At 37.8% G+C, this 288,358-nt stretch overlaps 19 protein-coding genes and 1 pseudogene across 27 annotated transcripts; 10 read left to right on the top strand and 10 right to left on the bottom strand.

Annotated features, from left to right (window-relative positions):
• Positions 1-8,477: 8,477 nt before the first annotated feature.
• On the bottom strand, positions 8,478-14,026 carry s100z (S100 calcium binding protein Z). Its single transcript, XM_060890882.1, has 3 exons — positions 13,947-14,026; positions 11,814-11,973; positions 8,478-8,781 (listed from the first exon to the last, which is right to left on the bottom strand). The coding sequence occupies exons 2-3, from the start codon at positions 11,952-11,954 to the stop codon at positions 8,629-8,631; spliced, it is 294 nt and encodes a 97-aa protein (XP_060746865.1). The 5' UTR covers positions 11,955-11,973; positions 13,947-14,026; the 3' UTR covers positions 8,478-8,628.
• Positions 14,027-16,380: 2,354 nt separating this feature from the next.
• LOC132860376 (uncharacterized) lies at positions 16,381-21,823 on the bottom strand (annotated as a pseudogene).
• Positions 21,824-25,338: 3,515 nt separating this feature from the next.
• ch25hl2 (cholesterol 25-hydroxylase like 2) lies at positions 25,339-27,035 on the top strand. Its single transcript, XM_060891148.1, has one exon. The coding sequence runs from the start codon at positions 25,504-25,506 to the stop codon at positions 26,407-26,409; it is 906 nt and encodes a 301-aa protein (XP_060747131.1). The 5' UTR covers positions 25,339-25,503; the 3' UTR covers positions 26,410-27,035.
• Positions 27,036-41,732: 14,697 nt separating this feature from the next.
• LOC132859616 (ubiquitin-conjugating enzyme E2 B) lies at positions 41,733-48,689 on the top strand. 2 transcript variants are annotated; one of them, XM_060890393.1, is made up of 6 exons: positions 41,733-41,937; positions 45,048-45,128; positions 45,298-45,323; positions 45,643-45,732; positions 46,705-46,793; positions 47,776-48,689. In XM_060890393.1, exons 1-6 carry the CDS (start codon positions 41,894-41,896, stop codon positions 47,902-47,904), a joined length of 459 nt encoding a protein of 152 aa, XP_060746376.1. In that variant the 5' UTR covers positions 41,733-41,893; the 3' UTR covers positions 47,905-48,689. The 2 variants fall into 2 exon arrangements, with proteins under 2 accessions (XP_060746376.1, XP_060746377.1); XM_060890394.1 differs by lacking the exon at positions 41,733-41,937 and adding an exon at positions 43,696-44,301.
• An 8,282-nt stretch (positions 48,690-56,971) lies between these two features.
• On the top strand, positions 56,972-59,317 carry LOC132859615 (proteinase-activated receptor 2-like). The gene is made up of 2 exons (XM_060890392.1): positions 56,972-57,177; positions 57,467-59,317. The coding sequence occupies exons 1-2, from the start codon at positions 57,120-57,122 to the stop codon at positions 58,579-58,581; spliced, it is 1,173 nt and encodes a 390-aa protein (XP_060746375.1). The 5' UTR covers positions 56,972-57,119; the 3' UTR covers positions 58,582-59,317.
• Positions 59,318-66,009: 6,692 nt separating this feature from the next.
• psmb7 (proteasome 20S subunit beta 7) lies at positions 66,010-70,852 on the bottom strand. Its single transcript, XM_060891367.1, has 8 exons — positions 70,694-70,852; positions 69,233-69,326; positions 68,717-68,814; positions 68,480-68,620; positions 67,550-67,665; positions 66,712-66,770; positions 66,471-66,622; positions 66,010-66,192 (listed from the first exon to the last, which is right to left on the bottom strand). Exons 1-8 carry the CDS (start codon positions 70,753-70,755, stop codon positions 66,081-66,083), a joined length of 834 nt encoding a protein of 277 aa, XP_060747350.1. The 5' UTR covers positions 70,756-70,852; the 3' UTR covers positions 66,010-66,080.
• A 2,535-nt stretch (positions 70,853-73,387) lies between these two features.
• On the top strand, positions 73,388-86,809 carry aggf1 (angiogenic factor with G patch and FHA domains 1). 2 transcript variants are annotated; one of them, XM_060890397.1, is made up of 15 exons: positions 73,388-73,731; positions 74,072-74,475; positions 74,568-74,667; positions 75,434-75,594; positions 75,799-75,936; positions 77,546-77,758; positions 78,627-79,275; positions 79,941-80,040; positions 80,141-80,192; positions 81,662-81,763; positions 83,543-83,708; positions 83,824-83,903; positions 84,053-84,177; positions 85,658-85,757; positions 86,089-86,809. In XM_060890397.1, the coding sequence occupies exons 2-15, from the start codon at positions 74,089-74,091 to the stop codon at positions 86,284-86,286; spliced, it is 2,571 nt and encodes an 856-aa protein (XP_060746380.1). In that variant the 5' UTR covers positions 73,388-73,731; positions 74,072-74,088; the 3' UTR covers positions 86,287-86,809. The 2 variants fall into 2 exon arrangements, with proteins under 2 accessions (XP_060746380.1, XP_060746379.1); XM_060890396.1 differs by having other exon boundaries at positions 79,938-80,040.
• Positions 86,810-89,047: 2,238 nt separating this feature from the next.
• Positions 89,048-105,635, bottom strand: wdr41 (WD repeat domain 41). Of its 2 annotated transcripts, none has more exons than XM_060890398.1 (15): positions 105,471-105,635; positions 104,660-104,814; positions 104,337-104,422; positions 103,756-103,874; positions 101,887-101,935; positions 101,196-101,324; positions 101,016-101,078; positions 100,743-100,854; positions 100,559-100,621; positions 99,861-99,962; positions 91,836-92,020; positions 91,629-91,750; positions 91,210-91,295; positions 89,804-89,940; positions 89,048-89,212 (listed from the first exon to the last, which is right to left on the bottom strand). In XM_060890398.1, the coding sequence occupies exons 3-15, from the start codon at positions 104,382-104,384 to the stop codon at positions 89,072-89,074; spliced, it is 1,356 nt and encodes a 451-aa protein (XP_060746381.1). In that variant the 5' UTR covers positions 104,385-104,422; positions 104,660-104,814; positions 105,471-105,635; the 3' UTR covers positions 89,048-89,071. The 2 variants fall into 2 exon arrangements, with proteins under 2 accessions (XP_060746381.1, XP_060746382.1); XM_060890399.1 differs by having other exon boundaries at positions 104,660-104,752.
• Positions 105,636-107,514: 1,879 nt separating this feature from the next.
• On the bottom strand, positions 107,515-115,298 carry nr5a1b (nuclear receptor subfamily 5, group A, member 1b). Its single transcript, XM_060890843.1, has 6 exons — positions 115,197-115,298; positions 114,869-115,010; positions 114,036-114,712; positions 111,535-111,654; positions 108,534-108,681; positions 107,515-107,768 (listed from the first exon to the last, which is right to left on the bottom strand). The coding sequence occupies exons 1-6, from the start codon at positions 115,296-115,298 to the stop codon at positions 107,515-107,517; spliced, it is 1,443 nt and encodes a 480-aa protein (XP_060746826.1).
• Positions 115,299-118,001: 2,703 nt separating this feature from the next.
• Positions 118,002-120,824, bottom strand: LOC132860336 (cytochrome b-c1 complex subunit 9). Its single transcript, XM_060891512.1, has 2 exons — positions 120,650-120,824; positions 118,002-118,318 (listed from the first exon to the last, which is right to left on the bottom strand). Exons 1-2 carry the CDS (start codon positions 120,788-120,790, stop codon positions 118,274-118,276), a joined length of 186 nt encoding a protein of 61 aa, XP_060747495.1. The 5' UTR covers positions 120,791-120,824; the 3' UTR covers positions 118,002-118,273.
• An 893-nt stretch (positions 120,825-121,717) lies between these two features.
• Positions 121,718-125,234, top strand: rpl35 (ribosomal protein L35). Its single transcript, XM_060890844.1, has 4 exons — positions 121,718-121,865; positions 122,621-122,757; positions 123,048-123,129; positions 125,040-125,234. The coding sequence occupies exons 1-4, from the start codon at positions 121,863-121,865 to the stop codon at positions 125,187-125,189; spliced, it is 372 nt and encodes a 123-aa protein (XP_060746827.1). The 5' UTR covers positions 121,718-121,862; the 3' UTR covers positions 125,190-125,234.
• A 1,388-nt stretch (positions 125,235-126,622) lies between these two features.
• On the bottom strand, positions 126,623-130,123 carry wdr38 (WD repeat domain 38). Its single transcript, XM_060891564.1, is given in 9 exon segments — positions 126,623-126,893; positions 127,072-127,119; positions 127,181-127,224; positions 127,227-127,259; positions 127,262-127,283; positions 127,828-127,922; positions 129,311-129,428; positions 129,937-129,984; positions 130,094-130,123. Coding segments are annotated over 9 exon segments (687 nt in total). The 3' UTR covers positions 126,623-126,644.
• Positions 130,124-132,511: 2,388 nt separating this feature from the next.
• On the top strand, positions 132,512-135,519 carry LOC132859802 (proteinase-activated receptor 3). The gene is made up of 2 exons (XM_060890752.1): positions 132,512-132,719; positions 133,400-135,519. The coding sequence occupies exons 1-2, from the start codon at positions 132,662-132,664 to the stop codon at positions 134,467-134,469; spliced, it is 1,128 nt and encodes a 375-aa protein (XP_060746735.1). The 5' UTR covers positions 132,512-132,661; the 3' UTR covers positions 134,470-135,519.
• Positions 135,520-136,044: 525 nt separating this feature from the next.
• On the top strand, positions 136,045-156,879 carry taf1c (TATA-box binding protein associated factor, RNA polymerase I subunit C). Its single transcript, XM_060890269.1, has 15 exons — positions 136,045-136,419; positions 138,712-138,823; positions 139,295-139,347; positions 139,450-139,545; positions 139,649-139,704; positions 139,989-140,227; positions 141,023-141,151; positions 142,356-142,473; positions 143,497-143,568; positions 144,335-144,470; positions 145,122-145,244; positions 146,287-146,464; positions 147,174-147,305; positions 149,514-150,932; positions 155,271-156,879. Exons 1-14 carry the CDS (start codon positions 136,285-136,287, stop codon positions 150,926-150,928), a joined length of 2,994 nt encoding a protein of 997 aa, XP_060746252.1. The 5' UTR covers positions 136,045-136,284; the 3' UTR covers positions 150,929-150,932; positions 155,271-156,879.
• Positions 153,521-158,269, bottom strand: ccng2 (cyclin G2). The gene is made up of 8 exons (XM_060890271.1): positions 158,134-158,269; positions 157,189-157,332; positions 156,733-156,867; positions 156,300-156,550; positions 155,975-156,053; positions 155,792-155,890; positions 155,284-155,480; positions 153,521-154,367 (listed from the first exon to the last, which is right to left on the bottom strand). The coding sequence occupies exons 2-8, from the start codon at positions 157,291-157,293 to the stop codon at positions 154,262-154,264; spliced, it is 972 nt and encodes a 323-aa protein (XP_060746254.1). The 5' UTR covers positions 157,294-157,332; positions 158,134-158,269; the 3' UTR covers positions 153,521-154,261.
• A 949-nt stretch (positions 158,270-159,218) lies between these two features.
• Positions 159,219-170,209, top strand: ccni (cyclin I). Of its 2 annotated transcripts, XM_060890263.1 has the most exons (7): positions 159,220-159,450; positions 161,132-161,288; positions 161,987-162,121; positions 164,731-164,805; positions 166,309-166,449; positions 167,679-167,909; positions 168,983-170,209. In XM_060890263.1, the coding sequence occupies exons 2-7, from the start codon at positions 161,175-161,177 to the stop codon at positions 169,325-169,327; spliced, it is 1,041 nt and encodes a 346-aa protein (XP_060746246.1). In that variant the 5' UTR covers positions 159,220-159,450; positions 161,132-161,174; the 3' UTR covers positions 169,328-170,209. The 2 variants fall into 2 exon arrangements, with proteins under 2 accessions (XP_060746247.1, XP_060746246.1); XM_060890264.1 differs by lacking the exon at positions 161,987-162,121 and having other exon boundaries at positions 159,219-159,450.
• A 2,301-nt stretch (positions 170,210-172,510) lies between these two features.
• Positions 172,511-175,311, top strand: LOC132860085 (ankyrin repeat domain-containing protein SOWAHB-like). Its single transcript, XM_060891149.1, has one exon. The coding sequence runs from the start codon at positions 172,690-172,692 to the stop codon at positions 174,934-174,936; it is 2,247 nt and encodes a 748-aa protein (XP_060747132.1). The 5' UTR covers positions 172,511-172,689; the 3' UTR covers positions 174,937-175,311.
• Positions 175,312-181,761: 6,450 nt separating this feature from the next.
• On the bottom strand, positions 181,762-256,079 carry shroom3 (shroom family member 3). Of its 5 annotated transcripts, XM_060891276.1 has the most exons (11): positions 255,519-256,079; positions 238,865-239,019; positions 211,644-211,751; positions 202,155-202,289; positions 198,487-201,547; positions 197,103-197,155; positions 195,798-196,514; positions 193,958-194,329; positions 191,472-191,577; positions 191,014-191,295; positions 181,762-184,520 (listed from the first exon to the last, which is right to left on the bottom strand). In XM_060891276.1, the coding sequence occupies exons 1-11, from the start codon at positions 255,624-255,626 to the stop codon at positions 184,185-184,187; spliced, it is 5,433 nt and encodes a 1,810-aa protein (XP_060747259.1). In that variant the 5' UTR covers positions 255,627-256,079; the 3' UTR covers positions 181,762-184,184. The 5 variants fall into 5 exon arrangements, with proteins under 5 accessions (XP_060747259.1, XP_060747260.1, XP_060747263.1 ...); XM_060891277.1 differs by lacking the exon at positions 211,644-211,751; XM_060891280.1 differs by lacking the exons at positions 238,865-239,019; positions 255,519-256,079 and adding an exon at positions 225,204-225,369.
• Positions 256,080-270,261: 14,182 nt separating this feature from the next.
• stbd1 (starch binding domain 1) lies at positions 270,262-275,177 on the bottom strand. Its single transcript, XM_060890857.1, has 2 exons — positions 274,777-275,177; positions 270,262-273,827 (listed from the first exon to the last, which is right to left on the bottom strand). Exons 1-2 carry the CDS (start codon positions 275,000-275,002, stop codon positions 272,260-272,262), a joined length of 1,794 nt encoding a protein of 597 aa, XP_060746840.1. The 5' UTR covers positions 275,003-275,177; the 3' UTR covers positions 270,262-272,259.
• A 3,855-nt stretch (positions 275,178-279,032) lies between these two features.
• Positions 279,033-286,770, top strand: pdcl (phosducin-like). Its single transcript, XM_060890943.1, has 5 exons — positions 279,033-279,137; positions 281,633-281,818; positions 284,319-284,500; positions 285,212-285,484; positions 285,760-286,770. Exons 2-5 carry the CDS (start codon positions 281,644-281,646, stop codon positions 286,027-286,029), a joined length of 900 nt encoding a protein of 299 aa, XP_060746926.1. The 5' UTR covers positions 279,033-279,137; positions 281,633-281,643; the 3' UTR covers positions 286,030-286,770.
• The last annotated feature ends 1,588 nt before the right edge of the window (positions 286,771-288,358 follow it).

Below are 288,358 nucleotides of genomic sequence, written 5' to 3'. Positions count from 1 at the left end.
AAAAAAAATTCAGATCCACAAAGGCCCCATATTGCAACAGAGCTTGGATCTGATGCTGGTGTCTTGTTGCTGAATAACACAACACATATGCATGCATATGTATGAGTGTGTTTCTACATCCGTGATCCTAAAATGAGGTCTGACAATTAATGCCAATGCAGCTGGGGAGGAACCAGACTCAGAAGGAAACCCTTCCTCATCTGAAGTGAATTTAATTCTCCATTTTACATTCACATTTATCATCACATTTTTTTATCAATGCCTTGCATTTGTGCAAAAGCAATCACTGCTCTATGCTGTAAATAGTCATGGTTTTAATTGGAGAAGAATAGGGAAAATACACTATAGACTCTTTGTTTCTTCTTTCCTACTGCACAAACGCTTATTCAATCTTTTCTGAATTACTGCTATAACACAATATTAAACTGACCAAAAATACTTTGCTCACAGCAGGATTTAGAAGGTGTGTTATATAACATTTAGAGATTCAGTATCAGAAGTCAATTAAAGGATGCACACTTTAATTAAGCAGCATTAGTTTGTAGGTAGGCATTTTAATTAGTTTTATATCCAGTATATAACAGTGTGGAATTGGTTTTATAGGAAACCAATCAGATCTTGTTAGGTAGCAAAGATTGGAACTGTTAACTTTTAAAAGATTGGTAGTTTTCAAAGAAAACAATATCAGATGGGTATCAATATTTGTTGATAGTCAAGGTTTCATTAATAAAATCACTGTCTTTACAATGTCTGTTTCATAAGGAATATAATTTCAGGAACCATGCATTTATAATAAAATTCAAATAAAGTATATTTAGCTACAACACTCAAAAATATAAAATACATCTAGTTACTGTTATGCTATTGCACCACAGTAATGTAACTACTACTAGACTGTTGGAGATGATCTATTAAAGAAATTCAGTTAGTTCTTTCATTCATTTTCTACCGCTTATCCGGACTATTCTCGGGTCACAGGGAGCCTATCTCACGTGTCATTGGGCATCAAGGCAGGATACACCCTGGACGGAGTGCCAACCCATCACAGGGCACACACACTCTCATTCACGCACGCACTCTAGACAATTTTTCCAGAGATGCCAATCAATCTACCATGCATGTCTTTGGACCGGGGGAGGAAACCAGAGTACCCAGAGGAAACCCCCGAGGCACAGGGAGAACATGCAAACTCCACACACACAAGGCGGAGGCGGGAATCGAACCCCCAACCCTGGAGGTGTGAGGCAAACGTGCTAACCACTAAGCCACCGTGCCCATTCAGTTAGTTCTTTTAACTAATTATTATTTCATTCTTATTTAAACTAAACTTATGTTTAGCAAAAATCTAACACACATGTGAACATATATTTTGAGATTTGAGCCAAAACTGCCCACAATTAAGAACAGCTGTCTAATTAACAAGGTCCATGTAAAATATACTTTAAACTAATAACTTCTGCACTTACAGAATCTTATAAAAAAATTTTTACTACAAACAAGACACAAGAGGAAACAGAAGACATCCAAAAAGGGTCCTCATGCTGTTCTCTATCATGTATTAGATTTCCATAACATAAATATAAATATAAGATAAATTTAAAATGTCCAAAATTGGGCGCACTTGTATTAAACCATAGCCTCAAGCTGCCCTCTAGTGTTAAAGAGTGGTATAGCAAGTACATTTCCTTAATCAGATGCTAGCACTAAGCAATATTTCTTATTTGCGTTCCTTAATCAGATACTATCAATAAGCAAGCACAGTTTACTTGCTTAGGAGTGTCTTGTACATCAATATATGAAGAACTAATGATCAATGCATTGTATAAAGTCAGTAGCAGTTTTCTGAAAACATAAGAGGGAGTGAATTCTCAACTGGAAAGCAAGGAAATTGACAAGAAGGTATGAACATGTAAAAAATGGATTATATTATGTTTATGCTAACTGATACTAATACCAAATTTGTCACCACATTGTCAAGGGTTGTTAATCTGAACCTGAGTAACCCAAATATATTGGTTTTATTGGAATTGTATTGAACAAAGATACTGTAAAGACTAAATATCAGCACTAATGGAACTCTGCTTAACCAATCATATTACAGGACTGGAACCAACTGTTCTTAACTAAGCTTATACAACGTGTGATATACATTGATACACCCACTGATAATGTAGAACTGCATGCTGGACAAGTTCTGCTATTTTATTGCTATTTGCATTGACTGTACCTTATTTTTTGTATAGGCTGCATTGCTTCTGTGTGCAGGTTATCAGGTTACTTCTATTGCATCAAAATGATGTACTCCTTATATTTTATATTTTCAAAGTGCACAGCTTGCAGTCTGCTTTGCTTTAATTATCTTCATTAGTTGTGACACTCCAGAATGATGTAATTTTGTGTTGCCTGTGCATTAATGTGACAGTCTTATGTTACATCGTACTAAATATTTGAAGACTTTGGAAGGAAGGAATAAATGTTGGGTCTGTGGTGAACTCCGAGTTTGCACTGACCAATTTGTTCCTCAGGCGCTCTCGGATGCACAACTATACACAGAATTTACATTATTTACATTTACATTATTTACTGTTCAGTTTCCTCCAAACAAGGATGGGTTCTCTTCTGTGTCTGGTTGATCAGGGATTTTTCCTTGCCACCGTCACATCTGGCTTGCTCATTAGAGAAAGATATTAGAGATATATAGTATTTAAAATTTTAAATTAATATTTGAAAAATTGATTACATTTAAAAACATAAAATTTATTTGTTTATTTATTTATTTATTAGTTATTTTCTGTTTCTGTACTTTTGTAAAGCTGCAATGAGACAATGTGAATTGTTAAAAGTGCTACACAAATAAATGGAATTGAATTGAATAGCAAATGTATGTTTTACAAATACAAGTAAATGGGCACAATATCAGGCTGATCCCTAATAAGAGTACTGACATAGGGACATCCATTATATAAGCCTATGGCTAGTTTTAGTCTTTTATGTGACATGAGAACTCAGTGTGCTAATGTTTCACCTTTTTTTAATTCACTTTATTATTATTTAATGTAAATGTTTGCACACATTTAGATTAAACTTATGCACCATAATAAGCTCTTATAATCACATAATAATGCTGCATCAGGCATTATATATTATCAATATGTTATGAGAAAACAAAAACTGTAAATTCTTTACTAATGACTAAAGTGTTACTGCTTCATTATTCAGTAGTTAATGATGTGAAATATGTGGTAAGTCAGTACTAATGACTGCAGTACTACACTGTCTTTGTTCAAAATACCAGTCAGTCAATCAAAGCCAAAGCACAAGTCGAGATACAAAACAAAACATATCAATGAGGTGAAAAAATAAATGGCTCACACACTACAGCATTGAATAAATCTCCATATTTAGTGTAAATCCAGGAACAGAAAGTGTGTGATGGCAGATGTCACAGTAGAATTTAGGCACAATGTCTGTTGACATTCCTGACAAGTTAATGACTTGAACAGTATTATTCAGAGTAACTCATTAATATTGATGTAAGTGTTGTATTGTTGATTAGAAGAATAGATACATTTTTTTTTTTGATTAGATGATTAGAGCACTTTTTTATTACAACATTTTAAAAGTTTGTTAAGAACAATAATTGCTTACTCATGGTTTTTTTTCATGTTTCATGCCCATTTTAAATATTTTCATGACAGTTTGAAATTCCTATTTGTAAGTGTTTATCATAACACACACAACACAGCACACCACATATTCAACACATTCTAATGATAACAATTTGTGCATTTTCAGTTGAATAATTGTTAATGTAGATTATTTCCTTTGACTATTAATGACTGCCTGATATTGACATTGTGAGTGTGTGTGTGTGTGTGTGTGTGTGCGTGTCCATTATGATGAACCTTTAGCTTCATTGAACACTCCCTACTCTAAGAATGATTACTTACTGTAAGTTAATATACATATTTTTAATTTTGATCAATGCACAGAATACTTTATTAATAAAAACATGCAGTCTATCACACCAAATGTGTTCAGACTGAGCCTACATATTTCTACTCATTGCACAGAAATGTCTAAAATTTGCTGATATTTTAAATCAAATGAATATTCATTACTTTTGTACTATAGGATGTTAAAATAATGGGATAGACAAATTCTCTGAAAATGAACACTTAGCTCTAGAGGGTGTTCCAAAAGTCTCAATACATACGTCCCCTATGTATGGAAATGTTTGGTACGTACAGTACAATGTTTCTTCAAGACCATGATGCTACATAGAACAACACAGAGCTAAGGACTTAAAGTAAGCTGTCCTATAGCCACATAAAGTGTATTGTGTGCAACCTAGTGCAAACAGTGTGAGACGAAAGACTACAGGACAATTACACAAAATAATGCATACCGTATATTATACAGTACAGTGTGTAAAATTTCAGGATTGTAAGTAAAGGTTCTTGCAAAAATATACTATACACTTGTGTAAAAGCAGTATTTGAATGAATGTACAAGACAGCTTGTGCAAAAACAGCATGTAAACAGTTTAATATGGCTGGTGCAGTAGACATGGGTCATACTGAATGAATGTTTGAGTGTGTTTTTAAGTTTCTGAGTGTGTTTGTGTGCAGTCTGGTTGTAAGGGGCATGAATGCATTGGTACCTTTCCCAGATGGTGCGCTTGGTGCTTTAAGCCACTGTTGTTCTAGATTATGTCATCACTACTACAGTTTCATCACTACTATTTAGAACTATTCCATGGTCAAACTGGGCATCCTCAACTTTCTCACATTGGAACAGGTGCAGTTTCTACTGGAAATCAACTTCAACAACCCACAGATTACATAATGTGCGCATCTGTTAGAAATGAAAACCTGTGTGTAAGGTACTTTGCTTAAATCCTTACCTGCTATTTAAGATTGCCATCAAGTAATGTTGCCTTTTAATTGCTCCACTTTTCCCCACCAGGCAATTCAACTTTACATCAGCAATACATTGATGTGACTGATCAGGAACATTGATAAAAGAATCACTTATGTGGATGCAGGAAATGATGAAATTAGTATGGAGTCACAACATGTTTCATAACAGGGTATCATAGCTTAGGATTTGTTTGGATAATTCTGTAAATTTTTGGTGAGGTGGTTAGGTTTTTCTCTTTTCAGCTAAGATCAAGAATCTGAGGCTATCACAGGCACAAATTAACCAAATCTCAAAAGTTGATGGCCAGGAAAAGGACCTCGCCATGATAAGCTCAGGTTCCTGCACATGGGTGACAGGAATAGAACCTGATGTTGTAGTCTATTCACCTCAAGGCTTGTTGTTTTGTGCTGGCTAATATGTTTTTCCTTTATTGTTTTATTACGTTTAATGGAGATAAAATAATGATAGTGAGGGAATAACTGAATATGTAAGTTGTATATTGTATATAAGAATTCCTGTGACAGGAAGCTTACTGACTGCTACAAAGCCCTGAAGCCCTACAAAGAATGGTAAACAGTTTCGTTAAAGAAAATGTTATCATATCACCAATTATATCTTTTTTCCTGTTACATATTTTTATTAGTTTACTTGGCTTAGATTATGTGGAGCATCCAACATACAAATAACAGTCAGATAAAAAAATAGATCTGTAAAAGCCATAGAAATTAATTAACACCTTCTAAGTTGAGATACAAGTTGTATATACAAGTTGATATAAGTTGTGGTACATTTATTCTAATCCATCAAAAAAATCGGACTTTTGTTCAGGATTAAAATTCTAGCACATCTAATGATTAAAATAGCTCTGTAAATTGGCAATATAATTGAAATGAATAAATGAATATTTTGTCACTACAATGCATTTCATTAAAACAATCTAGCTCTATTCATTTAACTGTATTAATATCAGTGGTGTTTGTATGAATTCATATATAAGACCTTATATACAGGGGTTTCTTTATGAAAAAGGGTTGGATAAAAAGGATAAAAAAAATATTAGCAATAAATTAAAATAAAGTATATAAAGTAAAATTTGCCAGTGGTCTGCAGATGGCAGCTGCTTTGCTGTCAGGGGGGCAAAAATTCTGCTTGTATTTGACATGCAATATCTTTGTAGCCCAACAGGGAGCAGCAACACAATTTGGGAAAGACTAGTCTTCATATCATAGGAACTTTACTACCAGCAATTGAGGACGTCCAAAGGAACGAGCTCGCAGCATCCTTAAAGACTCCTCTCACCCTGCCCTTAGATTGTTTGTCCCCCTTCCCTCCAGTAGGTGCTTCAGGAGCCATAGGACAAAACCCAGTAGACTGAGGAACAGCTTTTTCCCTAGGGATGTCACCTTCCTAAACTCTGCCTCCCAGTGATCACCCACCCCTGTATATTATGTCAATAGCACCTGAATATTTATCGATACAATATATAAAATATAACACTGTGCAAATTTCATGTCTATAGCACACAACCTGTATATTTGTATATCCATACCTGCATATCCATAGCATATTAATCTGTATATTATTCTGTTCATACTGTAAATACTGTAATCATACAGTAAATACTCTACATCTTGCACTTTCTGCTTATTACACTTCTGGTTAGATGCCAAACTGGATTTTGTTGCATTGTATTTGTACTGTACATGTGTAATGACAATAAACTTGAATCTAATCTCGTTTAATCTAATATTTTTTGACCTACAACATTAAAATGGAATCAGCACATATAAAACCTTGCCATGTTCCAGGTCAGTACATGTCAGTTGAATTTGTTCAGATGTCAGCAACATGAGGGATGTGGTAGCCTAGTGGTTAAGGTGTTGGATTACTGATTGGAAGGTCATGAGTTTGACTCCCAGGGTATTTTTCTTTACAACTTAAGGCAAATGGTAATAACATCATATCATTGCAAATAAAAAAAAATATATTTCAGGAAGATACCATATAATGTGATCATGCAATGTGAATTAAAGCATACATTTTTACAATCCATGTAGGTTTGGATTTAGTTTTCCCTTAATAATACAAACCTTCATTTAAAAACTGCATGTTGTGTTTACTTGTGTTATCTTTGACTAATATTTAAATTTGTTTGATGATCTGAAACATTAAAGTGTGACAAACATGCAAAAAAATTAAAAATCAGGAAGGAGCCAACACTTTTTCACACCACTGTACTGTATGGATGTGACTGTGTTCTGGTGTGTGTGAGACTAGAAATCAAGTAAATGTGAATTTCTTGTCAATTCTGGTGTTGACCTGACAATAGGTAGATTTTACATATGCAAACTAATTCATTCATTCATTCATTCATTCATTTTCTACCACTTATCCGAACTACCTCGGGTCACGGGGAGCCTGTGCCTATCTCAGGCGTCATCGGGCATCAAGGCAGGATACACCCTGGATGGAGTGCCAACCCATCGCAGGGCACACACACACTCTCATTCACTCACGCAATCACACACTACAGACAATTTTCCAGAGATGCCAATCAACCTACCATGCATGTCTTTGGACCGGGGGAGGAAACCGGAGTACCCGGAGGAAACCCCCGAGGCACGGGGAGAACATGCAAACTCCACACACAAGGTGGAGGCGGGAATCGAACCCCCAACCCTGGAGGTGTGAGGCGAATGTGCTAAGCACTAAGCCACCGTGCCCCCCCCCTGCAAAATAATTAACAAATAAAAAATATTTCTATAATATCCTAAAAATGCAGATACAGTGTATGGAACACTGTGCTCAGATTAGGAGAGCCTCATTGGCTAATCTCTTGCATTAGTGTCGTATTGTCCACATGGTAACCTGTCACAACCATAACCATAAATCATGACTAAACTTGTCTTTATCATTCACTATTGCACTTTCTACTGATCTATTATAAAATCTATCAATATTACATAAGTGAATTATTTTATAACAATTTAATGTTCAAACAAGTAAAGAATTAACTAAATAAAATTCTGTTTTAATTTGATATTAAAGTAGATTTGTGACATTTTTTCTTAAATAGCTTTGTAACGTATGGCTGCTTTAAATAATAATTCAGTAAATCGTATCAATAATTACTAAGTGCATATTAATTATAGATTAAATAAAACAATTCTCATGACTTTGGAGTCTGTGTATAATGTTAATGTTAATAGTAATGTTAATGTTATCTACTACAACACAGATCAAACATAACTCGAAACTGCTGAGCACAAACAGGTTTTATTAAATTTACTGCATACTATTTTAATTACATTTATTAACTTATTTTCTGCTTAAATCTATTACAAACTATAATTCACACAACTGGGATGCTCTGATTCGGCCAATGAGGTTAATGGAAGTATTTATGTGAATGCTAAATCAGATTTTAAGCAAAAGTAATCAAGTCTGTTTCATTTTGAATCCAATAGACAAGTATTTAATTTAAATTTATAATTATTTAATATAAATTTAACAAGTATTTAATATAAATTTAACAAATTAATTATTTCCAGTGAGCATAAGTTAAGGGGAAAGTATTCTGATTCAGATACACACATAAACGCAACACACACAGTCATGCAAACAAGGAATTGCACACTATAATAATGCACATTTACAATCAGAAGCTAATAGAGCAGTTTTAACATAGTTTGATGTTCTACACTCTCATTTCATTTTCTGCGATTCCTGAAAAAAGTCGTTGCAGGCGACAGTCAATGCCGCCACCAGTACCACAAATTCATTAAAATCGACCTCATTGTCTTTATTGGAGTCAAGATCATTCATAATCTTCTCCACTAACATAGGGTCCTTCTGCGACTATGAGAGAGAGAGAGAGAGAGAGAGAGAGAGAGAGAGAGAGAGAGAGAGAGAGAGAGAGCAATAATTAGTATAATGTCAACAGATGCAAATGAATACAGATGTCAAATGCATGCTAATTGAACTTAAATACAGAAACAAATAAATCACTTCAGGAAACTAGACATTTGAATGCTCTAACAAATTTTCTAAAAAGACCATAACATCAACTGTCTGCTTTCATTTTGCATGTTAAAATTTTCAGATTCCTGTTCTTGGCTGATAGAAGTGTAACATGACAAAAACTGGTCTTCCGCTGTTGCAACCCATCCACCTAAAGGTTTGGCATGTTCTATGTTCTGATTTCATTTTATTTCTTTGTTAAAGATCTGAGTATGAGGTTTGATTTTAATAACTTTTGATTTTTTTAATAAATTATGGCATGAGGGATGTGGGTCATATGTTTCTGCATGGTACTGTATCTTAAAATAAACATGGAGACAGGGGACACTGTCAGACAAGAAGGACAAAGGACAGACAGTCAAACAAATTTCCAATTGATTTAATACATGAAAGCAATGTCTAATGTCACAATAATCCTGCACAGGATAAAGCATTTACTAAGAGTAGCAAGAAATGCAGATGTTAAAAATAGAATTCACTGAAGCATTCTGAATACATTTCAGTCACTCCCACTTACTAAAATAAGTTTGTTCTTCATTAAAACTTCTCCAGTGCCTTGAAAAGTATTTGACCCTTCCTGGTATCTTCTTTTTTTTTGCTACACTTACTTGGTTTAGATCCTCTAACTAAATCTAACACATAGTGTAGTGTTATGCTGCTGCAAGCTGATTAACCACTGATGCTAGGATTACTTTTTGCAAACGAGTTTATACCAAACGAGTTATACCACGAGTTTGGGTTAACCCGTGGAGCTTGCTATTAGTAAGCCCTCTATCCTTAAAGGTGCCCTGCTACATGTATCTCATTACTTTTGTGGTAATGTCTGAAGTTTACCATGGACTCTGTAACATTTTTTTGTGGAAAAAATGGTTACCTTGTTTCAAGCCATTCTAGTGTGGTATAGAAAGCCTGCAGGAAGACTCAGCTCGATTTGCGCCAGTTCTCATGAATATTCAAATGAGCTATGCTGCTTGGCTCCGATTGGCTAACCGCTAGGATATGAGAGCATGACTATTCATTCACCCAGCGCAATAAGGCCACGTTCACACTGCAGGTAAAAGTGGCCCAAATCCGATTTTTTTTCTGGTCAAGTGACCAGGTCAGACTTCTTCAGGAGTAGTGTGAACACTCAAATCTGGCCCAGATCTGATTTTTTAAAATCAGATCTGGGCCACTTCGGCCGCGTTCACACTGCAAGTCTTAATGCTCAATTCGGATATTTTGCTCAGATCTGATTTTTTTTGTTTGGCTGTTCACATTACCTTTTAAAATGTGGCCTATATCAGATACCATTGTGAACTGTTTGCTGTTTTTAACTGACCCGCATGCGCAAACGAGCAATAACAATGACGTCGCACGCAGCACGCCGTTGCGCTAAAAAGTTGGCGAGGTTATGGAGGAAGTATTGAATCATCATGTAATGCTATAATTTGATGTATTCAATGCAAGCATTATGAGCTGGTTCACGTAACCACTTTATATAACACTCTAAACACACACGTTACCAGTCACGTTTGTGTCACGTTTTCGCCGGCGCAAAAAGAAAAAAGAAAAAAAAAGTTTTCGCCGGCGCATAATTGTGACGAATGTCGATGTAGATTGACGTAAAAGTCGCATCAAATCCGCCTTGGCTGTTCACACTGCGGCCACATTGGAAAAGATCAGATTTGGGTCTGATTCAGGACCACATATGGAAGGCCACGTTCACACTGCAGGTAAAATTGGCCATCCTTGCTGTATAGGAAACTCACTGAGCTACACGAATTCTGGGGGCGCGGTCTCAAGTGGGAGAGTTCATGAATACTAATGAGCTCAGTCACTCTGACGTCAGAGTGACCAGCTTTTCCAACTGACCTGATTTCTCCTTTTATTTCTTTTAAGTGGCTAGAACTGACCGCGGAGGTAGCAGTTCGTTTTCAAATTCACAAACACATATGGACCTAACACATATCAAAAAATCCAAGTAAAAACGGTTTTGTGTGGAAGGGCACCTTTAATAATCTTCAGTAATCCTAAGCAGTTGCATGATCTCTACAGAGTAAAATTTTCTGGTAGGTGGGAATAAATTGGATCATGGAGTGATCAGGGAGTCTCAAAGCAGCATAGTGAAAACACTAAGCCTCTTTTAATACAGTGTATCATTGGTTCAGAGTATTGCTGTCCCTAGTGGGACATGTAGCATGCAATCTTAATTCAGGAACTTCATGATAAAATATAATGACACTGGAGTCTGTGTGCTCCACACTTTTTTCAGATCAGCTCATTCCCATGAAAAGCATTTAGGCAAAATTCTGTCACCCAGTTTATATTTGATGAAAAACAAGTGTGCTAGAAATGAAGCAGTTGCTTAACTCATATCATGAAAGCTAATTAAACAAATAAACAAGTAACATTCTATTGGGTTGCTCCTCTCGGATAACACTAAGCTTCACCAAAAAGTATAACTAATAAAGCAAGCCTCCATTAGCTCAGAGATGTGTTGTGATCGGCCAGAATAGTGTTCAGTTGCAGCCTGGTAGTATCTTGGATAGCTATATGAAAAAACAGAAATTTTGTTGGTGTATTTTTTTTAGATTAATTTTTATTTCCTGGATTTGTAACCTAATATTTTCAAATATTGTACATGTACATGTTTCTTACCGAGCATTAGAAATTCAGGTTCAGGTTCTCTGACTCTGATTTCATTCCATACATATAATATTCATGACTGCTCCTAAACAGCAAAAATGTCTCGTTGACCAACAAACTATTTCTGTTCATTCTCTGTTTGTGTATCTGCTTGTATGTCTGTCTCTCTCTTTTGTTCTCTTACTGTCTCTTTGCCGTTGTAGAGAAAAGGTGGGTGTGTGTGCGTGTGTGTGAGGCCTTACTGTCAGGAATTCAGTGAGCTCACTGTTCAGAAGGTCTTTCAGCTCGCCTTTGTTCAGTTTGAATTTGTCCCCATCGTTACCTGAGTAGTTGTAAAACACACGGATCAGAGCATCCATTGCTCCTTCCAGCTGGCTTGGCATGATGACTGCACAGAGTACACTACACACAACAGATGAATGAATGAATTAGCCTTAGCTGTGTACAAACAACCTCTAGCCCATCTGAGCCAAAATTCAGGTAATACCTTCACAACTATCAAAAGTACTTGAATCATTTAATGTGTGTATTGATACATGAATTTAAGTCTGAAAATATGCATAAACCCTTAAATGACTTTTTATGCAACTGACATCTATTATATTAGTGTATGGCACTGTCAGTAGCAACATCATCCATACTGCTGATATTCTATAATAATAATAATAATAATAATAATAATAATAATAATAATAAAATTAATAAATTAATTAGTTATTCAATTAAATAATTACTTACTTAACAATATAATACATAATAATTTTGATATATATATATATATATATATATATATATATTTATATATATATATATATGAAGTGATGAAATGTAGCTGATTCTTCTATAACTATATAAACATTTAAGATAAACGAAACATTTGTATTGTACCATTCACTGCACTGTAAAGCATGACAGCCACATTAAGTTATCAGAATCAGAATCAGGTTTATTGCCATGTACTGTAGGGTTTACAGGAATGTACAGGAATGTACAGGAATTTGTCTTGGTGTGTTGGTGCATAGTAATAATAAAGAAGCAGCATAAGAAACAAAAGTTATAAATAAAGTGTTTATAAGTGTGCAGTGTCTATGTGATAGACTTGAAGATAATGTAAAGCTTATCTTCGAGTTTAGTTAACTAACTTTGACTTTTTGCTGCAAAGTTGAACTACTGTTGAAATGTTTTACGGTGTGAATATGACCATCTATTCAATCTCCATATAATTGTCTACATGTTCAGAAGCAGATGCAGAAGTTCAAGGAGATAAATCTGCTCCCTCAGCCAGAGGCTTATATCAGTAAGGTTCTAAGCTATACTCTGCAGATCCAGCTCATTATCATTGCATTAGTGTGATTCCGGTGGAGAATGATCTGCTGTGATATGACTCTGTGACATATTGCCATATCTGCTGTACCTTGTTATCATAAAGCTTTATTCATGTAATTGCTAAGGTGGACTATCCCTCCCTCTCACCTGCTTTATTACCAGCATCATACACTGGGACCCGCCTCCACACACACACACTTTCAATATAGCACTTAAAGTGTGGGGCAAGGACTAACAAGGGTGTTATTAGTCTTTAAAGCTTCATTTAATGTGAGTGAGTTTCATTTATTGTGTTTCCACCTGTAGTAATGTACAAATGAATATTTAATCTAAACTAAAAAATAGAAGAAATTATAACACTGAATATAACTGCTAAAATGAATACAATTGTGTTTGCTTTGTTTTAGATGTGATATGAAATTTTGGGATAAACTTGAATCTAAAAAAAATAATAGTTCATTCAACTGAAGGTCTAAATGTACAGCTGTCATTTCTATAAGGTTCCTCTATTTGCAATTGTGATTATCAATGTTAACTTGATTTTTATTTCCTATTCTACTGAATTTGTTATAATTGTTGATTATATTGATATTAATTATTGAACCGCAACTGCAAAAAAAACTTTTTTCATTTTACACACATTCCACCCAAACCTGATCCTAACTCTCCAGATATGACAAAAATAAAATAATGAAAGAGATGGAAAGATACCCGAGATACACACAACCTTTTCCCTTATACTAAACCGGAAGACATTAAATAAACTTTCCACAGAAAAATAATCCTATTATTAAAACTACATAAAAAAGTGCCAGTAATTAAAAACTAATACAAACTAAAATACAAACTATCATATAAATTGCATATGCTTATCTATACATGGCAGAAGAAAAGTCCATAATTAAAATAATCTATTAAACAGAGTGATTTATTCAACAAGTACAGTGATGATTAAATGATTGATATGCTAAGCTTATATGCAAGTAATTAATCACACTACAAAATTACACTCAACAGCTATGTTTAGGTTTAGGAGCAAGAGAGCTTACCTGAGTAAGGCAAATAGATGAATTGTGGGACTGATGGTCTGTTCTCTCTTGGAGTGTGGACGTTCAAGGTGAATAATGCATGAGGGTTTTGAAACAAGTTGTTTATGAATTTCCTTTCAAGTGGGGCCCTCCTCCGTTGTTGTGGGAACATGTGACGGTTGAGCTGCAGTCCCATGGTGATTCCATGATTTTCTCTGCTGCCTGTTACACACCTGCACACACTGTGAGAGAGTCATTATTAACCTTGGCATACACTGTATCACTATACCACATATTCACTGTATGTACACTGTAATAAACCGAATGGTAAAATACAGACACAGATACAATACAAACACATGAACTTGACACGGGAAATCAAGATAAAGGGGGTCTATTTTCTTGTTTGCATTAAATATATAAAGTGGAAACACAAGGGGTCAGATGATTTAGCCTCACATACATAACGCACCTTAAATACACAAGCACCCATCTACATTATATCTGTGTTGCAACATGATAAATGTTGTGTCTTAGCACAAATGCTTAATGATTAATACTTTGGTGTGAAGGCATATTGACGGTGTTTTTGGAAGTAATTTTGGTAATAATTGGTAAAGTCCTTAGCTCTGGCTTTGTCTCATGTAGCACCATGATCCTGGAGAAACTGCCTCATTTCACTGTGTACTGCATCAGCTATATATGGTTGAAATGACAATAAAAGCTTCTTGAATTGACTTGACTTGACTTGACTAATAATTGTTTAAGAAAATATATAGATAAGGGATCTAGTGTACAAACTGATGAGTTTAAACTGGAGTGACTGGAGTGAAAGATTCAAGTCTTCTTTCTGGATACAGTATATTGATTTCTACAGTGTTAACAAATTGGCTTAAAACTATTGTCAGCTTTGTTTATTATTATATAGTAGTTTATAATATATGCATAACATTAAAAGTGTGAAATAAGATCATGATTATATTACAAGTACTGTAATAATAACTTTACATAATTGTGTCCAAGGAAGCACACCCAGACAATGATGTCATATAACATCTGGTATTCTCTGAAGGACTGTTTTGCTTATGAGCTCATCATCATCACAAGGCTTTTTAGAAAAGGGCAAAATTGACATAAAACATGGATTTTGAATTAAGACACAAATTTGACCCCATCTTTAAGCCATATAGCAGCGTTAAACATGGCAGAGTATCACTGCTGTTTTCCCCAACTTAATATAAACTGACAAAATACATAATGAAGATGAATCAATAATTATTTAATTCTCAAGTGTAGTGATAGTATTATTGAATTTAATATTATTATTGAATATACTGTAGAGCTAAAATGGAAACTCTCCTAAACCCGTAACAGTACACCAGCAGTGTACACTCTGGAGATCACACCTTAGAGACTCTGGTGCACTTACACACACCTGCTACACCTCTGAACATCCCAACCACCCTTTGTTAACTCACACCCATTAAATAGCACATCTTGTGCCTCTCTAAATTTAACTGTTACCGGATAAACAAGCCTCCAGTTTAGGTCACCTGGGACTTTGTTTTCTCAAAACATTGTTTCACTAAGACTTTATGACACTTTAGATTTCATATATACATTATTTCATATACATAATTTCATATACACTTCTTAACATTCTTCTGATAATTGATTACAGGTTTTAACTTTTTGCAAACCAAAAACCTTTTAATTATGTAAAATAAATTAAATAAATAAATAAATAAATAAATAAATTACTCACTCACTCACTCATTTTCTACCGCTTATCTGAACTAGGGGATAAGGGAGATAGGGGAGCCTATGCCTATCTTAGGCGTCATCGGGCATCAAGGCTGGATACAACCTGGACGGAGTCTCAACCCATCGCAGGGCACACACACACTCTCATTCACTCACGCACTCACACACTACGGACAATTTTCCACAGATGCCAATCAACCTACCATGCATGTCTTTGGACCGGGGGAGGAAACCGGAGTACCCGGAGGAAACCCCCGAGGCAGAGGGAGAACATGCAAACTCCACACACACAAGGCGAAGGCGGGAATCGAAAACCAACCCTGGAGGTGTGAGGCAAACGTGCTAACCACTAAGCCACCGTGCCCCCCCATAAATAAATTAGTTAAACAGAATTTTAAAAGAACATTAAGGGCATGTAAGACAAAGAACATAGGTAAAAATAAGCTAACCTAATCTTACTATGCAAATCTAATCAGCAGTGAATACATAATTCAAATTCAAGATAGAAGAGATGCAGGAATACATTTTAAGGTTTACCCATTATCAGTTTATAACATGAAAACTTGTTGTAATGATACATCAACTGATGCTAAGCTAGGGCACATCATCAGTGATGTTCCTGATCTCATTGGGTGTTTCGGGTCTTTCGAAACATCAGACACCCTCCTTCAGGTGACCCAACTGAGGTTGATCATGCCTCAGCTTGTGCCCTAGCAGCATTTGTCCACAGATCTGCTATTTTGACCCAGAGCCACCTCGAAGCCGTCTCTGCATCCTCTGTGCTATTGCAGATAGCCCTTCTTCTTCTCTCACCCGTGATGCCAAGTGCAGTGTAGGCCCTGTAGAGGGACTGCCCTGCAAAGCCTCTGCACCCCACCTCCACAGGTAAGCACCTTGCCTTCCAGCCTTGGTTATGGCAGTCGTTGACGAGGCCTTCATATTTCGCCCTCTTCCACTCAAAAGCTTCCTCCATTCGATCCTCCCATGGCACAGTGAGCTCCAACATGACCAGGGTCTTTGTTGCCTCAGATACCAAGACAATGTCAGGTCTCAAGGTGGTATTGACGACATGCTGAGGGAACTTAAGTTTTCTACACAAGTCCACTTTCAGCTGCCAATCCTGTGCAGTGTTCAGAAGCCCTGATGTTACCCTGGCAGATCTTTCTGGTTTCTCTCCAGCCCTGATGAAGCTGATGGTTTGCTTGGGGTTCTTTGACTTCCAGCAGTTGTTGATAGTAGCCTGGATGTTCTCTGCAATTGTTTTGAGCACCTGGTCATGCCTCCAGTGATACCAGCCTTCCCCCAAAGCTCTTGGGCAGCAGCTCAAGATATGCTCAAGAGTTCCCTTTCTCTGGCACAAGACGCATCCTGGTGTATCGACCAGACCCCAGGTGTACAGGTTGGATGGACTGGGGAGGACGTCATAGACTGCCTGCACCAGGAACTTGATGCGGTGTGGCTCTGCCCGCCAAAGGTCAGCCCAGGTGATCTTCCTCTCCACAGCTTGTTCCCATCTAGTCCAGGCACCCTGACGTGCCATTCCCACTGCTTTGCTGGACCTTTCCTCCTCCACCGCAGCCCTCACCTCACCTTGAACTAACTGCCTCCGCTCCTTCCCCCGAGCCTTGTCGATCCGGGGCCCTTGAAAGGTTCCTAGCCCAGCCCTTCCTCTGGCCACTGCTCCCACCAGAACACCATGGTGCAGCCGTGACTCTGCCTGGTCTACTGCTGCCTCTGCCCTCCATTTCCTGCCAGTCCTGACCACTACCCCTTCCCCGGAGGCTTTAGGGTCCCTAGACTCACGGTACTGCAGCACCTCTCTTACACGCAAGACCTTGAACTCCTCTTCGATGGATTTTAGAGGGAGCTGCAGCTTGCAGGTGTTTCCGTAAAGGGCGATGCTACTTAAGCTCCTCGGGAGTCCCAGCCATCTCCTTAGGAAGTGGATGACTCTCCTTTCCAGAGATGGTGGTAATCGGAAACTCATACAGGAGCAGAGGCCACAGTATCCTTGGTAGAATCCCATGTTGGTATACCCATGCCTTAAACTTTCCAGGGGGCCCAGTTTTGTCGACAATCTTCAGCCACCTCTCCAACTCCTCACAGGTGTTTATGATGGATGTTGTATCCCTGAGGCTTCTGTCGAAAGTCTTTCCCAGGCTTTTAACTGTTTTTTCAGACAGGGTTGGGATTTGAGTTCCTGATATGGTAAAACTAAATTTCTCCACCAGGATCTGGATTTAGCAGGCTTGAATGACATCCTGGCCCATTCAATCAGCCTCTCCAGCCCCTTAAGGATCCATCTGGCTCCAGGCACTGACTCCGCTGTCACTGTGAGGTCATCCAATAAAGGCACGGATTGGTGGTTGCCGTGTTCCAGTTTTGGATTTGGGCCCTCTACACTCCGGTTCAGCAGATTTCACCAACATATTCATTGCCAGAGCGAACAGGATCACTGAGATGGTGCAACCTGTGATGATTCCCACTTCTAGCCTATGCCACTCTGATGTTGTTGACCCAGATGAGACTCTCAGCTTAAAAATCACTGTAGTAATCCTGGATAAGGTTTCTCACTATGACAAGAACATGGTGCCTCTCCAGAGCCTCCTGTACCAGTTTGTGGGGCATAGAGCCATAGGCATTGGCCAGGTCTAACCACAGCACCACCAGATCGCCCCTGTTCTCCTTAGCTTCTCTGAGGAGCTGTGTAACCACGCCTGTGTGCTCTAGGCAGCCTGGGACACCTGGTATGCCACCTTTCTGCACAGAGGTGTCAATGTATCCATTTTTGAGGAAGAACTCTGCCAAACGCTTTGCAACTATGCTGAAGAAGATCTTTCCTTCAACACTTAGAAGCGAGATGATTCTGAACTGGCTGATGGTCTTAGAGTCTTCCTCTTTTGGGATCCAAACTCCCTCTGCAAACCGCCACTGTTTTAAGGTTTTTCCTTTCCTCCAGCTAACCTTTAAGATCCTCCACAGCCGCTGTAGCAGCTTGGGGCAGTATTTATACACCTTGTAAGATGTTCCGCTTGGTCCTGGTGCAGACCCAGACCTTGCCTTCCTAACCACTTCCTGTACCTCTTTCAGGAGTGGCTCCCTCAGGTCGAATGCCTCCACAGGCTCTGATGGTGTTATCAAGGCGTCACACTGCCCCAGCTCTTGTTTTCTGGAGGGGTCGCTAAAGGTATTTGAATCAATGTGTATGTTCTATGTAAAATTACACAGCATTGCATCTACAGTACATTGTATCAGGAATCCTGTATTTTGTGACAGGTTTTGTACAGTTGAAGTATAGTTTGTTGAAGTTATTTGCCATAAAATGTTAACATTCTTCCACTGCAACAGTATCCCCCATATTTGCAAGGTTGTTACTGCAAAATTCAATGCAATAATTCAAGTGGGGAGAAAATTTGGCTTTGGCAGTGATGTTATTTATGAAGGCTCACTTGTGGTCTGCCATTTCTATTATCATGTTTTACTAGATTGACTTATGTTTGGGGGTTTAATCGAAACCAGAAAACTGGTTTTCTGGAAACTGAATTTACTTCAGTAATGGAACACAGTGTAGCTGCTAATCAAACAGTGTCCTTTAAGTGCCATTTCACTATAATGCACAAATTAGATAACAAAAGATATAAGAGCTATGTAATATAGCTGCAAATATTATAAAAATATTATAAATATATTACTTTTGCAAAAGTGTAAAGAAATATAGTCTTATTTTGGAACTAAGAAAGACGATGTTTAGACAATGTTCACCCCTTAAGCCAGCTACTGTTTACATGATAGTTTTTCATCCCATAGTGTTTCTATGCAAACAATATATCACACTCCTATTCATATCTATATTTGTATCCAATTATAACCCATTATGCAAAACGTATTATATACTTAGGACAACTATATGATCATTCTCACACCTTAAACTTGAAAGATAGCAACCATAGCATTTCAAATTGCATAGAACGAGAGCCTTTTTAAATACAGACTTAATGATGCTATATCAGAATATTTCTCCACCCTAACAAAATATATCAAAATAATCCAAGAATCTATTTCTTTATCCATTATCCATCCATTCAGTCATAAAAAGCATTTCACTACGAGCTGTAATGTATTTGGTTGTGTATGTGACAAATAAAATTTGAGTTAGAATTTTTAGTTGCTTATTCATTGTTGGAGGTTTGGTCTACATGTGAAATGAGGCTTAACTCAACAGACAGAATTGGCCTGAGTAGAGCTAATTACCTTATTGAGCCCAGCATTGGTATATTGACATGCAGTATTTTGGATACAGTTTTTTCATGGTATGCTTTGATCGTTTTGCATTCATGGTTTTGAGACATCATGGTAATCTGCGACACTTTTTTTTTAACATATGAACAGTTATCCTACAGTTGTGAACCTGTCAATGTGACGTTTAAATGCTTTAGAAAAGCTTTAATAGCACATTGGAAGCTTCATTTAGAAGCTTTTCATTAAGCTGTTTAGTAGTGTAGTCATTTGTATTTTTATATATATATATAAGATTATTATATCTTAATTACTGCTACTAAAATAAACTCAGAATATCTGAAGGACAAATTGAAGAAAGGGCTCAGGTGTGTTTCCGGTCTCTCTCTCTCTCTCTCTCTCTCTCTCTCTCTCTCTCTCTCTCTCTCTCTTTCTCTCTCTCTTTCCTTTCACCTTCTGAGCCTGAAAATGATGTTTGTTACGATGATGAAATATTTTCCCAAGAGCACCTACTGATCCTGGTCTGTTTTAGTTTCTCAGGGTGATTATATGCCATACTCCCTCCATGATAAAACTCTTGCATATGACTACAAATTATCACGTGGCATGAATTTCCACCGGCTAGAGGTTTGTGTCATACCTGACAATATGATCTCATTATTGGATCATGAATTTATTTATAAAAAAATACAATCGGGATATTGTAGCAAATGCAAATATTAAGTAAGGATTTACATATAATGCCTTCAGCTACTTTCAAACTCTAACAATCTGTAATCGGCAGCATTTCAGAGAGAAATAAATCAGCAGAGTTGCACTTGTAAGAGAATTATTCCATCTAATTATATCTGATTTCATCACAAAAAGGAGAGTAACCAGGCTTTTGGCTATTTTCATAAAATAATTCCCCCACATTGTCAAACCTTCCAGATATAATCACTACAATACCTCAAAATGTTCCTTGTGAAGACCAGCAAAATTTCAATGCAAGCTGATTTAGTATCCAAGAAGATCTAAAAAAAATCCCTGCCCCAATTAAAGACACATTTTCACAAATTTTCTCATTCACCTATCCTTCAAAATTATTCCAAATTGGGAAGAGAGAGAAAACTAACAACTAGCAGCTTGGGGGTGGGGTGGGCGCACTTTTTGGAGAACGTAGAACTTAGGAATGCTATCTCCAATTGCCTGCCAAGTACCATGCCTCTATCAAACTCAGGTCCATCCCTTCGGCATACCATGGCCTCAACCCCAAAAGGCCATCTCTTGAGTATTTAGGAGAAGGATGAGTGGAAGATGACATTTAACACACACACACACACACACACACACCCTCACCCCCACCCCACCCCCAGGCAACATGAGTACCTTGTTATGCTGTTCAGCCTGACCAACATGCCAGTGGCGTTCAAGGCACTCAATAATAACATCCCCTGAGACTTCAACACCTGTGTCTTTGTGTACTTAAAGAAGTGTGCATTTCATGTGACCTCCACTTCCTTTCTGGGGTTCATAATAGCTGGTAGTATGCAGATGGACCTGGAACAGATCAAGGCAGTAAAAGAGTGGCCTCACCCTGAAGCTTATAAGCAGCTACAGCTATTCCTCTGTGCTCTAATTCGTACAAAAAAAATTCATTAGGGGATACAGCTCTATGCCATCACCCTTGCCCTAGCTTATGCGCCGCACTGTTCCTTCCCCCTACAGTTTATTGTTGAAGTCATCACCTTAGACTTAGGAGTGACAGGAGTTCTATCCCAGAGCTCCCCAAAAGACAATCAGCTACTGTACATCTCTGCACCTTCTCCTCCTGCTGCCTCAGGAGAAATACTAACCATAAAGCTTGTGTTGGAGATATGGCACCACTGACTTGAGGGCACTGAGCTACCCTTCCTCATTCTGACAAACCACAAGAACTTGGAACACCTTCTGACATCCAAAAGGTGTCAACTTTACAATGTCCTATCATCCTAGCTCAAAGAACAGCAAACCATACACACTGTCCTGCCAGTTCTCCCCTGCTGATGGGGAGTCCACTGTCGAAAACATCCTCCTGTCATCCAGCCCTATGCTTCGACATTGAGAGGGAGGGAAAATGAGCCACTGCCAATGTGCCCACAACCAAGAGCTGTCTGTCTTACAAAGGCCCTGATGCTGCTGAAGCCCCTGATGAAACCCTGGAGAAGTTGGCAAATGCTTAGAACTTTTGATGGTAGATTACGCGATAGACGGTTACTGCTGAGACTTGTCCATAAGCACTACCTCGGGTCTTATGATATAGCATTGGAAGGCCAATTTTCAGACATGTGATTCCAATTTTCCTACTTTACATAGCACTGATGCTTTAGTAACAGCGATAGGACTTTTTGAACATTCTAGCCTGGTATTCTCTGTGACCACACCTCCTTTACACCTCCTTTACACCCCCCTCAACACCTCCTTTACACATCATTTACACCTCCTTTACACCTTCTTTACACTTCCTTTACATATCTTTTACACCTCTTTCACACATCATTTACAAATAATTTACACCCTCTTTACACCACACTAACATATTCTTTACACCTCATTAACACATAGTTTACACCTTGTTACCACCTCCTTTACACCCCCTTACACCTCCTTCACATCTTATTTACACCGCATTTACACCTCCTTTACACAAAATTTACACCTTCCTTACTCCTCATTAACACCTCCTTTACACCCCCCTTACACCTCCTTCACACCTTATTTATACAGCATTTACACCTCCTTTACACCTCATTAACACATCCTATACACACCCCCTTACACCTCCTTCACTCCTTGTTTATACCGCATTTACACCTCCTTTACACCACCTTTACACAAAATTTATACCTTCTTTACACCTCATTAACATATCCTTTACACCCCCGTTACACCTTCTTCACACCTTATTTACACTGCATTTGCACCCCTTAACACCTCCTTTACACCCCCCTTCACACTTTCTTTGCACCTCCTTTACAACCCCCTTTACACCCCCTTAAAACATCCTTTACACCTCCTTTACACCCCCTTTACACCTCCTTTACACCCCCTTTACACCTCCTTTACACCCCCTTTACATCTCCTTTACACCTTCTTCACACCTCTTCAACATATAATTTACACTTCCTTTACACTTCCTTTACACATCCTTCACACCTTCTTCACACCTCCTTTACACCTCTTTTACACCTTCTTTTCGCCTCATTTACATCCCCTTTGCACCTCCTTCACACCTCCTTTACACCCATTAATACCTCCTTCACACCTACTTTTTGCCAATACAAAAAAGAATGTGGTTTATTGGGTGGTATTGTCAGTTGGAGTAGATGTAAATATCATCAATATAAGCAATAACATACTTCACATACAGCATTACCTAACAATGGTATATAGTTTTAGGCAAGCCCATGAAATTAATAAAAGAGGTAGTTCAAGGCATATGTGGAAACATTGCAGTTTAATGTCCTGCAGGACAACACACACACACAAATACATTGAGTTGGGTGTGGTGTGTGTGTGTACAGTAGTAAGCTTCCACGAAATGTAGGTCTTCAGAATGACTTAGTCAGGTCTGGAGGGCAAGAGATGAAAGCAGCAGGCATCTGTATCATATTAGGAGACAGTACAGATTAGGTATAATCTACGGTAGTTTTAAATGATGTATTTTGTGATCAGAGAGTAAGCAGGTAATCTAAAGGATAAATAAATGAGAACCCTAGATCTCCAAAATATGAGGACACCCTGTGACTCAAAAGACTTTCATTTCAATTTTATCAAACCCAAGTGATCATATATATGCAGATAGGAGCAGGTAGCGCTTTCCTCTGAGCATGCTACTCTGCCCTGTGATGCAGCATTAGCAAGTGGTACCAAGTGTTGTGAGCGTGTGCACTGGCAGGTGACCACATTAGGATGAAGAAAAAAATGGGGCAGTAGGATGTTAGATTTCGATATACCCTCTGAATGATAGACCATATAAACACACATAAACACACACATACACACACACCACTTTTGTTCTAATTATTGTTTCTGTGTTTATATATTGTTTATATATCCTTTTCTTTATCCTTTGGTGACTCAGGTTCAGACACAGAGATGCCAGTATAACCTAACATAAGTCTGACTTTTCTGATTTCTGTATAAAAACGTTTTATGTAAAATGGTTTTGGTAATGTGGATATGTGTATTAATATGCGTGGCAATGTAGCAGCACTGTGTGAGTGCAGGATGAGTTTATTAACAAAAGAATTCCTTAGAGAACAGCATTGCAATGCTGTGACCACCCCCTCTGTTTTTTTCTTTCTCCAAAAAATAAAGGAAAAAAACATGCCATGCTGTTACTGTTGCTTCCTGCTGTAGAAAAAATACTGTGATACATCAGCAGTGCCTCTGCATCTGACAGCCAAGATATGATTAATTACATCTGCATGTGTGAAAGAGCAACAGTGAAAGAAAAACACAGAGAAACAGTTGCAGTCTATGGTCTACTAACGCCTAACAATTATGCATATTTATGTCAAGGTTCTTATATAACGTTTTATTTCCATTAAGTGAAATTATAAAATTTACATTTATCTAAAAAAAAATTAAACTGTTATGAAAAAATCTGATTGTATGTATGTATGTATGTATGTATGTATGTATGTATGTATGTATGTATGTGTGTATGTATGTATGTATGTATGTATGTGTGTGTATATGTGTGTATAAATAAATAAATAAATTAAACTTGGGTTCACTGTAATGCATTAAGAAAAATTCAGTGAAAAGCCTTGGCGTTTTATTTGTGAAAGTGTTATTTTGCTCATGAAGCATAGCTAAGAAAAAGCTAAAAGTTAATCAGACTACAGTTGTGTGTTGTTTATATAATAGCTTGTATCAGTGTTAAAATTCATGCCATGTGCCTGGTTCAGGCTATCACTACAATGGCTGATCTCTTAGACGCTGTTTTTGACACATGAACCTATAGACGACACATTTCATCCCATTATTGTGATTCCATTTTCCAGTGTGTTCGTTCACCATGTAATTTCTCTCTGCTGCATAGAAGAGTATCACACAGACTCTTCCTTTTCTCACTAAAAAAATCTGTATCTTTATATCTTGATGTTAGAAATAAGTCAGAGATCAGTATTCTGGATCATTCTCACACTAATGATAAATTCCTTTACACACACATTTTCTCTCTCTCTCTCGCTCTCTCTCTCTCTCTCTCTCTTTCTCTCAAACACAGAGGAGAAAGAAAAGCAGTGAAAGTGAGAGATGGAGAGAGTCAGAGAGATAGATCTAGAGGGTGAGTGAGATTGTGAGAGGGAGAGAGAGTGCGGATGTAGGAGGTGGTTCTGCACAGAGCTTTTCAGTCCTGCCTCATTTGGCTCCTCCGACTGCAGACTATCTGCCATTCCAAAATTTTTATAAACCGTCAGAACATTTATAGCCAGAACTGAGATTCTAACTTCCTTCTGTTTTCTGCGAAGAGTAACATCACCTTGACTGGAGCTGGCACGGACACAATTCAAGCTGTGGGGTTGTCTCCATCTCTCTTGAAGAGCACAGAATGAGTGTGGAGAGGCTCAGCAGGTCTCTTTGGGGTGCGTGGGATGGCGCAAATGCAACATGGCCGCTTCCTGAACAAGCTCTACTCCAGCCTTTCTGGGACTACCTGCGTCAGAGCCATGCCAGCACTATCCGCTCTCCACTTTTCCCTGTCCTTCTCTCTGTCTCCACCTACCTGATCCTTGTCCTTCTCTACACCACTCTGGACCTTCTGGCACCAACGTGGCCAAGTATTCGCCGCTACCAGCTGCACCCGGAACGCACAGTCACATGGTCCAACGTGGGCAACACACTAGCGCTCACCACCTACAACCATCTGCTTTACATCTTCCCGGCAGCCGTGGCACAATGGCTGTGGCGTCCACCAGTGCCACTTCCACACCATGCACCTTCACTCACTTCCTTTTTGTTTGGTATTGCAGGTTGCACAGTGCTTTTTGATTTCCAGTACTTTGTTTGGCATCTACTGCACCACCGCATTGCTTGGCTATATGCCACTTTTCATGCTGTGCATCATCAGTACCGGCAGACATTCAGCCTGGTCACCCAGTACCTGTCAGCATGGGAGCTTATCAGTGTGGGCCTGTGGACTACTGTGGACCCGCTACTTCTAAACTGCCACTCTCTTACTACCTGGGCATTTATGGTCTTCAATGTGTGGGTTTCAGCTGAGGACCACTGTGGCTATGACTTCCCCTGGGCCATGCATCGGCTTGTGCCATTTGGCTTGTGGGGTGGTGCACCACGCCACGATGTGCATCACATGCAGCCTGGAACCAATTTTGCTCCCTTTTTCACACACTGGGATTGGTTGGCAGGCACTTCCAGCACACCTGTCAAATTTTGCAGCAGCAATGATCACAACAGCCTGAAAGAGAATGGACTGGGATCAGACAAAGGGATCTGAGAGACTTATTCACTGGATACCCACAGTTTTTATTCATCTGCCTTCCAAATTTTCTGTTCTTTCATAGTCCTCCTCATCCTCAATCATTTAGGTTATTTTAAATGTCTGTTAAATGTAAGTAAAAGAGGATAGCATTAATATAAATTGAACAATGAATGATCCAAGTAAATAGACAGAGAGTCTCCTCTCTCTTTCACACTCTTTCTCCTGCTTCATCTCACTGGCATCTCTTTACAGCAGCTCCTTCTATGTCCTTCACATCCTTACCCATACAGGGTATTTTGAACGTTCAATCAGTTAAGGTAACTGAGCTTATGTGTTAATCTTCAAGCAATACAATTTCAACAATCCATTCATATTATCTTATAAAGTTACAAAACGTTAAGTTCTGGGTGATGGATTTTTGAATAACGTAAGTTGTATGTAAATCCAGTGAAATCAATTATTACAATCGATAGAAATTTTGCTTTATACATGGTGGTGTTTATTATAGTGCAAACTGCCACTAACTTTACAATTATAATAACCTAAACTAAAGGTTTTATAAGGATCCTCTTCTCTATTTATTTCACTTATCAGGAATATGAATTTGGCTTTCTAATTTTTCACTAGTTTATTATGGTGTTATTTTCTTTTATACCACAGTACAACTGAATTCTGAAATCTGATTGATAAAGGTGTTGACTAATGTTCTACAACAGCACAGCTCTAAAAAAAGCCAAATCACAGATTTCTATATATATATGCTCATTCTAATATATAGTCGCTTCTACACTAACAATAATATTGTAGAGCCTAATAATTAACATATTATTAAAATATATTGCTATTTGGGTATGAAGCTGCAACCTTTTTTGCAATATGAAAATCTTCAATTCAAAAAAAAAACTTTTTTTGTCTTATTAACTTCATTAGAATTAGACATACACATAGAAGACTCACACACACACACACACGCTTGCAGACAGCAACAGATGGCAAGAAAAGGATTATACTTGCTGTTATAACGTGCATATCTGTGAAATAAGTGTACTAAATCAGACATAAAAATGTAATTACAAACTGATAAGAAGTGCAACAAACTGTGCTTTAATAAATAAACTGCTGTGGTATAAGAAGATTGAAAACACTTTCCATTTGTTTTATTTCTTGCTTAATTTAACCTTAAAACTGACTGCTTGCTGTTCTGTTGATTGATTGTATGAGGTGTTTATTCTTGTGAAGCATATATATTTTTATATAACCTTTATACTGTTAGTGAGTGGGCAGTCATCCTGGATGCTGTCTCAGGTCTGATCTGGCATTTTGCGTATTTGCAGAGTGCAATTGAATCTCCCTGAATGACACAAAATATATAAACATGTTCACTATTCCTACTTGAGGTGGTGTTGGAGTTTATGCGATATATATTTTCACTAAATGCTGTACAATAAAACACTGTTCCTAATTTCTGACAGGCTGTAGCTTTGACAAGGTTTGTTAATGTTTATTTATCATCAGTGCTACTATTTTATCTGGAAAGGAAAACCATACTAAATCAGCTGGAGAGATTTTATATAGTATCGGTAATATGTCACATTGTGTAAAGGAAAATGTATTGAATACAGCACATTATTCTTTACACACTGTACTGTACCTAACACATAAATACAGTAAAGTGATATGTAGATACTGGAAAATGTGTGTGGGGATGTTTCTATGTTTTAATGAGGATCAAATGTCCCTACAAGCATAGGAATATTTGAGAGTTTTTACCTTGTGTGAACATTTAGTTTCCCACAATAAAAACCTTCTTCCTTGTCCACTGCAGTTGTAACTACAGTAATTAAAAAACAAGAACAAAACAAAAACAAAACTAATAGAGCTTTTTTATGTTACTTACTGAGATTAAGGTTAGGTTTAGGTATAGCATTACAATAATAATCTGTATTAATGCTATGTCAGTGGGTTAGGGTTAGGGTTTGGGTCAGGGTTAGGGTTAGACAAATATGTGTTTGCATTTCGGTTTAATGTATATTTTAGCAGTTTATAGACAGGCTTATGTACTGGCTCTTTGCTGTTTGCATAAAAATGCTAACTAATGATAAGTAGATGTTAGCAATTGTCAGAAGGCAGAATGTACTCTGAACATTTCACACTGCCTCACTGTAGCCATTTCACTCTCAGTTGCCAGTTTCAATTAATCATCTCTTTCAGCCTCCTACGAGCTCACTGAGAATAGTTTAACATCTTCTGCACACACACATACACACACGCACACACACACACACATGCACTGTGGTGTTCGGAATTGTATTTGCATTTTTTGGAGCTGAAGATCATAAGTAGTTCTGCTGGCATGCAGATTTGTGTATGTGAAAGTGTGAGACTGATCAAACTGAGTCAAGAAAGACTTGCTAATGAGCTGTTTAGTTAGATCAGGTGTGTTAGAACATGGAAGACCACAAAGTATAGGGCTGGGGGAGTGGGATGGTATAAAACAGAGTGGTTATTGCCACAGCCAATAAGAGAGTCATTATCTTGATTTTTGGCAGCAGCTGAAGTCCACAGTATGCCAACAGAGGCATCCTTCAGGTCAGGATGAGACATGTACTGAGTTCAGAATGAGGCTTGAGAAAATCAGCAGGAAGAAGACAAAAAAGAAGAGGGTAGGCTATGGGACAAAAAACTGATTGGATAATAATAATAATAATAATAATAATAATAATAATAATAATAATAATAATAATAATAATAATAATAATAATAAAATTCAGTATAACCATTAAAAGCATTTTTAAATTCAGGTTGGTGATAAAGGAAGTGATATTTGATACTGCTAAACTTTGTTCTGTTTGTTCTGAATGGATCTACCTACAAGCAACCTGAGTTAATTTAATCAATTTTAATATTTTATATAATTTTAGCTTTTTTGCACATATACACCAAGTCCACTGCACTGGATTAGGGCCATCCATGTCAACACATCTGCTCTAGATCTGCAAAGCAGAGACACAACAACAGATCCATAATTTTTGTACAACAGCATATAACCAGAACTGATCTATTTTATCGATCTGCAACAAAAATTAAGAAGTGGTCAAAGTTAAAATACTGACACATCTGACCATAATGGAACTCTGTTCAAAAACTCATGAATGAAAACAAGTGGTTGAAAATTGTAGTTTATTGAACATAATTAAGACTATTGTCACCTCATCTCAGGCGAGTCAAACAGAGCATCTAATTTGTTTACGTCTGTTTTTAAAACAATTTTAATTTGCTTTACCCTAATTCTAGTGTATTGAATGTTTACATACATCAAATTGAATGTCTCTTTAAATAGTCTGAAAGATTTAAAAACTTTTATGTATTGACTCTTAAAAGCTTCTGAATGACCAATTGTCATAATTAAGAATTTATTTGGAGTGCATCTTTGGCTGTTTTTAGGGCCAGTATCTAAAAATATTGTAAACCTGTCTGGTTTACAAAGTGCAGTTACACCTTAGTAACATTTAAAAACATCTGAAAGGTACCACAACAAACAAACAAATGTATGCAAAATAACAATTTTGGGATCATGGGTACACACACGAACAAACTTTTGTTTGAAAGCTCCAGGGTCACAACGAAGCAGTTAGTGAAAGAGTTTTATGAGCCATTTGGAAGAGCGTTCTCTGATCATCTGTCAAATTGTACTGTATCCATTCATGATAAATGAACAGTTACACACTTACAGTATGTCCACTACAGTGTCCAATACAGGCCATGTGCTTGTATAATCACTGAAAAGGGTTGTTCCCAAAGGAATCATCTGCATATCATCAGAACCAAGAGAAGCCTTAATTCGAAAATGAAGGTTTCACCTTTCCACTGGCAAGACAAAAAAAAAAAACAATGGGCATAACATTAAAGACATCTTTGTTTTTCCTTGCTAGCTGTTGCTATGGGAACAATGAAGCGAGGGACCTTAAGTAGAAAGAGATCATCTACTCTTACTGAATTGTAGAATCCCATGAAATGAAGAAGAACTATTACATTATCAACCATTTGAGACACTGATTGGTTTCACCTTCTACAGAAGCACTCTATTTGAACAGTTACTGAAGGATTTTCAGTAGTTTTCATATAACTATTTCTCATATCTGTTGTTCTGCAGATATGGCACTGACATTAATAGATGCTTGGTTCAAACTTTGTATAAGTGTAGTGCATTGTTGATGTGTCTGCCAGGACTGTTTATTGAATCCCATAGTAATCTGGCACAAATATGCTTTTTCCCATTTGCAAATTTCAAGAGATAATCCTGAATTGAACATTTTAGAAAAAGATACTTTGACCTAAAGGTGACACATAGCAATAATAATATACAACTAAAGGTGACACATAGCAATAATAATATACAACATATTAATATTCAAATTCTAAGAGGAAGAGTAATCATTGAGCCACTGAATCTGCAAAGACTTATAGAGGGGAAATAATTATATTTACACTGCAAAATGTAAAATTTGAAAGTAAAAAAAGTAAAAGTAGATTTTCCTTCCTATTGTGGCCTCAGCCATGTTAATTAGAGCTACACAATATGGCCAAAAGTATATGGATATCTGACCACAATATGCATATGTATTTTTTAATATCCCCATTTTAACTTTACTTCTCTCTTTGTTGTTATAATAAGTTCCATTCTTCTGGAAAGGCTTGCAAGCAGATTCTGAGGTTTAGTTGTGTCAGGAGCTTGGACATTTCCTTTCAGGTGTTTTCTCATCGCCCACCTTGTTATTGTTTCCATGTGAGCTGTGCCACACCCTTTCCTATCCTGTTCACTGCCAACTCACCTGTTTCTTGTTTACCTTGAGTTACTGCTTTATATATGCCTGTCTTGTCTTTGTTATCATGAGTCACTGTTGCTGTGTTAGAGCCATAAGGTTCGATGTTGGTATATCCAGGTTTCGTGTCATAGTTTCATGTCATGTTTTGTTTCTGTCATGTTTAATGTTAGTTTTTGTTATTTTAATAAAGAAATGCACACACACTGATTTGCTACTTGATCATGCCAATTTCGGAGATCTGGGTTCGATCCCTGCCAGCGGTTTATAATCCTCAAACATTACAGGCTGAGAATTGCTGATCCGGGCACAAGATCATTAGTGAGTAGGCTTGTGCACAATCAGCCTTCCAATTCATCCAAAAGGTGTCTCCACTTAAGATCTTTCACTCCAACCATGTCTTTATAAACCTCATTTTTTGAACAGGGGCTTTGCCATATGGGGACATGTTTGGGCTCGTCCCCTTAGTTCTAGTGAAGGAAAATTTTAATGCTACAGGATGTTCCTGCAACACAATATACACCAGTGCTTGGAACCAACGTACACCTGATTCAGAGTTTGTTTGAGAACATACCTAAACAAATAGCATGAGCAAAAACCAAGAAACTAGTATAAGGAAAAGGTCTGGCACAAGCAGTGCACCAGTAAATTTAAAAAATATGACTACCTTGAAAAGTCTGTCTACAAAGGTCTGTGACTATCTGAAGAGGGCACTAGTCAGAGCAGTAACCTTCAGGTCTGGAGAAGCTGGTCAGGCAAAATATTGTCTCAGGGAGTTTTTCCTTGCCACAGCTGCCTTTGGCTTATTCATTGGGATAAGTATACATTTTAATTTAAAACATTGCAATTTGTATTCTTGTACACTCATGTACAGCCTCTCCAGGGTTCCAGTATTAAGCAATATGTATACCTATGTCCATAAATGTTCTGAAAAAAATACTGTATGTAATTTTATAGTAGTTAGTAAACATTATTAATCTATCCTTATTCCTACGGAACATACCTAAAGCATAAAAGCACTATTCAAGCTACATTAAATCAAGTCAAATTATATTGATTATAAACACAGAAGTCACAGTACGAATGCAGTGAAATGATTTTGAAGTCTGCATACAAGCAGAGTTTACTTACATAGAAAAAGTAAAATATAAAAGATACAAAATATAGATGGCCAACTATCAAAGAAATTCTCTATAACTTGCAAATTACAGGATAATAAAAAATATATTTTTTGTATTTTATTTTAAATTTACCTAAATGTGTCATATTTTGGTTTTGAAATTTGTATGCAAAATTGCAAACAATGGCTGGTAAATCCATTCACCTGTCAGAGATCGCAATGCATTTCTGATGGTGGGTAATTTAATTAGACATTTTAAGTGAAGAGTATAAGGATCTGACATACATAGCAGTAGTCTAGTTACCACTATCACTTAAAGTCTTTGCTATCATCAGTGTGATGTGGTTGCTTAGTAACCATATTCACATACTCTAGGCTGCACACGCCAGTTGTCTTTTTTCATGAGTTCGAAACAAACAGCAAACTAGGTCACTGAGAAAAAGATAGGTCCTGCATGTCAAATAAAAATGTCTTGTGTATCACTGCAGTAGAAAGAATGAATAGAAAAACGATCAATGTACCGAATGCAGTAAAGAATTAACTTGTTATACTGAGAATCATTCATGTGCTGACTGTTGTTAACATTTTTGAACTAAGGTGTAACTTTGGATAGTCTTGCAGTATGCACACCCTTATCATGACAAAGATAAAGCCTTTATTTTCATTACATATACATTACACAGTTGGGGTCAGAGCATAGGGTCAGCTATGATGCAGCAACCCTGGAGCAGACAGAGTAAAGGGCCTTGCTCAAGGGCCCAACAGCAGTAGTTCAGGGGTGCTGGAGCTTGTACCCTGAGCTTCTAATTAACAACACAGAGCCTTACCCACTTCTGATACGACTGTCCAGTTAAACCATGTTGTAGAATGTGTACCAACAAGAAGCATCTCTGAATGCACAGTTTTATTTACTTATTTAACTGTGGACCCAAATTAGTTATGACAAAAAGAAAAAAATATATGTCTTTTCCCAGTAGCTTTAAACTAATGTAAACGTAATTGAATTGAATTTAATGCTATGCAATAATGCCATGATTGCTAGTCTATTACATGCAGTGACTATAGTCAATCTTGCTTTAATCGCACAAAATTTAAAGTGAGACAGACAAAATTTTGTTTTATACAGCTCCCCAATTCAAATCAATTCAATTCCATTTTATTTCTATAGCACTTGGACCGTGGATAGCAGCTTTAGTAATTTTTATTCATCTCTAATGAGCCAGCAAGTGGGAAGGAAAAAACTTTGAGAGGAACCAGAATTAAAAGGGAACCCATCCTCTTCTGGATGTTATCACAAAGAATATCCATTCTTATTTAAATATTTAAATGTTTTGACTGCTTCATTTACACAGAATGGTGCAAAAAACATCCTGTGAGAAAAGGGGTTAAAATACCTTGTTCAGAGGAGAATGACCAAAGTGGTGAAGAGATACACCTTTCCCATAACGCTGCACACTTTTTTCTTGTCTAAACCCAAGACTGGGGTGCAACAATTTGACAAAAGTGGCTCATTTTGAATATTACAATTTGTGGAACTGAGATCATTTTCATGGCATAATTGTTTCACACCTGATACTGGAAAAGCAGGATAAACTATACATAGTGATTGTGAAATAAATAAATAACAAGTGAAAGTGATTGTGAAATAAATAAATAACAATTGCAAATAACAAGTGTCAAATAATGTGCATTTATAATGGACATTTGTGAAAAAAATTTTTAAATGGTCAAGCAAAGATTGTAGTTTTAGGGAAAAGAAAAATGAGCATTCCAGCAGCATATATACTGTAAAAGACAATACACAAAGTAAATAAAGTAAGAATAAAGATAATCAATGCTTTACTTCACCTGTCAGTGGTTTTAATGTTATTGCTGATTAGGGTAGTAAATAGTCCGTCTATAGTATGTATCATATACATCTATAGCTACAATAAGGTGCAGGTAGAACAGTACTTGTTCTTCTGTAATCCCTCAGTAAATCTTTTTTCTGCCATTTATTTGAATATGGATGGCACACTAATCCACAAAATTTTTAACCAAGCTCCTCCCTGCTCCATTAGAATGTTGCACATAGAATGTTTGTATACAACATGAACAGGTGTACACCTGAAATTGTAGGTGTAGGTGTACAAAGTGAAAGGATGATCATATGAGAATATATGGAAGATCTGCAAGGTGTTGTATTGGACAAAAGATATATTGCACAGTCATTGGACATATCAGAATCAGAATCAGAATCAGATTTATTAGCCAAATGTGTTGACACACACACACAAGGAATTTGGTTCCAGCTGTTTGTGACTCTCAAAAATATAGACATAAATAACACTATACATTACTATACAATTTATATACTATAAAAGACAAGATGATACAGACTATACAAGACAATACAGACGATGAGATACAATATAGACAGTACGAGTATTAAATATGAATACAGAATATATGACCAGTTATGTACATAAAGTGTGAGAAGTGCATGATAGTGCAAATAAAAGTATTGTGCGATATTGCAGTACTTGTAGATCTGAAGCAAGGAATATAATTATGGTTATCAGGGTGATTATGGTTAATGGGGAATTATGGTTAATCAGGGTGATTGTCTGGGGAAAGAAACTTCCTGTGTCTGGCAGCTTTGGTAAACAAAGCTCTGTAGCACCTGCCAGAAGGGAGGAGCTGAAAGAGGTTGTGTCCAGGGTGTGAAGGGTCAGTAATCTTTCTGCCCAGTTTCTAGTTCTCAAGTCCTGGGGAGTGACCAGGGGGGGCACCAATTATTTTATCTGCTGTTTTAACTGTGTTGCAGTCTGTTCCTTTCCTGTTTAGTTTCTGCTCCAAACCAGATGGTGATAGATGTGCACAGGACAGATTCAATGACTGCAGTGTAGAACTGCATCAACAGCTCCTGTGGCAGACCATACTTACTTAATTGGCGTAGAAAGTACATCCTCTGCTGGGTATTTTTGATAATGGAGTTTATGTTGCACTCCCATTTCAGGTCTTGGGAAATGGTAGTGCCCAGAAACTTGAAGGCCTCCACAAATGCCACAGGGCTGTTGGAAATTGTGGGGGTGAGTAGTGTTGAGGGCTATTTCTTAAAGTCCACTATCATCTCCACAGTTTTTAGCTCTAGGCTGTTCTTACTGCACTATAGCACCAGCCGCATCACCTCCTGCTGGTATGCAGACTCATCGCCATCTTGGATCATCTATGAGGTGAAACAGTACTTCTTGATACCTGGGATGTTACTGTTAAATGAGATGGTCAAATGAACTGGTCAAATGAAGCATGACTCTTGACATTAAGAAGTCCTTAAAGAGAAGGTGTTACAATTTCTCTTCCTGATCGTGAGACATGAAGGTTATATTTTTAAAGCATGGCAGTCCAGTTTATTGGTCACACACTCATACATACACAATGCCTCTTAAGACTTTATACGAGACTTAATACAAGACAACATAAATACAAAAAGAAATATAACAAGAAAAATATAAAAATTGAAATGTAAGAGATATAAAACATAGTTGACAAAAAGATAATATAAAGTGCAGATATGTACAAAACAATGCTGTACTGAGGTAGTTGCAGTGAAAAAGCTAATAATACAATAAATATTTATAAATACAAGATATACTCCGTCCAGGGTGTATCCTGCCTTGATGCCCGATGACGCCTGAGATAGGCACAGGCTCCCCGTGACCCGAGGTAGTTCGGATAAGCGGTAGAAGATGAATGAATGAATGAATGAAATACAAGATATGCCATGTATATTGACAGGAATGTTGGGTGTGTGGGTGTTGTGCACAGAAATCCAGGGTCTGTATTTATATGCCTATATATAAATAGTCCTAGGTGTTGTCTTGGTTGATGGCCTGAATGGCCTGCAGGAAGAAGCTCTTTCTCATTCTCTCTGTGAACAGAGATAAGAGACCGTTGTTATGATGGCTCAAGTACTTCATTATCTTCCTGGCCTTGATCCATCACTGATTGCTGTAGATAGACTGTGGATCAGAGAGCTCAGTTCAGATGGTGCACTCAGCTGATCACACCATCCTCTGGAGAGCTCACCAATCCTGCTAGGTGTTGTTCCCAAAGCAGGCTGTAATGCTTCCTGTCAGGATGCTCTCAATAGTGCAGGTCATTAGAACTTAAGACACTTTGTTGCTAGTACAAACAGGGCATTGCTCAATGAGAGGAGACCCCCCACCCACAGTAGAAATACAGCCCTCTTTCAGGGTATTTCTGACATCATTAACACACAGCCTGTGGCAAATCTGCACTAGTTCCCCAAGGTTGGCTGAAAGATGTGATGATCTTTACTCTGCTCTGAATGGAGTTTGTCTATATGAAATGTTAAGTTAATAAATGAGTTATATAACAAATGTCTACTGTGATTGCATCTCCAGAGCTGTGTAATGAGGCTTCATTCCATCGTAAACCTGCTACTACTGTATAGTCTGGAGCTCTAGTGCATAACTCCCCTGCTGTCCATTTTCTTTGTTTTAGGGCAGGGTTTCTCCTAGAGGTTTGTGGCAGCATTGCAAGGGGACTGGGATGGAAATCTGAGTAAGTTACATTTCAACAATAAAAATGTAACAATTGTAATTATATTAATAAAAATGATAGAAGTTGACATGTTCGTGGCTCATGAGATAGTAGTTGATGTAAGAGTTAAACATATACAGGTGCATATCAATAAATTAGAATGTTGTGGAAAGGGTTATTTATTTCAGTTATTCAACTCAAATAGTCAAACTTGTGTATTATATAAATTCAGTACACAGACTGAAGTAGTTTAAGTCTTTGGTTCTTTTAATTGTGATGATTTTGGCTCACATTTTTAAAAAACCCACCAATTCACTATCTCAAAAAATTAGAATACTTCATAAGACCCAAAAAAAACATTTTTATTGAATTGTTGGGTTTTTGGAAAGTATGTTTTTTACTGTTTACATTAAATTTAAACTTAACTTGCTTTAATTACTGCCTCAATTTGGCATGGCATGGAGGTGATTAGTCTGTGGCACTGCTGAGGTGGTATGGAAGCCCAGGTCTCTTTGACAAGTGGCCTTCAGCTCTTCTGTATTTTTTGGTCTCTTTTTTTCATTTTCCTCTTGACAATACCCCGCAGATTCTCTATGGGGTTCATATGGTTGCTGGCCATTCAGAGGGAAGCAGAAGGAAGCATGAAGTGCTCTAAAATTTCTTGGTAAAAGGTGCAGTGACTTTGGATTTCAAAAAAGTGGACCAACACAGTGGACCAACACCAGCAGATGACAATGATGCCTTGACCCCAGCCTCAGTCCATTCCTTGTGAAGTTCACCAAATTCTTGAATCAATTTTGCTTGACAAGCCTCTCAAGTCTGCGGTTCTCTTGGGTAGTTGTGCATCTTTTCCTTCCACACTTTTCCTTCCATTCAACTTTCTGTTAACATGCTTGGATACAGCGCTCTGTGAACAGCCAGCTTCTTTGGCAATGAATATTTGTGGCTTACCCTCCTTGTGAAGGGTGTCAGATGATTGTGTCTTCCCCATGATTGTGTAGCCTAGTGAACCAAATTGAGAGACCATTTTGATGGCTCAGGAAACCTTTGCAGGTTTTTTTTAGTTGATTAGCTGATTGGCATGTCACCATATTCTAATTTTTTATGTGTTGAACAAGCAGGGTTGGTTAACACAGCAGACATTGGGTAAATGACACTGGATATTGTGGCAATGTAATATTGTGTAGGGAAAAGGAAATTATATAACACAACTGAGTGGCAATTTTTGTATTAAATAATGATAAACATCATATGACACACTCCTGCCATGTGATTCCTATCATATGACACATGTTTTGAAAAGCTTCTTGATTAGTAGGAACAGGCTATTGGCCACCTTTAATCCTATGTGTCTGATGTTATCCTGCAGGGTTTTATTTTGTCCTTCTTTGATAGCAAGAAGACAATACTGCCATCTTCTGATATAGAGTGCTATGTAAGTATCAATATAATTTTGTATATGTGGAACCCTGACAATATCAGTTTGCAACCACTAGTTTAATTATTCTCTGTGTTTTCTTCAAAAGTATGTTTGTAAATGTAGAATGACTTGATTGAATATTCGTTCATGAAAGTGTGTAGCAGATACTGATGTGTAAAAGACACATCAAGCATGAGAAAGGTACACCACTATCAACATGTGTGTTCTGAGAAAACAGGTTCTGTATACTTAATTAATTCAATTGAATTCAAAATGATTTATATAGCACTACAATTAAAATGGTATCAAATCAGCTTTACAGAAGCATAGAAATAGAATAAAAATTGTAAAGTTTAAAATTGGGGGCACGGTGGCTTAGTGGTTAGCACGTTCGCCTCACACCTCCAGGGTTGGGGGTTCGATTCCCGCCTCCACCTTGTGTGTGTGGAGTTTGCATGTTCTCCCCGTGCTTCGGGGGTTTCCTCCGGGTACTCCGGTTTCCTCCCCCGGTCCAAAGACATGCATGGTAGGTTGATTGGCATCTCTGGAAAATTGTCCCTAGTGTGTGATTGCGTGAGTGAATGAGTGTGTGTGTGCCCTGCGATGGGTTGGCACTCCGTCCAGGGTGAATCCTGCCTTGATGCCCGATGACGCCTGAGATAGGCACAGGCTCCCCGTGACCCGAGGTAGTTCGGATAAGCGGTAGAAGATGAATGAATGAAGTTTAAAATTGAATTACTATTTATCTCTAACATCGATCCTTAATGATCAAGCCTGAGGTGATGGTTACAAGGAAAAAGATGAAATGAGGAAAAAACAGACTCTGAAGGGAACCTCATTCTCATTTGGATGACACTGGACAGTAAATAATGTAAATGTAAATAATGTCATTTCTACAACAGTTTGTAGGTGAGTGGAATTGTGCAAACAAGTGCCCCAGAGGAACTGAAAGGTCAGGGTAATTTCTGAATTCATTACAGACTTAACACTAGTTCAATCCAGCCAAAGTCTTGGTGAAGACCCGAGCACAATCCACAGCAGTCCCATGGGTCACGGGCTGTCCATGGATATCTATCCCCAGCACAGTTTGTCACCCCAGTGAAAAAACTCCAACCAAGGGTAGGGTGTCAGGATGGATCAGTTAGGAAAGAAGAAGAGGTCACAATGGGAACTTGTGAGTGGCTTGAGAGAGAGTGAGAGAGAGAGAGAGAGAGAGAGAGAGAGAGAGAGAGAGAGAGAGAGAGAGAGAGAGAGATTATTTTTGATTATACACTTTAGATGGGGTAACTTGTGCTATTGCAACTTACTACAACCTTCCAAGATATCATACCTACTCCCTTTTCTCTTATAGGTATATTTAAGAGATAAATAAGAGATATTTCGTGATAAATATTAAACTTACTACAGCCAAAATAAAAAAAAACACACATTTACTGCCAATATTACAGCATTCACCATAAAGAATTTGTTGCAAGATCATCTTGAGCAGCTGATGGTGCAGCAGCTCAACTATTTACTATTCAGTTCAGTTCTAATTTTTGTATATAGTACTTTTAATAATGGACATTGTCTCAAAGCAGCTTTACAGAGCACAAGAAACACAATACAAAATGTTTAATATTATACAAAGATCAATATAATACAAAAGTTCAAGGTTTATATTTTAAATAATAATTAAAAAAACTCCCTTAGATGAAAAAGGAAGAAACCTTAAGAGAAACCAGACTCAAAAGGAAACAAATTCTGATTTGGGTGACACTGGAGGGTGTGATTATAAATATAAACTGTCATTTTCTAAGCATATTTTCAGTTTACTCATACTACTGTCATGGTGTAAATGCGCCACTAGGATCTGTGAATATGAAATATAAATATATATTTCATATACACAACTATATATTTGTGTTTGTGACATACCTAGCCAGAGCCATAGATGTTTGACTATATAAAAAATATGTTAAACTGGACAAGACATATTCAGCATATTGGCACAGTTTCTCAATAAACTATGAAGAAATATTTGTTGGTACAGTATGTTTGGTGTTGTACATATACAAAGTGATGAAGCAGTACAAATAGTGTACTTTAATACAATTTGATACGTTTGTTTACTGTGGCAGTGCTATATGTTAAGCAAGGGTCCATGCATGTGCACACTGACACAACCTCATGAAAATAATGATGCAAAAGCTGCATAGGGCCCTGACCTATTAAATACGTATAAGGATTTATTTATGGATAGATACTTTAGAGCACTTTTGTCCCTTCACTATCACTAGGACTTTCAAGGTCACTGTGACACATGGCCACTTGTGAACTATGCGTGAAAAAAAAGTTGAAAGCCATTTGCGAAACATTCAACACAAACTATTTTTTCCATAGTGAACAACGCTGTGGATTTTTTGTGGTATCTTTATTGTTTTTATTCTTCCAGCATCACCTGTGCATAGGGGACAGACTAATGCTTTACAGCTTTGAAAGCATCAATAGCATGCAGCATACAGAGACAAACGCAACGAGGAAACTCCTGATACATTGGGCATAGGTTCACTAAAATTGGACAGCTGAATACAATAATTTAAAAAAAAAACTGCCTGGTGTTTTTCACCTCTTAAACTGTCCTGTTTTGGCAAGCCTGTGCCCAATGAAACCTCAGGTTCTTTTGTGCATTCTAAGGTTCAACATGTGCATTCTAAGATGCCTTTCTTTCTACCACACCTGTAAAGAGTGTTGCTTCAAGCCTTTCTGACAGCTCAAGCCAGTCTGGGACCAGCAATCATGTCTTGGTGAAGGTCAACAAGATCACATTTTTTCCATTACTCTGGTGTTTCATGTGAACATTAACTAAAGCTCCTGATCTGCATCTTTATGATTTCATGCAATGTGCTGCTGCCACATGGTTGGCTGATAACTGCATGAATGAGCAGATGTACAAGAGGTCAGTGAGTGTGCCTTAAGAATCTAGTTATGATGTAAGAACTCCTCTTGCAAAAAAAAGATCTCTCTTTGGCCCAAAACACTTTTAGCACCAGGAGGCTGAATGCTAAATACACCTGCTCCACCTTTTTGGGGGGGTAACTTAAAATAATCATATAATTAGGAATACTTTATATATCAGTATGTTACCAGATGTTAACGACCAGATGGTTAGAACGCCTATATTTCGACGTGCAGTAAGGAACATTGTTCCTGGGTAATGTTTCTGCCCGGCGGCTTTACGAAAACACAAGGCCTATCCAATAGAATTTATCAAAATAAACTAACACGGAATGAAGAAGCAGGCTTGTCAAAATCATATGATATGATTATGATATGATAGTAAACGAGTGGAGTTTAAGACTGATTTCATTTAGAAGTCGAAAGCGAACCAAACTCAGCCAGTCTTGTTCAAATAAATTTGCTTTATCTCGCTGCCATCTTCCTGGCGGAGGGATCTAATGACGTCACTTGTTGTTTGGAAGAAAGAAAGAAAGAAACACGGCACATAGATCTGAATCTCTGGATCTGTTCTTTTTTTAATCACAGACAAATTTTACAATTTTTTTTTTACACAGACAATTTACAAATTTTATGTCTGATTAAACCGGAGCCATGTCAACCCCGGCAAGGAGGCGATTAATGAGAGACTTTAAAAGGTATCTTAAGTATATTTCAGGCTGCTAGTTGTTTCCTGTCCTTTTTGTTAGCTCTTTAAACCGAGCGCTTGTTAAACTAGCCGTCTCTCGCTCGGCTCTTGTCAGTGAGCTTAAAACCAGCTCGTATTGTAACCTCTACGTCTCGTCAAATAGTACTCGTTTTGATATGGATTTCATTGTGTTTTATTAGCCTGTGATATATGATATATTACATGCTATATGTCATGTAAACAGAGGTGTAGCAAGCTAGCTAGCGGTATGTATGTAGCTAGGATTGTGTAATTGTAATAAACCGAGTAACACTCGGAACAAACAGACACTGTTCTGATTAAAATTCTGCTTGTTGTATGTGATGTACGTCGGTGTTCGCTGTACGACTGATTATTTAGAAACGAGAGAATGAAATTAATTTGTTTATTTCATCCTCTTCACAAAAAAAAGCGCCACATGCGATGGGAATCACCTGGATACGGTCCTTAGGCTCGTGCGCACGCATGGCAGGACGTCTAGTGAATATATGAAGAGTATTTTTGATATAAATACAGCTGTCAGAATTTGGACTTTTCTTCTTGCCTCCTAAACATGTCGACCGTCATACACGTTGAGTCTAGGGTTCGTGGTAACTGGCTTGAGGTGGGCTCTAACTAGTGGTTTGAACGTGGTGGGTTCCAAGTATGTGTTGTCTGAAATGGGCAGATATTTGGCACCTGTATTACCTGTATTATGGCATCTAGTGTCTATAGTGCACTCTGTAGATGGTGTGCACCACATCTCTTATGCAGTGCACTTGTTCCTACAAGTTCTCCCTGATGGTGTTCCTTGAAAGAAATCAGAACTTTTGTGTGTGGTGTGGATTTGAATATGATTGGAATATTGTGCTGCTGTAAAATTCAACCATGACCCATATGCAGGTTCTTGGCAGAGATAGTCAGATATTCTTCTCAAGGAGTCCATGATTTCGTGTAACTCAAGAAGGTTTTGAAAAAACAACCCCATGTCAATCACAGAACCTTTATCATACTTAATATTGGGGATTGTGTTTTTATCTTTTATATTTTCTATCAATCAGCTTATAATTTCTAGGGATGCCAATAATTGTGATACATTTGTTTTGTGGGATTTTATTAAACATTTTTTATACTCATCTTTCCCAAAGGTGCCATTAACTTTAGTTAAAAAAAACAAAAACATTTTATTATGGTGGATTTGTAGAAGCCAACACACTGTTTTCTGTTATAAGCTTATTATTATTAATAAATTTATCAAGAGTAACTAGGGCTTTCGAGCCACATGCACCAAATTCCGATATGTTGTAGACCCTGGTCTGAAGTTTTATGCTATTTTCTAAGCGATCCGAGTAGTGGCCTTTTTTCCCATAGACTCCCATTATAAATTTTGGAGGTTTATACCTCGGCAAGCTTTCGAACTATCTACACCAAACTCGGCCAGCTCCTTTAGGGTGAGAGTCTGAACAAAGTTTTAAATTGGTGTACCGACTGGCCTTTCGGTTGTCCCGCAGCCCCGCCCCCAAAATATGCAAAATCAAAAAACTTTTTACAACATGGACATGTGACATATCAAAACACTCAGCACAATGAGGAAAACTTCCTCAAGAGTATTCGGATGACATCACATGCTCGTCTCCACTTACCTCTAAATGTTTTGGCACCCTAGCTTTCTGTCCACTTGCCTCCACTAACCCTTATGTCCATTCGCCTACAAAAAGCACCGGCCTTTGTGAATACTTCGTCAAAGCCAACATCAAAGTTTGTCGCAACAAACTTTACAAATCTAGTTTAATACTATTATTTTTTTTAATAATATTTTATATAGGTATTATTAATAAGATCGCACAAATGCAAATGAATTGGTTAATCATCATACTTCTCTCCTAAAAGAATATGACAATATGATTTAGGTTTGCAAAATCTGAACAAGTCACAAAAATTCTGGAGCAGTATCTTTTAGGCTGAAGAAACGAGTGTGGAGATGTTTGTCATCATGCACATCACACAGTTTGATGAACAAAGACCAAAACCAGTGTATATATTAAGGTGGTGTAGGAGTGATGATTTGTAATAGTTTTGCAGCCACAGGACCTGGGAAACTCGCAGTGTTTGAGACAACGTTGAAGTCTACTTTTTACCAGAATATTCTGCAACAGGACATTGATCCCAAGGACACCAGCAAATCAACCTCTGTCTTGTTAAAGAAAACAAATCAGTGTGTTAGAATGGCAAATTCCAAAAGTCAAATACTGTACCAAACTTCAACCATGATGAGATGCTGTGGCAGGATCTTACAGGAGAACTGTTCATAAATAAACACACAGTTATCAGTGGATTATGAGACAAGCCAATGAATGTGAGAGACATAAAACACCTACAGAAAATTTTTTGTTTGTGTTATTTTTGCTTTTTGTGGTTTTAATTTTTTTTTTTATGATAGGGTTTATTTACTATTTTTAATATTATATTATACAGTATCTAACAGAAGTGAGTACACCCCTTACATTTTTGTAAATATTTTATTATATCTTTTCATGTGACAACACTGAAGAAATGACACTTTGCTACAGTGTACAGTAGTGAACAGTGTTCAGCTTGTATAACAGTGTAAATTTACTGTCCCCTAAAAATAACTCAACACACAGCCATTAATGTCTAATTTGGACATTTTCACTTAGGGGTTTTACTCACTTTTGTGGCTAGTGGTTTAGACATTAATGGCTGAATGTTGAGTTATTTTGAGGGGACAGTAAATTTACACTGTTATACAAGCTGTTCACTTTTCACTACTGTACATTGTAGCAAAGTGTCATTTCTTCAGTGTTGTCACACGAAAAGATATAATAAAATATTTACAAAAATGTGAGGGGTGTACTTACTTTTGTGAGATACTGTATATTATACCACCTGGACTTTGAATGTTGGATTCCTTTTTTGTCTGTTGTCTCCTAGGATTTATTGATCGTATATATATGGGAATGACAGAGACTGTATTGTCTTTTACTTAAGACTAGTTTAGGAGACAATCTTCTTGTGGAATTATAACAAAGCAGGGTTTTATTGTGACTGTTCATAAGTTCATGTTTGCATATTGTTCGTTAGACTTCAAGAAGACCCACCAACTGGTGTAAGTGGTGCTCCGTCCGAAAACAATATCATGCTGTGGAATGCTGTTATTTTTGGGTGAGTAGTAAAACATCATATTCATTAACCACACTGTGAAAATGACACATGTATATAAATTGCTGTAGTTTAAAAAATAATAGTAATTAGGATTAAAGCTTTGCTGTTAAATGAAATGTGTGTAATTTCCAACTATATAAGTAACTTTAGAGGGGTTTTTTTTCCACAGACCTGTAGGAACACCATTTGAGGATGGTAAGTTTTGTTTGTTTGTTTTTTCATTACATTATGTACATTTAATTCTCTAGTAGTGCTGTTGGATGGAATGAGTGTTTGCACAAAATCAATAATTCAGCATACAGAATGAGGCCCCACAGGAAAACAAGGGACCTCTGTGTGTATCCATTTTCATTGTAGTGGGTCATTTGTGTCATTCTGCCGTTTAATATCATACAGAAAAAACTCTAATAACTGTAGTAATTATTATTCTCCTTAATAACTCTGTTAATGTATCTTATTGTTTTAGATGCAAAAGATCTTTTCTCTGTAATGTGACTTGTGTGTACTCTTGCAGGAACATTTAAACTTGTGATAGAATTTTCAGAAGAATATCCAAACAAACCTCCTACAGTTCGGTTTATTTCCAAAATGTTCCACCCAAATGGTAAGTAACTGTAAAGTTAAGTTAAAAGTAAAGTTCCCCTTCTGTCACATAACAACAGTAAGTTGAGGCTGCACTGGGCACAGACTCCCCAATACTGGACCTCAAACGACTGGAAAAAATATGCTAGAGTCAGAATTTGTCACTGACAGCATGAATCCATGGACCCAACTTCCCTTGTGTTCACAGTCCAGGCTGGTGGAGTAACAGTATGGGGAAAGTTTTCTTCAGACACTTTGGGCCTTGAATGCCAAAAACTATGCTTCTCTGATTTTTTTTGAGCACTATGTCTATCCCTTTATGTACACAATTCACACATCTGCTAATGGCTATTTACAGCATGATAATGCACTATGCCACAAAGCAAAAGTCATCTTAAACTGGTTTCCTGAACATGATCATGTGTTCAGTGTTCCAATGACCTGCACAATCACCAGATCTGAATCCAATAGAACACCTTTGGGATGCACTAGAGCTGGAGATTTGCAGCATGAAAGTGCTTCTGTAAAATCGTGAATTTGAACTGAATGAATTCAGTATGAACTGAATTTCTCAAAGGAATTTACTGCAATCCCTGGCGACTGTGTATTGGTAGTGTGTATCAGTATTAGTATAATGTTCCTAGTAAAGTGTTTGGTGAGTGTATATCATCATATTGCCCAGCACTACTCCAGAATTGTTTATTTACTGTACTTATTAGATAATATGCTCATTATTAATATGCTACAAATTGCTTGATACCTATATTTCATGATTGACTGAAGTAGAAAAACACCAAATGCAGTTTTTAATACATTTTATTAAGATTGAGTAGACTGTAGCTGCTTTTTTAATAATTTATACTCTGATGAGTGAACCTGTCATACTAGTGAGCTTATATTGTCTTTAACTTTATTTTGTGTTCGTGTATATTTACAATCTATTTTGTGTTGGCACAATTGTTAGCAGAAAAAAATATGTTGATTAATTTCACAGTTTACGCAGATGGCAGTATATGTTTAGACATTCTTCAGAATCGCTGGAGTCCTACATATGATGTGTCCTCTATTCTGACATCTATCCAGGTGTGTATCCATCTACCCATCAAGTAACTATCAAGATAATTCTTGAGAATAACATTTAGTATTGTGGTTAAGTTAATCCATATGTATTTAAAACACTTGAGCCTGAGCTTTTAATATAAATGTTTAACATATTTACCTTGGTATTTGTAAGATGTGGACATGGATTAATGAACAATCAAGTCTGTCTGTCACAGACATTGTGATGTTAATGTGTCAAACAGTCATGATCATGCAAACACCGCCCTATTGTAATAACACACAATAAGGTGTCCATATTGTTTTATGGACACATTACATCACCTTCAACAACAGGTTAATTATGAGCCATGCACTGCTGTTTATTAACAAGTTTTGTTGATATTTGAGACAGTTTTTTTCCGCAGTCTCTGTTTAATTAAACTGCATTTTATATTCATTGTCATACTTCAGTCATCATTACAGAGCTGCCATTAATCAGCTTATAAACAGGAGCCTTCATTATCAGTAACATAAAGCTGCTCACAATCAGTACAATGAATTGCAGTGCTTTATTATTGTCAGGAGGTAATAAGTAATAAATAACAAGCTCCAATTCATCTCATTTATGTATTCATGAGGTAAATGGAATTCATTTTAATGAGGATTGTTTTCAGTTTTCTTCTCCTCAGTGTCTTAAGGACAAGTCTCCCAACTAAGCTATTTATTGTGGAACTGGTGCAGAAAATTTGAAATGTTATAGAATGCAGTTTAACTAAACAGAGACTGCAAGGCTGTGTTGTTGTTGATGTAAACTTTTGTTCATAATACATTTACAACAGTTCTAGCACATCTACATCACAATGTCTGTGACAGACCACTTGATTGTTGTTAATATATACGCACGTTCTTTAAAGACATTGTATACATGTGTGTATATATGTGTATCTGTGTGTGCACGAGAACAGCACATTGAAATGACTTGGCAAACCTCACAACGATTTCTAATTTTGTCTCCTCAATGCAGTCCTTGCTGGATGAGCCTAACCCCAACAGCCCAGCCAACAGCCAGGCGGCACAACTCTATCAAGAGAACAAGCGAGAGTATGAGAAGAGAGTTTCTGTTATTGTGGAGCAAAGCTGGGCAGACTCTTAATGTTCATAAGTTTAATGCTCAAATACCATTTATCAGGTTTTTCTTCTTCTATTTAACGTATCTCGGACACACTCAAAACAAACTTGTCCGTTACATCTGGAAATCCATTATTTAGGGACTCTTTGCCGGTGTTTTGCTGCAAGCAGGAGTGATTGTGCTTTTGGTTTCAACTCCATTTTTTCCCCCAGGTTTCATGATAAATTATTCTTAAGCGTTTATAGTGTTTAACTGTATCTCCAGAACTATTGGCACTCTTGAGAATTGTGCAAAAATTAATGTATAAAATGAAACACATTCAATATTTTGAGATTACCATTTTTCAAAACTAGTTTTTTATTGGTGAATCAAATAATGAAGAGTAAAGTAGTACAGACTATTAGTTTTGTGCACATAGAGTCAACCTCTTCAATTTAGCTTTCCATCTTGACATTCAAGAGAACACAATTCAAATGATTGTTCCAGTAATATGTTTAGGTTATGCTTGTTGGTTGTTCTCAGGAAGGATCTGGTTTCCTTCCAAATACTTTATTAATCAGTTATTTTGAAACAAACCGGTTCAACTGTTTAGTTCTAAACTTTAAGTTTTTGAGCATGTCATGACACCATGCTCATAAATCCTCTTTCTGCAAAATTTACAGCTGTTAGATTTTTTATGATGTTCCTGATTGTCCTTTATGGTATTTTAACTGTATGATATTTTTATATCGAGCTGCATTAAAACCCTACTGTAATCTATGACAATGGGGTTTAAAAGAAATAAAGCAAAACTGTATTCTCTTATTGTCTGTGTGAATTGAATATGAAGCATTTTTGCAAAGTTTGTTGTATGTATTAATTATTGCTTATTTCCCTGTAGGGGGCCAACAGTTCTGGAGTTTATTAATATTTTAGCTATTTAATTTTAGGCTTTTTTTTTTAAGTTTAACAAAAGTTGTGTAATGAAAAAATATTTATAGTACATCTTTACCTATGAAACAGCATGTGTTTTTTTGTTTGTTTGTTTGTTTGGCATAGAAATTAAATCAGGCAATGGCAGTAAGACACGACAGAATCTTATCACTTTTCTTGTGTCTCTTTTGTTACAATATTAATAATTAAATGTACTATAATTAATATAAGTATATATACTATGTCCTATATAGAATTATAGCAGCCAAATTAAAAAATAATTTTAAAAAATTGTAATGTGTGGAATATATTCTGTGTAAATTAAACAGCTTTGATGATAACCTTTGTATAATCCTATTCTTTTAAAGGATGTATTCTCATGCAAATTAAATTTTGTGGCCATTCAAAATGTTTGTCTTGCTAATAATATTTTTAAAAATGTACACATTTATCTCAGGTCAAATTGATATATCCGATATATTGCAAAATATTTAAAACATGATCCTGCTGATCCTGAATGTGTATGAGCCCACTTGATTTGTTCTGTGCCAGATTTGCCGACCAGTAAGGAGAATTTCAAGTGAAGTCAAGAAGCTTTATTGTCATTTCAACCATATATATATCTGATATAGTACACAGTGAAATGAGTAAACATTTCTTCAGGAGCATGGTGCTACAAAAAAGTGACACAGAGTTGAGGACTTAAGACTTAGCCACATGAAGTGAACGAAGATCTAGATCTAGACCACCCTTAGTTTCAGTTCACTGATGTGTTCTACCCTTATTCCAGGGTGCTACATTCCCACATGTCTGTGACACTATACTGCTCCCCATGCAGTGAGAGAAGCATCTAGGGGTTGATTATCAGCCTTTTATGGGGTACTATTTCCAACAATTCCCATGGTGATTTTCTGCCTGTAGCATTGGAGTTCACCCAATGAGATGTTATTAGTTCTGTAATTCCATTAGCCCTAAGGGGGAAATTGCTGTTTCAGCTGTGGTTAAGAACCCAAGTACCCGTAGCAGTTATTCATTTTACTCACATGAGCCAGTCACCCAGATACTGCAGTATTCTTATACATCAGAAGTATTACAGCCACCTACATGTATCACATGGATATCATAGAGAGGGAGAGCAAAAGGTAGAACTTTTGTTTCTGTGTTACCTTGAGATGAGGACATGAGAAAAAAAGGATATACAATTGGTGACCCATGGTGATGCACATGTGCCTAAATAGTAACTCTAGGAGTCTGGGAAATTCCAGTGGTAAAATAGAGACTTGCCTCAGAATTACATAAACCTAATACCATTTATTACAGTCAAAAAAAAGACCATGTTGTGCTTGCTGAGGGCTAGTTGAAAGTTGTGTAAGGAAAAGCATACAGCATAAAACCTGTTCAAAAAACAAATATGCAGATCAGATGATCCGCTGTAGCAACCAGACTAGGGATCAGCTGAAGGAAAACAGTGCTGGTCTTGGTGGCTTATATCTCAAAATATCCTATGTATCCTTTGTATCGTCTTAGTATCTTCCTGGAAGGACATGATCACTAATGCCCTTACATCAATAATATGACAAATAGTATAACACCTATCTCGGGTCACCTGGGGTTCTTTTAAAAGGTGACAGTTGGACTATGTCTTACACGCAAATATCAGATACAGAAAATTGGTCCATAGGCCTATGAAGAGGATTTTGGGTTCCCATAGACAGTCTGTGGCCAGGAGTCAGCTCTGCTCAGAATACCTAATGTATATAATCTTGTTATCTGTGTTCTAGAGTCTTTAAACCATTATGTTTAATGAGACAGGGGTTTGAATATTGAGATGTGTTACTTATATCAGGTTTTATGTAAATGTTAACTGAGTGGACTTAACAATTCCTGGTATGTCTGCATTCAGAAAGTATAAAACAATGTTTGAATAACGGTTACTAAAAGGTATAATTATAAGCAAAAATATTTATTATGCAGCCATTTATGTAGCCTCTATCTATCTGTCTAGCTAGCTAGCTATCTGTCTGTCTTTCTTTCTTTCCCATCAGGACTTATACACAGAAAAATGCCACAAGTAAGAATTCACAGCTAACTAATCACTCAGCCTCTTTCTCTCTCACACACACACAAATACACACACAAACACACACATGTACACACATACATTCTTCCTTTATTCACCTTCTGGCATGTTTCTTATACCCCTTTTCCACCAAAAAGAACTGGGTGCTTCATCTCTCAGGGTAAGAGGCAAGTATACTACAAGACTCTTCTCTGTTCTGGCGCCAAGGTGGTGGAACGAACTTCCCCTAGAGGTCCGGACAGCTGAGTCACTGGCTATTTTCAAGCGGCGGTTGAAGACCTACTTATTCAGGAAACACTTCAACTAGCACTTCTTTCCTTATCTTTTGCATTTATATTTAAAAAAAAAAACTTTCACACTTTTTCATTGTAACGTTGAACAAATGTTTTAAACTCATGGTATCTTAAGTATGTAACTTAGTGAGCCAGCATTAATGTATTCAATGTTAGAGATTTAAGCACTTATGTACGTCGCTCTGGATAAGGGCATCTGCCAAATGCTGTAAATGTAAATGTAAATGGGTGCTGGTTCAGAACTAGTGCTGGTGCTGGTTCAAAGTTGGTTCCACTGGCAAAACCTTCTAAGAACCGGTTTGCCTTTCCATCAGTTAGAGAGCCATCACATTGCCGAGTCTGACGTCACCGCCAGCAGTTTTGGTGCTACTTAAGAACCACTTTTCCTGGTTCAGAGCCGGTGCTTTGGCTGTCGAAAAAGAAAGAACTGGTTCTAAATTAGGCTCTGGCACTGAACCAGCACTCAAACTGCCTCGGTGGAAAAGGGGCATAAAAAAAGAGATCAGAGAAAACCAGATTACCTGGAGGAAACCTATGGGACAACATGCACAGAAAATATTGTCCTAAGTTCAGAAAAGAACCCAAGATCCATTCAGAAATTGAACGTATTGATCAATAAACATTGTTGGAAAGATTTTATTATGAAATGTATAAAATGGGATATGCAATTTTAATATAAATAAACTTTTTGTCAGTATGTCCTTATATTGTATAATATTGCATTAGTAGTAGTAAAGAAGCTAAATAAATTTTATTTTAAAAAATAAGTGTAGATTTGTTTAGGTCAACAATTAGAACAATAAACAACCCAACACACTATACTACTGTATGTATGCCAGACCACCTATTTCTAATTTCTGTTTCTTTTCAATTGTTCCTCCTTGTACTTGACCTTGTTAAGACTTTGTTCACCTCTTTTTCTAATAAACCTGGTCTGTGTTTACGTTTAATAGCAAAAGATGGATATTTGCTGTTTGTCCTTTTGTAGACAGCATGTTGATGTAGAGTTTGTTATCATTATGTTATCTTTTTCAGTATACATGCATAAACCAGGGCTATGCAGTCCCTATAAATCTCTTCTAGTGTATATATTGAGATTATACAAAAGCGGGCCTAGCTTAGGGACAGATTCCTATCTACCTACATGCGGTTGATTGTTTTTGCCTCTCTGTGTGAAGCTGTATATCCTGACTCTGATCTTATCCATGGTCATACATCAAATTTTTATATATGTTATTCAGGAAAAAGACCTCTGCTATGTCAGTTTCTTCATTAAAAATGAGCACATGCATGACATGACAGGTCTTTCAGGTTATCATCAGTTTTTAACTTATTTGTTGGTGTGGTCAGTAGGAGCATAGTCAGAACATAGTCAGGGGAAGTGGTAACATAGTCAGAGGGAAGTGGGTAACAGTCAGGGGGAAGTGGGTAACATGGTCAGGGGGAAGTGGGTAACATGGTCAGGGGAAGTGGTAGCTCAGTGGTTAAGGTGGCAAGGCCCCAACCCTCAATTGATCAGCTGTATAAATAAGATAAATGTAAGTTGGCAATCTGTTAAAGTAAGGGCATCTGTTAAATGCTATAAAAATGTAGACCTGATTTTTATCCCCAACACAGGGTGACAAACAGCATTCAACATTTTACTGTGTACAAAAGTATCGTGCTATTGCAATATGTAAAACTATCATGTAAACTATTGAAATTTTCTATCAGAAATATTTGCCCCATATACATTTGCCCATAACACATGTGTACCTTAATAGCTATGGAGGGCTTCATGATGCAGTTGGGTGTCTACTTTTGCATTTTGGTCTATGGGTGTTTTAGGATTAAAACACACAGTGTGAGTTGGTATTCACACCAAACATCAACATGGGAAAAATGCCATCTTAGTGACTTTGACCATGGCATGTTTGTTTGTGTCAGAAGGGCTTGACTGAGTATTTCTGAAACACAGTATAAACCGCAGTGAGGTGGGCCTAGCACTTATACAATCGTATTAGTAATTGTGCCTTACGGTGGCCGAGAAGTGCAAAACAAAATAACAAATCAGAAAACAAAATAACAAATCAGAAAACACAATGACATTTTAGACAAACCGGAAAAGGTAGGTATAGTTTGCGAATGGAAGTCTTACTGCTGATTGGACAAGAAGTATATCAAGATATACAGAAAGTATAGCAGGCTGCGGCAGTAGAAAGTTGACTTGTGTGTTTATGAACGTATAAAAATGTGCATGGTAGGTTGATTGGCATCTCTGGAAAATTGTCTGTAGTGAGTGAATGTCTGTGTGTGTGTGTGTGTGTGTGTGTGTGTGCGCCCTGTGATGGGTTTGCATTCCGTCCAGGGTGTATCCTGCCTTGATGCCCAATGACGCCTGAGATCCCCGTGATGACACAGGCTCCCCATGACCCGAGAGTAGTTTGGATAAGCGGTAGAAAATGAATGAATGAATGAAATCAAAGTATTTAATATATTGTTAACTATGCTGAATGAGAGTGTGTGTGCCCTGCGATGGGTTGGCACTCCATCCAGGGTGTATCCTGCCTTGATGCCCGATAACGCCTGAGATAGGCACAGGCTCCCCGTGACCCGAGGTAGTTCGGATAAGCGGTAGAAGATGAGTGATTGAGTGAGTGAGTTAACTATGCTCACAATAAAAACTGATTAAATATACTTCAGTAAAATTACTCCCAGCTTAAAGATGTTGGAAACAATCAGATCTCACTATCTCACTTGGCACCAACACAGAATATACTAATTCAACATGCTTTGTTCTGCCTGACAGGTCCAGTGATAAATGCATTGTATCATTTAAACCTTTTTTTGTTTTCTACCTGTAGGTTTGCAATAACAGCAGGATTATTGTTAGTTGGTCTACAAATAAGCCACAGAATGCGTCATTGCATCCTGATATAGCGAATCCAAATGGCTTTAGTGTATTGTAACCATCAACACAGATAGTCTGGTTCCATGGAGTTATAATGTGACCAAATCTACAATGTGTCCTCTGCATTGTTTCTTATGATTATGTTCTTTCAGCAACCGCATAATGTTATCACGTTTAACATGCAACTTGTGTTTCTGCTGAAGTGCTAACCACATTTTCAAGGAGCTACTTCCTCAATCCTGATGTTCTACACCTGGATACATCTTGGTATACATCTGTTTGGAGTCTCGTCGCCTGGTGGGGATTGAAGCCCTGCCAGGGATTGATCTGCATGGTCAGCCAGTTACTCATGGGATTGTTGTGGATGGAGCTGCCCGGAGATTGTCATGCCTTCTTTTGAACCACTGTTGTGTCAGTCAGCTGTATGGTCTGGTCTTTATAAGCAATCAGGTCTGCGCTGAACTCAGAATTTACGATGACCCATTAGTTCCTCAGGAGCTCTCGGCTGCACTATTATAAACTGTTGTAAAAATTACATTATTTACATTTACATTATTTACTGTAGAGTGTCACCCAAATGAGGATGGGTTCTAGTACCTCTCAAGGTTTCTTCCGCATATCATCTCAGGGAGTTTTTCCTTGCTGCCCTCGCCTCCAGCTTGCTCATTAGGGATAGGGAGAGATATATAGTATTTTAAATTTTGAAATATTTTTTAATTCATTTTAAACTTTCAGTGTGTTTTTAGAGATCAAAAACAAACCTTTATGCCATGATATGCTATCAGCATATTAAAAATCACGTCATATGAATGTTCTTCCTTTTCTTGCTTGACAATGGGAATTGTTATTTTCTTAGATTTAATGTGAACACAGAATTCCACACATGCACAAGAAATAAAGTTATACACAATTTCCTGTCTGTATAGTTTGAGTGACAGGTGTATCTTCCAATCAGCAGTAAGACTTCCATTCTCAAACTATACCTACCTTTTCCGGTTTGTTTATGACATTGTATCAGTCAATAAGTTTCAGGTGGGCCGATGTATTCAGTTCCCCTTTTTCTCAAAATAATGTACATTTTGTGCTCATTGTTCAATATTTTGCAATTAAATACATACTTTAAAGTCTCTAAGACTCTAATGTCTTATTGTAAGAAATTTCCAGGAACAGCTGGTGTTGAATCCATAAGCAGAGTTAAGAATGAAGAACAGTAATCCAAACATGAAACAAATCCAAAGTCAATAAGACAAGCAAAGTTCATGACACCACACAGACAATCAGCATATCTACCAAATCCAAAATACACAAATCCAAAAGTCAAAGTCAATACACGTAAACACTGGCACAATGAAAAAACAAAGAACAGCATGTAAATAAACTGAATTAACAATACTTCACACTGAACAATGGTGTGAGCAGGGTTTAAGAAAGGGGTAGAATCAGAAAGTGAACTTTGACCTGAAACAATATCAATATTCAGGAGAGGGCTCCCTTTGATGATTAGAAGGGGGCATCGCCCCCTAATAATAATATTATTATTATTATTATTATTTTCATTGTTGTTGTTGTTGTGTGTTTTGAGCGTGTGTTTTGCAGTCATAAATAAACTAAATTGCATGCCCCAAAACACAGTCTGTGTTGTTATTTTAGGTTACTAATCTCAGTTAAGAACTAGGCTTTACTGTTGAGAAGTCAAATAGAAAACTGGTTTCATTCATGACGTTTCATTCATGCTTTATTAACTCAGTAGACCACGAAGAGAACTGGATAAACTGGTATTGTGGAAACCATGTTTCTAAACAACAATTACAATATATTACAACTATTTTGAAATGCAGTTATTGTTAAATATTTTTCCTGTACCTTTAAACCCGTTCTTTTATGTCTTTTATATAGAGAATGTAAATTATTAATTAAATAAAGGAAACAGATTTATTACAGTGTGAGGATTTATAATGCAATAAAGTGAAGCTGGTGTTCACCACTGAATATCTGTCCAATATCAAACCTACAGGGAACTTCCCCTAGGTCTAGTGTGAGAGAATAAAATGAATAAAACAAATTTTCTAGATAGACTTCTCAACAATAAAGCATAATGCTTAACTAAGATGAGTAACCTAACATGACAATACAGACTGCTTATTTGTGCTGTGCAATATAGTTTATTGTGACTGCACAAAACTTCAGAAAAACTTTTCTTTTTTTGAAAATAACGAAACACTCATGCACCCAAATATAACAACAACAATAACAATAAATAATAATAATGATAATAACAATCATAATTGTTATTATCATTATTATTATTATTATTATTATTATTATTATTATTATTATTGTCTGAACAGGAAAATAATAATAATAATAATAATAATAATAATCATCATCATCATCATCATCATAGTAATTGTTATTATTATTATCTGAACAGGAGAATATTATTATTATTATTATTATTATTATTATTGTCTGAACATGAGATTGTACCTGAAGAACGAGGTATTTACAATTTTAACTGGAATATATTAGTAAATTATATTTGAGCCGTCAATTCTAGTTGTTACACAGAAAACAGCTACAATTACCAAGTATATTTGTCTAACGATTTAGAGAAAATAACCTCTTATAATAAGACATTGTGAGTGTTTAATTGCAAACTATCGAAAAAGAACGCGAAATATACCTGAGTTTAATTAAATGTATAAAGCACTCGATGTACCTACACCGGTTGCTCAACGCAGCACGTTTGCGAGAAACGTCCTGATTTTGCGCATGCGCGCTAAAGGGGAAACAATAGAGCTGCGATTTCCGGAACACCTGTCGTCTCTCGAAACCCAAGTGGGTGTGAAGTGAGATGAAAGAATGTTGCATCCGTGCGCTTCTTGTCCGTGACGTAACGAACCAGGGCGTGGTCACCTGCCCGAGCTTCCTTTTCCACACCAGAAGCTTAAAGGACAAAGTGAGCAGTCGGTCACAATATTTTCGGAAGGATCTCCTGTAGTTTTGTTTTTAGTTGCATGAAGCTTCAGTAGTCATTTTTTTTTAACAGAGATCATATTTTAAAATGTCTAAAGTTGGAATCTCACATCTGCTGGTATTTTTTGCCTGTATTTCGTCTTCAGGTGAGCTTTTGTTTCCAGCTATTTTGTTTTTATTGTGTTTTTGTTTAAGTAGGTTGTGGGGGGAAAATACCTTATTAATCGAGTTAAACTGTCTTTATAATGTTTTCCCTCTGCATAGATTAAAATATGAGTCTTTATTTCTGTTATGATGTGTTGTGGGTTATGTAAAGTATTAGGATTGTGTTGAGGTGTTTTTGCACTTGTCATAGCACAGAATAGGCCTTTCTGTTTTCTAAAGGTTTACTTGTGAGCTGCCCCCAAACGTTAACATGTACTTTATTTATTTCAGCAATCCATTGTCAAAAACAACGAGGTTTTATTGGACTTCTGGATTCACACTCGAACACTGTCTATGTCGACTCGGTTACAGAAGACATATTAAAGAGTGGCCTGACCACAGTTTTCCTTCCTCTCGTCTACATTTTTGTGTTCGTTGTGGGTTTGCCAAGCAATGCTATGGCAATTTGGGTCTTTGTGTTCAGATCAAAGAAGATCCACCCAGCAGCTATTTACATGGCCAACCTTGCATTGGCTGACTTGCTTTTTGTCATCTGGGTCCCATTCAAGATTGCATACCACTTCAATGGCAATAACTGGATTTTCGGAGAGGGTATGTGTAAAGTTCTGGTGGGTTTCTTCTATGGAAACATGTACAGTTCGATCCTGTTCATTACTTGTTTGAGTGTGCAACGATACTGGGTGGTGGCTCATCCGCTCACACAGCAGAGGTCAGACAACAGACTGGCTATTGCTGTATCAGTAATCATATGGGCTTTTGTATGGATCAGTACAACACCACTGTTCCTGTACCAGCAGACAGCCAAACTTTCTGATCCTAACATAACCACTTGCCACGATGTGAACATTATTACGCTGGAAAACTTTAAAAGTGGGAATACCTTTCAGGATGTTCAGAAGCCGTACTATTACTTCATGGTGATGGCTGGGTTGGCATTCTTCATACCATGTGTGGTTATCATCACAGCATACGCCCTTATGATGCGCAAATTGGGACACTCCAATATGGAAGGAAGCAGCGCTAGCAAGAACCGTCACCGGGCCATGGTTCTCATCATTACAGTTCTCATTGCATTCCTGGTCTGTTTTATTCCTAGCAATGTCATGCTGGTGGTGCATTATGCTCTACTGAGGAATGGAATTACTAACAATGGATATGGTTTCTACATCACCTCCTTGTGCTTGGCCAGCCTCAACAGCTGCCTGGATCCATTCCTCTACTATTTTGTGTCTGAAGAGTTCCGATCACACGTGAAGAATACACTCCTGTGTCGAAGCAGCCGGACTGTGGAGAGGATGAGAGTCTCCTTCAGTTCCATGAAGTATTCTAAGAAGTCCAGCATTTACACGTCTAGCACAGGCAATACAGATAGCAGTATGATCTAAGAGCTGCAGTGTACATTTAAAAAGAGAATGGATGATTACTTAGACTGACTGTGAATTATTATTTTATTTAGAGATTCTTTAGACTAATATTTACACTTTCTCAGGCAGCAAAAATCCACAAAGGTGGATTAACCTTTGTAAGAAACGAGCCATGAGTTTTTTGACTGAGTGTGTATGAAAGAAAGGGTGTGTCTGTGTGTGTGATTTTATAAGCTGGAAATGTTACTTGGAGCAAAAACAAGTAGAATCACAGAATTAATCGGGTGCAGCCACTCAAATTTGGGAATTTATTTGTAGGGGGTTTTTCCCAATATAAAGTGTGAATGTCTTCTGCTTCTCACAGACTGAATCAGTCATTTGACTTTGCTATGTTCTTTTCCACAATAGTAGTTGTGTTTTTGTCCCCTGCTTCCAGCTTTATTTAAAACTTCAGATTTGATGGTTGTTTTAATGTCTCTGGTGATTTTGTGTCACTGGTTCACAAAGAATAACCCTTTGTGGATAACCTGAAGCCAATCCACAATGTAAAAACTACTTTGAAAACAGACTTCAACAGTCAGAATATACCAAATGTATATGCAAAAGGCGTAGATTTATGAAGATGGATGAAGACCTCACTGTAGTTCAGAAAATCCGTCATCTCTATATCCACTTCTTCCTTAAAACTAGACACATTTATTTTTGTACATATTTATGTATTTGTGAATTTAATAAATGTTTTGTATATTCAAGACAATTTTGTTTTGCTTCCTAATACATTTTAAAATATACCGAAACCTGAAGATTCTGACATCTGATGTACTGAGGTGCTTTTGTTCCCAGAAGTGAGTCATTGTCACATGACCATGAGTTCACAATTGACAATACAGTGACATGTGTTGTTGTGAAACATATCTTGTTTTTTTTTTTTGTTTTTGTTTTTGTTTTTTTGTTTTTTGTTTTTAATAAATATCTAACAGAATTCACCAGTTCTTCTAAAAGTGTCCAAACTAGTTAAGCACACCTGAGAGCTGTGTCACTGCCAGTCCCAGTACATTATTTTGCTCCAGGCAAGCTTCTTATCTCAAACACATCAGGTCTGGGGGTTGTCTAAAAAAAACACTGCTTCCTAAAACAGGTCAGTCTGGTTTTGGCAAAAGCAACATAGGCACCTACCAGTGTTACCTTCTTACAAAGTCTTAATAAACAGCACCTGACTGTCCTTATAAAATGTACAACCGATACTTTGTTCACAAAATGCAGCATTTGGTACACTAACAGTTTACATGACCTTCAACCTAAAGAGACACATGCTACATGCTACATGCTAAAAAATGCAGTTCAGTTCAACTATGTTATGTTATTGTACATGCTAATGCTGTTAAATTTCCAGATTAGATTTTGAACATGATCAGCCTATTGTTCTGGATTGTGTGTGTGTGTGTGTGTGTGTGTGTGTGTGTGTGTGTGTGTGTGTGCGCGTCAGCATAGTTAAAGGATAACCATACTCAATAACAGTTTATGGTGGTTCTTTGAACTTTGTTTACTATAATGAGAGCAGAGCAGCAATGTTAGTGCCAGCTCTGTTTTCTGTGAGTTTTTAAATATATGTAAGTCATACTAATGTAATATTGTTTTAAAATCCCTGTATGCAATATAGCACCTGAAAATAATGTTTCTGGTGATGTCATTATCTATATTTACACTCCTTTACAAATGTTAACTAATTAGATCTTAAAAAAATTAGATAGTAAAAAAAAACAACTAATAATTAATAATATATTTTACAAATTGTATGTGAAATATGTCTTAGAGGTTTTAAGAAAGAAGTTGAAAAGTTGCAATAAGAGTTTTTTAACCTAACTTTTAACAGTGGGATGGTTCAGCGTTAAATCAGACAGAGCCGGGTGTTGCAGTATTTTGTTTCCTCTATGCCCTCAGGTACAACAGTTTTGTAATTAAATATGCTTTAGCCAAGTATCCCATTTTATATCACTATAAATTTTATTCATAGCCATTTTGACAGACATAAAGTCAAACTTGTTTTCTCTCTTTTTTCTGCTCAAAGTCCACCATAGAAGGCCAGTTCCTTTTCTTATAGGGTCCTCATTAAGGGGAAAAATTGTGAACTGTCCAAACATGAGTGGTATTAGGGGCTTAGGACCCCATTTTAAGAGACACAGAGTAAAAGTCACAGCTTGTGCTTAAGTACTATATTTCATCACCTTTGTTTCACATTCTGATGTATATAATATACTGACAAAATGATAAGATACGTTATAAAATTCGGAGTATTTTGACCTGCACAAATGGTAATGTTGACTCACTAGTAGAATAATGAAAATTATTTTGGAGTATTATGTTCAAAGCTGCAACGTCCTTCCCTGTTGTCTTCATATGCAAATTTTAAAAGAGCTCAGCCCGTGTTTTGCCTAGTTTCGACTGTGCTGATTTACATAAAATGGACATAGAATATATATGACATCAAAAGTGCAACACAAGTCAAAACATTAAAAGTGTTTATTCTTTATGCTTCAAATAAATGAAGGTTCCAGTTGAATCTCAAAAATAACAAGCTGTAATAAAACAAACTAGACTCATATAAGTGTAAATCTTTTGGTCCAACATGTACTGTCATCCTCTTCTGTTGGTGGCTGGAGCAGGTAGTTACACAAAACAACTCTGGTACAAGATAGCAAATTAGCCCTCTGTCACTTGTACCCTATAGAGAAGAGAGAAGGGTTTCCTAAGTGGGCTTTTATATTCTCTCTTGTTGTTTTAGACAAGGCCGAACATGGCCTACTTCAGCATTTTTAAAATGACATAATCCTACCAACATGATGCCAACACTGCTGCATGTTCCTGCATGCGTCTTTTTAGCTCAGACTATTTCTTTCTGTTTAAGCCACAAAATCCATTAATTAAATCGTTTGTTGATGATGTTTCTACAAATTGTGAAAATTCATGAAAATTTACAAAGTTTAAAAAAAGGGTTTTATTACTGTGTACTTTGAAATGTGCACTGGCGACCTCCATATTTACAGTATAAATAACGATGGAGTGAGTTTGTTTGGTTGGTGTTTTTCCGATGATTTTATCTTGTTTTTCTATTCAGAACATTTGCATTGCTGGTAAAAAACTAATATCTATTTACATTTACATACATTCACATAACATTTACAAAACATAGAAATCTTTCATATTTTGATTTTTGTTTTCCAAACTTCATCTCAGGCTACAGGTGCCATTCAGGTGTGTTGAGCCTCCTCACTGCATGGAGTTTTACTAAGCCATGACATTCCCTAATGGCTATTTTCATTATTTCATCATTATTTATCTCTTTCTCTATGTAGTTTGTTGCTTCCCCTGCTCCGTCTTACCTTATTTGGGTGTGAGCTACCTTCCTTTTAAAAATAGACAGGGTGTATTTGTGAGAATACATGTACCAGCTGGTCTGACCAGTTTCTTGGAAGGTTTTTGAGTAAGAGCTCTCCTGCCGGCATAATATATGTGTGCTTCTCCTCTCCTCTTTCACTCTGTGTCTCTTTTTCTCTCTCCTTTTATTCTGTCCTTCCTTTGAATTTTTCCCAACATTATTTTACTTATACTATATATACTATACTACTATACTATATACTATTTACTATATTACTTTTTTTTTAGAATAGAAAGGACGTTTCAGGCACCATTAGCCTTAACACTCTAATTACTTCATTTGTATGAGTATTGAGTTTGCTTTAGATGATACATTACTATGATATTCGATTGTAAAGCACCTTTAACAATTCAATTTGTCTCAAAGCAGCTTTACAGAAGTATAGAAACAGAAAATAAATAAATAAATTTAAAGTTTTATTTTTCATGATGATGAGCATAATTAAATTTTATTTGTATAGATGTTTTAACAATGGACATTGTGTCATCAGTTTTAAAGAAATATAAAAATTCTGTATAAAAATGACAGTTTATAATAATAATAATAATAATAATAATAATAATAATAATAATAATAATAATAATAATTTTGTCCTAATTTCATCATGACTGATTGTGTTGCTGAACAATTCACTTCGCCTATTGTTTATGTTTACATAGATGTATTATTCAAAGTCAATTGTGAATGGTTTAAATTGTTTATTTTCCCAAACTCTCAAAGTAGAGCATCAAATAAATATATATATTTTATGACTTAAAAGCATGCTTCTGGAAAACAAAATCCATAAACTGTTTATTTTAGCATTTCATTGTGTCCATCTGCATTCTCCAAACTACTGGCCTCTAGTTTATAACAGTCCTGCTGTTTTTATAGAAATTGTCAAGTTGTGAAAAACAAATGGTGTAGTAAAGAGCAATTTGTTACCAATAATGAGACATAACTGAAACCAACCAGTATCAGTATATGAGTAAAGCAAGGAAGGCATTTTTTTGTCATGACTAATCACCTTCTACAATTTTCCAGCCACTCATCTTTTCAGCTATTGTAATAATGACTTCAAAGTTTCCACTTGTCACTTTATTGTGTCATTTTTGTTGCTTTTAAATGATTTTACATACATACACATATTATATATCTATATCTATATCTATATCTATCTATCTATCTATATATATATATATATATATATATATATATATATATATATATATATATGTATATATATATATATATGTGTGTGTGTGTGTGTGTGTGTGTGTGTGTGTGTGTGTGTGTGTGTGTGTGTGTGTGTTATTTAGATGTAGATACGTTTCAGTTGTTTTCATTAATATTTTTACATTACAAATTGTACTTTTATGATTTTTATAGCTCTAAAACTGCCTATATTTACTAGGAATTGTTATTTTTCTAAATAATACAAAATAGTTAATAGATTACAAAATATTTTTTCTAAATGATTCAAAATAATAAAAAAAATTGTGATCTACAACTATCGCATGGGACTATATACAAACAAGTGCCTATTGTCTATTGATAAATAAGGACTTTTGATAAATAAGGAAGTTGAAATGAGCAATATCACAATTGTGAATGTATGCTTTAAAAAAAGGAGAACGTACAAGTAACATGTGACAACTATGTTGTAATATCTTATGTTGTAGACACCTGCTGGGTGAAGTTAAAAGAGCTTAAATACTGTAATTTGAGCATATCTGAGACTTAGTAATTTGATGTCGGGACATCTTTTCATGGAGGGGAGAGTTGTGATATATTGAATATAAGTGATATCAAACGAATTCCATTTAAATGCATTATAAGTGTTACATTTATTTTTCTAATATTCATTAAATAGTGTTCATTAAATAGTGTTTAATTTCCAATTCGTATTTTACATAAAACAAGTGTTTCATTTAGCGCGTTTACTGGATTAATTATCATTAGTTGACGTACCTGCGTCATGACGTCATCGCACGCGTCACTAGGTGGTGTGCCCCGAGATGCGCTTCACCATCACGGAAGCCATCACTGCAGCGCTCTCTGTGACATCATTGTTTCATTAATTAATCCTTTCGGTACTTCACTAACAGGTACTACAATTTTGAAGACCAAAACATGAAACTTGGTAGAGTTTCGAAAGAGGTAGAAAAGGGTAGTATTTCTTTCCATTATTTGGGTAAGACAGATGAGCCAGTTTGGCCTTATGGTGGTTCTTTTAACATGCTAACCAAAACTAGTGGGCCTGAGCTCAATTTACTGGAACTGTTATAACTCTTGATTGATTATTTGGATTAAAACCTGAAATTTAAGTTGTGGTCATTTATAGGGGGTTGGAGTGAAGTATAAATAGCCGTTATTATTGGCTAGACGAATAGTGTCCCTAGTGGTCAATCCAGGGAAAAATGTAAAAGGCTAATAGCAATACCAGTGCATTTTATGCAAAATGGGCAATTTTCTTTCAATAGCATTTGAAAGCTACATCGTTACCTAACTATTCCTAATTCCAATTTAAATAGTTTATTAATGTGTGTAGTTTACTATGTCTGTGTAATAATAGTGCCCTTGTAGTTTTCACTATGTGCCCACTATGGCAGTGAGGCTATATCGTGTTCTGTTTGTTAGTCTGTTACTTTTCTTTCCTTAGGCTTTTTTGCTAAAATAAATGCAGAAGGTAATGTGTTCAGGGCTTTATGAAAAGTATATATGTATATTGTATAAAAGTACATAGCCCTATATATTCAACGGTCCATTGTATAAATGTAAGTTGTTTTGTCTTAGAGCACCTGACAAAGGCTGTATATGTAATGCCCTAGGAGTTTTTCCATTATTAATTATTCATATAAATTCATTATTCAGCATTAGAACAGTTTATGTGAAAGACATTCTGGAAATAAATTGTTAATCATTGTGTGTAACCTTGTCAGTTACCTACCTTTTGGTTTATATACAGCTCCAGAATGCAGTCAGTTAAGTTTGTAAAAGTACATCATTTAATTATATTTGTACAACCTTGTATGCGATTGTGTTGATTATGATTATAACCTTTCATTCATCTTCAAATGCAAAATGAAATCTTATTTAACATCATAACACAACCTTTATCTTTGTTTCTCACTTGTGAGAAAAGTGTGTTAGTTGAGTGAGTAAGAACTTCAAATGAGTAATCACTGTTATATTTAGTAACTATCCATAACTGAATAGAAATTCATGAAAGCACAATTAGAGTATAAATAAGCCTTGATGACTGTGCCCTGAGTTTGCTTTTAGGCCCCCAATCATTAATAAACCATACACATGTACCAGGAGGATATCACTAAAGTTGTTGGTAAAATAATCAACACTTTCTCATCAACCAGATTTGAAAGTTATAGTGTAGTATAGATTTATATATTCTTCCATACATCATAAAGCATGTTTTTATAAAAATGAGAGAAACAGTAATAATTGAATATATTTTTATACATGACCTTACCAAAGTTGGGCAGATTATTATAGGTGAATAAAGGTGTCCATTTGCCAAAGCAGACCCAGCCCTGAATGAGTATAGATAACTCCCCCAAACCACCAGTAAGTATGCACCCTTTCAATTAGTTGACTGTGACAGTAGCTGCTGTAAATTCATGAATACTCATGGGCACTATTTTAGATAAATATACATATATTTTTAGGTACATATATTTAGTGAGTTTTTTGAAAAATATAAGATAAAAAGCACACCGCTGATAAACAGGGCTATTTATATCGGTATAATCGGTAAAATCAACAAACATGAAATTGGTTAATCAAGAAATATTTACCAACCATTATCAGAAACATGGAATGTTCTGCTTTTCATTTGATCTTGTCATTGTACTTCAGTGGTTGCTTATTTTAGTGCTGATGGACTTCATTCAATTTTTTCTTAAATGCTGTTTAATCATAGTACCACTGGCATCCTTTATCTACTTTTGCTCAGACAAAATTTCTGGTTTGTCCTCCTTTGTCCAGATAATTGATTAACTAAATCACACTAAGGCTTTTCACAACATATTTTATTGCAAACAGAGGAGTAACATTGTCATACATGACATATAATGACAAAATCTCTTCAGGAGGTGTCCATGGTCTGCACGCTCTCCTCCACCACCTCCACCGGAACTTGGGTCACTGCCTTTGTCAGAATACTTGTAGTGCCTTGCTTGTACGTATAATCACCGGTTCTGCAGGAAAAGAGTGAGTACCATTCAAAGTGCGAGTACCATTCAAAGTGCATGTATATTGAAAACATTAGACATTTTATTTGGTAAGTAATTTAGTAACCATGTTGGCAATCATTTTTGTGTCTTCTTAAAGCCAACTATATAAACAGTTATTACACAAGCAGAACAGTTCCTCTCTTAATTGTCAAAGAACAAAATGTTGGTCATTAAAAGCTGAGATTAAAAGAACAGTAAAATAAAATAATGGGAGTGATTTCTGCACATATTCTCCAACTCACCTTACACCCTTCTTGTTGGCTTCATCATGTGGTCTCAGGTAGTCCACCTTGCCTTTGGTGATCACACACAGGTCAATGTTACTGCCTGAGCCCAGATCATTAAATATACCAGCTGCTATTGCATCACGGACCAGGAGCTTTGCCTCCTCCTCCTAAACAGTTAAGAAGAAATTATTACGGTTATTTCTCATTAAGTGAAGAAAAAAAAACTGATGAAATGGCCAGTGAAAAAAATTCCCACCTCCATGTCAGGCCTGTATCGATCTTCAAACACAGCCATAGCAGCCAGGGATCCAGAGCCTAAGCATACATACACACACACACACAGATGCAGTTTCTCTGATTAAAAACAGTTTCTCCACAAAACTATCTGGGTTACTGTTAAAAGCCCATAATCCCAGCCCTTGTGTTTTTAGATCTTAAGTACACTCAAGTACACAGGGAGGTGAAAAGTATCCAGCTTTAGTTTTTGTTACTTTCAGTGTATCTCTCCACTGGACATTGACACATAATGCTTTTCATTTATCAAGATGGATAAACAGATTTATGAATAAATAGTTTATAGGAACATTTCAAAACAATTAAAGGAACTAAGAATACCATTAAGAACATTTTGAGAAACCCAGTCACTTTATATTACTGCAATTATATTAACCCTTAAAATACAACTAGTGATTCAATAATGACCAAATGAATTTGCCAATCCATGTATTGTGTAAATAAAGAATTCAACGCCACAGCTGACTGAAGAGTTAGAGCTCATCGCACTTACAAACATACATGAACCCTGGAATCTTTATTTTTGCCAAAGAATGTGCCTCTGTCCTTGACTGAGTGAGTGTTTTCTTTAAAGGTTACCAATTAACCACAAGATGAGATCCAGATATAATTTTCACAACAATAAAAAGCAGGGTAATGAGTGACCTTGCTGCAAGGTATTTAGGTAGAGTGTGAAATACACATTGTAGTCTTGAAGAATAAATAACACTATTTCTGCAAACCAGTCTCTGAGTCTTTCAAGCAAATGATGTACAATGTACAAGACATAGGTTTAAAAGAAAAATGCCCCAGAGACTCACCCATGGTAACATAGGGTAGCTTGTCTGTTGAACCATGAGGGTAGATGCTGTACAGGTGGGGACCATTGATGTCAACCCCACCCAATACCAGTGCTGCTCCAATATAGCCTTGGTACCTATAGATCACACACACACAAAATTGTCAGTTACATAGATAGAATAAAAAAGGGCAAATGCAAAGATAGGAAAATGTAGGCATTGTTTTGCAACAGAATTATGTACTTTCAAAAATGTATAAAATGGCCTTAGTCTATTAGTGTGCAAAAGTTTCACACTATTTAGCATTTACAGCAGATCCTTAGCATCACAAAGACCATTCACATTGGGCTCACATAGCACTGCGCTGAGACATTAAAAAAACCAATCTGCTGCACATGAGGCCAGACAGATCTGCACCTAAAATGATTTTGAAAAGGTGGTGGAGGTGTTGGCAGGGGACGGAAATGAATTTCAAGGGGAATTAGGTAATATATTAAAAAACACTGTGTAAGCTGCATTTTCAGTTTTGAGTGGATGCCATACAGCAGAAGGAGCAGAGATAGCAAGGGTTGTTTTCCCTCATTCAAAGCATGATCTTCTGTCTAATCTTAATGAATGAATACATGAATTAACATGAACTCCCTAAAGTAAAAAAAAAATAATAATACATAAACTAACGTGGATGACAAAGTGAAAATCTGTGACTATTGGGCATTCTGCTAAAATAGTTTGGGAAAGTGTCATTTCTCTCAATCCAATTAATAACCAACAAGGTTCTCTCAATCAAATTAATAACCAACAAGGAGCTTTTAATCATGTTAGACAAAAATATATCTGTATGCTCTTTATTAATATATCTGTAAGTACTTTATAGGTGTACACCATGTGCTGAATCTTAATACTATCACTAATTATTGCATATACAGTATCAAGTGAAAGTTTTCTTGCCACCTGAAGAGCATCTGCTTGAGCATGCGGTTGGCTGTAGTGACTCTTGGAAGGCGATTGGTGGAAAGAGAATGAAGCTCCAGATTAGAGGAGATTAACTGAGTGGTCATCTCAGTGTCTGCTGCTGTACCAGCTCCGCAACAGCTACAAACACAAAAACACACACACAAACATGCATATTAGAGTACATCTGGGGTTGGAGAAGAAGCTATGAGGAGTTTTGTGTGATTCAGTTCTCACTAGATGTTAGGAGAGATGTAGTGGATCTTTGAGCAGTTCTTATCCGCTACAACCATTCCTTCAGTGGCTCTTGTATCAGCTCCCAGAACCACACCATCCTTAAGGAGTAGAAGAAAAGAATTTACTAATGCTGAATAAAAACACAAACTTACTTTATTTACTCACAAATATTTCCAATTCTGAATATCCCTCATTAATACATGATAGGTATTATTATTTTCTCCATATATTTATTAAAGCGTACAATATAATCCTGTAAATTAGGAATTCTAACATTACAGTTTTACACATTTAAAAATAGGTTTGTTATTGCAATGAGCACATATATACTGTATATGTGCCCTACACATATACCTTGAGTATTTTAGAGTACACAATTTTGCACAATCTGGGTGAAATTGTATCTCAGCATGAATGCTAATAAAAGCAAAAACAATAATAGAAGACATATAGGGGCTACAATGATTTAAGGCTAAAAGTACTGCATAGGATTTTTTTAAGCTATAAAATGATCACCTTATACACAACTCCACAGATGGTTGTGCCAGTTTTGCGCGCAGTAGGGAGGCTGCATCCAATTTTAGCAGCATTACATTCTAGTTGAGCATTCCTAAAGAAAACACAGAAATGGCAACTTGAACACAAATTCAAGCATTTTATGTTCTGCAAAACATGTAACATGCTATTGAAACATTTAAATGTATTGGCATACAGGGCGCAAAGTGAGAAGTTTTAAACATTGCCGATGCCATAAAGGACAAAAGACCTGCCCATAACATGCACAAACAAAGACATCAGAAATACTAAGAATCTTTATGATTGACAGAATATTGCAAAACCATGACTCTGAGGAAGGTTTCTTCCTTCTTAAGGAAGGTCATCCATCTGACACCAATGACCAAGCAGGACATAAGTCAGAGAAACAACCAAGATGTCAAGATCAAAAGGTTCAAGACTTCTGTTTTTAAAACATTTTCCTTTTGACATGAGGATCACAGTGGTATTGACTTTATTGTTAATCATCAGGTACATCATCCAGAACAAGTTCATTAAATGCACCGGTGTATTTTATTAATAAGCTGTAGGAACGAATTGCCATGTTAAACCTGCATGTCATTTACAGAGCTCCAGGTACCAGTGCGAGGTTTCCTCTCGACCTAAATGGAGCGATGCAGCAGCGCTTTAATGCGGTGTTTCAGGTCTCATCTCAACATCGGTAAAATGATTAAACCGATTCCTGATTAAACCTATTCCTATCTTAATGCCGCCATCGTGTGGATCACTAACTAGCTTAAACTCTGGAACTTTCAGTCCAGTCTTTTGTTGTCACTCTGTTGGATTTTCTAATTTATAGGACGTCACATCAGGCAAAAACATAGGCATAAAAACATGGACATTACTTTTCAATATATTTCTATAGAAAATTGTTATAAATAAAAGAATCCGTAAAAAAAAAAATAATAATAATAAATAAATAAATAAAAATTATTCAGTCCGTTAGCTCTGTTGCTAATGGCTCTTTTGAATGGCAGATAATTTTATAACGTTACATTATTATGGTTACATAACATAATAAAGCAAGTCACAAAATATAAAATACAGCAAACCCTAAACCCAGTGAGCAGGTCTATTTCTTAACATACCGTGAAACGGACATGTAGCATGTGGCTAACTAACGCTTTGGTGTATGTTTTTTACATAAGCTTTATTTAAGATGAAAACGTCGCGCTCAAAAATAAGAAAATTAATTAACTGATACCTTTTTAGGAAACGGATACTTTTGGTTTGTTTTAAGGTTTTTATTTCTTACTAACCGCAATATAGTTAACAAAAAATCTGCTGAATCATTCACAGAGACCGCTAGCAAATTAGCGCCTTCTGAAGTAAATAACAAAAAATAATGATGCGTAATACCAAAATTAATAAAGTAGAGTAAAATGTGCCACCTATCTGTACATCATATTATTCTACTCTTACCTCTTGCAGTTTTCGAAACTGAAACCTCTCATCTGAGGCTGTAATACACAAGTACTCGCCATTGTTGAAACTCTTATTTCCCGGAAAAGGTTCGCTGTAGCACCGCGGCTCCTTCTTCTGTATGCACTTACCACCCTATACCATGGACGGAAGTGCGTCAGACCTACGTCACACATTTGCCTGCCCAATGGTAGTGGACAGCGAGGAATGGGACACAGAGAGAGAGAGAGAGAGAGAGAGAGAGAGAGAGAGAGAGAGAGAGAGCGTTTAATCAAAAATGTACGTACAAGAAAGTCACTTTACATTTATTTAGAAAACACCTGCACATTCATAGCAGTTTGTAGTTTGTAGCAGTGTAATGTATAAAATCATATAGACATAAGGCCTTCAGTTAGAGCAAAGGGGCCCAGGGACCTTATACCTACACTATGGCATGAATCTATAAATGAACCTACCAGAAAAAAGGCTGCTATAATACAACACAGTAATTCAGAGTAAATAGCCATACACAACAATAGATACAATATGATGATGACATGCTATAAGTAAACACTTTACTAAGCAGCCATTTTCATATAGAAATATTCATTGTATATGATTACAATGTTTCTATTCCAATGTACTGTAGAGAGAGTCAGAGTCAGCGTTTGTGTGTGTAATATATATATATATATATATATATATATATATATATATACAGGACATACCGAGGATTGAAATTGCGATTTTCTCTGTCCTACAATGCAACAGCAACTCTCTCTCTCTCTCTCTCTCTCTCTCTCTCTGGCTGATAAAGACAAGACCATACAGCTAACTGACACAACATTGGTTCAAAAGAATCTTTTGTGTATTGTCTTGTATTTTTTGTCCTGCACTGTCCTGGAGAAACGTCTCATTTTACTGTGTACTGCAACAGCTATATATGGTTGAAACGACAATAAAAGCTTCTTGACTTGACCGTAGTAGTGTTTATTACTGTAGTGTGAATGGGCAGTTGTTTGTGCTGTTGTTCACACAAACACACACTGTAACAGTATAATTATGGGGTCAGAATTGTTTCATTATTCTGAATAAATATACTATGATCCACAAATAAATATAAAGAGTTTCACAAATATTTTTTAAATCAACAAATGCACAATAAGCAAACCGTAAATATATGTTACAAATTTCACAAAAAGAAATGAAATTCACAAATAAATAAAATGGGATTTGCAAATAAAAAAATATTTAGAAATATATATTTAATTGTATTTATTTGTGAATGGCTTCCTGCTCATTTGTGAATCGCGTTCTGTGCATTTGTGGATTTGAAACATTTCAACGTCAAGACGTGCACAAGAATCCACAAATAGGTGGACTCCGCCCACCGTCTACTCCAGCCAATCGGACAACGGTCTCGTGGCGCTGACCAATCGTGGCACGGTCTATCTCCAACCAATCACGTTCTGATTTACTCGCAATCTCATGACTCGAAATCATGACATTATCTACTGTATGTGAAATACTAAAAATAAAAATAAAAAGCCCAGAAACAGAGATGAACCTTTTCAGACAAATATTGTAAACTCCTGATAGAGATAACATGCATGCTATCCTTACTAATCGGTCAAGTGCAGGTCATTTAGAAACAAGTTTCATGTGAAATAGCATTCAGTGTCAACTCACTGTACACCTGTAAACATGGCTCACATTTTGCTGATTGAAAATGTACTGTGTGACTTTATTAAAGTAAAAGCTAAAGGAAGCAGGATGCATTATGCTTACAATAACTCTTAGGTTTCATCATTCAAGGTATCATAATTCCTCTATTACATAATACATAATTCCTCTAATTCCTGACCAATCGTGGCACGGTCTACCTCCACCCAAACACGTTCTGATTTACTCGCTCTGGAGGTTGTTCTTCAATGCAGTGTCTAGTTTGCACTCGTTTTTTTCATCCAGTACGATTCTCTTGTTCTATTTTGTGTGCCCTTTCACATGTATTTACAGTCTCATGATTTTTTTTTACTTTGCATTTTTCTCATACTGATGCTTTCACTTGCACGTACATGACTTATCCCTGTGTGCCATCGTTCTACGTTATATAAAGCATTATGGTCGTGAAGAAATTACATTTTATTCTAATGTATACAAGCTGAATAGAGGAATTATGAGAACGTGATTGGTTGGAGGTAGACCGTGCCACGATTGGTCAGCGCCACGAGACCGTTGTCCGATTGGCTGGAGTAGACGGTGGGCGGAGTCCACCTATTTGTGGATTCTTGTGCACGTCTTGACGTTAGAAATGTTTCAAATCCACAAATACACAGAACGCGATTCACAAATGAGCAGGAAGCCATTCACAAATAAATACAATTAAATATATATTTCTAAATATTTTTTTATTTGCAAATCCCATTTTATTTATTTGTGAATTTCATTTCTTTTTGTGAAATTTGTAACATATATTTACGGTTTGCTTATTGTGCATTTGTTGATTTAAAAAATATTTGTGAAACTCTTTATATTTATTTGTGGATCATAGTATATTTATTCAGAATAACGAAACAATTCTGACCCCATATTATAATTGCATTGATTTTGGACGTGTGGTACTGAGCTGAAAACACAGCCAGAGATTATGATTGAGTGTAGAATACAATCTTGCATTAGGTGGCAGTAATAAGCTCACAGATGGCAGAAGTTGCAGGTAAAACCCAAAGAAGAAGAGGAGTCCATTTGTTTAGCTAAAAATGGCGGCATTTAACGATATGGAATTTAAATGCATTAAGTTTCCTCATCGTAGCTCACTTTTGTCATTAATCAAAATGATATGATGAGTGATTCGTAGGTAAATGATTCATAAGACGTTTAGTGTTGGTTTACAAATCAAGCGAAAAGATGAGACGACTATCAATGTGTTTGAAAACAGACTGAAAGGGTTGTGTTTTGTTTTTTCCCCCAAAGCCGAGGGCACTATGTCACATTGGTCATGTAGCACAGTACAGTACATACTGCGTAGAGGCTATTGACACAGATAGACTGCTGGACAGGTAAAGTTGACCTCAGATCAGTCACTGTACTGTTTTTTTTTTTTTGTTGTTGTTGTTTTTTAACCTGAGAGAAAGTTAAAATTGAATATGTTTGTCATTATGAAACAAAAAGGTCACACACTCACTTGCTATAAGGAAGGGCCACAAGATGGGAAGAACTTCTTGTGTTTATTTCCATTAAATATTTGTTACTAATGTTTGAAAAAAAAAAAATGCTGCTAATGATATCATAACAGTTGGGAAAGAAAAGATATGGCCAAAGTCACCAGGAGAGCTGTTGCTATGTGATGGGGAAAAAAGTATTAAGCAGCCATAAATTGACTCCTTTACTCATTGCTAGTTTCAGAGAGTCTGAGCATGGAGAGGGAAACGGATATCGCTGTGCAAATGGAAGAAAAATCAGTTTCTCTGGAGGATAAGTGCAAATCCGTACCTGCGGTGTTCAAGAAAGATGAGATTCCCGTCGTACAGATGAAGGACTTGTGCAAGTTTGAGGGAACAAACCCGATCAAGGACGACAAATCTAAATCTGAGCCGCAGGACATTCGCTTAGGGTCAGAGGTTGCGTGTCAGAAGGTGGAGGGATGCGGGTCAGAGGTATCTGGTCTACAGATGGAGATGAGGAGCCTGCAGCAGGAGCTGTGGAAGTGTCAGGTAGAATTAAAGAGAGTGCAGAAGCAGCTGGACCAAAGTCTAAGGCTTCAGAGGAGCACAGAGAGCTTCAACCATGATCTGAGACAACAGGTAACACAAATGCTGCGTTGAGCCTCCCATACACTTAAAGGACTCTCGTCATAAGTGCATTCAGATTATGTCTGTGCCTGAGCGTGATTTAGGTTGAGGAGCTGAGCGCCGAGCTTCATGAGCGGAAGAAGAAAGAGAAGAGCCGAGTGGAAGCAGAGACTCAGACTGAGGACTACAGTCAGTTTGAGACAGGTGCTGTCACACACAATTTTAACACAGTGTCTTAACTACAGAACTGTTCTCAAGCCAGCAGAAACATTTACTGCTTTTCGACGGGAGAGCACAAGGAGACTGCGGCTTGAATATTTTGTTTCCACTGAGCTGTATATGCCATGAATGTGGTCCTCATACTGAATTTGATTACTGTTTCTGTCCAAATTTCAGAGATGAGAATGTCTTCAGTATGGTAATACACAAAAAGTCCACATGTTCTACGTAAATCTCATTTAATACAAACTGATTTTTCTGACTACATGGCTGTGCATGTTGATCATTAATTTGTCACATTATCATAGTGTGCACAAAAGCATTGCTGGTATATTGCTTAATTTCTGATAAATCCTTTTAAAACATCAGTATTCCTATATTTTATTATCCTGAATTTTGAACTATGTCAATACTTGTATATGTTGGTTTCAGTATTAGAGAATATTCAAGAGAAAAAAAAAATTCCTACAGGATCTAATGGAATCTTAACCAAAATATTAGCTTGGACAGGTGCTATGTTAATAAGGGATGATGCTGCTATTTATTTTAAATTTTTTATTTATTTACATTGCCTCACTGCCTCATGTAAAACTAGTCCAATCTGAATAATATTTTATATTCCCAGTGTTTCTGTTCTTATCTGTGTTAAATTCTTATAATGTCTAAATGAGCTCAACAAACCGATTCAAATTCCATGTATTCACAGGTGCACTTAAAAATGATTGTTATACTGTTTTTTGTTTTTTGTTAGATTATAGCTATTACTACAGTGGATACTATCAGGCTGCTGCAGAACCTGTGTATAACACTGCTACTGAAATTCAGGAGACCTCTGAAGTGTATCCCGTCACAGCAGAGACAGAAGCAGCCAGTTTACAGCAGTCAGATGAAGTGAACGTGACTGACACAGAGGTAACAGAAGTGCATTTTCTGTGCTGTTACACTGTAATACTGTGCAGTTATGATCAGTGATTACACAGTGATACTCTTCACAAACTCATAAATGTTTTCTCATATTAAAAATGTTCATGATGCACAAGAATCATTGCTGTTGTTTTGTGAGCTACATGTTGCACGTTACTGTCTAAACGGTGTGTGTGTGTGCATGTGCTTGAGGTGGTTGACAGCAGCAGCTCATCCATAGCGGCAATGTTGAGAGCCACAGCAGAAGAGGCAGTCACTCAGACAGGCTTTGTTTTTGACGAGAGCTCAGGAATGTACTATGATCATTCCACTGGCTTCTACTACGACTCGGTATGCTACTCTCATTCAACCCTGACAAGCTATTTATATTTACATCTGAATGTTCTCTTGTGAAATACACGTCACTGTATTGAATTTAGTGCACGTCTTTACCTGTAGTGTGACAAAATATTTACAGTCAGTATGTACAATTTTCTCAACAGTACAACTACAGTTGAGGCCGAAAGTTTATACACAACTAGGTTAACATTCAAACTCAGTTTTCACAACTTCACATATTTCATGCTCCTGTGTTACAATCAATTACAGTATCTAATTTGTTTCAATGAGCACTCATTTTTAAGTAATTAAAAGACATTTTTAGAGGGTGAAATGTTTTCATAGACTTTGTTACTATTTGGTGTCATTTCCTATTAGTCGATTGAATTTAAATCAAATGCTTGGTGTAGCTTTCAACTAGCATCTCACAATAAATACCTCCTCTAGTGTGGCTGGAGTTTGTATTGTCCCTGCTCATGGGCCGTGCCCATCACTGGGTGTGGTGTTATATAGATGCCCCGGTTTCAGTGCTGATTCAGACTTTGTGTGGCAACTTATTCAGGTATTTTGGGTCTCGACACTCACCTAAAGGATTATTTGTAAAGGGTCAACATGACAGGTGAACAATCTCACCTGTTCACAAGCTACTATGAGGCTGAAAGGGTGGAAAGGAGCTTTCTACAGAAGCCAACATGGTGGTCTCCAACACTCAAGAGCTCCAAGCCATGTTATAAAAAGAGACTGACATGGCAACTTCCAAAGCTCACGAGCTCAAAGCCTTGTTCTACGAAGAGGCCTACAGGGCAGTCTCCAACGCTGCAGTTTGATGAAGAGGCAGACGTGATGGCCTCCAGAACAGATCTCCAAGTGCTGTTCCATGATGAGGCCAACAGGGCAAGCACCACGGCAGAGTTTTCTCCAGACGTGGATGTAACGGCTTCTAAAGCCAGGTTCCAAACCTTGTTGGAAGCCCTCCAGACCCTGTAGAAAGCCATGGTGTCTGCTGAGACCAACATTAAAACGGTCCCCAAGTTTCCACTTGAAGTGTTTCACCCAGAGTGATCAACTAGCCTTTCAAAGTTAGGCCAATCAGAAGCTTCTAAAAGTCAGCACAGCAAATTTTGTTATCTTGTAAAAAGAGAGAGTCAATGTAATGTAAACATGTGACCCACTGGAATTCCGATGTAAGACAATTAAGCTGAAATAAATATGTCCCGTTTTGAATATTATCGCTGATTTGAGCAAAGCAGAGACTCTGACTAATGACTAAATGACTTGAAATATGTGAAAATGTTTCTGAAATTGAATATCCTTAGCTTAGGTGTATGTAAACATTTGGCCTTAACCGTAAGGGACCCTACCATATGTACCTAGAATCCTCTGATCCTGATCCATTGAAATCTCTGTAAACAAACAATAGGCAATTTTTTCAATTCAAGTTAATGTGTTCATTTCAGCACAGCACTGATTTTTGCTCTAGACTTTACTTGCAAATAACACATTTCTACTAAAGACTTACTGATGCTTGAATTGATGGTAATTAAAATATTTCACACGATAATAGTAGGTAATATGTAGACGTTTGTCTTTTGAACCTAATTGGTGAATTGTCTGTTTTCAGAACACTCAGCTGTATTATGATGCCAACACAGGCATCTATTACTACTATGACCACAGCAGTGGAAAATACCAATTCCACTCTCGAATTGAGCTGTCCACAGTTCAGCAAGGCCAAACTGCCAGTGACCAGGAGAATGTCAATAAATGGAAGCGCAAAAGAACCACAGAGAAACAAGAGGCTCAGGCAAAATGCTTAAACCTGATTAAATCCCAGGTAAATTTGGAGGTTGGAGTGAGAACATTTTGGAGCAACAGGCCACTTATATCAGGGGTTCAAATCTTCGGGACCCTCTGCCCTGCATGGTTTGAAGTTTTCCAACCCACAACACATCTGGTCTAGCTCATTAAAACTTTAAACTGTGCAGGAAAAGAGGTGCCCAGGGCTGAGGTTTAGAACCCCTGTATTACAGTATTAAATACGGATCTCCTTATAATTGCAGAAGTGCAGACCCACACAATCATAGTATTTTATCTGAAACGATGAACAGAATTAATACTTCATTATTTGGATTGAGGGGAAAGTTTGGTTTGTCAGGTCTTCATTGTAAATGAGAACTGGTTCTCAACTGACTCACCTGGTTAAATAAAGAAAGAAGGAAAGCACTTTAATATAATAAAATTCTAATTTTATTGTGTGTTAGAATGAAGAGAATTAGTTGAATGATCCTATATTCAAAATGTTTGCTAAGATCATTTGCAAGGAAGTTAAATCATTAGAATTCATGATGTAAACACTTCAACTGAAAGTCATAGTTTGAGTTGCTTTAGATTTGTAAAGTCCACTAAATTACTGACATTTCACCAAACAATACTAAAGTGTCCTTTTTTGTATATCTGTCTTTAAAATCCTGTAACTCTAAGCTTTGGTTAAGCCGTACTTCTGATTAACCTGACTGAGGGTCCTAAAAGAATATTTGTCTCTGAAATTCAAGCTCCTCCTTAGCATATAGAAATTTCTCATTCATTAGTTGACATAACCTTTGAACTTATATGGCCAACTTTAATCTCCTGACACCCACTCACCCCAATCAGAGATTTTCCAGTTCTCTGTCCTAATTGGTTGCATTTCTCCAACCTGACAGAACCACAGTGGGACGAAGGAGAGGCCCAAAGATGCAAAGAATCAGGAGGAGCATTGCATGGGAAAGAAGGGTGAGACAGTCATACAGAGAAAAGGTAAACGTTCTCAAAGCAGGACTCGCCTTTCTCGTTCACTGAGCAGGACACGCCTGTCTCGTTCGAGGAGCAGGACACGCCTGTCTCGTTCAAGGAGCAGGACACGTCTGTCTCGTTCCCGGAGCAGGACACGCTTGTCTCGTTCTCTGAGCAGGACACGTCTGTCTCGTTCACTGAGCAGGACACGTCTGTCTCGTTCGAGGAGCAGGTCACGTCTTTCCCGTTCGAGGAGCAGGTCACGTCTGTCTCGTTCGCGGAGCAGAACACGTCTGTCTCGTTCGCGAACCAGATTACGTAGGCAGAAGAAATCGCATTCTGAGGAAAGGAAGAAGAAAAAGAAGAAGAAGAAAAATAAGAGGCAGTCACACACGCACAGAGATTCGGGCTCACACACAACTAATATGGATGGTGAAAGTGAGCCAGAAGAAGGAGAGATCTTACAGTCCAGGCCAAAGAAGTATCCTTCACCATCATCCTCGTCGGCATCTCCGTCTCCTCCTCCACTTACCTCTCCAGTTTCATACAGCCCAGAGACAGACATGCAGCCAATGGAAGGTGAAGTAGATACGTTATACCACTGACATAGCTTCTTTTAACTTCTTATTGTAAGTGTGGAGATAAATAAGTTTGTTAGCATTAGTAGAGTAACTGCTATTTAGTCACTGCTTGGTGGTTGTAATGTAGAATTCTGCATTATTTTTCTTGCAATAAACTTCAGATCTATATGGTTTGTTTTAAAAATAATAAATACATCCATTTCACACATGCTAGGTCAAAAGGCTTAGCATATTTAAATTAATACAAAAAATTAACGTATATTTAGCTTTGGTTCTGTGAACAACAGCAGGGACGTGTGGCTACAGCAGAATATAGCTTGACTTAATGGTCATTATAATAATAATTAATGCTAATAATGAGCATTCTAATTTATAGCAGTGAGAGATATGTAATCACAGCATTAAGAGTTTTTTAAGTTTTCTTCACAAAAAGGTCAAAACGAATGGATTTGTTTGTGTAGAAAACTCTTTTGTTCTGATGCCGTCAGTGCTGTGATTTAGCACCCAAACGTGTTTTTGTTTATGAAGTAAAATCTTCAGAACTGATGATAATCATGGAAATAATCAGTCATATAAAACAACGTTTTACAATTGTTCAGCCATATCACCTACAAACCTTACTTATTAGTTTGCAAGATTCTTAAATTGTGTGTGTTACAGAAGGATGGCCCCCATGTGTGAGAGTGATTGTGGTTCGCTCTCCTGTCCTGCAGCACGGTACTCTTTTTATCCTTACTGCTGACAGCATCGCCACTATTGGCCGGTCAGTAACACACCAGCATGTGTTTTAGCTGTTTGTGGTGTAGCAAATCATCACTTTGTACAAATTTATCATGTGTTATGTGTTATGTGTGCGTTTGCAGGGAGAAGGATATGGACCATGCCATCAGGATTCCAGAGATAGGAGTCAGTAAGGTAGGAACTGTCACAAATTTGAGTTTATTGAGTTCAAATTGGATGGAATGAACATGTCCAATATGAGTAGGAATGGATGAAATAGTGGTTTTAATGATAATAGTTTGTCTATATTATCTAAATCTATAGGAGGCAAAATCTAAATTTTTGGCCTAGAAAATTGTATTAGGATGGAAAAGACAGTGTAGCAATCAGTAGGCTACTGTTAAATTATACATGCTAATATGTTATTAAAATATACCAGTTGCAGTCACCAGGGTTCAAGTAACCCACTGAAACCTTGTTCCACTGTTGCAGCCTTATATTACAATTATGCAAATTTATTTGTTGTTTCTCATTAATCTACCTTCAGTACCCCATAATGACAAAATGAAAACAAAATTCTAGAAATGTTTGCATATGTATGAAAAAGGAAAAACTGTAATGTTACATGTACATAAGTATTCAGACCCATAGCAACAACACTTAAATTTTGCTCAGGTGCCTCCCACTTCTCTTAACCGTTGCTGAAAGGTTTCTGCACCTTGATTGGAATCCACGTGTGGAAAAGGCACACACCTTTTCTATAAAAGGCCTCACAGCTAACAATGCATATCAGAGCAAAAACCAAGCCATGATCTAAAAGGAACTGCCTGAAGAGGCCAGAGACAGGATTGTTGTAATGCACAGATTTACCAAAAAAAAAAAATCTGCTGCACTGGAGATTCCCAAGAGCACAGCAGCCTTCATAATTGTCAAGCACAACCAGGATCCTTACAAGAGCTGGTCGCCTGGTCAGACTGAGCGATTGGGGAGAAGGGCTTTAGTAAGAGCGGTGACCAAGAACCTGATGGTCACTCTGTTTGAGCTCCAGAGATCCTGTGTGGAGATGGGACAAAGTTACAGAAGTACAACTATCACTGCAGCCCTGCAACACTGCAGCCCTGCAACCATCTAGTCTTTATAGCAATGTGGCTAGACAGAAGCCTCTTCTCAGGGTAAAACAAATGAAAGTGTGCTTGGGGTTTGCAAAAAAGCTAAGAATATTTAATATTTAATATTTGCAAAAAAAAAGTAAACCTTGAACCCTATTAAACATCCAACTTTTCCCCATCCGGGGGCGCTCTATGGCGGCAAAGCAGTAAGTCGTGTTTGGCAGGGCTCCTGGCATGCTTACCTAAAGTAGGGTTTTTTCTTAAAGTATTATTTTAGTACTGGACCCTCTTGCTAAGTCGATTCTAAAAACAACTTTTCCCCATCCAACATGACCAAGCTTGAGCGGATTTACAAAGAAGAATGGCAGAAAATCCCCAAGTCCCAATAAGACTCAAGGCTGTAATTGCTGCCTCGAGACAGGTGCTATAACTAAGTACTGAGTAAAGGGTCTGAATACTTGTATCACAATCACTGTACATGTGATATTGCAGTTCATTTATGTTTAATAAATTAAATGCAGAGAACTAATGTGGTGTATGTATTTCTGTGTACAGTGCCATGCAGAGGTGTATTTTGATCAGGATCAGCAGTGTTACATGTTGGTAGACCGAGGCAGTCAGAACGGCACGGTGATAAATGGCAACAGAATTTTACAGGTATCGCACCTCATAAATCCTGTATTATATGCTGTTTTTTTAAATATTTTATTTATATTTTACGTATAAATTGTATTATGGTTTCTAAATAATTAAAAAACAAATTATCTTGGTGTCTTTTTAAAAGGCAGTTTGTTGCATTGAATTTTATCAACATTTTTTAAAAATAAACATTGGTTTACATTTTCATATTGCTTCCTCTCCACTGGATCTATATTATAACTATAGGGTCTAGCCCAAAACTGTTCCAGCATGGCAGTGCCCCTGAGCACAAAGCAAGCCCCATGAAGACATGGTTTGCAAAGGCTGGAGTGGAAGAACTTTAGTGGCCTGTACAGAACCCTGACATCAACCATACCTTTGGGATGAACTGGGTTGGTCTTTAAGGAGACATTTGTTTTTTTAAGTTGGAGAGAAAACTGACGATGGGGTGCAGGGTGAATATGTCCTGTTGAAGCATGGTCGTGGTCACTGTTGGCTGGGTGGTGCAGTGCAGGATGGTAGCAGGGTGTTGCTGTAGGAGGACCGGGACACTTGAGTAGCGGGGGTGAAGGGAGAGGTGTTGGCAAATTCTTGTCTTGTAGGTGGTAGTTCACTGGGCCCACTCGTTAGAGGATCATGTACAGGCACTGCCTCTTGTAGACTTGTAATTTGTTCTGGGCAGCAGGAGGAGCACCCGCTCACTCAGTTGGAAGTCAGGTGGTTGTGCATGTCGGGTTTTAGATCCGTTTTCCTTTCTGCTTCTGATTCCTGCACGTGTTGTGTCATGATGGGAGCTACAGTACCTAGTCAATCCGATCGCAAATGCTTTAGATGTATTTGTGGACGGAATTGCATTGTTATGGGAGGTGGCCTTGCAGAGTGGGACTGCCTCAGGGTGCCAGGTAGAGTAATCATTAGTATATACTCTTGTCCCCAGACAGACTTTCGGAGCAGTCATTCGAAGGTCATGCTAATGATGGGACACAGAATGAGCGGGGCAGGTGTGGGCTTCTTGGTGGAGGTACGCTAGCACTGAGGGGACCACTGTACCTCTGTCTGAATGCCAGTCACTAAGCAGTCTCTTAGGTTTTTTGAGGGTGTTGTGAGCCCCCATTGGTTGAGAGTGGGCTAAGAGCATCAACAGGTCAACAATTTTAGATCAGGAGACATCTGACTGAGCTGACCTCACTTTCTCCGGCAGAATTGACAGAAAGCCTATATAGCTACACTCCAAAAAGCCTTTCCAGGAAAGTGAAGGCTGTCCATTGTTAAAAGTCAACACAGAGGAGCATGTGGTCTGCATATTAGATTTTGCACAGTTTTTTAAAAAAATTTTATGCTGGATGCCCTTCCTGACACAACGCTTGGGAATTAACTCTTCAAATCGAACCCGGGCTGTGTCACTGAGAGCACCGGATCCTGCCAGTGGATCACCAGGAGGCTACAAATAAAATTCAATTGAATTTGAATTAAATCTAGAATGGGATATTCAACAAACACGTATGGGTATGAGGGTCAGGTGTCAACATATGTTTGGCCATATAGTGAAGAATATAAGGGAATACAATCCCATTCTGCAAGCCTGTTTTATTAATATTGAGGCTGCCATACACAATGTTATTGTATGAGCCTGTGGCTCAGAGATTTCCAGACTGTTGAGGGAATATTTGTTCAAAATCCAAGAGCATGCTGGGCTTCATAACATTTTAAGTTCACTGTATCCTTCTACTAAGTGAAAGTGAATGTCAATTTAATGACTAATGAATGCAAATAATATTGTGTGTGTGTTTTCTGTAGCCTAAAGTGCGCTGTGACCCTTGCCCTTTAACACATGGTGATGAGGTGAAGCTGGGTGAGACAGTTTTATCCTTTCACATTCACGTTGGTTCGGACACATGTGATGCTTGTGAACCTGGTCAGGTGCGAGCTCACCTAAGCTACCGCCGCCCAGAAGAAAACATGGGTATATACCTACGTTCTATAAGGAATCACATGATACTGCTAATTATGACACTATTTGAGCAACAATTGTAATGATTTTAAAGATGTTGAGTGTGTCTGATGATGTTTTTGTTCAGGTGTTGTGCTGAGTAAAGAGGACAAAGAGCTGCAGAGAGTGAGGCAGCTCAAACAGATCAAACTTAAATATGGCCTTAAAGTAAGTTTGCCTTTTTGTCTGTATGCACAAAGTGTGCAAAGTGTGAACTTCTCTCTATTCCAAAAGGATACCTATAATTTTCATTGTAAAAAATGTCATTGTATTGCAACATGTGTGTGTGTGTGTGTTGTGTGTGTGTCTGTTTTTAGAACAGTGGATATGAAGGTGGAGGTGTGTTGAGCAATAAGTATAAGGACCGTGCAGAGAACCGGAGACAGACGGTGGGAAGTGAGGGGACCTTCTACAGAGACGACGCTCCAGCATCTGTGCATGTGTACGTCACTTCCACACTCTACTGCAGGGGTCACCAACCTTTTTAAGACTGAGGGCTACTTCAAGGGAACTGAGTTGTACGAAGGGCTACCTGTTTGATACAAACTTCCTCAATAGCAAAATTGTACAGATCACTTTTTAATAATAATAATATGGTGAAGAGACTGCTCACATGTCATTGTTAATTATTCCCCACAATTATTAACAATGATTTATACAACAATGATGGTAGGAATATTTAAACATGCAACATTTATTTATGTTTATCTGTTCCAACATTTGAAAGTCAGGAAGTAATGTCAAGGTAATCATTAATCAAGTCACAAGTTATCTAGTCTTTTTTTTAACAATTTTTCACATTTCTGTGCACCATTTTTAGTTTAATGTTATGGTGTTTTCAATGAACACATGTTATCTCTTCTTTGTCTGTAAATGTCTGTTAGTGGGAAGCCTGGCACTGCATTCTGCTCACCATTGTCCCATTGAAATTTTTTTTAAACGGAACTATATTTTGACCAGTGCTATTTTTAGAACATGCCTCGCGGGCACCTTAAGTGCTCCTTGCGGGCGACCAGGTGCCCGCGGGCACCGCGTTGGTGACCCCTGCTCTACTGTATATACCAGGGTTGATCTCAGTGACTGCTCTGAACTAAGTATCCAGCGTGTAAATAAAATAAAATAACCACTGACGAAGGGCTAGACTGCACATGGAAAAATATGACCTGTAGTATTCTAGTAAGTTATGACGGTGTTTTAACCCCAGCTAAGTTGCTGTACCTGATCTATTCTGACCAGCACCTGGCACAACGGTTTGCCCTTCGTCATTCTTATTACACTAATAATGAGACATAAAGATAAAATGCACTACTCAAACCTAATAGATTCATGGTCAAAATATTGTTCAGTATATTTCAGTCTCTTGTCTAGTATCAAATTCAGCAGTGGGATAGGAAGAATTATACAGAGCCAAATATGAAGCTTCAGTAACTGCTACTTTCCAAATCATACATATGTGATAGATACTGTGGATATAAAAAGTCTACACAGGCAAATTACAGGCAAAGTTCAAGTTTATTTTTCAGTTGTACAGGTTATAGGTCACATTTAAAGGTGGAAAAAGTTCTGAAATAATTCATTTTGGTCTAATTTTTTTTAGTTCACAGAAACCTGCCATTTTAACAGGGTTGTGTAGACTTTTTATATCAACTGTATATCTGATTAAATAGTGTCTGGATGTAGAATGTAATCCTTTCAGTAAATGTAAGTGTTGTATGACTTTCGTGACAACATAGAAAGCTCCTCATCGTTCTCCTTTGAGCTGTGTACTCCTGGCCCTTTTGTTAAGTTTAACTGGTACAAAAGTGATACTCAAATATGGCATATACATGGCAATGAGCAAAATATTATATATGTTTGTGGTTCTTACTTTAAACTCACATTTTTCTGTTATGGTCACTGAAATCTGTGCCTCGTGTGTGCAGGGAGATCAGTGACAAGAACAAGGGTCGTCAGATGTTGGAGCGAATGGGATGGAAGAGCGGAGAAGGACTAGGCAAAGATGGAGGAGGCATTACAGAGCCTGTAAATACACACACACACACACACACACACACACACACACACAGACAGAGGAGGGTTGGACTGCACTGAAGAGTGTATATTCAGACAATAGCTATGTCTGAATATGAGATGTATAAACACATTATGAATAATGAATAAAATGGTCTAATTTCAGTAACATTTTATGGACAACAAAAGCCCAAATTAACAAAGCAGCTCATTCTCATTGGCTCTGCATAAAAAATAGTGGACAATGACTCGGATGCCTTCTCTGGTAAAGAGGTCCTTTTGAAATGTTCACAGACTCATTGTCACCCATTGATCACCTAATCCTCCCTCATAATCTGTGTAGGTGGATGTGCAGGTTCGAGCGCCTCAGTCCGGTCTGGGCTGTGGAGCGAAGCTTTCAGTGGATGAGGTTCCAACAGGCCGGAGTAGAAGGCAGCAGAACTGGGAGCATGCAAGGGAACGCTTCCAACATGCAGATATTGGTCAAGACAAGACTGACTCAGGAGACATCCTACTGAGTGACCCTGGCTTTGAAATCTGAGGTTAACGTATAATGATGACGTTTTTGAGGAGACCGCTCCAAAAATAAAAACTGACAAAAACTGAAAAAAAAAAAAAAACTGAGCAAATGAGTGTTTACACATTTTACTGTGAATGTGGAAGATATAAGTACACAATAAATTGTACATTAAAAGAATTCTATAGGGTTTAGTTTTGTTGTCATGTTGCTCTATTTTCCAAAGAATAGAATGTGGGCCAATGTAAAATGAAATTAAATATTCTATGTAATCCTATAATACTTTTATAATTCAGCTCAAAGTACGTTTAAAGTATCTCTTAACATCAGAAAACGAAGCAAAAATAGGCCTAAATATATATGAAATGGTTATATGTGAAAGAACAGTGATAGGAAGACCATGTAGTATTTTATATCAGGATTGAGCATCATCTGAAGTGCAGAAAGAATCAAAGATCTAGAAAGTTGCACATTTTTTAATGCAAGATGTACAAATACAGCTTATTTTTCCTGACCCATAAATAAAATCTGTATAAAACTAAGTAAATTGAAGCTCCACTGTGATGTAATTTATTTAAATTGTGTGACTGGGAGAGATAGACTAGCTCTTGTCTTACTCATGTGTTGAATGTAAGGATTTGCAGATACTCTCAGACTTGATTGGAACAAGTTGGTCATCAAGCTGGTTTCTAATGTTGGTATGTTTCTGAATTTATCTTTAATGGCTGGAAATTGTGCACTAGTTATGAATATTACAGCATAATGGATTGGTGTTTTTCAGTTTTGTTTTGACATTCTTATATTCAACATTTTTAACAACCATATTCTGTATTCATAGATTTTTAACAGTTTCGGTCACATTTCCCATCACTGTGCATGTGGTTGCCATGTCATGGCAAACAGCATAATACTACAACCTCGGCTCATATGGGTATAACTCAATACCACTGTGTTCAGTGCTTCAGATCATTAAGTGTATTCAGATGTAAATCTGAAATGGTCACAGAGTAACCTGAAATTTTTTTAAATTTCTTTTCTTGGTTTTTCCCTATTAAATATGAACCTTACACCTATCAGAAAAAAACACAGGTTTTGACCAGACCACAATATTTTCTAACAAAGGTAGTTGGTTTTATTTCCCCCAAATAAAAACAAAATAGAAGCCCAATTAAACCAAAATAACCCTGTCAAATCAACAACTAAGAACCACCCCAGCTTCCTATTAATGGACGTAGTCTTTATTTGTTCTGTGAACTTTATACTCGTGCCCTCCAATCTCAGAGGGCAAAATGCCAAGCAGTCATTCATATTAAACCTAATCTATTTTTTTGTCTGTTTATATGGACTATTTAGAAACGTGACACAAACAGCATACGTATCTGCATGGATGTATCCAACACATTGTCAAATTCATAATTAAAAGCAACCGTGATCATAATAGAGGCAGAAATGGTGACATTTTATCCATCCATTTTGGATGTTTTGTTATAAAACACAAATACTAAAAATACTGTCAAGAATAATGGATGGTTTATTTCTCTTTTTTTTTCTATAGCTAAAAAAAAAGCTATAGCTCTATAAGTCACTCACACAGTAAACCATTATAACACTTGTTTTGTGAAACAGTTCAATGATGCAACATGTAAAAATGAAAAAGAAAAACAGTGATTGTTGTGTAAAACATGGCATTTCTGGTTAGAAGTCACGTTGGCAATCGTGTGTAATTGTAAACTACAGTGAAAGCTGCCTTTCAGAACGCTACCTGCAATCAGACTTGAAGCTCCATGAAAGGATACCAGTCAAATGCACAAAACAGCACACTGAGTGATCAGGGATGAAGTCATTACTCCTCATAAAGTGCTTGTTTTTTAGGCCGCTAGTTAATTTCAACCATCCCTTTTCCTCCAGTCAGAGCTTTTTGTTCTAGGTCGCTTGCTCTGTAGGTTCTGTGCTCATACAGCAGATAGTGTGATCTACAAAGAGCAAAGCTCTAGTTGAAGGCATGGGGTTGCCATCTTTCACCTAATATTAGCCCACAAAACCCCTCATGTGACCCATCTTTGTAAAAAATCTAATAAAAGTTTCATAATACTAAGGATATTATAGGGACTATCCTGATCAGGGCTATGGATGATCCCAGGAACAATAAGCATGAGCACTTCCCGAGACCCCAAGTCTTAAAATAATAACTTTGAAAGAAACCTTTTTCCCCCATGACCTTCTCCCCAAAATAGTCTTTCCTTAACAGACATTTATATTGTTGATTAATAAAACTTTAAATCATTGTATATGCAAGTACCCACTAACAAATCATTCACTGAATACATTCAAAAATAAAATCGTACATACACTGATTTGTCAAAAATGCTTAAGGACAATCAAGCTTAGCATTTTAAAAATGAAACTCACTTTCAATTAAAATATAAGCATGCTCAGTAGCAGTAACAGTTGTCTTACTTTTTGTTCAGTCATATTTGTCATCAAGTAAAAGGCAGGAATTAAAAGGCAACAACAACAACTTCCACTAACTAGCAGAGACATTCAGAGTGAGATGCCGATTATAGACTTGAGCTCTATTCAGCACTCGTGCTTATTCATGCTTAAAAAAATAAATAAAAACCTAAAAATGAATAATAAAAAAAGAAGAATTCTTTCCTCTCTCACGCACTCTCTGAATGACCTTTGTGTTTCGTTAAAAAGATTCAGTGTTCTTTCCAGGCTGCATTTTGGAAAACCTGGCATCCCGTTCCTCACCGAGCCCTACTGAGATCATGTCATTTCTTTAAGGTGAGAGGGAGAATGAGAAGGTTCAGAGGCAGCCCTTCTCCTCCATCTTCAGGAACAGAGCGAGACTGCGCAGATGCGACTCTCTTTCTCCATCTTTCCACACGATGAGCAGATGATCGGCTGAGCAAGTGACCACACCTCTCCTACCAAAACTCAGAAACATCTGGAACATTGAAATGCAGTAATCATTTAAAGCAGAGTAACTATAATATACTTTACATGCTGCACGTTTGAAATTAAAAGATCTTTCACATGGTCTAATTCTTGTGGTAGACCTTGTCAACTGTAACACAAGTAATAAATATTAAAATATCAAATATCTGCACTATAATGCAGAGATATTGTTGGTGATTTTTAGTTTATATTTTTTTAATAATGTGATAGCAGGTCATAAATCGTTAAATATGGAGTTTATGTAAATCAGAAAAGGCAGGGGAAGGTTTCGAGAGTTTACACAGAATGAGCTAAATTATTGTTAATAGACCCAAGTTGTGTTACCACAGAGAAATAAATCTAAAAACCAAATACAACATTGGACCTTGGGTGACTAAGACTTGCAGTATACAAATAAGTTTTTAAATATTACCATACAGAGAAACACAAACACCTCCTGTTAGACACTAGCCAATTTTTATGAGTTCTGCTTAACAAATGCATGTGTCTTGTAAAATGTGTCTGCTTTGGACACATTAATAAGGGTAAAATAAGACCAAACCCAGAGAGAGTTCAGTGCTTGTTAATGTTTATAGAATACCTGCACAGCTCCAGAGTGTCCAATCAGGTCACCAACCAACTCTAGTGAGCACAGACCAGAAACTTCCAGAAGCTTCTTAGATGGCACACTACCCTGTTTACCGGATCTTCCAATGGTGCTAAACAAGCCAAAAAAGCCTGAGACAGACAGAGAAATAGAGAAAAACTGTGACTGATGCGTTTACGTTCTGTGGCTCTATGCAATGTTGTTTTGTTTTTTTTGGATTCTTTTTATTGCTGGTTCTAAATGGACTGGTTATATGCATCCTAAACTCAACCGTTAACTTTAAATTCTCCCTTCTCCATTCTACTTTACCCTTTCTAACCAACAGAGATGGTGTATAACAGCTAAATAACTAGAATGTACATTTCCTGAAGAAAATGTGAATGGTGCTTGTTCCCCTCATCGTGCTGATTGTTTTGATATGTCACATGTCCATGTTGTGCTAATTCTTTTTTTCATGGGACATCACGTGATGTCACGTGAAGTGACCAGAATACACGTAAGGCAGTTCCCCTCATCGTGCTGAGTGTTTTGATATGTCACATGTCGCCTTTTTTGATTTTCATGTGACATCATGTGACGTCATCAGAATACCCGTGAGCATGTTCCCCTCATTGTTCTGAGTGTTTTGATATGTCACATGTCCATGTTGTGCAAATTTTTCATTTTCACGGAATTTCCCATTCATTTCTATGGGATGATTTTTGCCCGCTTTATCTTCCGCTGTGTGAACATCGTTTGTTGGATCGCTTATAAAAGTCATAGCACACCTCTCCTCAATGAGCATGTCGATTTGACATGTCATTCATGGGTCTAGGACAAAAGCTGCGGGACAAGTTACGCACCGAAGTTTTGTCCATTAATAATAAATCAACAGGCCCATAAGTGGCATCACCATGATATGCTTTCCTGTTCTCCACACTGATTCCTTCCATGTTGCATAGAAATTTATGTTCCTTCCCAAGCAGATCTGCTCTCTCTAATGCATGAAGAGATTTGATACCCCCAGACAAGTCACTTATGCCATTTGAAAGAAACCTGAATAGAGGACTGACAATTCAGTCCAAGAAAATGTTTGGAACCCAATGTCAGTAATCCCTTAATGTCATAATTCACCTTCATTTAATTATGATATGATGTTCGGGGTAAAACAAATCTTCTTATGCACTACAGAGCATGATCACAAACTAAATAAACATCAATAAAATATTATTCTTATTATTGTTATAAAATATTACGTACATGACGAGTAAATGTTTATGTTTTAGTCTATTCTGTGCCACATTATCCTCCTTTATTTACTGCTCTGTGATATAAAGACACTGCATTTTGGTGTGCATCATATACAGCATTATAGTCATTAGGAGTCAGAAGTCAGGAGTCAGTGGGTGTGTCTTACTCACCAGAGGAGGCAGGCTCTGCAGGTAGGGGGAGCTCCAGCAACTCCCAGATCCTGACACTCCCATCTTCAGAACACGACATCACCTGTCTTAAAGAGAACACACAAAAGCATGTATACACAACCAGAGTTCCTTTCAAGATAACTGAAATGGAATCATTTAAATCCACTTTTCACTTTACTAAATAACTTAAATAACTTCTGTGGAAAAGAGAAACATTTTAGTTCAGAAAAAAGGTGTTTTCAATACTGCATAAAACAGAATATGTCAAAATTCCATTATGTGAAAGGTTTTCCCAGACTGTCACATATATATTACAGAAAATGGTAAAAAAAATAATTGTTTTTTATTTTATTTTATTTTTTTTTACCAGCTAGTCACTTTTAAAACTAAAAACACACAAATATTATATAAATTTGTACCCATTGTGCAGCAGCGTAGTATATAGAACATCAGAGTCATGGGCAAACTTCCTATATGCCACCACTGTCTTGGTCCTTGTGTTATACACAAACAGCCCACTGCCCACTGCTGCAACTACTCGCTGAGAGAGAGAGAGAGAGAGAGAGAGAGATAAAGAGAGATGCTGACCAAAGTTTTAATAATCCAAGATATAATCCAGTCATCACCTCTCCATCTGAGTGCAGGTGCTGAATAGATGCTTCGCTCTGTTTCTGCTGCCCCATTTTGATTTCTGTTTGAACCTCACGATCTGGTTCCTCCCATAAAATACGCTCATAAGCCTGGATTGTCCAGTCAAGGGTATCCCAGAGGATGACTTCTCCGATGTGAGAGCCACTAGCAAACATATCATCTACCAAACAACAAGAAGAAAAAAGCATATTTAACTGATTTGACAAAGATAAATTTCCTGTCTACAAAAATGTTTTCATTTGTTGGCAACAGTTATCAATTTGCATAATTTATTGTGGTTTTCTAACAGAAAATACAAACTATTAAAGCCAAGCTATATATAAACATTATTATTATTATTATCATTATTATTATGCATTAATCAATTTAATAGGTAAAAATTATTGTCTCAAAGTTGATTGTAAGAAAAAGATTCATGGGACAAAGGTCACAAGGGGACAAAGTTCTCAACTGATTTCTAAACTGAAATAATGATCCACATTATTATTGCAAAAGCATGTAAGAAATTACAGAAATTGCACCCAAATTCCACTCCAAGATACACATCTAAAAGAGCTCATTCCTAAAAAGGTTTAAGTATCATAAGGTAATACGTTTAGGGCTCTAAACGTATAAACTTGATTCAATTATAAATATGGGAACGGCAGCAGGACATTAAGCATCACCATGAACAAAGGGTCTACGTGACTGCGATTACCATTTAAAGTGACCACTTGGTTGATAACAACTGTAACAATACCAAGACAAGGTGTACGTGACCATGATTAACATTTAAAGACAATCAGCTAGACAACAAGGTGTAGCCCAGCCATTTGGGAGACATTCAATTCTTACACTCAACACACATTCAAAGCGGAACTTCAATTAATTTACCAAAAGGGAAAACTGTATATAATGCTTGAGCAGGATTTGCTCTGGGTTCTTGTTGACTCCGATGAACCCAAAGTACGTCATGTATTTTGTCACTGCTATGCTGGAATAAACTTCTTGTTCTTCATTAAGATCTTCAACATCATCGTCTTATTTTTACACTACGCATTTTTTTATTTCTTACATTGGCGAGCCACCAAGCGAGGGATTCCAAAAAAAAAAAAAAAAAAAAGTGGGGAAAGGTAAGAAAAGCGGAATTTTCTTCTTTTACGCTGTTTTTGATTCAGGGAACCCCCTCGTTTTAAAAAACCTAGAAAAGAAATGTTTTAGTGTAGAATAGAACATAGAGTAGAGTTTACTGATCATAAGCAGGAGGAGTTATTATTATTATTATTAGTATTATTATTATTATTATTATTATTATTATTATTATTATTATTATTATTGTTAAGCCTATTTTGTACATTTCTGTTTAAAATTCAACGGAACTAAATGAACCCGACGCAGTGTGGTGACAGTTGTATGTGAATCGCTGTTTCTAAAGTAACTGAAGCAAAGTGCTTAAGCTGAGAGGTTTCTAAAGTAACTGAAACTTGTGTGTTTGTTATAATTCTGTTAAGATTCTAAAGTAACTGAATCAGCCCGACGCAGTGTGGCAGTTGAATTATAGCTAAAAGTGTTTCTAAAGTAAGTGAAACAGTGATAGTGTAAAGAGCCCGACGCACCACGGCTCTGTAGAGTTTAAAGCAATAACCCGAGGTAGTGTGGTTTTGTCCGACGTACTGTGACAGTGTTAAACTAACGTTTTAAGTCCAAAAGTGCTGTGGCTAAGACTGTTTTAAAATATAACAAATAAAACCCGACGTACTGTGGTTTTGTCCGACGTACTGTGACAGTGTTAAACTAGACAACCTGTAGTCACAGAAATTGTGTATAGTTGTAAGACTAAGATTTAAGGAAAGCTGTGAGTTTGTAAAAATGGAACAGCTGATTGTTAAGTACATCGCTAAACACGGTTCTCAGGGAATGTTTGATGGAATAGAGAACATTGTTGATAAACCGTATGAGTGGGCTATTTCTAAGTTTGAAAATGACCCTAAAATGCCCAAGAACAAAAAAGGACAGATTGCCAATGCACTGCAGGCAGTTCTTGCATCGTACAAAGTCACTAGAAAGACTTTAAATGCATTAAAGGCTGAAAATGAGCAACTGCAATCTAGACTAGAGGAAGGGATTATCTCTAAAAGAGATTACCAGATTAATGGAATACTCTGGAAAGAAGAAAAGATTAGGATGCAGACTGAAATTGCACGCCTTAAAACTAACAACAGCATGCTTAGTTCATCTGTGGAAACATTGTTCAAAGATTTAGAGGAAGCAAAGTCTGCTTGTCAATTCCTGTTAAAAAATAGCACAACTGAAACTAGCATCAGTAAGACATCTGTATGTGGCATGTGGAGTAATCAGGTTCCTGAAATGTTAGACAGTGATGAGAACTCAGAAAGAGATTCTCATTCAGTCAGCAGTCAATACTCTGACTGTACAGTTAAGTTCCCCATGGCTCCAGTTCACTTGACTACAACTATGCGTGCTAATGAAGGAGCGGAGGAACCAGTGACCTCTACTATGGTCAGAGGGTTTAAACCCAATGAGCTCGAAGCTGTGATTAAAAGTATTGGTAAATTTGATCCTGCCAAACAAGATCCATTAGACTTTCTAAAGGTTTTCGAGCTATATGTTGACATTTACAGATTTACAGATGGTGATGCGTGTGTGTTGTTAACTGTGTGTTTGCCTGACACTTTGTCTGGAGCGTTAAATCAGAAAGTCAAAACTAGAACTGCCAATAAGTCAGAGAGGAAACAGGCACTGCTCGAAGTCCTAGGTGTAATGTCAGTTGACTGGGATAAAATATCGGATGTGCACATGAGGAAAGGGGAGCATCCCATGGCATTTTCAGAGCGATTATTGGAGACATTTAAAACTTTCAGTGGCAATCCTGACATCACACCGAATGATGTCAGTTTTAAATCTGCTTTGATTAACAAATGTGATTCACTCACCCGTTCTGCTGTGTCAATGTTTGTAACCCATCTCTCTGATTATAACGACATCATTGCTAAAATGACACAGTTTTTCAACAACAATGCTAACGCAAAGAGATCCCATCCTGTGTCAGCAGTAGGTGTTAAAAATCTCAATAAGAATAGAGCCAGCAAGGTTTCCTGGAAAAATGAGAACTACACTACTGAAGATAGAAAGGAAAGACTACTCTTTCGTAACCCTGATAACCCCCTGGTGTGTTATTCATGTGGCAAAGAGGGACATATTTCAAGGGAATGCAAATTTTCCCTTAAGAGAACAGGCCGAAAAACAGATTTAAACCAGTTACAGGCTACAGTAAACAGACTGAGAAAGGAGCTCAAAAATGTGTGTAACTCGTTGCCTGCTGTTTTTCACCAAGCCACTCAACAAATTTGGCAAAGTCAGAAAAACAAAATGCATTCTGGTCAGAATGTGCACCATCACAAATTTGAAAGTAGTGATGACGTTGTGGTAAAGAATTACCAAAATGAGGGCCCATGGTCTACTCACTGTGAGAGACTAGGCAGTGATTTACATCATAAGCTCTGCCACAAAACTAAAAACCAACAACCTGGTAAGAGATCATTCCACATAGATCCATTAATATCATAAAAATCTGATGGCAGTCATAAGGTCCATGTAAATAGTCCTTTATGTTGTATGTGTTTGTAATGTTTTTGTGTGCTGTGTTAAAAAAAAGGGGGGGGGGGTATAAATTCATTATGTTTTCAAGTGTTTTTCAGGTCAAAAAGAAATAAAGATGTGGGGGTGGCAGATGGACTTGGATGGCAGCTCTCGTGACAGCATTAAAGATATGAGTGCCCAACGCTGTCCCAAAGTGCTTATCTACAATGGATCCATGTTCTGGTCTTGGTGAACCTTACAGCATGATCTCCAAACCCAGATGAACAGGGTAACAGGAATGTATAAGGTCTTCTTGACAACAGCGTTCCTAAGGTATCACAGTGCTGTTGCAACCAGTTCATCACCACCTCAGAGAATATCTTCAAGTAAATAATCCCAAGGATTTGTAAGGATTGGAAAAATTGTTTGAAAGGATTCTAAGCATGGACGATTTGGGAATATTACAGAAGAATGTATTAAAGAATGGACTTCAAGGACTTTTAGGTTTATCACACAGTTACCATCAGGAGAATGGCGAGGATTGGACATAGAACGCTGTGACAACTACATTGGTTTTATTTGCGAGTTTGATGCCTTGGAAAAACAAGCATTATCTGGGGCACCCAACTAATTATGAGGCTTGTGAAATCAATCTAACGCATGTCCACAATAATTTTACAAGAGTAATAGTTTCACACAGGAAAACATGTCACCACAACTCATGATCACTTTTCTATCTTTGTTAATGATAACCACATGATAACACTTGGTTCGAAATTAAGGTTACTTTACTTTGTATAATTCCAGAGACAGCTTGGTTCATAGGAAAATATTACTTTCCACATGTTAATTTCACTCTACAGACAACGTCATTGAAACCAGCAGACAATTAGTCTTTGAGGAAGATGTACCAGAATTTGATTTTGAGTTACCAAAATATATAATAATGTTATTATAGAATATGTTAGTCATTATGTCATAATGCAAAGAAAGGATGACCATATTGTCAAAGCTCAACAAGGTCTTGTAGGAAAAGATAATGTTTTGACTAAACAAATGCATGATGGTGATTTGGTTATTGCATATTATGATCTGATTTGAGATGTAACTTTCAAAACTGCAGTTTGTGTATGCATCTGATAATTTATTTGATAATCCAATGATCAATGTGGGACGTTCCTGTTGGCTGTGATGGTTTCTGAATGTCTCTGCTCCAAACCCAAGTAATATTTTACATAGAACCAAATTTTAAGAAAAATCTGTGATAAGTTTGCCTTATGGAATGGAGCTAAAACCAGTGTGCGTGAGGTGAAGTTTCTATGACGGGTAAGATTCTCTGAGGGCCGAAGGGGAACAACCTAAGGCAGGGCTTCACCGACACTGGGCACCTGCCCAAAATGGGAGGTGTGATCTGTATTAAGGAAGTGATGTGATGCTTCAGGGCCAAAAGCATCAAAGGGGGGACTGTAAGAAATTACAGAAATTGCACCCAAATTCCACTCCAAGATACACATCTAAAAGAGCTCATTCCTAAAAAGGTTTAAGTATCATAAGGTAATACGTTTAGGGCTCTAAACGTATAAACTTGATTCAATTATAAATATGGGAACGGCAGCAGGACATTAAGCATCACCATGAACAAAGGGTCTACGTGACTGCGATTACCATTTAAAGTGACCACTTGGTTGATAACAACTGTAACAATACCAAGACAAGGTGTACGTGTCCATGATTAACATTTAAAGACAATCAGCTAGACAACAAGGTGTAGCCCAGCCATTTGGGAGACATTCAATTCTTACACTCAACACACATTCAAAGCGGAACTTCATTTAAATTACCAAAAGGGAAAACTGTATATAATGCTTGAGCAGGATTTGCTCTGGGTTCTTGTTGACTCCGATGAACCCAAAGTACGTCATGTATTTTGTCACTGCTATGCTGGAATAAACTTCTTGTTCTTCATTAAGATCTTCACCATCATCGTCTTATTTTTACACTACGCATTTTTTATTTCTTACAAGCAAAAGAAAAAACAACAATAAAATAATGCAATATACACTGCTCAAAATAAAGGGAACACTTAAACAACACAATGTAACTCCAAGTCAATCACACTTCTGTGAAATCAAACTGCCCACTTAGGAAGCAACACTGATTGCCAATCAATTTCACATGCTGTTGGGCAAATGGAATAGACAACAGGTGGAAATTATAGGCAATTAGCAAGACACCCCAATAAAGGAGTGGTTCTGAAGGTGGTGACCACAGACCACTTCTCAGGTCCTATTCCTATGAATGCTGGAGGTACTTTCACTCTAGTTGTAATATGAGAAGGAGTCTACAACCCACACAAGTGGCTCAGGTAGTGCAGCTCATCCAGGATGGCACATCAATGCGAGCTGTGGCAAGAAGGTTTGCTGTGTCTGGCAGCATAATGTCCAGAGCATGGAGGCGCTACCAGGAGACAGGCCAGTAGATCAGGAGACATGGAGGATGCCGTAGGAGGGCAGCAACCCAGCAGCAGGACCGCTACCTCCGCCTTTGTGCAAGGAGGAACAGGAGGAGCACTGCCAGAGCCCCACAAAATTACCTCCAGCAGGCCACAAATGTGCATGTGTCTGCTCAAAAGGTCAGAAACAGACCCCATGAGGGTGGTATGAGGGACCGATGTCCACAGGTGGGGGTTGTGCTTACAGCCCAACACCGGGCAGGACATTTTGCATTTGCCAGAGAAATTTGCCACTGGTGCCCTGTGCTCTTCACAGATGAAAGCAGGTTCACACTGAGCACATGTGACAGACGTGACAGAGTCTGGAGACGCCATGGAGAACGTTCTGCTGCCTGCAACATCCTCCAGCATGACCGGTTTGACAGTGGGTCAGTAATGGTGTAGGGTGGCATTTCTTTGGAGCGCCGCACAGCCCTCCATGTGCTCGCCAGACTGATAGCCTGACTGCCATTAGGCCATAAGGCCCCTTGTGAGACCATATGACATCATGTCTCGCTCCATCCACTAACACCATGTTGCACCACAGACTGTCCAGGAGTTGGCGGATGCTTTAGTCCAGGTCTGGGAGGAGATCCCTCAGGAGACCATCCGCCACCTCAACAGGAGCATGCCCAGGCGTTGTAGGGAGGTCATACAGGCATGTGGAGGCCACACACACTACTGAGCCTCATTTTGACTTGTTTTAAGGACATTACACCAAAGTTGGATCAGCCTGTAGTGTGTTTTTCCCCTTCAATTTTGAGTATGACTCCAAATCCAGACCTCCATGTGTTTTAAAATTTGATTTTCATTGATAATTTTTGTGTGATTTTGTTGTCATGTAATGTAAACTATGTAAACTATGTAAACTATGTAAAGAACAAAGTATTTAATAAGAGTATTCGATTCATTCAGATCTAGGATGTTGCTAAAGTGTTCCCTTTATTTTTTTGAGCAGTGTATATTATTGGAAAAAGTATGAGACAATGCCATAAAAGGTGAAAACACACAATTGTCTCGAAATCTTCGTATGTCACAGCATTAAGATATCCTTTAACTGAAACTAAGGGTCCCAATCCCATGCCTACATGGTCCTACACATAAATAAGGTCCATGAAGAAATGCTGGAAGGAGTTCAGTGGTTAAAATGTTGGCCTACTGTTCAAATCCCAGGACCACCAAACTTCCCCTACTCTCAATTGCTCAGTTGCATAAAATTAGATAAATGAAAGATGCTCTGGAAAAGCATGACTGCCAAACTGCATAAATGAAACGGGTTACCAAGTCTGGTATGGAAGAATTAAATTGCCTGCAGAGCAGACCTCAACCCCACTGAGCACCTTAGGGATGAACTGGAACACTTTGAGTCAGTTTAGAGAATATCAGTGCCTAATCTCTTGGGCTACTGGGCACACAGTATAGAAGATTTTATTTTGTCACATATACATTACAGCACAGTGAAATTCGTTCTTCACATAGAGACTGCAAGATCAGGCAGTGATACAGTGCTCCTGGAGCAGAGAGGGTTTATGGCCTTACTCAAGGGCCCAACAGTGGCAGCTTGGCAGTGCTTGAACCCTGATCTGCTGATCAACAACCCAAAGCATTAACCACTTGAGCCACCACTCACCATCCATATATCATCACATCTCTGCTAGTGACCAGCCTTTTCATAAAAGTGGAGGTAGGAAAATGAGGTTCATTTAAAAAAAAAGATCACCAGAGGACCGACATACAGACCAATATTTTGAGCTTTACTGCACAACAGGTTGTACCAGAGTAGCAGTGATGCTGAGGTATTAAATACTAGAAGGTGTTTTAGATCTGTAATAAAGATGTAAGCCAAAAGTGCCAACAGGTTGTATGTTGGCATGTTATTACTATGTGAATGTTTTAGCGTGTAGTAGTTGTGTGTAGTTTGTAGGCTCACCATTGACTCTGATAAGTGTCCGGATTGTGTCTTGGTGATCAGTCAGATGACGGACAGCCAAGATCGACATTTCGGCTTCAGACAGATTCAGCTTAAAAATGACTGAAACAATTGAAAAGATGATGTTTATCAACTGACACAGCAGTCAAGAATCAGTCATATCATTTTATTTGTTAGGTCTCACCATAGAGGGTAAACAAAAGGATTTGAAATAAAAATAGAAAAGTATTGATATTTAGAACGTATATCCATATTAATAACTTTGTTATAAATTGTTTACTTGGGATTTAATCATTTGACTTGAATTGGTGTATCATAAATGTCATATTCATTTAAAAATGACAAATTATGGCAAATAATTTTTGAAACCAGTTATATTTAGAGTCCAGCCCCGTAGACAGACAGACAGACAGACAGACAGGTAGATAGAGAGATACTTTATTGATCCTGGAGGATCAATTCAAGCATCTAGTAGCAACATACAGAGAAATAAGAGTTCACACAGTAATATAGTAAACCCAACACCTCCTTGTCCAAACATGTGCAAATTAGGTTGTTTGGTTTTCATGGGCACTGATTGAAAGCTGTCAAAACATTACACACTGTCCTATTTAGAAATTAATGGCCAAGAATTATTTACCTTTGAGCTTTGTACCAGATTATGAAAAACTGTAAAGTCAGATTTCAGTGTTGCTCACCAATCTCTTTGTCAACGGCAGCAGCAACATAGCATTTGGGCAAATCCATTAATGCAGTTATGCCTTTAGAAAGAAATAAACAAACCATCAGAAAGAGGAACTGTTCATTTTCTACAGTAAAATTAGACAACTGAAACAGTGTATGTATGTATTTATGCATGTGTGTGTATGTGTGTGTGTGTACCTGAGTCTCTGTAATAGTCTGTCTTACACTGTAGCTGAAATTCTTTATTCCATACACACAGCTCATTACCTCCAGAGAGGAACAGGTCCAGATGATCCAACACCAGAATACTCTGTTCCAAAAAACACACACCCAGTTTTCTACAGTTAAAAAAGACTACACCTCGCCAGACACCCAACCATCACCTTAAACAAAAACTAATTAATAAGACAGTTTGGATCAAATATTTTTACAAGAAAGTAAATTAGGTCCTATGTAAAGTAAACACTGTACCTTAACAGAAGATGGTAGATTGGACACGGTGCGTATTCGGTGTCCTGTGTCCGCATCCCATAGCTACATCAGTGTTAAGGAGCACAAACTACACTCCAATGTTGGATCATACAGACAAAATAGTGTATGTGTGTTCATGTATGTATGTATGTATGCATAATAGTATGTATATAAGGATACACACATCATGCGGTCTGATGAAGCTGTTATAAGGGCTGTGAGGGGTTTTTCTGTGTTGGTACATGTGTACACCGTCAAAGCCGTGATCTGTTGAGTATGAGCTCGTAATTCTAGCAGCCGCTCTCCAGTCTGTCTCATACACACACACACAAAACATTTTAACAGTGGTTTTTCCCTTGTTTCACTTCTCTCTTGTATTTAAGAATATGCCACAGATTCTTAAACAGAACCATGTTTGATGAAGTTACAATAATTAATCATTTAAATCTGCTTTTCATCAAAAGATTAGTTTTTGTTGTCATATATCATCTCTGAGCAGCATCTACAGTATATGTGCAGTTACCACAACTGCTATGCTGTTATATATGTATATCATTGTTATATGATCTCTCTTGCAATTATCTTAAACTGTTTCATAATTATCCTTGTTTAAGCTGAAAATAAAGCATCTACCTCTACTGTGACTGCATAGATCTGTTAGTGAGGATCTGCACTTTACCTACTAAAAGACTTACAGACAGACCTGTTTCCCTAATATATTCAGCATGTTTACATATAAACATTGATACTTTCTGTTTCCTTTCCACTTCATCTGATGTAGATTTTATTATTATAAAGAAAATGTCATTTTTTTTAAGATAACGGGAAGGATAGAGTAACTCATTACATCTGAAATGTGTAAGTGTCCCACCTCAACATTCCAGACAAGCACCATCCCGTCATCCCCTGCTGATACAAATCTGAAACAATACACATAAAATGATTTTGTAGTGAACAGTGAAGGGTAAGGGCTAACAGCAGGCTCAGACAGACACAAATACACACAAATTAAGGATCAAGCTCTCATCAGACTGTAAATTTGCCCTCAGAGATGATATGCACTTATATGGCCAAAGGTATGTAGACACCTGACCCTCATATCTTCTGTCTCCTTTGTCGTTATAATAAACCTCATTCTTCTAAGAAGGCTTTCCACTGGATTTTGAAGCACGGCTGTAAGTATTTGTGCTCATTCAGCCATCAAGAGCTTAGTGAGATCAGGCACTAGTCAGCATTTGAATTCATCCAACAGTGGTTCAGTGGTGTTGAGGGCAAGGCTCTGTGCAGGTCAATCAAGTTCCTCTACACCATATTTGTTATAAAATAAACCATGATTGTTATAAACCTTACTTTGTACAACGAATGGGGTAACCAAGGACAATCAACAGTCCTTTTCCTCACATATTGCTCATGTGAATGATTCTTCTCTATAACATTGGCAGGATTCAGCCATTTTTATCCACACAGGCCACTCAGGTGCTTGTTCATTCTCTTGTCATTTTAAGACTGGTCGACCTCTGAACACAATTCGTCCTCTGAAAATAATCCAAAATGTAGCTGGATGACTTTCAACAGGTTCCACACCAACTCACTGCTGCTCTCCCTCCACTGCCAAAAATGGACCAGCTCTCTATTTATTACCTCAAATATCTTATTACTCCTCACACTCCGCACCTTGCTACATCAGATCTTCTAGCACTGCTCGATTACAACCTCTCAGTTAGACAAACTCTAATGCTATAGCATATAAAGTCATCGTATATAACTTTGTAAAGTAACAATGTTGGGAAGGGCGGCATATGGGTGTGATGGGTCAAGTGTCCACAAACATTTGGCCATATAGTGTAGCTGTCAATCTAGGATTGGCTGATGAGCATGCAAGCCAGAAAGAGAAAGAGCAAAAGAGAGAGAGAGAGAGAGAGTGTGTGTGTGTGTGTGTGTGTGTGTGTGTGAGAGAGAGAGAGAGAGAGAGAGAGCGAGAAAGAGAGAGAGAGAGAGAGAGAGAGAGAGAGAGAGAGAGAGAAATCACCAAAGCATGAAAAAACATACTATTGGTGTTCATCTTGAACAGTAAACATGAATCAAAAGCAAAGATGCAAAGATGAATCATAAAGGGTTTTGATAATCAAAAATTATATTCTATTTAGCATACACATCAAGTATTTATTTCTTCCCAAGGTTTCTTATACAACAATGGTGCTTATTTAAACAGCATCAAATGCTTACATGTACAGTGCTATGAAAAAGAATTTCCAGATTTTTTATTTATTTATTTTTGCATATTAGTCACACTTAAATGATTGAGAACTCCAAGGCGAAGTTCCAATGGCTCTCACTGTCGTTCACTGGAGTCCCAAAGCATTTGAAATGGCTTTGTAACCCTTTCCAGACTGATACATGTCAATCACTCTGTTTCTCATCTGTTCTTGAACGGATTGTGACATGATGTGTTGCCTTTTGAGATCTTTCAGCATGCAGGATTTTTTCAAATTTTTCCTTAATATATAAAATCATCATTTAAAAACTGCATCTCGTATTTACTTGGGTTAGTTTTGTGTAATATTCAAATTTGTTTGATGATCTCAATCAATCACTCAATCATATTCATGTGATAAATATGCAAAAACAATAATCAGTTAGAGGCAAATACGATTTCAGTCACCAATTTTTAACATGCATAAAACACACACCAACACATCCACTCACATACACACACTCTTACAAAGAAGGGACTGCATACCTGAAGTCATCAATCTGCACCAGAAATCTAACAATGTCAAAATGGCCTCTGAGCACCTGCAGCTCAGTGTAACAGTTTTTGGGCTGTTCCTCTCCAATACAAAGGGCAGCATAGCGATTCTGTATCTCAAACAACACAAAAAAAGAAATCCAGCTTCAATCAGTCATCACATCACCACCTCAACATCAGACTATTTACTTTTGCATGTTACAGAGCATCTTCTTCTGAACTGTACTTAAAGCCAATTAATTATATGGGAGTTCATGCTCTTAAGCTCCATCAAGTGCAAGAAACATTCAAATGTTTTATACAAAAATCACTGGATTTAAATTAAAACTCTGGATCCTTTGACATATTTCCATAAACAGCATACATTTAAGGACTACACAGCATAAGTTCCACCTTTTCCTAACAATACAGAACCCTTTTATCCTGTGTAGTGCACTGTCACATTAATGCACTGTAATGACCTTATTATTTAGTCTTGTGTCCCACTATTCTTAAAATCATTTGGTTACACTTTCTCCATTTGGCTGAAAATACATAGTAGTGGAAAAAAAACATTTTTTTTTTTTTTTTACCTCAGCCGAGCCATGTGAGCCGCGAGTACCGAGAATCCAGCGGAGCATCACACACTGCTTTTATAGAAACAGGCCAGATTCTGAAACTACAGAATTATATGCATTTTTTACTTTTAAAAAACTTGTGTTTTAATGAAGCAGGTAACGCTCTCCAAATTGTAAGTGACCATTGTTCAGATTATAACAATTTTTCAATTGGTGACAGGAATTTGGTTTGTATTATTTATTTTTATTTCTTATTTTATTATATTCTGTTTTCATAGGTAATAGACAACATTAAAAATAATCACACAAATAAAATGAGTATAACAAAATCAAAAAACCTTGAATGACAATTGGAATTTCTTTATCACTCTGATATTGGGAAGCTGTAGTAGTCCATAAGATGAGGAAAAGCTTTGGTACTGATGAAACACCTTGTATTGGATACAAAGCATACAAAAATATAGACCATAAGTGTGTGCTTCCAATGTCGTGCCTACAGTTTGGGGAAAAAAACACACATGGGTGTGAAGGTCAAATGTGCACACAATTCTGGCCATATGGTGCATTCCCATGTACAGTATATCCTCATAATGCCGGCAATAAATACAATGAATTCACACTGAAATGCAAAATATGTTAACATACCTAAAACACATAATAATTATTTTAATGATTTATTTAAGTGTAAACTGAAAAATCTTTGTATGGTTATATATTTATATATATATATATATATATATATATATATATATATATATATATATATATACATACATATACACATACACACACACACACACATACATACATACATACATACATACATATGAGCAAATGAACAATGTGTATGTGTATATGTTTGACTTATTTGTAAACTCCTATGCTACAGATCATCAGCAACATCACTGTTTACAGCCGTATGAAGCCATTTTACAGATCTGAAACAGTGTAGACAACACACACACACACACACACACACACACACACACACACACAAACACACACACACACACAAACACAAACACAAACACACACACATACATACATACATACACACACACACACACACACACACACACACACACAAACACACACACAAACACAAACATACAAACAAACAAACACACAAACAAACATACACACACACACCTTCACTAAGTCCGTAGACAGTCGTCACAGTTTTTCATACAAAACAAATATTCCTCACTCTATTATCCATTCACATTTTAAACCACTGTCTTAAATAAAGCTCACAACCCAGTCAACGAGAGCAGGATAAACACAGTCGTGTCAAAATATCCTGAATTTCTTAGCAATGTGATTTTCCAACATTTAGACACAATAAAGTCTTTATTCCTGTCAAAATAAAAGTCCCTTCAACAATATTATTCATAATGTAAGGGCTTGTCCATTATGGCCACTGGGTTTCCTGCCTGGGATTTCTGCTTTTTTTCTGTCTAAAGTTAAAGTTTCCTAGTTTTTTGTTTGTTTTTTAATTATCATCAGCAACACAGACTGTACATAAGTCCTGGTTAGAGGCTAATTCAGGGTCCTCAGCAAGTTCACACTTATCATGGAAAAAGTCATTTAATAATCAAAGTTATTATATATAATAAATTAATGCATTATTTTCCAGATATCAAACTGATGTTGGCTCAACACTGGGACAATGGGAGAGCCAACATAGGTACCCACCCCACTGACACTGGACCCAATAATATATCTCTAATATACCAGCCCTTGTCTTAACAACTCTATAAGCAGATAATCCAATTGTAACATTAGACACTGATGTGTGTGGGTAAACTGGCCCCGGCCCCGGCCCCTCACTGTAACCATAGTTACAGTGAGAATGCTAAATACACACATATACGTAATCTTCTATTGACAATGACATTGACACATATTCTGCACTAATCCTAATCCCAGATGATGATTACTCATTTTTAAAGCTGTGTCATTTCAACTGAATTGAATAATACACTTATAATAAGCAAAGAAATGTGCATTTAAGTTTACTTATTTGGTTTATACAGCTGTGTACTGTGTACTGTAACTGTGTTACAGCTGTCAATGTGAACTTTTTTATATTGCTTCCTTTTGTTTACTTGTTGGTAAGTGAATTGGCTTCTTAAAATCACCCCTTGCTGTGACTTGTGTGTTCATGTTGTCTCATCCAGGGTGTGTTCCTACCCCAGAGTTCTGGGTCCATGACAGCCATGACCATTTTCAGAGTTACTGAAAATGAGTGAATAAAAAACTGACAAAAGCATTGATGTTGTTCGATGTGAAATGTCTCCCACATGCCAGTGTTAATATATAAACAAAAAGTCTCCACTCTGAGTTATACATATTGTTGAATAATATTACAAATACCTTTAAAGAATTCATGAATGCATTCATCAAAAATATGGTGCACTTAAAGATTTATTGACAGAGTTGAACAACTGCCCTTAGGCTTCCATTATAATGAGTTTGATTAAAGCTATCCATTATTGTCAAATTACAGGAAAGATGTCACGAGATATAATCACACATACACTAACGATACCTACAGCCCATGAGACATAATGAACAAACTACTATTTTAAAGCTTCAGGAATTTCCATGTACAGTAGGAAAATCTAGTTTTAACTATTGATCTTGCATTTCATGCCTTTTAAAATTATAATCACATTTACTGTCATTTATCTTTCCTTTTTATTGAGAACAAAGAACAAAATCTTGTCTCCTAAATACCAAATAAAATTGTTATCTAAGTTTATAAAGTCTTTGAATAACATACACTTAAAACATACAGTTCTCTAACATGCATTTCTAACATTATTCAATCCCGGGCTTTGATGAGAACTGATGGACAAGCAGGTATAAAACTTTTATTTGACAACCATACAATCTTCATACAGAGATCAGAAAGAGTCAGAAAGAATCACCATCTATGTTGCTCAAAGTTCACATAGAATAGTCCTTAACTTTATCTGTGAATATCTGCTCTATAGGCAGGGTCTGTTGCCATGGTTTAGATAGATAATATAAGCTTGAAGTTAACAGAGATGAGCTTGTGCAATACTTATTCTGTTTAAGAGCTGCTTAACTGTTTACTCCACCACACATACTTATTTTCTCTTTTCTGTGCATAACCATACAAGTATTTATTCGTGTTTGTACAAGTGTAGAATTTTGTGTCTATATGTCAAACACAGGCTCTCTTGGCATGCAGCATCTCTATGAGCAGTTTGTTGCATGGTATCTCTCCATTGAGATGTTTATAGCTCAGGTAATCTTCAGCCTGAGTGCTTAGAACTCGTAGCTCTCGTAGATGCACTAGCAGCTGACTGAATCTGTCCATGTGCTGTGGATATACACACAATGTGTATTCCAGCAATGCCCCACTCACCTGGTGATACACATTTTTCACATATTCCTGGTTTTCCAAAAGCTTCACATCTGTCAATGAATAAATAAAAAATCATAGATGAAAGAGCAGACAGTTAGAGTCACAATAAATAGCTGAGAGACAGAGGGACAAACTGTGAAAAAACAAACACACACACACACACACACACACGCACACACATTAAGCTGATAATGTGGTATAGCTAAGATCCATAAGACCTCAATGCAAAAATCAGCCTTTGTTTAGTTGAATTAAAGAGAATAAAGAGCCATACACCCCAACATGGAGCCACTAAATAAGTTATTAAATAAGTTATCTTGCAGCCACTAAATAAGTTATTATTATAATTTTTAATCTTTAATGAAGCTTTCCTAGTAACTTTAAATAAAGGCTGTTCAACATTAGGAGGTTTTCAGTTTAATCTCCAAACATTCATACAAAGAATTTAACTGAAGCATAAATCCACAATATAATCATAATTCTAACACAATTTTATTCACTATCTGTAATGATAGCTGTCTCTATCATACAGTTGCAGTGTTCATAGGCTAGATGGCACTGTAATGGGTATTACTGTACTGCCTGGACACCTCTGCTAAAGCTAAAATCTTCTGCCCCTGCCAAGACACATTTCTTAATATTCAATTCAATTATACAATAGTATGAAATAGTCAAGCTACCATTAACTGTTACATTTGAAATAGAGCTGTATTAAAAATGCATGGTATAGTGACCCTGAAAGCCAAAAAAACAGAGCTTTAGGTATACCATATTATCTGTTCATTTTTTCTGTTTTTGTGTGATTGTGGTCTCACCAGGATTGAACAGGATGAGGTACTTAAAACAGACGATCTCTCTGCAGTCTAACTGTAAATCCTGAAGACGCTGGGCCAGTTGCTGTGCCCCTCGCACCAGTTCACCCAGGGTCACCTCTGCCTGAGTCAGTAAAGAAGTCAGATCCACCTAAAAATATATACATTTGGGTCACTCCCAGTGTTTGGTACCATTCTAATCCTTAGGATACATAAGGATATTCATATTTTGATGTGATTGTAGCGAATAATTAATTCAAGTGGTTTTAAGATTTATAGCCTTTTCCTTCTCTGGGTTTCCTCCTTTAAGATGCTTTGCAGAGCTTTACTGCTCCACTTTAGTTGTTTTTGGGACATTTGCTGTGCTGTGCTCGCATGTGCAGAATGTACCAAAGTGTTGATTTGGCCACTCCTAAAGTTACTGCTCTCTCTTTGAACTCTTTGGTCTGTTTTGTTTTTTCAGTGTAACATTGGCTCTTTGCCTCTATCAACACCTCTTTGGACCACTTTTGGACAGTTAGCATATACATATTCAATACTTCGAATCAAGTCCAGATTTTTATCTCCTTATTTTGTCATGAGATAACAGGGAAACAGGCCACAAATATCCATTAATTTGCTTTTCAGACAATTGTCCAATTACTTCATAGCCTGTGAAAATCTAGGGTCTAAATTCTATATAATAAGATTACTATATACATACAAGTTATCATGTAAAAACATTCGGCCTCATTCATCAATCTTTGAGTAAATTTCTGTGTAAATGTTTGGTAAACAACAAAAGACTTTCACAGAACAGAAAGCACAAAATGGCTACTAAATGGTACTTTTAGTCTTGCTGTTCCCTTACTATTCTGTTATGTGCAGGGGCGGTTCTAGGATTTCATCTTTAGGTGGCTTAGCCCTCAGTGAGAATTTAATACAAGAAGAGTTTTATATTATATATTATATGACTACATAGTAAGCCAAAAGTTATGGTATTATTTAAAATGGCAAAAGTGGACACCAAATTGGTGTAATGATGCCAGTCTTGAATCAAATCAGTTCATGTATATGTGCATTCTGTACGAGTCATTAATAAAAAAATATTCACAAGACAAAGACCAAATAAATGTTATTTTTATTTAATATTGAATGGATTGTTTGCATTAATATTTTGTTTGTGCTATCAACTCTGGTAATAAGAATAGTGAAATTTCACTGCTTTTGGTTGCAGTCTTTGCGGTTTTTCGCCGATTAACGTTATAGATAAATGCCTCTAGCTCTGACTTCTCCGTTCAAATAAAGCAGACAGCTGATGACAGCTGACTTTTGAAAGACTACAACGCATGTGCGTAAAAGTAAAGTAAAAAAAATCGCTCTTGGATCAAACTGATAAATAATTTTCTTTCCCATCGACGACATGTCCTGCATTTTAACGTAATTTTTATTGTTTATTTATGAAAGTAAAAATTATACTTTTAGTTTTAGGGTGGCTGAGATCACAGACAGGGGGGCTGGAGCCACCCTAAAAAAGGCCTAGAAATGCCCCTGGTTATGTGAATAATTTTTCTTCAAGATGGGATTGCTGAGTAACCAAAATAGCTCAATTCATCATCCTGCTAAGTGCTACCCTGGGACACGGCAGTTTGGCCACAAGGAGGGGAGCAAACTTCTCCCTGTGAGTGTCCTCCAGTTTTTGACTTTTTTACCTACCCTCAAAACAAGGCAACCTGTGCACAGTGGAATTTGCACTCAACTAGCCAAAAGCCAAGGGAAGATCTTAAACATGTAGATTGGGTATATCCAAAATCTACAGAGTATGTCCAAAATCACCCCAGTCCAATGTGTCTTTGGCTATCAGCATCCTCTGTTTACATGGATTTCCACACCAATTCTAGCATCTGGCAAGTGTTTAGATATAGTGAGCAAGTGTGGGAAGTGACACACCAGCCCCTCAAGCACTATGGCCAAGTAACAAAGAATCCACTGATCGGTGGTGGATGAGACCCACCATTCTGATATGGTCAATCGGTTATGGATGTCAACTAAAGGCACCCAGGTCACCCAAGGTGTCACATTTCTACAACAGGTCATTCAAGATTCTCCAGAAAATTAGTGCAGTAATCTACAAACTTCACTGATGCCTCACCGCTTTCATTAAACCAGTCACACCAGTCAGACCTTTACCGTTCAACCGCCAAATGCATCATCCCCTCCTCTCCTCAAAACTCTCAATACTGAGGGAGAATCTACGTGTGCAGCCCATTAAAACCTCAACTCTTATTAAACGGAGGGAAAATTCCAGTACCTCAGTGCTATGTCAGTATTTTCCTCACTGTCATCCAAATCACCAAGAACCAACACCTGGGCCAGACCTTGAAAAAGCCTGGGAGTGGAGCTTCCTGTCACACCAATAACAGAATTTGCTTCACTGTGCATCTCCCATAGTACAACGTGGCCTACAAACATGGCCACCATGAACAATAACAGTGAACACATGTTCACAGTCACCATCATACTATCATGCACTCAATCATGGAATCAATCATGAACCACACCACAAACACACACAATTCTACAATTCATTGTGAAGTATATGCTCCGAGCCTTTATCAGTCATTCTCAAGACTTTGGATATGTGATTCTGATATTATGTTTATTGATCATGATTCTTTGTTATTTATTTGTTTTGTTTTTTAAATATATTTACGTTGCCTTCTGATTTGGATCTGTTAGGAAGCTTTATAAATAAAGCTGTTTGTACCAACAGAGATTGTGAAATTTGACTACTGATATTCAGTTTAACAGCATTGAAATTAGCTTTTAATAATATTTCTTTACAGAATTTTTCATAAGGAACATTTACTCTCTCGCAAAATGTATATATTGTAATTACTAGTTATCATAAATATGTTTTATACTGTTGAAACAGGGTGACGCATCTTCTCATTTATTATGTTATTTACAATAAATAATGGATATTTTGGTCTATGTTAGAGGATGTATGTGTGTTTAACTGTACCTTCTGTCCAGTAATGAGCAAAATAGTGTCTTGTTCATCATGATGGACCTGTCTTGAGATATAATCAAGCACCAGTAGCTCACTCCAACAGTTATGCAGTAACTTCATCTGATCCCCCACCTGAGAGAGGCAAATGAGAGATACACTTTCAACAAAATTAGTCAGTACCAAGGAAAATACAGTCAAAATAATACCTGGGCCAGACATAATGTATACTGGTATCCAAGATGAGGCTGGGAAGCTGAACTGTTATATGCTGCAGTAAAACAAGCCCTGTGCTTCTCTTTATATCTCTGTCTGTCTCTGTCTCTTAATCTTTCACTCATTTACCTCTGTCAGGGAGATCAATATTCAGCAATGTTTTGACTTGTCATTTTGTACTATAGGTTAGTAAAGCTGACTGTCACAATGCTATCTGAATAAACCAACGTGTGAAATGTCTCAAATGCAGTAAGAAAAATTTGCCAACCTCTGTTTTCTGGGACAGAGCAATCTCCAAAAGTGATTGGAGACTGGACATTTTTGGAGACTAGAGCCACAACTAGAATTTTTCTGACAAGGCCATCACCAGAGAAACACAAAACATCTCACTCCATGTTCAAAGTAGTTTCAAATGTTAAATCTGCTGTTTGTGTGCATGACCTCTCAGTAGACCACCTAAGCATGCTGTGTGAACTCAAAGGTGGACTTTGCTTACTAATGAGAACAGTTTACCAATTACTAATCTCACTAATCTTACTGGACTCAATCACATCCTGTCACTCACTATATAAGCACATCCAAACCACTCACTCTTTGCAAAGTATACAATGCATGCTGGCCATACAACTCGCACATCTATGACATCTCTAATTTCACAATACATTGCTCATCCAGAGAGGTCTTGCTAGCTATCCACCCAGCTGATGGGGATTCATATTGCAGTGTTTGCTTTACTTTGCATGTCAAGGGAGGGTTTCTGATAGTACCACAGTTACTCAGTTCTTTGGCCAGCTATTGGATAAGGCTAAAGAGTAGGCAACTGCCACCTACAGTAGAACCAAAGGGTGGGCAAGGTACCCAAAGAATGCTCTCTGCTTTCGTATACTAGTAACAGGCAGTGGAGGAATTTTTTACAACCAAGGGCTGAATGATTATTTGCTCATTGCACTGGCTTGTCGCGATGAACAGTTAACCCTCAGTTCCATGATTCACATCCATCTGTGGCCAATCATGACTTTTAAGTAATTTATAGGAGGATGAATTCAAAAAGGGGTCAGGGCTGTAAAGAAAACAGTAAAGAAAGCCAAGCTCCATCTGATGGCCTGAAGGAATTACAATATCAGTAACCAGGATCCCCTTGATGTCAACCTTGCTCTGGAGGAGTGGCATCGTCAATGTGCACTGATCCAGAATATCCATATTTCATTTTTTCTGTTTACATTTATTTTTATAAATGTTTTTATATTACTTTTGTGCTACCTATTCTTACGACTGACAATAAGAAAACTTAGATTTGTCTTACATTTATTTTCTCTGGATTTTTTTAGTATCCTCAATTGGCCATAACATAAGAAAGTGCCTAGCCTGAATGCAAGCAATTTTCCACACAAATACTGACATAACTTCAGTCAACCCTAAATATGATCCTAAGAATATAAGGATACTCAAAGACTGTAACCACATATACTCTTGATTACATAAACTAAATGTAATTGCTCATATCCAGAAGTTGTTTATCTGTGGGGAAATTTAATATGTGTGTTTAGCTCACCTGGGCAGGTGTGACAATATAAGGTGGAAACAGTCCATCAGCACAGTGAGAGTAATGAAAGCAGTTTTCGTGCACTCAGTTGCTGAACCCAAATCCGCTCCCACAGCCATTATTACTAAGCTGAGCTCAACTGCATCTGGACTAAATGCAGATAGATTAGAAAGCAGCTGGGCATATATTTTTGCTAGTGATGACTCAGGGATGACAGGACAGTCTATAGCAGGCAGCAGATGTGTGTGTGTGTGTGTGTGTGTGTGTGTGTGTGTTTGTGTAGAGCTCTGTTTGTGACTTATACATGTGTACTTTTTATACTGTTTAAATAAGCATCATTGATATATAAGAAACCTCAGCAGAAAGAAATACTTGATTAGGAAAAACTACTCAGATTTTTAAGATATAATATATGGATATAATTTGAGGTGAGAGCTATAAACATATTTAAATCCGAAATACATTTTAGATTTTTTAATATTCAAAACCCTTTTTGAAGATTCATGCTTTCTGTATCAGGATGGACACTGAAAGTATTTTTTTTTTCATACTTTGGTATGAACAGAACAGAACTACATCAATCAGCAGATTTAGATCTGTAGTTAGTTGTCTACCGCTGTGTGTCTTGTGAGTCAGCGTTGTCGTTATGTTGATTAAAAGCTATGGCTGATATTGTGTTGAGAGGATAACTATGTTTACTGCGTTGGGCTCACTCTCTATACATTATTTCCATTATACTTCTATGATTTTCCCTTACCTTAAGTTCTTTGAAGAAGTTGCAGCTTCTTGCCCACTCCACAATGAAGAACAGTGTTTGGTCTGCGATGTGGCACATTAGGGTAAAGGATGAGATTGATTCAGTGGAGCTCTGATTCTGTTGCATAAGTGCCAGTTGAGTGCTGATCTTACTCCGTACCAACAGCTCATCCTGTTCATAGCGCACAAACTCCAAAACCAATGCTGGCAAGTCTAGGCCAGTGTGAGGTGTAGGTGAGCTCAAAGTCTGAGTCTGATCAGTGTAAGTATATCCCCCAGTGGAGCCAGGTGAGCTGCTACTAGTGTAGTGGTCAGGAAACTCAGATTTGATGCTGCGACAAGGCAACGATTGGTAAGAATACTGAGAAGGCAGTGGGCTGTGGGAACCCACACTCATACAGCCAGGTGTGGGGTACAGACCCTGCTCATACTCTGAAGATATAGTGGAAGATGAAATGTTTATGAGGATGTTTTTACTGCTGGAAATGTCTGACAGATTGGGTAATGTGCTACTAAGGGTATAGTCTGTCTGTGTAGGTGAAAGGACAGGTGGCATGGACTCCATCTTTAGCCCACTTTCCCGGTTCAATGCTTTTTTCTGCTGCTTTAAGGCCCGGTCTCGCTTGTACATTGGCCCAAATTTATTTCGGCCACCTCGCATACGATCTGCTCGTACTGCTGAAAATAAATAGGAACAAAAGCTTCTGAAAATGCCCAGAAACATTTAAAAATGTACAAATGCTGAGGGAGTGTAGTTATGTAGTTATGTCAGTATTTAGCACAGAACTGTTAACTCCTTTGACAGGAAAACAATGTGTTTATCTTAGTGTTTACCTTCGAGTCGCATACCCACAGTGAGACACTTCTGGAAGCGGCAGAAAGGACAGCGCTTTCTTTGTGTCTTATCGATTTTACACTCCTGGTTCTCTGCACAGGTGTAGCGCTTATTGTTCTGGACTGTCCTCTTAAAGAAGCCCTTTAAAAACAAATCTATATGTCATCTCAAATTCTGAAATGAACACTATATCAGCAAGACACAGATACACACTTTAAATCCTGCTTCTTAATAACCGGATTAGGTTCAAAATCAAATGAACACATTTTTAAACCAATTTTGAGTTCCTGATGAAGCCTTTCTTTTCAAAGAGGTGTTAGTTTGTACCTTGCAGCTTTCGCATGTTAGCAAACCATAGTGATAGCCAGACACATTGTCGCCACACACTGGGCACAACTCCTCCAAATCCACACCATAGATGCAATCCATCCTGACTCTCAACACACAGCAAAAAACACTCAGAAGCACTCAAGAACTATAATCATCGTCAACTGATAATCCTAACAGACATCAAATACAATATTTTAACTTGTACATTTATCATAAACTTGTCATTTAAATGTTATCAAATATAGAAATACATATATACAAATATATATTCTTACCTATGTCAAAGATCTTAAATACCAAAAAATTAAAAAGTAAAAAAGTAAAGTATTTAATGCAAGCTATTTCCATGCATATATATTTTTATATATGGGTTTTTATAGCACAAACCATATTTGTGTAGCAATTTTAAATAAAGAATATAATTTAAATGAGACAGCATCAGTTTATACTGAATCAAAAATACAAACTAACACATACACTTATTTAGGAATTAAGATATTTAGTGTAAAGCAGATTCAGTTCTACTTGAGTTACCTGTGGGGTCTCTGGCACTCCACTTCAATGAAAAGACAGACAGAGAGGTAGAAAGTGTTATCTGTCCAAAGGCCAGTTTTTCAGGAAAAAAAAAGGCTCGCAACTGTAGGGATTGTACCACCAATGTAGTTTGAGGGCTACAAGCAATTGCGTGACATCTCTTTATATTAACCACACACACACCCATGCACATGTGTACACGATGAAAGATACAGTGACAGACATAGTGACAGACACAGTGAAATACCTATCTGCAACAGGTAGAGATAGAGGTTAGGGAGGAGCCACTCATTTGCATAATAGACATTTTGATTCCTAGTTTGATTAGTTGAAGAAGAGGGGCTTAACTATTTCCTGTGGCATGTAGGTTTTTCATAGATATGCCAACAATAATGAACAGGCTTTGCCAACCATTTATCAAGAAAATATTTCGGTCTGTTTGATGGTGTTGCTGGTGTCATTAAATAACAGATAGGTCTTATTTATACTTATTTATACTTACTGAGGTACTGTATGCTTACACTGGTCATATTTTAAAATGCATTTTAATAAAACAATTCAAAGCTACTATTATTAAAATAATGCCTCAACAAGTGAAATTCAAATAGACCTATAGACTAAGGTAGTAACTAACATATTGCTTTCTATATCAATTAAGTATTTATAGGAAGTATCAATATAGATTTATAGGAACTAAACACTTATTTTTACATTGGGCCTTAGTAAAGAATTTAAGTGTGTGTAAAGTTTTGAGTGAGCCAAACTGAACAAGAAAATTTCACCTGCTTTACAGAACACAGATTTTCTATTACATAAAAAAAAGACCTTCCCAGAAGGTAGAAGTGGAAGCTATTTTGACTCAAATATATGCTATAATAATGCCGATTTGTGATTTGACAGTGCAACCAAAATCTGAAGTGGAATTACAAAAAAATGTGAATTGTGTATATACTGGAAAGAAAGCATGGTTTGACATGAAAATAGAGAGGGGAATATATACAGATTATATTGCTAAAGGTTTGGACACCTGACCAGCACACATACATTTTTGAATTCCCCAAACTGTTGGCACAAAGTACACAAATGTCCAAGAGTTAACAGTTAAGTGGTTTAAACATATTTCAGACTGTGAACACAACAAGCTCCATGGAAGAACTCGAGTGGTCTGCATGTCCTCACCTCAACCCCAATATATGTCGATTGTGTCCCAAGTGTCCTCACCTGACATCAGGGCCTGATCTCACTAATGCTCTTATAGCTGAATGGGCAATTCCCCACAGCCAAGGTCTTACATCTAGCAGAAAAGCCTTCCTACAGTAGACACTGTGATAACAGCAAAAAGGGGACTACATCTGGAATGGCACAGTTAAAAATGAGTGGTAGGTGGTAACTTTTGGCTATATTGTGTCTCAGGTGATCATGGACACGAAGCATATAACATGGAGAAACTGCTAGTTTTATTCTTTAAAGTTTTTGTTGAATTTCCTGCACACCAATATGCCCTGCCCAATGTCGAAGAGCAGGAGTCAGAGGAAGTCATGCGGACTATACAAGGGGGGGCCTCTAATAAGGTGCTACACAGAATTAAAAGAAGATGCTGTCATTGCAACATGTCCTCCTTCTATACAGCAGCATTTGTAATGATTTCTTTGTTTATGTAATTATGTTGGTTTACGTTCTCTTACTACAAGATATTTAAACTTGTAATCAGTGTATAAAAGTGCAATACCTCATCACAAATTCTGTCATTTGAAGCCGATGGGGTCAGATGGGGTTTACATTAGATAGGTTTCTTACAGATTTATCAGGAACACAAGTAGGACATGAATGTACATCTGAAATTCTAGGATTTTAATGGATATTAATTTTCTGGTGTAAATGCTTATACGAGATTGTGCATATGGGTAATTTACATAATCTGAATTAAGCGTGTGTAAAATATCTCGCAACTTTCCCTACAACACTGCCATAACTCAAAATGCAGACTCTCAAAGTCTCTGCATGTTTGAGCTTGTATGTAGAATGCCATTCTTTTTATACAGTATATTAAATACTGCCCTTGATCATAAAGGGCAAAGATTTTCTGGAAGGCACTGCAACTATTAATGTGATTTTCTGAGCCCAACACTGGGTTTTTTTTAATGAAGCCCTGCTGAAATATTGGTAAATACAACGGTACTAAGAAATGACTTCATTACACGTCATTATAGTGGATGCATGTGGAAACAGGTCTTATTAAAGATAACCCAAAAAAAAAAGATTTGAAGGTAGTTTTTTTTTTCAGATTTATTACCATGGACTTAATTTAAGTGTACATTTACAAAATGTGAGGATTACAAGATATATAATAGAATATTCATGGGCATGTTAATGGTTCTCAGTATTCCAAGATGATCACAACACAGTCTCTTTGATCCCCAAAGCCACAAAGGATGACATTAGAAATGCTGCCAAAGCTGAGTTCTTTTCCCCAGGAACCAGGCGACGGTGGTGATGGTGGCCGGGTGTTCATCAAGAGACGAAGTTAGGTGGCACTCTGCTCACTCTTCCTTCTCATAGTTGTGTTTAATATGTTTCCACAGTTTCTAGAACAAGAATAAAATAGACATCATTACCTACAGTCTACAGTAGACGTACAATGCACTAGACAGGGTCTGTACTTTCTAATATTGTTTAGATTTAAATCTGTTAATTAATTAGTAGTAAATTAGGCCTTTGTGTTTGTTAATAGTAACTACAGTAATCCAATGTGGCTAAATGAAACCATAAGGTGGTGTGTGGATGTTTATTGCTTGTTAATGCAGCTGAATTTTCCTAGTGGCTGTTCATGATTGAAAACTAAAACTGGAGGTATGAGACAGAAGACGACACTCATCTGGGAGCTTCTGCAAACTTTAGGCTTAGATTTAATTCCAACTAAACAGTAATACTACAGACTGGTAGCAGTAGTCTATATTTACCACAGCTACCTTGATCCTAGTTTCCTAGTTGCATATTTCTCAACAAAACATGATTTCATTGCTTATAATAAACTTAATTCAAACATTTCTTAATTACTGGATTCAATGCTAAAGAGTGAGTGAGATCGATTCACTTAATATTAACATTAAACCAGGTACATTGTAAAATCTCATGAGGATTTTGGCACCGACTGGAAATATAACAGTACAGTGTGGTAACAAATAGTACAGCAGGAATGTGTCACTTGTCATTGGTTTGACTCTGCGTGACTGAAGTGAACAGAACTACAAACAACTGCATCTCAAATCAAACAATAACCATAGTGAAATGTTTTTTCTCCAATTCTGTACAAAAATACATGCTTTTGGCCACATTTCATAATGTATTTTTTTCCTTCAGTGGTTGAGAAATCTTTAAAAGTTAACTGAAAAATAATTTACATCAGTTATGTTTTGCTATATATTTTCTGTGATCTTTAAAATTATTACATTGTAGATGATGCCAATATACTCTTTCGGAATTTTATAAGTGTTCTGCATTCCCTGTATCAGATTGTAAGATAAAGCATATCTAGCTATAGACTTAAAGCCTATCAAATTAAAGCAAATGGCTTTTGCTCAGTTTTCATCAAAGTGAACTTGAGGTAATAAGGCTATTTTTCTGTCCTGAAAAATATTTTTTCTTTGTTTAACGTGTTTAAATCCTTGCCATACAGTATTTTTAGCTGTCCTGTACGTTATACTGTCATCTTTTGCTGGCTTATAGAGGAGCTTTCACAGCAGTCACACGCTGAGATTTTCTGACAGTGTCTTTGGTCATAGCGGCATTAAATATGAACATTAAGCATTATTAGACCTTAATCCATGACCAAGGATTTCCTCACAATTCTGTGCTTTTTTCCCCTCTAACAGTAACATTAGGCCATAAATCCTACAATTTATTGCATAATGAATTTGTCTCACAGCTTCAGTCTGCAGCTGATGTACACTATCTTCAGATGTACAGGAAGCTGCAGCGAAAATGCAGTCCTAGATCATTCATTCTCAATGAGTGAAGATGGTGTCCGGGGACACGAGTGACCGCTAACATCGGCGACTATATGTGTCCAGCTACACAACAAAGTTTTTGCAAATACAGTGTGTACGTGATCATGTGCTTCTCCTTTAACTTTACCTCCAGAGTATTTCATTTTAGTGGCAAGGAAAATGATGTGGGTTTCTGGTTGTGCCGCCACACTGATATGTAGCACAACGGGAATTAGAAGAAGAGCATAGTTTCATCTCACTATATACTGCGCCAGCTATATATTGATGAAATAAAGATAAAAGCTTCTTGACATGATAAATGTTATTACCATGGCAACCAATAGTAGAAGTGGTGATTTGATGTAGTCTTAGACAGACTTACAGCGATAAAGTCACCTTTACTGTGAGCCGGAACAGTTTTTTAGCATATTATGCCAGATAAAAGCTTAATTTTCTGTACTGTACATGTCGTGTGGTGTGTGTGTGTGTGTGTGTGTATGCAGTGATCTGGATATTAGATCATGTAAAATGAATTAAAAGTGTAACTCAAATAAAATGTCCATCCAAACCAGCTACATCAAGTACATCGAGCTTCGACTGAAAAACACCATCATATGACTAAGTATTTGTTATATATTGTTTATATTCACTATAAAGAGCCTAAATACAAATCTGACACCTAAAGGGTGTAATTAATTATTCATGGTTTCAGAATAAAGCCAATGAACTTACTAACGTTAATTTAAGTCATAAATATGGCATGTTTTATTAGGCTAATCTGCATAAAGTGATGAGAGATTTAGAATCATTTGGGACTGAACCATGACTTGTCCTCTGAACAGTAAACTAAGGTCAGACTTCCGCTAGCGTTAGCTTTAGCTACATGGGTCACTGTCAGATGAATTAAACCACGCACACGACGACACTTACCCCCCGGTTTAAACTGTCGAATAACGCATCTCCGCCCTGGTCGAACACTCGCTCGAATAAAACAGCTCCCACCATGATGGTGATGGCGAAAGTCGATGTTCTTCTAAACAGCAGGTTATAGACGTTCCTTACAAGCGCCATGATAGTCGGTGTGTTCGAGAAGGAGGAAGAGGCGGGAACTTCAACGAGTCTCCTCCAATCAGAAAAGAGCAGACAGGCAAATTCTCTCTCTCTCTCTCTCTCTCTCTCTCTCTCTCTCTCTCTCTCTCTCTCTCTCTCTCTCTCTCTCTCTCTCTCTCAGTTTCAAAGTAAAGTTTGGCCAAAGCATCAAAGAAAGGAAAGGAGAATTTAAAAAATAAAGGTGCCAGTGTAGGCAAAAGTAGTTGCACTGATTGCACTGGTTCACCTTTTATACAATATTATACTGCACTACTACACAGTTATTATTCATCTTACTTAAAATTCTTAGATTCCTAAAATTCTTTGTTTATTAAATGCACCAATGCAAATTTCTTGTACATTTAAAACCAATAGTACTTGGCACAAAAAGCTGTTTTTGTGCAAATAAATTCTGATTCTGAATAGGAGAAAACGGCAATTATTTACAAAATGTACAAAATAAAAGAAGATACTGTAACTGAAATACAATACTCTCTCTCTCTCTTCCCCCCACCCCCACACCACCCCCACACATACACTTTAAATTACATCTTTTTGATATTTATGTGACATGATATAAGCATGTTGTCTAAGCACAGAATATTCCAACAAATATATTATTATTATTATTATTATTATTATTATTATTATTAAAAGAGATTGCAGGGTTGATTGTGTGTTGTGTTGTTTGTGTGTGTTTTGTGATTGTGTGTGTTGTTTGTGTGTGTTGTGTTTGTGTTGGTGTTGTTTGTGTGTGTTGTGTTGTTGTACTGCTTCTTTTGTCATTCACATTTACGAATCACAAAGTCCTATATGAGTCTTTTTCTACAACTTAACAATATTCAGTTAATCGAACCTACACAACAAGTTACATGTCATTCTTAGTAAACGTATTAAATCTTATTGCTTCCATTCCATTTGTAACAAGTTTGTTTTTCTCTTCCATCCCTCCGCCTCCGTCTAGATAAAGAGGATGGTACGATCCATCCGTAACCCGGTAGAAGTTCCTGTCTGACCTCTTCTACTTCCTTTCTTGTGGCAGCCGTCGAGTAAAATGGTGAGGGTTTGAGGATGACTTTTCAATCTAATGCAATCTTGTCGATTTAAAGCCCTAAATGTTTCATCAGATGGGTTTAATATACTGATCAGTCCTGCCTTAAAGCACGGGATGGGGTATTTTTTTGGTCTTAGTCTGAAATTGTCCTAGTTTGACATTTTTCCCGTTTGTTTCAGCTTCGCCTCAGCGTTCAGTGCGTCGCCCGCCGTCTGTGTCTCCGTCTGTTAATCAATAAAGGAAAAATAGTCACTTTTACAAATTATGCCGCTATCCTGTAACTAGTAAAATATCAGTTTTATTGGAGTTTGTCCTGAAGTTTGGAGTCTATCGGTCATAACACGGTAGCGTTAGCTTGTAGCATGCTAGTTAGCTTTTAGCATGCTAGTTAGCTAGCAAACTTGATTGAGTTTATTTCCTAATGATGTCCTTCAGAATGTTAACCTACATGAGCACAATACGTGTTTTAGTTGTTAGGCTTTTATACACGTTAGTTTGATTGTCATTGGGTTTATTGTTGTTATTTTTCCTCTTGTTTCCTAATATTTCATTGCGCGAGCTGTTAAACAAGTTAAATGCTGCACGTGCCTTTTGTTTTTAAGATGTTTAAGGTGTTAATGTTAAATAAATCCCTACACTTGAATTGGCTCTGATGTGATTCCTGGATTTAAGTTCAGGATGAAGTTCATAGACACTTAAGCAGAAAAAAATCACCAGCCTGTGATGCTTTCTTTTTGACTTTAATGTGTGTGTTTTAGGCAAAGATCAAGGCCAGAGATCTGCGTGGTAAGAAGAAGGAGGAGCTCCTCAAGCAGCTGGATGACCTGAAAGTGGAACTTTCCCAGCTTAGAGTTGCTAAGGTCACTGGTGGTGCTGCCTCCAAGCTTTCAAAGATGTAAGCAGTGTGTGATTTAGTGTGAGACTGATGCTAGAAGTCTTCACCAGATGCTGTAACTGCTCTAATGTAACTTAACCCTGAAAACTGTCTCCCTGTAAATGGTTTGAGCTTTTGAAAAATACAGACGTGTTGTAGTAAATGCAGATCTAACTGGTCGTCCTGTTTCTAACTTGTTTAAAAATAACTTGCCAATACTAATCCCACCAAAGGGGTGTGTAATTTGGTATTTGTGTGCTGACTTTAATTCAGTGACCACTTTATAATTATACATGTTTGTGTCTCCTTAGTCGTGTTGTGCGCAAGTCCATTGCCAGAGTTCTTACTGTCATCAACCAGACACAAAAAGAGAATCTGAGGAAGTTTTACAAGGTGAGTCTAACACCGTTTACGATTGATTAGTATCACCTTGTTTCTTATATGATGCACATAAATGTATCTACTGATGTCACACATTTAGCTGTAGACAAGACTTCTGCTGCAGGCAAGCTGGCCTTTCTTTTATTGCTTATAAATTCTCGTTTATTAGCATTATCGTGATTTTGACTTTATAAGAAAGGTCAACAACCCATTCTGCACTTCACTGCCAGGTGCTGACATTCTACCAACACATTCATGCTACCAAGCCTTAAAAGCGCTCATGTTTTTATTTGCCTATGTAAAAAGTGTGTTCCTCAAGCCGACTGTACGATTGTGAGAGAGACCACATACTCTGTACTACGTTTAATTATTAAAAACAGGCACGTGCAACCTAGCTAGCAGGTGAAGAACTCAAACAACAAAATCACCAGCTAGCTAACTTTAAATTTGCAAGAACTATAGACTAATACAATAACAGGCTTAAATAAACCCAAAACATAAGGCCACTTACAGTTCTCACGGACACGTTTTATCAACTGGCTAGTTATCCTCCAGAAAGTGACGGACCACGTCTTTCTCGCATTTCGGCCGTGTGGCGCGCGTGCCCGCTCGCGGTGTGAAGCGCGTCCGTGCTATTCTCCGAGATGCACTTGACGGCCTTTTGTGCAGTGGATTTTTTTTCTTTTTTGCCTAGTTAAGGCAGTAGGGTCTCCCAGCTTAGGAGGGCCGCCCGAACTGCAAAGTGCTGCGGGAAACCCTGCAATGGGTTAATATTAATGCACCAAACAAGAACTTGTATGGCAGACATGGCACTTAATCTTTGATTAATAATGAACAGATTTGAAAAATCATGTTTTACAAAGGAGAACGTTTAATCAAGTCATAGTGTTATACAAAGTTTGTCAGCACAGGAGAAAGATTTGTTTTCCTTCTCTGGGTTTTCAGAACTCTGGTTAGCTGAGTTTGAGTGCTAGAGGGCAAACTGATGGAGTAAGAATAGTGCGGGAATGAAGTAACTTGTCTTTCTCTCCAATGTTTCACATGGTCATGTATCTGTAAACCATGTTTATACATGGAAACAATGCTGCATGTGTTAATTTAAACTTTGTAATCATTTGATAAATTGCCATGTCATGAGCAGAATTCCATACTCTGATGCTGTTATTAGAAATGAATGCACTTCAGGAAGTTGTTGCTTTATTCTTTAAAACACAAACATTCAGATTCTGAAATTCAACAGTGCAGTTGTACGAGGTCCACATAAATGTTTAGATTAAATTATTGCTAATACGTTTCTTATTATAACATTCAAAATGCTGCTGGTGTGGGTTAGCAAGATGATCACCCAGCGCTGCTCCTGCATCAGTGGAGTTAGTGTGAATACTCTCTTGCTACAGTAATCATGGCTGCTCACTGCAGAGTCTCAGACACACATCTGCTGTGGGCGGCTTACAGTTTCAGATCATGTTGGCTTCCTCCATACCGTTTCAAAAATGATATGTTAATGGTAGCATGAAGAAATGTAAGCATTTGCTCAGTCCTTGGATAATTAAGTGTTTACATCTCAATAATTCAATAACCAAACATATGAACCAAGACCTATCACTGATTTTTGGGTGAGATCTGGCCTTTCCTCTCAGTGCTATCGGAAGATGCTGAAAAACATCCTTTAGAGCTAGTTCAGTCTGTATTTGTCTAAATGTCTTTTTAAAAATGGTTGCAACAAACTTGTGACTCAGCAATTTACTGGCAGTTAAAGCCTTTTCTGAGTGAGTTTGCAGAAACTGCACCAAGGCATCAAATCCATAGGAAAACTGTGACTTCCTAGGTTTGGTGTGGTATCTTTTGAGTTTTTTCTTTCACTGCCTACTGCCATAATCAGTAATCTCTCACACATTTTTTAATCCTTTATTGTTCTTTAGGGGAAGAAATACAAGCCTCTGGACCTGAGGCCCAAAAAGACTCGCGCTATCCGCCGGCAGCTCACTAAGCACGAGCAGGGCCTCATGACCAAGAAGATGCAGAGGAAGTCACGACTCTACTCTATGCGTAAATTTGCTGTCAAGGCTTAAGGCTGTTTTTCTGCTTGAATAAAATGCCCCACTCGTGGACAAAGACCTGCATTTGTGGTGTTGGTTTTTGGAACATCGGTGTCATGGGCTTTTTTGCACATGACTATTACAAGAACTTGCTCAGAATAACATTTTTACTTTAGTGTAGTTTCACTTTAAACCAAACTTTTACAGCTAGATTATTTTACAACTGATATTTTAAGCTTGCTACTATAGTCAAATATTGGAGCCTGTCTGGCTGTTTACTGATGTGTGGGTATCTGTTTAACTCAATAAATAGGTGAACTAAAGGAAACAATTATTCAATAGTTTGTCTAAAAGGTTACACAGTAATGAGTGAGTTTACTGTGTGGGGAAAACATTTGGTGTATGGATCCAAGCTGAGTAAGTGCAAAACCAATTCTATATACAACTTCAAAGTGTATTTTAACATTTATATTAGAGAATTGGATATAGCTGGATTTAGCAAAACCACTTCTTTTCTTCCTGAATGTTTGTTATAACTTGCTAAATTGAAACTGCGTGCCGTTTTGTTTTCAGTTCAGTTACCTGCTCATGGAAGCTGAAATAAATCATAGTTTACAGTTTCTAAAAAATATCTATTTGAAATCAACTCAAATCAAGATAAGTCACTCTAGTCCAACATTTGCAGACTTTCTCAGACTTTTGTATAAAACATGTCTTTTACATGAATCCATGCAACCAGTCCTGAGTTTCAGCTGTTTGAGTAAAACAAACTCTCTTCTGCTAGGATTGATTGTTGATGGCACTGTTTCCAATTCTAAAAGTTTAAGGCTCTGTTGATTATTTTAACAACAAATTTGTGAACAAACGGGTAACTCCTAAAACCTTATGATACTAGTTTGGGGTTAAGATCACCACGTTCAAATAATTCTTATGTGGGACATATGGTTCATGATCTATAAACTCCTGTGCTATAACATCACGGCCAAATGTGTATACACAACACAGCCATAATTACTGCAGTGTGAAATTGACTAAGACATGTCTAGGGTTTTAACTGGAGTTAGAGCTTTACATGTAGATCAAAGAAAATGGGCGTGTGTGTGGAAAATCTAAAATGTAGTAGACATTAAAAACAACTTTTAAATGACCTTTTAACTTGGTCTGATTTATGGTATTATGTACAATGGATATAAAAAGTCTACACCTGTTAAAATGGCAGGTTTTTGTGGTTTTATTAAACCAAAATTAAATCATATCAGAACATTTTCCACGCAATGTGAAATTACAATATATGAGTGATAATTTAAAATGACAAGACTATTCCTGTAAATATGTACAGAGTTGCTATTTATTATAATTTACAGTGAAATATTGATGTTACAATAACGTGAATGAGCAGGGTTAAACTTTTACTGTAGCTAGCCTTTAGAAACAAACAGACATTTTGGATTCACTAAATATTATCAATCTTGAATTATTCAATCCTTGTTATAATATCCACTCATAGTATATCATTTGTAGTGTACGCTGTGTTTGGGTATATGGGGGTTTGTTTCTTGACCTCAACCCTGTGTGTGCAGAGCTAACATGTTCTACCTGTCTTTCAAGGGTTTGCTCCGCTTTCTTTTCCTTCCCGTCCTCTTTTCCATCCTCGTCGTGGTCCGGTTGGTCTATGCCACGGGTGAGCAGGACACCACAAGGGCTGAACACACACCCATATGCGGATTCTATGTGCCCCTACAACACGTGCAACACATATATTGTTGTGCGTAAAACATAAAAACTACGTCTTTTAAGTCCTTTTTATGAATTGTGTTGTAAACATTAAATATTGTTAAGCATTTTCAGTTCAATCTCATACACACCCAAAATTGGCTTTCTATGCACATGACAGACCCAAACAGTGAATACCTACCTGTAAACAGTTTACACACCTGCTGTCTGCCATGTCCCAGACTTTAATCTGTGAGAGTGAGAAACATTTAACATTGTGTGTGTGAGAGAGAGAGACCCATTTAGAGTACTTTTTTATAGAAAGCCACACACTTCACGTACACACGGTCAGCCCAAATAGACACTCACGCCTCTGCAGTAACCACACACTGTTCCATCCCATGAACCGGATGCCTGGAACACACAAACAACCACTTAAGTATGTACACAAACTTCACTGTCATCTCAGGGACCCAGAATTATTACAGCAAATTCAAAATTTACAAGTTAATATAAGTTGATAAAATGATGGGATGATGAAGGAAATAGATGTTTGGAATAAACGATAATGTAGTGTGTGTGTTCTGTCTCTCCATGACATTGTGTCTCTGTACATGAAAAGCACAATTTATTCCACAGGAACAAAGTGAACCTGTGGTTCTAGTTCAATTTTGAATAGATACAATGACAAGGAGTAAAAGCAGTTGCTGTAAATTAACTAGATCCTGTGATTTTTTGTCTATAATGTGTTTTTTAGTACACAAAAGGGCCAGTCATCAACAGACTGCGCTGCCTTATATACTATTAGTGCTGTCCAGGATGGTCCAGGAGTTTTTTTGTTTGTTTGTTTGTTTTTTTTACAGTGGATAAGGCATATTTGTGTGTTTTACCTGCATATTGATATTAACCAGAATAGTATCATATAATCACGTCTTAGAATTTTTAGAAACCAACCAACAATCCCCTGATGTCCTGTTAAGGTCATGACCTCCTCATCTACACTGACATACCACAATTTTACAGCGTGATCCCATGAGCTTGTGGCCCGGGATCACAACGCACACAGTCTTCAATATTATACATGTATGACCCATGCCAAATACATAACATATGCATGATTTATACGAATGACTGTATATACAGTATGAGTCGATATTATAACAGGGATTCAAAAGAGGAGCCAAAAAGTATCCGAGGCACCAATACATTAGCGCTATTCCAATACCAATACTATTCGCTGCCAGTAATAATGATGAAAGTTGCTTAAACCAAAGCCCTCCAAATTCTTCATCATTCAATGTCTTACTTTGAGCTGTCAAGTAATGCCAAAAATTTCATTTACATTTTAAGTCCTTTGGTTTCTTAGAGACAACCACATCCAGGTATTTTATCTTGTCTGAAGTCATTTTAAATGGCAAACTCTGCATGAAAGCTGGCTCTATATTATCACATTATTTTTTTGCCAACAGAGTAACCTGAAAAATGACTGAACGATTAATCAGCAAAATCCAGCAAAAAAGTAACAGATCACTCATGATCTTAGAGATATAAAAGTCCGTCATCAGCGTAGATATAAACTATGTGGTATACCTGCCCTATGGTTAGGGGAGGGATCAGTGGATAAGGCTGCAAACAGCTGAATAGTGAACAACAGTGTTAAAATGTGTTAAAAATGTGTTTTATATATATAGACACATATAGTGTAGATACAGAAATAGAATAAAACGTGTTTGTGAACAAGAAATCGGGGGCATGATGTCTTAGTGTGTTTGCCTCACATTTATGGACAGTTTGCATTTTCTCTTCTGTCCTAAAAAGTGTTGAATGAATCTTGGCACAGTGGGCTCCTTCTCTTCTCAATAGAAAACTAGTGCCTTGTTGAGCAATGACTGTTCTGCTGTTGATATTACTCGCCAGCTTCTAGCACTGTTTTTAAACGTGTAAATAGATAAATGATATAATTCTGTAAATAAATATTTCTATAATAAATCAGTTATAAACTGTTATTATCTATTCTTATCAAACTCTAGTCTACTCTGATGGAAATTATGATAATGCTTCATGGTGTTATCTGGTGACTTCTATTAACTTTTGATCATGCATTTACTACTGTCCTCTAAAAGAGTTGGAATGTATACAAGAATACTCGGTATGCTCGATACGATTGGTCAAGTCTGCAACTCTAAAATATGTTACTTGAATTTACAGTCGTAATGGCAAGGTGTTTATTAGCCATAATAATAGCCAAAGTTTATTGTTTACAACTTATTTTTTGTTCTTGTTGTCTATTGGAGGTTTGTATTTACAAACCTGTTAATATGTAAACACACTTGATTGGTGACATTGGTGAAATATACTCACTAACTGTTAAAACTGGTAAAGCTACCTCACGATGTCTGAAACAAAGAAAGGACAATCATCTGATCCTCCTAACCTGTTACCATGGATTTTGGCCACAAGTTTCCCATTAGATGCTCTCCACAGGTAAAGACGAATGTCATCTGAGCATATGAGCATGAGATCAGGTTATCAGTCAGGTTAGAATGCGCAACAATTCACCTTTATTATAATAATAATAATAATAATAATAATAATAATAATGTTCTGATTATTTCTTATAATCTAAATAAAATTCATTTACCTCAATTTTAGCCTCAATGTTTTTTGTCCTTAAATATTGCATCTGAAAAATCTATTGTAAGTTTTTTCAATTACATATTATATATGTACGATGTAGAGTTTTATGTGGAACTGAATTTTCAATCAAGAGGTCATTTGCAACAAAGGCAAGGAAAATATTCCCTGTGACAATACCCACTCCTCTGGCTGACATCACGATTATAAATCATTATTCTTCTACAGCTATAAAGTCTCTGTTAAAAGGGTGTTCGTTATACTGTAAGCTGTAGAAATAATAGTAATAATAATAATAATAATAATAATAATAATAATAATAATAATAATAATAATCCAAACACATTTCTAACAACTAAATAAGCACACTAATGTAACATATTATAGGCTATACTGTATGATGGAATCAAATTATCATATGACCTTCACCCGCCTCTCCTTTGTGGCCTGAAAAGTATATTACGTGTGCAACAATGGGATGCTTGAATTATTTAAATATTTAAAAAATAATAGTGTTCTTATTGCATCATTTAGATAATATAAGGACCCTAAGCTGTAGATGGAGGTGTTTGCTGGTTCATCGTATCCACAGTGATGGTCTGGTGAACAGGGTGGATCATGTCGATTATTAGCAAGCCAAGTCAGACCCACAGGATCTTGTTAAGAATGAATTTTGAGTAAATCCCTTACCAAATAACTCTGTTATTGAGTGAGTCATGTTGTGATTCACTAGCATATGATTCGCAAGCACAAGCAAACTGAAGCTTTTGTTTTTCCACAGAAATCGTACATGAACTTGCTACTCTCACTACCACCAGCAATAGTACATGTCAAATAATAATAAAATATAGCTAAAATCCCCTTCAATTTAACATGTCAAATATTTATTAACAGAATATATTTGTGTTCATAAACCTGCTTCAAGCAGTTCAGCAGTAGCACAGTTTGATTCATTGGAGCGCTAGTGTTGGAATGAATCCTATCAGGAAAATCGACTCATGACATACATTAGTGCATACTGTATATGTTAACTGATAAGATGGTTCATGATAAAATAAGGCAGAGCATGTGCTTTCATAATTAGAGCTGCATATAATGTAACTCTCTGACAAAATCTATTTTTTAATACTACTCTAAATTTTTTGATCTTTTTGAAAATTATGATCTAAATTTAAAGTGTGGAAAATGTGTGGAAATTGTCTGTGTTTGAGTGTGTATCAAGTCAATCTGAAGGCAAATTAAGCTCCATTCTGATCTCGGGTTACTGTTCTTCATCCACCTTAAAACCTGCCAGGTGGATTTAATATTATTTTTTGGTGTGTGTGTGTGTGTGTGTGTGTGTGTGTGTGGGTGGGTGGTGGCTTGCACTGGCATGACATTCCATTTATCATGTATTCCTGCCGGGTTTCAGGGTTAGAGTCCAGATCCACTGCCACCAGGGGAGTGTCTCATTTGCCTCTCTAGTTCAGAAGTCAGGGCACTGATCAGGGAGTTGCATTTTAAAAGGTGTCTTAATTGCTAAACTTTTACAGGGCACTTAAATGTTTGCTGTCCATCAATGCTCACTATGTTCCTTTACTGGAAATTATTATGTTATTATGTCTCTCAGCCAACATCATTTAAATACATAAGTAGCTTGGTATCATTGTTGTAGCTCTCAAATAATTATATACTTTAGCTTAGATGTTTAGCTTTATTTGAATTTCTCTATATGGTTTGTTTCAGTGTAACAACTTTTAAGTGTTTTTTTTAATTTGTATTTCAATACAAATCTGCTAGCTCTCTTATGAACCTGCTTGGATTACTATGACGTATCAAACTAAAATAGTTGATATTTTGGGTTTTGTTGGTAGTCGTGTCACCGGAAATTGAGTCAACATGGTCTCAATGTGTAATGAGACCATGATGACTCAATTTCCAGTGTCAATGTGTAATGAGCCAGGGTCTTTGCACTGCCCTGAACTCGTGTACACCATAATACAGTTCCACTACCTAGGAAGCAGATTGAGACACATCCTAGTGGTTATTGGTAAAGAATGAATGTCTCTGAGATTTAACAACTAGCTGTTCTCATGAAATGTGTCTCTGCAGATGTTAACAGCAAGCAAGAAGTGATGTTTTTAATGTCAGTTACTGAATGTTCTCTTCAGCAGTCTGACCTCTGCATCATAGCAGATCTCTTAGCAGGACACAAGATGCACAGCAGCTTTGCAAATACACTCAGTGGATGTTTTTTGCAGTGTGTGTTTATGTAGTTGTATGGTTGAAGGCTGCTTACCAGAAATAAAAACCACAGGGTTACTAATGCGTCACACAGATGTTCATGAACAAACATTATCTCACCATCTCGTTGCTTGTCTGTGTCTGATATGAATCTGAATATATTTGCACCTCTTTCCTTATCTTCTATTGTTCTATTCTTTCTTATAGTCACTTCTTAACTTCATTTGAAAAGAGGTTCTAGCTTGAAAATAAATATTACATAAACCGATCATCATTTTTAGCTGCTAGTATAACAAAAAATATTCTGTATCTTTTGTATAAAGCTGGTGCGCTGTCAAAATCTAAGTCATTTATTTCCTCTTACTATTACTTATTCACTCAGACAGTCTGGGTCTAGTGTCTTTGCCAGTTCTGCTATTACTCTGAGGTAAAGTAGCTAAATAAACAAATTAATTCAGTGTAGAAAGAATATAAAGGATGTGTCATCAGTTTCAAATGAAACATGACATATCAAAATTGTCACCCCATAATGCTGAGAAAAATTTACAACTAACATTACTAATTATTATTTTTATTAATGATGGCTATGGTACTGACAGATATGCTAAGGAGAAAAAAGACAGTATGGGAAAGGGGACTGGAAGGGACTGGGTTATGTAATGTAGTGCTGAGGAATTTTTCTCCCAGTAGATGTTGAGAGAGAGAGAGAGAGAGAGAGAGAGAGAGAGAGAGAGAGAGAGAGAGAGAGAGAGAGAGAGAGAGAGAGAGAGAGAGAAATAACACACTTTGGGGGGTTTTGTGGTCTGAAATCACAGCATGAAGAAAGGGTCCGGCCTTTTTTTCTTCTCCTATTTGTGTGGATTAATTCGTTTGAAGCTGACTAGACTGTTTAGTCTGCCGTTATTCTTTGTGAAAGATTGACCTGAGCAGCAGTTATGGCAAATACATCCTCCATCTTCTTGATGACTTTTCTTGTTGTAGTAATGGCACAAGGTAAAAACCCGTTTTATTTAACCATTTTATGATTTATTTGAATTATTTCTTCTTGTTCTTATTATTTTAGACTGTGTAGATTAAATCCATGAGAATAATTATCATAGTCAGTTACCTCATATTACACTAGCTGAGAAATGCTAAACTTTTAAGGTTGTAAAATAGATGTTTACATTTTACTAAATTAATTTCATTTAGTTGTATTGCGCTAGAACAACAACAAAATTGTTTAATCTGTTTGATACTAGACTTCACATTGAGGTTTTTAAATGTTCTCAGGATGAGTATTAAAAAAATTCTGGATATTCATTAAAGGCCTCAGCATAGTTAATGTCATAATGACATTATGACAGCGAGTGTTCTGTGAAGATGTGAGATCATTAAATAAAGCAAGGGTTACGAATGGGGAGTTTGGCTAGCTACTGAAACGCATGAGATTGTTTAGAATTAGCACTTGGGAAATGTCTTGCTTATAACAACAAATCAGTATCCAAGCTGTCACGTGCATAACATTTGTGTTATATTGTTACGTTATATTGTTTACGGAAACCAGGCGATCATCTTCATCACCTGAAGTATGCTGAGGGCTAGTAGCATAACTCCATTTAGATAAATATCAACAAAATAATGTTTTTTCTATCAGACCACTAAAACTCTAACTATTCTTTTTTTTTGTTTAGGACAGAAACAGCAGAAAGATGACCATAACAATACAGGCGGCATAAGGCCAAGAACTTTCCAGGGTTATGCCATCCCCATTCAGCTTCCTCTTCTACCAAATTCAACAGAAATGCAAACACGCTCCATTGGAGTTGCTGTTCAAGACCTTGCATTGTTGACCAACAGCAGTGCCTTGTATCTCAGGAGCTCACTGAGCACACGAGCCATCCCGTCAATCTATGTGGTTTCGATTGTCATCGGCGTCCCTGCCAACATTGCCATTTTGGTCTCAATTGGCACCAAAGTACGTATGGTATCTGCAGCCATCTTGTGCTGCAGCCTGGCAGCTTCAGACCTTCTTCTTTTGCTTAGCCTGCTGCTCAAAGCGCATTACCACTTTTCAGGCAACAACTGGACATTTGGCGAGGCTGCATGCCGTCTCACCACTGCCTGTTTTTATGGCAACTTATATTGCTCCGCACACACGCTAGCATGCATGAGTATCAAGCGCTACCTAGCTGTGGTGCACCCCTTCTTTTACAAACGCCTTCCCAAGCGCTCCAGCACGGCCTGGTCCTGTCTAGGTGTGTGGATTGTGTTTTCATTGGCAATGTTGCCCAGTCTTCTAGTCCATCAGAGCTACCATATCCCTCAGCTGGGAATCACCACGTGCCATGATGTCCTTCCTTTAGATGCTAGTACTCACAATTTCTTGGTGTACTATAACATAGGGTTAACATTATTTGGCTTCCTTCTTCCCTTGCTTGTGACTGCAGCATGTTTTGGCTCAATTGTATGGCATTTGAACCGTTCACACCATGACTGGAGCCTCTACATCAAGGCCAGCACACTGGTATTTCTCATCTTTGTCATGTGTTTCAGCCCAAGCAGCTGCATACACTTCCTACACTATCTACACATATACACGAGCGGAGATGACAACTTCTACACCTACTTTAATGTGGTCGTCTGCCTCTGCTGCCTCCACTGCTGTATGGACCCATTTCTGTTCATGCTTGTGTCTAGGACAACAGGCTCCAGGCTTTACTTTATGTCTCACAAAGGAAAGATGCTCAGCATTTCCACTTAAATTTGGACATTTGTCAATATTAATACCACTGTAAAAAATCTACAAATGCACACTGAATTTTGGAGGAAAGTGCAAAGAATCTTTTTTCAAAATAGGGGCCGATTTCTGGAACAGAAAAAATGAAACCAGTTAGATTCATTCCATGTCAATACCACAACAGTATCCTTGACGTTTTTTGGATAATTATTTCTTTATTACTCTTTCAAATATCACACTCGGCGTGAGAAAATGTCTGCTAATCCTAGATAAAACAGATGTGATGTGTATTTGCCACTAAACAAATTTGTATATAGGAGAAGAATCAGTTTGAGTTTAGGATTGTTGTTTTTTTTTTCTTATCACTGCACAGCAATAGCAAAGTGGAATTAGCATTCAGATCTGGTGTGCAAAGGCTCAGCTATTTGGTTTCAAACTGTTATCCATTATACATGAACAAAACATTGAGTGCCATTCGAATAGCTAGGACTATAAAGGGAACATTGTACTACTGTGATGTATGTGTGTGTGTGTGTGTGTGTGTGTGTGTGTGTGTGTGTGTGTGTGTGTGTGTGTGAACTTGGGAAGTGTGGGCGAGAAAGTTTTAAAATGTTCACGATCGTCAAGAAGGGGAAACCTGAATGTAAATAACATTTGTTGTAGACAAACTACACATTTGAATTATTTGTGTTGTTATATAACCATTCCTTTGCCACATAAAATAAATGCATATCAATCTTAGCAAGTTAAAGACTGTGTATATTTATTGATATTATTAATGTTTCATGTGATCCCAACATGCCTGTGCATCTCTAATATTTCCTTTTGGTTTAATTAGTAATGAAAAGAACGTCTCTCATTCTCTCTCCTTCTGTCTCTGTGTCTCTGGATATTTTTAGTCACCGATAACCCAAAGTATATTTTGACTTTAATGACCTTTAATCTTGTGTTCTTTTTTGTCCTCTGTTCTTCCTGTGGGTTTATGTTTTTCTTCTTCTTCTTCTTCTTCTTCTTCTTGTTTTCCTTTCTGTTTCTCTGCAGGGTCTGAGTTCAGGGCCAGGAATCTTGTGTAAGACAAGGGTGTGTAGCTTGTGTTTATTTTACTGTAAAATGGTGATATATACAATAAAAGCATTTGAGTTTGAAATAAAAATATAAATATGAGATGATAGACCAGAATTTCAGCTTGTATTTCCTGATATATGTACACACACACACACACACACACACACACACACACACACACACACACACACACACACACACACACACACACACACACACATATATCGTTGCATTAATGAAAGAGTTGTTGTACAGTTCAAATAAATAAAGTGATATAAATAAATAATAAATAATACAAATAAATAAAATAAATAAATAATAGATAATAAATAAATAATATAAAATAGTATTATAAAATATAAACATTATTATAAAAATAAATAAATAAATAGTAAGTAAATATCCCAATAACGTGTCCGGAGATTGTATATTATTATTTTGTCATCTATAATATACGTCTAAAATAAAATGCACCGTTGGCTTTTACTTTAAAAACTACCACAGTGCATTGTGGGTAATTCCTTGTGGCGGTTCAGCTGATCCTCTTGTGCGCGTGTTTGGTTGGAGGGCCACGTGCTCTGCTTATTTTCACACGTTATAACTCAAAGTTGTTTATATTAATCCGTGATTTCAGCTTTACTTCATAAGTTACTTATGGAATGTGAAGATTTGCTCAGCATTGCAGCAGAAATGAGCTAACAGCTGTAAAACAAACCAGCCACGTGAGAGCCGGCGGATGTTGTGACGTGTTTGTGTCTGGACTGTTTATTCCACATGGATTATAAATTCCCTAATCAGCTTTTCCCATATTATTACCTGAACGGACCTCCGAGTTTAGACTCGAAGCATGATTACGGAGGCTGGGGCGCTTATGGACAGGTGCTGGAAACCAGCAGAGAACCTTTTCAGGTAAACAGATATATAACATTATTAACTATATGTGTGTGTGTGTGTGTGTGTGTGTGAGAGAGTGAGTGTGATGGAATCCTGTTCTGCTTTTTGCTTAGTTCTGTTTTGCACCAATTAACGTTCCGGGTTTGTTCTGCGGCTTCACAAAAAATGTGGTGGTGTTGTTGTTGTTGTTGCTATTATTATTAGCATAGACACAATAGACACCTATTGTTATCGTTAGTTTTCTTCTTCTTCTTCTTCTTCTTCTTCTTCTTCTTATTATTATTATTCCGTCCGTCATTGAAGTCAATGGCAGCCCATAGAACCGTACGTAGGAAAGTTATGAAATTTGGCACACATGTAGAGGCCAGTCTTAGAAGTTACTGTAGCAACTTTGGTGTGTCTAGCTCAAACCCTCTAGCGCCACCAACAGTCCAAAAACCCAATTTTGTGCTGAATCGTAAGGCCTAGAGGCAAAATTCTTGCAACATCAGAATCAGAATCACAAAGGTCTTTATGAGGGACACACACACTTACTCACACTCGCACACTCACATACTCACACACACACTCTCACACACACAGATACACAGACTCACACACACAGACACTCACACAGACACACACACTCACAAAGACGAGGAACACATACACTTACACACACATTTACACACACACTCCCACACTCACATACTCACACACACTCACATACACACACACTCTCACACAAACATACACACACACACATTTACACACACACTTACTCACAATCGAAAACATACTCACACTCGCACACTCACATACTCTCACACACACACACTCTCTCACACACACACAGACAAATGCACACAGACACACACTCACACAGACACACACACACGCACTCACACAGACACACACACACAGACACACACAATCACACTCACACACACACCCTCTCACACACACACACACACACACAGACACACACACACAGACACTCACACTCACACAGACGAGGAACACACACACTTACACACACATTTACACACACTCGCACACTCACATACTCACTCACTCACACACACTCACACTTACACACACACTCACACCTACACACACTTACACACACACATTTTGAATTTTCAGTTCAGTTCAGTATTTTACCAATGCAATGCCATATCGCTACGAAACTTGGTATGGTTCATCAGAGACATGTTCTGAGCGCATCTGATCGGCTTGACCCCGGTATCGCTGCTTGCAGCTATATTTATTATTATTATTAATATTATTATTATTATTATCCTTCTTCTTCATATTATTATTATTATTATTATCATTATCATTCTTCTTCTTCTTCTTCTTCTTATTAATCACTATTATTATCATCATTATCATTTCTTCTTCTTCTTTTTCTTCTTCTTATTATTATTGTTGTTTTACTGCAAGAGACGCCAGTTGGTTTTTTTTTAACCATGGATTATTTTTCGACATTATTGTGAATCTGTTGTGTTTGAGGTTAGTTGTAAAGCTGTAACCTTCGTTAGAAACACCTGTATGAGGCAGTGAACAAGCCCAAGAGGAGATTTTAGTCCACCAGAGTCGGCCATGTGCACACGTTCACATGCTCACTGACATCTAGGTCTAATTTTAAAGTAGTCAACTTAGCACAACACTGGGCTTCTGAGCACAAGGCCCTTAACCCTCAATTGCTCAGTTGTATAAAATAAAATAAATTGTCACTCTGGATAATGCAGTTAGAATACATAATTAATATAATATTGTATATAATTGTTTTGTAACTGAAAAGCACTTTTTCCAGGTTTATTAGCATTTATAGTAAATATTGTTTTTCAGATTTAGTTTTGCTTCAGATTTTCTATTTCAAGTAAATAGTTGTTTAAGGTTGTAACAAGAATTAACTAAATACCATCTAATATTTAATACAAATATGGTGGAAGTTGTTAGTAATGTTTACCGCATCGTTATTAATGTCATGTGACGATCTAATAAAGATGTATAGAGCTAATAGTGTGTATGTGTCTCTACATGGCTACCAGCCTTCAGGTCAATGCTGTTAGGTTGGTGGAGAGGTGTCTGCTTGTGTAACTGCAAACATTTACTTTGTTTAACTTTCTATAGATTTTATCAAGGCTTTCAGTAATAATACTGTCATAAAATAATATAGTAATGTAATAATATAATGTTCTTCGTAGGTTTTACCTTGACTATTTTACCATTCAAAGGCACTTCAGATTTTCTGCATTACTGTGTAAATATTTACCTGTGATGGAAACATGGTTTTTAACACAGTATATGACTTTGTCTCAGAGTGATGTAGAGGGAGAGACTCCATTCCTGTTTCAGCCCCAGTGTAAGGTGGATGGAGAGTTGTGGGTCCCTACTGAGCCGATTGTAACACCACTTCTCCCTCCCTACCAAGGTACTCAATAGCGCTCACACAGCTGGAACTGCAGAACAGTTCCTGCTTCAGAATTAATTTCCGTCATAATATACACATGGATTTTTAACAGAACACATTTGAGGTCTCTCTCACACACACACACACACACGTTCAGGGCATTCAGGTGTCTTCACTAGGCTCAATGGATTTATTACTTAAAAGCTAGGTCATTTTCATAGTGACCATATGTTTATTATTTGCATGCTCTCTAGTAATATTTGGGATGTTTCCACATTGTTGTTTATTGTAGTATGTTGTAATTTTTGTATAACCAGACATAGTGTCAGAAGTCAGAATTAGTCTTCGTTAGAATTATTGGGATCATTTTTGTATAGGTTAAGAAGTAATAAACTTCTGTTTGTGATGGAAGAGACTGCTCTAATCACGCAGTATAACATCGGCTTACACTTTAATTTGTTATCTAAATTTATTCCTTTTTCCTTTGTTCAGATACCAAGTTGTTAATGGCTCGGCCTGTCAGTCCAGACGACTTCCCTGAACATGTAAGTTTACAACATGGTGCTGGTTATTATTTATTAAACATTACCTTTGTGGGTAGCCTTAGGTAATTTTTTTTTTTTTCTTTCTTGCTTCTTTTCTTGTAGTTGAAGTATTTCTATGTGCATCACTACATGGATTCGTTCTCTGTGATGGGACAGCTGCTTGGAGAACACTTCAGTTTTGCCAGAAGGCATTGTAAGGTGGGTTTATGTGATTTACATAGCTTTAACTGTTTTGTCTTGTGTGTTAACTCTTATCTTGTAAAATGTTGTGTAGGTGCCTTCATTATCTTTTTTGTTCTAGGAAGTCGACGGTTTGGGTAAGATGAAGTACTTTCTACGCAACCTGAATTATAAAAAGTAAGGTTCCCTTCTCCACCTCCCTCCTTTAAAATCAGCTTCGTTACACAACCTTTTCCTTTTCACCTCTCTTGAATTCATTTAATTATTAGAAAATTTGTTATATTATTTGTCATAAAAATAAGGGGTTATGGTGTCCCTCAAAAATTCATTGGATAGCCTCACAGTTGTCATTTTTTTGCCACTTAATGATGCAGTCTTTGGAAGATGCCAGCAAATAGGGATGTACTAAAGTAATATTAGATGATTGTAATGTGAATTGTGTATGTGTTTTTCCTGTGCAGTTGCGAGGTGCAGTGTTTACAAAATGTGAGCCGCTATCACCACCTTCTGGGTGACATTACCCCTGACATTCCCTCCTCTCTCCTGGCTGAGCTTCTACACGAGGAGTTGATCCATCAACAGGAATTGGAACACTTCCAACCTGCCACAACTGGGGGCGCTCTCGCCATCATCCCAAACCTCACATGTCAGAATGAAGCCTTTCTGATTTATCCCAGTGGAGATGCTCTAGACTCCATCAGTATCCTTTTTCTTTCAGTCTGTCTGTGAGAATAGCACTCACATAATGTGATTCAGTTCAATAACTAAAAGTCATGCAGAATTAACAGGGCTGCTCAGTAACATTGGCATTTATTCTAGAAACTTTCCAAGCTGTTGGTAAGGTGTGCCACAGTGCATTCAGAGACAAGGGCTATAGAGAGAGTACACTGGTCACCAGACTAAAGAGCATGTGTAATATATCATTGTGCTACCTCATTATTGCCTATAGTATTGCATGTGGCTATGAAAGAAGAAAAGGAAAAAATTGTGGGCTGCAGAAACAGCAGAAAAATACTGGAAACTGTTTAAAGCGTCAGCTTGAGGTGCTTAAGCATTTGGTGATTTATTTAGTTACTTGTTAACAAGGTCAGGAATGCTGCAAAACCCAAGTCGAGACTTGTAAATAAATCTAAACGAGTTACTAGCTGTACCTCAGCTCATTATAAAATGAACTAAAATCATTCCAACTGCATGTGCTCGGTGTTAAACAGCAACAAAGAGTGTGAAGCAGCCCTGATAATAATCAGCACATGTTGGCGTGTTCGTGCATCAGCAAAATTTAAAAAAATGTTCCATCAATCTGTAGCATTTTTGGCCACAACCATCGCAAAAAAACCTCTGAAATCTTTAAAGGATGGTGTATTAAACACCAGTCCTGAAGCAGATTGCTTTTGTACAAACTTTTGTAAAGTTTCATATGGTTTGATATAAATGATGCATATTCAGCATATTCAAAGGCTGTTAGTTTTCAGTACTTAATTCAGTAGTTACACAGATTTTCACCCTATGGAGCTGGAATTCAGGGACGATAAACCTGCGGGTGTGACTGTGGCCGACAAGCCTCTGGTGGTTAATCTGGATGGAACAGTTAGGCAGGTCAGCGTGGCCCAGGTGAACGATGAAGGTAAGCCTGATCACCGGCTATGTGTTGGGGTATGCGAACACACAGTTATCCGTTTTCTGCATGAGTATTTTAACACTGACATAAACTAATCAGGTGTTTATCTTGTACATGTGAAGTCAGTGAGTAAATATGGACTCCAAAAAAATGTTTAATTAATAATGTAACACATAAATACCTGTTCGAAAATCTTGTTCAAATTGTGTTAGAAATGTGCTTTGTTAATGAGATTACATGAAGTTTTCATCATTTCATCTGCTGCCGGTTGAATTGTCATGATGTTTGAATTTTTAAAAACGTTTAACTGGGGTTAGGATAATGTGGTTGTTTGAGTAAATACGCTTCCCAACTTAAAATACAAAGTTTTCTACTATAGAAACAATACCATATGCTTTTAGATTTTTCATGTTTCGTCTGTTACACTCTGCCCAACACTGCATTCTTTGTGGAGGAGGATTCTGAGACCGATTTGTATTTGTTTGAGTAATACATAAATTGTTTTTGTGCCCGAGAAAGGGGTGGATAAGATTGTTTACATTACAACCATACTATCACAGTGCAGTGGGACAGAGTGTTTACAGTTGTTGCTGGTTTAGGTACAATGATCTTCGACCTTAGTGGCACACAAAAAGCGAGAAGTTAGATAATATGAGATGCTCCACTGTTTGTGGACAAAACATGAAGGCAGATGAAGTGCCAACTTGAGCTAGAGAGTGCTAGGCAGGATGAACACTGGACATTGAAGTCTAAGGACATAAATCATACAGTATCAACATGGTATTTACTAAGGCAAAAGGACTAACTCGCACAATACTGGTACTCAGTTCCTCCAACTATTAGGGAGTACAGTACCCTCGTCTCGTTCTCATGAAGAAGACGAGTACAATACTAAAGAGTACTGTACTCAACTCCAAGCAAGGAAGAGGGTATTGTACTCATGGCTTGAAGAAAATGATCTAAAACCCTGTTTAATATAAATTCAATAATAATGGCTTTTCAAACATTCAAAGTTAGAGTACAGGCATGCTTGTAGACATATTCTCTTTGGGGAGTAAAGCTGAATTTTATTTGTTATTTTCCACTGCAATTTAGTTATCACATTATGGCATTAGGAGGTGCTAATAACTTGCAAATAGTGACTCTACTGTTCACTCTTCACCTTTTGGGTATACTGTTCATTTGTGTGTGTTTTTTTGTGTTTGTGTAGCTTATCTAGGCTTGCGTTCAGATCATTGCTGTGCAGCATGGGAAATGAAAGCCACTAACCATCCTCGTCCTTTAGAGGTGGTGAAGCTGAAGCAACGAGCCACCAGCCTCAACGTCAGGTGTGCGATCGCTTACCTTCCTAATGTTTGTTTTTTTAATGGTGCTCTTATAATTTTTAATAAAAGCTAATGCAAAAAATGTTTCAATGATGCTTAACGTGCAACAATATATTTAAAATGAATCATTTTAATAATCAAGACAAGCCAAGACATGTGATTTTATGTATATGGGTCAGCATGAACAAAGTTTTCAAAACAGCACATGTACTTTATCATTTGTCTTCTAGAATAATCTTGTGTAAACATTTGATAGGCGAAACAGAAATGTAGGCAATTGTTGAGCATTATTCACTATATCACAAAATTGACAGAAAATAAATAAGGGAATAATGGACAAAAAATCCATACTATAAGAATTATGCATCAAAAGGTTTTAAAATGTGTGCATTTTGCTGTCGTAGTAACTAACTAACCTTTGCTAAAAAAATTTTTTTTGGCAAGGATTTGTAAGGATGTACATATTATTTACAGTGAAAACCCTTTTTATCTATTAAACAGATACATGTTCATAATGTTTTACCACAATTTAAGTTTAGTTCACACAGGTAAGGTTATTACACCCGAGCGATATCAAACCTGTCAACTTATCAAACTATAGTGGGAACGTGTGGCGAGGTTTTGTAACACTTGCACCTTGCATTTGGTTGCTTGTGAGCATGTGGAGCTTGTTAATAAAGAACTACATGCCTCAGTCCTGCTGCTTCTTTTGCTAGGGTTATAAATTCACCGAACCCACTAAAGCTGATCTGCTTTTGGTAATCATTAACATAACATTTAAAATAAAATCTATTTAACTTCTTTCCTCCTGCCCTAGCAACATTGTTTTCTAGAGACCTTGGAATGACATGGTACCATCTACACGCTGCATAAAACACATTTTATGGCAAAAAAAAAACTTATTTCCTTAAAGCAATACATGAGCAGTGTTGATTGCAATGCATTATATAGTCAAGAAAATCTAGACAAGTGGTAGCATGCAGCCATTAAACTCCATGTTCTTTTCATTTCTTTGTTTCTCTTTAGTCCTCATGTTTCTGGAGAGTTTGTCGTAGCCAGCGAGAGCGGAGCAGCCTATCTCTGGATTGTGGGAAAGGGGTAAGTGTGCGTGTGTGTGTGGGGGGGGATTGCGTAAGAGTGTGTTTCTGTATAAAACATGTTGAACTGTTCATGTTGTCTGAATGTTTAAGAACTGTGTGTGCTATCAAAGAATGGTATGTGCACATCATGCTGAAAAACATGCTCCTAAACATTTCAGCAGCCAACCAAGGAGATTCATTAGATCATTAGATAATGCTGAGTAACAAAATGTCTTCCAAATAAGACATCCTTTTGCCCTGAGTCTTTTAAGAAACTGTGATATCTGAGATATGCTATCTTGAGTTCCTGAAGTGACGTGTTCTTTTTACACGTCTATATAAATGACCATTAGAACAAAAAGTAGAATAGTGAAACAGCAAGTTTGCCCGAACTCAATATGGCTTCCTGTTTATTCTGTATGCTCACATACATAGTGTGTAATATAGTGGAAATGTAGATGCTACACAGAACCCCATATTGGATTTGGACACAGTGACTCCAACAAACGCTTACTAAAATGAACTACATACTCTGTAAGCTGTATATTTAGCCATGTATAGATACATACCAAGAAAAACTACAAGTATTAATCTACAAGTATTAAATGCATTATAATTGGCTTGGTTACTAAAAGTGAATGCTTAGATTAAAATATATTCATATCATACTCCAGTGATGATATTTTTAATAGACACTATACATTTTTCTTAGATCTTGATCAGGCCCAGGGTGAAGTTGAACAGTAAATAAATAATATATAAATACTAGATTTTGATTTTTCCAGCCTGCAAAAGATTCGGGATGAAAAGATGAACCTGTACTTCAATGCCAAGTCACCCTGGCGATGGTGTGAGTTCACGGCTCATCCACGCGTGATGGTTTACGCTGACGGGACTGGAGCTGAGCTTACAGACATCAGGGTACGATGACACCCACCAACCAACCAGTTTCTCCCGTTTGTTTCTTTATTTACTTATTTATTTTCAGTCATTTTTGTTCATCCAAAAATCACATGTAACTAGTTAAGAAAAAACCCTCACTTTGATAGTTCAGAGGTTCCTCGCCACATAAGCATCCAGATCCAGTATTTTCAGCAGTAAAGAGACTTCAGTGAGTTCATGCTGATTATTTAGACCAGTTTACTTCTGTCAGGGTTGATATGGTTTTAATGTGTATTCTTATACTATAGGGACTAAATGCTTGAGCAATGAATTTAAAACACATAAATCAGAAAATGCATCGATGGTTATAGTTCGCTGTTCTTCAGGAGTACATTATCTAAAACCCAGAACAGGATTTCTTCTTGGCTCTGAGTTATCCTTTGTACCTTTGAACTGTATATTGGTTCAGTGTAAATATTTTCACTGCAAATATTTTATGAAGTGAAGATTAAGTTGCTGATTTAATGGGATTTGTCAGAAGCTGAATCTCAAATGAGGTTAGCATCAGTTGATCTCTGGGCCAAATTCTGATTGCTGATAATGATTAGTTCATTGTAAGACTTTTAAGTGCATTTTGTTTGTTATGGTCAGGTTTTTATTGGACACTGAATGAGACCAATATTTCCACAGAGCAGTGATTGTCGCACATTGTTCCGGATCAGTGGGGCAGCTGCTTGTAAGAGTGGAGAAAGAGTGGTCTTGGGCAAACACCTGGCAGAAAGCCACGGCTTCCACCACCTCATTACTACACAGGTGAAAATATTATATTTAATATATATTAGATACACACCTTAAAGGGGTGGTAAAACACGTTTTTTTGAAGGCTTGATTTTGTTTGTGGGGTGCACTGTAACGTGTTCATGCTTCGTTTTTTAAAAAAATGCATTATTTTTCATATATTTTACCTTTATTCTACACTGCTCTGTCTCTCCTTGTAAAACGGTCTGATGGCTTCCAGGTTCTATGAAGCCAGTCCCTCAAAAATAGCAATGGGCTTTGATTGGTTAGCTGGCCCAGTGTGTTGTGATTCGCTAACCGCCTAGTGCATGTTTTTCGGAAACGTCACGCACCTTACCTTTACCAGTAGTCTGTGCTTTGGTGGTATTATAAACAATGGCTTCAATCAAACCATATCAATTTGAGCCCGAATCGGACCCAGAAAATTTTAATGAAGATGATCGAGCAGAACCTGTTCAAGAACGGCTGTTAAACGACGTTTCAGAATGTGTTTTTTTTTTTTTTTGGTTGTTGTCTCATACATTTTAGATACGTTGTTATTTAATTGTACTAATTATAATAGTTGATGTTTAATTTACAACAATAAGTGTTTGTCTATTAACAAAAGTGTACCTGCAATCCGGATGAAAATAACAGCGTTTCGCATCGCGGCAACGACACTCCAGCCTACTAACTATACCACAACAACTCTTCTCCACAGCAATATATAATGGCCACGCCCCCCCCCCCCCCCATTTAATATTCACATAGGAGGGGTTTATGTAAATATCGGGGTTAGTGACGTCAGCAACCCTGGAGGAATGTCGTGTAGTCCTTTGAACCTTGTAACTTTGCAGATGTTGTTTATGCTCAAACAGGAACATTACACACTAGCTAAAGTTAGAAAAGTGAAATCGTGTTTTACCACCCCTTTAAAATAGTAATGCTGCGTTCAGTACAACAGTAACACAGCATAAGGGAAAAGTAGTGGAAGTCCAGGTAGGGGTCAAACATCTACAACAGATATGTGTATTACTTATAAATTGTTTATATTTGGCTGTCTTTTTCTTTCTCCCAGTTCTCCGCATACCTCCTGGATGAGCGAATGCCTTGTGTGCCTGCCCTGAAGTGGGAGCACATGCTGGAGTCGCCTCCCTGTTTTGCCCATGTTGTGCCAGCTTTGGGCCAAAGCAGCAGCTCTAAAATCCTTCTGGGAGCCCAGAGAGCACAGGAGACTAGGATGCTGCAGTACTCTGGTCAGTTGTTATATATACATATATATTTTCCTTTCTATCTGCTTTAATGCACACACTCACTTCTACCAGTGTTTACTACTTGTGAGCTTTCAGGAAAAATTAGTCCAAATCCAATCCAAAATGTTGTCTCAGTTCAGAACTGAAGTATAATTCTCATAACTTTTGCTAGTATTTAATGACAGTGCTTCCTTTTTTATATTTACACTACCTAGATTAAAGGTCCCTAAAAATGTTTGTGTACAGTCTAGGCAAGATGCACTACATGGCCAAATGTTTGTGGACATTTAACTGGCACAGCATCAGAAGCACACAGTTATATAGAATACCCTATGTATAATGGAATTTTTAAGGGGAATGTTACAATTTCCCTTAACTGGAATAAAGGGGTCAAACCTGTTTCAGCATGAAAATGACTTGTGCACAAAGCAAGACAAACCCTGCAGAAGTAATTTGTCAAGGGTGGAGTGGAAGAGCTCCAGTGGCCTTTACAGAGTCCTGATCCCAACTCTACTGAACACCTTTGATGAACTGAAATGCTGACTGTCCCAGGAAGTCATGACATAACCTCTGAGAATTCTTACCCAACATGATTGGTGAAATTAGTAAATGAAAGGGAGATGTAAAACAGTATTGGAGAAGATTTTGTTTTTTTTTGTCTGTGGAGCTTATAGCACCTAAGTAGCTCACTGTTTGTTTGTTTTTTTTCAAGGTGGAAGAGAACGGGCATGCCAAGCAGAAGGTCCAATTCAAAAACTGTACAGTCCGTGTGAGAGCCTGAAGATTCAGCAGCTACCACACAGACGGCACAAAGCACAAGCAAGGTTGGCTGCACATGCCGCAGGTGAATGTTGGCTTTATGTTTTATATTTATTTTATATTTACACTGTTTAACCACTTTAATAGAAACATCCACTCATTTATGCAGTTATCCAGTCAGCCAATCATGTGGCAGCAGCATAAAATCATGCAGATACAAGTCAAGAGCTTCAGCTAATGTTAATCAGTCATCAGAATGGGGTGGAGGTGGGGACTGTAATCTGTCACTTTAACTGTGGCACTGTGGCATGGCTGTTGGAAGGTTAAACATCACCTGACAGTTAAAGATGTCTTTATTATCCAGTCCTCAACTGTCCCATTTCAGCATGCAGACTTTCCATGCACAGGATGCTTTTTGTTTTTCCCACCATTCTGTGTAATCTGTAGACTGTTGAGTGTGAAAATTCCTGGTGAGATCACATCGTTTTCCACATCTGGTGTTTAATGTAAACATGAAATGAAGCTACTGATGTGTGTGTGAGACACGTGTGTGACAAGCTACTGACGTGTGTGTATGTATGTATATATGTATGCATGTATGTGTGTGTGTATATATATATATATATATATATATATATATATATATATATATATATATATATATATATATATATATATATATATATATGGCTTTATGTCTAAAAAAATTTATATGCAAGACACTCACTATCCTTGCTCAGATATCATGTGACAGCAGCACAATACATAAAATCGTGCATATATACGTATATATATATATATATATATATGTATTATATATAAATTTTATATATATATATATACACACACACATGCTGCTGTCACATGATATCTGAGCAAGGATAGTGAGTGTCTTGCATGTAAATTTTTTTAGACATAAAGCCATAAGCCAGAAGACTTATTTTGAAGGAATACAGATGACTAGCATTTCAAAAATGTTCCAGCAGGTAGTTCTTGAATGCCAGTTTTGTGTTTTAGGGTCTGGCTTTTGGCAGAACCTAGTTTTTGCTACAAAACTCAAGAATTTGAAATTCCAAAATCTCGCATCCAGCAGCTTTACAGTTTACGTAAGAGCATTTTCAAAAAATGTGGCACATATAAGCATGCTCATGCGAGTAGGAGTTCTGTTTTGCTGCGTGTCAGCAAAGTACTGATTACCCTGTTCTTGCTGTTAAAGCTAAAAGATAATGATTCCATAAACAATTGTGACACATCAAGTTTTCCAAGCAGACTGACAATATCCCAGAGCGCCTATGTTGGGTATCAGCACTTGAGAATCACCATATGCTATGATGGTCAGTGTAGTTAGTTACATAACCATCAAGTGTTTAAACTGCTAGAGTGACCCTTGGACTTTGTGTATTTTTTTATTATTATTTCTTTAGGCAGTTACATCGGCTTTGTGTTCACATACAGTGACATTTCACGTTTGTGTGACCACAGTGTACAAATAATGTTTTTGACATTCTCATTATCTACATTATTTTGCACATACATGCAGATACACTGTATCATACGGCATTTGACTGACATTGTAATTGGGATTTTATTTTCTCCATTTTCTTCCATATTTGGTCCCTTGCAAATTATCACCAACCAGCCAGCTCTCCACATCATATGTCGGCTACCTGCTGGGGAAGGTGAAGGCTAACGTGTGCTTCCTCTGAGGCACCTGATGCCAGCCAGCTGCATCTTGCACAGGAAGCGCACTTGGAGAGAAACATGAGCTTAGTGTAGACAGCCTCAGATGCCTAGTGTCAATGTGATTGGCAGAAGGAAGAGAGTACGCCATGCCTCCTATTAGAGAACACTTCTGATTTTGGTTCCTTGGCTCACAGCCAGAGATGGCTTTAGCATTATTTGCGATTTGATCCCCTGATGAACACTCTTCTATTGTGCTTCACAGGATCATGTGCATGGCTATTCAAACACAGATTAACCATTTGAAGCACTTTTATCTGACTACAGAAATGACACTTCATGTATCTGATGCTATGGCCTTATCTCAGGCGCTAGTATGACTGTGGTAATTATGGCACTTTATTATCACAGAAGTGGATTACTTCACTGTTTGATCAGGTTTATGCTAGGACATGGCATATGGGCAGTGATACAGTTACTGTTTTATTTAAATTGATGGTTTATATTTTATGCTTGTTACTGTTCTGTTCCAGAGGAAATTCCCTTTTTTTTCTTTTTGTAGACAAGAAGTTTGCAGTGAAGCTAATTGTAATTTTATTTTTCCTTTTTTTAGGCCTAACTGCAACGCAGAACAATGGCTTTCTGTGTGTCTTCCAGCTCACAGAGGCCGGGGATATTTTCTACCAGCTGCTAAAACATTCTGACCCAACCAACTCAGAGCCACATCAGTCACACTCGGTTGAAGACAGCGACTTTGAAAAAGAGCAAAATCAGCGTATGCTGAGCCAAGTAGAATTGCTCGTCAATGACAGTCATGAGGAGAATGACTCTGATACTTCAGATGATGATCAGATGAGGATCTCTAAAGAAGTAGGGATTAACTCCAAAGCTGCTCATGTTCTGGAGTCATCCATACATTTTGCTAAGAGTAAAAGTGCTCATCCCCTGAGGCCAACAATCCCCAAAATGGCTAGCCGCAATTTAAAATTAATCTGGAAAAAATGGCTGGAATCCCTCTTGACAAAATCTATAGGAAGCAAACGTAGCATGAGGCACAGGAAAATAAAGACCAGTGCTGTAATACAGTGTGAAGTCCAACAAAGAGACAAGCTTGAGGAGGACAAGTTTAAGAGATTGAGGAAAGACCAGGCAGAGATCTTAAAGACCAAGAAGCTGCTTGTTCATGGGGAAACATACCTGCCTCCTCTAGAGGTGATTCCAGTTCCAGATGAGGTGGACCCCAAGGATTGGCCAGATGATTTGAGCCAGCGCATAAGTGCCTCATGGATGGATGGTTGGAATAACTGGTGGGAAGAAAAACTGGGTCTAAACCGGGACGCCAAGATTGAAGCCCTGAGAAGGAAACGCCGCCAGGCAAAGAAAGCCAAAGCCAGAAACAAAGTCTCACTTGCTTCAAGCTTCACTTCTTCCATCAGCTACCAGGACGATCTATCTGAATGGTCATCAGCCACAAGTCAGTATCTGGGTTCAGACACAGAGAGCATCAATAATTCTCAGAGTGCACCAGAGCTTGACGATATTTCTGAGCAGGAGGTATCAGCTAACAACACAGATGTTCATAGAGTCAATCAGAACACAGTAGGGTTTTCAGATGTGGTAGAACCAGTTAAGAATTTTTTGAAAAGCCCTCAAAAAACAACAAAAAGCTCTGAGCAGGATAAAGCCTTTGGTACAGCCCGATCTCCTCCAAGGGACGTCCAAAAACTGCCAAGCCAGGCTCCTACTATGGAGAGCAACTCTGTACTTTTTTCTTCCTCATTGTCCAGTTTGAAGGAGTCGCATCATAGCCATCAAAAAATAAGACGGTGGCAGCAGCATCAGGACTACCGCAATTCTCTCTTTGGCTCTTCTCAAGAACTTAAACAGAATGACGAGGGCAGTACATCAGCTGGTTTAATTTCTACCAAACCAAGACCTTCTAGTTTACTTTCATTGTCACAAGTTTCATTGAGGACTTCTTCACAGGCTTCCCAGACTCAGAAAAAGAAGTCTCGAATGGGATTCTGAATTTGTAAGTCGCAATAATCAACACTTTTTTCTTTAATGTAAACATTATTGAGAATTGTTGTTTACTCTTCCTGGTTTAGTTGAAGGAACAAGATATTTTATTCTGTACTGCTCAGGCAGGTTTAGCAGCAAGTAAGCATTACATGCATGGTATTGGCTAATGTTGAGGATTTGTTGTAGTCATGCAGGTCATGAATATGTAGCACATATTATGATGATATTTTGAGTTAAAACATTTCCTTACCCATCGCTGCTTTATTTTAAGAGTTGCACAATTTTTTTTGTTTTTTTTGTTTTTTTTTTTTGGTCTGTGACCGATGATGATAATGATAGTTTAGTGATGTTATTTCCATAGTGTAAAATAAAATAAATTATTGAAGGATATAACCATTCTTAAAATTCACTTGTGTGGATGACCTTGCTGAAAGAAATCGCTGATTCTGAAACTAAATGCACAGCTCAGCACAGAAACTCTTACAGTGATTTAAAAAATGATGGCTTAATAGTTGAGGTAGGATGTGGTGATGGATGTCCACAGCAGGATCTAAGAGATTCTCCAAGCTTGAGTCTAGCTCGGCTTGCAGAATAGAACCAATTAAATCAAATAGAAAATATTGTGTGCAGATACAGAATCTCACAGAAGTAAGTACACCCTTCACATTTTTGTAAATATTTTATTATATCTTTTCATGTGACAACACTGAAGAAATGACACTGCTACAATGTACAGTAGTGAGTGTACAGCTTGTATAACTGTTTAAATTTGCTGTCCCCTCAAAATAACTCGACACAGCCATTAATGTCTAAATTGCTGGCCACAAAAGAGAGTACAGCCCTAAGTGAAAATGTCCAAATTGGTCACAAATTTCCATCATGGTTTATTTTAAGGCTATAAATTTCCCTCAATAATTAGCTTTGTTTTTTTATTATTATTATTATTATTATTTTTTTTTTTTACTAGAACTAAGGGACTCGATCATGTTCCAGCATGAATAACAATGCTGTCTCTTGGGCACAAGGTGAGCGCTATACAGATCTAGAATGACAAGTTTGGTGGAAGAGCTTGAGTGGCCTACACAGAGCCCTAACCTCAACTCCTCAGTGTTCAAACTTAGAGATGAATTGTAACACTAAATGAACATCAGAGCTTCTCGCTCAATATCAGTACCTAACCACAATAAAGCTCTTGTGGCAGAACGAGTAAAAATTCCTACAGCCATGCTCCAATGTCTAGTGGAAAGCCTTCTGAAAAAAGTGGAGTCTGTTACAGCAGCAAAGGAGGAGACGTTTTTACCATATTAATGCCCATGGCTTTGGAATGGCATGTTTGACCTGCACATGGTCATGTGTCCGCATACTTTTGGTCATGTAATGTATGTTAAAGATGCAGCTCCTGTGCAAAAACTAAATGAACTTTGGACACTAAAAGATTTTTATTTGTTTACCACTTTTTAACAGTGGGCCTTGTTACAAAGCTGATGCTTCCTGACTGGTGGCACTTTTGCGGAAGGACAGATTTGGGTACATTTCATTTCAGGACATGACTGTGTTGTGAAGCAGTAATACATTTTTCCTGAGGCAGCATGATGCAAACTATGATTAAAGTGTCTGGCTTCATGAGACTGCAAGCAGATTGCTGTGTAACTTGCTATCCTCATAAGTCAGGGTGAGGCACTTCCTCTTTTCCATATTACAGGGTGAATTTCCAGAGGCACTGTGATGTCAGGAGTCAGCTGTTCACACGTCATGAATGTGAACAAACAGCTGAATGGTTTTTTTTGTACTGACTCAGACTTTGTGCAACACAAACATTTCCTTAGTAGGAAGGATTTGAATAAAGTGTCTTGCTTGTTTCAGTGTTAGAGATTTTAAGAGATGCTTTTCAATGAGTGTTTTTATCTCCTTCCTGAAATCAATTAAATATTTATAGTAAAATGTTTGTGGTTAGTGATAATTTGATGGTTGGTGCCATGTTTTCATGCTCATAAGAAGTTGGATGTCTGCTGCGTAGATGTTTCTAACAGATAAGTCTTATAAGGAAGGAGAAATTTCAGCTTTCTCAAACTTAAGGGACAAACGGTCAGCTTTTATTGGTAGCCCAATAATACTTTTTTTTAATTTACAATTTTCCTGTGACCGTGGCATTCTGTATTAATGAAAAATCTGGTGTAGAGAAAATGTTTGATTCCCAGAATTGAGAATTTACGGGAGAGATTGATATATAGTAATGTGTAAGATGCTGCTACTGACTGTAATATTAACATGAAGGTTGATGATTTGGAACGTGTTTGAGCAGAGATGAGGTTTAAAGGCTGGACAAAGTATGTAGTAGAATGGCATTGTGGGATGGCATGTAGGAAACCCATACCCACAGTTAATATAGTGCAACATGCTGATGAAGTAAAAAAAATAAATAAATAAAAGATTGGAGTCACATTAAAAATATTTAGTTTTATATAACATGACAAAAATAACAATAATAAATAAGTTAGTATCTACAGCTTACTATACATTTTTTTTTTGTACATTATACAAATTTACAATTTTTTTTGTATTGACATTTTTACATTTTGTGGCATCTCCCCCCCCCCCTTTTCTCACATACACACGTTCAATGTTATTGTGTTTTGCTCCATACAGAAACATACTTTGGCTAATTTAAACCTAACCTAATCTGTGAAGTCTAAGGGTCACATCACCACACATATATAAGAAGTAGAGCATACACACACACACAAAAAAAAACAACCCTACTGTCTCTAGCTGAACACAGACTGAAGAGTGATAGAACCTGCCACTTATCCATGACTATTGTTATACAAAACTGTGCACAGTACTGGGATAAATGTCCCAGAACACAACAGTACTAAGTTGTTGAAGTCTCACATCTTGAATGATTCTGTCATCTCCTGGAATGTGGCAAACCTGAACATGCACCAACAATTCTTACAACTGAAGATTTTTTTTTGTTTGTTTTTTTAAAGGTCTCTGGTTGTAAACTTTAGCTGCCTGTGTTGTGCAAAATTATTATTTTTTTTTTTTTAGCTTAAAACCGTTACAAAAAGGAAGAAAGGCGGATCAGTAATGGCTAATAAGGTGAAATAGAATAATCAAGAGATTCAAATTAAATAAAGAAAAAAAAATGGCCATACTACATTCTCAAGTAATGTCTTGTGTGGAACCCAGGCACTGTGGCTCTTTAACATGGAGAGGTCTGGGTAGTTCATGACATCACTACGGAAGCTGGATCACAAGGCAGTCAACATTTCTGCTGCCATGTTTTGAGGTTACTTTGTAGAATGGCCTCTAATCAGCTGAGCACCTTTAGGCAACTTATTTTTTTTGAAAGTGGGCAGGGAAATAAGGCCCATCTGCATCGCTGCCCAAAGAACTGCTGAGAGACTCCTCCCCTGAGCTCAGCTCTTCACTCCAGTCCTCACTATACAGGGCAGAGAAACACATGTCAGACTTGCTTCAGACGACACAAACACACCCTGCCTTAGTCACACCAGCTACTTTTGAAGTCATACGTGCTTCAGCCTTTAACCCATAATGTTTTGTCCTGTACCACACCTATGATTTCTGAATGTTCTTTATAAATAGATAGTGTTTGTTCCACTATACCAAGTGGTCAAGAACAGCTTAGACAAACTTTTATTAAAACCAAAACTGAAGGAAACTGCTGTGTTTTTGCTTATTTTTCGGTACATGGACATGTATTAGCTTTTACTTTAACAAGTTACAACAAACTGTTAGGTTTGTTTAATAACTATGGTGATCTGCATACTAAGAAAGTGACCTCACTTTTATCTGTGACGTATCTATAGCAAATAGTGTGTAGAGAGCTGGGCCCAAATTACAAAAAAAAGAGTGACGTGTGGAATTAGAAGAATGCTTGTGTGACGATGTTTTATGAGGGTTGGGTAGTCTCTGTCTATAGTAACAGAGAACTGAAACTAAAAGGAACGGTAAGGCGAGATTCCCCAAAAAATCCTATGTTCACAATTTCTTTTTAAAAAACTTCCCTAATTTGGTAATATGTATGTGTGTGTTACATATTTTGAACCTATAATGACTTGCTGATATGTTTCACTGTTTTTCAATGACACTATTGTTTGTGATTAAAACTTGCAACGTGATCTGGGTTGGGATAAATCCAGGATAAAAAGGGACTAGTTGAATTTGCTAAGAATGAATAGCCAGTAATTCTACTGAAGCCCCTGTTCCACAAACTGGCTCTTGAATAATTTAAGCTAATTTGACACTTTTTTAAATGTACTTTTCTTTGAATATGAAGTGTTTAAGCGAACCAGGATAATGAACAGAAAGATTTTGTCTGCAGGTCCACTGCTTACCTCTCACTCCAGCAGTCTTCAGGGATCGTGGGCAGCTCTGGTGCACTGCAGTAGCTGCTGTGCAGGTTCTTTGCTGTGCGCCGGGACACGATCCACACCAGCTTCCTGTGATTGGGTTTGGAGCATGTAGGCGAAGAGTACTGCACCAGGCACTGGGCCACAAGGCCTCTCCAGAGCTGTAGCTCCGTTTCCGAGATCTGCACATACACACAGTGGCGGTTACATAACTCAGAGGTGCTTTGGGTATAGTGTGTCGATAGCTGAGGGTCAGGCTGTTACTGAGCATGCCTGGAATTCTTTATCTCAAAGAAAGCAGGACAGATTTGTTTGACAGACCAATACAGCTTGCATAACCACTGAGGCCAAATGTTAAATGCTTTACTAACCTTTTTTGTATTTTTATAAGTTTTATTTCATGGTGATATGACTGGCTTATGTCTAAAGACATGTTCTTGTAGTTCACAAAATGTGCTGTGTAAATAAACTGGCCAAATATTTGAAATCTTACTCTTAAATGTCTTTGAATGGACTGGGCGATCTCAAACAGGTCCACAGACTGCAAGGCCTCAATCTCTTGCTTTATAAGTGACAAAGCTAGCACCGATGGCTACAGGACAAAAGAGATAAAAAGAAATGTCATTTATAGTCAAAAGTCCCAAATTGCTCTATGATTTGTAGTGTAAATACTTACTTTTGCTTTGGAGAATACAATGCGGCAAAGGCAGGCTTTAAGCTGGGCTTCCAGCTTGTCTAGACTGGGGACTTCTTTCCTGCAGAGGAAAAAGATATGCTTCATTAGGTTCAGCTGACAAAGTACATCATTTTTAATATTTATAGATGAGACACAATAACCAGCCAACTTGCTATCTGTGCCCTTTGGTATATGGCAGTCTTTTGATAACTGAGTTTATGGCGCCTAATTGACCTACATAGTGTACAATGGACTTCATCTTACCACATGTAGGTGGTATTCATCTACATGTTACTTTCTATCATCACCTATTCATGTGTCTCACCTGCTTGAGGTATGTGACAGTATAATCGCATGGTACAGGTGCAGAAACGTTAAGGCAGTGATGGCTTGGAACTGGAAGTTGAGTTTCTGAGAGATGATTTTCTCCATGCGCCCGAGATCAGACACAGTGAACTTGCACTGACTGATGCGGATCAGCTCGTGTGTTGACGACACATCACACTTATCTTCCACCACTTTGGTAGCAATGTGGAGGCAGCCAATGCTGATACAGGCCAGATGTTTGGGCTGAACCTGTAAGACAAATAATAAATTACATTTTAGTTGAAATTTGACACGGTAGTGTTCTTGGGTACTTGGTTAGTTTTACAAAAACAAGTAGTAATGTAGTCAATTAAAGTAATTACAATCAAACTCGTGTTGGTTACTATAATAAATGAATGACTATAGATCTTTTGCAAAGCATCTACGTGTACCTTCATCATAGCTAGAAATCTGTCCAGCAGATTAACAGCTAGGACGAAGGTCTGTGTGCTGTAGCCGAAGAAACTGGTCAAGCTCCAGATATCCTCCACTTTGGCGTTGCGACATTTTGCAGAAATTCCCATCCCCTGTTTCAGAAATTTTTTTTTATTAAAGCATGTACAATTTTATAACTATCACATTAAATCATTGTATTTTTTATAAATTAATCAGTTTTGTGTCTTAAGCATTCTGATCATTATAAAAAGCTGCTTTTATGTATGAACACATTAGAATCTAGTGTTCATACATAAAAGCAGCTTTTTATAACATACTAAAATTTACAGTCCATTATTATTATTATTATTAAACATTAGATATTAAATATTAGACAAAAAATAGCACGTTAAGTCCAGACACTTGGTTTGAAATGGATTGATATGTAAACACGGACGATTCGGTTGGTTTACCTCAGGATTCGACTCGATCAGCTTCAGTCCCGACTCCTTGGGCAGGTATCGACTCTCCTGCTCAAGGTTCAGCTTCAGCTCCTTCATGAGTCTGAAGGCCTCCATGTCGAGACTCGGGTTTACTTACGGTTAACTCGAATTAACCTTTGAAAAGAAAAAGAAAAAAAGACCATATATTTAGTGTAAATGTTTTCTTGTCCTAGTTAGTTACACTGCTTCGGTCGGAGTGTCAAGGTTGGCCAAGCCCAAGGGCTCAGATTTCTACCGTTAACGCCTCCTTCAGCAAAGAAATCCAAAATAAAACTATACGCTACACATCTACATTCAATACCATAAAAAACACTATAACTCATCACCGTGAACACATTATACACCAGTAAATAAATAAATAAATCTAAAGTTATTCGGTTTTATCCGAGCTCGGTAGCTAATGCTAGTTTTTTTCCCTTTTGAAAAACATCCACGGGGGGAGGGGAAACGTTCAGCCTCCATTTCCTTGTGTTTAGTATTTAATGTTTCTAGATCCAACATAACTGACCCAAATATCTCAGATCTATCCGATCGATGCCGTCGAAATAAAAAAAAACTTTAGGTGACAACGTACTCAAAATATTCTTTAAAAGAGCTCAGCACTTCTCAGGGCTTCTCTCTAACCGAATAAAACCTCCATTTAACCTTTTATTTCACAGGAATAAATAAAACAAAAAGAAATTACAATAATCGCAGGACTCACTCACGGTACAGATAATCATAACATAAAAATTAAATGAGTGTTAGTGTAAAAAAAAATCAAACTGGCTTTTGACAAACCGAGTAAGAGAGGATTTAAAACTCAGCACAAAATATACTATAAACAGAAAACAGCATTAATGTTATAGAGGATCAGATACATTTACTGAGTCATAAATACGCTTTACTGTATATGTAAAATATAAATAAAATTACCTGACACGTTTAGATGGACATCTTCTTGAACAAGGTCTTCTGTCTGTTTTCGAGTCTTTTTCCCCTTTTGTTGATGTGGGCCGTTTCCACGCCCACCGTGTGACGTCACAAGCTGCACGTACGACGCGTACTGTTGATTTTCTCGTCTTTTAGATAATAATTAAAATCTATCACACCAAAACGATACATCTGATAATGTATCTAGTTCTAACATCCCTTTATATCACGTAATTGTTTGCGTGTTTTACAGGACAGAAGAGAATTTTTGAAACAATTTGACAGCAGTATTGACGTTAAAACAGACCAATGACGTTCTTCACATTTTCTGCGTTCAAATAGTCCGCCCAAAATAATCACGTCTGATTGGCTGCTTCCTCACGTGCTTGTTGCGACTGCTTGTTTCTTTCCTATTGGCTGTTTATTGTTTTGCGTGCAATGGCCACATATTTCACAGTCAAGCTGTTGTTTTTGTTAGATTTTGGCATATTAATGCGCCATTTATCAAAAAACTCAGTAATATTTCACCAAGCAACAACACGAGGGTTCTAAACTTTAATTAATCACCAGTTGTTTTTTTATCGGACAGTATTACATGACAGATTTGACCTTTATAATAAAAATAAGCTTGTGTTATAAGACATAACGTTTTTCATACACATATCTGCCTATAGTGTTATTTTGCATGAGGAAATTTGCTAAACGTATCAAACATCCTGATAAACCTATCAGTATATATATTGAATACTGATACATGGAAACTTTATATATACCACGTTTTATTCGTTTTAGCGTTAAAAATGTCGTTTTATGATTGTTATGATGATCGTATCCGTGATCCCCGGACTACAGACGGCCATTTATATGCTGCATCCGCCAGAGAAAGTAGTTCCATCTCCGCCATATATACACATATGAATATATATCACTAAATTCCACACGTAAGAGATTTAATTTGATTACTGTATTATTATCACAGCTCATATTGAGACAAGATATTTTTTTACTGAATGTCAATGTTCTTCATTTTCCAGTGTTTATAATATTTTATTGTGAAGTCTATTATACGCAGTAAAAGTGGGCGGGACGTTTTCTTTCTTTTTCAGTCCCCCTCCTCGGAAGTATAGACGTGTTTGTCTATATTCCGTTCGTTTTCTTTTATAATATATGTATTAATCCCCTTAATTTCATCCTACACAATGGAGGCGAAGATGGAATTGTAGTCATGCCTCGATTCGACCTGATTTTGTATTTGATCTCAGTTTAATGGACCGGATGATCTCCGAGTCGGACTGCGTTTCCCACCGCCTTGCAGGGGAGGTAACGCCAAGTGACCGTTTGTGTCGCTTTCTATTATCTTATCTAAAAAAAAAACACACACACTTATATACGTAAATATCTATAAATATCATCATGGCGGTCGTTACAATCTATTTTTTTCCACGACTAAGTGAAAATATATCGTTAGCAAAGCAAGTTAGCTTGATTAAATCCGAACGAAGCTGACAAACACAGTAATGTAAAAAAAATCCGGATTTATATATATATATATATATATATATATATATATATATATATATATATATATATATATATATATACATATGTATATGTATATATATATATATATATGATTAGCTTCATGCTAACGCCAGTTTAGCTCGTTACCTTACGATACCGCTGTAAATATCTTGACGATATTTGACCTTGTCCTGTCGCCTAAAATCTAACAATAATAAGTATTTCGTCGTCTATAAGTTTGATGTTATTTCCGACAAATATAAGCATCGTACAGCTCTATAGTCGATAAGGATTCATGAAAACAAGCTTTCCGTTTAATGAGACACTTCAATAACATTGTGGCACTTTATATTTTGCTCCATGGAAACTTTTGTCGAAGGTTAGTGTATAGATTACTCAAGTGTAGACCAGAGTGTACTGAAATACTAGTTCCAAACTCAGACTGGAGCTAGTACAATTCTACAGTGATGAATATATATATATATATATATATATATATATATATATATATATATATATATATATATATATATTCTTACAGTGTTTTATATATATAAACACTAAGAAGATTTACATTTTATCCTACAGTTTTTGATGTAGATGTAGATTGTGAGAGAAAATGTCACCGATAATCCACAAGGAAGAAACCTTGGACATCCAGATAGTTAAGAAGTAATGCTTTATTGTCGCTCTATCAAACATTGACTATGAGTATTGATTGGATGTTTATTATGACCGTACTGTGAATAGCAGACCTGGAATACAGAATACAGAACCGTCTTTATGACTGCAGCAGCAGTTCTTACAAGTCTACAGTATACACATGGGATTGTTATTAGTCAAGTCAAGTCAAGAAGTTTTTATTGTCATTTCAACCATATATAGCTGTTGCAGTACATCGTGAAATGAGACAACGTTTCTCCATGATCATGGTGCTACATAAAACAAAGACAGGTCTAAGGACTTAGTAAGTTAGTCCTAGACACATAAAGTGCAAACAGTGCAGGACAAGAACCACAACACAATGCAAAACAAAAGACAGTGCAGACGAAAAGTTACAAGACAATACAAAAAAGACAATACACAAAAGACAATAAACAGAAACAGTGCCGACCAGTGTAAATACTGTATGTTCAGACAATGTACATAATACATAGTAATACTAGACTGAACACAGTTTCTTAGCAGCAGGTCCCTGAGATAATGTATAGGATTGTCTGACAGCAAACAACAGATGTACAGTATGTGCAAAATGACAGAAATGATTAGACAGTGTGTGCAAAGAAGGCAGTGTGTGCAAAGTAGTTATCTACTGAAGTAAGGGTTGGATTTGGGTACAAACTGTTTTTGGGTCCAAAATTTCATCTTTAGGGTTTGCAGTGTGGTACAATCCACAACTATCATGATCAGGATGCAGGGTTGTAGGGTCATGTTTCTGGTCTTGTGTTCTTAACACTAGCTCTTTTTATGTTTATTCCAGGTTGCTGTATCCAGTGGGGAGGTAGGCTTTTCCTGGGTTCGTGATGAAGTTTGCCGAACCCACGGAAGGCCAGAAGCTGTCTTTTCTCCTGGAAAAGGCTGCTTCTAGGGAAGCTGAGCTGTGGAGGAGCTATGTGCCTAAGAAACCAGCCAACCAGGTAAACTGATGTAGCTAAACACACATCAAGTGTTTAATCAAGTGGAAAATACACACCAGTCCAGGACAAGAAATAAACAGGACGCTAAACACAGAACATTGGCTGTAAATTATTTGGTCATGTAGCACCAATATATTTTGCATGTATACACGTCAGAAGATACATTTATAGGCTATATGTCTGGGATTGCTCTTTTGTGCTGTATCTACAATTAAACCTCACACCTATGCTGTTTTTAATGCCCCCTTGTCACACGGACACCTTTAATTCCGTTTCTGTACCACTATCAGTAATTGCCTGGTGCAGGATTGAGTTTGTATTGCTGTAGTTCTGCTGTTCTAGGAATTAAACTAGCAGGCATAGTGATCTGATGCAGTTTCCAGTTAAAAAACACAAACATGCCAGATAAATGTAAACAAGATCACTAAATTCACTACACACAAAACATAATATACATTTTATCTTTTTATAAGAGCTACACAATAACACAATTAAGCAGACATGCTAGCTTCTTTTGTACCAAGTCATGCAAATTCTCACAGGCATGATGGCGAAATGCATCAAGACGAGATGTGTCTTGTGTGACATTAGCAATCAGATAGTAAAACGCTGCACACTTTCATTTAGGAATCTAGGGAAGCCCGTAAAGGTGGTTAAAGACGCTAATTAAACCAGGGAATGAAACTTCTACTCGGCAGGATACAGATATTTCCCCTGTCCAGCGTGACGAGGCCGTGCGGTGGCTCACTGATGTGCACCGGTGCTTGAAGCTTTATCCCGAAACCCTCGGTTTGGCTATCTCCATCCTTGACCGCTTCCTCTCCACCATAAAGGTATTCACTCTACTCACACTTTAAGCTTAAAGCTGTGAATGCACCTCTGGAGTAGGGATTTGGTTTAATGCTAAACTCCTTTTCCATCAAGACCCCAAAAAAAGCACCCAAGTGCGTGATTACAAAAGGTCACAAAATATCATCATTTGAATATGAAAGTTTGGAGGTTTTTAATATGAAGTTGTGAAAGGAGGAGATAGAAGTGATAGAGTGTTGCCAAGTCATATGTGCATGTCACCTTTGAGCTGTGTGTGTGTGAGAGAGAGCGAGAGAGATAGAAAGAACATGTGCATGTGTGTGCTGGTGCGTGCGTGTGGGCCTTGTGTGTGTGCACGCGTGCCCATGTGTGTGTGCACTATATAGTATATCAAGACTAAATTGAGCAGTTGAAGAGAACATGAGTTCAAATGAAACACAAGTTAATATTGTATCTCTCTCTCTTATTTTGCTCTGTTTCACTACCTGTCTCAGGATATCTTCATCAGTCTCATTGTGCTTGTTTAGTCTTCCTTACTGCCCCACAGTCTAAATCTCCCACGCTCTTTCTGTTCCGCTCTGTCCTTATCCCTCATCCTGTCCAACGCTCTCACTCTCTCACTTTATCTGTGTTTCATTCAACCTCTTTATATGAAACTCTTTAAGTCCCTTCATATGTAACCTGTACAGTGGGGGGCTAATTAATAAGAAGGTGAAATAGAAATTGTGTCAAAGATTGTCAGGAAATACAATTCACAATCATTTATAGGGGAGCGCCTGTGCTAATAAATAAGCAGGAAAGATGATGACATATTGTACAACCTGCTGACACTTGACTAAACACTTCGTCATGGACAACGTGAGGAAACGTCTGAAGAGAGCGAAGAAATGCAGGACTTTTTGTGAAAGTTTTTTTGCCCTGAAATACAGTTTGACTAAAATCCTAAACATTACCAGTGAAAGTGTGCCTCACATTATACTCACTCTATATGAACATGTGGTTTATGTGTAAATCATTTGTGATGTTTGTGTTGGTACTTGATGGTTCACACAGTGTGTCTCTACACTACACAGTGATGTATACTCAGCTAAGGAAACTCTTCAGGGTATTTAAGATAATTGCAGCTTGTTTGTCTGTAGTTTATTTTTGCAGCACAAATAGTTTTTTAATTATTTGAAAGCAACTGGATTCATAGCAACATACCAAAATAGCTTCACTTTTGTTTTAAAAGTGAAACATCTAAAAGTTTTGCAAAGTCTGCTCTGTTTTGCTGGGCTACAAATGGATGATTAATATAGTACTAATTACCTACTTTATAATAAAAGTTATTAGAATGTAGCGTCAGGGTTCTAGTGGAAATTAAACGCTTGCCTCAGGTGAGAGGAAGAGATTCATCTGGATGAGATGGCAGTCCATTACAGGCCAACACACACATGCACACATACACACACACACACATTCACACCTAGGAGCAATTTATCAGAGCCTGTTGACCTGTTGGTGGAGAAAACCAGGAGAAATCCATATGGACATCTAGGAGCTTTGAATAGAAACCACACACACACACACACACACACACAGACTCAAGCTCAGTATAAGGCCCAGGATCCTCAGTCAGTAAACTGTTGCTGTCAAATTACAAAAAAGTATAAACACATTGTCTTAATTCACATTAGTGTGTATGTAGGCTTTTGCAGTGTGATTCCCTGCCTGTAGTTTCTTTAGAATGTCACAGTACAATGCTTTTCTTCGTATATACCAGCTTTGGAGGTTGGGGTCAGAGTGCAGGGGCAGCTATAATACTGCACCACTAGAGCAGAAAGGGTTAAGGGCCTTACTCAAAGTGGCAGCTTTGCAGTGCTTGGGTTTGAGACCCAGACTTTTCCACTTAACCACTTAAGAAATTAAGTAGAGCTAAATAAAAGAAAGGAAAATGAACATTTTCACCATATTAAGACTCATTTTACTTGCTTTTCAGTTAGAGGAGAGTAGAGGAGGGTGATGTTAGCAGCTGTGCAGTCAGGAGCTGATTGCTGGCAGTGGCAATCACGCAACGTCAAATGCCTTTTTTTTTTTTTTTTTGGGTAAAATCTTCAGTGATGTTTAGTAAACTTGGTTGACTGAAGTCAACTAGACAGAGAGAGTGAGCACCCTGAGAGGATTTATTTCCAGGATATTAGATATTGTGGCAAGTATAATATCATGTACAGGCAATAAAAATTGGTATATAGCACATGTCTAGTATCTATTAATAATTAGTGTTGTTAATATTATAACTGATGAGGTATATTGTTCTTAGACAAGGTTACAAAATGTTTCTCTTGTGTTTCTTTGTGTTACTGCGTGTCGTCAGAGGTTAAGAAAACACGCCGTCCATGGTGTTGCATGTGTCAGGGTTTCTCTGTGTTTCTTCATGCTGCTAAAGAAAGCAGGAAGTAGCATAAAGGAAGTAGACGCAGGTGGTGTGGTGTGATGTGGTACGAGCCTTGGGACTTTTTTCAGCGTTGTGCACAGTTAAGTCTGTGTACTGTACATAGTCTGTGTAACACAGATTATTGGAAATGACGATGTAATGTAATAATTAGTAACATCCCTCCCTCTCTCTCCCCTCACCTCTCTCTCTCTCACTCAGGCTCGTCCCAAGTACCTGCGCTGCATTGCTATCACCTGTTTTTTCCTGGCAGCTAAGACAAGTGAAGAGGATGAGGTGAGTTCAATATCCCAAAAAAAGACTTGGCTGAAGTGTAAACGGTGACCTGTGGATAAAGGAAAGATCTTTATATTGGCAGAGGATCTTTTTACTCGTTTTATGGTGGTGATATTTAAAACTCACACACGCACACTGCTCTGAACTGTGCCACACTCCCACGAGACGCTTTATCCTCGTCACTATGTGATGACACAGAGCATTCCTTAGCTAAGTTTCCAGCAGGTGTGTAATCCTTACTCACCTTCTCCATCTCCGCCTCCCATTCACAAACCACCACTTCACCACACCCCCACTTCAACAGTCATGTTACAGAGAAAAACTCTGTTCTCTGTGATGATGACTGCCCCATGGCAGACTCTAAAAAAGCACAGAGAACCGAGACTCTTTTTGTAAGCTGTTAATAAATACATCCTTACAGAAATATTCACTATATAAATGATTAGCTATTTATTATTTATTACATAACAGCATGTTTGTGTTGTCTTTAGTTATTGTCGAATATACATCATATAAGACCATGTGAATGAGTTGCTATAATAGAAACAATATTGTATTATACGTGTACGCTAGTAAGCGAGAAAGCGACAGGCAATCGCTCGTAAGTAAATCAACAAATCCAAAATATTGCCTTGTATGATTCAGATCTCATGCCACACGTATCCGACACTTAAATATCACAGTCACAGCTTTCGTTCCTATATGGAATTGGATCCTGTTTACGGCTTAATGTACAAAAATAGAAGAAAAATGTAACAAATGCAAAGCTTATAGTGGGAAGTAGCAGAAAGTGAACTTCCCTCCTTAATCATCCAACAAAGCCAAGCACATGACAAGCAAATCAAAATAACTAATGTTTACACTGATTCGTGTATTATTTAGTGTTGAAATAGATAGCGTTAGATATCTAGAGCTATTTCTCATCGAAAGCCTGGAGAATGCCCACAAGACATTGCATGGACCTTGGCTTAGAGCAAGCACGATACGATACATTTCAGATTTGCCTTACAGACAGCACTACTGTTAATTCAATTCAATTTAATCATTGTCGCTTAACATTGTCTCAAAGCAGCTTCACAGAAGCATAGAAACAGAATAAAAAGTTAAAGTATAAAATTCATTTATCATTTAACCATAACATTTATTGCTAATGTGCAAGCCTGAGGTAACAGTGGCAGTAAAAAAAAAACTCCCTGAGATGATATGAGGAAGAAACCTTGAGAGGAACCAGACTCAAAAGGGAACCCATCCTCATTTGGGTGACACTGGACTGTAAATAATGTTCTGTCAGAACTACTGCTATAGAAAATGTATTATAATAATTCCTTGTAGAAATATGTTTAAACAGCACATTTTCTCTGTCAGCATCTGTAGGTGCGTCCTGCTTTCACTCTTTTAAACAAAACTTTATATGACGCATAATGAGCTACAGTTACGTAGGGATAAAGGTTAAGTGTAATACCTATAGTTGGTTTAACTCTTTGTGTGCGTCTGTGTATGCAGCGTATCCCTGCTCTTAGAGAGCTGATCAGCAGCAGTGCTTGTGGATGTACTCCTTCAGAGGTGTTGAGGATGGAGAGGATCATTCTGGATAAACTCAGCTGGAACCTGCATGCAGCCACTCCACTTGAATTCCTGCACATTGTGAGTGTCTCCTAAATACATTCAAAGTAACTGCGAAAGGGCAGAAAATTAAGCAGCCTGTCTAATTTAAATAAAGAATTGCATGCACACTCAATGATCACTTTAGTAGGAACATTAATAGCAGGGCAAGGTGTAAAATTATGCAGAAAGAGGTGAAGAACCTCAGTTGAAGTTCACATCAGACTTCAGAATGTGGAACAATGAGATCTCTGTGACTTTAACTGTGGCATGGTGGTTGTTGCTGCCAGAAAGGCTTGTTTGAATATTTCAGAAACTGCTGATTTGGGATTTTCACACACAAAAGTCTCTAAAGGTTTAAAAAAAACTCCACATCAGGTTCGACTCCCATCAGCCAAGAACAGGAATCTGAGGCTATCATGAACACACACTCACCCAAACTGGACAATTAAAGATTAAATAAAAAATAATAATCACCTGGTCTTTTCCTAGTCTTCAGTTGTCCAGATTGGGCGAGTCTGTGCCCATGATAGCCTCAGATTCCTGTTCTTGTCTGACAGGAAGTAGAACCTGACAAACCTGAGTGGAACATCTCTTCAAGGTTTGATGTGCTTTTCTGATCACTTGGATTGTAAATATTTAATTGAGTTGACCTGTCTGTTTTTGGGAGAGTTTGGAAGAGAATGACTAATGTGTGTTGAGTATGAAAATCTCAGATCAGTTTCTGAAATAATCAAACCAGACCTTCTGGCACCAACAACCATGCTATGGCTAAAGTCACAGAGATCTCAGCGATGTGTTTTCTGCTATTCCGATGTTTGATGTGAATATTAACTTAAGCTCTTTACCTGTGTTTGCGTGATTGTATGCATTGTGCTGCCGCATGATTGGCTGATTAAATAACTGTATAAATGTGCATGTGCTTCTATTAAATTGGTCGGAGAGTTTAGTTTTGCTATTAAAGTGGTCACCAACATTAGTTTTGCTATTAGATAATAACGCACCATTTAAAACACATACATTTGAGAAATCTGTGTATGAAAATCTATCAAAATATACTCTGTTTATAATGTTTCCTTTATTTGCTTTTGGAACATTGCCACTTCATGTAACTCTAATAAGGGCCACTGGGGGGCAGAAGAGAGCTTGTGTAGGTATGCGGACTATCCAGGTGGTGTGGATGTTACCACACCTGTTTATCTACAGGTGAACATGTCTCTCATCACAAGACTGATTTTTCTGTTTATTTCTATCGTTCTGTGTCTCTCTAGTTCCACGCAATGGTGTTCAGCTGCAAGGCTGTGAGTTCGGGCGTGTTATTGGGTCTGAATCGATCACAGCACCTTGCCCTGCTCACTCAGGAGCTGTTGCACTGCCTTTCCCATAATGCACTGTTGCAGGAGCGTGGCTCCATGCTGGCCCTCGCTCTTGTCACGCTGCAGCTGGAAAAGCTCTGTCCTGATTGGCTCGCTCTTGCTGCCGACCTGCTGCGCAAAGTTCAGGTAAAGATACATACAGTATATACACATACATGCACATCTCAATGCTTCTACTGGAAAAAAATATTGGAACTTTTGTTTATTTTTTAGTTCTGGAAATATGTAAAAAGACATATTTTAGGCTTTATTGAAGAAATCCATCCATTTAAAGCTTTAATATGTATGGCCACTTTATTAGGAACAATTCATGCAATTATCTAATCAACTATTCATGTGGCAGCAGTGCAGTGCATAAAGTGATCACAACAAACATCAGAATAAGGGAAAATGTGATGCTGGTAAATGAATGTTTTATGGTTGGTGGTAGAAGAGTGAGGCAAACAAAAAACATCCACTGAGTGGCAGTTCTCAGCAGAAAACTGGGCCAGACTGGTTTACGCCAACAGGAAGTGACCCTCAAAACCACTTTAGAGCTGTGGTGAATAGAAAAGACTGACATAAACATTGAGGTTGATGAGTTACAGCAGCAGAAATCAACACTGGGTTCCGCTCCTGTCAGCCATGAACATGTATATAAGGCTACACTGGGCAGGGATTCCCAAAGATTGATCAGATGAAATTCAGATCATGAGAACTGCATGAATCCATGTACCCAAACTGCCTTAGGGCAACAGTTTAGGCTGTTGCTGATGCTGTAGTAATGGTGCAGGAATATAGATTTTTTTTAATGCCCTTAATACCAATCAAACATTGTCTGAATGCCCCAGGCTGAGTTGTGTTGCTGAGCACATGCATCTCTTTATGGCCACATGGATACTTTCATACATCATCTCAGACTAGTACCATGTGTGGCCTTCTGGATAAGGTAGTTTCACTCATGAATGTGCAGCTGACAAACCTGTTTTGATGCAATCATACTAACATGGACCAATGTCTGATTGGAATGTTTTGTGTAATTCATGCTGGGGATTTTGTTTGTGTAAACTGTACTGAGAGCAGAGAGGGTTCCTATGCGGTATTAGTATGGTGCTCCTAATAAAGTGGACAGTAAGTGTGTATTGTATAATATTACCAGAGGTATTTTTATCTTTTCATATTGTCCTGCCTTAGATTTATATTTATTCTTTTTCTCTCAGATCGACAGCTCCAAGCTGATCGGCTGCCGAGAGCTAGTGGCACGCTGTCTCTCCACACACACGGCATCCCTGCCTCCCAACACTGTGTACGTCTGCCACCCACTGCAAACCCCCCACGACCCTTGTGCGACTTTTCACCCCGTTCTACCCACTCTGCCACTGCGCAGGAAGCTCTCGTCCAAGCGCAAGGTGGAGCAGATGGATGTGGATGAATACTTTGATGGCATCAAGCGTCTCTACAATGAGGAGGAGCCAGGAGGAGGGAGTGGGTCTACTTCAGGGTACATGTCCATAGAGGGTGATTCCTCGCCATGTCCTGCCCTTCAGCCTGTCACCGTATCCTAGCAACGCGCTTGGGGTTGAAATGGGGCCAGACCGCAGTTACGACAGCATCCCGTATTCTTCAGAGCAGAACAGAGCTAAAACACACACACATGAAATATTCCGCAGTTCTTTCATAACTATCTCTCTGTCAGGTCTAATCACAAGTTCACAAAATGTGGAAAAAATACTCCCTAGCCCACTCATACAAAAATACCTGTCTTTGTCTATCACTAGCGTATGTCTCGCATATATCTGTGAATAATTTAGATCTAACTTTATCTGTATTTATCTGTTTTCCCCTGCACGCTGTATCTGAGTGCTGATTTAATCTTTTTTATTTCTTGTCTGAGTGCATAACACCGGAATGTTAAATTTGATTAAAGATAATATTTTTTAATGCCATGGCTTAAATAGCTAGAATTAAGATAACATTTTGAGAAAATTTATTTTTTTAACTACACATTTTTTCTCTCTTTCTCTCATTCTGTTGTTGTTTTGGCTGTTTTTTTTTTGTTTTGTTTTGTTTGTTTTTTTCATGTCTTGGCCATTTAGGTGTGTGTGAGAGGTTGAACATTAGAGGTTGATAACATCCCTATCACTTCTGTTAAAAGAGCATTAATGAAGAATTCATGTGAACACACCATCCAATTACACGTGGCACAAGAGACACAAGTTTTAGTGTTTGTTTTAAAAGATAATGCATCTGTAGGTACACTTTAACAAAAAATGTTGAAAAAAATTTACAAAACCTGTTGAAATGGCAAAAAAAGCTTTAGACTATTACCATTCTGTTTTCTCTGATAATCTTTTATCTCTGGCTCTGTTCTTCTCTGAAGAAAGAAGGGATGCCCACACTGCTGAAACATCACCATAAAGGTTCAAATAAATGGAAACTGTAACACACTTGAGAGAATGGAGTTTTTCTTTGTGTGATTTCTAACTCTATAGACAACTATCCACCTGGTTAAGTGGGTTAACTGTTTAATTTTTGTAAACAGTATCGTGGCTCTGCCCATATTCCAACCTAACAATTTACATCACTTAAACATAAAAAAAAAACCTGCCTAACATTTTGTAGGTTGCTCTTGTGCTGCCAAAATTGTTTTGACATTGTCAAGACTTGGACTCCACAGGACCTCTGAAGGTGTGCTGTGGTATCTGGCACAAAAAGATTAGCAGAAGATCCTTTAAGCCTCATGGAGGGGGCCTCCATAGATTGGAATTGTTTGTCTAGCACATCCCACAGATGTTCAATCAGATTGAGGTCTGGGAAAGTCAAAACCTTTTCTCCATGTCCCTCAAGCCATTCTAAAACATTTTTGCAGCACTCCGCTGTTGCTGATGGAATTATTGTGTTAAACCTTGTAAAAGGGTGTTTGATGTGGGGGTACTGCTACAAGTGTAATGAATCCAGATCTGTCTCTGTGAAGATGAAGTCGTCATAATCTTCCTCTTTTGTTTTCTTGTCCAGCTGAACATGAGGACTCGTTCACTGTCAAAAGCCCCAGATCTCTGGCAGCCTTAAAGCATTATTTCTTGAATAATTTTTTTACATCCCATTTGTGGACACAGCCATCACATTTTGAAGTATGGATGTGTCACATGCTAGGGTTGCTTCATTGACTTCTAGTTGAAGCTCTAGAAAGGCACTGAAGGTATTATCAAGCTGCATTTCAGCACATCAGACAGCATTTCCACTGTTTTGGGTCTTCTTGGGGCATTCCACAAAGCACATTATGCCATTGCTGAGTTATTAAGCCATGACAAAATAAAACTCATTGCTTTATTGCTGTATTGTTCATTGTCTATCATTGCTTTTTTGACATCTGCTGAAGTCACTATTCTAAGTCTATGGCATGCACACCGGGGATGAGTTGGAAAAATAAACCCTGTGTCATTTTCCACGGAGTCTGAGGAGTATATGGTCACATAACTGAGCTCACCCTCATCAACACACTTCTGAAACAATGAATGCCTTGAAGAAATTGGCCCCATTGTCCATGAAGGTTGCCACAGTGTGTTCATTACAAAACATAAACTCATGAGTAAATTTCTTCAAGTATCTCAGCTATTCGATTGTATGTGTGTGGGCTGGGAAAGTGGTGGCATGTGAGGGCAGCAGACTGACACTCCGACATGTCTGGCTTAATCCAGTCTACCATCACACAGGTACTGCTAGAAACACTGGTAGCCTAAATGTCCCCTTAACCGCTTGATACAGTGCAGTAATACTGTAAAAACAACTATAAAACATTTGGATTTTTATCATCCACAGCACAGTTGACATTAGCCTTAATGCTGATAAGTGACATTAGTTTAGTTTGGATAACATTTTCACATGGGTTTTGATAAAACACCAAATCCTAATTGCAAAGAAGAAGGTGGCAATAGTTTTTGCTGAAAATCAATGAAAGCTGGAGGTGTACATTACTCACCTGCAATGGAACAATTAGCCTATTCGCTGATGTTGTGATATGCCTGGGCAAGTTCTGGACAAAGGATATCAAGGCATTGTTTTTGAAAACACCTAGACATCACAGAAAGTATTTATAGTATTTTAAACTACAAAAAAAGCACTGAAGTAATTTGGTACAACATAATCAGCATTTTTTATAATCACCATCAAATACAAATGAAAAAAATGGTATTTTGTATTTGGAATGCATATTTTAAATACATGTATTATAAATACTGCTGATCCCTCTCTCAGGTGCCAAAGCTTTTCTGTCAGCTCAAACCAGTCTGTCCATTCTCCAAAGCATTTCTGTCCCCAAAACTGCTGCTTAATTGATGTTTTTTCTTTATTGCACCAGTCTAAGTAAACTCTAGAGATTGTTGTGTGTTAAATTGATTAGACATCAGCAGTTATAGAAATACTCAACCAGCCTGTCATTGATTTTGCATTTGGTAAATACATATTTTCTAAACCTTGTTATTGTTTTGCTGGTCACACTGGAAAAAGGTAACCCCTGCTTCTTTATAGTAGATGATGAAACATTTTCCTTCACATTTGTAAATTCAACACCTCGAGGTTTTCAGGAATATATCATGTGCTGGGAGTATTTTTATTTCATCAATGATGAGAGTGCTCAGAAAATGCTGAATTAAAAGCGTTTGACTGATTGTTTGCATGAACTAGAAAACATTCCAGCAATATCATATCACTTAATTGGGTACAAAGTAATCCCTCAACCAGGTGTGCAGGTGGCGCTCAGAACGTGCAGGTGGCGCTCAGAACGTGCAGGTGGCGCTCAGAACGTGCACGCGCACTGCGAGTGGGCAGGGTTTGTGTTCGAGCGGCTGAAACGTCTGACCGGTTTGGAACGTCGTGAACTTTGAAGCTGATCGAAACCCACGAAAGAAAAAGTCGGACGTTAACAAGCATGGCCACCGATTTCACACAGGAGTCGGTGCTGCGCTTTCTCTTGCGCAACGGAGGAAAGGTACGGAACGGGGATCTGCTGACACACTTTAAAGAGTTTTTGCGAGAGCACGAGGACCGACTGCGGAACCGAGAGCTGTTTAAAAGGTATGTCAACGCCGTGGCCACGGTGAAGCAGGAGGATGGAGTGTCTTATGTCGTGTTAAGGAAACAGTACCGACCTCATCTCGGAGACGTCTCCACCAGGGCGGACTCGTTAGGAACTGATAAGAAACAGAAAGCAGCTGGAAGCAGTAAAGTAGAAGTTTGTGCTACTAAACCTAATCACTGTGAGGATCCTAATCAGAAAACTCAGCTCTCACAAGTTCGTAACAAGGACCAAATCTTGCCAGTTGCAGGGATTGTAAACAATAGTGGGAATCATATTGAGAGTGTTCATTTGGAGGATTTTCAAACCTCATCACATCAACCATGGGAACAAAGGGTGTCCTCAGTCCCCAGCAAAGACAAAATTATAAATACATGTACTTTGGGCATGTCTTCATTTACTATGGACTCAAAACGCTCAAGTGGGAGCAGCCAGAGCTTTGATAAGCCTTCAGAGGTAAAAGGAATATTAGAGAAGGCGAATTCTAAACACAATGGTGTTCATGGTGCCAAACCTGAACAATTGCGAGAAGCAGATGGCTGCAACCAGAAGTCCCTTGTTCCTCCTCCAGATTATACACACTGTGAGGTGAGGGTGACCCCTCCGTCTAAGGACACTAGATACAAACACACCCTGCCTAGCACTTTCCAGTCATTTGACAAGAATCCGTCCAGTGCTTGGCCTTTTCCCATCCCTCTCAGGCAGTCACAGATTTCGTCTTCCAGTCCATGTTTAGTTGATGTCCCTAGTATTGTTAACTCCTTTGATACTTCTAGACAAGATGGCCTCAGCCAGAGCAATGAATGTCTGCTCAGGCCAGATTGTTACGGACAGGCCAAAAGTATTTGCATCCGTGAACCAGAGGACTATGGAGCAACAGCAGCAGCTCCAGTCAGTCCTACTAACCAGAGGAACAGTCTTCCTTTGGAAACACCCCACCCACTTGTGGCTTACAGCTACCCGAAGCCCAAATTCCTTCAAGGCCTGTCCTCCAGCCAAAATAACCTCCTCCAGCCTTCTTCAATTAACTCTAACTGGCATCAAGAGTATCAGGACAACTGGCCCAGTGATGATGCACTAAATTATCATGGTGTAGGTTTATCAGAAGGTGGGGAGCAGACTCAGTCTGGAACCCATCGTTTCCATGAGGTCAGGCTGCTTTCACAACTACGTTGCCAAGAACGCCAACTCACACCCTGGCACCATTCAACTGGAAACCTTCTTGATGAGAAACCCCAAGCATCTCTTCCAAGTTCAGCACCCGATGAGAGCACCTGCAACAGACCCGTTGCCCGGCGGCTCTCTCACCGACTGCGAAGCAGAATGTGTCGAAGTCTGGGAGCAGATCTGGACCAGGCCTTCAGGGAGGATGGTGACAAAGCCCGACTCAAACGACTGCAACGGATTACCTCTTTTCTTAATGTCTCCTCCAGCCAAACCCACAGCCCCCTGGACAGTGTCTCCCCTGCCAGCTCTGTTCGCAGTCTGGGACAAGAGCCATCATCTTTTGGTCACAGAAACACCCAGGTTCCCTTGGAGCCCCAAGAGCATGAGTGGTTTGTGAAAGCAGCTACAGGACTCTGGACTGATGTTTACTCGCTTTTCAGAGAGGATCCAAATCTGCTGGCCAAACGAGACTTCGTGTCAGGATATACTGTACTGCACTGGATAGCAAAGCATGGAGACCATCGGGTGTTGAACACTCTGTGGTATGGTGTACACAAAGCAGGGATGACGCTGGATGTGGATGCCAGGAGCACCTGCGGCTACACACCACTGCACCTGGCTGCTATTCACGGCCACAAAAATCTGCTGCGGCTCCTAGTGCTCAAATTCAAGGCTAATGTGGCTCTCAGGGACAACAATGGTAAGAGGCCATGGCAGTACTTGGAAAAAAACAGTGACCAAGATCTGCTGGAGATTCTTGGTGCTCCCCAGGCGATGATTGGGAGCAGTGCAGGGGTACAGTGGTCCTTAGATAGACCCCCAGTGGCACCTGTCAACAGATCAGCGGCTACAGTGAAGAGACACGCGTCACTCGCTGCTCTGTTCAAACACAAATCCCAACTTAGAGTTTCTGCCAGTGCAGATTCGCTCTAATAGAAACACGGTCTCAGGCTTCAGTCTGTGTTCAGAAACTGTAACACTAGGCAATTTAGTATTTTCCCTGACCTTATACAGCTGATTAAATTCACAGTGGGTTTTATAGCAGGGTGTTGAGTCTGATTCTGCAATATGTTTGTTTCTTAGGACTACATTGGAGTCTAACCTAGCAGGGTGGAGGCTTTAAATACTTTCATTTTTGATTTCATGATGAAAATACATGCACATTCTTCCTTTAGCTGAAAGCATAAATGTAAACTTTAAGCAGTTCACTTATTGTAACTTTAGCATGCAGTATTTAAAGTCTCACTTTGTAAGAAGGTTGTTGGTTTATCCTACACAATATATTAAAATATTTTTGGTGCTTTAAAAGTCATGTGTTCTCATGCTGTTATTTGGAACAATGTAGTTTACCTAGCAAAATTCCCCTCACCATAGAACATTAATGAATTGAATCGCTGCCCATACTGTGTGCCATGGTGCTAGAGCCGCTGGTCTACATTTAAATTGAGTTTCACCAGTCACACACATCCTTATTGTTATCTATTATCAATTGTGTATCTTTTGTGAATCTTTTATCTATTGTGAATTCTTTATTTCTACTCTAATAACCTTTTGTTTAAATTAGTGTAAGGCACAGTGTGTTTTCAAGTTGAACTTGATGGGGATTTGCTCCCTGACCTGTGCTTCTTAATCTAGAGAAAAATCCTGACCAAAAAACACCCAGCTTTTGCCAAAGCGTCTCTCCTCTGCTCTTTCACTTTCCTCATTAAACTCCCAGGAATGTGATAAAGTACCTAGTCTGGAAAGTGAAGCTACAATGCCCCCAACATCCTTCCACAGTTCTTCATGAATGCAGACCTTTGCTTAGTTTTCTGGTTTAGTAATGATCCTGACTTCATTTCAAAACAGTATCCATAAAATAGCATTTGATTCTAAGTGTGTTTGACTTTTATAAGCAAATCTAGTATTTTATGTAAATAAATAGAATAGCAGTTTGGGGTTTATTTTAGAAATAAGGCTTGCATTCTAAGATATCTTTTATAAGGCTAATCAATGTTAGCCCTCAGCTCTTTCTCTGTGTGGGTTTAATATTTTACCACCTGGCTCTTGGGTTGATTCTGGAATCGAGGTCTTAAAGTTTTTATTGTTAGAAAAGAACATTCCATGTGGGTTGTTGCTGGGAGTGATACCACAGTTACCTGCACTTGGATATATTGCATATTAAAGCTTTCCAGTTAAACTCACTCATTCACACTCACTATCTCTCACCCTTTCTCCCTCTCTCCTCCCCTCTGTGGTGTAGTGGTATGTCGGTACATAGCAAATGAAAGGAATATTTGTTGAAGCTTGCTCAAATCAATATAGAGTTTACTGAAGCATGTTAACAAAATGCTTTGTGCTAATGCTCTTAAATAAGAAGGAAATGTTCAGCAATTGGTGGATCCTGCAATATTGAAAGCTTTTTAACAAAACAAAATGAATGTCCTTGGTTCAGACCTACAGTAAATATGTCTGCTTCTTAAATGCAAAACATCTCTCCATGAGCTCTGGGGCGTGTGAAGTATTGGCACGCAAGTTCCAACATGCAGAAATGTGTTTAGATATAAGCTGAAATTCACTGGTGCTGCAGTGTTACCCTGTGTGTTTTCCATAAGTTGTTTAATATTATGCAACTCCATTATAGAAAACACAAACTTGACTTTGACCTTTTGCTTCAGCATGGATTGTACTTCCTCATGATTTTTTTCAGGAAGCAGATAACAGTTAAACTGGGTAACATAAACCTAAACTGTCCAAAAGAATTGGATTAGTATCTACTTACAAGCTGGATTTTGACATAAATTATCCAACTAAGCAACTAATCTGCGTTATTTATTTTTTTCATTGGGATCAACTCCTTATACCCTTAAATGCCATTCAGTCTAAAAGCTACATTTTAAATGTTTCAGGTCATCACCCTTAGCCAAAATAGCTTTGCATTTGTCTTTATTCATTGTGGGTTCAGTGTTAAACCATATAATACTATAATAACTTTTTTTATATACTTGGAGCTTTATTAATGTCACATCTCTAATTGACACTTCAGTGTTTATGTTCTGGCTGAGCAGGTTTTTGAGCAAGTGTCATTGGTGCTGGCGTAATCAGGTTTCACAAAACCTTGCTTCACTTGGCATGAACCATGTTGGCAAACATTTAGGCTGAGTTGTATATACATGTTATAAGATTCATGTCAAAGACAAGAAGCAAAAACAAAAAACCTTAAGCAGGACATTTATATTCAGTTATACATTTACGTATATATGACGCTTACATCACTAGGGTTGGGAACAGAGAACCGGTTCTTATTCAGAACCGGTAACAGTTATTCAGAACCGGTTCTGTTATTTAACAGGAACCGGAACCGCGCAGAATATTTACGCTTCGGTTCCAAACGCGGTTCCGATGCGATGACGGGCAAAGCGCTGGGAGCGGTCACTTTAAATAGCCGTGTCTTACCTCATGTATATCAATTGTTTACACTGTTTACAGTCACGCAACCAAATTAATGCAGTTTATCACAGAAATCAGTCACTCGCGCTGCTGTGCTGAGGTACAATTTGTGTTAAACACAGGGGCGGTTCTACTGTAGGATTTCATCTTTAGGGGGTTTAGCCCTCAATGAGAATTTGAAACAGGAAGAGTTTTATATTATATATTATATGACTACATAGTAAGCCAAAAGTTATGGTATTATTTAATGGCAAAAGTGGACACCAAAATTTTATGCATAATGTAATGATGCCAGTTTTGAATCAAATCAGTTTATGTATGTGTGCATTCTCTACAAACAGTGTGTCCAATGAATGCAGTCATTAATAAAAAATATTCACAAGACAAAGACCAAATCAATAAATGTTATTTTTATTTAATATTGAATGGATTATTTGCATTAATATTTTGTTTGCGCTATCAACTCTGGTAATAAGAATAGTGAAATTTCACTGCTTTTGGTTGCCGTCTTTGCGGTTTAACCGCTGATTAACGTTATATAGATACGTAAATGCCTCCAGCTCTGACTGCGCATGCACGCTGCGCGTGCCTGTGCTTCTCCGTTCAAATAAAGCAGACAGCAGATGACGCACTTTTGAAAGACTACAACGCACGTGCGTAAGAGCAAAGAATCGCTCTTGGATCAAACTGATAAATAATTTTCTTTCCAATCGAAAACATGTCCTGCATTTTAACGTAATTTTTATTTTTTATTTTTGAAAGAAAAAAATATACTTATAGTTTTAGGGTGGCTGAGATCACAGACGGGGGGCAGGAGCCACCCTAAAAAGGTCTAGAACCGCCCCTGGTTAAACGTCTAAAAAAAAGTCTAAAGTGTGGATTAATTTCCAAAGCTACAAAGCAAATCTACCCCCTCCGAGAGGGTTTTCTCCACAGCTGGAGATACAATAAGCCAGGAAAGGTCTTGTCTTCTCCCAGAGAAAGCAGACATGTTAATTTTTCTTCAGAAAAATTGCTAACTATGTTAAATATGATGTTGGATTTATTTAAATTTAAATTGACATGAATTGAAATGCTCTGTTTAAAATATTTAAAGAGTGATTAATAAACACAAATGGAATTGTTTAAGTATTGTGCATTATTTTTCACATTTCTTTTATTATGGAATCGGAATCAGAACCGGGAATCGTAAGGCAGAACTGGAACCGGAATCGTCATTCATTCATTCATTCATCTTCTACCGCTTATCCGAACTACCTCGGGTCACGGGGAGCCTGTGCCTATCTCAGGCGTCATCGGGCATCAAGGCAGGATACACCCTGGACGGAGTGCCAACCCATCGCAGGGCACACACACACACTCTCATTCACTCACACAATCACACACTAGGGACAATTTTCCAGAGATACCAATCAACCTACCATGCATGTCTTTGGACCGGGGGAGGAAAAAATATACTTATAGTTTTAGGGTGGCTGAGATCACAGACAGGGGGGCAGGAGCCACCCTAAAAAGGTCTAGAACCGCCCCTGGTTAAACGTCTAAAAAAAAGTCTAAAGTGTGGATTAATTTCCAAAGCTACAAAGCAAATCTACCCCCTCCGAGAGGGTTTTCTCCACAGCTGGAGATACAATAAGCCAGGAAAGGTCTTGTCTTCTCCCAGAGAAAGCAGACATGTTAATTCTCCGGGGGAGGAAACCGGAGTACCCGGAGGAAACCCCCGAGGCACAGGGAGAACATGCAAACTCCACACACACAAGGTGGAGGCGGGAATCGAACCCCGACCCTGGAGGTGTGAGGCGAACGTGCTAACCACTAAGCCACCGTGCCCCCCCGGAATCGGAATCGGAATCGGAATCGGAATCGGAATCGGAAAATTTCTTTTGATACCCAACCCTATACATCACTCACTGACCTTTGATTAAGATGAGACGGAATACGTCACACAGAATACAATGCTATGGTGTAGGTGAAGGAGTGATTTTCTTTCTTATGCAGTTGAACTGCAAACTCTACTGTGTTGGATTGAGTGTATTGTTGTTGTGGTATGTTTGTCTGAAGTGTGTCAAATAGGATCACAGCAAAGTAAATATGTATGGAATTTAGAGAGATATAAAGGAAGAAATGTGTCTTATGTCAAGCATTTACCCTGACAACCACAGTTTCAGCTATAATGTGCACCAAGTTCAGTTTATGAAGAATTTTAATCTGAAATCAGTCAGGTTCATCCACCCACTTATTTGGCGAGGTATTATTATGGGTCAAGCCCCGAAGGGGTGTAGACACCTATTGTTATCGTTAGTTTTCTTCTTCTTATCATTATTCCTCTTCCGCCATAGAAGTCAATGGCAGCCCATAGAACCGTACATAGGAAAGTTATGTAATTTGGCACACATGTGGAGGCCAGTCTTAGAAGTTACTGTAGCAACTTTGGTGTGTCTAGCTCAAACCCTCTAGCACCACCAACAGTCCAAAAATCCAATTATGTTCATGTTCATAACTGCTAGAGGCCTAGACACAAAATTCTCAGAATCAGAATACAGCACAAAGAAGACTGGGCATCTGTCTGTCTGTCTCTCTCTCTGTCTGTCTGTCTGTTCATGGTAAACATTTGAACACACAGCGCCTGAGCTGTCACTTTATTTTCTCCTTGTGGTGAGCGCTCTTCAGTGTGTCCTCTACTCTCATCAGTCTTCCTGTAAATCCACACTGTCACAGAGCTCTGTTTCTGCTTTCAGGGGAACTTGTGAGGTTTGGTGCAAATGACCAGCACCACAGTGACACACATACACACACACACACACTCACAAACACAGACACACACTCACAAACACACACACACACAGACACACACACTCACACACAGACACAAACAGACACACACACACAGACATACACAGACACACACACACACACTCACACACACACACACACACTCACACACACACAGACACACACACTCGCACACACACACACACAGACACACACAGACACTCACAAACACACACACACTCACAAACACACACACACACAGACACACACACTCACACACAGACACAAACAGACACACACACACAGACATACACAGACACACACACACACTCACACACACACAGACACACACTCACACACACACACACAGACACACACAGACACTCACAAACACACACACACTCACAAACACACACACACAGACACACACACTCACTCACTCACACACACACTCACACACACACACAGACACACACAGACACACACACAGACACTCACACACACGTCTTGTTGTGTCTTGTCTTGTCTTCTTGTGTCTTGTCTTCTTGTCTGTTGTGTCTTGTCAGAATCAGAATCAGATTTATTGGCAAAGTGTGTTGACACACACAAGGAATTTGGTTCCAGCAGTTTGTGACTCTACAAACTTGTGTCTTGTCTCTTGTGTCTTGTCTTGTTGTGTCTTTTTGTGTCTTGTTCTTGCATATTTTGGATCCTTTGCGCATGCCGATTCGAATGCACCATATGACGTAATTTCTGTCATTTCTGACGTCATTTTCGAACTCCTCCTAGACCGTGTGTCCGATTTGCATGTCCTTTGGTACGTTGCATCTAGAGACACCCTTGACCAAAAGTTATCAAAAGGCTTTTTGATAGACCAATGCATTCTCGTATACCGTGGCAACATACATGGTGGCGAGCACGCCAAAACAGACGTGAGGCTGTATCTTCGCAAAACTTTGTGTCGACACGAAACTTGGTATATGTCATTATAGTCATAACCTGAGCATGCATGCAACGTTTCGTGACAGCGCCACCTAGTGGCCACGAGATTTTAAAAACAGCTATTTTCGCTTATAACTACTGCAAACTTGAGTCTAAAATCATGAAGGAGGTGTTGTTAGACTCCTTGAGGCATGCTGAGTCAAACGATACCAAACGGTTTTCGGACGGCCATTTTGTGTGTCAGCCATTTTGAATTTTCACATTAAGTTCAGTATTTTACGAATGCAATGCCACATTGCTACGAAACTTGGTATGGTTCATCAGCGACATGTTCTGAGCGCATCTGATCGGTTTGACCCCGGTATCGCTGCTTGCAGCTATATTTATTATTATTATTATTATTATTATTATTATAATTATTAATAGTAGTAGTAGTAGTATTTTGCTACCTATTTTTTCTACCTAAGCTAGAAAAGATGATGCTATGACTTGTGAAAATACAGGCTAACCAAAATGATGAGACACAGCTTTATATTCTAGTTGGGCTGGTGCTCTGTTGATGCTCGTCTTGTTACACCTATTCAGTATATTCAACATGACAGAAACACACAATGATACCATCTGACTGCCATTTAATGATGACTTTGCAGACAGCTCTTCTTTTACACAACCAATTTATCTGTAAAATGTGTCTGTGCTTTCTTATTACTGTTTCCACACGGCACAAAGCAAAATCCAACATCATCCATTAACAAAAAAACAAAACCAAAAACAAAAGTCTTCAGCTCCAAGTGCAGACTGAAGTTCTATGTCTATCAAAGGCAATGAAAGTGAAGCATCAGTGGTACCTTTATCGGTGTGTATGATCATACAGTGAACAGAAGAGTGTTTTACATGTATCTGTACAGGGTTTCAGAGTGCAGTAAATGTTTACAATTTTGCTCGAAAAAAAAAAGAAAAAAAAAAAGACAATGATTCTCAAAGAGAAAACAACTATTGTATTTGACATATTTGTTTCAAATGGATATTTATGGGAAATGACAGATATTCTGTCAAATATATATTTTTTATCTCATAAACATTTGCAGATGTTGACATGGAACGGTTCAGCTAAATGCAAATTTTTTTAAACTTAATGGCTTATAATATTTATTTAAGCACTCTGAAACATTTCACATTATTTACAGGCTATGTGCACTCTGGGTACAACTGAGCAACTTTAAAAATCTGGAGAGATTAGCACAGCATATGTACATGTACAAATTACACACATCCTCATATAAAGGCTATTTATAAATAATTCAAAGTTCCATGGTAGCTTTTGTGTGGCAGTTCTCAGATTTCACTGTGTGCACACACACCCTAATATGTGTGTGTGTGTGTGTGTGTGAGAGAGAGTGTATATAAATCATTCAGAATAAGGAGAAGTTTAAAAAACAAAACAAACAAAAAAAAAAAACAGCATTCATGAAGTGCTCTGCTGATGTGGAGGATTGAAACAGTTGTGTAATTATTGCAGCAATCTATCAGCATGCTCAGTAAACTCAACGCTATACTATACAGATGTGCTTTGGGCTCTGCTGTTGGCTTTTGTGTTGTGTACTTGCATAACTTGCTGTTGTCATGCTGTTGCTTGTTCACAGTGGTTTAATACAGCGGTACTGAGCATATCTAACAAACACTCGTCTTATAACGTGATCTGAGGATATTAGTTCAAAGTAGGAGAGAGCTGGTACAATTGTGTACTTTTTTTTGGGTTTAAATGATTGTACTGATACATGGGTCATTTGTAACACCACTTAGAACATGCTGTAAACCATGTACATCAGGAAAATCAGTGTTGAGCCGTCATACATTCACTCTGTGTGATAGCTTTGAGTGTGACTTGGAAAATATTAACAGGATAAAGTAGATCACTGGATATCTGTTACACACATTCACAGAACAATCACCAATTTAGCCCGACTGATGATGCAGAGCCCATTAATTAGTTTTGCCTCATTTTCTTTTTTTAATCATAGTAAATGCAGCAAAAACATAATTACAATGTTTTCTGATGTTTTTTTGAAGTGTCCCGAGAATCCATAAAATGGGAGGCTGCTGAGGCAAATATGCGGATCAGATGATGTGCTGTGACAAACCTGAACAGGGAGAAGCTGAAGTACAACCAACTATGGATTACACACATCTTATGAACTATGTATCATTTGCTATCCATACAAGCACAGAACTTCACTTGTCTGTGTTTGTGTGTGTGTTTGTATTTTGTGTTTGCATGATGCCACACAGTGCTGTTGTACGTTGCTGCACAATCAGGCCAACAGGAGTTACGGCAGTACCACAGATCACACCTGTGCTTTCTCACAGTCAGAGATTAAGCATAAAATATCATTAGACAAATACTTCAGCCACAGAAGAAAGGGGGCTTTCACAAACATGTCGAGCAACACTATATGGACCCTGCTGTTATTTTTTTTCATCTAAGAAGATGTCAGATTTACATGTGTGCAGTCTAGAAAACAAATATCTTACAAGTGTGCCAGCTCTCCTGTGTACTCTGACACATTTCTGTTTAGAATCTTCATAGACTATTATTGCAAAACAGAAAGGCTTCAAGGTGTTCAAAGGAAATGAAATTAGTTAAAAAGGAAATTTGGAGACAGTTCTTAACTTTTCATTTTTGCATCTATTAATGGTGTGCTTGTGTGGACATAAGGCTACAGTATTAATATTCATTCTGAATCACATCAGAAGTAGAAAAAAAACCCTTTTTCTGTCCATGAGACAGGCACAGAGTGGAGTTTTTAGCTTGTAGTGCTAAACAAAGCTACTGACACTTGCTAAAGCAAATAACGTCGTCCTTCATGTTGTTTTTAATTCCTTAAATTAAGGCACTTCCCCACATGTGAGGTGATGGAATAGTAATAATAGTCTCTCTCTCTCTATCTCTCTCTATCTCTCTCTCTCTCTCTCTCTCTTTTGTTCTATCTTTCATGGTTATGTTTTTCTTCTCAGCAGCTTTCAAGTCTATCGGACAGTCAGAGCGAGGTCACAGTGGTTGGATTTGACAAGTTGGAATCATTACAAGAAGATGGAGTGGAGCCAGTTTGTGGATTGAGCTCGTGGTTTGTGTTCTCCGTCAATCTGCACACTTGCTCCTCTCCCTGTCGGATGAGTTCGTCCAGGTGGCGTTGGCGGATGAGAAGGGCCGGTTTGGCCCGAATGTAGCGCCGATAGTCACGCAGTTGCGCAGTGCTCAGATAGCCACCCAGAAACTGGAGCACAATGCGCTCACGACGGTCCAGGTTCTCCTTCAGCTCACGTGCGTCTTCCTGTTGACTGCGCAGCTGCCTTTGTTTCTGCTGCAACGACGCCTGGTCACACACAAACACAAAAACCAACTGATATGAATATCATTTGGAAGAATGGTGTTGAATATAAGTATGAGCTGAATATCATTTGGAAGAATGGTGATTTTCTCTTCTGTGCAGTTGTAGAATAAATGCAGAAGAAAACTGAAGCTGTATTGCTGGCTTGTGGTGGCTTAACACCTTCATTTGTTTTGGACTTTGGGTTAAATTGAACCAATTTAAGAGAATGACAATAAATGTCACATAACACTGCAGTGGCAAAGAAAACTACTAGATTATTATATGTTATATATTTGCTTGTCTAGAGGCCTGATATGTCTTTTAAAAAAAGGGGACACCTTTGCCTTGTGCCCCGAGTCTCCTGGGATAGTCTTCAGGTTCCCTGACACCCATCAGGATAAGCAGTAAAGAGATCGTTGGATGGATGTCTTTTAAAAAACAGCATACATAGACAAATTCTATAGGTATATCTTTAGCCCTTAACTTTTATCTGCTCAGCTCAAAGGTTGGATAAATCTTCCAAATGAATAAATGTAAATGTCAAAATCAGTACAGGTGTTTAAACAAATACAGCATCTTCAGGTCATGTCAGAATTTCAGAAGTATCGAGTTTCTCCCTTGTAAAAGTGTTCATCTCTTGGTTGATCTTATAACAACCATCACAGTATCTTTAGCAGCAGCTAAAATTAGCATGTATAATGTATAATGCCAGGATTATACATTTGAATCTAACACTCCAGGAAGAAACAGAAGCATGTGAGACTTTTTGAGTCCAGCAAATGAATATACTAATCATATCTTATCTTGTTCTACACTGCGGTTGGATATTTTAGCAATCACTGTTGTTATGCTTTCTAAATAAATGCTGGCTGAAGTGGAATAGTTGTGTTTAGATTAGCTTGTGAACACTGAGCATGTAGACAAACGTGTGTTTAGCTTGCTTGTGTTTACACGGCTGTTATAATGGCACTACCAGATGAATGAAGTTTTAGTATTTTGAATATTAATTATATTTTAGATTTCTATCTAAAAGATGTTCATTTATTGCAGTTTTGGAAAAGACAGCAGCTCCGATAAAAACCTTTAGGGCTTCATCTTGTAATGTGGCCATATCCAGAGCGACCTACATTTATACCACTGAGCATCTGACAGTTAAACGTCTTCCTCAAGTGATTTAAACTCATAACCTTCCAGTCGGCCAACATCTTAACACTGAGTTACCACTTCCCAATAAGATTCTTCAGAGTGCAGAGAGAGGCACGATCCAGGGAGCGGTTGAAGATTAAGGGCCTCTCCTAAGGACCCAATGGTGGCCTACGATCTTAGATACCTACAAGCACCAAAAACCTTTGCCAATACGCCACCACTGCCCCTAAAAATGACCATGTTTCCACCCCGGTTCAAATCAAAAGCCTTTTGCGTCCTAGGCAAACTTAATAACCACCACATTTACCTTTAAATTTACATTTGCTGTATATGACAGACTCCCTTATCGAGAACAAGCTACAGAAGTGCTTTGTAGTCTCAATCATAGACATATCTCATTCTACTACAATGAATAGATGCATTGTACTACAGCAACAACATGGTGTTGTTATTATTATTATTAAGTGTTCAATTAAGTCTTTACTAAAGGGATAGATTTTTATTTTCTGTCTAAAGAGAGCCAGTGACTCACATAGCCAGGGGAGGTTGCTTCTACTACCTGGGTGTTAGTACAGAGAAGAATCTTAATGCCTGTCTTCTTTGTGGTGCATGGAATGCTAGGAATGTGCTACTGAGCAGGGTCTGATAAGTGCTTTCATGCAGGTGTAACTGCTCTGGCTTGGTCGGTGATGGTTAAAGTTTAAAGAAGTATACACAGAAGTAATAGGGACAATTTGTCTGAAAAAAAAAATCAGGTTGAAAAAGTCATGCAGCTGGATTCAGATGTAGTAACAAGGGTTAAGTGGGACATAGTGTGAGACCTGCTTGGACTCAGCTGCAGTAGTAGGATCAGAATGATCAAGAACCCTGACTGATGGGCATTTCCTTCTGATGTTGTACAAGATGAACCTGCATGACTAAGACATGTTATCAGTGTGATGAGAGAGCAATAGTTGGTTGTCCAAATTACACCAAGATCCCATGTTGTTTCTTTCAACTGCTCATGTTTTTTGAGTGCCCTTCATGACACAACCTTCCCACATTTACCCAGGCTTGGACCGGACTGAAAGCATTCTGACTTGTACAACACTCAGTGTCTGGACTGGTTTCCTGAGTGCGATCCTAGCCACTGGACCAGCAGGGAATACATATTGTCACGTGCATGATTTTATTGTAGTGTAGTTAAATGCTGACAAAAGAAAACAACGAAGCAATAATCCACCAGTACTTGAATTAACAGCCATTCACTGGGCCCCAGATATCAATATTTTCTAATGCTGTGTGCAAATTTTTATTGTACTTTTTGTACTAAAATGTAAAAAACCTGGGGAAATGCTGATTTTCCTGACAAAGCTCATGTAGCTTGTATATAGTGAAAGACATAGATAAAAGATATCCCTGTATAAAGACTAAAAGACAGATGTGGAAGTTATTTTGAATTACTTCAATGGCAGTAAAAATATTTAATAATAAGAAGCAGGCGCTATATCTGCCAACGACTGAGGCATTTGTTTACAATTTGTTTACATGCACAGACAGAGCGGCCCATCCTCTGTTTACACTGCTGCATTTCTTTTGTCACATTCGAATGATTAGTTGTATTTGTCATAATTTATGGGTTTTCATTAGCTTCCTTTCTTTATTCAAGAATTCTGTCAAATTCTTTAATTATAACACTTTATGAAATGATTGGTTTTTACAATATTTTCTCGATGGCATTCTTAGTCCCAAATCTTACATTAGTCTTTACACACGCTCAGGAGCATGAGTAGGATCTGAACGTTTATCAGAATTTACAGGATTTTCGTGTTGTTTAAACACTCGTACAAAAGATTCATGAACAAACCCATTTGCATCCAGCTTAATAAATGAGGATCTATGTTTCAAGGCAATACTGATAACAACGAAAAGAAATAAATCACTGCAATAAATGTTGAAAAAATTAATCTGTGCATCATATTACTATTTAAGGATATGCCAATTTGTAAGACTCGTGCTGATGACATGAATAACTGAGTGTGTAGAATGAAAACTCATTATAAGAGCTCTGCTTCTAGCTTAACGGCTAGAACGTTATTGATGCACTGATTTTTTTCTATTGAGGCTGTAAATGTATAATCTGTAAATTCAAATTCAAATTTAGTTGTATAGCACTTTTAACACTGGACAATAATACTGGTACGGCCTCTGTAGCTGATTGTCAGCTGACAGTCAGTGTTGTGTATTGCATATCACTGGTCACGATGGACTTTTGAAAGACCAACAATTAGGAATTGACAAAAAAAAAAAACTACAAATAATCCAGCACTGCTTAAAACAATGTGTATTGTCTTTGGAAATATTTTATTCTTGCTTTCTTCTAGCATTTGCCTCTCAGCTGTTTTTCCACCAGCCAAACAGCTCCCCATGGTAGCGACTGTTCTATGCAACACCTAATGGCCAAGATTCCCAGAGGAACAATGATCTGACAAACAACTGTATCCAGAACTGAATGAGTCCTTGAGCTGTGCTTTCATTGTAAAAAGAATAGCTGTTATGACCCTATGATCCGAACCTATCAAAGTATAACCAGTAATTTTCCTTTCAATCTGATTATAATGATTTAGATAGGGTTATAGTATTGGAATTATGTTAGAAATACACTGCAGTTCATTTCAGTTGAACTTTTATCAGCTTTACATTAGAACAATAAAGAGTGTTTACAGAAATATTATAGGGTTAATTGTAGAAATGTGAGCAGAAATGTGAGGTAAGTTACACACACACACACACACACACACACACACACACACACACACACACACACACACACACTGCTTGTGCCTTTTCTGGTTCGGAGCAGTACCCCAGGTGAAATGAATTTTGGTGTAGCATTAACAGTATAATTAATTCAGATTTAACTCTCAGTATATCCTTATACTGTAAAATAAATAAGTCTAGTTCAATTAAACCATTTAAGTGTAAATCTGGTGCCACCTGGTGGCCACGGCACTGCACACATCTCCAGATTCATGCTGTGAAAAGACTCACAGTGAAATTGTTCAAATTACGTCACAATATCTAGCCACACAAATATCATGGGTGGCTTTAATTTGGTAAATATATTTTGTTTTACATGAAGTGACATTATTGTAAATATCATAACATTCTTACTTTTAGAGCATCAACACAAAACCCTTGGTGTGTTTCTAGTTCCAGTTGTGTGAATAAGTTTTATTTAATAACTAGAAATGAATATGAGTGGAATTTACACTACAACGGGATGTGTAATAAGCATCATGCTGTGCTTTTAAATAAATGTAGAGTATATTAATAACAGTACTGAGTCAGCATCAGGAAAATGTTGTTATGTCATTAGGTGTCATTTTTTATTCAGCATATCGCTATGTTTTCTATTAGGGTTTATTTATTGTTTTCTATTAGGGTTAATAATTAGGGTTATTGCTAATTTGTGATTTGTGAACTATTCTTTAATTTCAGCTGTATGTAAATTAAACAAATGTTTGTTTGTTTTTTAAATGCACATGGATTCTTTTTTACTATAGAGCTCAGGAAAGGTAAAACATAAGCCTGTGTGATAATTAAAACAAATTCCTAAAATCATGAAAATTGTAATTCACAGATTTAAAAAAAACTGATTAAAATGAACTTTTGAGTCTCACTTTTTTCCTATAGGATTCAGATAATATATAGTAATACAAGAAGGATGTGTGATGTACGAATTCTTACGGAAGTTCCTTTGCTAATCTCTAAAGCTTGATGACTTCATTTCATTTAAATGTCTGCCATCTCATTTCTGTCACACCACACAGTGTGATGTCTATTAAGATGTGATGAGTAATGAGTAATAGGTGTGAAACAGAACACTAACACACCCATACTGAGAGGTTTGTGTGTCTAAATGGGGCTTTAGAAAGCAGTCACACCCACAACTCCTCTCCCATCACATCCACGGTGAATCACTGAAACTTTCGTTAGAACGCTAATGACTGTAAATTTGAATCCTGAAACCTACACACACTCACACGAAAAGAAAACCTTCCTACACAGCCTACGTGCTATATATGGTACCTTGAATTACTCTTCTGAATAGTATCAGGTATTCAGCAGCATTGACTGATTAGTGATCAGTTGCACATGGAAGCAGGATTTGACACTCAGCCTGAAGGAGACACCTACTGTGTATTTCCTGTCCTATTGTGTTCTGGTTTCTTCCTGTGCTGTTTATTTTTCCTAAGGTTCACACAACTATCCTGTAAATCATCTTCTTACTTTTTTCACCCCAGGTTTTTACTGACGTCAGTGTACAAGTAGACTGATTAAACTATGAGAATTATTTAAATGTGTTGTCTGCCCTTAACATTGAGTATTTGAGAAACTGCCGAGCTCCTGTGAATTTCATACACAGCAACATCTACAATTGAAAAAGAATGGTGAAAAAAACAAAAAACATCCTGTGCACAGCAATTCTATGAGGGGAAGTGCCTAGCTGGGGAGAGAAGAATGGCTGGACCGGTCCGAGCTGACAGGAAGTCTATGGAACGTTTTTGGAGTTATTCATCTGTTTCATTCTGAGAAGAATTGACTTAAATAGTAGAATTCAACTGGAATTTTAATTACTTGATAGAGCAAATGCAGAGTCAAATCTGAGGAGATAACGGTTTGTTTTTCCTACAGTATGTATGTAGACAAGACCATTTCGTGTTTATTCATCCAGTTTACATGTTGTGTCTAGTCACGTGTTGTTTACGTGTTGTGTCTATTCAGAAATCAGCACTAAATACATGTTTAATTACTTTCTTAGTTCAGATTTTTTTAAATGAAATATAGTTTAGTTTTTATTTTGAATTTTTATAATGTTATCATTTTTAATTTTTGTATTTTAATAATAATTATTATTCATTTCTAACCCCACCCTAGAAGACCAGCAGAAGGATTCTGTGCTTGATCCTGTAGCCTGGATTCGGTTCAGACAGGGACTTAACCCAGCCACTGAGGGGTTGAATCTCAGTGCCGGTCCCAAGCCTAGATAAAATAGGAGGGTTGCATCAGGAACAGCATCTGGTGTAAACCTGGGCCTAAATCAAATATACTGATCTGCTGTGTTGACTATGAACAGAGTGACCGTCAAGGAGGTTTTTTCCTTTAAAATCATAGGTCGTTTTATTAACTTGCTTTACCCTACAGTTTAATTTGGCACTTTTTTTTGGAAGTTTTCACCCTTGATAACAACCACTTTATATTTGGGCCTAGTGCCACTGGTTCAAAGTGCAGTGCTACAGAGACATTAGTACTAGCACCAGGACTAGCATCAGTGCACCACTTGCAAGCATGTGTTTGAACCTCTCACCCTCTCCTCAGTGCTCCCCTTCTCTGTCTCTCTCTGCAGGGCATTAAGGGCATTCTCCACACGTGCCAGACGTCCACTCAGAGAAAGCAGCAGGTTGACGATTTTTTCCAAGTCACCGATAAACATACGGTACTTCTCGCTCTCGTTGGGTTTGCAGTGCTCCTGCACCAGTGCCTCTATCCTGCAGCCCAGAGTGCTGTAGCACTGCTGCTCCTCCACCAGTCTCTTTCTTTCCATCTGCAATGCCTCCAAACTCACAGTCAGAGCCCGCAGGAGCTCCACCTACAGGAGCACAGGACACACTGCACTAAGTACAATCTCTAGCATCTACTGAATTTCATTATTTTTTTTCTGAAAGATCACGAAACTCTGCAGTTTCCTATTCAGGACGAACTAGTACTTTATAAACAATGTTACTGTATTTCTATTCCAGAAATATGAATAGATGGAAATCAAACCTTCTTCTCGTTCAATTCAGACTCTTCTTCATCCAGATCAGTCTCCATCCTTCCCTGAATGGCTTTCACATGAGCTTCCGGAGCAACAAACACAGCACTCTGAACACTGTGTAAGGTGACACACACACACACACACAGTGCACAATTTAAAGATGACAATGTTGTACCACAGATGTCTTTCGACTGGGGAAAGCACAATAAGAACCTGCAAAACCCACAAATGGGAGGAGGCGGGAATAAAAACCCAACCCCAGAGATGCATGGCAAACATACTAATCCCTAATGTCTACAATAAGCAAATGGCTAAGCGACTTCATGATTCCAACTAAATCAATTCTATTACATTTTATTTGTATAGCACTTTTAACAATGGAGATTTACAGAAATATAACAATTTAGAAGAAAAAAGTTTTAAAAATGACATTTAGATTTATTTTAAAAGAACAAGCCTGAGGCAAAAGTGGCAAGGAAAAACTCCTGAGACAATGTGAGGAAGGAACCTTTAGAGTAACCAGACTCAGCAGGGAACCCATGCTCATCTGGGTGAGACCGGAGAGTGTGATTATAAATAATGTCCTTTCTACAACTCTATGTAGTCAAATGGAGTTGTGTAACCTGGAGCTCAGAGACATTTAATATAAAACACCAGTCAGGATTCATCATCGCCATTATTCTTTCAGAATCTTACAATGTTTAGTTTTCCTTTTAACCAAGTGCCAAACTTTCATGCAGACGTTAACCTGACTTAAGGTTAACTTTGTGACTTTTTGTTGACCTTTGTTGACCTAACTTAACTTTGTGACTGTTATTGTATCTTCTGGGTCTTGTATTTTAAGTTTTGGGAGAAATGTTTTTTTTAGCCTTGAAAGTACACAGTGTCAGTTCAAGTTCATGTTCAAGTTCAAGTTTTGCTTTATTATTAATCTTCCACATGTATAGTACATACAGAGATTTGAAATTGCGTTACTCTCAGTCCCAAGGTGCATACAGATAATGTTACAATAGATATTAAATATAGCAGGCATATGGCAGATAAAGAGCAAGTGCAAATGAGCAGACCAGTGTTACACAAAGTGACTGGTGCATGTCATCGTATGTTAGTGGGAGGGGGAGAGGAAAGACCTGTGGATGTGGAGTCTGGAGGGGTGGGGTGGGGTGTGTAGAACCCTGACTATCAGATTAAAGACAAAATAAAATCAAAAGCACTTAAAGGACAGTCCGTTTTGTCTTTATGTGTAAACATTACAGCACATTGGATGTTGCTTTTTCTTGTTTCCTCATATTTAGTTTTAGCAAAACTCTGGGAACATCATGAATTATTGTACATTATGATAATGTTATGTGGCTTAAGTTATTACTCTTATTTGTAATTTTCTATGCTTACATGCATGTCCCTATTAAAATATACATTCCATTGATAAATCATTCAAAAAAGTTTTTTTTTGATGTTCTCTAACATCCTGTCCCACTTCAATTGGAATGCAGACACACAAAGTCACACAGTCTTGTCCAGACATGCACAAAACACAAAATTCTGATCACAGATGAACTGGATTCCACTCAGCAAACAGGGCATAAATAACCCTCACACTCATGCACACACAATGGCATTAATGACGCATATTTCCAGACAGAACAGCTACTGCGTCATTTCATACACAGCTCAATTCATCAAATCTGTCCTCATATGCCACAAAGCACACTGAAACATCCACTGCGAGTTTTAGATGCATTTAATAAATGACGTGCTATCCTGAAAAAATACACCTTCATACTGAAGTACTATTTTTAATATTCAGTTTCAAGTGAAAATAATTGATTTTATTTAAACAACAACAACAACAATCTTTTTTATCTATTTCAAACTTATATAATGGATTAATATAACAGTATTCATGTTCCAGTACTTTACCACTAGGTGTCAGTGTTGCACTGCTTTTCCATGTAGAACGCCACAAAACGCAAAATCTTCAAATTATACACAGGAAGACAATCTAATCAAATGTTAGTATGCCATAATTTTTCCCATAGACTACAATTTCCTAATCGAATAAGAATTGATAGTGATATGGAAATATGTTAAGCATTTAACATGTGTACTAATGCAGTGATAAAGGCCGCTAAAGCTCTTGTATTTCTCCTATTGTATGTCCATTATAAGGATCCACTAACACATTCACCTTTTATGAAATTAATCTTTTAAAACTATTAGGCTCATTACTTAGATGCTTTCAAGTATATTATGACAATAAATCAAGTTATGTAACTTCTATGTACTGTTAAGTAGCTTATCATTTTTTAACTAACTGCAATCATTAAAAATATTTTTTCCCTGAGATGACATGAGGAAGAAACCTTGAGAGGAACCAGGCTCAGAAGGGAAACTATTCCTCATTTGGGTGACACCCAATAATAATAATGATGATAATAATAATAATAATAATAATAATAATAATAACCACTAAAAGAGACATGGTTTTCCTTACCTGTCACCTGCATGACTGCTGCTGGTCTTCACTTGTTGCCATGGACCAGATGAGCAGGAAGGGAAGATGTCTTCCATCAAGTCCAGCATAGTGGAGCTTGCCCAGATGTCCAGAAGAGGAGCGAGATCCTCGTCTCGGCTCACCAGCTCCCGAGCCAGAGTCTCCACCTGTACCTCCGCCTCTGTGCGCTCTCTCCTGGCCAGAATTGGTGACTCAGGGTTTTCTGAAAGCTCTTCTGGCCCAGTTTTGGAGATCACAGCAGTGACATTGGTGATATTGGGCTCAGAGGTTACTGACAAGGATGGGACAGTGTTATACAACTGATCATCTCTCTCTTGGTGGGTGGTTGTGACAGATAGATGCTGAGCGACACTGTAATGAAAGCATGAACAGTCTTTAGTTCTTTAGATCTTTTCCAGTTCATAGATTTCTCTTTATTTATTTACTGAAGCAGAGCCACTGACATAGATGCTGAAATACATTTAAGATTCATTAAAATAGATATAAAATAAAGGAATTTTTGTGCAAGAACAAGCATATTGGGTTAAAACAGCTTTTCCGTTTCCTTCAGTTGTTATTGTCATTACTAGAAATTACGGTTACAGTTACTTATGCTGCTGTGATGTGGATGGAGGTCTACAAGAGGGAAATTGGCATCCGAATTCTGTCATAGCAGAAGGATTATCAAATCTACTTTTTGTCCAAAATTACTGTTCACCAAGAGTAACTTTAAGTACAGTGCTCAAAACTGTAATTTTTACTTTAAGTATCTACTAATTAAAGCTCATTGAATTGATTTATCTACAATAAATAAGCACAAAAAATAACTGCAGTTGTGACTGCCTAATGTGAATAAGTTATATTTCCGTAGCATAATTATGATTAAAATATACATATACATATACAGTAATCAATAATATGTGCAGTGGGAATGAGTGAGTAATGGGTGAGCTGTACATCTCTCTGTGGTTCAGAGCAGTATATTTATTTGCTCTTTTCTCACTCCTAAGCTGAGCTATTAAAATATTAACTATTAGTAATAAAAATAACAGCTCCACTCTCTCTATTTACTGCCACCTACATCCCCAACCTATCTCTCAGGGTTTTCTTTCTTTTTCTCTCTTTCTCTCTTTCTCTCTCACTCACTCACTCACTCACTCACTCACTCACTCACTCACTCACTCACTCACTCACTCACTCACTCACTCACTCACTCACTCACTCACTCACTCACTCACTCACTCACTCACTCACTCACTCACTCACTCACTCACTCACTCACTCACTCACTCACTCACTCACTCACTCACTCACTCACTCACTCACTCACTTTCTACCGCTTATCCGAACCACCTCGGGTCACTGGGAGCCTGTGCATATCTCAGGTGTCATCGGGCATTAAGGCAGGATACACCCTGGACGGGGTGCCAACCCATCACAGGGCACACACCCACTCTCATCAGGGTTTTCACATTATTTTAATTTTCAGGTTTTTATAACAGCAATCTGTTCAGCTGTGGGATAAACTGAATGTCAAAAACCACTGAGAGATCTGCAGAGACTGTAAAGTGCAAGTGAAAAACTGTATGCCAATAATAGTACGTTTGTGCCGTACATTTCATGAGCATTAGGTAACATGAGTGGTCAAGTCAGTAATTATTAACAGCCTTGATAAAGAGGAAAAGAATCCTGGTTAATATCTTCAATCACTTGTCCAATGTATTGCCTTCAAAATGACTGTATTAAACAAAACCACTGCACTACTGATGGAGTTTTCATATGATTAACAGTGCTATAAAAACCAAGACAGTATAATCCTAAATAACATCTGTGTTTGTACCTGTTCAGTATTTGTGATTCTTGAGACACTGTGACATCAAGTGACTCTTCCTTTATCTGAGGCTGGGCTGATGGGTATGGAATTGGAGGTTCCTCAGAAATGTTTCCTTCTCTGCTTGAGAGCAGCTGTAGTGGTGGAGAGGTTGGAGATAAAAACACTTCATCCTCCTCCTGTGAAACAACTGCAGATGAGGCAAAGTCAATACTGGACTCTGAGATCCGGAGAGAGGGGAGGGACCTAATGGGAGAGTTGGAGGCTTTGGGAGAAGTGGGCAATCCACAATTGATTGGTCTGTGAGGTGGAGAGAAAGATGTGACTGACTCTGTGACTTTTTGGTGTGAAGGTGAAAGGTCATAGGCTGTCTTGTCGGAGTTGTTTGGAGCATCTTCGGAGCTATTAACATTGGCAGAATTTTGATTGTCCATTCCTACCAGTGGATTTTCTGGGACAGTGCCTGGGAAAGTGATGGCATCTAGGTTGGGTTGGCATTGTGTCGCGTTGGTGCTGTGCCACGCTGAAGAGGAGAAAGGACAGGGTAATCCGACTGAAGCTGCTAGGCCTGAGGCACTATGGGCTCGGGGTCGGTCTGAGTGGCGCTGTCGCTCCCTCCTTATCACAGGTGGGTTCAGCTGAGTCAGACCAGGGGTAGGCAGAGAGCTATGCTCCAGACAAACTTCACTTGATGACCTTTGCTCAGGTGCCTCGCTTCCTGATGTTCTGTTCCACATACAGATAGAACAAAAAGTACTTAGAATATGACAAAAATACCATACTTAAAGAAATTCACAATATATAAAGCATACCTAAGATTTAAAAGATAACAAACCACTAAATCTTTCAAGCCATATGAATAAAAGCAAAATGCAATATTCACAACAAATTACACAAAGACAAATTAAGGATTTTAATACAATTTTCTCCCAATACAATCATTTGCCAGCTCCCACTCACAATTCAGCTCTCCCATAGCAACTAGGGAGGATGAAGGCTAAAACATGCTGCCTCTAATACATGTGACACCGGCCAACACATCTTTTTGAACCATAATTCCTTGTATATTGCAAGGCAGCATAACATATTCAGGAAACTGCTGCGCCTACATGAGTTCAGAGACAGCCAAGATTGGCTAGTGTTGCACTGAATGACGAAGAAAGTAATGGCATCCCTAATATATCTATTCCCATCCTTTTGGGTGCAGCACTTCTAATGTTATATTGTGGGTGGAAGGGCAACGATTGGGGCCAATTGGCTCATTTAGAAGACAAAGCAAAATCGAACCGGACAGACACACAAACCCACACACACCTGTTTTCTTTAAAAACACTCCCGAACAATCTGAGGTCTCCAGCTAAGGCATCCTAGAAGTTAAAAGAACAAGAAAACATAATGGGGAGGTGAACAGCAAGAGGGAAATGAATCAGACCAGAGGAAGTTAACCATTATACTGTAATTACAAAGGCAAAAGCCTTCTGGGTCTAAAGAGGCCGTTAAGTGAGGTATTATGAGATTACTAACCAACCAACTATTTTTAATGATAAATATTACAAACATCCACATAATTAGTCTTTACAAGGAAATTTAGTTTTGCTTTGCCTGTCATGTAATGAATGTTTTTTTGTTGCTTTGTTTGATCTGCTAGCCATGTTGATTTGCTCATGCCCTCAATTTAGTATGTTTCATGTATGTAAAGTATTTTGTAAAGTATTTAAGCAACAACTAATTCAAGACATTGGCTGTTGACTGAATCTGTCAGCCTGAAAAAATCAAACTTTTACAGGATTCTACAAGATAAAACATAATACGTGACACACTGGTGTCTTTGGAGTGTTTACATTTGATCACCTCTTGCAGTTCCTGTAGTAGTACAGGACTGTAGTAGTAACTGTCATGTCAAAAAGGTTTATGTACAGCGCTATCGCTTTCAGAGATTAGTGGAGCTCCTTAACCATGTCAAATGTTTTATGCCTGAAAATATGGCAGTTTATCCATTATCTCTCATGACTCCTCCCTGTAGTCACGAAGGAACTGCGTTTATCACTTTAGCACATCTGTCAGAGCAATGCCTGCCGCCAGGCTCAATGGCACCAAACAGGAAGTTGAGAGATTTGAATATTTCCTGGAGTTATTTCTTCATCATCCTCAACTGAGGATGAGAAAAATGTGGGATCAGACATTGCCCCTTTCACCCCCCCAGTAAAGCTCATTTGATTAATTTGAAATATAGAAAAATGGGTTGGTCATGTCCTTATAGAGCTATATATATATATATATATATATATATATATATATATATATATATATATATATATATATATATATATATATATATATATTTACCGATATCATTATTTTTAAGATTCTTTTCTTTACTTTTTTGGAGCACACTAAAACATGGGCTAAATGTCAAGAAAATAAATACAGTGACATATGAACAATGATCTGTGCCTCAAAATCCAGACTTTAATTTGACAACAATCTGGCCAATATTTAAATATTTTATTTGGCCCCTTGGTCCATTGCATCCAAATAAAGCATGGGGTCCAATTAGACCTCCATGCAAATTAGAGGATAATATTTCACTTTAAATATATAATTATATATAGTATAACTGGAAGTTATCTAATACCAAACAAAGAAAGATTTATACAGTGCTAATGTAAGTCTTAAAAACATATAGCAGGTTTATTACCAGATTGTGGTTCTCCACAGCTGGAGAGGATTTTGATCTGAAGTGATGAGAAACAGGACGGTCTTGATTGCGATCCAAGAGGTCCTCAGCAGAAGCTGATTTCCCTGAGCTTCTGGTTGGAACAGCTCTTTCAAGAAATTCATCCAAGCTTTGTCTAACAGGGGCACTGGGGAAGTGAGCCAAGTTTGGACCTGCAACATGGCTTGTAATGGCTCTCTTTGCTTGCCTTTCTGGTTTCTGTGGTTCTGCACTCTGTGGCATAAAAGCAGACTGATAGACTTCAGATTGACTCTGAGTTTGGGTGTTCCTGTTAGGGTGCAAGGGATATTGTGCATTGGTTGTAAAAGTCAAAGACTGGCGGTTAACATCACAGAAACCCTCTCGTCCTGGCTCCTGAATAGAGCACACACTGGTGGTGCAGGTGCGGCTTTGTAAATCCATAGACAAACAAGAATTCGATTGCATGAAGGCACTATGAGGACGATGAGGCCGTCCATCCATTCGCCGACCAGTCTTGCGTTCAACATAATCAGCCAAAGCATCTTGCTGCATCTGCTTTAACTCAGGTCTTAAGGTGGCCAATTTAGTACCTGTATTACGAGTAGCTACAAGTTCAAACATCCTTCGTCGATCTGCAACACTTGTCTCAGGAAGCTGGAATTGCAGTGGTACCTTCTTTTGAAATAAGCCAGAGTCTTTATCAGAAGTTCCAACCTCATGAATGTTCTCTGGCTCAGAATATGACATTTTCTTTTGTTCCATGGTCAATCGTTTCCGTCCACATATTCGCATAACTGAAGGACCTACAGGAGGGACTCTTGGAAGCTCAGGAGCATTCGTCTTGTCTGGTAACTCAGCTGGAATAACATGCCGTTCTTTAGGAGTGTGTGGAGAAGTGGTGGGATTTGGGCACATATTGGATTCCTTCCTATTCAGAGACATGTGCTTCACAGGCACAGGAGGAGGGTTTATGCTTAAGTCTCTTCTTCGAAATGAAGTGGATCGCAGCACCTTAGACTGAGCATCCTTGATGCTATCTCTATATGCTCGAGTAAAGGTGGTGTCAGGAACTGTGCCTAAGATGTCCTGATGGTCTTCTTTCCATTGAATGTCTTTATTGTTTTCCTCAAGATGAAAAGTGCTCTTACTCCTATGAATATCTTTGCCATTTTCCTCATTAAGTTGAAAAGAACTCTTGCTTCGGTGTAGGTCATGTGGTTTCCTATGCTGAGCTAGGCCAGCACTCACATACCTTGACTGCATATCCTGTGATGATTCTGCATTTCCCTCATGGCTGGTACTCCAACTTCTCAGTTGAGGGACATACTCTTTTTGCAGATCTTTCAGTCCAGACATGGACCTCTTGGCACTTTGGGTATCCTGACTTGGATAAATTGAAGAGCTGTAATTAGAGAGGCTGTGGCAGTGGCTGTGACTGTAACTGCGCGGTTTGGTCTGCTGTCTTTCAAAATGACTGACTTTCTCCATTACTGACATTCTCCGCTCACTTTGGGGGCTGCATTGGCTAGTAGTGCTGTGCGGGCTAGAACATCTCTGGACCTCTGCTAGTGCATTCTCAAGTCGGGTTAATGGATGATCCAGATCTTGGTCCCTCTGTTGACAGGTGCTGGATTCATTGTGGAACCTTCCTGACGTGTTGATTCTCTGATCACCTTTTTGAGGTTGAACATATTCCTGTAAAACTTCACATGCTGCACAAGATGGTTGTGGATGGACATTTTGTTCTTGACATCTACTTGGCACTTCCTCTCTAGGATGTCTGTAGGCTTCCATAGTATCCATCCCATGTAAGTATCTGGGTTTATCTTGCCGTTGCTGAACTGGAGTGTAAGGGTCCTTTCTTTCCTGGCCTATGGACATCATTTGCGGCTTGAACCCCTGTGTTTGGGGATGAGATCTGTTATAGCCACATTTGGTTTGAGCGTCATCTTTCACCTGGGTTGATTGTTTAGGTTGTGGGAAACCAGGAATCTGGACAGAGCTGGAGTAGGGTGCAATACTTTGGTATCCATTTTCTGCTGCCATCCTAACACCAGAGTCTGCTCCTCCACTGTGTTCTTTCTGAGGAATTGGTTTGCTCTCCTTGGCAAGTGCTGGGTACACACTACTAGAGCTAGGGTTTGTAGTTGGTATCTGTGCAAAATGGGGCTCTGGCAGTGGAACAGGGTAGATGCCAGTAGGCAGCATGGCTGATCCAGGTTGTGATAAAGGTGGAAGGCTTTGTTTGGGTTTAATTGTTGGGCTACTCTCAGGACTCTTTTCAATTACTGTGTGAAGCTGACCCTCTGTTCCAAATGATGATTTTCCTGATGCCACAGAGCCACTCGAGTGATGCCAAAAACCCTTGTGAAGAGCCCGCAAAGACCGAGCCTGTTCAAGACTGGACCATGAACTGGGCCGCTCATGGTTTTTGGTGGCTGCATAGCTGTCACTACGTAAGGGAGGTGAGGGTGCCCCCTTCAGGCTTTCATAAGAGTTGCCATTGTGTGTTTGGCCCCATCCTGGTCCCGCACTGTGACGATGTGATGTGACTGTACCACATGCACTGCTTCCACTGCTACTGCCACTGGTACTGTTGGAACGGTGACAAACCCTGCCCTGCATGAGTCCACATCTAGACTGTGCTTTGGTCTCATTAGCTTTTAGGATTGCTGCAGAAAGGACCTCAGGCTCTGCAGACATGCCCTGTTGAGAGTCATAGACAGTGCGGTCATAGCAAATACCTGCTTGATGCATGTCCTCTGCAGTTCTATGTTGAGGAACACTGTCCATGGAATATGAGCGCTCCTTGCTGAATGATGGCCCAGCTGCAAGGTATTCTGGGATACTTGAGCTGGTAGAGAAGGAACTGTATGCAGAATCACGTTTGCTATGCAAATGGTCAATACTATTGGAGGATTTGGAGACCGACAGCTGATTGCAGGAACTGTAAGTAGGATGCGAATGATCTAGGCTGTCCATGCTTCCCCTTGAACTGTACTGGTCTGGACTTTTCCTTAGAAATCCTGCATCATAACCTGACAGGTCTGTGGTGGAGGCACTGTGATAAAAATAAATAGTACAGCTAAGTTTTGTATGGTATATAAGTTAACAAGGAAAATGTAGAAATACAATATAGAAGAACATTTAATGGTGCTCCACAAGTTAAGATTTTAATGTATAAACCTATCAATAAATCAATGTTTTTCATTTTTTAAATTCCATACACAGCCAAATAATTTACACTTAAAGGTCATGCAGAACAGAAGTATGTTTTTTCATGAGGTGACAGGCCAGAAAAACTTGACCAGTGTGCAGTAGCTCTGGTTATTAAGATGTTATTGGAATCACTTAGCAATCTTCTTGGAAAAATGGACAGTGCTAGTACTATCCTTTGTGTTCATTTTGGGTCCTGGTTAAATTACTGATTGCTTTTGACTTGGATTAACATGAAAGAGAGTAACTTGGATCCTGTTTAGAGATAATAAAATGGGATATCTTTAAACAAGGTGGTATTATTTTCACTCTTTGGGTGTAATTTGAGTTTCCTTTGAGGGCTATACAGGTATTCACATGTTGAAATTTAAACAATAACAGTGCCATTCTAATTAACAGTGGATACATTTACTTTTCTTTTTTTATTGTTTTAACATCAATTTGTCTCTGACCTGGCATGGTAGCTTTGGTGCCAGGGAGCCCCCATGGCACCCTGGGATATCTGCATCATGCTGTCAGAGTCCAGAGGGCCCTCACCAAGTTTAGCGGAGTGCCAGGAATGGGGACGGGACCCAGGCTCACTGCTCCTGCAACAGAGACAGAAATGAATACAGAAGGGGACAAGGCAACACAGAGCACTGATGTACATGTCTAAATTGTCTGATTCTTACACATATACTATCATTAAAACTTTTTACCTTTTTTTTTTACCAAAAATTAACCTTGATTTTTTTTCTTTGTTAAAATATTATGCTGGCACCCTTAATCTCTAAATATATTGTAGTTAATTAATGTTGAGAATGCTTTAATTTTAGTTCATTTGGAGGTAGTACATAATGAAATAAAAACAATTCTCCATTTACATTGACAGAAAGGAAGTCAAGCAAACTCTCAAGCAGAGAGCTCAAAACACCTGCTCTAGTATATTTTTTTCTAGTATATTTCTAAGTTCCTGAAAATTAGCAATATTTCACAGGTCTGAAAAGCTCTGATCTAATGTCATATGATGTAATGTTGCTTCTGAGACAAATACGGGATTTCCAAAACAACATAAATGAACACTAAATGCTCATTTAATGTATTTTTCATGTCTCATCAAGCTGGCTGAGGCAAGAATGTGAAAATGTCCTTAAAAATTCCTGTACATTCCTATAACTTTAAAGCTATGCAGAAACAGACATTTCAAAGATAAACAAGGCAAAGAAATGCCATTTATACACACAACATTTGACTGACCAGAGACTCAACTGAAATTTTTATGGCACCAGGGATGCATCCAAAAGTTGTTTTGCTAAATGCAAGAGAAATGTGGAATTGGCTCTCTATCAAAAATAGTAAAACATCAAACAAACTTACACAAATTAAAAGAAATTTCTCCCATGGAGCATCTTAAAAGATACTAATCTGTAACTGTAGCATTAGATCTATCTTTATCAGTTATCATTTCATTCTTACATAAACAGTCTAAATTCTCAGTCCAGGATGTCTTTAGTGGTAGAGGTTCACAGTTAAAAACAATCAGTTGGCCATGATCAGCATTTTTGCTCAGGACACATACACACATAAACAAACACACAGATTGGAAAATGCTGAACTGATACTAGTCCTGACGCTAGTCTGTGGCCTGTAAGGTAAGTATATATAGTATATTGTACCTAGAAACCAGAATATTTTTTTGGGTCTAAAATGCTTATATAAAGTGGGTTTTAACTGATTGTCCTACATGTTTATCAATGAATAAATAATTATAACTATAAAAAATGACACTGTAGAAACCTAACAATAAAAATATAGGAATGGTAATAAACAGAGATCTAGTGCGGATCTTCTGACTAGACACAGGGCACTTAAAACTGGGTGGGTAAACAGGAAATGGTCTTGTCTACATACATAGGAAAAACCAAGCAGTTATCTCATCATGACCGAATAATGACTCTATATTTCTGACATTTTTGCTCTATAAAGTAATCAAATTTCCACTTGTGGGTTACAGAAAAAAGCTAAACAGCTGAAGAGGGTTTTGGTTTAGTGTTTTTATCATAAAGTGCTTAAGCAAAATAAACGTTTGCTAAATTAAAATAATATAATTCCAGGAGTGTTTGGAAAACATGTTACGTAATAGGTTATACAAAAACATTTTAGGTCGTGCTAGCTTCCTAACCATGCAGTATTATACACTATACATGCAGCTGTTAGATAAAGGATAAAACATGGCAGGTAAAGCTGTTATTTTAAAATATCAACAGAAGTGAAGTTAAACAGCAAATTTTGCCTGTGGCATGTACAGAAGAAAAGCTACATCCAGTTATCTTCTTACTAAAGCTATAAATATCCATCCCCTCACTAGCATCTCGTTTTCCTTTTTTTTTTACTGTACTGAAAAAGCACATGAACACGTCATGTTACAGAGAAAAATGAAAATGTCCTGAAGACTTACATGTGGTGCAAAATTTACTGTTCATTACAAACCACTAACACTAAATCCTCTCACTCTTACTGACATATCCTGTTCAAGTTTGGAGTCTGGAGAGAGGGCACGGGATGATTCAGAAATACACCCTAAATAGGACACAAGTCCATCACCAAACACATATTCACACACTCATTCACAACAGAAGGCAATTTTATCTGAGCTATTCCACATAGTTGACTTGTATACTTGTACACTTCTGACTTGTAAGACTCAAAAACAAATAAAAAGAAATAACTCACACTTAAAAACTGCAATAAATTAATATTTAACTAACTTAGCTAGTTGTGGCGACTCAAAGCACAGAGTTATAGCAAGGATGGCTATGTGTTCAAATCCTAACACTTCCAAACTGCTATGGTTGGGTCCTTAAGAAGAACCCATAACCTTACATTTAGTATCCTGCATCAAAAGTAAGAATCTCCCAAAAGAGGAAAAGTACTGGACTGTGTGTTATTTTATACTATGTAAGTTATTACAGCTGCTCCCTGTTCAGTGTCACTACAGCGGACCAGCCGATGCACATATTTGACTTTGGCACAGGTTTTACACCAGATTCCTTTCCTAATGCAACTTTTTCAGTGGTTCCTGTCTGGGAATTAAACCTGTGTCACAATGGAAAAAAGCACAGGAACCTGCTGCTGGACCTCCAGGGAAATGTAAGCTAATTTACTGTAACATATAATTGATTCCTTTAAAAAGACTGCAGACACTGATACCTCAAGCTCAATAGTTTCCTGCTTTACATTTAGCTAGACTTGACCAAAAAATCAAATGTACTGGAGTATGTGTTATTTAATACATTTTACCAGAACCAAAAAAACACTTACTGACAAAATTACTTTAAGATTTACAGAATTTTTTTTAAAGGTATGTTTATATTGCCATGTTTTTGGTTTTTTTAAACCACAATGCTCCGAACACTAAAGACTACTTCAATGATTATATGTTGTAATTTCATAAATAACAACACACATTAAACAAGATCTATTTAAACCATAATGTGAACACCTTGTAAATGAACCATAGAATTGATAACTTATTAGAAGGACTAAAAAATTATAAATTTGTATTTGAACATCATCTATGATACTTAAATATAAAATAAATCAACATTGCCGGTTTCAGGAATTCAACAATGCTGTGGTATAAAAAAAAGAACAATACAATAGTCACAGACCTCTGTGCCAGAAAAATGGGGTACCCCTGATGTCCCTACTTACTGTCATCCAGCAATGCTGCTACAATTACACACACCATTCTAGCAACTGTTACCTGGACGTGAACCTAAGAACCTTGGAGATGAGACTGTTAACACCCGTCTCTGCTGGCAGCTTGCACAGTGCTCCATCAGACCTGCCAAGCTCAGACCTCTTCTGCTTTTTTCGCAGTTTCCTGCGGTAAAATGAACCGAGCAGCTCCATTCACTCCTTCTCTGCTGAGCTCTGGTGCTGAAATGGTGGAGAACAAGCAGTTCCCAGTGTTGACCAATGTAAAGATGCTTACCATCATTCAAACATGCAATTAAACACTATTACGATGCAATTAAGCATCATTATGGACCAGTAAACATCCGGCCTCTCTGGAACTAACCCTGAGAATGCGCAGAGAGGATAAGGGAGAGAGAAACCGTAAGCGAAAGCGGGCTCGAGAGGAAAATGAAATACATGTAAATGAAAATTGTTTTCTAGATTTCAATTTTGGAAGTCAACGCTAACACAATAGCATGAGCAAACACACAAGAGTAGTCTGTGTTTTCATCTCTCTGTCTATCTTCTGTGTTCTTTTTCTCTCTCTTTATATCTTCATCTATCATTCAGCATATGACCCCAGTGTGAATTCATGGGACAGATCACACCCTGAAGGTGGAACAGCCACTGAAAGGGCCTTGTCAGTGGCATCATGCCTGGTGTGTATCTCAGCTTTATTAACTGACAAGTGACAAAGATTTCAGATGATTATTGCCAATGGGGAGAGACAGCCATGGTGATTGGTGACACACACACACACACACACACACACAGTCTGGAGTAGGAATCTCGTCACCTCTCTTTCAGATTTGACACAATGACTACAGATTTCTGTGTGCCTCAATGCTACGTTTCCTGGGAGACTTCAAGATTTTACCCTTGAAAACACAAACCCTCCAAATGTAAGCTGAGCCCCAGGAATGCAGAAGATCTGATACACACACAGACACAAATATACGCACACACACACTGCTCAAAAATGCCTAATCTTTCTTTCCACATGTCTGTTTTGGCTTCTGTCTAATGCTTTCTCTCTTGCCACTTCCCTCCTTAATTCCCTCTGTCCTCTGTGGTCAAGCTATAACAGGGTGTGTCTGAGTGCCGAACTTTTATCTGAGCTTGGGGAAACTTTGCTCCTAAATCTGTTTTATCTGAGAAAACCGAAACATGAGTGAAGATTAGACAGAAGGAGGGAGAAAGAGAGAGCAGGATAGATGGGATGAGGACAGAGAGAATGCTCAGTTACAGTCTGCCTGTTGACTGACAGATATGATCTGCATTTCCAATGCACTGTTGTGGACTCACAACTAAAATCCTCACACTTTTCCCTGGTCAACTTCTGACCTTTGAATCTTTCAAGCAATTCTGCGATAAAGTCAAACTTTTATTTACTAATGTGCTAGGATGTTTGGTATATAAGAGGGGTCTATGGCTTGTGTGTGTAACCTATCAGCCATATCATGTCCATTCTGGATTGTAATGATCTATGATAATGTCTATTGTTTGTCAATGTCTATAATCTGTTATATAGGTAATAATATTTACCTGTCCAGTGCTGGCACATACATTAGCTGCAACAAACCCTTGTAGTCTTTTCACTCATTTATAACACAGAGAAATTATTTTCATTACTACCCCAGATAATTGCTAAGGTGAGCCATGATACAGCACCGCTGCAGAAGAGCGGAATAAGGGCCATGTTCAAGGGCCCAACAGTGTCAGCTTGGCAGTGCTGGGGCTTCAGCCATCAACCTTCTGACCATCACTTAAAAATGGACTTAAAAAATTAGATGAAACTCCAGATGGAAAATATCATAAGGCCTATATTATATAAATTCTCTGCAAAATATGTGGTTGATTCAGTGAGGTTTTAAAGCAGACCTTGATCTCAATTTTCTTTAAGATTTTCTTACACTCCATTTGTCAGAACCATGAACACACAAAGGCCCTGAACACACAATGTCCTACAAACATGGCCACTCCAGACTACAATCCCCAGGAATCCCACCAGAGGTTTCATTCATCACCAGACATTTAACCACACACCAGTTCACAATTACACCTGCACCTATATGAACAGACCATTAACATTTAGCCAGTTGTAAGTAACGCTCAGTTTGTGTTTTCCATCCTGACATGATCAAATCTTCTTGCTATTTGTTCTGTCCTGGTTTTGATTGTTTTCTTGTCTATCTATTTACATGTGTGGTTTACCTTGTGTGTCCTGTTCGCTCAACATGTGACCTTTGCTTGTGTTTTATCTTTGACTTTGTTTTGAATATTTTCTGCCTTGATTTTTGTAAAACTGTTAAATTATTTTTGCAATCAATTTAGCTGTGTTTCCTTTTTTTAGCTGTTGGCCACCTATGAACATGTTGACTTCAACCAGATGTGTGGTGAAATAATAAGTCTGGCATAACAGTGTATGAGTTCTAAAAATATAACTGAGAATGGATTGTTGATGTTTTTGTATTAATTTACTCTGATTGCTGCTCTGACCCAGTAATCAACCCTTGACGTTCCCTTTTAAGGTTAGGAATCCTTTTAGATTTTTTTGTATATTTTTGCCACACAGCACAAGCTAACTAAAGTGTACATAGTGTAGTACATAGTCTCAGAAAAGAGGACCGCTAACTCCAAGATTAAAGGCTGCACACGGATGCACATTCTCTGAACATGACAAAGCAAACACAAATAAATGTCTACATTTCAGAGCTTGCTTTTAGAGATGGCTTTTAAATCAAAACTCCTGAAAGTCACAGTGAACATGGCCAACACACATACCAACACTACTAAACTTGTGATTATTCCTTTGTTGGGACATGATACAATATCAAATACAAGACAAACAACACTATTATAATCCTGGAGTGGCGATCAACAGTGACCGTCTCTCCCAGACTCCCATGAGGACTTCAGATCTTAATCTCCTTCAAATTACAGAGAGATTCTGTCACTACCATGCTATCCTGGTCCCAGAGGACACAAGAATGTAATGTCCCCAATGACAGACGACTTCCCAGGGTGGGGACAAGTCCAGGGAGGAGAGGAAACAGAATGAATTCAGGACATAATGTGTAGTCTGTGTTATGGGATGGGTAAAGGCGGTATGCATGGACTTCAGGAATGTACGGAAGACACTGGCGATGAACTGCGTGTGCACTTTATGTCGGCCTCCATGGTGTTAGCGGCTAGGAGGGACTGAAGGGGGGCAAAATGGGATAGCATAAAAAGAGAGAGAGAAATGAATAGAGTCAAATGGAAAGACAAAGAGAGGTAAGAGATACAGAGAGAGGAGCATGAATGATTCAGAGATCATGGATACGGTTTCTGAAACCACTACAGTGTTCATTTGGGCTGCTCGATTTCATTTAATCTGTTTAATCCCCTTTAACTTATAACAGCATGGGAGGTATAAAATAACAGTGTATTACACTGCATATTATACACTGTAGTAAATTCACAGCATTAGCATAGAGAGAGCTGTAAAAGTAAAATTTTGTTTATAAAATAGAGGATATACTGTACATCTTATGGACAAATGTTTTTGTCATGCACACATCCCTGACTTTAACAACAATGCGTTTGTGGTAAATGGGCACATTTCCACAGGTATCTTCCAAAATTTTGTGTAAAACCAAAAGATTTTGCCCATATAGTGTATAAGTTTAGTCAAATTAAATGTTATGTGCCCTGCATTTTAAATGGTAAAAAGAATTGAATGTTATGTTGGCTTCCAGGGGGCATCTCCCACCTTGTGCCCAGAGTCCCATGGGTGCATTGATAACTTCTAAATTAAAAAAGTTTGTGGGAGATATATTATTATTATTATTTAATCATGCAGTAACAAACTTTTATGTAGTTATACAAAGTTTGCAACATTTTATAGGGTCAAGACTGACATTAGCAGGTCAAAGACCAGGACTAACCGAGACCAAGACCAAGCCTTAAATGGGTTTGAGGTCAAGTCAAGATCAAGTCCAAATGTTCAAAAACAATAACCATAAAATGCTTTTTAAAGTAAAGCTCATAAACCTTCAGCTCGCTGGATTTCCTGGTGCACTGCACCAATGTCTAAACTAGAATAAGGAATTATTTCTTGGCAAACTTTTTTGGCAAACCCTCAGTTGAGACCAAGACCATAAATAGCAAGACCAGTGCCTAAGACTGACATAAATCTAAGTACAAATGGCAACAAATACAGAAAATGTTTTAACACCAGGGTTATTTCTATGATTGGATATAAGTCCTGCAGCCCTACCAGATCAATATAAAATATTTTCTTAATGCATGAACACTGCTCATTTGCGACGCAAAACCCAAACCAAGAGCAAAATCACACATAATTCTTATTACAACCTTTTAAATATGCAGTTTTTATAAGCTCCCCCTGCTGGTAGCCCCTGGCATCACGTCAGCCTGTAATTTTAGAGAACGGGGGACGCAGGTAATCATCTAAATTTTCTAAGAAATAAATATTTATTGGTGAAACTGATACAATCGACCTGCCAGTTGTTAATCAAGTCATCATGCTATCTATCATACATACAAAATAAACACAGCTTTCAAAATGTTATACCGATGAGGACAAACCCATAAATTAAGAAATGAAAACAAGTAATTCAAATATGACAATAGAATTGCAGCCACATAAGTGGAGGACAGGCTTGTCTGTCTGCATATAGCCATAAAAAGGCCATTAAAGTTTTATTGCAGGTCACAGTTATAAAGGAAAGGATGTTTAAACACACACACGCATACATACACACAGAAGACAAGGGCACTTTTTGTGTAGAAGGGATATTTGGGTTATTGAAGGAAACGTACTTTGTTGGTCTATAAAAGCTTTTTATGAAAGTGGTGTTTTTTAAAACTCAAACAATTCACAAAAGGCTGTTTGGGAAATGAGCTTTTAAGTCTAGAGTAGTGACGTGGCAGAAACAGCAGAACAATTCTAGAACCATCTCAACCCATTGCCATAGTGATACCCCAGTCCTGAATTCCGTGGGTAGGGGCACTGTGGAATCCAGCTGCCGAAGAATTTCCACCATGTGACCTTCGGATTGCCACCTTATTAGGACAAAAGATATTTAAAGAGCAGCCGCTAGCTGCTATATTTATGGCATGTGTGCATGGTACCAAAGAAAGTATGCAAGAAATCAATTATTTACATGTAGGGAATATGGATATCCTTCTTTGAAATGTGCGTCATTTCTTGTTTCCTTTCATTGTGAAGGAAGATGCACTGACGTTAGAATTGACCTTGGTGTGTGACGAAACAAGCTGAACAACTGAACCAAACAAACAAAAATGTTGAGCTGTAACAGCTGAGCAAAACAATCAAACTTCCTGCACAAAACAACAATCTACCAAAAATAATTAATTGATTCCTTCACAAAATTGACATTGAGAGATGGAGGACTAGAAGCACAAGGATGGGGATACCCTGTATGACACACACACACACACACACACACACACACTACAGATAATTTAGAGATGGCAGCCTACAAGGCACATCTTTGTACTCGAGGAGGACACCAGAGAAACCCCTGAAGCACAGGGACAACATACAATCTCCACATACACAGGGCAGATAAAGAATTTACCCCAAACCCCAGAGAACAACTATGCCACTCTAGCCCCCTTGTACACACAAATAAAAATATAAATATTATATATAAATCTGAAACGATATACAGGAATGGCATAAAGGTTTATGAGTTCAGGCAGACCAGAGGTTATAGCAGCAGCCATTAATTCCAGACTCGGGAGGACAAAGTCCAGCACAGGTGTTTTCCCTGTTCACAGAAAGATGACTGACCTCAGTGGTTAATCTGTTTAAAGGTGAGGAGTATGAGCCGGAAAAATACTGAGATCAGACAGGGTAGACTCTGACTCCTGAATTATAGACCTTATGATTGAAACAGCCATCAAGATAATAAATAATAATAATAATAAATCGATAGTAAATAAATAAAGTGAATAAATAAATAACTAGCCTCATTATTTCATCAGATGACACAGAGGTAGGGATGATATAACTTGAAAAAGACCGTAAATAACTTGAAAAAGACCATAATAATTGAAATAATATTAGGTGTTGGAACAAACCATAATACCAGATTTCTTTCATTTGGACGTATTTATTAGTTTTATTGCTACTAAGCCACTCAGGTAAGTTAAGCAAGTAACCTTAATGCAAATAAACACACACAGACCTGTGTTTGATGCGTATCTGAACTCCTCCACTGCATTGGTATGTATCGGCTCGATGGCAGGGTGACGCCGTGAGGGACTCAGAACAGCATAAATCTGCACAGTGCTCTCTAAACACACACACACTTAATAAGTGACCAGAAGGTAACAAACCGATTTAGGAATGCTGATTTTCAGTAAAGCTTTTCCTTTGACTAAATTCTTCTATTCTATTATAAAATCGTTCATATTTTAGACTGCCTACCTTAACATGACAAAATAACTTTAGCTTCCATCACGTATTTTCAGTCTGGAGTATAGGAGATGATTGAAAACAGCTCTGAGAAATAACCTATTGTCAGTGACCCCTATTTATACAGTATATAAATGTATACAGTTTATAAAGTAACACGTCTACATAAAAAAAGTAACCTGTTTGTTGCTGCAAGTCAAACTTTTTTGTGTGGCTTTAAGGGGCATAAGAGATTCTTTGATTTGAATCGATTAACATACATTGATTCACTTAGGCTAAGGCTCTGAACTTCATATATTCAGTACAGACGTACAGTAGACTATACAACTATACAAACTATCTGGCCAAAAGTTTGGTTTGCAGACATCTGACAATCGTATACTTATGTGCTACATGAACATCCCATTCCAGGAAGGCTTTTCAATAGATCTTGAAGTGTGTCTGTGTTTTCAGTATCGGTGTTTTCCGGTATCACTTCTCTCGTTACTTTCAAAAATTCTTGAATGCATTGTTTATAATTAACAGTCTGTCTATCTCTCACAGAACAACCTCCAAGACCCCAACCAGTCTGGCTTTAAAGCAGCTCATTCCACAGAGACAGCCCTTTTGGATGTCTCTGAGAAACTACATGCTGCTAGATCAGCCAAACTGTCATCCGTCCTTATCCTCCTTGACCTTTCAGCAGCGTTTGATACGGTCAACCACAAGACTCTCTTATCCACCCTCAGGAGTCTTGGGATTTGCGGATCAGCTTGGGAATGTTTCGCTTCCTACCTGGAAGGACGCTCATATCAGGTAACATGGAGGGGAGTGACATCTGCTCCACACAGACTCTCCACTGGTGTCCCACAGGGCTCACTACTTGGTCCTCTTCTTTTCTCCCTGTATACTCACTCTCTTGGTGAAGTTATTTCCTCACGTGGGTTCTCTTACCACTGCTATGCTGATGATACACAACTTATCTTCTCTTTCCCACCCTCAGATGCCACAGCTTCTGACCGGATCTCAGCATGTCTGGAAGAAATTTCATCATGGATGACTGCTCATCAGTTAAAGCTCAATCCTAGCAAAACTGAACTGCTGTTCATCCCAGGTGATTCATCCCCAGGTCATGATCTTGCTATATCCTTGCACAACGATCTGATCTCCCCTTCAGCCACAGCTCACAACCTTGGGGTAACCATGGACAATCAACTGTCCTTTTCCTCTGATGTTGCTAATGTGACTCGCTCATGTCGGTTTCTTCTCTACAACATTAGAATGATTCGGCCATTTCTGTCCACACAGGCTGCTCAGGTACGTTTCAGGTCTCTTGTCATTTCTAGACTGGATTACTGCAATGCACTGCTGGCAGGTCTACCTATGAACGCAATCCGTCCTCTGCAAATGATCCAAAATGCAGCTGTACAGCTTGTTTTCAACCTGCCAAAGTTCTCGCATACCACCCTGCTGCTGCAATCCCTCCACTGGCTTCCGGTAGCTGCACGCATCAGATTCAAAACACTGATGCTGGCCTACAAAGCCAAAAATGGACCAGCTCCCTCTTACAGTACCTCAAAGCCCTCATCACTCCTCACACTGCACACCACACCCTCCGATCTACCAGCACTGCTCGACTGGTTCCACCATCTCTCAGGGTAAGAGGCAAGTATACTACAAGACTCTTCTCTGTTCTGGCACCAAGGTGGTGGAACGAACTTCCCCTAGAGGTCCGGACAGCTGAGTCACTGGCTATTTTCAAGCGGCGGTTGAAGACCTACTTATTCAGGAAACACTTCAACTAGCACTTCTTTCCTTATCTTTTGCATTTAAAAAAAACAACAAAAAAAAAAACCTTTGACACTTTTTCATTGAAACTGATGTTTTAAACTCATGGTATCTTAAGTATGTAACTTAGTGAGCCAGCATTAATGTATTCAATGTTAGAGATTTAAGCACTTATGTACGTCGCTCTGGATAAGGGCGTCTGCCAAATGCTGTAAATGTAAATGTAAATGTTTTGATTTGTGTTCATTCAGCTACAAGTGTATTAAGTAAAATCAGGCAATGATGTTGGGTGACGAGGTCTGGGGTGCAGTCGGCATTCCAGTTTATCCCAAAGGTGTTCAGTGGGGTTGAGGTCAGGGCCCTGTGCAGGACACTTGAGCACTTCTACACCAACTTTGGGAAACTGTGTCATATAGCTTGCTTTGTGCACAGTAACAATGTCATGCTGGAATATGTTTGTGCCTCTATATTATAATACTACATATAACAAAATCCTGTAAAATTGTGTTTTTCTAAATTTGAGGCAACGGTTCAGGGGGAAAACATATCAAGTAGTCCACATACTTTTGTCCAGAGTGTAAATCTTTTCTCAAATATCGTAAACATATAACGTTAAGAATTCTTTGTAAGTAGGACATGTGTTTGACACAGCTTTAGTCTTACCCCTAGACAATGAGGGTGACACTGTAGCTTTGATGCTACATTATGCTCAACTTTAGAAGGCCATCAAAAATATAGGTAAGTTACTTTTATACCGTGTGATAATTTTCCAAAGAACACAGCCATGTGATCAGGTTAACAGAACACGGAAGTGGTTCTTGGCTAGCTGTGGTTAGTGCATGGCAGGTTAAGACAGTATTTGTCGAAGGAGGCACGTCTCGTCTTTTCACCACTTATTCTCTCTCTCTCTCTCTCTCTCTCTCTCTCTCTCTCTCTCTTTCTTGCAGTGATGTGTGATTTGTGAAGGATCTGGCAGACTGTCCATGCCGGATACATGACTGTGTGTGATACCAGCTTGTGTGTGTGTGTATGTGTGTGTGTGGGTGTATGTGTGTGTGTGTGTGTGTGTGTAAAACTGTGTGCCTTTAGTTTCAGTGTTTGTAGATAAGTAGGTAGTAAAACCCATAAATGAGCATCTGTTTATGTTGTATATTTAATCAACAACTTCAAAATGTTGAAAGATAAGACAACTGTGGGTAACAATTCTGACATGGCCTGTGTGATTCCAGTCAAGAATGTGATGATCAGAACTACCATAGCTTAGCAATCTGTTGGACTATGGTAGACAAATTGTTTTCTTGGAGTTGAAGAAAAACTCTGGACTTTGAGCTGGACTTTTGATGCGAGATTGAGAGAGAGAGAGAGAGTAATATTTTCCAGAAAATTCCACCCCCCAAAAAAGTCTGATAAAATAATTAGCACAAAAAGTCCAGGAAGCAGCTCCAATTTAACGCGAGTTACGACGTGCTTACACATGCCGACGGTGTTGAATGTAATTAGTGCTCATTATATAAGCAATAAAATAGGACAAAAATTAATTCCCAACATGGGGGGTGATATAGCCTGATGTGGAACAGCAGCATGTTTTTAAACCATGTATGTTTACATGTAATTGAGTAGAAAACCAGTGAGACATTATAGTAACTATAAATAATCACCCCCTTATCAGCCTCTCTGTCTCTCTCTAATTTTTTTCTATGAACCATAAAGCACATAAACCCTGTTCTCATGCTGGAAAACTTACTGGTGATACCAAACGCTGACACTGAAGATTCCTTTCATAAACATAGATCTTCCTCCAAACAAATCCCGGTGAACAAGCTGCTACTATTAACTAAAAATATCACACTAAAATATTATAACATGTGCATTAGCATAAACCTGCAGTTTGCTTTTTAGCCGACATGTCTGTCAGAGCTACTGTTCCAAAAAATTAACATTTGCTCATCACTCACATTTAAGAAACCTAATTCAGTAGGCAAAATCTTTTTCATTCAAAATTTTATTTTATTCAATGATATTATATTTGATTGTTGTCTGTTTGTTCAGTTACATTTCTGCATGAAGTTTGTTTAGTGTTATCAACAACACACACACTCACAGGCACACACACAAACTATGCGAAACAGCACCTTGCCACCGCTTCTTGAGGTGATTAGGTCCAAAGGGCTGTGAGAAAGCCATAAAACAGAATGGTATCACACATTTATCTCTACAAATGCCTGAAAACTATTTCCTCACTCCAGATAAATATGTTCCTTTGTAAGTTTCCTTTGTAAAAACCTGAAATCTAAACTATCATGGAGACATGGCAGGCAAGGCACATCTTTTATTCAACATCATACTTTTAGTTAACATTAACACTCAACACTTCCTTAATTCTTCTCAGAGTCTAAAGGTCATACAATTCACAGCCAAAAAAAGCATAACCCTGCTGCCAACAACTCACACACACCTCCTTAATAAAACCCCCAGGATAGAGGATTTGAATGTAATGGGCAAACCTTCAGGATTCTGTTTACAAAAAAAGCCCTTGGCCCCTGCACTTGGCGCTCAACCAAAGACCGAAATGCACACAAGTGAAATCCTAATCAGCTCCTGATTGGTGACATTGTAAATAAATTTCTCTCTTTGCTGGCAAACAGGACCTCACTTATCTATCTGTGTATGAAGTGACTTTATTAGTCTTGTTGTATCGTTGTGTGTTGTGTGAAGTGGGTCGAGGTGTTAAAGCATAAAACATATGCAGAAATCAGGTGGAAGAATGTGTTAAAAGGAATTTAAGAATACAACGAGCACAGGGTCAACGAAACTGGGTAACTTTAAAAATCAACCTAGTGAAGCCTTCAACTGTCCAGTTTTAATGAGTCTGAGTCCATTGCTGCTTGAGTGGAATGCGATTTTATCTTGGAGGCCATTTGCCTCAAGGATGAACACTGAGTACTGCTTTTCTGTTCACCACAGATGTATAAAGTGTTCACCTGATTTAGAGAATGTTGTGTGTTCTGAAATATTTAAAGCATCAAGTATGGCACTGTAAAAACAACATGGTCAAAGTCACTAAGATCACATTTTTCCCCTGTTCTGGTGTTTGATGTAAACATTAACTGAAGCTCTTGACCTGTGTCCACATGATTTCATGCGCTGAGCTGCTGCATGCCAGACTTATTATATAACTGCATGAATGAGCAAGTGTACCTAATAAAGTGACCATTAAGTATACTCTGTCATGAATGTCACAACAACAAATGTTGTGGTATAAGTGGAATAAAACACTTGCTTTTATTGGAAAATCCTTTATTTCCAGAGTGGTAACAGTACTGTAACTCTACACGTTATACAACCCCATAACTCAAATTCACTCAAATAACTAAGTCTTTAATCTTATATACCTTATAAATAAGTTAAACCTAAAAAGGTCATGTCATGTCATATAGTTTCTTTTTCAGCAAATAATACAATTCTTTTACAGAATAATATCATACACTTTATGGCCAGAATTTGAGTCGTCCCCAAATAGTTGCCACAATGTTGTTCAGAACGTGTTTGTATGCTATAGAATTATGTTTTCTCTTCACTAAAACTAAGTCACTTCCGAATCTGATTGATTTTTATTTACAGTGTTTAGCAGACGCCTTTATCCAGAGAGACTTTATACAACTGAGCAATTGAGGGTTAAGGGCCTTGCTCAAGGACCTGGGATTTGAACTCATGACCTTCCAAGCAGTGGTCCAATACCTAAACCACTAAGCTACCACATGCCACGTCTGGCTTAGTTTCAGACTCACCTGATTCTATCAAATCCCAGTGCATTTGCATTCATCTTACGTCATGACAAATGCACATGTAGAACGCAATGTGACTCATTACATTTTCTGGGGTTTTGTTTTTGTTTGTTTGTTTTTACTTTTTTGGGGCTATTCTGAGCTGCAGTGTGATTATTGCCTCTATGTGTGTTGCATATCATAATTCATGACATGTTCTGATTAGCTGTTAAAACTAAACATATCATCATCCACTAAAACATATGTACAGGTTATTTTATTTCCTGAAAAATTGCAGACCTTACTATGAGGTGTGTTCACATTCACAGGAATCGCAGCATATTTCCTGTCAGAATAAACTCAGAAGACCACCTCGAGTCTCGGGTTCAGTACCATGGTGCACTTCCTGGTCCACATGACAGCTTTTACATTACCAGTGTTTTATGTGAACTATGTTTTGGATTAAACTGCCGGTGTGAAAGCCGGCTAAATAAACCTGTTTCATCATGATGGAGACCTGACCTCAAGCTCATTAGACACCTCTGGGATTAATCAGAAGGCTGATTGCTGACTGCTTAAGGGGCAGTAGTAGCTCAGTGGTTAAGATGATGGATTACTTCTCAAAACATCCCATCAAATCCCACCACTACCAAGCTGCCGCTGTTGTCCCTTGAGCAAGGCCCTTAACTCTAAATTACTCAGTTATATAAATGTAAGTTCCTTTAAATAAGGGTGTCAAATGCTGTCAATGATTGTGCGCCAGACTTTCTCACCTGAATGGGCAAATCCCCACATTCAGAACAGTGGAGGCAAATAGGGGATAGGCTGGGTCTTGCACATTTTGTTTATCTTTGCATTGCAGATTTTTGTATAACTTTTTTTGAATGTCTTTAACAGGGTACACAGACTTTTTTTTTTACCGGAAGATTCAAGCATTCCTCCATTATATAAAGCTTAATATGACACTTTCTCAAAATATTTCTAGATAGTTGGCTAATGTTACACTAGCCGTCAAGGGGAAACTTACTGGAAATGTTAACACACCATTGAATGCTCTCTGGCATACATTTAAAGAATGTTTAAAAAAAGTTATATAATATATTTCTGTGATAACTCGCAGTATGTTAACTTTCATTTTCTTTTCAGAACTGCAGGCTTGGTGCACATACTAAACAATAAACTCACAAAAGCACAACATGAAAAGCACAACATTTACCTCTTGTGCGTTATTTAGTACAATGGAAAAATCCAAAAGGTTGTGATTATTTACACAAAATTAAACCTTTTACTTTAAAGCATTTTGAAGACTTATATATAAAAAAGAAATATATAAAACCTTTGTGATAATAGAAAAAAATAACTGCTGGATGCTGAGAAGCATAAGAAAGTGTGCCCTTTAAAACCCTTTTCTGTACTTACTTTCTCTCTCTCTCTCTCTCTCTCTCTCTCTCTCGCACACACACACATAAACACACACACATAAACACACACACACACAAACACACACACACACACAAACACACACACACACACAAACACACACACACACACACACATAAACACACACACACAAACACACACACACACACACACACACACACACACACACACACATAAACACACACACACATAAACACACACACACACACACACACACACACACCCTTTCCATACATGTGGTAGAGAAAGTCTTTAAAAGGCCAAAACCAGCCTGACTTGTTACTGGAATGTTGACCTGATGAGGCATTTAAAGAGAGAGAGAGAGAGAGAGAGAGAGAGATGGGGAGATGATGCTTGGGGGTTAACGCTGGTAAATAGCTACTATTCAAGGTCAGACAAACAACAGTGCTGCCAATTTTCTCATAGCTCTACCCTGTTATGGAAATAGAATGCTACCGGACATATTAATGCCGTCCTCTGATCCTTCTAACCAAGCATAACCTATAATATTTTAACACATGTGAATCGGCAGCATTCTTTTGCCCCATAAAGCAGGATAAACATCAACTTCATCTGTGCAGGGCATTCTTTAACTCCCGCTTTTGAAATGGTAGATATGGTGCGAGTGACTGGAAGATATGGTGCACAGTGCAGGAAAGCCACAGAGTTACAGCTTGGAGCAAAGAATAAATCATGGAAATTACATCATTTCCTATTGTCCCTTTGTTGTATATACAGGGTTTCACAAATCACTAGAAATATATTGAGCAAATATGTCTATCTGAATAGTGAGCAAAAGCTTCATAAACATGATACAGCACTACATCAGGCATAAGGGTAAACATCCGGAGTATATGTTGTAAAAATAAACCCCAAATGAAGTAGTATCTAGTTTTACTCTCATCCCATGTTACATAGGAATTTTTTTTTATTGGCTGCTGTTACATGTTGACATTCATTGTTCAATATTCTGTAATGACCATTTCACTTTTTCATTTTAAGCATGTTTGGTTATCAGTCATCCCTTCAAAATTCCCCAACAGCACCTACCATCTCTACACAAATCACTATCGACAGCCAAAAAGGTCATAGAACTAAACTGGAAGATCCAAAAATACCCTCTCTGCATTGGCCACCTTTTAACATTGCACTCAACATCAGAACATCTTACAGCGGCTATTAGAGACAGAACCCTGTCATATTTAGACATATCTGTAGATACCATTTATCACACATTGTTATAAATCTATATGTCTTTACAGGTTGTTAGTGTGCAAAAGACACTTGTATTGTATAAAATATTCAATGCACATGAACTGAGAAACGTTTGATTTTACATATCATTTTAAAGCAGTGGGTTGCTCTGGGTTGTTGATCAGAAGGTCAGGGTTCAAGCCCTAGCACTTCCAAAGCTGGGGTATGTGAAAAAAGAAGTTCACTGTGCAGTAATGTATATAGGACAAAAATAAAAGCTTCTTCTTCTTCTAAAATAAAAGTACCTGTATTTGTTTTCTGCACTATGCTAGGACCTACATGCACTAAATATGACTTCATGACTGTCTCAATTCACTCATGCAGCATACCTAGCATATCTGAGCAACTTGTCAAGCATTATATAATCATATTATGTTTCTATTCATAGCCCTACTATTCTCTTCCCATTATGTGCTTGTGTTCTTGTATAGGTGATGCATGCTGTGCATTGTGTCCATATGGCCTGTGTTTACAGAGCCTCGAATTAGAATTCAGCTCCTTCATGTTTTTTTTTTTTTTTTTTACAATTTCAAGTGTTACAACCTGGAACTGAAATGAACTTAACTGGAATTAAATATAAGGAACATACACAACGCACGTAATATTTAAGTGAGGCAAAAATCAATATAGTTTGCAAAATGAATTGCATAAGAAGAAGCTCTTATTTTGTCACATTTACATTACAACATAGTGAAATTCTTTCTTCGCATATCCCAACTTTGGAAGTTGGGGTCAGAGTGCAGAGTCAGCCACGATACAGCACAGATACAGTGCAGAATCAGCCACGATACAGCACACCTGGAGCCGGAAGGGTTAAGGGCCTTGCTCAATATTGTTACTATGCCTGATTGCTCCCTCTGTTGGGTCCCCCTACCCAACAGAGGGAGCAATCAGGCATATTAACAATATTAATGAAAAAATGCTTATCAAATAATGTGTTGTAAACTCGGCAAACATATAACATAAAAAGGTTTTCTGGTCTGATGAGACCAAAACTGAACTAAACCACTTGTAGTGTCTGCATTGAAAGCATTTCACAAGATGGTAGCAACAGAGCTGTGTTCAATATTGGCAATTTGATATATCACCGAAAAACTAAACAGAACACAGGATCACTCAGGTAACTCGAGCAAATACTGCACCAAAGCAACACACCTGAGGAAGAAAAATTTTCCACTTGACTGTGAAAAGGTCAAAAATCCTACAGAGAGGGTAACTGAATTCACTGCTTTGGATGACCAACCCATCACTGTGGTAAAGAACACAGGTTTCTGTCCTCTTTTGGAGCTTTTGGAGCCATTGTACTGCCCTTCATTTCAGACAATACTTTATTGGTTGTGGGGATGCTTTTCAACAACAGAGAAAGGGAATCTGGTCAGAATTGAGGGCATGATGCATGAGTAATCCTAGAAGAACATGTGTTAGAGTCTGTCAGAAACTTGAGACTGGGTAAAGGCTCACCTTCCAACACAGAAACCAAGATCTAGAAAGGCTTCAATACGATTGTGAACTTGTAGCAAAACTTAAATATGGCTGTTTACCAATGGTATACATCCAGCCTGACTAAGCTTGAGCAGTTTAGCCCAGAAGAATGACCAAAAATATAAAGCTATGCTAATAGAGAAACATCCCAGAAGGCCTCTGTTATAGCCAACAGTACCAATTTCTACCAATTACTAATCTATAGGGTTGTATACCTATGGTAACAACATGTGTTTTCTTTGATTAATTAACATTTGTACCACAATTAAAGGAAAATGTAACTTCAACTGTTAGGCATATTGTGCAAAGTAATTACATTCTATTTTAATATCAGGTTAAAACAATACAAATCACTGCATGTATAATTTCCAGAGGGTGAATACGTATGAAAGGCACTATATATAACATATTAAATCTGGTATAGATATTTTCACTGTATGTCATTTGTAATTTGTTTAACACAAAGCCGTCAGTCACATAAAAATTATTATTGTATTGTAGATCATTTTTTCTATCCTATTCATTTCCCATTATGGAGTTCCTCATTACACGTCCAACATCACGCCAAAATGACTCTTTATAAATATGATTGATGAATTTCAAAAGAGGACAAAAGAAAGGTAAAAGATTACAGGATAAGGTAAAAAATGTAGTCTTGATGTAATACAATACCGGTATTAGAGGATTAGAAGGTCTGTCCTTTGCTAAAGAGATAACGAATAATCTGACAGGAAACATACTAATCTAAGGGTAATTGTCATCAAAGAAAATAAATACACATGCACAGCATTCTCATGGCCTTTATACTTAATGCTCATCTATCTTCACCTTTTTTTCTCTCTTCATTCTCCTCTCTCCTTGTTTTGCCGATATAAACCTATCTCTCACTGTGATTTCATGTGACACAGACGAATATCAGGAAATACACTGAAGAATGCACCCTCCTTACTGCACTACCATGCCAAACCTCCCAAAGGATAACTATTTCTCATAACAGTGATGTAACATACGTTTTAGCTTCAATCCACCTTAATATTAAATGAACACACTGTTATGGTCAGAAATGAGTTCTAGACTGATTTATGCCACAATTACATTCTTCAGTGCTGTTGAGTTCCACACCCATAAGCATAGTTTGGAGTATTACCCAGGTAATGTTTAATCCAGGTCATCTGTCTGTATGTACGAGCTTGTTTTCCTTTGGAAAGCTTTCTTGGGTTAAAAATATACTCATATCAACAAACAAAACTGATAATGAACTGCAGAATTTCAGTTCCCAGGATAAGGGCTGATTAATTTATGTGTTATTAAGTAGTACTATACTTACAAAAATAATATTACAAAGTAATAGTAATGAAAACGTAAGCATTTGTTATTCTATGAAAGCAGGGACAGACTACCAATGGGCCTACTGGTCAAGTGTGAACAAAATGGGAACAGGGGGTCACAACAAGCATGTGTTTGCAGATTTAAACATGAAGAAAGTCAGATAAGAAAAAGATTATTTTAGAGCATGAGCCATTTGAGTAGCATATAAAATGATGGAAATGTATGGCTTTGAATTTATAACCAATGAATGGTCAGTTAGGCTGTAACTCTAACAAAATTTTAGAACTCTTAACACAAAATGGACCAAAGAAGACTGAATAGTGTCAGCACTTCTCAATGATATGTTGGGCAAGTTTGTGAGGAGAAAAAGGAAGCTAGTCACCAAAAATCAGACTGTGTTCTGCATAGCACAGAGGTATGTACGATTTTGCATGGGGTGTGGGGTGGGGCAGTCAGGCCACTTTGCTTTGGGCCATGCACAGTATGTGGGCAGAGGAAAGCCCACAGGTCTACGATTTACTAATCCATCCTTTAATATAAGAGTTACATTTAAAACTTTTCAAAAATAAAAAAAGAAACTTACATAAAGAAGATCCCTCATAATAATGTGTGTTAATCATATATTAAAATATATGCAAAATGCCAGAATGAGCTCATGGTGGAGTCACTCAGAAGACACCACTCCACCCAGGAGAAAGACTTCCACCAAATGTCAACTCCATAGTAGCTGAAACAGGCGAAGAAGTAATCCCCGTTCTTGGAAGATTCCACAATTTTACGCAACACTGAATCAGCATTTTCCTTTCCTGCTTGTAGAAAGGATCGTTATATTTCATCAGACCTGCTCCTTAGAGCTGACAAAAACAAACTTTGGAAAGACCCAAGCTTTCAGAGACAGTAGTAAGAGCTTACAAATCCATTAAACATGGGTGCGGGTAGTAAACATCATGGCAAGATGTGTGCACACGCATGGTTTTTTGTTGTCTGTTTATATATAATAATGGCACCTTGTGACTGAGGTTCTGCTTCAAGAATCACAACAAGTAATCAGATACATTCATTGGAAAACACGATTTTTAAACGTTTCTCAGCCTTCCATTAAAACTGAATGGATGTATGAGTTTTCTCCAACAAGTGAGCTGTTATAACCTCATTTAAAAATACTGTATAAACAGCTCCACTTCACTGACTTGAAAGAGAAAAGCAAATGAAATTGACCAACATGCTCAACTATTTTAACGAACGACTAGCGCAGATAAACACTACATCCTTCACCTCAACAATTAACTCAAAAAAATGACAAACAACTTAAGTAAATAAAAAATGGAAGCGTTTTTCTTCATTACTTGTTGCTTTAAACGGAACAAAGCGTTCACCTTACTATAAGAAAAGACCATCAGAAACCTAATAAACTAATACATTCTGTATAACTGTAGAGTGATAATCTAATCTGTTCTATTATAATCAAATGTGTGATCATCTATTCAAATGTATCTACTAGCCAGTCTCAGTGGAGGTGAGAAGACATTTTGGACACATTGTCCTCCTGTGACATGCCTTTCAGATGGAATGTTGTCTAGTCCTTTTAAAATGTTTAACAGTCCAGTACAATGCGCCTGTTGCACTGCAGCCTCAGATTGCTATTCTGTGCTCACAGGAGTGAAACCCAACATGGTTTTCTCCTGTTGTTGCTCATCCACCTGAAAGTTTGACATGTGAGATTGTTTTCTGATCACCGTGGTTGAAAAGAGTTATTTGAGTTATTACAGCCTTGTTGTTAGCTCAAAGCAGCCTGGCCATTCTCCTCTGACCTTTCTCGTCAACAAGGCATACACAACTTCTGCTCACTGGATGTTTTCCACACAGATCACTGTACTCTAGAGACAGCTGTTTGCGAAAATACCAGGTGATCAGCAGTTTCTGAAATATTCAAGCCAGCCATGAGATCAGAGATTTCCTCATTCTAAAGTTTTGAAGTGAACAATAACTCAAGCACTTTGTGCAATTTTATGCTTTGTACTGCTGCCACTTTTCTATTAAGACTAATCATATGTGTTACATTAATGCAGTGATTATTGGGGCAACAATAACATCATATATAACTTTTTCAGCATTACTCTGTGTAGCAGTTCTGCAAAAAATATTTAAAAATAATAGTAGACCTTTTGCACGTTTACACACGTAAACGTTTGTGCATGTATCTAAGCATGAGTGGATACTGTGTGTGTGTGTGTGTGTGTGTGAGAGAGAGAGAAAGAGAGAGAGGTTTCACCTGAACAGGTGAATATGCCTACCTCTCAGATCAGGTGTCTCAGGGAGTGGTGCTCCTTTTATTGTTTTACCTTAAAACCAAAATGTGATCCACAAACAACAAATCAGCTGCAGAGTGAACTCTAAACCACCAGGCAATTACACAGACCTCCAACTGCTGCTCATTCTTCCTCTGTTTCTTTCTCTCTCTCTTTCTCTCTACCTTTCTATCCCCAAACACAGTGGATTGAGAAAGGAATCAAATTACTTCCCTCCCCCTAGCCAATCAGCATGCATGAATGGAAACCATGTTGATGATGTCACAGGGCAGGTTACACATCTCTCTATCCTTTTCTCCACTTCCTTCTTCTCCATCACCTATTTTCATTCTCGGCAGGCTTACATTATTACACTTTAATAGGTGGAGAAAACAAACCCCATTTCTGCTTGTTTAGAAAAACTTTTGTTTTGCCTCCTGCTTGCCCTTTTTATACAAAATGATTGTGTCTTTAACCTCATTGTGTTTAGTCTGCATCACCTGAGATTTTCTTTTTAGTATATATACACCCTTGTATTCATCACGGGTACTAGTCAGCCTTGTGAGGACTTGAATATCAAAATGGTTTCCTGTTTGCAAAATCTCAACTCTTATGACATTCTAACTAAATTCTATATTCATATCCATTTATAGTTTGTCACTTGTGGTTGTCGCCATATATGTACAGGTAGTACTGTTTTCTCTATTGTGGGTCTGTTTTATACAGTGTTGTTGTTTTTTTTGTGTGTTTCCATGAGCAACAGTAATGTCATGCTGATCCCAGGAGTAAGATATAAATGCAGGCATAATTTTACTTTAAACTAAAACACAAAACAAAAGACAAGGTTAGTCAAGGTAATGGAGGTGTATTGTTCATGGAAAAACAAGCAAAATGTTCAGCAACAGAAGAAATGAAGAGTTTACTGTATATAGGGTACTAATCAGGACTAAACACAAAATAGGTGTGCAGCAAAACAATTGGGTCAAGTATTGTGCGTTAATCCAGATGAAGAGATTCAAACACTGATTCAGGTTGACTCTGGAGCTCAAGCGATCTCTATTAGTTATTACCACTCAGTAGAGGAACCAATGATCTCTGTTACTTCCTTCTGAGCTTAACAATATACACATAATTTACCGGACAGATGCAAAAAGCATTTCACTGCATGTCATACTCTGTATGTACATGTATGTGACAAATAAAATTTGATTTGATTTGATTTTTAATGAAAGGGAATATATGACAGGATAAGAGTTTTTTCATAATTTGCAAAAAATGGGAATGAATGGCAGATAGGGACTAAAGATCACTTATATCATGTCCTTGTCCAAGGAATCGTTTGAGCCAATTAGAATTATATCTTTACCATGTCCATATCTAATTGGCAAGGAGCTGATAACATTGTCACACTGTGATTATAGGCTAGATTAAGGTTAGATGTTAGGCCAATTTTATTTATATGAAATGAAACTAAATTCAAGCACATCATTTTGCCCATTTGAATTCATTTAAATTTAAATTCCATCACGAGGATTATCTAAAGCTGTGTCCGTAATAGCATACTATACACTATACACTATGTATTCATTGATAGAGACTTCAAAGCACTTCATACAAACTAAACTCCAGTGAATTGTATTGAAATTGTGAAAGTACACTGGTGTTCACACTTGCCTGGTAGGCTAGCTAATAGATTTATTATGTGTCTTTACCGTACCCTGTGTGGTAAATGCGGTTCCCTGAGCACCTGCCCTTTTGTCTCTGGATGTACACAGTGATCTTTCTGAAAAGACTTTTAAAGAGTTGTTAAATGCAGCAATTTATGTGTGTTTACACATCCAGGCCTAAATGTTCAAGTTCTAGTGTTTATGTAAGCTGAAGTCAGTACACGTAATTCCTAAGTTCTTCTATCTATGTGGTGTGTTTAATATTATTAAATCTTTCCCCGAGTAGAATTAAACAAAACATTAAGAACCGCTGTTCATGCCTGTACATGCATGATGAAAGAACTGACCCTGACTGCTCTTTTGATGACATAATCAAGGTGCTTGTTTTCAGGATATTGAACATAAAAGTGATGAAAGCACACATAACAATTCACAGTTTCTTACACTGACCATTTGATTGTTTGGATGGAAATACAGAAATTTCCACTTGACTATAAACAGTTTTAGAAAGGACATTATTTACATTTCCATTATTTACTGTCTGGTATCACACAAATGAGGACGGGTTCCCACCCGAGCCTATGTCTTCCTGATTTCATCTCAGAGAGTTGTTCCTTGCCACTGTTGCCTGCAGCTTGCTCATTAAGGATAAGTGTTATGGATAAATATTAATTTCATTTTAAATGTATTTTTTTATTCTTTGTTTTAGTATTTCTGTAAAGCTGCTTTGAGACAATGTCCACTGTTAAAAGCGCTATACAAATAAATTTAATTGAAAATTGAAATACAGTTTTCTGTTCTTCATTAGCTGTGGACATTTGGACAAGAGACAATAAGAGCAATATGAATCTAATTTCATGAATGATGTCTCTGCTTTTAAGTACACAAAAACTACTCTCATACATAATACACCAGGGGAAAGTAATATACCTAGCTGCAAAAAGCAGATAGGAAATAGAGATGAATGAGAAAGAGAAAGTGCATAGATATGAGTAAACATCTCTTCTTAGTGATTAATGAACAGGTGAATAGGACTGGAGAAACATTTAGAGTGTGGACATGAGAACACACAAGCTACATTCAATGTAACTGTGTGTGTGTGTGTGTGTGTGTGTGTGTGTGTGTGTGTGTGTGTGTGTGTGGGTGAGGGTGGGTCGGGGTACCAGTCTGTGTTTTGTAAACAGGCGTAAACAGGTTTGCTACACCTATGCAAATACATACAGATAATTTTACATTCACAAGCAGGTCCATGTCAGCAGCTTCAGGCAATGTTTACATTGTCAAAATCAATGAGAGAAATTTTTTTCCTCATTCTGATTGTCAGTGTCATGAACATGTGAACCTGGAGGAACCAAGATGTACAGTACACCACTCATCAGTCGTAAGACTCAGAAGACCAGACTGGATTTCTCAAAAAAATACAGAGAACCACAAAATGAATGGAATCAAGATTAATTCTACCAAAGTGATGAAAAGGCCAACGTGCTCATGATCCAGAACATATGAGCTCATTGTTTACATTTACGGAATTTTCCAGACAACCTTATCCAGAGCGACATACATTTTTTTACAACTGAGCAACTGAGGGTTAATGGCCTTGCTCAGGGGCAGCTTGGTGGACCTGTGGTTTGAATTCATGACCTTCCTATTGGTAGAACAGCAACTTAGCTACCACATTATCTCACACTGGAGGTAGTGTCATAGATTGGGCTTGATTGGCTGCTTCTGGAACAGACCTAATCATTATTGATGATGTATATAATGACAGTCTGTATAACAATGAATTCAGGTGTCTATAGAAACATCCTGACTGTAGGTCATGGATTGGCTCATTTACTTATTTGCAAGTAAGAGAAATTCAACCAATAAAAAGTGTTATTTACTTTACCATACTTTGTATTGTTCTGTTCCAATACAGATTTGTTTAACAAATTTAGATGTAAATATCAGGAAATAAAAGCAGAAATTAATCTACTGATGTCAAATACATCCAGAAGCTATATTCATGTATATTCATTAGGCATGTACTGTTACACAAATCTGATTTGATAGGATATGGTGTTGTGGCAAACATGTGAACCATTAAGCCACTGTATGCTTTTGTTTAATTAAAACTTTCAGCTCTATAATAGTACAATAACTAAAACTTTCTAACAAAACAGTGTAGTTTTGCATGGTTTATTTTGACTCTCGGCATCACCTAATGAAACAAAAGCTTTACATTAGAATGTAACCCAGTTAAACATGGTTAAGTACATATTAGATCTCTGGCCATGTTTTCACTGGTGTGACTCTTGGGGTGGTGAGTCACAACCCTGGGGCTGATAACTAGTTGTGCTTTTAAAGTTAGCAGCCTAAAAACTGGGCACTATTAAATTCTACCTTTGATGCTGTGTTTGTGGGGTGAAGTGGAGTTATGTGGTGTTGTTCTCTGGAGTCGTTGTGATGTTGCTTTGTCCTAATATTGTGCATGTGTAATATGATTATATGTGTCGCTGCATACTGCTGATGTGTTGTAGTGTTGAGCTGGAAGTAATCCATGTTCTTCTGCAGAACACAAACCAAAATACCAAGACAAACAATCAACCGGTCCGACATCATTCAGCTTAGTTCCCAGCTCTGTTTGTCTTTCTGTACTTTTATCTCTCACTTTGAATAGAATAGAATGAAGCCATTCAGTGGCCATATTGTTTACATTATGTCACACTTTTTTCTCTCACTTTGTCTCTTAAAGTAAAAAAAAACTCTTTCTGTAAAGAGTTAAATTAATGACTAAATAATGAAAAAAGATCAGTTATAATATCACCAATAATATGGGCATAACAGTAGTTTTATGTTCTGTTCAAACACACACACACACACACACACGGCATGCAGGAGCTACATGGCATATGTGTGTTATAATGTATTGTCTTGTTAGCCATAACCAAAAATAAAGGAATAGTGAGAAGGAGAGAAGTGTGAGGAGGAAATAGAGAGAGGAAAGGAGAGACAGAGATGCTGGGCAGATGGCAGATATAAGAGGCACTGTTAAATATTTATTCCTGAGTGTAATGTTTTTACTACTTCTGCGCACACATACACACCCAAATCCCCCCCCCCCCCCAAACACACAAACACACACACACAAACACTTCACACCCTGCACACATTACCATACTTAAGACCTTTGTGTCATTAGTGGGCTAATCATTTAACTGCTGATGTTAAAATGTTAAATAAATCTAATAATAAAAATACTTTCCAAATCTAATTTTAAATGTTTAAGTATTTAAGTACATTTTCTAAAACTCCAATGATGAAAATTGTTTCCAGAGGTTTCATACACAAGTTAAAAGCTTAGAATCTGTCTGTCTGTATGTAGCTCAAGTAAGATTTCTTTGTTTTTTTTCTTTAATCTGTCAATACTGTTAATGGATGCTTTTAGATAGTTATAACTTGTGCCACTGAACAAAAAGGTAATAATAATTTGAATAATTTCTGATTTTTATTCTAGATTATCAGACAAAAATGCCCTTATTCTGATTTTTCTTTTTGATTCATGAGCCACATGGTGCATGCATAAATGCATAGTAGTTAGTGAATAATGTGCTTTAAGATAAATCAATTAATAATAAGAGTTTCAGGGGTTAAACTTTTCAAACGACACATACTGTATAGGGTGTGCCTAAAAAGTAAAACACATGTCACAAATCATGAATCATGTCCAAATCGAATGTTTGCCTTCTATGGTGCGTTCATCTGGTTCATTTTAAATACAGCATACACATGTAGTTCACTGACATATCCCACATTTCCCACAATCCAGTCTGTTAATAACATAAAGGGGTAGAGGGAGCAGTTTGAATTGATACAGAAATAATTGTAGTATAGTTTTTTTTAGTTTTTCTTCTAGTATTTACTTTACTTCATATACACACGTGGACAAAATTGTTGGTGCCCTTCGGTCACTGAAAGAAAAACTCACAATGGTCACAGAAAAAACTTTAATCTGACAAAAGTTATAATAAATAAAAAATTTATGAATGGTAACCAATGAAAGTCAGACATTGCTTTTCAACCATGCTTCAACTGAATTATTTAAAAAAATATACTCATGGAACAGGCCTAGACAAAAATGACGGTACCCCTAACTTAATATTTTGTTGCACAACCTTTTGAGGCAATCACTGCAATCAGACGATTCCTGTAACTGTCAATGAGACTTCTGCACCTCTTAGCAGGTATTTTTGGCCACTCCTCATGAGCAAACTGCTCCAGTTGTTTCCGGTTTGAAGGGTGTATAGAATTTTTATTTATTATTACTTTTGTCAGATTAAAGTTTTTTCTGTGACCATTGACTGAAGGGTACCAACAATTTTGTCCACGTGTGTATTCACTCTAAATTTTTCCAAAGATACTTTATTCTCAGTGAGCTTTAAGGTAGCAAGCTATCGACGTTGGTCTCAAAGAGTTTTCTTACAGACAACTTCTTAAATTTTTAAGCACTGTGTCATAACACAGCTAACTTATGAGACAGCCAGGCATCAAGGCAGCTGTCTTGTGTTTCAGACACACCTGTACATGAATGAATGGCATCCAAAGTTGCATGATGGTTTTTCGTGTTAGACTGTCTGAGCATGTATTTCTGTTTTTGGCCTCAGAAGCAGGTTAGACTACATAAATATCTAAATCAGTTCTTAAGCCTAATTTCTCTGGAGTGTGTTCCTCTATATCCAGATGCTTGTAATCCACTCTCTGCTGCTGTGGACCGTCCCACATGGACATCATTACGATTTCCAAAAAGACAACCTGACTCTTTTCTCTGTGGATAATCTTTCAAAATGTATATACTGTATTAGATAACCTCTTCTGCACCTGCATACTGATAATGATTTATAGCCCCGATATCCAGTGTCACTCAGTTTTCTTTGCCATTGGTATATCTGAGTTGCCTATTTGGGATCTAAACCTACATCCATCATCCATATTCCGGTGAAAATAGGAAAATACACTGTATGGCAAAAGTTTGTGAACACCTGTCCTGTTTTTTACATCCCATACCATATGCCCGCTTTTATGGTTATAATAACCTCCGCTATTCTAGGAAGGCTTTCCACTAGATTTTGAAGTGTGCCTGTGTGGATTTGTGTTCATTCAGCTACAAGAACATTAGCGAGATCAGTTGCTGATGTCGAGCAAGGAAGCCTTCATTCCAGTTCATCCAAAAAGTGTTCATTGTTAAGGTCAGAGATCTGTGCAGGCCATTCAAGTTCTTCCACTCCATGTCTTCATGGACATTGCATTATGCAAAGGGCCAATTGCAGTATTAACAGGTTTTGACCCCTTAGTCCCACTGAAGAGACAATGCAATACTATGGCATATGAAGTGACTCCCAACTGAGTGCTTCTAATGCTGTGGCAACAGTTTGGGGAAGAACGATATAGATGTGTGATGCGTCATGCATCCAGGCTTGCATTGGGGATGTAGAAGCCTTCTGGATTCTAAATGATACAATAATCTTATTTATCTTTAGGCCATCCATGAGGGATAGCAATGGGCAGTTTCCAAGTGATGAAAAATCTAACCAGAGGAAGGGCATCAGGATAGATCAAGGCAAATCAAGCAAATCAAGCAGAAAGGGTCAGAATCACTGCTTTCTCAGCTGATTATGATTAAAGGGTGAAAGAAGTCCTCCTAAAAGCTTCACATCTTTTGCAGGGCTCAGACACTGCAGCGAGTCATCTACCTTAGATAGGTGTTAAACTTTTTTCCATTTATATTGTGCCATTTCTTTTGTTCTAATTGAATCACTCATTATATTTATCCCAAATTGTGGATTTGTTTGACAAGTTTCACAAAATATTCAATTTAAGTAATCAAAATGATAAAGCTATTTAATCTTCACTACATAATCTGTACATTAAATCGTACTCATACTCAGTAGTGCAGATTTTATGAGATTCTTCACTGATAAAATCGAAAGTATCAGGAGTAAAATAGGTGACACTCAACATATGAGAGCTTCTAGTGACCCAGTCTCACCTAAGGTGCTAGACACAAAACTACATTGCTTTACAAGTACAGGACAGGAAGAGTTAGTTAAGCTTATTACCACAGCTAAATCAACAACTTGTTCACTAGACCCCATTCCAACTAAACTACTGAAAGAAGTGTTAAATAAAGCTGGTGAGCCTCTTCTTAATATTATTAACTCCTCACTATCTTTAGGTTACGTCCCTAAGTCTTTCAAGTTTGCAGTTACTAGGCCACTCATCAAAAAACCCAATTTAGATCCAAATGAACTATCAAATTACAGACCTATTTCACACTTCCCATTTATGTCTAAAATACTTCAAAAGGTTGTGTCTGTTCAAATGAGCTCCTTCTTACAGGAGAACAATATCCTCGAAGAGTTTCAGTCAGGTTTCAGGCCCCACCATAGCACAGAAACTGCACTTGTGAAAGTCACAAATGACCTGTTCTTAGCTTCGGACCAAGACCGTATGTCCCTATTAGTCCTACTTGACCTTAGTGCTGCATTCGACACTATAGATCACAACATCCTCCTAGATCGTCTACAAAATTACACAGGTATTCATGGACAAGCTTTAAGTTGGTTTAGATCCTACCTGTCTGATCGATACCATTTTGGTGAACCCTCCAGTTTACTACTAGTTAATTATGGGGTCCCTCAAGGATCAGTTCTAGGACCTCTGCTCTTCTCGATATACATGCTTCCATTAGGGAACATTATTAGAAGACATGGGATTAGTTTCCATTGCTATGCTGATGACACACAGTTATATATCTCATCAAAACCAGATGAAATAGCTAAAGTGTCCAAATTAACTCAATGCCTTAGAGAGATAAAAGACTGGATGAGCTGTAACTTTCTGTTATTAAACTCTGATAAGACAGAATTATAGGTCCAAAAACCAGTACACAGAAACTCTCACAATGTAACTTCCAATTAGAGGGATGTACTGTTACTAGTAGCTCGACAGTGAAAGACCTGGGTATTATATTAGACAGCAACTTGTCCTTTGAAAATCATATCGCCCAAACCACAAAAACAGCCTTCTTTCACCTTAGAAATATTGCCAAGCTGAGAAACATCCTGTCTCTATCAGATGCTGAGAAACTAGTTCATGCTTTCATGACCTCTAGACTGGACTATTGTAATGCATTACTAGGTGGTTGTCCTGCATCTTTAATAAATAGGCTACAGTTAGTCCAAAATGCAGCTGCCAGAGTTCTCACTAGGACAAGAAAGTATGACCATATAACCCCAATTTTATCATCTCTACACTGGCTACCTGTTAAGTTTAGAATTGATTACAAACTGCTGCTACTTACGTACAAGGCTCTTAATGGTTTAGCTCCCATGTACCTAACTAGTCTTCTAACACGATACAATCCTTCACGCTCTCTGAGATCACAAAACTCAGGACTTCTGGTAGTTCCCAGAATATCTAAGTCTACTAAAGGCGGTAGAGCGTTTTCTTATTTAGCTCCCAAACTCTGGAATAGTCTTCCTGATAGTGTTCGGGGCTCAGACACACTTTCCCAGTTTAAAGGTAAGACTAAAAACCCATCTCTTTAGTCAGGTGTACACATAACACATCCCGTTATATTATATTGTACTATTCCACTAGACCTGCACATTTTTATGAACAGCAGATATGTTACTCCCTTTGCACTGCTCTTCTCTTTTTCAACCCATGCCGAGACACCCAGACATTGCACCAGCTCCGATCGTCTTCCGTGCAATGAAGTTTTTGGTTTCCGCTTAGATGAGGCCGACTCTGCGAGAATCCTGAAGAAAACATCTACAGATCTACCAGCTCCAGTTGGACTCTGTGATACTAAGAGGAGATCTGAACTCCATGAGATCCCTACACCAATACAACATTTATCTGATTGTATATTTGGAATCACACCATCTAGTGTCACCCATATGAGGATGGGTTCCCCTTTGAGTCTGGTTCCTCTCAAGGTTTCTTCCTTTATCAATCTAAGGGAGTTTTTCTTTGCCACTGCTGCCTGAGTCACCTCAGACTTGCTCATTGGGGATAAACACATATACATACACACGTACACACACACTGTGAACTATATATATTTTGAATTTTGAATTTTTATTATATTAATTCTCTATATTACTCCTTATGCTTATCTTCTGTTCTATGTTTACGTTCTGTAAAGCTGCTTTGAGACAATGTCCATTGTAAAAAGCGCTATACAAATAAACTTGAATTGAATTGAATTGAACTCAGGAGCTCTTATAGGATATTGTTGTTTTTTTTTAAACTAATGGCATTTTCATGAATACAAAATACCATAAATAACCCTCACTCCTGCAATTAATGAATCCAGTTTGTATCCAATTTAATAAATGTGGCCAGTTGTTTGGGTTTTGTGTTTAAACAGTATTTTCTTTGAAAATCGCCATCACACAGCATGTGATGTATAAAACATCCTACATATACGCTGTAGTTTTGTGAAATTTATCACTTACATCATCTCCTACACTTATCTATAGATTTACATGTGGAACTTGTAATGACTGTGTCCCATTAACTATACATTTCTGCTGTTTTTCTTCTTCCCATACTGGTTCCTTTCCTGCACTCATTGCTTGACAGTGTTAAATGATTTACAGTGCATCTTTCCTGGTACTGCTCTTCATACATGCTGATCATTTCCCAGGAATGTCACAGGATTGTACTTAACGTAATTTATATTGTGAGAATCTAAAGTCTTCCTTATAGACGAAGGCTGCGTCCAAATATCCCTACTACCCTAATATTCATTATACAGTAGGTGAGAAATACCTGTAGGTGCTATAGGCATTAAACATATTTCTTGTGGTTAAACTGTACTTGTTTAACAATACCTGAGTAAATTGTTAACTTGTTGAAGGTTCAAATGAGGAAAAAAAAAAGTTTGAGGTTTTGAGCAAAAAATCTCTAAGTTTGGTTAATCTGATGTCACATCACATTGCCAACATGGTGGATGGATTATATCCAAATTGCCTTCATACTAAAGGTAAAATTTAAATTTTTGATTAGACACATGCGACATGCAGAGAAATCTTCTTACGATCGTCCATGTTATAAAAATAAAACATAAGAATAAAACATAATAAAATAGAATACAGACTTGAACCAAGGATCTACTACATCACACTCAATGATGTTTATTACTATACCAGTGCAGGACAAATGCTACTGCTGCTACCACTTCTACCACTACTAATTTTTACGACTTCTACTTCTAATTTGACTATTTTCACTACTTCTACTTCTACCACTACTACTTTTTAATTCAATTCAATTCACATATTTTTTTTTTAATCTATAGCACATTTAACAGTGGACATTTTCTCTCAAAGCAGCTTTACAAAGCATAAGACTCATAATAAAAGAAATGTAATATTATACAAAGGTTAATATAATACATATATTTATATTAGACTTATACAGTATTTAAACGTGATTGTATTTATCCCCAATGAACAAGTCTGAGGTGAGTGAGGTGACTGTGGCAAGGAAAAACTCCCTTAAATGGAAGATGAAGAAACCTTGAGAGAAACCAGACTCAAAAGGGAACCCATCCTCATTTGGGTGACAGTAGAGGGTGTGATTATAAATATACAGTCCAACAATTGTGTATTGATGAGGAGGTTGTTGTCCTCAAAGACCACATGGAGTTGGCACCTCCTTTTTACTGCTACTACCTCTTTTAGTTTCACTACCACTTCTACTTCTACCATTACTACTTTTTACTACTACTACTTCTACTTTTACTACTACTTCTATTAAATTATTATTCTATTTAATTCAATTCAATTTATTTATTATAGCTTTTACCAATAGACATTGTCTCAACCCTATACTTTACAGAAATAAAAAGTATAAAGTTAAAAATAAAATTAATATTTATCCCTAATGAGCAAGCCTCAAGCAACAGTAGCAAGGGAAAAACTCCCTGAGATGATATGAGAAAGAAACCTTGAGAGGAACCAGGCTCAGAAGAGAACCTCATGCTCATTTGGGTGACACTGGACTGTAAATAATGTAAATGTAATAATGTCCTTTCTACAATGGTTTATAGTCCAGTGGAATTGTGCAACCAAGAGCCCCTGAGGAACTAATTGGTCAGTGTAATTTCTGAGTTCATTACAGTTCAAAGACGGTATTCTACAAGTTCTACTTCTACTGCTACTAGTACTTTTTCTACTACTTCTACTTCTAACAATAAACACATATTCTGGTCAGTAGCCTAGTGGGTAAGGTGTTTGCCTGCTGATCAGGAGGTTGTGAGTTTGAACCCCAAGCTGCCACTGCTGGGGCCCTGAGCATGCCCTCAAGTTTTTGTTGTGTAAAATTCCTCAGTTTTATAAAAATGTAAGTCTGCCTAATGCTAAAAATGTAGTACTGTCACATTATGCAATTTATTGTATTTTTCTTGTATCACCGTTTCAATTCATAATTGCCTAACATCATTATATGTCATTTTGTCAAAATAATTCTCGATTTTTTTAATCCATCTGTCTTGTTCCCAGTCTGATAGACTCCTGTTATAAACTCTGTATCCACTGTAACACTGACCAATATCGAGTGGTTACTGTGTAGAAGATGAGCAAGTTAGAGCTCCGTCTACACTTAATCTCTTCAGGATGGTCACCAGCCATGTTTTCTCATCCTCTCAGTTCCTCTCTGTTGTTCTTTCATTCCGCTCCCCCACCTCCACCCCCTTTACACAGCCACACAGGTGTCACACAATGCCTGCCTTCATAATTATGTTACTAAGCCTGAGAAAGGTCATGTCTCTGAGTGTGTGTAATAGAGATAGCTGAAGAAGGGCTGTGTGGGAAATGTCCTGTGTGTGTGAAGATTGTGTCATTGTGTGAATTATGCACCCATGATCTCTGATCCCAAATGTCTTCAATGACAATTCACTTAAATCACTGAACAGTCACAGACATTTCCACCAATCAAAAGGTCAGAGAAACGCAAGTCTTAAAACTGTCCACCAATCAGAACAATTTAAAAGCTGCACCTCAAGCTGCAGTTATGGAAAGTACATCATTTCAGTTTTGTTGAACCTTAGTCATGTGTTGGAGCTACAAAGTGGGAAAAACTGACATAGTTTGATGAGTGAAGCATATTTACCTCCTCAAATCAGTGAGACATTTTAGACTAGACTATGTCTGTATGTTGAGTTATCTAAAGCAAATACCTATAACTTATTTAAAGGTAAGATGTGTTCCTTTGTTTATTTCCTATGCTATGAGCAGCCATGTTGATTTAAACTCGTGATTTAACAATACTTGTTAAACTCGAGGTTGAGGAGACTATCCAGCTTTCAGAAGCAGGAATTATGAACTGAAGGACCATTTTGTTTAATTTTTATTGGTAAGAAATTAGGAGCTACAACTGTTAGTCGAATGTAGCATTAAAAATAATAAGCAGTTTTCACCAACCAGGATGCTTTAATAATGTCAGGACACCTTAAGAAACCTCATCAAAATGGTCTTAAAAATTCATAGCTCCATCGATTAATCAGAACATCATTAAAACCACCCTTTGCTTATAATCAAAATACCTTAACGAGTCCCTTACACCAATCAGAACATGTATTGTTTTAAATCTGAGTGCCATACACTGTGACTGTGTGTGTGTGTGTTGTGTGTGTGTTTGAGTGTTAGCGGTGTCAATTTCATTGGCCTTAATTACATACTTCCTGTTACCGTTGAGCTCTGTCTCACACACACACACACACACACACACACACACACACACACACACACACACACACACACAATCCATCCTCTCAGAGGATCAGAGGATTAACGATTCACACTGTTCCTCCTACAGGACAAGATGTGCTACTGCCAGTCACCATAAATCGCACGTATTTAATTCGTACTTGATCCAGCCTTTTAACCAATTAATTCATGGCTGGACAATTTGAGACTTAATGTGTGTATCTCAGGAGGTGTGTTTTCTGACCTGCGCACTGTGAGTTGGAGAGTTTTATAGGATCCTTTGACCAGAGAGATGGCCTCCTGTCTGAATCCAGTCAGCTCCACACCGTTGATGATAACCACTTCATCCCCGACCAGCAGGGGGCATTGTAGAGAACCGGCTTTTCCACCCTCCTCTACCTACACACACACACACAAAAAAAACAATGTTAATGATTTTTATACAGAAACTAAAGGTGGACTTGTGGACTTTAGTAACTCACAACTTACAAAAACCTTTAAGGAATGTCTTCTTTTGAGCTGCAAACACCCACACACACCCACACACAACCTTTTAAGCGTCTGAGTTTTTAGGGATCTGTTACTGCAACACACTGTGTACTTTGTAGTCATTTGGCAAGCTAAATAACATTAAACCAAAGTGCTTTTGAATTCCCAGTTAATGTGGTGATTAATTTTCTTCATACCACAGTGGGCTTGAATTATCAGATCTTATTGGTCATGTGAGATTGTATTATTTATGTGTAACATCACAGGTTGAGTCATAGTTCCAGCTGTAACATGACCTATAGATTAATATGACTGCACTCCTTCTAAGAGGTCAAATAGCAGCTCATTTATATGGTGTTATATAGTGGATGCTTCACATAATCAAATGCTAATAATAAAGAGTTTTGATAAACATGTTCACCTTTACAACACAAAATGTTTAGTCATTGGCGTAGCAGAGACATTTATTTCGCTTGTGGAGGAGGTTTTAGTTGAAAGTACATCGTAAAAGTCACAGTGTTTACAAAGTATCCTAGCACAAGAAAGTCTTCAGGACAGAGGAGTTTACACTTCCTGTTTTAGCGGAGCTGGTGAGGGAAGGACAGATTATCGCAGCTATAACATAAATAGCTGAAACTAGCTTGGACAGCTGATCAGTTGATTGTGAGTTTGAATCCCAGGCCCACCAAGATGCCACGGCTGGGCCCTTGAGCAAAGCCTTTAACTGCTCAGTTTTATCAATAAATCTAATCGTTACAGAGGCAGCAACATGGAGAAAAGGGCACAGAAACATGGAGATTGTATTGAGTAGTTGTTTGTGAGTCTGTTATATAGCGACAAGTGTGATTAGGTATAGGTGTGCATGTTTAGATGTCCAGTGACTGTGAATGTAGCAACGTGTGTGTTTTGGAAAGCATAGCACAGGGAGGCCATGATTGTTGCTGTAGTATAAGTGAAATAACAGACTTCAGTATATCTGGTTGTATAAAAATAACACACCCAGGGGTAGCAGCACACCGTTTCACTCTGTTTCATAACACCAGGTTATTTCCGTTAATACAACAATTAGTTCCAGTCCGTTAATTTGATCTACAAGTGTTCCAAGAGTGCTTATATTTAAAATAAGCACACTGCAATATTTCACATTTTCCACTTGCCTGCGTCAGACATAACATTCCAGCGCTAGTAACAGTCCCACTGAAATGATTGCTACAGTGGAGTTAGAGACATCAACAGCAGACATGGCTAATTATACTTTTTTATGAACTTCTAACTTAAATTACAAAAGCTTATCAGATTAAATATTGCAGATAAATATGAAAAGTAAGAATTTTACCAGATGCACCTTAGGAATGCAAGAGAGGAACGTAAAAAACCCTTATAAACTAGTTAACAAGCTATCTAACAGGCAAACCATGACTGAGGATCTTCTAGGACAAATTACTTGGCCATGTTGTGAACAGTCAGCAACGCAATAATATATAACCAATATCCCTCCCTAACTATCCAAATAATACACCACATTGTTGTCTGTCTGCTGCTCCCTAATCTGGGTCAACACAGCAGATCCACATATTTTCATTTTGGCACAGATTTTACTCTAATGCAACCCTCCCATTTTATCCAGGCTAGGGACCAGCACTGAGAGATAGCCTTTCATGGGGTGGGTTGGTTCCCTGCTGGGGAATCGGCCCCTGTCTATGGCAGTGAGAGCGCAGGATCATGCCACTGGACCGCCAGTAACCATAATTTAAAAAAAAAAAAGGAAAGGTTATATGTAACAAAGAAAAACCCATTGACATGGTGACACTATAGTAAGTAGATATTTATTTAATATTTAAAAAAGTTTTCTACCGTGGGAAAATGTTTAGGGTAGATGTTAGCGTGACTCCTGCTTTTTGGTTTGAGAAGCTGAGAGAGAAAACAGAGAGTCTGCTGAAAAAATTACAATATGGCTGCTGTAACTTGTCTCATGGGTTCTGTCTTTAAAGGCCTGATCACATGGTCAGACGTTCAAGCTACTGTTGCACCCTGAAATCTGTCTTCTCCTCATACCAACTTCATACAAAGCTGGGATATATGAAGAACATACTGTTTGTACGTACTCCTCGTTCACGTCACATAATGTGTAAAATTCATGTTATTAAAATTCCATGTTACTAGCATAATAATCTGATAATATCCGTGCTTTTATTTTTCGTAGTTCTTTTTTATTTAATACTGTCCACATGCTAGCTATCCAGAGTCTGAATGCTAATTTCCTGGCAGGTGTAAAAAAAAAAGATCTCAGTAAAGGAACTACTGATTTCTGGATTAGCTGGATTGGATAATGGAACCTATTGGTTTTCACATTATCAAGGTGGGTTAGTGTGTATCTGCTTAGCTCTAGTGTGTGTGTTAAACTTTACAGTTTAATCTGCTCCGTTTCAAGCTGATTTTGTATCCCAAGTAAAAAAAAAAAAGTGGGCTTAGATCAGCAAAAACAGGCACGTCCGTCCAACGCCCACTTTGCCCCTGTCTTATCTAAAGAGTCTAATGACAGGAAGCACTCATGCAGTGTAACGGTTCAAACGGTCCCACCGGGAAACAAAGTATGCGACATTTACACTGACCTTAATGGAGTTGATTTCAGTAAAAGCTTTTGGGACCTGCATTAAGACTTGTTGTGACTAAAGCACCATTCGAGCAGTGATAAACACACAGATAAGTAGCCAGCTTTATCTCTAGTGAAGGAACAGTCTCTAAAAGTGCTGTTACACAGACAAGGGCATTTAGTGTATCATATTTAGAAGAAGCACTGTGGCTAAAAAATTGTGTTAAGAAACAGTTCCTGGAATTCTCGAGTTGCTGTGGTCTAAGCTGTCAGTGCCTTCAGTGATCACAGGATCCTTCTAGAGTGTTGCAGTGTAAGGATACATGGGATCTGTTCTAGCTACTCTTCAAGTTCCCAGAATTATTTACTAAAGAATGTTCTTAGTGTCCAAGATGCACAAGTACTTTCGCAGTGAGGTCTATCATTTATCTGAGAACATGTTGTAGAATCTCAAGATATTTTGGGCCATTGTTTCCTTCTTCCCATCATGGTTCCCATGGCAACCAGCTCAACGTTCTGAAGTTTGTGTTTTTGCACAAAATTTGATTTTGTCATTTGCTTACTGCCTGAATGTGTGCACCTGTTCTGTATTTGTTTTAAAAATCACGTTCTTCCTTTTCTTGCTTGACAATGGAAATTGATATCTCCTTAGATTTAAAGTGAACGCAGAACTCCACATAATACTCCACAGAAATAAAGATAGATACAAAATTTCCTACTGCCAGTATATTTTAAGTGACAGATGTATCGTCCAATCAGCACTAAGACTTCCATTTGTAACTATGCCTTTTCCGGTTTGTCTGATTTGTTATTTTGTTTTTTGCTTCCTGCCTTTTTTGACATGCCTATTACATTTTGCTGCAATAACTTAGTGGAGGGGGGGCACGGTGGCTTAGTGGTTAGCATGTTCGCCTCACACCTCCAGGGTCGGGGTTCGATTCCCGCCTCCACCTTGTGTGTGTGGAGTTTGGAGTATGGAGTGTGTGTGTTCTCCCCGTGCCTCAGGGGTTTCCTCCGGGTACTCCGGTTTCCTCCCCCGGTCCAAAGACATGCATGGTAGGTTGATTGGCATCTCTGGAAAATTGTCCCTAGTGTGTGAGTCGTGAGTGAATGAGAGTGTGTGTGTGCCCTGCGATGGGTTGGCACTCCGTCCAGGGTGTATCCTGCCTTGATGCCCGATGACGCCTGAGATAGGCACAGGCTCCCCGTGACCCGAGGTAGTTCGGATAAGCGGTAGAAGATGAATGAATGAACTTAGTGGAGATTATAGCACCTTTTCGTTAACGTCACCATTTATCTCACACCACCTAACCGTAATTACCATCTAAATTCAACCCCTTTGTAAAACTCTTTTACTTCTATTACACATAAAGGTACAAAAGGTAAAAAACTGTCAAGTTGCAGAAAATGTGATTAAAAGAATTTTTGCATACATGAAAGCCACAAACTGGAAGAAAAAAAACTTGACAAAATGGGTTTTTAAATCGGTGGTTATTTCTGTGAAGGTAATTTTGTCATTTAGTGCAACAACTTTCACAACAACTACTACCAAGAAATAAAAATCTAAGAATAAAACTTCAGTTTGTCCCTAATTGGAAGCCCTGAAGTTTTTTTCAAATCTCTCCCAAGGTTTATCCTTCCCAAAATGTTTCAGGTAAAAATATAGAAACATTATCTACCAAAGAAACACCATTTTCATGTAAGTATAAGAATATACCGTAATACATCATGTGATATTTTCAAACCACAAGAAAAATGTTAGCTAGCATTTTGGAGTATAGTGTGTGAACAGAGGAAAAGCAGGGAGCTCTACACTGCCCTCTAGCCTTAAGAGAAACAGAAGTGTCCAGCAAACAACTGCTTACAGGACATGGTTCTCCAATCTCCTGCAAAACATTCACAAGCCTCCAACATGCCAAAAAGTGATCTGACCAATGATCTGATATTTCTCAACACACATTATAAAAGATGCCTCCTGTTATGTTTCACTTCCTGAGATATTCTTCCTTCCTTTTTCTTTTTATCTTTCCTCTATTCAGGCTTTGTTCCATCTGTGCACTGTCATTTATGAGAACACACTCTGACAAAAATGAGCTATACTGAGTGTTATCAGACAAGAATATCAGGAATATTCGAATAATTAGAAGCCTGAGCAAAGAAGAGAGAGCTGGACTGCAGCTTGAAGTTATTTCGTTTTTAGAACATTCTGAAAAGATAGGAAAAGTCCAAGAATTCATTTTGTGATATGAATGATAAATGAGGAATGAAAAACATCAGTATGAATAATACGCAAGGCTGTGCACATGTGAAACTCTACCGCCTCAGTAAACTCTGCCATGTTTTCTACAGAGTGCAAGCTAACGTGCTCATTTGCTTACAACGGATCATATCAACATTTTTGCTGATTGCACCTGCTGCTAATATTTATTGTAGCTTTCATTTCGGTTTTGAAACCCAACTCAGTGCAACGAGGTAGAAAGCTGAGGTCCGAATACATAAGCAGATTTATTAACGGTGACACACGCAAACAAATCAAAATCAAAAGGCAAACAGCAGAGAGAGAAAGACCAGTAGGACGATCAGTGATACAAACTGATCCAAATCACACAGACAGGGGAAGTAAAAACAGGTCATGAAACGAGGCAAACAAACAACGGAAATCAAGCAGCTCAGTAAGGAAGCAAACACTTGCAATACTTCATGTTAAGTCAGCATTTGGAGTTTGCTTAAATGTCTGTATAACGGCAGTGGCAATATGACCCGGAAGTAGATATACTCAGGGGAGGGCTCCCTCTGGCAGGCCGCAGAGGGATCGTTCAATGGATTACTTGCACTCAGCAACAGGAACATGCAGTTTTGCCTCTTACAATAGAGTTAAACTGTGGTTTACTAATAGATACATTAATGCTAGTCAACTTCCACTTCCATTTCCATTTATAGCATTTGGCAGATGCCTTTATCCAAAGCACCGTACACTGACACTGTACAGTAACACTTATTCAGTAGGTTACAGACTCAGGATATCATCACCTAAACTCTGTTCAGATTTTTTTTTATAATTTTTTTTTAAATATACATGATAAACAGGGAAAATAAAGTGAAAAGAAGTGCTAGTTCAACTATTTCAGGAAGTGTTAGGTCTTCACCAGTCGTTTGAAGATGGCCAGTGACTCAGCTGTTCGGACATCTAGGAGAAGTTCATTCCACCACATTGGTGCCAGAACAGAAAAGACTCAGAGATGGTGGGACCAGAGCAAGTGCTCAGTCATGTATGTATGTATGTATGTATGTATGCCAAACTAATTCATCTTTCATGCAGTTTTGTTGACCATCATGATTTTGTTCCATGTTTTCAGTTTTCTATGGTTTTCGTTACACCAGAAGTTATCCATGAGTGTGGGCTTAGGATCTATATACAGAATGGATGAAAATGTTCATTACTGAATTTGGTCAATTCTCAACTAATCAGTTAAGCTGTGTTTTCACCTAACAAAGCTATCAGCCTACGGACATGTTTGCTTAAATTCCAAGCTTTTAACTACAGAATGCGGCCCAAGCGTTTAAAATCAAGCCAAACAACATGTCTGATTCTCTTTAACTTTCCATCACCCTCGGCTCTGGAGTCAGGGATAAGAGTCCGTCTAACAGGGCTGTGGCTGTATTAGGTAACACAGCAAGAAAAAGTAGTACCTCATAAGAAGAGCCTGTTTTCCGTTATCCAAGATACATGAAGTGTGTGCTTGGCTTGTCAGGGTGTATTTGTGCTGTTGGTGTGTGCGCATCTCTCTTTATTCTCTCCAGCACGTCCTTTATTTTTGAGCAAAAGCTCTTGGAAATTCCTCTGCTGACATTCCTCTCTCTTCTCAACTCTTTCACCCTCCTCCTCCTCTTAAGTCAGTGTCTTATACTCTCTCTCTCTCTCTCTCTCTCCCTCTCTTTCTCTCTTTCTCTCTTGTTTTCTCTCTGTCTATGTTGGATCCTTGCCTGCATTCCATTCTTCACTTCAGTTTGTGATGGGGATAATGCATGATAGGAGAAAATATCATATATCATGATTATATTGCACCATATCATAGTTGTCACACACCTTTAGACTGGATTGTGGATGGCTTTGCTCTTCCTAATAAAAGACTGCACAATCACACAAATAAGCCTGGACTTGTGTGTCTTTTATTTATGTGTTTTTGCAGCGATTCATCCAATCACAGAACTTAGATTTTTTTTTTTTCATTTATCTTCAGTATCTAAAGCAGGTCACACAAGAACACACTGAGCCGGTTAGTGTGTTTGTTCAGCTTTCTCCAGCAGAAATACCGAAAAGAACAATAATATTATGACATGGTTAGAACATTATAAAAGAAGCTCTATAGAAAGCAAAAAAGAGAAAGCAAAAAAAAAAAAAGAATGTGCTGGATGCATACATGTGGTTTTATAACAGAGAGAAGTTTACAGGTCATTTCCTTATTGCGTTTTTACATACACACACACACACACGCACACACACACACACATACAGAATAGAACCTAAATGCACTACCCTGAACTATCCTGAAGACTACCCTGCTGGTTATCATGTAATATTTATGTAATGTTTAATGAACGTATGTGTTGCTGTTTTCATTATTCTGGTTTAATGTACTAATAAAATAAACAAGAAGCTACAATTGTGTCTTCCATTGCATTCTCACAATAAGATTGTAAAATAGTGATATGGAAAGTAACAACCTCTCATTACAGTAATTAAGCACATGGTTCAGTGTTAGGGTACTTTTTAAAATAATGAAATTGCAGTACTTTTGTTTGGATTTAATTAAAAAATTTTACATTTTGACTGTTACAGAGCAAATAAACACTCAATCCATTCATTCTACTGAAAGACAATAAGTCCTAAAAAGTTTCCTGACAATTTCAGGCAAATATATAATCAGCACACGCACTGCTAGCTAGCTCACGAATCTCGCCAGCTACTGAAACCCCATAGTATTTGGCTCTGTAACTTTCTCTACATACATAAAAACAGAATAGAAAATAGAACAGTTTCTGGTTAGTTGTATCAACTGCACATAAATTAAACAGTTACTTGTTTAATTTCTCATCAAACGATTTATTTAGTCTTTCTTGCCCATTACTTTTGAATGACTACTACATTAGCAGTACTTCGACTCAAGTCAGTGTTTTGTACTCTTCTCACCACTTTTAAAATGTTGAAAATACATTGCGTCACAAGTTTAAAGAATTTTGCAAAACCTACAAATTACAGCATAGCCTATACTATATTTAGAAGAACAAAAAAAAAAGATAAGACTGGATTAAATAACAAGATATCACTGAGTGGATATTTTTTTCACCTTCCCACCCCAACACAGCCGTCTGCATGCCAACTTGGGTTTACAACTTCAAGGTGAATGGCATATCCCTCCACAAGATCTAAGCAAACTTGTAACGCAAGATCTTGGTACTTTAGTATTCTTGCTCTTTCGTAGTGGCATAAGCTTCCCCTCCATTTCAAACAACACCATGTCTGCATTCTTTTAACAAAGGAATAAAGACCCGTTTCTACAGACAGTACTGAGGAAATTCAGTATTTTTGGTTTTTATTTCAAATCTTTTTGAAAGCAAAAGTAGGCCAGTCTAAAATCTTCTACTTCTTCCCCCTGATGAAGTTCTTTTTTGTGTTCTCTTGGTTATGCCCAATGCTTGTGAAATGGCCCTGACTGATTGTCCCTCTTTCCTCAGTTTCAAAATTTGCTGCTTTTCTCCCATTGACAGCTCTCTGGTCTTCATGATGGTTTATCTATACTTCTGTAAAGCTGCTCTGAGACAATGTCAATTGTTAAAAACACATTACAAATAAACTGAATCAAATTAGGGGGCACGGCGGCTTAGTGGTTAGCACGTTCGACTCACACCTCCAGGGTCGGGGTTCGATTCCCGCCTCCACCTTGTGTGTGTGGAGTTTGCATGTTCTCCCCGTGCCTCGGGGGTTTCCTCCGGGTACTCCGGTTTCCTCCCCCGGTCCAAAGACATGCATGTAGGTTGATTGGCATCTCTGGAAAATTGTCCCTAGTGTGTGATTGCGTGGGTGAATGAGAGTGTGTGTGTGTGTCCTGCGATGGGTTGGCACTCCGTCCAGGGTGTATCCTGCCTTGATGCCCGATGACGCCTGAGATAGGCACAGGCTCCCCGTGACCCGAGGTAGTTCGGATAAGCGGTAGAAGATGAATGAATGAATGAATAAAAAAAAATAAAAAATACAGGATTACCAAAATCGATCCTGTAAACCACTTGCAAACAGGCTTTTGTATTCTGGTGTAAAATGTTTGTATTTGACAACAAAATTCATATTTTCCTTCTTTTTCATAGATAAATCTGATAAATCCCATCATCTGATAAATCCCATTTCCCTTAGCTGCTTTTGATAAAGATTAGCAGTAATTGTACTGTATGTAAGATATCATAGTGACAGAGCACTGATAAATGTAAACACAATAAGTGTAAATTCTGCCAATGTGTACTGGCCGAGAAATACACACCTCATACTAATGCTAACACGTTACATAACAAACAAAACTTGTTTTATAGCAGAATTTCTCTTCAAACGTATTTTGATTTCCCAAAAACGAAAGTAGCTGATCAGGAAGCTTTACACGTCTCAGGTGTACAGAAGAAACTAGTGTTTACAGCAACAGACCTCTGTTATTTGCCTCAGCCTTTGAATGCTGTCAAAGAATGGCAAGAACTGCAAAGGTGTAGAGTAACAGGATGAACATTCAGTTCAGGACTGAATAGATTTCAAAAAGTTTGACTTCCATAGCTCCACTTCAGGGTACTATGATTACAGGCAAGTACGAATACACTACACATGTAAAATGATTGTAGGCCCCCTCTGACTTTCAGGGTATGATATTGGCACTCTCAGTGATATGCTTGACAAATCTCTCATAATGATGACATAATAGTACACTCTGACTCCCTAACCACCACACTAGAAAGGTCCAACAAAGATCTGAGTAGCATTACTGAGATATACCATATAGCCAAAATGTCGCCACTTTTGGACACCTGACCAAGACAAACAGTGATCTGTAATGAAATAGCTAACCCCAAAGATATGTTTCTTAGTGAGCTTAACATCTGGTTATCAACCATAGGCTTATGGTTAAGTCGCGTGAGCAAGGTAAAAAATTCCAGAGGGGTGGTCAGGTTTCGGGGGCACGGTGGCTTAGTGGTTAGCACGTTCGCCTCACACCTCCAGGGTCGGGGTTCGATTCCCGCCTCCACCTTGTGTGTGTGGAGTTTGCATGTTCTCCCCGTGCCTCGGGGGTTTCCTCCAGGTACTCCGGTTTCCTCCCCCGGTCCAAAGACATGCATGGTAGGTTGATTGGCATCTCTGGAAAATTGTCCGCAGTGTGTGAGTGCGTGAGTGAATGAGAGTGTGTGTCTGTGCCCTGCGATGGATTGGCATCCTGCCTTGATGGCCAATGATGCCTGAGATAGTTCGGATAAGCAGTAGAAAATGAGTGAGTGAGTGGTCAGGTTTCCTCCTGGAGACACTATGACCACATTCTCCTTCATCTCCTTCAGCCTCAGTGACACAGTCCTTGGTCGACTAAAACACCTCTGTACATTGAATGATTACCTACATACACAGTGCCAAAATAACATTTTGGATGAACTTGGCCTAAAGGAGAAATTTTGACCACTTTTCTGTCTGACCAGTTTTCACAGAAGGTTCAAAGGTATCTTCTAATTTCTTGACTTTTCGCGAAGGACGCCTGCGATCTCTAATTGACTGCAAGGATTTTGTTCCATATCCTGTGGAGTGCAGCATTTATTTAAATCTATTACTGCATTTGATATTGTAGGTAACATAATATTATTAAAACAGAATGATATATTCCAGCATGTGCAGCATGCTGTTATTGATTAATCGGCATGTCTACAACTCCCACAACTTCTAAACTCCTCAGCCAGTTTCAACTTCACATGAAACGAAGGGAAACATATGCACGGTCCAAATCTTCTACATCTCCTAAATCTTAGCCCAACATTTAAGAGTTCATTCCATAATTCAGACATTCCTTGTACTCCAGCATTTCCCAGTTTAATGGACGTGATTTGTCCTCTAATTTCTTTACAGATTACGTGTCTGATTAAACTTTATCCTGTCTATCTTTTTGACAATTACCTACCACCTTTTTAATAAAAGATGAATTTGTACCTGTATCTATCTGTCTGCCATTGATGTCGTTATACCCAGCCATACAAGTTTTGTCTTTGTCAATATAATATTTTTCATCATTTAAACCACTGTCAACATTTATGCCACTGTTCACACTTATAAAAAGAATTTAGATATAAAAATGATTTTAAAAAGAGGTGTTTGTTATTAATCAAATATGTTTCTAATAATGGGATGTTAAATCATCTCTCTATCTGTGGATGCAAGTCATGAGGATGGCTTCGTAAGAGCTTTTCACAAGCAGAGGATGGTGCTGACACATCTAAACACGCACCCAGCACTGATTAGACTGTGAAGCGGTGAAAGAATCCACATGGTGACATTTCCATCAGCACACAGCAAGCCTCTCACCTCCTTAATTTCCCTCTCGCTTTCTCTCAAGTCTTTTCCACTTCTTATCCTCCCACATCTTAAGCTTTAAAAGACTTTCTCTCTGTCTCTCCAATGTTCATCTATACTCACGTGCATCTATATTCACTCACAGTTTTGCCAAAGATATCTCATTACACTTTCTCTCTCTCTTTCACCTCGCTCTCTGGTCTGTCTCGCTCTTCTAAGATTAAACTACGGCTCTATAAAAGCTCAACCACTCCATCCTGCTAGTGCTGCTTATCTCCTCTGTCGCTCATACCCTTAAGGGTCACAGGGTGTGTGTGAATGTGAGTGTGTGTGTATGTGCACATTTGTGGTACTGGGGGGTTGCTCTGCTATTGTTTCAGATCTGTTCACCCATTCAGCCCTACAAACAGCACAAAAGCCCAGCCATCCAGTGAGACATCAAAGCCACAAACACCAAAGTGAATTCAGACTTATTCTAATGCTATGCCAGTGTTAAAGCTGCACTAAACACTAGCGCCGGCAAAACACACAAAGCAAATGACACAAGCGATCTACAATTGCTTTATTTTGCAGGAAAGTTTCCGAGAAGAAAACCATCAGAAGGTGTTTATACTTCAAGTAGTATTACAGCAAATATTTCAGATCAGATACTATTCCAATTTAGACAAGTATGAACTGAGCACCGGCACGCACTCAGTCACTGAAAGGCTAAAAGATGCACTTACTCAAGCCTTTCCTGTGTGCACTAGGTGTGAGGAGGGAAAACACCCTGAATGGGGCGCAGGTCCATAGAAGGATGTGGAAGACACACAAAAAATTGTTTTCCAGTAACCTTTACCACACCTCGATCTTGACTATCTGCCTACATTTTGTAATTTTGTTTTGCTGTTTTGTTTTGTTTTTAAGAGAACGTATTAACCCTATTAAAATGATTTACATTTTTACACTTGAGGGTAAATATTTAAACTGACTGCAAATCAATTCAGCTCAACTGATTTGAATTTTAATCAGCTGAATTGAATTTCCCATTTTGAATTTTTATTTCCTTAAGTGTTCCTCTAAAGAGGTTTCAATAAAGATGATTGCATTTTTAGTAAATCATGATGCATTAGATTTTTACTTATAGAATATTTCACATTTAAAAAAAAATTCAATCGTTTTTTTTCTCAACAGGAGAATGAATGGCTCGTTATTGTAAGTCTGTGAAGTTCATGAATGAATCAATAAGGAGAGTAAAACCAAATGTAAGTGTAGGTTCTGTAGTAATCTTACAAGATTGTCTATAATATAAAACAGGACAGACGTCATTGCAAGCCATTTATACTGCAAAGAACATTATGCCTTTATATTAAAGTTATTGTGAAATCTATTTGTGATATAAGGGAATCAATACCTTATATTTATTGTAACCAATTGATTGCACTGATTTAAAGAGGAACCTGCATGCAGACCTGTAGAAGCACTGATGCTCAGGTCTTTTTATACGTACACATGCTTGTTTTAGATCAGTCAAAAAAGAAACATTCACACTGACCGTTACAGATCGTTGTTTGAGGACAAAAATAATATACAAAATATACAAAAATATAGATCACTCATCATTGCAGGCTGGCTAGTTTGTTGTGAACAAAAGATGTACATAAAGTTTCTAATAAGCCAAAGTCGAAAATTATATAATCATCACTTACGAGTTGTGAGTCAAATAGAGCACTGCATCAAAGTGTGGATATATAATCCATTAATCATGCATCATGTTCATCTACAGAGCCCCTGTGGGGCTTACAAACAGAATAAAGACCGAGACCTAGGTGGAACTAGATAAAAAAGTGATTTATAAGGACCTAGTTCATTTCTTTATTATTATTTTTTACTTTGTTTTAGTTTTGTTAATTATGTACAATGACCTAAGCTGTTTTTGTGATACCATAATTGTCTAATATTTCAAAGATTTCCTATAGTCCTTCTGACTCTTTCTCAGATGTGTTTGCTGTTCCAGATATCTGGCAGTACAAAATTACAAAAAATCTGTTCTGTATAAAATTAATAAATGGTATACATTCACCAGCCAATTTATTAGAGCATAATACTTACTAACAAATATTTATTCATGCAATATTCAAGTCAACTGATCATGTGGCAGCAGCACAATGCGTTAATTTTGCTGATAACATGTCAAGAGCTTCACTTAAACATCAGATATCACTGGATCCCTGACTGTGGCATGGTTTTAGCATATCTGAAACTGCTGATATCCTGGGACTTTCATGCACAACAGATACAAAAGTTTACACAGAATGAAGCAAAGAAAAAAATCAGTTGCTGATGGCAGTTCTGCAGGCGGACATGCATTATCGATGAGAAAGGAGAATAACCAGGCCGGTTTAAACTGACAGGATGGCTTCGGTAACACAAATAACCAACCTTTACATTTATTATGAGCAGAAAAGCATCTCAGAACACAAAAGACGTCAAACCTTCAGGTCGATGGACAGCAGAAGATCATTTCTGTCAGGCAGGAAACAGTAATCTGAGGACACAGTGGTCACAGACTCAAATTTGGGTAGTTAAAATTTTGAAAAAAAGTTTTTTTTAAATGTTACCTGGTCTGAATCTCAATTATAATGGTATTTCAATGGTAGAGTCAGAATTTAGCATAAACTGCATGACTCCATGTCCTCAACCTTGCCTTGTGTCAACAGTTCAGGCTGGTGGAGGTGGTGTAATGGTGTGTGGAATATTTTCGAATACTTTCTTGACTTATATTTTGCACTGTACTACCAGATCTGCATCATTTAAATTCAAAGCTTATCTGAGTATTGTTTCCTACCATGGAGCTACTTTTATGGCAACAATTTACACATCGTCCACTGGCTAAATACAGCATGATTATAAAAGCACAAGTCATTTCAAACTGGTTCCATGAACATGACAATGAGTTCATTGTTCTTTAATGGCTTTGCCAGTCAGCAGACTTGAATCGACTAGAGCACCTTTGGGATGTTGTTGGACAGGAGAGACGTAGCATGTCTCTCTCTCTATGCAGCTGACAAATCTGCAGCAGTGCTGCGATACAATCATATCAACATGACCCGAATCCCAAAGGAATATTCCAACAGCTTGTTGAGTCTGTGCCATGAAAAATTGAGGCTAAATGGAAAACCGTGCTAAAAGTGGGTTCTTCCTGGTGTTCCTAATAAAGTGGCTGATCACTGTATATTATACAGCCTTATTTCTGTTTTCAGTCAAATGCCGGTTGCATCAATATCTAATAGTGGTCGATTATTTTTCTGGATAAAGGCAAGAAAAATGGAACAATCTGGCATCATAATCTTTCGAGTCCAGTTACACTGTATCAGTATGTATTCAGATGTCTGAGTCATCACTGCACAAATAGTTAATTCAGTTGAGGTTCACGTGCTTTTGTTGTTGCATTTGTCACAAAGCAATGCAATATGAAAGGGCAAGATCAGATGAATAAAAACAAAGGAACAGCACAGAGAAAAGAAACAGTGGAGAAGTGGATATGTGGATCAGTCCTGTTTTTAGATGTTTCCTCTGCCTTCTTTTCGCTCCTGTGAGTCTCTACAGTTCTGTAATGTATAGATCAACACCACATTCTGCAGTGAACACGTATCATGCCTTGCACTGATCACTGCACATGTTGCACACACACACGTCACAAGTCGTAGCAGGACCTTGCTCTTGTACATCTAGTCACTAAATCCAACTCTAACATCATTTATGTTCTAGACTGAAAACAGTAAAAATTTTAAATCTTAAGCCAACATAATATTAAGTGAGTTTCATGAATGCAGCATTCCAGCTTTGTTATACAAGTCTAGAGGCCACACTAAGAATCTGACCTTGTACTTCTCAATTAGCATCTAGTGATTTAGAGCTTTTGGCTCATTTAAGGAATTTTTTTTTTTTACATATCTAAAAAGAAGAATTAATACTAAACGATGATGATCTCTCATAAAGTATAAAACAAAAATATGTAAAAATATTGTGTATGTTTACCCAACACTCAAAGAGTGCAGAGTCACTGGATTGCACAAAGATTTGAGATAAGAGGGTAGATGGGCCCTGAAACTGTTCTACACTGTGTAAAAGAGAGGCAAATTCATGTTATACCTAACCTGTAGGTTGTCATGTTGCCAAGAAAATGAAGACTTTCAGTTGAAGACTTTCTAAAGTATTTCCCATAGAGAGAACATTACAACATGCTGAATCCATATAAAAACATTAAATAAAGGCTTTGTAGAATTAAAAATTAGATTGCTTAGGTCCTAATAAAGGAGGCTGTCAGAGTTGATGCTAAAATTGATCAACTTCTGACCAATCAGATTTAAGTCTCTGCCAATACTGTTATGTTATGCATATGGGTCATCTGTAATAGCACAGTGGTGCATCCTGAGCCCAGGGAACTGCCTGTTCAGAGTGTAGCACATTTTCACTGCTGTATCTGTTGCTTCCCTGCAGGTTCTCAGGTTTTCTCGCACTATTCAAAATCATGTAAGCTGACAGCTTGTCCCTAGGTGCAAACAACAGTGCAAGTGTTTGAATGAATGCATATAATGTGTCCTGTGACAGACAGGTGGAAATTCTTCCACCTTGAGCCCAGAGTTTGCCAGGATGGGCTCCGATTCCAGCTCAGGATTCAGTGGTTACAAAGCCTGAGTGATTGAATAAAAATGTTGTTAAAATGGAAAATTGAAATATATATATATATATATATATATATATATATATATATATATATATATATATATATATATATAAAAATTAATAAAAAATATTTAAATAAATACATTGGAAAAAGTCACAGTAAGTGAAGCAGAGGTCCTTAATGGTATTGAATTAAAATTATTATTAGTTTAAAATTATTATAGTTTAAATACTCGGCTCAAACTGGTCTTTTTTTCCCGCTTGGAGAAAAGCCATTTTATCTAAATGACTTGCTTAAAAGCGATATTTCAGACAAATTTCCCAAAACACGACACTAATGATCACCGTATAGAAAAAATCCGGTTTCTTTACGGCACGACCCGAATTTTTGTCTCTCTCCATGCGCGCGCGCGCTGCTGACGTCACCGAGCTCACCCGCGTTTGGGTCGCCATAGCGACGAGCGAGTAGAAAAAACGAAAAGATGAATCGTAAATTGAAAAACCGAAACGGGGAAATAAAGAGGATCGTTTTACAAAGCCGGTAACCGAGTAGCCAGCTATACGTACCTTGGAGATCATTAACGGTTCGCGGTGCTCAAGGCCGCCTTTGAGCGTGAAGCCCCACGGTGCTCCGCCGTGCAGGAAAATGTGCACGAGCAGCGAATCTGCGGCCATAATCACTGTCCGAAAGTCAACTAAAGTCCCGCACCAAAGCTACGATGTTCCGCGATCTGCTTAGTCTCTTTCTTCCCCAACCTGACCAACTAGCAGCGCTCACTTCGTGTGTCAGCCCTTTTCCCAGTTCGGACATTTTGATTTTAACATTACAATAGAATTTGCTACGATCCAGCGCGCGCACAGAAAAGTCGAGCGCGCTCTCCAACGGCTCGGGGAAAAAAAGTCCTGTCAGAAAGTTTCAGCTCCGCTCGAGCGCTCAGAATCATCCGAATACACTAACAAGACACGACGCTTGGATGTTAATCCCACGCACCACCTGATGTTTGTCAAAATCCAGATTTTCTACGTTGCTTTTAAATCCAGTTTGTCCTTCACTGAACGGGAAGTTTGTGTTTCTCGGACGGATGGATGAGGGAATCCTAGGCTCGCGCCCCCCTCACCGCCCTTCGGCACACACTTATCAGAAAGGTGGCTAAGAATGCGCAAGCGCACATGACACGAGATTCTCTACTACATAAACATGACCATGAGGTGGATGGACTCCAGGAATAAAACACTACATCTGGTTCCTCTCTTATTGGTAAAGAGCAGGAGGCTACAGTGGGCACAGTTTCATCAAACCTGGAGAATTAATCTTTAATCTAAAATTTTATATTCACACCCACCAGTGTCACCCATATGAGGATGAGGTTCCCCATTGAGTCTGGTTCCTCTCAAGGTTCCTTCCTTCACCATTCAAGGGAGTTTTTCCTCCTCACAGTCACCTGATTCACCTCAGACTTGCTCATTGGGGATAAATACAAACACATTTAAATATATCTAATGTCAATCTTGAATTTTGTATTCTATTAATCTTTATATTATTCTTTATATTAACCTTTTGTTCTGTGTTTAGGTTCTGTAAAACTGCTTTGAGACGATGTCAGTTGTAAAAAGCGCTATACAAATAAATTTGAATTGAATTGAATTGAATTGAATATATATAGCCAAAGGTAATGGTGGAAAGGAAAAACTCTCTGAGACTACTTGATGGGAACCATGTTCTTAAAAAGTGTGATTATGCAAACATTTTAACAAGTCTATTTTGTTTATCAACTGTTCACAGATGGAGACTGGAGTGCCAAACTGTTCGTGGCAATTGCAGTCCTAAGCCATCACTGCAAAACCGTTCGTATCAGTTGCAGTCCAATGCCATCTTCATGGTAGTACCATCGACAGTAATCTCATGTATCTTTTGGCTGTCCATGTGAAGCCTTCCTTAGTAGCAGTGAGTGGGAGTTGAAAACTAAAGAAAAAAAAAGATTAAGTTTTTCCAGTCTTTTACCTGTACTGTCCTCTGCTGCTGAAGCCCATCCACCACAAGATTTGTGTTTATTCTGAGATGATCTCACTACAGTTGTAAGAACTGATAAATGAATAGTAGCCTCTTTGTCAGCTCAAACCAGTCTGGCCATTCTCTAAACTCTCTCATCAACAAGTGGTTTCCACCCACAAAACTTGGATGTTTGTTTTCCATATCATTCTGTGTAAATTCTAGAGATACTTGTCATTGAAAATGCCATGAGATCAGCAGTTTATGAAATACTCAGACCAGCGCATCTGGCACCAACAAACATGCCACAGTCAAAGTCACAGAGATTAAATTATTCTTCTCCAAAGAAAAAGCTGAAAACCTATTTATCCCCTATGAAATGGAAGCTATTGATTTGTATCTGTGATTTTATGCAATGCACTGGAGCTACATGCACTGGAGCTACATCATAATAATAATAATTCCATGAATGTTTAAGTGTATGGGTGTTCCTAACAAATTGACCATTGAGTTTATATCTAGTGAAAGCATAGATAATTCTGTATGACATAAATAAAACAGCAATAAACTATTTTTTATTAGCATGTAAGTTATAAAACTTACAATCAACAGCAATAAAGTGGTGGTATTAAACCCTATAATTGTTCATATTTTTATACAATAACATGTCTCAATTGTGTTGTATTCCAATTATACCACAACAATTTGCCAATGTTGACAATTTCTAATTTATTAATAGACATCATATGTTTTAACTGTTTATACAGTAGTTACTTTGAAAGTTATTGAAGACAAGTACATTTCTGTTATCAATTACATTACAGCAACAATGAACAGTAGTTCCATTACCAGCCTTTCCCCTTTTCTTTATTAATAAAGGTATTAAAAATGCATCATCTCATGTTACAAGAACATGTCCCGAAGACTGTCCTGTGGTGGAAAACCCACATTACTGCACTTCTGAATAGCATGCTTAAAGGTTCAGAGAATATGTACAAAATTGCCAGAATTAAAATAACGCAATAAACTTGTTTAAATTTCATCCTACTCAAATTCACATACATCCTGCCCCTTTCTGGTTGTTGTACCAAATCTGACTCCACAGTAAAGTCACACATAATCATTACACAGTTTAATTCAGCTGTTCATCACTCCATTTTACACACAGCTAGCACCAAGACCGTACATGGCAGCATTATATAAACTTCAATCTATAAGCACAAATTGAAGTAGTTTAGATAAGTAGTTTGGTTATCTGTTAAAGAAAACACATGGCAGATCAATTAAACTTGGAAGCTGCTGGGAATTCAACAGTGTTAGTGCAGGTGATGTTTCGTAGTAAATGTTTAATATTTCTCATTGCAATTTCACATGAATGCCATAAAAATACTAATATTTAATTACATAATGTCCAGTACAATGTCAGTGTACAATGTTTTTTTCTCTCAAAATTAATATTACCTGAAATATCAAAGGTGACACTTTTTCATGTATATGCCATGGAACCTGTAACAATTTGCTGATAAATAACATAATCCGACAATAAATGAACAAAATCTGACGATAATAAATGAGAAGTCTTGTCAGAAAACTTGTTCTGTTAAATCAGTTAAATTGACTCCACAATAAATTTGCTGCTTATGTGAATTTAAAATGACTTATTGCAAAATATGACTGTTCAATATTGAATTTCACTCAAAAATAGCTTGTTCAGCTGCTTTGGTTTATGGCAATAAGCTCTGTGAATAAATGTTACTAATAATACAACATGAGTAGCTGTTAGCCACCTTAATTTTGTCAAAGTAGCTCTCAGAGGAAAAAAGGTTGGAGATCTGCTCTATATGGATGAACAAATGATGCCATTCACGGGTGCATTCACCCTAAAATGATATGTGAAAAAGAAAGGCCAAAACCAAGTGGTGTCAAGATTGACTTTCTGTGTAGCAAAAGTGGACTTGTCTGTGATTCCCGTTTCCATCTAGGTTAATCTCTCCCAAGATGACAAGAAACATCTGGGTACTGGAGATGATGTAGTTATTTGTCAGAGAATAAACAATCCCAACCACGAGTTGTACTTTGACAATTACTTTACATTGCAGTAGAGATACTACCTGAGAAGAATATATAGGCTGCTGGAGAGAGCCTGTCACTTCGCAACAAGGCCTGTCAAGTTAGATGAGGACATGTCAGAGGTGTAGAGAGGCAACCAAGGAAAAGAAACTGTAAGCCATGATAAAAAAAAAATCTGATAAAATAGTATGAAAACATCCAATCCTTATACCTTAGAACTTTTTGGGGGTTGGGGAAGACCAACCCCCAAGAGAGGTGGGACATAATGGAGAGCAAATACTGAAGTTGTGAGGAAACATGACAAAACCATGGGTGGTTTTATTCACCTGGACCAATCAACAAGCCTCTACTGAGCAGTGATTCACTCATAAAAGTGGACACAGAATTATTGCTCATGCTTTTGATGCATCTAGTTTCCTCTCCAGTCCAAAGTCATACATTGATTGGCATCTTTTAATTGCTTATAGTGTGAGTGATTGTGTGATCGAGCCCTGCGATTGCCGGTACAGACTGTACCCCGCCTTCTGCCCTGTGTTTCCTAGGGATAGGATAAGTGGCACAAAATGAATGGATGCTCAGGATGTCTTTGCGAGACAGTTAACTTTGTAGCAAGAAACATGTACAAATTAACCTGATCTAGCTAGCTAACTAACAAACCTTGCAAGAAAAATGAAAGAACATTTGAATACATCAGCTAGCCATCTCACTTTATCTTTCTTTGCGTATTGTTGATAGTCTAGGTGGTGTTCATTTCAGCATAGCTTACTTAGTCATGTAACACAGCTGTTTGAAAGTACATTCCTCAAATATGATAGGTCTGCTTTAGCACATCACATTTTGTGTGGGAAACTGAAGTGTTTAATGGGTTGCGACTTAAGAATCTGAGTAGTACAGGCTAGACTAGTTTAGGAGCTGTAGATTGTGAAATAAATTCGGTGATGTAAAAAATGATATATGTCATGGTTAATATAAAAGAAGAAAAGAGAACAGAAGATTTGCAGATTAGATGTGTTGAGTGTAGACATGAAAAGTTTTTTTCTTTAAATCTCTAATTCACAAGATAACCACAATTCACAAGATAACCTCTAAACTCTTTTGATTTTCTTGATGACTTCTTTTATTTTTACAGTTATTTACATTTTCCAACACTTCCAACAGCCCTATTCACACCCCTCCAGCAGATTATAAACATTTTACCAAGCTGATACCAATACAACAGTTTCATTCATTCATCTTCTACCACTTATCCGATCTACCTCGGGTCACGGGGAGCCTGTGCCTATCTCAGGCGTCATTGGGCATCAAGGCAGGATACACCCTGGACGGAGTGCCAACCCATCGCAGGGCACACACACACTCTCATTCACTCACGCAATCACACACTACGGACAATTTTTCCAGAGATGCCAATCAACCTACCATGCATGTCTTTGGACTGGGGGAGGAAACCAGAGTACCCGGAGGAAACCCCCGAGGCACGGGGAGAACATGCAAACTCCACACACACAAGGTGGAGGCGGGAATCGAACCCCGACCCTGGAGGTGTGAGGCAAACGTGATAACCACTAAGCCACCGTGCCCCCCACAACAGTTTCAGTTTGAATTATATTAGCCTAATTAATCTGGCATTCAGAACACAGCCTTCACTTGGCCACCCTGAGTTAAAATGCAGAGACAGGATTCTCTATCTCTTTTGAGCAAACATCAGGTCTGAGAAAAATTCTGAACCTCTATCCTGACAACTGAAACCTGTATTTGTTGAGTGGAGAATAACGCTAAAATTACCAAGAGAAACACTACCTTTCGTGTTAAACTATACCTGAGCACAGCCTTTAATGATACTTCTCAGGTAGCCTACACCTAAAGTACACCTAAATGTAGCCTCAGATGATAGCTCTGATACTAAAGCAGACCGACACAGCTACCCTTTATACATGTTCAGCTGCTAGAAATGGGCTAGCATGGCTAAGCCCTCCTTCTATTATAAAAATAAGTAAATAAAAATATATTCCTTTTTTTTGTATAATTTATAATTACTCTGTAAAACACGATAGCCTGATTAAGTTAGGTGAACATATTTCTTCTCTTTGACACTTTAAAAAATGGTTATCTTCAGATTTGTTTCTAAGTTTAACCACCTTGAAATATTTCACAGTGTATTTACAAATGGCTTAAAATAGATTTTATATTTACTTTGCTGGACTAAAAATAAGAGCACATTCAGTGGACAGTTCTTTCTTGTCCAGGTTGTTTATAATGTCTGAAATGTTAGGAGACAGTGAGAGGAAAAATGCTCTCCATCTCTTCATCCTTAAGCTAATCTTTTCAGCCTCTGTACATTTTTTTGTAGATTGGGCTCAACATAGTCCCACTGTTTCCTAACTTTTTGGGTAGATCAGTATTGTTAAAATATCACCCAGAAAGGGCCAGTGTGGGTGCAAGTTTTCATTCCACCAATCAAACTCCACAACCTAAACATATTTTGAAAGGAAAGATCAACTGACAGGTAAACTAAACACGTAAAATAAGATAGGACTCTTAAGCTAGGAATATCTAATTAAAAAAAAATTTTTTTTTTAAATATAAAAGTGAATGTTGAAAAACACACAAAACAACTATGAATGCATCTTTATGCATGGCTAAATCTTAAATGTAGTTCTGTTGGGCATATATTATATCCTGCGTAGATTCACGCCACTATGCCATAATAATAAAAAGTGAACAGGATGCCATTTGGTGTTCAGTTACTGGGTCATCCTAAAAACTGTTAGACAGATGAGCTCTTCCTCTGAAAATATTTGTCCACAGTGTGACTGTCCACAATGACTAATGAGAACATCCAGACACTAGATTGAGAGACTATGAGTTTACCTTTCATATTAATGCACAATACAACTAGCTTTTAACACATTCTGATTCTAAGCTAAATCTGATGATACCCATGGATATTGTATATATATTTAACAGTGACACTCTTCAAGTCTTCCTAAAAAACAATGCATCATGTAATACTAGGTTACAAGACTACCTGAATATAGCTAAAACATACCTGAATATAGCCTGAACACACACAGCATTTCATGCCTGAATTAGCCAGTTTCTCATCTGTGTGAGTGTGCATCCTTCCTCATGGTTCCATTTTAACACAGATTCATTTTGACAAGGACTTAAACACTGTCTTATAAAAAATAAATAAATTGGATTTTGTCTCTACGTATTTAAATTAAAATAAAAGTTGTTTTTAAAGGTGTTTTTTTTTTTAAATCTTCAGGATGTGGCCGGTCAGTACAATGTCTTTTAAAACTTTCAATAGCACACCTGAGTCTACAAAAAACACAAATGTAGTCTGACAGTAGGTGTGGCAGGGACACACTCGGCACATCACAACATGCTTGCTAATGACCTAATCACACACATCACTGAATGAGTTTTTTCTGGTATATTTTTCAATTGGGTTTCATTTCACAAGAGATGACAAGAAAAAAATACCTGGGGCAAATCCAGCCTAACAAGCTTATAGAAAAAAGGAATCTTTTAAAGAATGCATATGACAGAATGCTTTGCTCTTATATACTTGCATTTGTATTCTGAAGATATTTTGACAATAAAGATAGATTTGTGTAACTGTGATGGTAACTGAGATTACCTAGTCTATTATTAATTCATTATTTTTACTGCATGAAATGTAAATAACAATATTAAAAAATTCAACGATCAGCAGAAAGCTGCATCATCCGAATTTCTTGAAGATCATGGGAAGAAGACAATTAAGTTCACTCATATTTTTTCTTTACTGTGAAGTCCCTGTAGAACCCCGGTTTGTAAGTGTGTAAAGGCAACATCTCTGTTTGCCCCCATGCCAAGCACAGCCCTAAATTCTTCCCAAACCACATTTTTTAACATCAACAATATGGGTGGCTGCACAAAACCACAACAACTCCGTGCACCCAGGAAGAGGAAAAAAAGATGTCATGAGGTGTTCTGCAGATGCTTCTTTCTGAGGTGTTTGTTGACAACTCATGTGTAACCATTATTTCCACATTTTATTACCACGTTTCATTTGCATTCTGACTTTCCCGTTAGTAAAAGAACTTTATTTCTCACTCCCTTTATACTCTCATTCCATCTCCATGTACCATCCCTACAGTACACTCATCCCTCCCAAGAGGGACCCTCCTCACACTTTGGGAAATGTTAGGTTTTAAAATTTTTTTTTTAGATGGGTGTTGGGTGTTGAAAAAAATTCTTTAAAACATGAAAAAAGTTGAAGAGCTGGAAGGGTTGGTCATGCCTGTTGGTTTCTTTATGTACTGTATGTGTTTGTGTGTGCATGTATCATGTCTGGGTAGGAGGCAACATTTTCAGTGTTGTAAGCTATAGAATGTCAGAGATGGTAGTAAGTGTTCTGTGTGTGTGTGTGTGTGTGTGTGTGTGTGTGTGTGTGTGTGTGTGTGTGTGTGTGTGTGTGTGTGTGTGTGTAAATGAAATGTGAACATATGAGATCAGAGAGTGAGCAAAGCACACAGCACACATGGGTAACATAAACACAGAACATTCCTCAATGTATTATGTCACAGTATGGGAGGTTTACTTTGATTATATTACCTTAGAGGCAGGAGTGAAGTATAGACTAAATACATGACATTACCTAATCATTCAAGAGAAAAGTATTTACCCATATTTAAGAGATCTAGCTCTGCAAGAGTTCCTTTAATGGGAGTCTCACTGTGTGACTTTTAATATTTATCTATAGCCAATCCGCCTACCAGCATTTTTTGGAATGTGTGAGGAAACAGGAGACAAACACGGAGAGAACATTCGAAACTCCTCAAAGACAGTAATCTGAGCTTACTGATGATCTGAGGATGCTGGAGCTGTGAGGCAGCAACAATACCTTCAATGGGTTGTCCTCCATTCATTCATTCCTTCATTCATTCATTCTATAGTAAATGCTTTTCCTGGTAAGGGTAGTCTTGGATCCACAACCTACATTTGGAACAGTGAGTAATGTATCATATCCAGTCCATCAAGTGGCATGTATTCTGGATGATCTTTCAAACACTTCTGATTGTAAAAAACCTGGACTCTATCCTAGGGGACTTGGGGCATAAAGCAGGGGATACCCTTGACAGGATACCAAAACCAAATCACAGGGCACAACTGCACACACACTATCATCCTACAAACCAAGTCTTTTGAATTAAGGAGGAAACTAGAGTACGTGGTGGAAACCCCTAAAGCACAGGGAGAGTCCATGCACACAGAGCAGAGGCAGGAATCAAACCCCTAATCGTGGAGGCATGAGGCAAACATCTTAATGTCCATCCATCCATTCTCTACACCACTTATCCTACTGAGACGCAGGGAACCTATGCCAGGAGACTTTTTTAATTATCACTTTTATGATTCTGAATGACACAGAGGCTTGCTCAACACATCACACAGCAAAAACTGAGTCAGCACTAATCAGATTCCCTTCACTAGCAACTCACGAAAAATGCAGAGCCAGAACTGAAAACAAGCTCGGAACCCATGATAACAGGTTCTATTAAACATGTTGGTTTGAACCTGTGTTTTCTGCATCGTTCAGTGACAGGCCATTATTGGAACAAATGTTTTCTCTAAGCATTTTGTGTCACATATTTTGAGACATAAAACAAAGTGTTGGCCATGTAGAACTTTAAGCTTCATAATTACAAAAACGATTTTCTGTAATATGATAGATATTGGGAATATTTTATTGTGGGTGTGTAAAAAAAATCTGTTTTGCATATATGTGTTGGGTTTCCTCTAGGTTTCTCTGTCTTTTTCCCCCAAAAAGGCACACTGGCTACACTAAATTGCCCTTAAATATTAGCGAGTGTATGAATAATGTCCTGCGGTTTACCATTGAGAGTGAATTCACCTTTGTCTTAATGTTTGATCTTTGTGAGCACTTTTTACTCACATTATCATTATTGATGCATTTAATTTCTGCTATATTTATGCCACAACTTATCCTAATCCTAACTGTAACCTTGATATGCGAATGAAAGCTTTTAAATAAAAGCAGCAATTTTTTAACCCGACAAATGAAAACTATCAAAACAATTACTATAACTATGGAGACACACTGTTTTCTACTGCTAAAAAAACGATATTTTAGAAAAATCTACTTGATATGCAGTAAGAGGAAATGTGTTTACTGATCAAGAAATGTGTGTTTTTTATGCAGCCAGAAGGGGGAGTTAAACTCTTCAGTATCTGTCTGTCTCTCTCCTTACTCAGTCTCACACACACATATACTGTACATACTCAGACACAAACGTTGTGTAATTATATATAATAAAACAATCTTAAATATCTTTATATTATTTTAATGATTTTCAAACTGTTGCAACACAAACGCTTAAACTACATGCTCAATAGACTCAATCTGTGTTCAATCTGTTTGTTCATTCCCCCAGAGTAGTGACTTATTTGCAATGTCATATTAAACCCTGTTAACCATAACACACCCTTGAACACATGTGCATGCTCAGTTTTTCACAACTAGCAAGAAGAATTATGGATATGTTGCCAAAACCAAGCCTTTTATATGAAATGTGCCAGACTGATAGTAAACAAGCTTTATTGCACAAACCACCATTCCACTGTTCCAAAACCATGAGTGAATCAGCAGACTGTGTGCTCCTGTGAAGAAAGTGTTTTAGTTTTACGGTTGTGTAAGCCTGGGTTTTTTTTTACTAAACTAACATTATTGCGCAAACGTTAGTCATTGTGAATACACTTTGTCATTATGGTACAGTTTTGAGCATTTGAGTCCACATCTATAAAACTATAGGGACTTATGTGACAGACACTCCACTTAAATTGATTAAGAAAGTGTGTGTGTAATTGTTGATCTAAAGTTAGATTACTGAGGAAATTATTAGGAAGCATTTTTGAAAGTAGCCTCTGAAGTCAATGCTTCATAACAAGTAGATTTGAAACTGATTATGTTTTTTTTTTCAACACAAGAAAGTCTTTAGGATGGTTGGGCTTTGTGGTTTCTCTATAACATGACAAGCTAAAATTCTTTTATTAACCTCAAGTGAGGATGGTGCGGAAATGGTTGTTTATAGCCAATATAAATATATATATACAACTGAGGAATGAACTCATTTTGTGGCTGTACCATTAAATGTAACCATAAATGGATTAAAAAAAAGGATGAAAGAAAATCATTCTCAAGTCGAATCCTGACGATGCCACAGCAATCAGTGTCTTTGAGCAAAGTGAACAAAACTGCCCCACTTTCTTGGATACGCTCTCTTTCCTCTCTCAGTGACACTAATCACTAATTATGGCTGTCTATGAGCTCATGAATGTGGAAGACGGCAGAAAGTGTAATCCTCAGTGTGTGTTATGCTATTAAGCTGAAATTAACTGGCTTCACTTGTCTAGGATGAATTGGAAATTGTCGTAATAATAAGGCTAGCAATTGGCAGGTGTACAAATTTGGGAGAAAAAAAAGTATGACTGTTTCTTTATTACTTAAATTGCAATGGTTCACAAATGGCTGTGGTATAATTGGAATACCACACATTGTGACTTGCTGTTTATTAGAAAACTGTGAGGTAGAAGCAGTCCCTTTTAATCACACTATCCTGCCATGTTTTATTCCTTACTTAACTTGTTAATAGCCTTTCAAACAAAAGGCTTATCGTTTTGTACATTGTCTTTTGTACACTGTTTTAAACTTGCTTGTAATCTTTCCAGACTTGTTTCTTCTCAGTGATGTCCTGAAAGCTGTAAATAATAAAAAGTGTAGAGAAAAATGCATGTTCTAACAACTGCAACTCAATATAGCTCTATTTGAAAAAATAGTATGTAGTTTGGCAGGTTTGTACTCTATGTTTAGCTATTGTATGTTTATTGTCCAAATACAGTTGTTTAAATGTTTTTTTGTTTTTTTTTATGAGACACACTTCTTGCGCTGTGCTAATTTTAGCCTCACAGTGAATCATACAAACGGACTGATCCTGTGACGGGCATTTTGGCTGGTATGTAGAAACGGCAAGGTTTTTGTTAGTTTAATTAAAGTAAGCACTCTAGGTACAAGTATGTAATATTTATTCCCATGTTGAATTTACTCTAACCACCAGTATGCTGCAAAGGTCATTTTCACAATATAGGACATTTGTGTTATGCTTTTTAGTATGTTTCAGGTCAGTTTAGAGTCCAAGATATATGAGAACACACTGCGACTCACAATAACATAACACATTTATGTCTTGTGAGTGATTCCTGCAGTGTGAGGACTGAATATCAGAGTGCACTGGCTCTCTCCTTTTTTAGATGTGAAGGATGGCTGGTGCTATCACACTACGCAGAGAGAAATACAGCGAGAGAGAGAGCGAGAGCGAGAGCGAGAGAGAGAGAGAGAGAGAGAGAGAGAGAGAGAGAGAAAGAAATACAGCGAGAGAAAGAGAGAGAGAGAGAGAAAGAAATACAGCGAGAGAGAGAGAGAGAGAGAGAGAAAGAAATACAGCGAGAGAGAGAGAGAGAAAGAGAGAGAAATACAGCGAGAGAGAGAGAGAGAAAGAGAGAGAAATACAGCGAGAGAGAGAGAGAGAAATACAGCGAGAGAGAGAGAGAGAGAGAGAGAGAGAGAGAGAGAGAGAGAATGTTTTATTAATAGTCACTTAGACATGGAGGAATATCTGTGAAGGCCAGTGTGTGTGGGGTTTTTTTTGTGTGTCTGTGTGATAAGCATGCTGAGCATATCTTTTTTAGATCTCTGACAAAATAAGTCTGTTTATGTGAATGTGATTTGAATGCATTGAACCCAATGGTGAAAGGTTATGTTTGCACACAGAGGATTAATCCTCCTGACAGAGAGACAGACACACACGTACACACAAAACTATAAAAACATCACTGTGTTTCATGACTACTAAACGTAGAAAAGTATATACGGTATATAAATGGAAATGTAAAGGCAAACAGACCATAATATCTGAGTGAATGTCAGTCTAAAAGAAATATTCATAATTGGATTGCAAAGAGCTCTTTCATTTTCATCCAGTCATGTTCAGCCAATTCTGCATGTTTTGAATTGAGGTCACGGTGATACTGAAATCCGGTACTGCTGACCTTTAGACCTTTATGTTTAATCTTCTGAGATTTTATTTCAGCTTTGCATTTTGATCTCACTGAACTCATCTGAACTGAGTACTGCGCGCAGCAATTTTTGCCTTTATTTTGGGAAAAAAGTATAATTTAAAGACACAAGCTAATGAGCCTCATAGTTCATAGACTATACAAAAAGGCACTAATTTGGTAATAAATATATTTCTGTGTCTTAAATACAGTGCTACATTTTAAAGTTGACACTTATGATTTATACAAGTTGCAATCTTTAATTCAAACAGTTTAAAATAATTCAGTGCTCCGTAATATCATGACATCTGTGTGTTTGGGCTCAGAGCTAGAATAAAGACAGCCCTCATGGAAGCCAAAACACATTAAATAATAAATATACACTCTTCACCTAAATTGTCTGACCTCCTGATGTTTTGCTTCGCTTATTTTAGCCTTATCATGGGTTCAAACACTTTGATCAAGAAGCCTTTGGACAGATATTATGGTGATGAAATTGCTAGATGTTGTCAGGTTTCAATGCTGACATCATTTATTTAGTTTCCTCTTGGGTCTAATTTTATATTTAAGTGACAAATTGGAAAATCTTAAGCTTCAATCTCAAACCGTGAATTTTATTGCAGTTAAAATGAGCCAGTTGTAGCAGACATTTTATTTTGTCCCGTATAACATGAATTATAACATTTATTTCAAGTCCTGCTTTTACATCCCAAACGTAAACACACCACAGACATCAGTAGACCGTCAATATACATCACTTCCAAAACCGGTACATGTATCTCTTCAGTCCTATATTAGGTTCTGCTTCATAGCTCTCTCTCTCTCTCTCTCTCTCTCTCTCTCTCTCTCTCTCTCTCTCTCTCTCTCTATCTCTCTCTCTATCTCTCTCTATCTCAGCCTACTATTTCTGAACTGGTCTCTGGCTCATTCAACCTATTTGAGAAGTGATTAGTGGTTGTAGGTGCTCATCACAAAAGTAGCTAATTGCTGAAAGCATTTTGGATGTATTAAAAAGGTTAATGTAATACATTTTTAGTTACAGAACTACTCTGTTCCACTTTTCAGAAATTGCCCTGCTTGCTTGAGATAAAATAAATCTGGCAGCTTGTGTTTCCTTCCTGTCCAACATCTCTCTATACACTCACAATTTTTTTACTCCTGTAAGTGTAGACAATTCCAAAAATATACCTCTTCAAATGTAGTTCATGTTTCACAATAGAAGTTAAGAAAAATCAAAAATAAGCCCAATTTAACACACCTGATCCCGTTCAGGAGCTGAATCCTGTCTGTAATGCTCAAAAATCCAGGTTTGATATCAAGTGAATAAAAAGTATGAACGTTAGATAAACTTGTTAAAACAGCACATCTGTCAAGTAGCTGATGCAATAAAAAACACTATCAAATAACTCAATGTAATTACCGTAAAGCACACTGAAATTATTTCCTTTCACTGTGAGATGCAGTGCAGTTTAGCAAGTAAAGCATTAAAATCAATCTTCCCCAGCTTTTTGACTCAAAGCCAGGAATTGGCGGCTTGAATCTTTGTGCTAATGAGTTACTAGAAGTTAACAGGGCATGATTAATGTTTTAATTTGCATCAGGCAGTGAATTTGGAGCTTGCTATAATTCTTGAATGTAGGAAAGATGGCACAGCTGGAATAGAACCAAAAGATAAAAGTATTCATACACAAAAATTGCAATACTATTTACCTCTTTTAAGTGACAGATTATTAAAAAAAAAACCTTCTATTTGACAGATAAAATGATGGTATGAATGAATGATAAAATAGATCGTTATCATTATTGCATCTAGTGGTCAAAACGGGAAGAGCAATTGTGCTAATAGGGGTCGACAGGGGGACGACACACAGCTCCCCATGCCCATTCTTGTTCAGCTAGATTAAAAGTACAAGAGCTTGTTTTATCACCAATAATAAGGCAATAAAAGGTGCAGACTGTGTTTATGATGTACAGAACCATTTCTACTCTATGCCAATCGTAATGCAAAGATGGGGAAAGGGAAAGGCAGATTATAGAGTGAATAATATTCAAAATATCAGATCTACATATGTCTCACGTTGATCACCTTTCCTGTGTAATGGCTTAGAGAAAGAAAAATGCATCTCCAATTTTTTTCCAATTTATTCGTTTACTTTATTTCAAAAGCATATCAGATGCTTACATAAACACACATTAACAATAGAAAACACTACAACTAACACCAACTGCAGCACATTGAGTTTTTATAAGGCAAAGTTGTGGTAATAAAATAAAATGTATTATTTGTTATATTTTAAACTTACTGAAGTACAGAATGATAGCAAGATTTTCACTCACTTTCGGATCTATGAGCACCAAGAAGTGCATCAGTAAATATGGCCAAATCATTTATGTTAAACTCCTCAAACACCTAGAGAAACTATGTGTTAAAATTTCCCAACATAACTGCAACACTCACTTAAAAACTAGATTTCCAATTTGAATACTCTACGTATTGTTTTAATTGCGTTCAATATTTGGTCCAAATTTGCATTCTTGTTATTTAAATGTGCTATTACGTATTTTTGGATCTGTAATTTGTTGTTTTGTTTTTGTTCTCTAGACACTCAGTTCATCATATAACTGCCAGCTACTAACAGAAGAGGTAAGGAACTAAAGCATGTTCCTAACTTTTAACTCATCTAGAAATCTTATTTCACAAAATCAGACTGCAGGCTGAATCTCATGATGCAGCCAGGTTGCTCAGGAAGCCAGAAGAATATGGATTTATTTGTACGAGTAGCTCACTGCTGATTCACAATTGCAACACTAGTCGTTCCCTGATTACATAAACATCGATGCTGACATGCAAACCTGATTTGCTCACAAGGTTACGACATGAGGAAAAACTGAGTGCTGAGCAAGTTTGTGCAAATACTGATTAGCGAACTTGATGACTACTAATGCAGCTTTTGTTATATATAAGGATTTGTAACAAGCGTACATACAAAATAATCTAATATTTAGATAAACAGGGGTGGAAAAGTACTAAGAAATTATACTTCAGTGAACATATAAATAATTAGTCAAATCTTACTTAAATCTTGCAAGTATTAAGCCAAAATGAAAGAAAGTGTTAAAGTAATTTTAGATTGCAAATCAAATGCAACTGTTTGCTATCCCACCTAAGAATTAATCATGCACAATATGCTAGCCTAAAAGTAAATAGTACAGCAATAGTAATTTTGTTAATTATTTAATTAGTAAACGGTCACATAACTAAATATTTACCATTTGTAAGAATCTAACTTTGACAAATCATTAGCTGCTGGAATCAAATCTAGTCTAACCAGGCATAAGCCAAGAAAAAAAGCTAACTCTGCTAAAAATTGCCAGGTAATATTAGCAAATTAGCAACACTTACATCAACAGTTTTCATGTCATTTTGAGAGGCAAAGACGACACCTCACTCTACACAAGTCTTAGTTTAGTTCAGCATATTGAGGTAGGAGTGCTTATCCTCATGTTCAACACTGTAGTCTGGAGGCTAATCTATGTCCAGAGATATTATTAGCATTAACGCTATTCGATCGATTCAGTTCAGCCTGTTTGATTTCTAAAATGCATACAGCTGATGGCTGGATGAGCAAAGAAAGATTTTTAACTAGTTTGATGATCTGAATGAACATGCAAGGAGCAAAAAGTTTGTTTTTTCCCCCAAATGTTAGAAGACAAATCTTCAACTTCACTACCACTAGTATAAATAACCCAAAGTAATACTTACGTATGGTAAAGAAGTAAAAATTCTAGAGCATTTTCCATCCCTGCAAACAATTCATTATTTGGCATTGCAAAACAACTATAACAGACAAGTCACTAAAAAATAAACCATTTCTCTGAGTAGTGTAGGACACCTAATATTATTGCTGGTAAGAGCCACAGGACAAACGTTGTCAACATGAGCATATCCAAATTGACATACAAGCTAATCACTGATCAAAGGTGAAAATGTGCATATTGGAAGGATTATTGCTACATTAACAGTATCACAGCCTCATGCATCATATTTATGCTAACATCTGTTTGCAATAATGCACCTGGGATAAATATTATTGCTATATAGAATGCCACTGATATGATTTTGGTTCACGCATACCCCCAGTTCTTATTTAGATGAATCTCCTCCTCTTGCCCAGTTACTGCAAAACAGCGGTTTTCACACTCCTCCCAACGCTGGATCTTTCCCTCCTCAACCAAGATAAACTTCCACTCGACCTGGCTGTCCAAGGGGAGACTGATGGTGCAGAACCAAAACCCATTGTCAACACTGCTCAAAGGAACAAAGCTCTCCCAGAACCCAAGCTCCTGCTGGTTCCCAGTTACAGCCAGAATCTGTTTTGGAGAGTGTGTGATGTAGTGCACTCTGAAGCTGACCTTTACAAGCTGGGGCATTGGCAACACTGTACCTACTTTCTTATTCAACAGATCAACTTCATCCTTAGCCTCAGCAGTGGTGGTGTTCTCTGGCAAGTCTGTCTTGTCTCGGTGAGACATCACATCAGCTGGAAGCCCAAAAGCGGCAGTAGCTGGAACTGGAGACGAAGAAACATCAGCTTTGAATCCACAACTAGCCTTACTCAGAGTCTGAGTCAGCCAGGGCAGGTCTCTGGTGTCTGGTGGTCCAGTGCTAAGCCACTCATTGCTGTCCATTATGGCATCCATTATGCTGATCTCATTCTTCTTCTGGCTAATGTCTGCTGGTGTGACTTCTGTTTTATCCTTGCTTTGGTCTGTGAGTGGCAGAGGTGGTAATAAATCCACTTGCAAACCAGCTACAGTAAAGCCCAGGTAGTTCTGTGGTGGACTGCTGAGAATATTGCCAAATGTGTTGCTCAGATGCTGTTGAGTGGCCAAACAGTCATCAGTTTTGCTCACTGTTGTCTGCAAGCTGTTAATGCTGCCATTGAAGTCTTGACAGCTTTTGACCTCCATCTTTTGCTTGACTTTCTCCGATTCCAAATTATTCAAGGGATCAGACTGTTCAGCAAAGCAGTAGGAGTCAAGATCAATCATCAGAGGAATGTTCCTCTCGAATGCTTTGGTTGTTACCTCAGGCTCGTCCATCTTTGTCTTTTTATGCAGAGCTTCTGAACTTGAGATTTCAGATGAAATATGCACCACTCTGTCAGCTACAATTATCTCCTCCTCATTAGGCTTGCTCATAATGTCTTGCACTAAGAGTGTGTTGTCTAAAAGATCGTCCACTGACTGGCTTTTTTGAACAATGAGATTTTTAGCTTCCATAATCTCCTGGGCACTCTCTGTTTCAGATGGCTCATCCACATCTATATGCTGTTCGATCTCAGACTCCTCATCATCACAGGCATTTTCCTTCAAACTGATCTCAGGCTTGTCTCCAGAGGGTCGGCTACTATTATCTTGATAAACAAACAAATCTGACTGCGCACTAATACTCTCAGCAGCATCAAAGACATCATGCCTGCATATCCTATGGTCCTTACCGGTTCCAGTAGTGTCTCTAACAGGGGAACCAGTTTGAGATTTTGCAGTAAGTTTTTTCACAGTCTCATGGGAGGTTTTTTCCAGGTTTTCCTCCAGAAGGTCTAAAGATGTTTTTGTATGGCTTGCATGAGATAGGATTTTTGTTTCATCGGAATCCACATCCCAATCCTCAGAGATTCCATCATCACTTCCTTTGGGGGGAAAAAACAACGACGTGATTTTTTTTTGTTTATATCTTTAATTGTAGAACATTTATTTAAGAAAAAATATACTGAAACCAATAAAAATCCTTATGAATAAAATATTCCTGAGGCATTTTGTTCCCATTGTATATCTATGTACTTTTTTAATTACAACTTAATTTTCTCTACTCTGTTCCCACTTCCTCCTTCACATAGGTATACAGTAATTATGAGGTGACACAGAGCCTAAATTAACTTAAAACCTAAAGTAATTAATCATTAAAGAATGTAGATATCTTATAAAGCACATGCACACGTCTTTCATATATTAAACAACATGAGCAAGACTTTTTGCCTGGAGAATTTCTAAGGATTTGGGAATTTGTAATTGTAATATTTATTTAGATCATGCTGGGTCACATTGGGATCACTGGGTTGCATTGCCACCTCAGAGCTCCAGTGTCCTGGTTTGATTCTGAGCTCAGGTTACTGTCTGTTTAGAGTTTCTGCACATATTCTGTTTTAGTCCCATCCAGGGTCTATTCCTGGGAAAGGTTCCAATTATGTTCACAATTATGTCAAACATTCTCTCACTATTAATTAATTAATTAATTAATTAATTTATTTATTCATTTATTTTTACTCAGCTCAAATCAATTTCCACAAAACTCTCCAATTGGGGTTAAAGGTAAAATACTGATTTATAGGGGCTTGTGCTTGTGTGTTAAAGTTAAACAACAAGGCTAGATGATCACGTGACTACCCCTCAGGTTCAGTAAGGTTCACGTGCGCAGCATCATACGTCACACGGTTACGCCTTTAATTTTAGTCCTCATCATTTTCTTTTCTTATTTTGTAACTTTACATTCAAACCTGACTTTAAACAGGAAAAGTGTTTGTGAAACTACTTAAACATCAAAATCCATGTCTTAACTGTTTCAACAGTGGTCCATTTTACCTGTTGACTTGCTCCATTCATCTTCATCATCTCCTCCTCCTCCTCGTGGTCTCGTTGGTTCCTTTTCCGTTCCGCTCGTGTTCTCTTTGCTACACCTTTCCCCTCGTTGACCTTTAACGACTCGGTAAATGAGAAACGCGCCCCATGCTGACAGCGAGGCGAATATGATGAACAGTACGGCGGCCGCGGTTTCGTAGCCCCCCATCACACCGGAACGGTGACTCATGTCGGCGGCTGTGGCTGCAGCCGATAAAAACTCGTCACACGCGTCTTTTTCACGTGAAGCGCGTGTGTGGCTTCATTCCACGCGCACTGTTTTAGAGACAAGCTCGTGTTGCAGCACGGATTAAAAAAAAATCCGTGTCCGCAGTCAGATGAGCGCTCTGCCAATGGGCTTCTATCTGTCTCTCTCTCTCCCTCCCCTTATCTCTCTCTCTCCTTCCCTTCTCTCTCTCTCTCTCTCCCTCCCTTCCCTTCTCTCTCTCTCTCTCTCCCCTTCTCTCTATCGCCCTTCCCTTCTCTCTCTCTCCCCCTTCCCTTCTCTCTCTCTGTCTCTCTCCCCTTCTCTTCTCTCTCTCTCTCCCTCCCTCCCTTATCTCTTTCTCTCTCTCTCTCTCTCCCCCTTGCCTTCAATCTCTCCCCTTCTCTCTCTCCCCCTTCCGTTCTCTCTCTGTCTCTCTCTCTCTCTCTCTCTCTCTCTCTCTCTCTCTCTCTCTCTCTCACACACACACACACACACACACACACACACACACACATTACACTTCTCTATGAACCTATAAACCTAGTTTTAATAGAGTCTCTCCACCTATTTCACACTTTTATCATTTGCATTGATTGCCTTATCCCGGTCTGTATCGTGGTAGCTACAGAAAGAACAGGGCAAAAGATTGAGAATTCCACCCTGGACATCATTCACACCATGCACACATACATTCACACATTCAAGTCAAGAAGCTTTTATTGTCATTTCAACCATATATAGCTGTTGCAGTGCACAGTGAAATGAGTTTCTCCATGATCATGGGGCTACATAAACAAAGGCAGAGCTATAAGGACTTAGTAAGTTAGTCCTATGTACATAAAGTGCATCTGTGTAACCTGCTGTAAACAATGCAGGACAAGACAAACAATACAGTGCAGGACAAGACAAACAAGACAGTGCAGGACAAAAAATACAAGACAATACACAACAGACAATATACAAAAACAGTGCTGACCAGTTTAAACACTGTATGTTCAATCAATGATAATCAATTTCTCCACACCTAGCAGGTTATCACAGCTAGATCATCTATGCTGGAATACACATAATAACTGAGACTGTCACTTTATAAAATGCCTGTCCCACTTCAGTGTACACATTACACATACAACCTCCATATTCACCTTTCCTATGTAAGTATACAACTTTCCTACCTCACTATACTGTCCTGCCTTATTTTAGAGTGTTTTCTATATCAGTAAATTGCTGTTTTCTGTTATATTCTGTATTTGGTGTGTATTTCTGTTGTATTTTGTATTCCGTGTGTATTTGTTGAATGCTTCTTCTCTCTGTATTGTTTGTGTAAAGTCCGGTTTTTCATTATAATTGGCTGTATGAGTTCCGATTACCTTGTTACTACTTACTGAAAGTCTGATGGATTTAACTATCAGCGTATCTTGTGCTTGTTTTGGACTTTGTTATTTGCTATTCCTCTTTGGTTTTGGCAGTTAGAACCTTTGTATCCTTGTACATTGTAGACATGATCTGGGTCAAACCTGAAAAGATAAAATGCCAGTTGTGTTTGTTACCCACAATCCCGGTGTATTGATGTACTCCCCTTTCACCTTTCATGTTTTTACCTAATAGTATGAGTCAAACATTCATATATTTTATTCTTTCACTTTACAATTCTGCTGTAGCAGAAAACAATTGGGGAGATATCAAGGCCAACTGAATTTATAAAAACAAGTCTATTCCCAAAAATAATTTTTGGAGATCTTATAATGAATGTTTGGCTTCCCATTCACTAGCATGGGAGTGGACGGGGTTGACAATTGCACTTCAGCAGAGTATCTCAGAGACATTTTGATATACAGTCATTAGTCACAAAGCACACAATGATTCAAATTAGTTCCAGGATAATGACAGTGAGTGTTCTTCAGTGGCGTCTCCAGTCAGCAGATCTAAATCCAACAGAGAACCTATGGGAGAAAGGGAAAGTAGCATTATAAATGTCCTGCTGACAAATCTGCAACATTTGTGAAAGTCACCCAGTGAATTAAAGTACAATACATGTCCAAAACTGTAAAAACTGACTCAGTAATGGTGGCAGTTGTTTCACTATTATGTACAGTCCATTCCAAATGTATGAATGTATGCAGTAGAATTAACTGCAACTATACAGCAAACCAGTCAGAAATAAACATTGTAAGAGCTGTGAAACAAAACCTAAAAATAACATTCAATTACATGCAACATGAACATTTTGTCTGCCAATTTACAGAGAAATGAATCCAATCTAATTTGGAAGAACTTCATCATGCAGCTAGACATGACTTAAAAAAAGACAAACTGAGCAACATTTCATTTCCTGAACAGGAGATTAAAATGAGAAACCACTCAGAGCTAAATAAATATATAGTGTGATTTACCTTAATTTAGTTTAGATTTTTGTTTTATTGTTACCAAAGGTATTGATATCAGATGTGCCATGATCTACATTATCAGGAATTTAAATATGATCTATAACCTCATATTATTTTTTTGATCTCAGACTTAAATATCTTCATTGTATAAAACAAGAGGAATGTATTTACTGTCTAAAGTATTTCCAGAATACTGTCTGGAAAAGAATACTACTGTTTAAAAACTAATGTTCTGTAAGGCTTATTTCAGCATTCTTATGGCTGATGAAGGATTGGGATTTCAGAATAAACACCAGGAAAATAGTCTCTTGCGAAATTTGAGCTGCCCTTTGCATCAGATAGTGTTATAATTGATTGGATCAGCAGTTCACTTGATCATTTCACACTTTGTTCTTTGCGGATACCATTGTTGATGATGTTTAATTTATCCTGCAAATCTTGTCAGATAAACAAAGCTTATTTAAGAGCCACAGCTGATGTAGTTGAGTAGTTCCTATGTAGATGTAGATCCTAAAAGACAAAACATATTTTCCCTTTTTACTGACCTATCATCCTGACCATCATGGATATGCATCAGGTGCAATTTAAGCAGGATTCTCCAGATTATCACCATCTGGATTCCAAAACTTCTAAATTTAATTTAGAGAAAACAAACAGTAACGTGAAACAAAAAGATAAGGCAAACAAGATGCTGAGAAGCCCAAGAAGCAGCAATGAACAGTTAATCTCAAATGACTCATACACCTCAAGACCCAGGAAACATTGCACCAGTGTTGCAAAGAAATCAGGTAAAGTACATCAGTCAGCAACTTTAACTTTTGCAAAGAACTCAGCATTATCAAAATCCAAAGTGAGCAAGTCCTTTAATTTGGGTACTGAAAAAAAATTAAAGTGGAGATCTGGAAGAGATCAGATGACCTGGAGAAAGCCAGAGAGGTTCATCATCAAAAATTCCAGGCCACACTAGATTCACTGGTTGAGGAGTTTGAAAGTGGTGCCTTTTCATCCAGGACATAAAAACTCTACGAGTGAGATTCTGAGTTCACTACGTGACGCACTCCCCAAGGCAAACTCTGGCTGTAACAGGGAACCATCAGAACCTCGGAGCCTGGAAGAGTTATGTTCCTCTGAGGAAAGCAGAAGATGGATTATGGTTTTGCAGCATCATCTTTCCTATGTACATCCAGGTGAAGTGGAAATTTGTACTGGTCAAGAATGGAAAGATTGTGCGCTGGGAAGAATGCGGAAATCGGCTGGTGGACATCCCCAGAAAAGTGGAAGAAGAGATCCAGCTTTACTGCACATGGGGATATCACTGAACATTTGTGTAGTTTCTGGAAATGTTGACCATCCCTGTAACACACTGAATTTACATATCATTTGTGTTATTAAAATTTGACTTAGGTTTCTGTGCTCAAAATCTATTTGTTTTAAAACGTGTTTAATCACATGCAATTTTTGATACCTAACTGTAAACTCTTGATTAATAAATCATAGTTTTATCCAGATATAAAAACAATTAACTCTAAAATATTGTATGCTACAACATGCAAAATGCACAAACAATATATTCGTGTTTTGATTGGTTAACATCGATGCCATTCATCTAAACCGCTGTTTGATTGGTCGGTTTAATGCTGACGCAAGAAGGTGACATTATAGTAGCGTCAAAGAAGGTCGCGGAAATTTCAACGCTTGTTAATATTCTTTTCCAGAAAGATATCGTTTGGGTAAGATTGGAGTGTTTACTCTGTTTTATTATGTCTCATGTTTTAACTCACTGTAGACCAACTCAAGAGCTGGTTTTTAGATTTAATCCGCTTTTAGTTCTTGTTAGCTTGTTAGCCTGCTAGCTGAGGCTAGTCTAAGATTGTAGTTTGTCAAGCAACAGCTTTAAACCTTTAAACATAAAATATCAACTTACACTTCACTAAGTTTATTCAAAAGAACAAAACATGTGACAGCTAGACGGTCGGATTCTCTTTTCTTCTGTTCCTAAAACTATTATTACCTCGCTAGCTAAAGTTATTAGCTAGCTTTTTTCAGGCTGTGTTCCAAATCACATCGTGATCCCTGTATAGGCTCCCTACTGTGGGCGTGAAGTATTGGGTTCTACAGTGTATCCAGTGCACCATGTCAATGAGACTCAGCCGTTTGGGATTGAACCGCTGCCGATTTTGTAAGATGATTTGAAGCTTTGCATGAACGTCACGAGACGAGCATTTGGTCTGTACTGTATTTTAATTATCCTCCTGAGACTTTGGAACAACACAGAAGCACAGTGTTAGTGTTGTTGCAGATATAATAGCGTTTTAATAGGTTATAAACTCCTTGATCACCTTAAAAATCTCCTTGATCTTAAATATAAGTGATATTGGTCCAATTTTGCTGCTCTCTCACAAAAACAAAAGTGCTTTTATTTTTTTCCCTCAACAATTTTAATTTTTAAAGTTCAACGTAAATAAAGTCTTTGCACAGTTATGGCAGATCCTTAGCTCAACTAGTGAGTTACAAATTAACAAGCATGATGGTGGTGATGGCATGAAAGTAGAATCCTTGGAAGCTAATCTGTGCACGTGATTAGAAGAATGAGAGCTGGAAAGACTAAAGCACTGCTGCATCATTCCCTATAGTGAGATGAATTCCCAGTGAGGCCTTTATCCTCTGGTAGCTGACAGGCAATGTGGGAGAATGTAGGAAAGTGTGAATCATGTTTGTAAACTTGGTTATAAAAAAAAACATAAATTCATAAAAATCATGGTTGTTAAAAAAGTCAATATAAATCCGTACTAAGGATGTTTTTAGCTAGAGCTGCTCAAGAAGACTGCAGAATTTCACAGAATACAAAGAAAAGAATTTGTATGAGCATATACAATAATTTTTTTTTAATCCATTCTGTTGTGATTGTTCTTTGGAGTTAAGCTACTATATACATACATTCAGTTTTGTGCCAATGTCTAGTGATGTACTTTTTTATATTTCACACACTTTTGCTTATGTTGGTGAGTGAGTAAATAATAAATGAGTACTATGCAAATTTATAGATGCTGGTGGTATCACCATTGCACGCACACACATACCGGGGATGCATTGATCTGATACTAACCATTGCACTGGTATTGACGCTGATGTAAAATGCTGCATTGATTTGGGTTTTGTTTGTGTTTTCACACAATATCTGCTGTCGTGATTCATGGTGTAAATGTCTGTTATGGCTGATACAGAAGAGCAGGCTCATGAAAGGACACACATTGTCTTAAAACCTGCTGTCGTCGTGCTTGTGACAAAGCTCACAGAAGGGAGGAAAGCATCAGTATGGAGATAAGGGCATATTTTGGAAAGCTGTGATAGTGTTATATAGAGAATAGAAAAACAAAAGCAATCCCTTCGTAACTCTAGGGGTAAATTAAGTATGTATGTTTATTATTATATAATATAATGGATTGTAAATAAGAGTATTGTTGAAAAAGGACACAGAACAGGTGTGAAATGAAAATTTCTATACTGGAATTTAAATAAACTAGCAAAGTGATTTGTAATTGTGATTTGTGGTGATTTTACTTTCTCTACATCATAATTTGTAAATGAACAGTAGGCCTAATCCAGTGTCTGAGTAAAGCTAATCACATTCACGAGAGGCTATCAATCCTAGGGGTTTCTATAACCTAATCAGATGTCTATATGTTTTTTTTATTCATTAATTTGTAGTTTAAATCAAAACCCACCTTTATATCTGGTCTCCTGATTCGGGGGTTTAATCCAAACCTCAGTGAATCAAAAACCAATATTTCTGTGTACAAATGGAGGAATAGAAAGATCCATAGTTCAAGTTAATAACCAGAAAATATCTGTACACTTACAGATGTTTATTAAAAATGTGTTGAGGAAGGTTTGAAATTGATCTCAGTGTAAAAAGGTGGTCTGTTTATAAAAGGATTGAGAAGTGTTGGTCTTAACAAAATTAACTGTTGAGAATCAACAAAATATCACTTCCTGATTAAGTGCCTGTACATGTATTAATAATATTAAGGCACTACCCTAATAATCATATTTCATTTAAACAGTATTTAATTTTTTATCTCTGTTGACATGACGATTCAAAATCCTGACGATTCCTTCAGAATTATTTTCAGAGACTAAACCAGTTCATATTCTTGTGTCAGCTTGGTAAAAATGTCTCACTCTTGCTCTTCTTTTCTGATCCCCCACTCCACACTTTCTACAGAGCCACTGGTCATGACGACTCTGGACGACAAGCTCCTGGGGGAGAAGCTGCAGTATTACTACAGCAGCAGTGAGGATGAGGAGAGTGATCATGAGGAAGACGAAGGCCAGTCCAAAACCATCAGGAACCAGGAAGTGCTTCAGACTGAAATCGACTACAGTCCTGATGGCACTGCTGTTAACACCGGTGCATATTTTACATTCTCAACTTGCCGTCCTTTTTCTTTTCTTTTTTTTTTTTTTGCTAATAATGATAATGTTTTAAGAAAAATATTTATTATTTGGCATAAAAAAACCAGATCAGTCAATAGTAATACACAGGATATTACAGACAATTATTAGATCATCTGTAACAACATTAGAATAACAATAAGTGCTTCCATCAACCACACTAATGCAAGGTGACTGTAATGCTTATATTTATTTATTGATCCCACACAGTTTTTGCAACTATATGCAAAACTATATATCGAGCCAAACTCAACAGTATTTGGAAGAGCTTGCAGTTTTTCAAAGTTACCACAGATTTTCCTCAGATTTGGGATAAGTTTTGATATGTGACGTCATGACAACATGCATTCAGCCCTAATTGTCTTTGATACACATGCCTTGAACATGAGTACAGCTATTATAGAATTAAAGGAATTACATGTGTCTCATTGCTGGTAGGAGTTTTACTGAAGAATCCTGTGCTTGCAATTTTGCCGATTCAAGTAGATGTATACCAAAGAAAAGCACAAATTGAAAACTGCATTGCATTTTTGGCTGCAAACATAAAAAAAGCTCGGAATCCTGGAGGGTCTGAATTAGGATCAGTTTTGATGTGAACTTAGAACTGGATGGAGACCTGATGAATTGATAAACATGATCTAAAACATGTATTTGGTATGCTAAAGAACCTAAGAAAATGTACTTGACTGCTTACAAAATATTTGACTAAAATAGTATGACTATTTATTGTAGCACATATACATGAGCCGAAATACATACAGTTGGCTATGATTGGAAGAGAGCCCATGCTGACCTCCTGGTCCACCACCAGATGCACCTACAATGGGCTGATGAGCATCAGAACTTGACCATGGAGCAATGGGAGGTGTGATGAGTCATGTTTTCTTTTATATCACATGGATGTCTGGGTGCTTGTGAGTCACTTCTCTGGGGAAGAGATGGTACCAGGATGCACTATGAGAAGGAGGAGGCAGTGTGATGCTCTGGGCATTGTTCTGAATTTTTGTGGATGTTACTTGGACATCTACAACCTATCCAAAGCATGTTACACACATACCTGCAAACTAGTCGCTTTTCGGGGACATTTGCCGTTTTTGGTCAAAATATGTCATTTGCGTGAATCGTGTAGATCCGAAGAGTTTTTAGTTGGGGGGGGTGTACCATCTATCAAGCTGATGCCTCGTGTCCCTACTTTTAATGACTTTTTATGGCGGATGGCAAACCAACTTTTGGTGCATTCACCGCCACCAACTGGACTGGAGTGTGAGGCACTAGTAAGCAGATGACGCCTGACGTCTCAATCATCCTTGCGTCTTTTGAGCAATCAGCATTCAGAAGCAAGATAAGGCAATCACCTATTTCATCCCTCACTTCAAGCCACAGAGGACGAACAAAAAGCAATAAAGAGACACATTGCTAAACAACGAAAACGGGCACTTGAAAGGCTTGTGGCGGCCAAAAAACAAAAGAAATAGCAATATTTGTGTTCATCAATTTATTAAGGTTCCAAGGCACTCAAATTGTACAGAGAAAAATTATTTACAAGAAATTTTTATTTCGAACCTTGTCACCTTTTTCACCTCTTGTGAGTTTGCAGGTATGTACACAAACCAAATTTACTCCTTAATGGTGGTGTCCTCTTACAACATGATAATGCTCTTTGCCTCACTGCAAAAAAAATATTCAGGAAAGGTTTGTGGAATATGAAAAAGAGTTTAAGGTGTTTACTTGGCCTCCATATTCCCCAGATTTCAATCTCAGCAAGCATCTGTGGGATGTGCTGGACAATGAAGTCCAAACCCCTCATGCTCCACCTCGCAACATACAGGGCTTAAATGATTCGCTGCTAACGTCCTGGTACCAGATACCACAGCACACCTTCAGAGGTCTTGTTGAGCCCAGAGCTGTTTTCCAGAGATATTCTTTAGGGCATGTTCTCCCTGTGCTTTGAGAGTTTCTTACTGGAACCAGTCCAAAGACACGTGTTTGGATGATTAGCATCTCTAAGTTGTCTGTGTGAATGAGTGACAGATGGTGTTCTGCAGAGTGTTTGCACCTTGTCCAGGGTCCCCTTGTCTTAATAAGCTCCAACTCGAAGTGACCAGATAAACATCTGCCATGTCCAATCAGCAACACATTCTGAATTAGCTATCTTTTTTCTGTTTGAATTGTTTTCTGATTTACAGTTACTGCTCACTACTTTAAATTTTTTTTTTTTTAATATTGTGTTGTTAATAATAATTACTTGTTTTATTTTCACAGTTTTATTAATCACTGTTTGTTCTTTTCTTTTCCAAAGTACTTTATAGAGTTGAGGTTTTATAGATTGAATTCGTTGAGGTTTTATGTTTGTTCATTTTATTGTTTTATTTTACTGAAATCTCTCATGTCTGCTGTATTTGGGTCGATTTAATATAAAAGTATATGGGTGTGTGTGTGGGTGCGTACACTTGCAGGTCCAAAAGGAGTGCTCAACGACTGGAGGAAGTACAAGCAGCTTGAGACGGAACAGCGAGCCGAGCAACAGAAGGAGATGGAGCGTCTGATAAAGAAGCTAAGCATGACCTGTAGATCACATCTGGATGAAGAACTGGACAAGCAGAAGCAGAATGATCTGCAGGATAAGCTTAACGGCAAGGTTAGGTGCAGTACAGAGCAAGGAAAGTGTTTTCGTCTACATCTACTGCATTTGGCAGACACCCCTTTTCAGAGCGTTTTACATTTTTTATTTTTTAGATTTTTTTTTTTTCATTTTATTCAACTAAGCGATTGATGGTTAAGGGCCTTGCTCAGGGGCCCAGCAAGCTTGGTGGACAAGGGATTCGAACTCATGATCTTCCGATCAGCAGGCCAACACTTTGCTCAAACTGGCAGCACACTTTAAACACAAACCACCAAAGTAGTGGTTTGACTCCCTATGCTCTGGGGGTCTCCTGTCCAAATAAGATCTCGCCCAGACTCTGATTGGTCCAAAGATCATATGGTTGCTTTTATCCCTGTACAAAGCTGCAGTTTAAGTCATTTGCCACAACTGATGTTTCTTGTGTATTTGTTTTATTTGGGTGCCATGTATGTACTCCAAAGTCTAATCCTCAAATTATCTAACTGCCAAATCCTGTGTGCTGCTTTTTAAGTAACAGCTTTTAAATTAAGAGCAAATTTTAAGAACACAGTCAGAGGTGCATGTGTGCAGATAAAACATTTTCCTGTGGGGGTAAAAACAGATGAAAGCAGTTCATAGCCCTACACCAGACAGCAATGAGATGTTAAAATGTGTGTATTAAGTAGAGCTCCTCAAATACAAAGTGCCATATTTTGAGTATTCAGTTCATTTTTTGCTTTCCTTCAGGTAACGCTGCGAGTCGATAAGGAGGAGGACAACGACGATGAAGCCTTTCTCCAGCAGTACCGGCTGCAGCGTATGGAGGAAATGAGGCGGCAGCTGAGTGGCGGGCGACGTTTTGAGCGCGTCATCTCCATTTCCTCAGGCGAGGAGTTCCTGCGCGCCATTGACGAGGAGGGCAGAAGCACTCTAGTGCTGGTGCACATTTTCGAGCCTGATGTGCCCGCCTGCCAGGCCATGAGGGGAAGCCTGATTTGTCTCGCTCTGCAATACCCGGAGGTGAAGAGCATCTTAACAAGCTTGAAGCAATGGCAATGTGGCTAATGTCAATATGTGCTAAGTGAGGATTAGAAGAAAGCTAACAGGAAACAGAAACCCCTGCATTTTTGCGTAAGCAGGGATCTAAGTGCTGGATCTAAGGCAGTCCAATTTGCTTTTATATGTTTTATTTTATGCAAGCTGAAGAAACAAATATAGCACTTATGTGACTCATACAGTTTTTATTGCTGTATTCTGGTTGTCCATGTTGGGAATTCTTATTGTGTTTGTTGCAGGTGAAGTTCTGTGCGGCGCAGGGCACAGTGCTGGGCACCAGTGCTCTGTTTCGCAGCTCAGCGCTGCCCGCACTCCTACTGTACCGCGGTGGCGATCTGGTGGGCAACCTGGTCCGTGTCTCTGACCAGCTGGGTGACGACTTCTACGCCACTGATGTGGAGGCACTGCTACAGGAGTACGGCCTGCTCCCTGAGAAACACCCAAACACACATTCATCCATCCATACTGGCAACACCAACGACTCTGACAGTGACCTGGAGATAGACTAAAGGAAATTAAATACACAATATGTACACACTTCCACACAATATCTCCTTGCTGACTGAAATGACCAAAATCAGTTACTGCGTGTACACACACAAACACACAACTCTCCAGCAATTTATACAGTGGCCCAGAATTGGACTGTATGCACCTAATGTGTACGCAAGGCAATTGTATAACAGTTTACGACCATTTGAAGTGACCAAATCACAGATGGATGGACACACACATACACTACTGATTTTAATTAGTGGACCTGGTACACAATTTTTTGTACAAATCTTAATTCACTGGACCAAAATGTGTGCAGGATATTCAGGTGTGTGTGTGTAGTGTGGTGTAAACAAAAATAATATTGCATGTCCTCTCAGAAATGTTGGATGGTTTTGGGGGTACCAAGGTAAAGGTTTGTCCTAGCACTGTTTTAATACAGTAATACCCAAGCTGATGAAAATCCCCGAAAGAATATTAGATTGTTTCAGCATGTAATCCTAATCGGAATCTTATGAAATATGTTCCTATGTTTATTTTATAATGAAAGCCTTTATTTGTGCTCTATGCATTCATGGAGGCAGAACAAGTCAAACATCTGTGTGTTACTATTTATTCTAGTTTTAGCTGAATGTAAAATATTTTTGTTTCCATCTGCATTGTTTTAGCTTTACATGGAAAGACACCTGTTAGTTTTTTACAGTTTATATGTGTCCAATCTGTTAACAATGAAATAAAAAAAGCTTATGTTCTGATTTTGGTTTGGTTTTGTTTGTTTGTTTGCTTGCTTGCTTGCTGTGTTAGAGAGAATATTTGTCTGTAAATCTCCTTGACTTGCCTGGTGTATGACACATTTGAATGTATGCATTTAAAGTAATGGATGGATGGAAATGTAGTAACAGTGATGGAGCAATACCAATAGAAATAGAGATAGCGTTTGCTGAAAATCTTTTATTTTAGAGAGGAGGCGGGTTAACTACGTTGTAGGTATGACACATTCTTTTAAAGACTGACAAAGTGGGGGGGATAAGGGGGCTCAAATGACTCCCCACATGACTCATCATATGCCCCTGAACACAATTCACTTAAAGGTGGGGTCTCCCTTGTTTGAGAAATGCTTCAGAAAACTGCATTGGGCTGCCAAACAAAACAAAAACAAAACTAACGTGTAGCCAATGAGCAGAAAGGGGCGTGTCTTGTCAATATGGGCGGAGAGCATGTTCAGTACGCATGTGTGACATTAGCAGAAAGCGGTTTTAACATTGACATGGTGGATAAAAACAAAGAAAGAAAGCGAAGGAAGGTTTACGATAAGGCAAGAAGTAGGACTAACAGAATATGGCTTTCTATAAATTAAAGTTCAGAATATTAAATCAATCAATACACTTACTTGCGTTACTGCAAGTCTTTGTGCCTGAAACATGCGCACACGCTCCAAATTGTCTGTTTCCATGTTATCAGCAGCAACGTTACGACCTCTGCCTCTAACAATAGCTCTGCCTCGGGTTCTGGGTGTTGACCGTCTCCTTCCCCGTGAAACGGAGCTAAACCTTTCACGGTACAACACACAGTACTACAAAAACACATTTGTATTACCATAGTATTACTCATTGAGTTCATTTCTGGGTTATACTTGTCTGGTGTATGTGTGGGCGGAGATATCAAAACGGGTGGGACACATTTGGGTTACTGGCGTGTTTGTTTTGGTGATTTCAAATGTCAACATTGGCTTTCAAACAACGGAGACCCCACCTTTAACCATATGGTAGATGCTTTTTTAACTACTCAAGAAAGCCACTAGATGGCACTGTGTTCACTGTTATTTGATGAATACTATGCAATAAGTAATGAACAAACCAATACAAAAGTTAAAGAGGAAATAAACAGAGAAGTTGATCATATGGAAAAGTACTTGAATCATTGTATAGAACATGATTGTCTTGTGTGTTGGCGTTTTGATTAAATATTGAACGTGGTCTTTTGATTATAATAAATACAGGTGAATGTCTGTTTCTCAGATCATAAAAGAGTGAAATGGCCCCCTATGGAAATGAAATGCCCCCCATTCTCTATGTTCTGGCGACGGCCCCGATTGGTTAACTAATAAAAAAATAGTCCTTTTAAAATATGGTCTTGTATAGTCTGTTTTGTTTTGTCTTGTGTTGTCTGTTATGCTTTGTCTTGTGTTGTCTGTTTTGTCTTGTATAATCTGTTTTGTCTTATATAGTCTGTTTTGTCTTGTATAGTCTGTTTTGTTTTGTCTTGTATAATCTGTTGTACATGTTAAGTGTTATTTATGTCTGTACTTTGAGAGTCACAAACAGCTGCATTCTGATTCTGATT

The sequence above is a fragment of the Tachysurus vachellii genome, chromosome 17, assembly GCF_030014155.1.
Source record: "Tachysurus vachellii isolate PV-2020 chromosome 17, HZAU_Pvac_v1, whole genome shotgun sequence".
NCBI classification, from domain to species: Eukaryota; Metazoa; Chordata; class Actinopteri; order Siluriformes; family Bagridae; genus Tachysurus; species Tachysurus vachellii.
The sequence above is the reverse complement of the archived record's forward strand: the minus strand, read 5'-3'. Positions and strand labels throughout refer to the sequence as shown.

What these genes read in the sequence shown, in the direction of transcription:
- LOC132860336 (XM_060891512.1), bottom strand. Translation starts at nt 120,790, where the DNA reads ATGGCGCTTGTAAGGAACGTCTATAACCTGCTGTTTAGAAGAACATCG. An exon ending in TCGACAGTTTAAACCGGGGG is followed by an intron (nt 118,319 to 120,649) that starts GTAAGTGTCGTC and finishes TTCTTGTTCTAG; the next exon opens with AAACTGTGGAAACATATTAA.
- rpl35 (XM_060890844.1), top strand. An exon ending in GCCTCCAAGCTTTCAAAGAT is followed by an intron (nt 122,758 to 123,047) that starts GTAAGCAGTGTG and finishes GTGTCTCCTTAG; the next exon opens with TCGTGTTGTGCGCAAGTCCA. An exon ending in ATCTGAGGAAGTTTTACAAG is followed by an intron (nt 123,130 to 125,039) that starts GTGAGTCTAACA and finishes ATTGTTCTTTAG; the next exon opens with GGGAAGAAATACAAGCCTCT.
- LOC132860085 (XM_060891149.1), top strand. Translation starts at nt 172,690, where the DNA reads ATGGCCACCGATTTCACACAGGAGTCGGTGCTGCGCTTTCTCTTGCGC.
- LOC132859802 (XM_060890752.1), top strand. Translation starts at nt 132,662, where the DNA reads ATGGCAAATACATCCTCCATCTTCTTGATGACTTTTCTTGTTGTAGTA. An exon ending in TGTTGTAGTAATGGCACAAG is followed by an intron (nt 132,720 to 133,399) that starts GTAAAAACCCGT and finishes TTTTTTGTTTAG; the next exon opens with GACAGAAACAGCAGAAAGAT.
- LOC132859616 (XM_060890393.1), top strand. Translation starts at nt 41,894, where the DNA reads ATGTCAACCCCGGCAAGGAGGCGATTAATGAGAGACTTTAAAAG. An exon ending in TGGAATGCTGTTATTTTTGG is followed by an intron (nt 45,129 to 45,297) that starts GTGAGTAGTAAA and finishes TTTTTTCCACAG; the next exon opens with ACCTGTAGGAACACCATTTG. An exon ending in CTATTCTGACATCTATCCAG is followed by an intron (nt 46,794 to 47,775) that starts GTGTGTATCCAT and finishes TCCTCAATGCAG; the next exon opens with TCCTTGCTGGATGAGCCTAA.
- aggf1 (XM_060890396.1), top strand. Translation starts at nt 74,089, where the DNA reads ATGGAGAGGGAAACGGATATCGCTGTGCAAATGGAAGAAAAATCAGTT. An exon ending in AGACATGCAGCCAATGGAAG is followed by an intron (nt 79,276 to 79,937) that starts GTGAAGTAGATA and finishes TGTGTGTTACAG; the next exon opens with AAGGATGGCCCCCATGTGTG. An exon ending in ATGGCAACAGAATTTTACAG is followed by an intron (nt 81,764 to 83,542) that starts GTATCGCACCTC and finishes TGTTTTCTGTAG; the next exon opens with CCTAAAGTGCGCTGTGACCC.
- ccni (XM_060890263.1), top strand. Translation starts at nt 161,175, where the DNA reads ATGAAGTTTGCCGAACCCACGGAAGGCCAGAAGCTGTCTTTTCTCCTG. An exon ending in AGACAAGTGAAGAGGATGAG is followed by an intron (nt 164,806 to 166,308) that starts GTGAGTTCAATA and finishes CTGTGTATGCAG; the next exon opens with CGTATCCCTGCTCTTAGAGA. An exon ending in ACCTGCTGCGCAAAGTTCAG is followed by an intron (nt 167,910 to 168,982) that starts GTAAAGATACAT and finishes TTTTTCTCTCAG; the next exon opens with ATCGACAGCTCCAAGCTGAT.
- s100z (XM_060890882.1), bottom strand. Translation starts at nt 11,954, where the DNA reads ATGCCAAGCCAGCTGGAAGGAGCAATGGATGCTCTGATCCGTGTGTTT. An exon ending in AGCTCACTGAATTCCTGACA is followed by an intron (nt 8,782 to 11,813) that starts GTAAGGCCTCAC and finishes TCTCTCTCATAG; the next exon opens with TCGCAGAAGGACCCTATGTT.
- pdcl (XM_060890943.1), top strand. Translation starts at nt 281,644, where the DNA reads ATGACGACTCTGGACGACAAGCTCCTGGGGGAGAAGCTGCAGTATTAC. An exon ending in TGGCACTGCTGTTAACACCG is followed by an intron (nt 281,819 to 284,318) that starts GTGCATATTTTA and finishes GTACACTTGCAG; the next exon opens with GTCCAAAAGGAGTGCTCAAC. An exon ending in AGGATAAGCTTAACGGCAAG is followed by an intron (nt 284,501 to 285,211) that starts GTTAGGTGCAGT and finishes GCTTTCCTTCAG; the next exon opens with GTAACGCTGCGAGTCGATAA.
- stbd1 (XM_060890857.1), bottom strand. Translation starts at nt 275,002, where the DNA reads ATGAGTCACCGTTCCGGTGTGATGGGGGGCTACGAAACCGCGGCCGCC. An exon ending in TGAATGGAGCAAGTCAACAG is followed by an intron (nt 273,828 to 274,776) that starts GTAAAATGGACC and finishes TTCCCCCCAAAG; the next exon opens with GAAGTGATGATGGAATCTCT.
- psmb7 (XM_060891367.1), bottom strand. Translation starts at nt 70,755, where the DNA reads ATGGCGAGTACTTGTGTATTACAGCCTCAGATGAGAGGTTTCAGTTTC. An exon ending in GATACAGGCCTGACATGGAG is followed by an intron (nt 66,623 to 66,711) that starts GTGGGAATTTTT and finishes TTAACTGTTTAG; the next exon opens with GAGGAGGAGGCAAAGCTCCT. An exon ending in GCCAACAAGAAGGGTGTAAG is followed by an intron (nt 66,193 to 66,470) that starts GTGAGTTGGAGA and finishes CTTTTCCTGCAG; the next exon opens with AACCGGTGATTATACGTACA.
- LOC132859615 (XM_060890392.1), top strand. Translation starts at nt 57,120, where the DNA reads ATGTCTAAAGTTGGAATCTCACATCTGCTGGTATTTTTTGCCTGTATT. An exon ending in TGCCTGTATTTCGTCTTCAG is followed by an intron (nt 57,178 to 57,466) that starts GTGAGCTTTTGT and finishes TATTTATTTCAG; the next exon opens with CAATCCATTGTCAAAAACAA.
- ch25hl2 (XM_060891148.1), top strand. Translation starts at nt 25,504, where the DNA reads ATGAGTGTGGAGAGGCTCAGCAGGTCTCTTTGGGGTGCGTGGGATGGC.
- shroom3 (XM_060891276.1), bottom strand. Translation starts at nt 255,626, where the DNA reads ATGGCCGCAGATTCGCTGCTCGTGCACATTTTCCTGCACGGCGGAGCA. An exon ending in CTCCAACTCACAGTGCGCAG is followed by an intron (nt 211,752 to 238,864) that starts GTCAGAAAACAC and finishes GTGTGTGTTTAG; the next exon opens with AGAGCACTGTGCAGATTTAT. An exon ending in GAATCACAAATACTGAACAG is followed by an intron (nt 194,330 to 195,797) that starts GTACAAACACAG and finishes CTTTCATTACAG; the next exon opens with TGTCGCTCAGCATCTATCTG.
- taf1c (XM_060890269.1), top strand. Translation starts at nt 136,285, where the DNA reads ATGGATTATAAATTCCCTAATCAGCTTTTCCCATATTATTACCTGAAC. An exon ending in CTGAGCTTACAGACATCAGG is followed by an intron (nt 144,471 to 145,121) that starts GTACGATGACAC and finishes ATATTTCCACAG; the next exon opens with AGCAGTGATTGTCGCACATT. An exon ending in GTTGGCTGCACATGCCGCAG is followed by an intron (nt 147,306 to 149,513) that starts GTGAATGTTGGC and finishes TCCTTTTTTTAG; the next exon opens with GCCTAACTGCAACGCAGAAC.
- nr5a1b (XM_060890843.1), bottom strand. Translation starts at nt 115,298, where the DNA reads ATGGATTGCATCTATGGTGTGGATTTGGAGGAGTTGTGCCCAGTGTGT. An exon ending in TGTGGGTATGCGACTCGAAG is followed by an intron (nt 114,713 to 114,868) that starts GTAAACACTAAG and finishes ATTTATTTTCAG; the next exon opens with CAGTACGAGCAGATCGTATG. An exon ending in ACTTCTTCAAAGAACTTAAG is followed by an intron (nt 111,655 to 114,035) that starts GTAAGGGAAAAT and finishes TGCCTCTCTCAG; the next exon opens with GTGGGGGATCAGATGAAGTT.
- wdr41 (XM_060890398.1), bottom strand. Translation starts at nt 104,384, where the DNA reads ATGCTCCGCTGGATTCTCGGTACTCGCGGCTCACATGGCTCGGCTGAG. An exon ending in TGCCGTTGACAAAGAGATTG is followed by an intron (nt 99,963 to 100,558) that starts GTGAGCAACACT and finishes CAATTGTTTCAG; the next exon opens with TCATTTTTAAGCTGAATCTG. An exon ending in GACACTTATCAGAGTCAATG is followed by an intron (nt 92,021 to 99,860) that starts GTGAGCCTACAA and finishes GTTGTTTGGTAG; the next exon opens with ATGATATGTTTGCTAGTGGC.
- ccng2 (XM_060890271.1), bottom strand. Translation starts at nt 157,293, where the DNA reads ATGGAGGCCTTCAGACTCATGAAGGAGCTGAAGCTGAACCTTGAGCAG. An exon ending in CTGTCACATACCTCAAGCAG is followed by an intron (nt 156,054 to 156,299) that starts GTGAGACACATG and finishes TTTCCTCTGCAG; the next exon opens with GAAAGAAGTCCCCAGTCTAG. An exon ending in TTGTATTCTCCAAAGCAAAA is followed by an intron (nt 155,891 to 155,974) that starts GTAAGTATTTAC and finishes TTTGTCCTGTAG; the next exon opens with CCATCGGTGCTAGCTTTGTC.